At 39.9% G+C, this 250330-nt stretch overlaps 4 protein-coding genes across 4 annotated transcripts; 2 read left to right on the forward strand and 2 right to left on the reverse strand.

Annotated features, from left to right (window-relative positions):
* The first annotated feature begins 5025 nt into the window (after positions 1-5025).
* Positions 5026-121616, forward strand: PHF20 (PHD finger protein 20). The gene is made up of 18 exons (XM_036748888.1): positions 5026-5195; positions 20834-20948; positions 30644-30815; positions 32354-32438; positions 45275-45354; positions 48503-48887; positions 51268-51375; positions 52067-52246; positions 52850-53029; positions 71457-71732; positions 92415-92513; positions 93232-93396; positions 95527-95705; positions 102760-102859; positions 112249-112444; positions 113457-113853; positions 115386-115569; positions 118980-121616. Exons 2-18 carry the CDS (start codon positions 20866-20868, stop codon positions 119120-119122), a joined length of 3012 nt encoding a protein of 1003 aa, XP_036604783.1. The 5' UTR covers positions 5026-5195; positions 20834-20865; the 3' UTR covers positions 119123-121616.
* On the reverse strand, positions 85661-86865 carry LOC118841465 (fructose-bisphosphate aldolase A-like). Its single transcript, XM_036748889.1, has one exon. The coding sequence runs from the start codon at positions 86796-86798 to the stop codon at positions 85704-85706; it is 1095 nt and encodes a 364-aa protein (XP_036604784.1). The 5' UTR covers positions 86799-86865; the 3' UTR covers positions 85661-85703.
* Positions 121617-121859: 243 nt separating the features above from the next.
* On the reverse strand, positions 121860-124045 carry SCAND1 (SCAN domain containing 1). Its single transcript, XM_036748080.1, has 2 exons — positions 123911-124045; positions 121860-123756 (listed from the first exon to the last, which is right to left on the reverse strand). Exon 2 carries the CDS (start codon positions 123673-123675, stop codon positions 123184-123186), a length of 492 nt encoding a protein of 163 aa, XP_036603975.1. The 5' UTR covers positions 123676-123756; positions 123911-124045; the 3' UTR covers positions 121860-123183.
* A 9900-nt stretch (positions 124046-133945) lies between these two features.
* On the forward strand, positions 133946-212249 carry CNBD2 (cyclic nucleotide binding domain containing 2). Its single transcript, XM_036752939.1, has 12 exons — positions 133946-134184; positions 143134-143274; positions 165036-165089; positions 166402-166565; positions 169425-169581; positions 171274-171425; positions 172488-172626; positions 188622-188742; positions 191803-191977; positions 197871-198003; positions 203579-203742; positions 211755-212249. The coding sequence occupies exons 1-12, from the start codon at positions 134077-134079 to the stop codon at positions 212092-212094; spliced, it is 1848 nt and encodes a 615-aa protein (XP_036608834.1). The 5' UTR covers positions 133946-134076; the 3' UTR covers positions 212095-212249.
* Positions 212250-250330: the final 38081 nt, after the last annotated feature.

A 250330-nucleotide genomic window follows, 5' to 3' on the forward strand; every position in this document is an offset into this window, starting at 1 on the left:
TTTACTTCCTATAGGAAACACGGCCACCACCTCAGTTTAGGCTCTCATCCGTCACCTCGGTTTGATTATTGCAATGGCCTGTTACTAAAGAGTGCCTCAAGTCTCTCAACTCAATCCACACAGCTTGCCATAATGGTTTTCCTTGAGCACTGTGTGTCACTTGACCATGTCACTGACCTACTCAAACTTCTGTGGTTCTTTTTTACCTCTATGATTATTATAAACTCTGGCTTTTACATACTGCCTATCTATGAAAAAGCCAAATTGTTCTCCCTGTCTCTTACACTTCTGGCACTCCTCCTTCATGGCAGTGGCTGCCTCACGTCTGTAATGAAATCCCTTTTCACCTTCATAGACTCCCACCCTTCCTTGTAGAATCATTTCAAGTTCTATAGTCTTTTCAATCAGCAAACATAAAGTGCTAAGTATGGGCTAGGTATAGCGATGCTAAGTAAGGCAAAAACAGTCCCAGGCCTTGAGTTTACACAAATTGGTGAGACAACATGTAAATAGGTTATACTCATGGTACATTCTTCATAGAGGATAAGAGGCTGAAATTGGGCGGGGGGGAGGGGATGAGGGTTACATATCAAGGCCTCCAGCAGAAGGTGATGTTTGACTTGAATTTTGAAAGAAGCTAGCTAGTCAAGAGGCAGAGGTGAGGAAGGAGACCATTCCAGGAATGGACAGTCAGTCAGTTCCAAAGCAAGAGATGAAATATTTGAAGAACAGCAAGTTGCTCCCATTCTCCCATCTACTAGTGCCAGGGTCCTCCCTTCCAAACAACCGTACTCTGTATTTATTTTGCACTTATTCTGTATATATTTTACATCTGTTTTATATGTATATATACATACATAAATACATATATATGTATATATATATATATATATATATGTACACATACAAATCTTTTCTCCCCTGACAGTTTCATGAGAGTTGGAATTGTTTCTTTGTAGTTCACACTGCCTATCACAGTTTCTGCCACATAACAGATATTTAATAAGTACTATTTGATTGCCAACTTTCTCTTTTCCCCCTCAAAATAGATGCATATAAATACAATCTAAGCAAGGGCATCTGTGCATCCCATTTATTTAAGTAGGGCATCTTAACTATTTATCTTCCATATAACGAAGGGTAAAGTTCCTTGGCCATGGTCACACAATTAGTAGTTAAGTAGTAGAACTTAGTTTTAAACCGATTTTCTCTGACACCAAATCCTGTACTCTTAATTATAGAACCTTTTCTGGAATTGTTAAGAACCAAGGTGGCTCAGAATTGAGCCATATGGTGTTGGGTTAATGTCATCTAGAGGAGGAAACAAGTTTTCTGATTATAGCCAGCCTTGGTTTATAGCACCCGTAAATCACTAATTTGGAAAAATATTAAATTGATTAATGTGCCCTAAACAAAGACAAAAAAAAGCCCCAAATCTAAGATGATTCTTGCTTAGTCCTTTGATTCTAAGTTTCAAAGGAAATAATACAAATCTAAACTTTCACTTTGTAAATCATTACTCTTCAGATCACCTGGTATCTACATCTCCAGTCTGTGCTTTGTTAGAGAGGTTTTTAATCATGTAGCTGGGAGGCTTCTGGGGTAATAGGAAGAATGTGAAGGCATTATGCTTTCTGGCCAATACTTTAGGCTCCTTAAGGTACAAGCAAGGGAACACATTACATTTTTTAGAAACCTAGACACGAGAGGTTTTACTGAGTAAACTGGGTGAGGCACACAGAGTCAAATGTGACCTTTAGGGGGAAGATGTTAAGACTGGACTTGTTGCATTTCATCCCAAAGCTTGTAGGGCCTTTGGCCACTGGTTGCATTAATTAGAATAGGATCTTTCCTGTTTCCTCAGCATGGAGGTGGCATAACCCAGTTGAATATCTCCCATCACCCTGTTTCACTTTCTCCAGCAGTGTCCTTGGAATAACAGGAGCTAATACAGGAGAAAGTGGCAGAAAAAAAGGAAGTTTTTATCCTGATTTTATGATGACAAAATAGCTCGTATTACATGCGAATCATAATAATGAAGAAACCCAATAACTGGTGTAGGAATTATTGCTATCACACAACATATGCTCAAAAAATTGTTTTTAATTAATCTTAATAAAATTCTACTGATAATGAATCTTAAGATGATACTGTTTCTATAATATTTGTAAACATCTCATGAGAGATGTTTTTGAAAGAAAAGTATTATCATTTCTATTTTGCACATGAGGAAACTGAGGCCTAGGCTTGTTAAGGGATTATTCATTGTGAATGTGGCTAGTGTCTTAGGGCAGAATTGGAATTCAGGTTTTCCTTACTTTAGGGCCTTTATCTACTATACCACCAAGCTGCCTAATTACTAAGTGTAGAAAGTGGGATTTGGATCCAAGGCTTTCCCAACTCTTAAGTCCAGCACTTTTTCCACAACACCATATCTGAAACACTATAAAGCATTTCAAAGAAGAGTCCCCTCAGGGATTCTGAACATAAGTATGAAATTCTCTGATTGTGCTTAATCAAATGCTTATAAAATGATGGTCCTTTAACACAGCTCCATTAAGTGGGAGGTACACAAGATCAGTGTCATTGGGAGATTTAAACACTTAACAATATCAACTGTAAGCTAGTAATGGAAAAAATATCCTTAGGATGTTGCTCACACTGGAGCCCTTTGAGGCAAAATTTGATAACTTGGAAGAAGCAAAAGCAAACTACAAAGTAACTTGATATACCTTCTCACCTCTCAAGGCAGCAATTCCATTTTTAGATGGTTCTCTGATGGTCGGGAAAATTTTTTTCTTGTATCAAGCACATTCAGAGGAAAATTTAGGTCTGATGTAGGAAAAAAATCCTAATAATTAACTAGAACTATCAAAGAATGGGTTGCTGGGAGGAGTAATAGATTCATTCAAGTTCTTTAAGCAAAGACTTGCATGACCATTTGTTGGGTATGACATGGAGGAGATAACTGTTCAGTCTGAGTCAGAAGATACCTATCTCTAAAAAAACGAATCTCACTGATGCAGAGTGAAGAAAGCAGAATTAGGAAAACAATATCCACAATGACTACAACAACGTAGACAGGAAGAACAAAAGTAAATACAAAAGTGAACGCTAATTATGATGACCAAGCTTGTCACTAAAGAGGAAATGAGAAAAATGTACTTCCTTTCCTTCTTTGCAGAGGTGGAGAACTATGGGTGTGGATCATTGTATATACTGTCAGACTTGGTTAACAAATTGGTTTTTGCTGAAATGCTCCCTGTCCTCCTTTCTTTTCTAATTTTTGTTTCAAGAGATAGCTGTCTGGGTAGTCATTATGGCAGGAACATATTAAAAATGAAGGTGATGTAAAAACAAGAGATATCATTTTTTTAAAGATGGATTTTATAGAATCAATAACATTTAGGGACTTGAAGGAACTTTAGAGAACATGTATTTCAATTCTCTTATTTTATTAGGAATCTAAAGCTCAAAGAGTCAAATGACTTGTCCAAGGGCTTTTAAAGTTATCAGGTTCTAGTTAAGTATCTGAATAAAATATCAAACTTCAAATATAACTTTTTACTGTCCAGTAATTATAAGAACATTGTAAAATTAGGTTCACTTTCCTCTGAAATTTGTATATATTTCATATTTAATTTTCTATATTCCTATCACTGTCCCCCAATATTCTGTAAGCTCCTTTAGGAAAAAGACCATTTTGTCTTTGTATCCCTAGCCTTTGGTATACAGTTCCTGAAATATAGTAATGCTAGTAAATGTTTGTTGAACTGAATTGGAAACAAAAAATAAAAAATTAGTCTCTGTTCAAAAAACAGATCTGGATTTTAGTTCCAGTTTTATCATTTAATAGCTGGGTGGACATGCATATATCAAATAATTTCTCTGAGTCTCAATTTTCCCATCTATAGAGTGGGGATGAGAATGCTCAAAACTGTTACTTCACAGGAAAGTTTGGCTTTGTAAAATGTAAAGAACTATGGAGTTTTTAGTTATCTTTTTGTGCACTATTGGTTCTGTCTCCTAAACCACATCTCTGGGCTGTGAGAACCTTCAGGAAGACTAATTGACACATCCTAGCCTCTTTGTTGCCTTTGGGTGACATCTCAATCGTTGACTCAGTGACACATTCAAGCCAGAGCAAACTGAGAAGTTGGCGCTATCTCAACACTCTACCCCCAATTACCTTCAGTTACACTTTCAGATACAAATTGGATCTTGCACATACGGATGGTCCTAGATCCTCATTTTACACCAGGAAGCAGCCATTTGGAGTAGAAAATGTGCTGGACTTGAAGTCAGGAAGTAAATACTTAAAGTCTCAGGCTTACTAGCTGGTCATCATAAGCAATCACACAGTTAACCCTTTCTGAATTTTCTCATTTGTGAAATAGAGATAGTAAAGCTAGGAGCACCTTCTTAACAAGGTTGTGTATGTATGTAAATAGCATTTTGTGAAGCTTAAGAGCATATAAATTGTAGTTCCAATTACCTCGCCGATTTGTTATGGGGGTGGAACGAGATATTGGTGCTCCCCCATTTTAGAGCTGGAAGAACTGAGGCTTAGTTGACCAAAACGGGGATAATAATTTCATTCATCCACGATAGCGTTTGGACGAAAGTACACTTTATAAAGCATTATTGCTTAAATGTGGATTTTAGGGTCATTGGACTTCAGTGTCTTATCTTCCCGGTTCCAGTCGTCCGAATTGTGTGGTCTCTGATTCATGGATGCTTTTGCCAAACTTCAGTGCGCTGTATGAGTGCCAATTATTGGCTGTTGTTTCAGAGCTTGACTTTTTTTTAGGACATCCACTTTGCAAATTCTGTGGCGTCGAGCGGGATTCTGAACTGAGATCAAATGAGGGTCTGGAGACCGTGCCGTCTCCATGGTAACTCCGGGAGTCGCCGATGCAGGTTTGGGGAAGGTGAGCGACCCAACCGAGGAAAGTGAAGTAGGGGGAAGAGGGGGCGAGGGGGCGGGGCTGCTCCAGGGGATCAGGCGCGTGAGCCGAAGGAGCTGCGTCACACGGTGGTGGCCGTGCTCGGGGTTGGGGGGAGGGAAGGGAGGAGCGCAGAAAACGGGGGGGGGGTAATGCTGGGCGCGCCCCTAGCAGATCACGTGGTGCAGAGCACGCAGTCGCCTTCTGTCCGTTGGTCCTGGAGCGGCGCAGCCGGAGCGCGGCCGTGAGGTGAGCTCGCGGCGAGGTTGGGAGGCCCCGGCCGCCAGCAGGGTGGGGGCGGGGGTGGGGGATGAGCTCTGGAACTCTGGTGCTGAGGCTACTCTGGCTTACCTCTCCGCCCGATCCCGCTGCCCACCCGCACCCCGGAGGCCGGGGGACTTCTGTCGAGAGCGTGGCGGGCGTGAGAGCGGCGCCCAATCTCCGGGGCGCCGGGGGGGACTGACGGCGGGCTCGGCCAATCGGCGACGCCCCGATGGGGGCTGGTACACCGCGCCTCGGGGAGCGGAGCGCGGAGCTGGCCTGGCAGGGAGGGGGACGACGGGCTGAGCGGGGCGGCTTCACTCCCGCATCTGTTGTCTGCAGCTTTGGCTCGGGAGGATTTTCCCCCTTGGCGGGCAGTGCACCCCTCTTTGCCCCGTGAGGGAATGCACCCCCCCCCCCAATCTTCTTCCTCGTGGGGGAATGCACTGCCTTTACTTGTCTCGTGGGAGGAGTGTGCCCCCCTTTGCTCCGTCCTTTTCCCGGCGGAGAACTGCTTCTCCCCACCACCCTTTGCTCGCCCCTTTTCTCTGTTGGAGGAGTGCGTGGCCCCCGCCCCCTCCCGCCCGCTCACCTCTTTCTATAGAGGAAGTGCTTCCCCCTCTTTTCTAAGCTCTTTTTCCGCACGTCGAAGTGCGCCCCCCCTTTTCCTCAGAGAAATGCCCCCTCTTTGCTTAGTTCTTGCCCCGCCGGGGGGGAATGCACCTCCCTCTATTTCTCAGCTCCTCCCCACGAGGGGAAAGTGTGCCTTTTTACCCTTCCCCCTTGGGAGTGTATTCACCCTCTGTGATGGACTCTTCTCATTGAGGGAGCGTACCCGCACTCCTTGGCCCAGGCTTCAAATGATTATGAGGAAATGCAGACAATCTCCCTCCCCCCATGATTTTCAAAGCTTCTTGTACGAAAGAAACAGGATTTTCAGGCACCCGAGGGCCTTTTCCCGGGTTCTACGCCCTTGTGCTCGGCTTCGCCCAGGCAGTCCAGCTTGGCCTCGGCTCCGCTGAGCACTGTGTTGCCCCCCCCACCGCTGCAGCTCCAGACCAGGGCCACCCACAGGATTTAGGTAACTGCCACTGCTGCCTGAGGCGATCTGGAGTCAAGGACAAGCTGTTCTCCCAGGCTCACATTCATTCAGAATCGAAGCGCTTGGAGTTGGAGGTTCTTTCTCTCTTCTCCCTACCCACTTATGGTAGGAAATCATCCGTGCTTCCTTCAAGGGAAATCTTTTTTGACCTGGGAATTCTTTTTGAACCTCTGGTATTAAGAAATCTCGGATTCTCTAGCCCAGTTTCTTGCATACTGGGCTCTTCTCCACGTGTCCTCTGCCCCTTCTCACCAGGAAGAAATCCCAGAAGTGCCATTTGGCGGCTGTTTTTCCAGTTTCACTCCTGGACAACTTCGGGATGACATGTTATACATTAGAGGAATGAGAAGTATTGGTTATAAGGAGATTCCTTTGCATTTTGCTGGCCACTTTACCTGCATCTCCATTTGCCCATTAAGATATGGCCCCTCCAGAGATGGTCAAAACTTCCCGTATTTCCTATATTCCTCAAACTTTATTAGTTTCTTCCTCTCTTTCCCTGCTTTCTCCCCCATCCCCTAATTACTGGAGTTACAAGTGCTTATGGATAGAGTGACATTCTAGGGTATAGAAAATAGCTTCTGGTCTCACTCCCTGTTGGGAGGCATTTGTGTGTACAGAAAGAAAGGGAGTTGTTGCCTTACTGTTGGGTGAAACCAGGCAGGATAGCTTTTTCATTCCGAGGAGAAATCATGATGAAGTTCCACCTCCCCCCAGCTTATAAGAAACTTAGTATAAAAAATTTTAAATGACCAGTATTTTCAGAATTAATATTCTGAAATGGCATATTGATAAAATATGGGTTATATATATGCATGTTTGACCATATAACGACAAATTGTAATAAATTGAAATTTTAAATCAGATCATTTACATCATTAGAAAAGAGTGGTGTTATATTTTAGTTATTTCTGAGCCGTGACTGATGAGGTGTTCTGTGTGAAAAATGCCTCTGGATTCTGTCTCTAACTGACTTAAATCTATAGGTTGAGCCATTCTGTATTTCCTCTCTATTATGGGATGCTCTGCCCTTAAGGTACTTTACAGACAAAGGCCAACTTTTTTTTGCTAGATAGTAGATGGTAGAAGTAAAGTATGATGGGAGTTAGCCATTGTCTTCTTTCCTTTTCTGACTTACCCACTTTTACTTAGTTTTCAAAAAATCAGTGAAAAGTTCTCTAATAGTTTATCATGAGTGTCAAAATTTTAAAACATCTAAATATTTCCTTTTGTGTAATGAAGACAATTCCAACACAAATTATAATACAGTGACAACTGCATGTCTTAACACATTTTATTATGTTAATTCAATGTTAATAAAATTGTTCTTTGTCATAAGTTACAAAAATTTGTGTATTTTTATTTCTGTAATAGTAGATTTTGTGGAGGTTAACATCTTGAACTATATGGGACTGTTTATATGAACTATGAACTACAAAGGACTGTTTTTAATTTCTCAACATTCTTCTGTGGCTCATAGGACCATCATCCTTCCATGTTTGACAGATACACAGGGAGCATTTCCCGGGAGGGTCTTCTGAATTTGTGAAAATTTGGCACAGAAATGAGGCCAATTGAAAAGAAAAGAAACTAGAAAGGTCTTTGAAGGGCATTTGATAATTTAGCTTTCTAATGCTTGTAGGAAAGTGAAATTTCTTGGGGCACAATGGCACCTTCCCCCATTCAGGAGAACATAGAGTTAAGAATGAGAAAGAAAGAACAGGGTCAGAGCCCAAAAGGCACCTTAGAGATTGTCTAGTCTAACCCCTCAATTTTACTGGTGAGGAAACTGACCAAGAGAAGGAAAAGGACAATGTGGGAAGTTGTAAGTCTGTTTTTTCCATTGGAGAAATCTCTTAGCTCTTCATTTTCCTACTTTGTACTACTTCCCACTATTGTGATCCTTTGTGGAAGACAATCTTACTCGATGGTCTAATCTCTATAAAACTGCAGGCCTGGAGCAGCCTCTCTTTGGACCATCAGTCTCACATGAGGCTGAGGTTAAAACTATAAGAATTAAGGGAATTATCTTCCTTGAGGATATGATCTCATCTTTCTCCAACTAGTTAATGTGACATTAGGTTTTTTACCCACTTATTCAGTAGTCTTACCATTCTTAGTGACTTCCATGTCTTTTCTGGTCAATATTTTCTTGATCAGTCCATATCCAGCATATTTTTTCCTTTCTCCGTCTTCACAGTCTGTTGTCTGTGCCAGAGCCTTGTAGTGCCCTGCCCCCTCTATCAATTCATGTACTCTGTTAATTCAAAATTAATTAAAATTTTACAAGAAAACTTTTTTCAGACACTTTGCCCAGTACTTGTATTCACTTCACTTTGCTTTAACAGTCACATATGGTATACATGCTGTCCCAAACATCTTAGTGGAGTTTTAAGCTACTAATGCAGTTAAAGCTTAAAACTGCACCAAGATTTTTGGGACCCTCCCCCCGTATAACAGCATTACCTACCCTCCTCATTTGGACATGGAACACATAAGTACATTGATGAAATTTGAACTGTATTGCTGGAAAACATAAAAGTTGATCTGAGGGCCCTGGCCAACTGGAATACTGAGGTAAAAGGAGGGTGGTGAAATTTTACAACAAAATAAAGACTATTAAGCTTATTTTAATGCCCGAAATGTTTGCAGAAATAAAAATTTTGGTTCTCTGAACAATTTAATATTTTAGAAGATGGAAAAATCCTGTCAGTATTGACATTTTCTCTTGGAGCATCAGGGTTTTCCACATAATTTTGGGCACTCTGATATGTTATATTTTCATACCTCTGAATATTTTAAAAAATATTTTCTCCAAATCATCCTCCTCCTCTTCCACTTAAGTTTTCTGCTTATATTGGAGACACTTCCCTCAGGAAAATGTGTTTTGTCCTTGCTAAGGCAGATAGCTTAAAAGTTGTATCTATAGAGTTGCTTTTCTTTGGCTGTGAGGGAAGAGAGAGGGTGTGCAGATTGCTACAATGCCCTTCCAAACCTGTGTGGGAAGTTGGAGTATAGAACAAGTTGATTGGTTTTTCTTTCCTTGGAATCAAATGGACTTTAAATTAAAAAGAAAATCCTAAGTGAACACCACTTTTAGAAAAAACAATTAAATTGCATTGTAAACAACTTTCCTGTCTTTTTGGCTAGAATGATCTATCCAGCCACAGAGCCTACAAAAATCCTGGCAAAAGGAGGAACTTCAGGGAACAGGATGTGCTGGGCACACTGGGGGTGGATCCTTGAGAGGTTTTTGACTGCCTGGCTACTAACTCATAGAAATTTAGACTTGTCAATTTCAATTCTTGTTGGTCCAAATAACTGCATCTTGGGCAGGTTTAATTATGCCCTTTTTTTCATGAATTATGGAAGTAATGAGCTTGTGAAACTTCATAAAATCTTAGGAGCCAGCTATGACTCATACTGAGTATAAACAGGGTGCTTGTGTGAAAGTAGGTGGAGACTGGAGGCCTGGAAGTGCTGAAAGATGCAGTTTTGCACGATGAATAAAATGTCCTATTTGGAATCAGGAATATCTGGGTTAGAATCCTGATCCTGACATCTGTTATCTTTTTATCTACAGGCAGGTCTTTAATTTTCCTGATCCTCAGTTTCTTCATCTGTAAATGGGATTAATAATGTTTGCATTACCTATCTCACAGAGTTGTGAGGATCATATGAGATAATGTATGTTAAGTATTTGGGAAACCTTAGGTTCCTATATGCATATTAGCTTTATTATTAATAAAGAAGAAGAGCAGACCCAAGAGAGAGAAGGATGGCTATACTTTTAAGCTGAGCTTATATTATCAGAAACTCAATCCTGGATCCTGAAAACTCACTTTCCAATAATAAAGGTGAATGTGTTCCCCCACCCTCACTGTCCCCCTCCTTGGCCCTACTTGCAGAATGCAGAGAGTAACCCTCTTTCCTCTCCCTAACAGTTGATGTTTGGTCTGGTTGTGGTTAATGAATGAATATTTTCCACAGATTGTGGAATAGCTCACTTTGCTTCAGAAGGATAAGTAAGTGGCTTCAGGGACACAGAAATGAGTCACTGACATAGAGTAGGCCTGGTTTTGCACCACTTGTCCCCTAGTTTTTTCCCTGCATCTATGTACTTCTCTTTAGTGTTAGAAAAGGAAGAAATTTCCCAATATGCTTTACCAAGGAACTATTCTTATTTGGGTAGAATGGAGTAACTAGGTATATTTCTCTAGGTGCTGCTGGTGCCTGAGCACCCAGATTTCTACATTCCTCTTGTAGGGGTGCTAGTACATTTTTTTTTGCAGGATATTTTTTTTAATCACTTTTTGTCAAGCCATAATGATTCTTATTTGTACTTTGGTGCATTGTAATTGTAAATTATACTTTTTTCTATTTCTAAAATATTTTCTTGTGGACAACTTTTAATGCTGCTATCAATTTTATTATCTGCATAAGAATCATACAGAACCCAGGAAAGATTAAGCCCTGCTTTTCAGGATTGCATAGGTAGAAGGATAGATGACTACCAATTAGTGAAATGTCTTGTTTTTAAAGGGCATTTGTAAGAGTTCAAGAATAAATTTAATAGGAAAAATGGACCACCTGTTTATTAAATGTAGTTTTTGTATGTCATTAAAATTAGCTGAATTTCTCTTTGGGGAGGCATTATAATTCAGTTAAAAATACTGGTGTCCATAAGCATAATGGAGAGTACAGAAGTAGAAGTAAAGAGACCAGGCCTCTAGTCCCATTTCTCACACTAACTTTGTGACCTTAGATAAATTACTTTTCCTTTCTGGGCCTCTGTTTCCTCATCTTTAAAATGCTGAGGCAGGCTTAGATGATTCAGTTCAATTCAGCATGTATTTATTGAATACTTATTATGATGTAGCTGTGGGAAACACAAACAAAAAACAACGCTGTCCTTACCCTCATAGAGCTTGAATTCTGTTGGGGCGGGGGGAGGAAGACAGAATACAACATATACTTAGATACGTAATATCTCATATATGAAATACAGTACAAAGTAGTTTTGGAGTAGAGAGTAAGCATTAAATCACAGAGTATAGAAAAGATCTGAGCTATGGGAGTTAGCACTGGAACCGTGCTCTGTAGGAACCTAGGGATTCTGGGAGATAAAGGTGAGAAGTGAAGGTCTTCCAGACGAGTGGGACAGATAATGCAGGAAGTACAGGTATAGGAGAGGGGAGCTATGTCTGAGGAACATCAAGAATGCCAGTTTGGCTGGGAAGTAGAATGTATGAGAGTGAGTAAATAGGAGATTATAGTCTTTAAAGACAGACTGAAGGACTTTAAATGCCGAGCAAAGCACCCTTGAAGCAGTGGGGTGCCAATGAAACTTCTTGAGCCAGGGAGTTATGTAGTTAGATGTGTGAATTATGACTATCAACTTGGAGAGGCCAATTAGGAGGTTACTCTTTACTGTTCACCATCTGGCATATGTGGGGGGAGGGGAACACTAGCCCAGGAGAATTTCACCCTAGAAGATTTAACGGTTTCCATGAAAATCCTATCCTGGGGCCCCTTTTATCCTGATTGGTGCTTGCCTCAGTCTCCCACTTCATTTAGGTCTGGCTCCAGCCCAGCTTCACTTCACTGCCTCCCATCCCCTCTGAGCCATTTCCGTACTATGGTGAACTCAAGCTCCTTACCAAGCCTTTTCCCCTTTGGGTTGTGGAACCATAATCTAATCAACCCTGTCATTGCTTCTGAAAGGATGTGTTAGGTTGGTCCCCTAAGGCTCCACTCAGCGTCACTGTAGCTTTCTGAACTACAATGCGTCTCCCAGACACCTTTTCCTTATATATTATGTGACATCTCCTTCGTTAGAATGTAAGCTCCTTAAGGACAGAGACTTACCTGTGCTTTTGTATTTGTATCTCTGGTGCTTGGCATATAGTTACTGTTTAATAAATCTTTATTCAATCTTTGTTCTGCTAGATAGTCCAGGTAAGGTGAAGGACCTCAACAAGGGTGGTAGTTGTCATGGAGAGAAGTTAGGTAGGAGGGGTGTTTGGGAGGTAGAATTGTTGGGACTTTGCAAATGATTCGGGATGATAATGATGATGATAGCAATAACTAACCTTTACATAGAGATTACTATGAGCCAGGCACTGTGATAACTTCTTTACAGTTATATCTCATTTGATCTTCACAACAACTCTGGAAGGTAGGTGCTGTTATCCCCATTTTTACAGATGAAGAAACTGAGGCAGTAGCACAACTTGAAAGTGTTTGAGGCTTGATATGAACTCAGGTCTTCCTGCCTCTAGGCCCGAAGCTCTATCCATTGGGCCAACTAAATGATTCTCTGGAATGATAGTGCCGCCCTCCAAAGAAATAGGATATCAGAACGGGGGGTGGGTTTTAGGGAGAAGGCTAGATAATAGGGAGAACTAGTTTTTGGTTAAGGCAAGTTTGAGATTCATCAATGTAACATCCAGGTAGAGGGGTCTCATAGACCAAGGGTGATGTGGGATTGCTGCTTAGATGGCTGGGGACTTATTTGGGAGACTTTGGTATAGGGACAGTAATTGAATTCATAGGAGCTAGAAAAGTGAGCTTAGGATAGTGCCCTGGGGCCCACCCCTGTTGAGGGGATGGGACAAAGATGATATGGCAGAGGAAGCTGAAAAGTCACAATTAGGCAATAACAGCTAGCATTGATACAGCACTTTAAGTTTTATAAATATTACCCATTTGATCCTTACAACAACTCTGGGACATAGGTACTATTATCCACATTTTATAGATGAGAAAACTGAGGCACACAGAGAGGTTAAATGTCTTACCCAGGGGTCACATAGCTAGTAAATATCTGAGGCAGAATTTGAACTTAGGTCTTCCTGACTCCAGGCCCAGCTTTCTGTCCACTGTGCCACCAGCTGCCTAGGTAGAAAAATGGAGATGATATCTCAGTTCTCTTCCAGCTCTAACTGCATTTGACCCCAGACTTTTATGATATCTCCAAATTGTTTACCTCGTCTTTTCGAAGTATGAGTTAGTTCTATTAAGTAATCTACCAAGGAAAACAAAACAACTCTAAATTAAGTGAGCTGTAAACTGTAAATATTGCAGGCCCTGGTAACAGATGGAAATAACTTGAGGACACAGCGTCTTTTTGCTCCCTCCCAGCTCCTATCTGTAAGATCAGCAAGGAAGGGAAATTAGCCAGGTTCTGTGTAGTATTACCAGGTCTGCCTCTCCTTGTCCTTCCTTCCTTTCTACCTATCCCTACCCTCTCGAGTACCTTTTCCTTTTTGAAACTTGAAAAGGTCCTAAAGTCAGGTATTTTTTTTTATTAATTTCACTTTAGTGTAAATGAATTTCAGTTACTCTTAACCCTGCCAGCGTTTGTGGGTTTTTTCTTTTTTTTTAAAGAAATCAGTTTTTTTAAAAAAAGTTATTTTTAGTTTTCACCATTCACTTCCATAAGATTTTGAGTTCCAGATTTTCTCCGCATCCCTCCCCTCCCCTCACCCCAAGCCATGTGGCTCTACATATATATTCATATTAAACATATTTTCACATTAGTCATGTTGTAGAATTAGAACCCATGGGAGAAACCATGAGAAAGAAAAAACAAGAAAGAGCAAATAGTCTGCTTCAATCTGCATTTAGACTCCATGGTTCTTTTTTTTGGGTGTGAATAGCATTTTCCATCACAGCATTTGTGTTTTAAACCTCTGATTGTAAAAGGACAAGTTTTAACACTCTTACCTTTCTCCACTCTGATAAACTGAAAGGTTGTTAGGTGGAAAAAGAGACTCTAAAACTGCACTAGACAAAAGTCAGTGGGCCTCTTAGAGTGAATTGGCATTGGGTGATAGGATAGTAATAATAATATTAGCTAACATTGTGGTATATGAATGCAATGGAATAGTATTGTGCTATAAGAAATGATGAGCAGGAGGGTCTCAGAAAAACCTGCAAAGACGCAAACTGATCCTGAGTGAAGTGAGCAGAACCAGGAGAACGTTGTACACAGTGAGAGCAACATTGTTTGATGGCCAACTTTGATAGCCTTAGCCCTTCTCAGCAATACAGTGATCTAAGACAATTCCAAAAGACTATGATGGAAAATTCCATCCACATCCAGAGAAAGAACTGTGGAGTCTGAATCTAGGTCGAAGCATGCTATTTTTTCTTTTTTTTTTCCTTTCTTGTGATTTTTCCCTTTTGTTCTGATTTTTCTTTCACAACATGACTAAAGTAGAAATATGTTTAATATGATCTATAGTCTATATCAGATTGCACGCCATCTTGGGGAGGGGGAAAGAGAGGTTGGGAAAAAATTTGGAACTCAAAATCTTGTAAAAGTGAATGTTGGAAAACTGTGAATAAATAAAAAATAATAGCTAATATTTATCTAGCACTTACTATGTCCAGGCACTGCACAAAGTTCTTTACAACTATTACCCCATTTGATCCTCACAAGAACCCTGGGAGGTAGGTGCTATTAGTATGATCTCTCCATTTTACAGATGATAAAACTTAAGCAAAACTTACCTGGCTTGCGCAGAGTTCCACCACTGGTAAGTGTTGTAGGCTGGTGGCTCTGGAGGAGAAAGTGAGGCTGGTGACCTTGCACAGCCCTCCCTCACTCAAATCAAAGTCGGCTGCAAGTCATGTCATCATTTCCCTCATGCTGTGGTCCTCTTTGGAAATGAAGGACAAACACAACCTGCGAGTAGACTGAGCTGTCTGAATGGAACCCAGCTAGTTGGGTAACTCAGCTCGTCCCCTCCCTGTCCCCTCCCTCTCCCCTCCTCCTTTCTCCTTCCCTTCCACCTCCCCTTCTTCAAAGGAGGTGTCCTAGGCTAGAGTCTTCTTGACTGCAGGCCCAGTACTCTAGCTGTTGTGCCCCCTAGTGGTTTCCAACACAGTCTACTATTGTCTGGAAGGAGAGGGCTGATGGGGAAGGGTGGTGGGAAACTACACCAAGTACAGATTTTGGGAACCTGTAAGTGGGAGATGACAAACAGATAAAGGAACCCACATTTGACATCAGCTTCCTGTGCCCTAGCGTGGGTCTGCTGGACAAGACCTCAACCCTTAAGAGATTTCCTGCTCACCCCAGTTTCTTCTGCCTGACCTCCCCTAACCTTAGCCTAATCCTTTCCAAGACTGTCAGATGTGTATGTTTGTTGGAGAAATAAATGATATAGCCACAGAAAGAGAGCTTGTCAGGAAAGAAGGTAGTGTTTGAATCCCTCTTTCAAATATTCGTTGTGTGACAGTGGACAAAAGAGTAGGAAAATTGTTGGGGGTAACTATAGCTATTAAACATCCGAGCTTGCCCCTCCGTTATAGGTGGATGCTAGTTTCAGACAACAGACTAAGGTAGTATTAATATTTCCCTTTATTAGCCATAGACACTTAATGTAAAAATGTTATTGAAATCTTGTTTTTATATCACTACATTTCCCATTCTACTCCTTCATCTTCTCCTAGAACTAATATTAATCCCCTCCCTTATAGTAAATAACCAATATATTGAGACTAAAATACCGACAAAATTTGATATCATATGAAATGTTCCACACCCATGTTCCCTTACCTCTGCAAAGACGGGTAGAGGGTGTCTTCCCATTTTGTTTTCTCTGAGGTCCAGTGTGGTCATTGTAATTTTACAGCATTTGATTTTGATTGTGGTGGTGTTATTGTTCCTTCCATTTACATTGTTATAGTCATTTAAATTGTTTTCCTGGTTTTGCTTTACTGTATCAATTCATATTGGGCAATATTTACCTTGCATTTTTGTTCTTTGAGACAAAGCACAATGGGACCTGGTTTGTGGTTAGTTACACCAGCCTTGGAGCCATTAACCCTCTCTTCGTACCTCCACCTTTCCACCCCCTTTGCTCTAGCATCTAGGGATGAAATGGAGTGATTAGAACTGGGTAGATTTAATCCGTATTCAAGGAGTACTCTTTAATAAGAGTCTACTATGTGCAGAATGCTACCAAAGTAGCCTTTATCTTGCTGCCAAAATAATTTTTCCTTTGCATAGGTTTGGTCCTTCCTCTGCCCCCAAATCTTAAATGCTAATTGCTTGCCAAACAAATTTCAGACTCCTCTGCTGGCATCCAAGGTCCTGGTGCTCACTTTCTTTCCAGCCTGTTTTCACATTAACCTCCTCTGTGTATTCTCATACAAACAAACAACTTCTCTCCTAGTCTCCCTCTAAAAACAAAGCAACCCCAAACTCCTTAAACCTACACACTTGTTCTCTACGCCTCCTAATCAATGCTTGGGCTACTTCTATTTCCTCCTCTTCATCTATTGAGCTCTTATCGTTTATTTTATTTTGTATTTATTTTAAACAACTGTCAACAAAGACAAAGAGTTAAGTAAACCTATAAAATACAGAATAATATCTTTTATAAAAACCTTCCACTCAGATGGATCTGTGCTCTCATAGATTCAGGAAATTCCCCCTACCAAAGTAGATTATAACCTATGTGTATTTACCCTTTCTGTGCTACTTCTACTCATGTTCTTCCCAAAGTCCAACACAAGGATCCACCCAGCCTTCTTGAAGCCTTCCTTCTTACTCCTGATATGGAGAGGGTGCCAGTGGAGTAGGCTGTCATTCCTCATTCTTACCACACAATCAGCCCATTTTCTTTTCTTATCGTACAGTTCCTCGATAATGTCTTTTATTCCTTTTCTTCAGCATCCCTTAATAGTTTTATGTTTCAGACTGCATAAACCCACCATTTGCCTTTTTCTTGCCCTCTGTGTGATACTTTTAATTCTGTAGAAACTGTTCTATTTCATGTCTTGCTGCCACGTAGCTTGATCCAGCCTTTGCTTTTATGAAGTTTGGGGATTAGTAAATAGATTGTAGTATCTTAAAGGCAATCAAACCTTTTCTCTTCTTTTTTCATTCTGAGCTTATCTTGTCCATCTGATGAAGGAATTCTTAACTGTTTTTGGGTCATGGACCTTCCCCCCCCCCCCCCCCCGCCCTTGGCTGTCTAGCGAAGACTATGGATGCCTCAGGATAACATTTTTTTTTAAAATAACATTTTTAAATGCATAAAATACATAGGATTGTAAAGGGAACCAGTTATGTTGAAATACAATTATAAAAATATAAAAAAGTTTATGGACCCTAGGTTAAGAATTCCTGATGTATACTATCTGTAATACATATACACACTGTAGGAAAAGTTCTATAGTACTTCTGTATTATGTCTCTGTTATACTTTGTTTATATGTATGTACACACACACACACACACACACACACACACACACACACACACACCCGTACCTCAGTACAGATGATTGTCCATCTGGATGCATGTGGAAGTCTAGGCAGTAGATGTTCTTCATCCACTTGATCTTTGCTCTGTGGATGGACAGGCCAAACACCTTTGGTTATAGTTTATTTCTAGGAAGCTTTGCAGTATTCTGGAGCTTAATGAATTCAGCCCAATGTCATCTGCAAACAGCATTTGGAAGACTTCACTGTTGACCAAGAATCCATTTTTGACCAGAAATTTGTACTGGGTCTTCTATATTGCACTGGCAAATACATTTGGAGAGCATATGTCTTCCTGTTTTATACCCCACCTGATGTTTACTATCAGAGCGTCATTGGTGAGGGTTATTTCTGTTATATCTTTCAAGGAATCTTAAGTGAATGATTTTGATGTATGGATAGTAGACACCTTATTTTAAAAACCTATATGGCAGCTTAAAAAAAATCAAGTACTTTTTCATAAACAACTTAGTGACTTATAAAGCTTTTGTATAGATGGGCAAGTAGGTATATAGTTCTTTTGGTTGCTTTAAGAAATTTTTTTTACTGCTATCTTTTGTTTTTATATTATGTATTTCCCACTCTCTTTTCTTGCTCAGAAACACCCCTCCCAGAGATTCATTCCTTATAATAAAGAATAAAAAGGAGGAAAGAAAAAGTTCAGCAAATCTAGCTCACATATTGAAAAAGTCTGACATTATATTCAGTGTCCAACAGCTATAATCCTCTACCAGTGAAGAAGCTAGGTGATGTACCCTCCTTTATCTCCACTTTGGGCCCAACCTTGGTCATTGTAATTTAGTAGCATCTAATTTTAATTTTTTTGGTGTTATTCTTTCCATTTACATTGTTATGGCTACTGTGTATATGGTTTTCCACCTTAACTCACTTTTCTACCGTGGGAGTTCCTGCCCTCATTACTAGTTCCCCGGATTATTGCCATGGCCTTCTAATCTAACTTCCACACACACCTCTAGAAATCCATCTCTCACAAAGTTGGGTGAATGTTTTTTCTTTTGCATAAATCTGGTCATATCGCTGCTCAGAATTCTTCAGTAAATGTCAAAGAAATTTGAAATTGTCTGACATGAAAGGCGACCCACAACTTAGCAACACCTTACCTTCCCAACTTCAACTCCTATTTCTTCCTTCCATCCCCCACCCCACCCCCCAAAAAACCACAAAGCAAATGGAAAGCAACCAACTCACTTCTTTCTCCTGTCTCTCATCCTTTGTTAAGCCTACTCTTTCCGATACATTCAATGGCTAAACAAAGACTGGAAAGCCCTCTTTCCTTTTCTTATATTGTTGAGGGTTTACTTTTCCTTTATTTTATAAAAATTTTTAATCGTAGGCTTAATAACCACTCAAGACAAATGATCAAATATATACAGTGAATAACATCTTTTAATTCTTAATTGTATTAAGATCTTTTGTTTCCAAATTACCTTTATATTCTAATATAGTCCTCCCTTTTTTCCTACCCATTGATTGATTCCTTGTAATATTGATTTTTTTAGAGGGGAAAAAAGAGGTTCAGCCAAACTAATCCATGTTAATCATATTTTACAGGAAAGCAATATTTAAGTGATAACTTTTTGTGGGATAGATTTAAGGCATGCATTCTTAAGATTTAACAAAATAAAACAATAATATAATAATAATAAATAAAACAGATGACAAAGAAGAAATATATTTCTTTGTGACCCTTTCCAAGTCTTTCTGAAGTTATTCTGTTTTGTGTTCTCTCATATATGTATGAGAACAACATACAGATTCAAATGTATGTTCGCTCTTTTCTTCAGTCATGTCCGACTCTTTGTGACTCCATTTGGGGTTTTCTTTGCAAAGATACTGGAGTGGTTTCCTTCTGCAGCTCATTTTATAGATGAGAAAACTGAGGCAAACAAGGTTAAGTGACTTGCCCAGGGTCAGACAGCTACTAAGTATCTGAGGTCACATTTGAACTCAGGAAGATGAGTCTTCCTGACTCCAGGCCCAGGGCCACCTAGCTGCCCCATGTAGCTAGATATATATCTATATTTAGACTCCCTCTCTCTCTCCCTCTCCCTCTCTCTCCCCCTCTCCCTCTCTCTCTCCCTCTCCCTCTCTCTCCCCCTCTCCCTCTCTCTCTCTCTCTCCCTCTCCCTCTCTCCTTTCCTCCTTCCCCCCCCTTCTCTGTCCCCCTCTCCCCTTTTCTTCTTCCTTCCCTCCTTCCCCCTCCCACCTCTTCCCCTCTCCCCTACCTTTCCTTTGAAGTCCAACTTTAATACTACCTCCTCTAGGAAGTCTCCCTCCTCCCACAGGTTGGTAATGAATGACCTCCCCTTTGAGTCCTTGTATAACACTTTGATTTGTAATTCCTGACAATGAGAAACCTAGCTGATTCTTATGTCCTACATTAGTCCAGGAGTTTCTGGGTTAAGAAGGAGGAGAACAGAAGAGATTGGTATGTGATCTGGAGATGGTCATTAGGGTGGATAGTAGAGTGCTGAAAGCTGATTTGGGAGTGATAAAGAAAGAAAGAAGTTGTAAGGGAGGAGAGGCAGCTGATAAACATTGCAAATGGGAGGCTAGGGGAACCAGTTATTAGAGGTTTGACAAGAGTATCTAGGGTTAGAGAGAGCTGAGCATTCAAAAATTCTATTGCTTATCTTTTGTTTTCTCTGTTACTTTCATTTCTGAATGTTTCTTCCTCCTCCCAACTAGTGAGCTATCCCTTGTAACAAAGAACAAAAAAGACGGAGGAAAGGAGTTTGAGGAAAACTAACACATGAAGGGAACGTGACAATCTGGCAGAAGTGTCAGGATAGTGGAAAGAGTGCTGTATTTAGAATCAGAGGATCTGGATTTGAATGCTGACTTTGCCGCTTAACACTTCTCTGACTTTGAACAAGTCACTTTATTTTTCTGGGCCTCAGTTTACTCAACTGTAAAATGAGGGGGTTGGACTAGATGATCTGTTCCTAAGGTCCCTTCCCACTCTAAACCTAGGAGCTTATGAATTCTTCCACATCCATTCCTGTAGAGAAAAGAGGGAAGTGCATTTTGAGCTGAGCATATTTAAAGGTAGAAGGGAAGAAAGTGATAGAAAAAGGAATAGGTAACAAATGAAATTCCATATACTTTCTATATTTCTTGTTTTCCTGAAGCCTGTATTTTGAATGTTGCCAGTTTGTGTTACTATTGATATACTTTGAGTAGATTGTGAGATGTTTTCATAAATATTTAATTGGCTTTTCAGGAGAAGAAAAGCAACCTTGTTGATGACCCAAAATGACAAAGCATCCACCAAACAGAAGAGGGATCAGCTTTGAGGTGGGAGCCCAGTTGGAGGCCCGTGACAGATTAAAAAACTGGTATTTTATCCTTTCCTTTTATTTTTTTTTCTCAAAAAGGGGATTTGTATGCCTAGATTTTTCCAAATCTGTAGCCTGATCTCTTCCTTGAGTTGTGCTACTGAGTAATGCATAGAAAGACAAAAACAATTTTGTTTCAAGAGTCTTTGGTCCCTAGAGCTTTTGGTTCACAGACCACTTCAGTAGGGAAAGGAAGGACCTACTGAATCATTTCTATCATACCCAGCCCACTCCTGTGTGTCAGGGCCCAGACTATCAACTTGTTGGTTTCATTTGAATGTTCTGTTCTTGCCTTTACCTCATCCATCTTAAACGGAGCTCGCTATCTTCTTCTCCCACACTCTTCCATTCTGGTGTTCTCCATTTTTCTTGTTCTCTCAATGGGCAGAGGACTGAAGTTGGGTACATCATATATTTTTCAAAGTATCTTAGTAGAGTAGAGTCCTGTGGTAGGTGTTTGTCAGAAGGGAGGAGGCAGAGATGAGTAATAATGATGATGATGGTAGTAATGTTAATAATAACAGACTCACATTTATATGCTGCTTTAAGGTTCGTAAAATGCTTGGCTCATAAAACAAACCTTATGAGGTAGAACAAGCATCATTCCTATGGTACAATTAGAAAAACTGAGGCTCTGGTAGAATTAGTATCTGACCCCAGAGAGCTTGATGTCACATCTAGCCTTCTGTCTGGTGCAAAGTCAGAGTTTCATAATTGTTGGTTGTTTGACTGATTATCCACTGCCCCACAGCCCCTGCCCTTGTGGAGTTTACATACTAATCAGGGAATACAACACATATATAACACACACAAATAACTATAATACAGAATGGAACAATATGTGTGTAAGAGGGAGTACAAACAAAATACTCAACAGTAGCATAACAGATGCCCGAGGGAGTTACAACAAAGGGCCGTTCTAGGACCTCAGAAGCACCACAACCTCCTGTCTCCTTTGCTAGTCTGTCAGATTTCCCTGAGATTGTTTTTTCAGGCTTTAGCCATCAACACTTCTGTACTGTTGTTCCTATTATTCCTTGTCTTCCTTCATTTTTATTCCAGGATCCAGACCTAGCTCAGGACAGCTTTTAGAAAGTCTTCCTTGTTTTAACTTTAACCTTCCTTAATGATATGTTTTCCTTTGCTTTTCCTTGCCTGTAGATACCTGTTCCTATAGGAAACCTTGATTAACTACCACCTCGAATTCTAGCATAGTAAGATATTCATAGGATAATGCAGATAAGTGGAAAGATTTGGAATCAGAGGACCTAGGTTCGATTCCAACTTTGCCATTAACTACTTATGTAACACTGAACATTTGCTTTCCCTCTCTGGGACTCAGTTCCTTCCATTGTAAAATCAGGGATAGCCCCTGCTGTGCTTCAGTCCACAGCTCTATGATCCCAGTAAGTAAATTAGATGGGTCCATCAATGATGTCACCTTGGTGTTTTGGTCATCAGTGGTAATAATTTGGGGTCCACAAGATGGCAGTGTTTCCATTAGAAAATTAGAAATCAGATTAAGCTAATGATCTGGAAAAGAAGGTTGAGTTGGAACTAGGAATTTGAAATGACTATGAATACCAAAATAAGAGCATATTTTGAGTCTTGATGAAAGTCAAAGAACACCGATTATTTTGCTGTTTAAAAAAAACTCGTAAGACTGATTCAGCCTCTTAGTAACGGATTTTGCAATAAGGTAGCTTTGTTATACTGCGTATTCTATTGCTGAAAAAGGTGGAAGTAACTGGAAATCAAGTTAACACCAAGAATATATTCAGCTGAGCAGATTCTAGGATAAGTGCTATATATATAAAGCTATATTTTTCAGTGAAGAGAACAGAATTTCAGTTCTAAAGAAAAACAGGCAAGCAGGACATCCTTGAAAGGATCATGTTGAATTTTTATATAAATACACTATAGATTCAATCCATTGTTATAAGGACACAATTCAAAATAAGGGGGGAAAAAACTTAGGAGCAGATAGAAATGTCCAAATATAGAATAGACTGCTTTCATAGGGTAGTTTCCTTATAGTAGAGGTCTTCCCAGAGGTTTGATGTGATCACTACTCTTGTTGTGATGGTTAGAAGTTGTGGCTTGGGTAGGGGTTAGAATGGTGACTCCCTTCTCATTCTGAGACTATGATACTGCTAACTACATAGTATAATAATTGGTCGTAATGATGATGCTGAATCATCAAAAGGTTAAGTAATCATCAGTGTGATCTTTCCTATGTCAGGGAAGTGACTAATATATTTTACTTTATTTTTAAAAGTTTTATTGATGCCTTGTTTTTTACACCATTTCTTAACAATATACCTTCTGTAGAGGGGGCAGGAAGTAAACATTTATATAGCACCTACGGTGTGCCAGACACTGTGCTAAGTACTTTTATAAATGTTATCTCATTTAAACCTTGTAACTCTGGGAGGTAGGTGCTATTATTATTCCTATTCTGCACTTGAGGAAACTGAGGCAAACAAATTAAATGACTTCCCCCTGGTCATATAGCTAGTAGAGATCAGAAGCTGGATTTGAACTCTAGTCTTCTTGACTCTAGAATCAGCTTTCTATCCACTGTGCCACTAGCTGCCTCAAGGACTCTTATAACTAAGAAAAATTTAGACAAAATCACTTGTCTCAGCAGCTACATTTGACATTATAAGCAACATTTTACATTTGTAGTTCACCAGCTCTACTAAGAGGAAGTATGTTTCATCAGTGGTGGAAGGGATGGTTTTAGAGAAACTTGGAAAGATTTACATGACCCAATTCAACGTGAATTGAGAACCAGAACAGTTTATACACTAACAACAATATTGTAAAGACAAACAACTTTGAAAGACTTCAGAAATCTGATTGATGCAATGACTAGTCACCATTCCTGAGTCATGATGATAAAGCATGCTGCCTGTCTCCTGACACAGAGTGGTTAGACTGCACATTGAGACACAAAATTTTTTGGATGTGGTCAGTGCTGGGATTTCTTTTGCTTTACTCTGTCTGTCTGTCTGTCTGTCTATCTATCTAGCTATCTGTCTGTCTGTATGTATATATTGATAGATATATTTGTACAAGGGTTTTTTTCCCTCTCTTTTCCATTGGGCAGGAGAGAAAGTAGATATGCATATTCAAAAAAGATTAAATTAAATTTAAAAAATATATTTCATAATTGGTTCTCTGGAACCAAGATTAGTCATTCATTTTAATTTGAATTCTAATATATTTCAATATTCGTTTATATTACTGTGGTCATTGTACATTTTGTTTTCTTGGTACCTCTTTTTTTTCCAGTGCGATCCTTGTAATTTTTTTATGGTGTAATATTCCATTGTATTCATGTTCCATAGTGTGTATAGCCATTCTTTAATCAGTGGGCATCCATTCTGCTTCTCTCCACCTTTTTCTTTCTTTGTTTCTTTTTTTTTTTTTTGAGAAAAATCACTTTACGCACAAACAGTTGCTAAACTCTTCACACACTGTCCGGGTGATCTCATTGCTATACATATATTCCCAGGAGCTCAGTTAAATAAAGATCCCCTTTCTTTTAATATCAAATATACATAGCAGTACTTTTTGTAGTAGCATCTAATAGAATAAATATTTTTTGATTCTGAATTTAACAAGCACCAAAAAAAGAACATTTCCATATACAAAGGACAATAGAAAAAGGATTACATGTAAAAAATTCCAATCTCTATCATGTATAGCTTGCTTTAATAAAAAATCATGACTAATTCAACATGTTACTTTCAAAGCTGTCCTGCTTGCCCATTTTTCCTTTTGAACTGAAATTCTATTCTCTTTATTTAAAAAAAATGCTCTAGTGACTGTCTTTCCAAAATCTTTTTTGGTGTCAACTCCATCACTAGCCCCCAAATCTTTCCCGCCTCAAAAACAGAGAAAAACATAATCCTTGTAGTAAGCATAGTCAAATAAAATAAATCTGTGTTTGTCATATCTAAAATTAGGTCTAATTCTCCACCTTAACTTGATCACTCATCTGTCAGGAGGTAGATGGGTAGCCTACTCATTTATCCTTTGGAATAGTGGTTAGTCATTGTACTGATCAAAGTTATAAAATCTTTCAAAGTTGTTTTTCTTTGCAACGTTATCGTTACTTTATAACATTTTCTGGTTCTCACTTCATTCTGAATCATTTCATACAAGTCTTCACAGGTTTTTCTGAAACTATCATTTCTTATAGTGCAATAATATTCTGTTACATTCACATAGAGTGATTGCTTTCCTGAAGCCTCTTCAGCAATAATCATTTTCCTTTTTTTGTCACCTCTGTGATAGAGAGCATCAGTTTTGATTTGGAGCATTTTAAAAAATGGCTGTTGATAATTTGAATTTCTCCCTTTGAGAACTGCCTGTTCATGTTCTTTGATTAATTTACCTACTGGAAAATGATGGTCATTTTTTACATAATCAAATCAGATCCTTTATTAGAACTTAATCAGAGAAATTTGTTTCACAAGTTTTTTTTCTCCAGTTAATTGCTTTTCTTCTAATTTTAACTATATCAATTTTGTTTTTGTACACCATTTCAGCTTTATCAAAATTGTCCATTTTCTCTTCTGTGATTCCCTCTGTTCCTTGTATTTTCTGCCTTGCTCTCCTAATTTGTTTATAATACAACCTTTTATATTTAGGTCACGTATCTATTTGAAGCTCAACATGTTTCCAGTTTATTTTAGAAAAAGGTTTGAAACTGGTTTGTTTCTTTAAAGCTGTGACTTTGTTATTCAGAAAATTAAGTAAGGCAGGGGTTTGGGCCATGTCAGGTTTGTGAGGTTTGTCATTCAGGACACTGAAGTGGCACATGGGGTTAGGTGAACACAGGCAGCCAGTTACAGGTAGGGATGCGTTAGGGTTCCACTGAGTTCCAGTTACTACTGCATTCTCTTTAACTTAAGCAAATCTGTCATTTTATTATATGTAGGTATTTTCTCCATAGTTAGAGTGTAAAATTCACTGCCTTGTGTTAATAAATATTTGTCAGATGAAGGAACTCTGTTTTTTAAATGCTGTTTTCCACCCCTCCAGCTCCTAGTCTCATATTGAGGGTTTTTTTGTTTTTTTTTTTTTTACCAAATTTGTGAGGCAACAGAATACTACAGGAAGAGCCGACTTGGGGAAGACCTGGGTTTGACTTTCTGCTTTGATACAAGCTATGTGACTTTGGGTAGTTCCTTTCCTTTTTTAAGCTTCACTTCATCTGTAAGATAAATTACTTTCACTACTGACTTCACAGAGTTGTTATCAAAGATCAAATGAGACACTTTGTAACCTAAAATTGGGGTGTGTGTTTGTGTGTTTGTGTCTGTGTCTGTACAATTGATTATTAGGCTTAGGAGCAACACACACCCCTCTAAATGTAATTTAATTTTTACATAAATTTTATTTTTACCTCCACTGATTTGTTCTATACATGAACAAGAAAATAAGAGAATCAGTCTTGAAAGCAAAAACCAACCAACCAAAAAACAATAAGAGAAAGGAAATGATCGAGCATTTCTGTAACTTTTCATTTACAAATTAAGACTAATACAAAAAAAGTACATATTGACTTTAATGTATTTACACAACATTGTCTGTGTTTTCCTGAACTGTATGTGTCTGTGTGTATACGTGTATGTACATGTACATGTACAATACATGTATATACACTTTGACTGTTAGTGTGAAGACAGTAGGATATATGTGTATATTCACATATTGCTGTTGTTGTCTTCATAGTTACAGTCAATGTGTATATTCTTTTTCATCTACCGTCTTTGCTCAGTATCACTTTGTGTTTGTATTTCTTTATTTTTTAAAATTGTTCATGCTCCTCGTGAAGCAATAATTCTATTGCATCAGAGGTTCTCAACCTTTTTTTGTGTCACCGACCACTGTGGCAATATGGTGAAACCTATGGAGCCCTTCTCAGAAGGTTTTTAAAGGAATGAAGTAAAATATACTTAGGATTATAAAGGAAACCAATTATATTGAAATGTAGTTATCAAAATATTTTTAAAAACATTCATGGACCCTAAGTCCATGCATGAATTCATTCATATGTCATTTGTTCAAACATTCCCCGAATGATAGGACCCTAGTTAATTTCCAGAATTTTTGAATAAAATCTTTTCTTCCCCCCTGTCAGTAATCTCCTTGGTGTATAGTCCTAATAGTTGGGCCATTGGGTCAAATGGTATCTGTGCTGTTGTGATATTTTGTATAATGCCATATTGCTTTCCCAAAAGCCTAGACCAATTACCAGTTCACTAGTAGTCTAACAGCGTTCCTGCTTTACTAAAGTTACATTGAATTTTGTTACCTTTTGATTACTCTTTGCCAGTTTGAATGGTAGTTAAGTGGAATCTCACTTTTTAAAACATACGCATTTCTCTGTTAAATATTTAAATATATTTTCTTGTGATTGTTTATAATTTATATTTCTTTCAAGCATTGTATTTATGTTCCTTGACCACTTATCAGTTGCAAAATGGCTGTTACTAGCATATATTTGTGTATTCAGCAAAATTTATTGGGAAAATTGAATTGACTGACAAAAATTATGGAAATATTGAAATTTTTTAACATGTATCAAATTCCAAATGGATCAGTGGTCAAAACCTTTAAAAATAGAGGATAAGAAATTGTTTTATATCTTTAACAGATATAGAGATGAGATAAATTCTTAAGCTTTGACTTATAGGAAATTATAAGAGAGAAAATATATTTGATTATATATGAAAATATAAAAGTTGTGAAAAAATTTTGAAACAAATTTCTCTGATAAAGGCCTCATTTCCCAAACATAGAGAGAACTGAGTCAAATTTACAAAGGAGCCATTCCCCATTTGATAAATGATCAAAGGGTATGAACAGCTTTCAGATGAAGTAACCAAAGTGATTTATAGCCATATGAAAAAATGCTCTAACTCACTATTGATTGGAGAAATGCAAATTACAACAATTTTGAAGTACTGCCTTGTACCTATTAGATTGGTTAATAGGATAGAAAAGGAAAATGACAAATCATGGAAGGGATGTGGGAAAAATCAGACACTAATGCACTGTTGGTGGGGTTGTGAACTGATTTAACCATACTGTAGAGCAATTTGGAACTATGCCCAAAGGGCTATAAAACTCTTTGATCTAGCAAAACCACTACTAGGTCTGTATCCCCAGAGATAAAAATTCAAAAAAAAGGACCTGTATGTACAAAAATATTTTTAGCAGCTCTTTTTTCATGGCAAAGAAAAGGAAATTGAGTGGATGCCCATCAATTGGGGAATGGCTGAACAAGTTGTGGTATATGATTGTGATGGAATACTATTGTGCTATGGGAAACGATGAGCAGGATGCTCTGGGAAAAGCCTGGAGAGACTTGTACGAGCCAATGTAAAGTGAAATGTACTGTGTACAAAGTATCAGTAATATTGTGCCATGATCAGCTGTGGATGACTTAGCTATTCTCAGCAATACAGTGATCCAGAACAACTCTGAAGGACTTAGGATGAAAAATCCTATCCATTCCCACAGAAAGAACTGATGGTGTCTGAATACAGATTGAAGCATACTTTTTTAAACTTTATTTTTCTTGAGATTTTTTTTGTCTATGTTTTCTTTCACAGCATAACTATTATGGGAACTGTTTTGCATGATTACACATGTATAACCTGTATTGAATTGCTTGCCTTCTCAATGAGGGGGAGTGGTGAGAGAGGAAGGGAGAGAATTTGGAACTCAAAGTTTTAAAAATGAATGTTAAAAATTGTTTTTACATGTAACTGGGGAAAAACAAAATACTAAGTAAAAATGTTTAAAAAGCTAAGAAAATGTGAAAGTTTTTGTACAACTGAAAGTAGTATTAAGTAGATAAAGGGGGAAAGAAGTTAACTGGGAAAAATTTGCATTAAGCACTTGAAATGAAAATATGACATTTAAGTTTATAAGGAACTGACAAATCTTATTTAAGTGAATTTTTGACCTTTATGGAGAAAGCTTTATTTTGTTTATAAATGTACATACATATATACATATAAATACACACATATATTTTTACATTTTTTTTTCTCAATTACTTGTAAATAGAAATTTTTAACATTTGTTTTTTTAAATTTTGAGTTCCAAATTCTTTTCTTTCCCTCCTTGAGAAGGTGAGCAATTTGATGTAGATCATACAGTTCAGCCATTAAAAACATTTCCATATTAGCCATGTTGCAGAAGAAAACAGAGACCCAAAAATCCCCCAAATAATAAAGAAAGTAAAAGTATGCTTCAGTCTGTATTCAGACTCCATCAGTTCTTTCTCTGGAGATGGATAGCATTTCTCATCATAAGTCCTTTGGAATTGTCTTAGATCATTTTATTGCTGAGAATAGCTAAGTCATTTACAGTTGATCAACTCTGATAGAGGATTAATTGGACCCCTATTTTATTCAAGTCAATATGAATCAGTTTGATATGATTCCATAGGGATAGTGATTATAAGTTCTGATACTAGGCCTCAGAACTGTAAACTGCGTATTGTAAGTTTACCTGCTTAATCATATAGGGAGCTAACTAGAGGACCTCTCCCCTTGTTGTTCCTTGTTATGGTGACCAAGCCCAGTGTGACAGAGGTGACTCAATTACATGGAAAGTCCCCCAGCTATTTTTGTTGCCCCTCCGTCCCTTGTAATCTCTCTATTGCCCAATATGAGGAGATGACCATGAACATGTAGCCAATGAGTGACTCTGGTTGCTGGCCTGTGTCCTGCCTTTCTACCAGCCCATTGGTCCATGGAGATGTTTTGACATCTGCTCATCAGCCCAGCTCTATGATCCTGCTCATTGACTTTGATAGGACCTCCTGGAAGGTCAAGGTAGGTCTGTTAAAGTCTGCTCACTAGGCCGTTTGTCAACCAATGGGATTCTTTATTTTGTGTAGACCCTCTTGGAGAGTCATGGTCAAGGTCTATCCACCAATCAGAATCTGTGTTTTTGGCCTGCTCTACCCGTGTTGTCCAGGTATCAAGCAATATAAAACTAAGGCCCTAGAGGAAGGGGGCATTTCAGATCATGAAGAAGATCTGAGTTCTACTTAATTAGAGGGAGCCATGGACCCCTTATAAAGTGTCATTGGCTCAGAGCTCTGCCTCATTGGTTTTTCTTGCAGCTTGGACAATTTTGAAAATCCCCACACATCATACAGTATTGCTATTACTGTATACAGTGGTTTTTCTGGTTCTGCTCATTTCACTTTGCATCAGTTCATGTAAGTCTTCCCAGTTTTCTCTGAAAGCATCTTGCCTGTCATTTCCTTCTTCCTTTTTTTATTTTTTCCCCCATCATTTCTTATAGCACATCATTATTCTATCACAGTCCTCTACTGCAACTTGTTAAGTTTCCCAGTTGGTGGGTATCCCCTCAATTTCCAATTCTTTGCCACTACAAAAAGACCTGCTATAAATATTTTTGTACATATAGGTCCTTTTCCTTTTTCTTTGAATTCTTTGGTTGTATAGACCTAGAAGTGGTATTACTAGGTCAGAGGATATGTACAATTTTATAGCCCTTTGGCCATAGTTCCAAATTGCTCTCCAGAATGGCTGGAGCAATTCAATAATATATATATTTTGAATATTCTAACGTTTAAATAATATCTTGTAATTTTAATTTTTAAAACTGAAGTTTTTTCCCTTTTGACTCAGGTATCCAGCTCATATACAGGAAATTGACTATGAAGAAGGGAAAGTACTCATCCATTTCAAACGTTGGAACCATCGTTATGATGAATGGTTCTGCTGGGACAGTCCTTATTTACGTCCATTAGAGAAAATACAGTTAAGAAAAGAAGGGTTACATGAGGAAGAAGGATCTTCTGTGAGTAGAAAATTATGCATTTTGTGAGCTTTCATTCCTGGAACATGTTGATTGCTAGCAAGTTGGCAGTATGCGTTGACTCTTTGACTAGTTCAAATAACTTGCTAAAGACGCAATGTCTCCTATATTCCTCCTTTTGATCCTGAGACTGTTGGCCACATTTTCCCCAAATTCAATGTTGTGGTTGATAAAGTATATTAGATGGCCATTTGAGGTTCATGGTATGGAACGTAGCTTCTCAAAAAAGTTTTTAAACAAACTCTTGCTTGTATTAGTAGGGAGGCAGGCACACTTTAAGTATTTTACTTCTATAGACAGTTCTCAAAACCTATTTTAGCCAAAACCTTTAGTCAGCTTCCTAAACTCCTCTCACAAGTCCTAATTGGTATCATACATGATTGATTTTCACCTCTTTACTGTTTTATTTTTCAGTGAGAAGTGAAATGATCATAAGGTGAAAGGCACTTATTTTATCCCTAATACGTATTACTAAATCCCTAACATTTTTATAATGCTTTGAATTTTCAAAGGCCTTATTATTTCATCTGATTGAGATCACATTTCTGGGAAGCAGGTGTTATCTCTATATTATAGTTGAAGAAACTGAGGCACAGAATGGTTATAACTTGCCTAAGGATAACATAGTTCATACCAGAGTAAGGACAAGAGCCCAAGTTTTTAAGTTCTTGGCCCCATGTTCTTTAACTGAAGATCTATTTATGCAATCATTTATTCATTAATTAATTGTTTATTGAGTACCTATTATGTAAAAATTCCTTTTTCTACACTCTTATTTAGGAACATTATCAGACATTGAGTAGATTTACATTTATTATATTCATATTTCTAACTGCTAGCCCAGTACATGGAGCTGTACAGAAAAAAGTGAGAACAGTCTTTGGAACTATTATTGCAGTAATTAGTAATAGTATTGTAAAAGTCCTAGGAATTATTCCTGTCATTAGCAGTAATAATAATAGTGATGATAAACTTTGAAGCGGTAAATTGTCCATAGTAGTAGTGATTATTTTGGGGAGTCAGCTTTGGTTTCTGTTTCTAGCTCTGCTTCCTGACTATGGGCAAGGAATTCATACCCTTTTCTTCTGTATTGTCACTTAACAATGCAGTTGCAATTTCTGACCCTTATTTAACTTACAAGGAGGTTTTAAGAATTGATAAGAGCATACATAGTTTTCACATCGGAAGGAACTTAAGAGTTCTCATTTTACAGATGAGGATAGTGGGGACCATAGAGGTAGAGTCACACAACTGGGGTCAGTGTCCCGAGCTGAAATCTGAACCCAGAAACTTTGATTGCAAAATGATTCCTTTGGAGAAAAAGTATTTTATACGTGGGAATTCTTTTGTTAATGCTATTTCTCTCTCGCTGAAATAGATTGGTTGTCCTGAAGCTTTTAGACATATTTTACAAAGTTAAAATTAGAAGTGTAAAGTGATTATTTAAAAGCACTTAAACAATATTGTTGATATGCTACACACTAATCAACTGTGTTGGTAACAATTTCTTATTTTTGTAGGAATTTCATATAAATGAGCAGGTACTTGCTTGCTGGTCTGATTGTCGCTTTTACCCAGCCAAAGTCACTGCTGTTAACAAGGATGGTAAGGCATTGTTATTTGTTTTGCTGGTATGCTTGACTTTAAATTTCAATTTTTGTTTGTGTATAAGGGAGTTAGAAAGAAAAGAAATGGATTGTGGATTCTCAGCAAACATTTACCTCCAAGTTATCTCTTTTCTCTTTTCCCATTTCCAAAATACAGGTGGGTAAAAGAGTAAAGTGTGAGGAATGTAAAAACCCATTATCCCAGGTTAAACTTAAGCATGAGAAGCGGATGAGATAGTTGGAATATTGCTGTTTAAATGGGAAATTCATACATCTCCCTACGTAGCCTAAATAATTGTAGAGCACTGAAATCAGTTTGGATCTAGGAGTCAGGAAACCTGGATTCTAGACCTTGATGTCCCATCAACTCACTTGTGCTCTTGGGCAAATGATTTTTTTTTAAGTTTTCCCTGTTTTGCTTTCCTCTTGCAAAATGAGAGGGTTGAACTGGATAATCTCCACTATCCCTGAACTCAGTCAACAGATGTTTATTAAGCAAATACTATGTATTAGGCCCGAAATGGAAAGTTCCCTGGCTCTTAAGGATCTTACGTTGTTGGGACTGATAATATGTTCATAAATAATATTTTGGGAGGGAAGACCTGAGGATCTGGGGCGAATCAGGGGAGTCTTCATGAAAAACATGGTCCCTGACAGCTTGAATAATGTGTTCTCTGATATGCTGCATGGGCCAGGTCCTCCTTCCTCAGGGGAATGGGACTGCTCCAAAGAGCTCTTCTTAGTGGCTATTGAATTGCATGACTCTACCTTTGGGGGGTTTATGAAGCATGTAAACCAAGGAGAGCAGCCACTATTACCCTTGTTTGAAGTAGACCCTAGGATCATAGATTCAGAGCTGCAAGGGACCTTCCAGGGCATTCCGTATAATTCCCTCATTTTACAGGTGAGGAGAGTGAGGCACGTAGTGGTAAAAGGACTTCACTAGGGTCACAGCTAATCATATCTTCCTGATTCCAAGCCCAGTACCCCATATACTATGGCATATTACTTCTTCAGATTTTGATGGGCAAATGCTTTGAAGCAGCCCTTGCCTTCTAATTTTACCTAAAAATCAATCCAAACTTGTTTTATAACTTTCTGTATGGATCACATTAATCTAAATCCTGCCTTCGTTACACTTTTAAAAAGACATGGTTACCTAAGTTAGATATACTATCTTTAGTCTCTATTATTAAATATCTTTTCCCTTTTCTTTTAATTCTGTGTCCCTGAAAAGTTTCCCACTTAACAGAATGATGTTTTTACAGATGAAATTTAGATTCTGGTTTGCTGTTATATTAACTGATTGACTTTGGAGCAAGTCACTCTGAACCTGAGTTCCCCCCTACAAAGGGGGAAAATTTTACAAAAAATCAGGAGTTCCCATTAGATGACTTCTGAGGTCAACTCTAGCCTTAATGTAGTGCTTCTCCAAGTGCAGTCTGGGGACCTCTAGGGGGTAGCTGAGGTCAAAACTGTTTATATAATACTGCTAACATGTTTTAACTTCTAATATGGTAAATGTTGATAGGTATAACCCACATAAACAAAAGCTCTTTGGCAGGTCCTCAGTAATTATTAAGCATATAAAGGAATCCTGAGACCAAAAATGTTGAGGAACTGCTGCCCTAACTGCATAGAGGGAGGGCTTAGAAAACATTTTGTGATGGTGATAATTCTCATGGTTAATATCGATTCATTTGAACCCCTAACAATATATGATACTATAAAATGGGTCATTTTGCTTTGTTTTCTAAGCTCTGATTTCTGCCGTATAGGTTACCTTTAGATAACTATAAGACCTAACACAAGTAAAGGAGACATTTGCCTTAGATTAGGCATTTATGAAGTGCTGTTGACTGGAATCCTGTAAATTTGTTAGTATCCTCTAATGGATGAGAGTGGGGAGGTCTCAGTAGTAATGTTAGGGATAACTAGAAGGTGAATAGCCTTTTCATTGAGAGCCTTTACAGGGAAGAGAAGACAGTATCTGGGAAAACAATATCTGGGGGGCATTTAGGTGGCTCACTGGATAGAGCACTGGTCCTGGAGTCTGAAGAATCCGAGTTCAAATTACTTACTAACTAACTGTGTGACTCTGGGCAAGTCACTTAACCCCAATTGCCTCAAAACAGAACAGTAGCTGGGAAATAAGAAGTAGAAATTTAATTTGAGGGAACACATCTGGAGATGTTATTGATGGTTTTTTGGTTTTGACTTAGATAAGGACTATTTAGGCATCCTATTGAAAATAATTCTGTCAGTTTGGGGAAGTTGCAATTTAACAGCTGTGGTTCAGTTAGTACATATTAAACTTTGAAGTAGGTCAGCAACTATCTGGGGGTTGTATTTCTCTCTAGTACTGATTTAGGCATTGTGGCACTGTGACTTAGTTTCGTTTGTCACATGGACACTACTTGACACTAACCATGAAAGTGGGAGAAAAAAATGGTCTTTAAGAGAAAATCACTATTTAAATAATCATCAGAAGTGGTGAGTTCTGACAGTAGTGTCTGGATAAGGTACGATGCAGAGAATCTCAGCATCACTCAGATTTGTCCTTAGAATGAATTACTTCCTGAGTTTGTGTAGGAAATTTAGTACAGTATTTGAGGAAATTGGTACTTCCTGGGTTGTACATCTCACCAGTTGGCAGGATGAGGCTGGGGAGCCTGCTTGGCTGAGTGGAGGGCCATCGGAAAGCTAGACTTTGACAGGGTCATCTATTGAAAAGAACAGTCACACTTGGAAAATCTAAGCCTTCTCCAGCTACCTTATCTTGAAAAATGCACAAAAACTTTATAGGCTTGACTAATTTTATTGATATAGGGAAATAAATTTGTCTGTTTTACTGTGTAACTATGTAATTGAGTTTAAATCCCTTTCTTCCTGAGCAGTAGCAGGTTAATTTCATAGAGAGGAAGGAATATCACTGGGCCAGGGATGAAGACAGGTGTTTCATTTCTGATTCTGTAGCGATTAGTCATAAGGCTGTGGCATGAAGTTATATCTCCTTTCTCTGGATCTCTTTTTCCCCATATGTAAAATAGGGATAAGAACATTGGACTTTAAAATAGAGGCAGTCTGGGTTTGAGTGATAGATCCAGTGCTTCAGTTTTCTCACCTCTAAAATTGGATAATAACACTCATACAACTCCTTATAGGGTTGTTTTGAGAAAACCATTATATAAATGTGAACTGCTGTTATTGTCTCCCTCACACATAGGATGTTGTAGAAATGTGACCTGTGATTATTTTTAAAAATCCCCAGTAGCCTTGTTAACATAGATGGGTAGTGTGTTTTGGATAACTAGACAGGTGCTCTCTAGGGCCCTTCTATTGGGAAACCTTAGATGGTTGATCCCTGACCCCTTTGCTTCTACTGCCGGCCCCCTCTCCACAGGTGACAGGAAGGAAGTATGGTCGCCAGTTGTTGTGCCACCTGCGCAGTTCAGCACTCTCCCATTCCCAATTCAATAAATATTAATGCCTGTTGTGTGCAGCCCCAGTGCTGGGCACTGTGCCAGTCAGAAGACTCTGGGGAAATTTTAAATAGCTGCTTATCTGCTGCTACAGATCATCATCTGTAGCAGTAGAAACAAACTGGGGACTCTTGTAGTAGCCTGATAGGTCTGGTTTCTTACTAAGCAGTTTTTCTACTTTGTAATTATTTCGATTGATTATACATTTGGAAATGGAGTAGTTGGAACTATTAATGCAGCCTTGCCAGTGGACAAACATCCAGTATTAAGGTGGGGCTCTTCCTTTTTAAATGGGTGAATAATTGTGGCGCTAGAGCTAGCTCCTCTTCATATCTGGTAGCAAGGGGCAATACAGGGACGGGGATAACTCACTTAAGAGGAAAAGTGAAGGCATCCTGTTTGAAAGGTAGGATAAAGTGTGCATTTGGAATACATGTAGTTACTTGGGCTCCAGTGAATAGGAGACTTTATGATTATAGGATTTAATTTTCTAGTTGAAACACGGACTCTTCCTTTGCTATTGAACTAAGTGACTGTGACTCTGGGCCTGGTTCCTCTGGTTTCTAGTTGCCCTAATTTCTTCCTCTGTAAAATGAAGGATTGGACTTAATCAGAGGTTCTTAACCTGGAATCCATGTACCTCCAAGGGGTCCTTGGATAGATTTCAGGGGGTCTGAACTTGGAGGGGGGGGAATTAATTCCTTATTTCAATATAATTTGTTTCCTTGGTAATCCTTTGTATTTTATTTAAGACATTGTTCTGAAAAGAGTTCCATATACTTTACAAGACTGCCAAGGGGGTCCGTAACACAAAAATTGTAAGACTAGATGATTTCCAAGGTCCCTTTCAATTTTGTCATTCTGTGATGGATAGGCAGCCTGCTCTAGTGGAGGGAGTGCTGGCATGCAGAGTCAGGAAGGCTTGATGTAGAATCGTCTTCTCAGATATTTATTACCTGTGTAGTTACTTAGTCTCTCAGAGCCTCAGTTTCTTTATCAGTAAAATGGAGATAAAAGTAACACCTATCTCATAGGATTGTTGTGAGGATTGCGTGTTTATAAAGTACTTTGCAAAATTTAAAATGTTACATAAATGTGAGGTATTGTTATAGTTCCATGAGTATTGATGGAAATTGCTGCTCTAGCCAGTCTAATGACAGTATATTTGCTTCCATGTTATTTACTGGTCCATAGATTAGTTTGTAATTGTCTCTTCTGCCTATCCACCTTCTCGAATTCCTGGGTGCATTATAATTGGGTTCATCCATTGGCATCTTGGGAATTGATCGCTGGGAGTGTTTCAAACCTGGGCTCTGTATGTATGCAAAAAAGACTTGAATTGACAAAGAATTCTGAGAACTTCAACCTTATGGAATGCCAGGAGTATTTTTTATGTGTTGGTGGTAATCTGCTTTTAAATTTTGTCCTTATCCTAAGATGTATTACTCTTATTCCATGTACCCAAGGAAGGTGTGGAGGGATAATGAAGGATAAATTAGTTTTTTATCAGTGTTTGAAATTTTAGTCCTCCTTGTTTCTTAATTCTTAAAAATTAGAGGGGGTAAAGTATTCATGCATTACTACTACATAGATGTTGCTATTCAGTCATTTCAGTTGTGTCAGATTTTTTGTGACCCCATTTGGGATTTTCTTGGGAAAGATACTGGAGTAGTTTACTGTGTCCTTCAGCTCATTTTATAGACGAGGGAACCTTGAGGCCAACAGGGTTAAGTGACTTGCTCATGGTCACACAGCTAGTAGTGTCTGAGGCCAGATTTGAACTCAGAAAGATGAGTCTTCCTGACTCCAGGCCTGGCACTTTATCCACTGGGACACCTGGTTGCCTACTGCATAGATAGTGAGGAGAATTTTCCTTACTTTCCGTTCAGACCCAGACACTGCCATCTCCTTGAAAAACAAACCCAAACAAATCCGAACTGCAAAACAGATTTCTGCAGAGCCACGAGGCTTTAGCCATGATAAAATTTTTAATGGCTAAGTGATGGTGCTTGGGATTTAGTAGGTTGCCCCCCAGTGGGGGAATAAAGTAACTTATTAAATTCAGTATACTTAAGTAGAAGCTGCATTATTCAAGTATAAATTTACTCTGTGATCTTGGGCAATTAATTTTTCTGCTGGGTTCCTGTTGCATTCTTTGTAATAAGAGGATTGATCTTCTATGAATGAGTTAAGTAATGTGTGACTTAATTACCTTTTGTAGGGGCATTAAAAGTAAAAGACAGTTTTTATTATTTAGAGAGTTTATAGTCTTTTTGATTAAGAGGCAGCTAGGTGGTGTAGTGATGGAGTGCTTGACCTGGAATCAGGAACACCTGAGTTCACATTTGGCCTCAGACACATTACAAGCTTTGTGACCTTGAGTAAGCCGCTTAACCTCTGTCTGCCTCAGTTTTACTCGTCTTTCAAATGGTAATAGCGCCTACCCCCCAGAGTTGTTGCAAGGATAAAATGAGATAATATTTGTAAAGTACTTTGCAAACCTTATAAATCTGTATAAATGTTATTATTATGAGAAGGATTTAAAAAACTCTTCTATGAAAATTGAAGGGAAATGAATATTAGCAGTATTAAGCTATAAAGTTTTCATGTGTGTTTACATTAGGTCTGATTTCTCTGTGTGTCTTTTTATCCCCCCTCCCTCCCACCTCCCTTTGTTCCTTTTCTCCCTTTGACCCTTTGTGGTACTCTTGCATGGGCTTAGTTCTGAGATATCTGGAGCTGGAGTTTAACATGGAAGAGATGATAGAAATATATAAATAATGTAAAGCATCTGTCAGTGGGTGATTTTCCTAACGAAGAGTGGGCGGGATTGTGGTCAGGTTCTAACATTAGAAACCTCAAGAATTATAAAAATTTAGCTACATATGTATTATTTATCAACAGAAACATGTTCAGATAAATTCCTCTTTACCTTAGACCACTTCAAACAAGTGGCATTTTAATTTTGAAAGCTTCCTTCAAATTCCCTTAGATGGGGAGTTGTTCATTAAAGCAGATAAGGGAATTGAAATCAATAGAGACTTAATTCAACTATTTTTTCTCTGTTAATTTTTACCCTCTACGTGAAACTCTCATTTTTGAGTGCTGTGAGTGCTCTGTGTTGTGTAGTGGTTGGGGATAGGGGGCTATATGTTAAATGTAGGTTCAAGGTAGATGATGCCCTTTAGTTCTGTGGAGCCCTCTCCATGAAGAGAGTGGCAGGGAAAGGAATGGGTGTCTGGGATCATGTAGTTTTTAAGCCCATTGACAAAATTTAATTTAACTATTGGTACTCTCAGTGTGTGATCCTTGTTCACTGATATTCTATTAAATATTGAAAGAACCAGAGGGAAGTCTTCATTATGTTGGGTGGATCTTCAGATTTCCTTACAGACATGGAAAAGAATTCTTCAGGATGAGAAGGCATAGTTTGCACCTGTAGAGAGAATACACACATAGATGAAAATCATGGAACTTTTGAAGAAATATTTGCTAATCATAAGAGGTTTATTTTTTTGATGGTTGTTGGTTGGTAGGCATTTATTAATTGCCTACTCTATGCCAGGCAGTGTGCTAAGCTCTGGGGATAAAAAAAATGGCAAAAGATAGTCCTTGATCTCAAGGAGCTCACAGTCCATGAGGGAGACAACATAAAAACAACTATGTTCAAGCAAGCTCAGGTCATGAAATGAAATGGTCTAGAGGAAGAAGAAAAGAGAGTCCTGCACACAGCCTTGTGGTTATATCAGGGTTAACAGGCATGACCTACACAAAGATCCAGCAAAGGAGACTGAGAAAGAGCAGTCAGATTAGTAGGAGAAGAATCATCACAGTGTCATAGAAAACTTAAGAGACAAGGGATTATCAAGGAGAAGAAGGTTATTAATAGCGCCAAAAGCTGTAGAGAGGCAAGAAGGGTGAGGATTGAGAGAAGATCACTGAAAGATCACTAGGAACTTTGGAAAGAGCAGTTTGGGTTGAATGATGATATCAGACACCAGACTAGTGGAAGAAAAGACTGAGAGGAAAGAAAGTGGACATTATGGACTATAAACAGCCTTTTCAAGAAGTTTGACCATAAAAGGGAAGAGAGATGGAATGGTAGCAGGAGTGGATTTATCAAGTGAGAGTTTTCTGAGGGAGGGGGAGACATGGGCATGTTTGTAGGCAGTAGGGAAGCAGCCAGCAGACAGGGAGAGATTGAAGATAAGTGAGAGTGGGGCTGATAGAGAGGGCAGTCTGCTGAAGGAAACGAGATGGAATGGGATTACTTGGGCCTGTAGAAGAGTTAGCCCTGGCAAGGAAAAGGGCCTCCTTTTCATGTGATACCAGAGTGAAGGAGGACTAGTTGCAGAAGCCATGAGGATGAAGAGGGCCAGTGAATGGCCTCATTTTTTTCGGTGAAATACGAAGCAAGAGAGCAGGGGAGCCATGGGAGGTTTGAGGAGAAATGCCAGTGTGGTGAGTGGGATAGTAAGTTAATTAGGGAGGTATAAAAAGATTTCCATGCTGTAGTGAGGGCCCAGTTGAGATTATGTAACATGAGTTTGTAGTAGATTTAGTCAGCATGGTTTTGTGATTTTCTTCAGTTTCTTTCAGTAGCACATGAGTAGGAGTGAAGACAGCAAAGCTGAGGCTTGTCAGGGCAAGATCAGCAGTGGCATAAGGAGTCAAGAGGTTTGAGAAAAGAGGACAGCTGATCTCATTTATCAAGGGTTCAAGATGGGGAGTATAGACAGTGCAGGGGTGATGGTCTGGGGAAAAATGGAGGGTTTGAGGACTTGGAGGGAAGAACAGGGTTTGAGGTTGCAAGGCAGAGGGAGAGGTGGAATGACAACAAATTGTGATTAGCTAAGGGAATCTCAGAATTTATAAACATGGAAATAGCACCTTTGCGGGTGATGGCGAGATTAAGGGTATGACCATGTTTTATGTTGCAAAGGAATGGAGCAGTAGGTCATGTGAAGTGAGTAAGCTGATGAACCATAAAGTTAGGGTGTTTGGATGTGTCAGTATGCATGTTGAAGTCCCCTATTATGAAAGTGGAGGCAACTAAGTGGCTCAGGGGATAGAGCTCTGGGCTTGGAGTCAGGAAGACCTGAGTTCAAATTTGGCCTCAGAATACTTTCTAGCTGTGTGACCCTGGGCATGTCACTTAACTCTAATTGCCTGGGGTGGGGGGTGGAGGGGCCAAGGCTATGTGACTTACTCGGGGCACAAACTAAAAGTCAGAGCCTAGGTTCAGTTCCCCATGCTGTCTCACACTGTCCTGCCCGCCCCCCTCCCCAGACTTCTATGCTGGCACACTTGGCTCCTGAGATAGGAGCTCATGGGCATACAGTGACATAGGGAAGCATGGGAATTGCCCAGGCTAGTAAGTGTCAAGTGTCTGAGGACGGATTTGAACTCAGGACCTCATGACTCCAGGGCCGGTGCTCTAGCCACTGTGCCACCTAGCTGCCCCTGTCATATAGCTTTTCTAAGCCTCACTTTCTTTATGTGTAAAATGGGGATAACCCACCTCATGAAATGCTTCTAAGAATCATAACTGACATTTATATAGTGTATAAAAGCTCCCATAGTGCTTTACATTTATAGATTATATTATTTGATTCTTATAATGACCATCTGAGGTTAAGTTATCCTTATTTTTATTAATGAGAGAACCGGCATTAGAATCAGAGGATAGGGATTGAAATTCTACCTGTGTGGTCTTGGACAAGTCACTCCCCTATTTGGGCTTTGGCTCTATCACTTGTAAAATGATGGAGCTCGAACAGATGCCTCTTATGTCCCTCCCAGCTTTCAGTCCATGTTCTTTGGCTAGATTTGTGAATGTCTGTTAGACTCTCACTGGCTTCCTTCCTGCTAGTTCATGACGAAAGGACAGCTGGAGCTAAGCTGTTGTGGGAGGAGCGCTTCCTTTCTCAGGTGGCTCAGGTGAATAGAGCCTGTTTTTCTGAGGTTCTGGGCCCTTACCATTAGAATGCAATGACATTTAGGTTAAATTGTTTTACAGTTAAGCGATTTCTTCAGTTATAGTATTGATTTATTCTGGTTTTTGTATTAGTGCAACTGGAACATCTTCAGACTAAGGGCCCTTGAAATTTTCCATAGGAAAAATTACTATTTTTAGGGCCAGGGACCCAGCCTCTGTTAGGAGAGCCAAGTGTACGAGGGTAAAATAAGAAAATATTCCTGTACCTTCCTTCCTCTCTTATTTGTCTGTAAGCATCTGGTGCTATCTCTAGTCATCCTGATCCATATCTGGCTACTGGACCCAGATGGCTCTGGAGGGGAGAGTGAGGCTTATGACTTTGCATAGCCCTGCCTCACTTAAATCCAATTCGATTGCAAGCTGTGGCATCACTTTCCTGACCTCATGGTCCTCTTTGAGAATGAAAGACAAAAAACAACAACAGCTTGTCATTAGTGTAGATTTCTCTTCTTCCTAAAGGTCATTTGCCATTTGTGTATAAGGTCTTTTACAACTCTATTTTCTAGGTAACTGCCTTGGCCTGGTCTTTATCTGGGCAGCTGCCAAGCTCTGTGAACTTATATTGAAAAATGGATGTGAATTGATGAAGACACAGAAGCATTAAGTGTATCCTACTTAAGATGAGAGAAGGTTCATTTTTAAAAAGAAAATTTTAATTTGATTTATTTTAAAAAATATTGCCTACATTTCCCACCATATGCCTTCCCCTTCTAGTAGCTGTTCCTTATGATAAAGAACAGAAAAGAGGGAGGGGAAAATTCAGCAAACCTAGTTAATGTATCAAGAAAGTCTTATTATGTTGGATATAGGTGTTCCACACTCCATGCCCTGCATTTCTTCAAAGAATAGGAGATGACTTCTCATATCTCTTTGGAGAATGTTCCTTTAAAAGTGTTTCTAAAATTAATTTTGGCAAAGGGAACTAAATGTTATTGTTGGCAGGCATTATAATTTTAGAGATATATTCCCAGGGGTTACATTTTTACAGCTTGTCAGATATCTATATGTAAAATATAGGACTGGGGCTGCCATCTTCATTCCCAGGTGTCATCCTAGTCAGGTGCTAACATGATGCCATTTTTTTTTTCTTTATGGCAGGGCAGTTAGGGTTAAGTGACTCGCCCAAGGTCACACAGCTAGTACATGTGTCAAATGTCTGAGGTCAAATTCGAACTCAGGTCCTTCTGACTCCAGGGCCAGTGCTCTACTCACTGCGCCACCTGGCTGCCCCGATGTCATTTTTTCATACAGTCTCACATTCTATTTTGCTCTACATGTTGCTAGGGAAACATTTTTTCAGGTAAAAATTACCTAATCCTAAACCTCTCTTAGTGTCAGGAATTTTCTAATTGGAAAACTTAACCAAGGGTAAGTAAGAATCAGTGTGTTCTATCTGATTGGTAAATCTGTGTCCGCATAGAGTAGGTTGTTCTTCACTTGCAGGTCGTATGGTTGGACAAAGCACCTGTGTGACCTTGAATGAGTCATTTAATAGTTTTCCTTTTGGTAAAGAGGGAATTCAACTGTATGCCATAGGTTCCTTTTAACTCTGACATTCTGTGATTCTAATGCAGAGGTAACAATGCACAAGACCTATTTCAGAGGCTAGAATCAAATGTTTTTGTGTGCAATAGAGGGGGATAATGGAGATTCTTGAGTACTAGCTTGAGGCAGTTGGAGGCACTAAATATATGAAAAGCATTTATAAAGCACTCACTATGAGCTCAGCACTGTGCTTGTTGCTGGAGGTACAAATACAGAAATAAAGTAAATGATCCCTGCTCTAAAGAAGCTCATATTCTAATGGGGGAGCCCACACATGTAGGACAGTGAAAGCCAGGGAAGGAGATTTTAGTCTGGAAAGTCACAAACATCATGAGCAAAGCCATAATAGAGGAGTTCTCTAATGTACCCTTCACAAAGCAATGGCAATACTGATTTGTTACCCAGAGCAAGAGGTGGAGGGGAGTTGGGTGGCATGGCTGATCTGGGGCTAGTTTGAAGTAGAGGAGGGCCATTGGAGTTAACACTCATTTACTCACCAATCAGGACTACTCAGCTCTCAGGGTAGGAGTCAGAAAAGCTGAAGGGTATTGAATGGGCCTGTGAAGATTGAAGTAGCTCCTGTATTCAAGGTGGATTGAAAGGGAGGGGAAGGGGGAGCAAGTGGGAAAACATGAAGGGCAGTTATGAAACTTCATAGTGGAAGGGCAAATATGTAGTTCTCTTAAATATTTGCTTCATTGCTTAAAGAGGCTCCCAGGGCTCAACGTGCAGTAGGGCCAAACTGTGAAGCTAACTGTGGGCATTTATTTTTATGTGGAGGCAGGATATAGGGCATGCTGTGGGTTATAGGATGGAAAATGTAGAAAATCATTGAGCTCATGCAGTAAACTTTGTTGAATTTGGCAATATTGTAATGAAATAATTTATAATTTTGCTTTTAGGTGAGTATATACTCTCCACCTGAATCTGAAATATACTAGTACTTTTTCTAATGGACTAGAGCTATGGATGTGAGTGAAGAGCAGCTGACTAGGAGTTTTGACTCTTTAGTTATAAGTATTATTGTATCATGGAACATAATTCGTATATTCATCTAGTAACGCAGCTGTATTATTATGAACAAGACCTTCTTTTTTGTGGATATCTGGGTGAATAGATGATGTTCCTTCATGATTTTTAAGAATTATGATTACTCAGGGCTACCCGTAGATCTTTCAAAAGGGTCTGTCTCCAATTGTATATGTTCACAGTTCATTGTAGAATAAAGAAGTGGATAGTTGCCACTTTTTCTTCTTTAAAATAAATTTTTAGGGCTCTTTTTCTATTTTTATATTACCTACACTGTCCATTGTTTCCTACTTCCCAGAGAACTAACCCTTATGATAATAAAAAGAAAAAAAGTTCAGCAAAACTACCTAATATATAAAAAAATCTGACATTGTATACAGTATTCTAAACCCATGATCCCCTTACATCAGCAAAGAAGCACCACTCCCTTACTCTTTAAGTGTTTTACAGTAAAAAGCTCAGGTGATTTTTTTTGATTTTACTAAATTACATGAGAAACAAATATGTACATGATACATGGATACCCTTTTGTAAGATCTTTTTTTTTGTTTTAACATTCAGTTAGTACTTAGAATACTTGTCCTGATGGACAAATGAATGCAAGTGCATGGTTCTTTTGAACACAAATAAAGGTTAAGTATATTTTCTAAGAAATTTTTAATTTCTATAAATGGTGTATGATGGTAGTAGTTCTGTGTTTTTGAACATTGAAAAATTGTTTCTGAAAAAAAGTTGTAATTGAAATTCAAGTGTTAAAACTTACGTATTTTTGAATTTTAGGTACTTATACTGTGAAATTTTATGATGGAGTAATTCAGACTGTCAAACATATTCATGTCAAAGCTTTTTCCAAAGATCAGGTGAGAAACACAGTTTTGTGCTTTGCATGTAGTTTGAATAATTCTAATGTTTTAGTTGCTTAAAAAAGTAAAGACATTGCCTTTGTTATGATGGTGGCAAAAATGTTTTTCCTCTCACTCTGACAGAGATTTCACAGTAAGGAAAGAAAGCATTTTTGTGTAAAATACTTGGTAATAGGGTTGATTTATAACTTTCTTTAACTCAGATTCTTTAGGACAAACACAAACTTAGCTGTCAACTTCTGCATTTCTTTGATCCTTTCCTTCTTTCCTTTTTTTTGTGTAGAGCCATATTCACTAATGTTGTGCCAGTGGCCTGAGGAGACCTGAAGAGCATTCCTTTTTAAATTGCTTTAGTGCCCTGGGATGATAGCTGTTATTTTCTTTTTTGTCTCATTCTTAAGCCTAACAGGATTAATTCCTTCTCAAAATTATGGTTTGCTGTGGCCCATTGGGATATTTTTCCCTTTAAGTGAATTTTGCATCCTTTAACTAATGAAGCTTTTGGGGAGAAAAGAGAGGATTTAAAATATAGGTATTGACTTTTGTTTGTTTCTAAAATTATAATTTTTATTGTTAATATTAATTGTTGAAATATTTAGAGACAGCCCAGGTTTTTAATGAACTTTATTAGTAAATGTGTTTGTTAATCATTCAGTGAAGCTACTCACTTCTTCAGTGTGAGTCAGTGAAATAGTTCTCATTAGTGAGTGATTCACCTTGTGTAGTCTTGCAGTTTGACAATTAAATGCTTATATTTTCCTTATAAGTTTAGTAAATGCTTCTCTAAGTATGTTACATTATAAAAGGAAATAGCCAATCTACTGAAAAGCAGACAATTAAAAAATTCTGGTGTTTCAACGAATTGTCTGTTCCTTTCTGTTTAATGATTTAATCCAAAGGCACTGAAAGGGACTCTAAGTTACAATTAAGCCTCATTAATTTAGGTTCTCCTAATTTGGGGTTTATAAAGCAAATAATTTTGATGTGAGGCTTAAAATATACTCCTTCTAAGTAGAAAGTGGTTTGCTAAATTAATAACGAATCCCTTCATGTGGTGAATGTAATGAATATTACTCTAAGGTAAGCCCTGAACATACTCTGGAAGGTTTTTCTTTACTCCCTGATAGGTTCACACTCTACGTCTGTTTGAATATTGCCTTTTTTTTTTTTTTTTTTTTGCTGCCCGTCCTCTAGGGTACCTGAATTCCTCTAGCTCTCCTGGCTTGAATTAAAAAGCAAAACAAACAGAAAGCCTCTTTTAGTACCTTAATCAACTAAGACACAGCTTTACTAGTTAATCTGACCGGCTTAGGTAATTAAGGGAAACAAAACAAAATTAATTTTAAAAGTTTGATTAAAATGGTCACATAGTTGAAGAAATAATATTTTTTTGGAGCCTGTTTAAGGAATGCTCACCCAAAATCTCATACAGTGTTTTGGTGTTGCTTCTCTTATTTACCTTAGTCTTTGGGTAGATGTGCGTCTGTCCCTGATTCATTTGAATATTGGGCTAAATTCCATTGAAGTGCTCATGAGCAGTCTGAAATTTGAAAGTTAATTTCAAAGCTTTGGGTTCCTTAACTGCAGCTTGTCTTGTAGGAGCCGCTTTGCATTTGAAGATGATAAAGGCTCACAAGCATCCCTTGAAGAGTAGGATTCCCATTCACTTCTGCTCTGGATCTAGGGCCAGCCACCTGGGTTGGAAATAGATGAATAAAAAGAAAGATACATAGCCAAAAAGACACAAAGAAAGAAAGAAAATTTATTATGCACTGACTGTGTTCTTTTCAGATCACTTTATGTAGATGTTTGCCTGTTTTGTCTATGCACAATTTTGGTTCATTATAGCTATTTAAGTGATATTTATCTCATATTGTTATCTTGAACTTTTCATCTGGTACATTAATTGGTCCAAAAGGGTATATTTTGTTCTCTGTTTTCATTGTTCTTAACATCTTTATGTTGGTTATAAAGGTTTCAAAAAGAATTAGTAATAGTAAATAGTAAATATGTACTTTTAGCAATAGAATAGTGGAATAGAATAGTAAAATGAGTAATAGATTAGGAAAATGTTTTTTATTACCTCTGAAAGACTTTATTTACTGTAATGTCATTGTTTTACCCGTACCTTTATTGTAGGAAATAGCCTCTTTTTCCACCTCCCATGCCATGTATGGTAGAATATTTTGGTCCTTCCTTGCCAAGGGCTAACTGCACTGTAGCCTTTTTGGCTAAGAGGACAGTAGCATCTGCCTTGTCAGAGTCTTTTGAGTTCTGTGATTCAGGTTCTCTGATGCTCGAGGATTTGTAGACTGATGGTCTTATATTGTTTAAAATTTGTAACCTGGATCTTCTGAATGAATTTTGTCTCCAGATTAGTTATTTGGAATGAGGACTGACAGATGCTTCCTTTCCCTTTGTTTTCTCTATGCTTTTCTTGCTAAGGTAGGGGCATTCAGAGAAAGTATCTTGTTACCTGAAGTTTCAGAGACTGTGTGTTCAGGAGGTTTTATTGTTGTTTTTGTTGTTAGATAGATACTCTTGAGAGATAAGAGTCTGCTACTTAGAGGCATCGATGAAAATTATCTAGGACACATAGCACAGGTCCTTGGTCCCAGCATGACCTTCACCATGCTCATCGGCTCAGTAAAGGACTTGGCCTGGAGAATAGTGATGGCCGGTTAAATCACTCATCTTTCGCTTGGTAAGGATCACTTTCAGGTGACTCATATATGACACCTGACAAAGGGACCAAGAAAGAGTTTGGGCACCGAGTGCACATTTTAAAAAATCCTCTCAGGTGATACTTCTGAAAACATAGACTGAGGATAGATTTGCATATTATTTATAGTACTTAGCAATTTCTGCATACGGTAGTAAATCCTTTATAGAATTGGAGAACTGGATTTCAAACTAGTTACTTATCAGAAATATAGGAGTATGGCAAATCTTTTTTTTTTTAAAGTCTTGAAGGTGTTTTTAAAAACGGTTTTTGAATGGTTCTTTTGAATAGTGCAGTGTTAGATGGGAGTTAAAACAAATGTCATCTCATATTTATTTGTCTGTAAATCTTTGTAGAAGCCTTCCAGTTTCAAACTGTAAGTAATCACAAAAATATTTCTCACTGCTATTTTGTCTGTTTTAGAATATCGTGGGCAATGCCAGGCCTAAAGAAAAAGATAACGAAAGCCTTTCATCTCCTGATAACCGAGAGAAGTTTAAAGAACAGAGAAAAGCACCTGGTCATGCTAAGAAAGACAAAGATGACAAGACTTTAAAGGCTGAAAAGAGACCCAGGCAGCCTGACAGAGAAGGAAAGTTAGTCAGTCCTGAAAAAGGGAAGGGGTCTGAAAAAGGTCTACCGAAGAATGAGAAAGAAGACAAGGAGAACATTTCAGAAAATGATAGGGAATATGCTGGGGATACCCAGGCAGACAAGAAGCCTGAGCATGACATTGTGAAGAACACACAGGAAAATCTAAGGGAGCCCAAAAGAAAGCGAGGTCGGCCCCCTTCCATACCTCAGTCTGGTGAGTTCTGAAGAGCATGTGTGTGGTTGCAGAAACTTCAGTGTCACTTTTTCTGTAGGAAATGGTCTGTTTGTTGTAGGTGAAGTGCAGTTGTAGTGACAATGACACAATTATCACTGGCTTGGAAAAGTTGTTCTGTAATGTCTCTGTGGTCATAAATGTGCAAATAGAGTTGAATTGTGCTGTTGTCCTTAAGCAGTGACATCAGCAAGTCAACAAATTTTTTATTTTTTTACAATTTACATGCACAGTTGCATCTGGAACTGCAGTGATAGTTATGCAGAAGAAACTTTCATGCAGACATAAACTGTTTCAGCAAACCCAGATGTTTTTGCTTGTGCATATTTGAGTAATTTCATTTATGTTACCTTATTAGCAACTCCTGAAAGGAAACTCATACTAAGTCAATTATTTATCAAGTAGAAGAGTTTCACAATTAATTCAAAACAATGTAAATACAATAGGAAAAGTTACCCATATGGGTCAGGATACATTGAACAACGGGTGTTTAAAGATGTACTAGAGCTAGGAAGGAGGAGTGGCATGAGCTTAGTATTCCAGGAGCAGTTTTCAAAAGATAGTTTGGAAGACTATAGAAAGAGTATTTAATCAATCCTTAAGTTGTGTCTCTTTGTTCCTAGACAGAGGGTAATGTGCTATAGCAGAAAAGGACATTAAAACAGAAGTCAGGAAAACTGGGTTTGAGTTATAGCCCAAAACTTGCTGTGTGTGAACTTCCTGGACCTCAGTTTTCCCCCTCTGTAATATGATAGGGTGAATTAGATGATCTCTAAGGTCCCATCCAGCTTTATAATAGTCTGTTCTGTGTGACAGTATTCTCTGATCCAGTATACAAATTATATTAAGTAAAATTTTGTTACAACAAGAGATTATTCAGATTGTTTTGTTGCCTTGGAATTTGTTGTAGTAAAAATTGCTTAAATGAGTTCTGTTCAGTGGGGTTTGGGAAATCCTTGGGTTAAATATATTTTTGGTTGTAATGGATGTAATCTGTGTTTGACTTTGGAATGTATTTTTGTATACCATTTTAAATAATGGTATGTTGTGTAGACCTATATATGCTCAAGATATTCACAAATCTAAAAAAAAAATTCACACTATGAAATGCTGAAGAACCAGGAATTATCTAGTTCTTCCATTCTGTTTCCTTGTATCCTACTTTATATGAGAGAAAGGGTGGGGAGGGGGAAAGGGGAAGAGAAGGAGGCTGAGAGGGACAAGGTACAGGCTTTGATGGGTGAAAATCAGCTTTAGATGCAATTCCACCCCCTCCCCCCCCCAAAGCTAGATGTCTTCTTGCCTCTTAGCTTTCTTGAGTAGGTGGAAATAGTTAAGTATTTTTGCTTAGAAACAAACAGTAGTATCAATAACAGGTTGCTAAATTATGCCAGTAAGAATTAAGAATAAAGAGAGCAAGGAATAATGAAAAATTCTTTGTCAAGAATAATGAAAGTATAGAGTATGTTATAGAAAGTAGAGATTATACTATGACAGCAAATTCATTTGAGCTTTGTGGAATTGTTTGTGGGATCCCATATGAAAATATACTTATATTTCTTATTTTTATACCAGGTAACTTTAAGTTATCTGATTTTCCAGGTAGAGTTTGAAGGCCATAATCATGTAAAAGAGTTTAGGAATTAGACTTTATGGTGGTGTCTGTACAACATTCTTATTGTCTACTTATCAGTCAGTCATTTCACTAAGAGTTCCTAGAACCTAGAAGACCTTGGGAAGTACCCTGGTAAAGTGGAAAGAGCCTTGACTTTGGGGTCAGCGGTTCAAATCACAACTCTAATACATTCTACCTGTGTTACCATGGGCAAGTCATTCCTGGGTTTTTCTCATCCCTAAAATGAAGAGTTAGGATTAGATAGCTTCTGAGCGAAGGCTGTTCCAGCTCTAGATCTGTGATACTGAAGGATAGGAGAAATGGCTTTTTAAAAATAACTACATTAAGTCAGATATTAATTTAGTTGGTTATGATAACACTTTGACACTTTTTAAAGGAAGTTTATTGTTTTGACATGTTTGAACTCCAAGGTTTAGAGGAATATGAGTGTGAGTTGAGGTAATGAAGGTTGAGTTAAAAGGTTTGTAATAGGGGTAAAATATAAAAGAGAAGTGAAAAATATATGCTGCTTTATATTGGTTGTTTGCAATGTGTCAGCAGCTCTTTTAAGGATAATAACATGATGAATATCTCCTGCTTTCATAAGAGGCAATGGTGAAGAAACAAGAAAAATTGGACTTTCTTTACTTAGATAAGGCAAACAAATTAGCTGGTTATGAGATAATTTTCATCAAGAGATGTATGTCCTTGAATGTGCATTTTTAAAAATTTGCATTGATTTTGTAGAACCAAATTCCCAAACTTTGCAACCAATAACATTGGAATTAAGACGCCGGAAAATATCAAAAGGACCTGAAATCCCATTGAAGCGCCCCAGGCTTGAAAAAAATTCATGTGAGTATTTTGTGTGTGCACGAGAGAGAATCTTTAGTTTGGTTGATTAGAGCAAGGTTTTGCTGAAGCTTAACTGACAACTTTTATCTTGCATTACTTAGTTGTCTTGCACATTTGAAGCTATTTCACAGTAGGACATAGGGCTAGGCTAATGCAAACCCTTAACTGATATTAGAAAAACAAACATTTAACTATATGCTATTTTGAGGGTGGGTTTAATAGCATTGTATTTGTATACAAAGGATAGTACATTTGATTTTGAATGTACCATGATATAAGTTTAATGACTTGTCAATTATTTTAGTCTCTCATTCTGAGCAAAATGCTGTATAAACCACATTATTGACTTTGGAAATTGTAACATAGAATTTGAGACTCTTGGGGAGTCTCCAAATAGACCTTAAGAGCTAGGATTTGTGAATGACCCCCCCCCCGCATTACATGTATTTTCAGCTCATAGAATCTTATATAAGTAAAATTTTCCTTTGGCAACAAGACTACATCCTTTTAAAAAGTATAATAAATAAATAAAAGGAAAATGTTTCCTTTTGTGTACTGGAGTAAGATTCCATAAGCCTTTCTATGAGATACTGAATAAGCAGTTAATCCAGCCCAGAAAGTCAGTCTTAGCTTTGGTATTTCTATGTTAAAATTAATCACAACTGACTACAACTCTATTAATGGATTTTAGCTCAGGAAAAGCCAAAAACCTACCCAGAAAATAATGACAAAGACTTGACCAGAAGACGATCGTCAAGGCTTTCTAATAGTGGAAGCCATGAGATCCTAGGTGCAGACTTGGTCATATCAAATGTGGTTGATAGTGCTCCTTCAGAAGATAGTCTGCTTCTTGCCAAGGAATCAGAGGAAGGTGAGTACCTGTCTTTCTGTCCTGTACCAGTTTGCTGCTCTTCTGGTGGCTAATATGTATAAATTAGGGAAATGGACTTTATTATTTATTAAGGTATGTATATGCTTTAAACAAATAAGAAATCCTCTTGAAATCAAATTATTCAGTGTGTTGCGGTGATTTCCTGACACGTTATTCTTTACTAAATCGGTTGATGGATTTTCCAAATGTTATAGTCAGGTTTTGTTATCCTTATGGTAAGAGTTTCAGAAAGTTGGTTTAGATATACATTATTGATGTGATTCTGCCAGTCTGTAAAACAAACTAAGATTGCATTTCCTATTCTTTATTCTTCTACATTTTCACCCTCAGTGACTCCATTTCTTGCTTTAGTTAGCTCTTCCTTTGGTTCCATTTAGGAATGATGTCAATCCTAAATGTGTATTTACTTAATTTCAGCTTTGGTGTTTAGCAACTTAATGCACATTGTGAAAGTTAATCTTTGTTAGAAAGTATCTGGCTGTCCTGATCATGTGTTGTTGTACAGCTGTCTATTTCATGATTTTTGTGTAGTTTTTTGACTAGCAAATGTATGGTTGCCAAGCTTCCATTTTTTTCTTTTAGGTCAGTTAGAATCTCCTGTCCAGTCTGATAAAAGCTCATCTGAACTAACAAACCAGTCCTTTGTGGATGGATTGGAGACTGCAGCATTTGATTTGAATTGCAATTCAATGGAAGACAAAGCTGTAGACGCTGAACTATCCTCTCCACTTGATGAACTGAAAGAGATTTCTGCTGTAACAGGTTCAGATTTAGCCCTAACAAATATAAGACTATTATTTGTGATGAGTTACTGATAAGAGCTTTCTCATGATTATTTTCTAATAGTACATATTTCTTTGCTTTTGCTTTGATTGTTTAATTAAACAGATTTTGTTTAACTTCTAATAATGAATTTTCTCTTTTTGCATAATATATTTAAAAGTTGCAAACAGTTTGCATGTGATGGGTTTTGCTTTCAATAGTGATTGCAATTCAACAGCTTAATGAACATACAAATTTTTGTTTGGGTATGAAACCAAAATATTTCTTTCCCTCTACACCCTTCCTTCTCCCAAATGTTGAAATATATTGGACAAAGCTTTTTGAATTATGTCTTTGTGTGTTGTGTGAAGGTTAAACCGTTGAAACAGAAAGAAAAATGTTAGTGTAAATTTGAGCGTATCTTGAACATATTACCCCAGATCCTACTGGGCAACCCACTTTTTCAGCAGAACCCAACCTGGATTGTAGTAGAGTTAATACTACTCAAATGGAAAAATTCAAGGGAAAATATGTGGTAGTGGGTCCATCCCTACCTCAGTTTATTCCATCTAGAACCTAACTATGAACTGAGTTCCTGAGATGCTTTTGACTGTACCTATTGAGCCAATGAAAAGGATCTTGTGAGAAATATTTTTGCCCTCTGGACTTTTTCAACACAGTTTGAGCTCTTCTGACTCCAGGGCATTGAATGTGTGTGCTCTCTCTCTCTGTCTCTGTCTGTCTGTTTCTCTCTCTCACATATGTACACACACCCCCACACCCCCACACCCCCTTTCTTTTTTCCTCTCCTTCTTGCTCCACTTCTCCCTCTCCCTTTTCCTCTCTCTCCCTCTCCCTTTTCTACTCCATCCTTCCCTTTCTCCCTCTCTACCCCCTGCTTTCCCTGACCTCCTTCAGGTCCCAGCTAAAATCCCACCTTCTGTAGGAAGCCTCACCTGATTTCCTCTTAATTTTAGTGCCTTCCCACTGTTGATTATTTCCAATTTATCCAGTGTATAGTTTGTTTTTATATAGTTGTTTGCATGTTATATTCACCATTAGAGTGCAAGCTCCTCAAGGGCAGGGGCTATCTTTTAACTCTCTTTGCTTTTTTTTTGGAGGGGGGAGAAGGCAGGGCAATTGCAATTAAGTGACTTGCCCAAGCACATAGCTAGTAAGTGTGTCAAGTGTCTGACGCTAGATTTGAACTCAAGTCCTCCTGAGTCCAGGGCCAGTGCTCTACTCACTGCGCCGCCTCGCTGCTCCTTTTAACTTTGTTTGTATCCTCAATACTTGGCACAGTGCCTGGCACGTTTTTGTTATTGTTCAGTCATGTCCGACTTGTGTTTTGTTAACAAAGATACTAGAGTGGTTTCCTTCTCCAGCTTATTTTACAGATGAGGAACTGAGGCAAACTGTTAAGTGACTTGCCCAGAGTCACACAACTAGTAAGTGTCTGAGGCTGGATTTGAGCTCAGATCTTCCTGACTCCAGGTCCAGTGCTCTATCCACTGTGCCAAAACAACAAATTTTGAGAGATATTTTGGTGTAACAAGTTTTGAGGGCCTTATACTTCTTGTACTTAATACAAGACCTTTATAGCTGCTTAATCAATTTTTATTGACAGATTGACTGTAGCAGAGAATTTCACAAATGGACCTGGGTGCATAGTTTAAAAATAAATCTGATAGAGTCTTTGGTAGATTGTCTAGTTTGCTGGTAGAGGAAGTACTCAAGTGACCTTTTTGAGGTGGACACTAGAAAACAAAGGAAGGCTGGGTGCGGCTATGATCCCACAACTGGGGAGTAATAAGTTTAAAAAAAAGTGAGTAGATATTGAGAGGTTCTCATAACAACATAGCTGTCTGTGCATTTATAATACTGTTAGACCCTGGATTATGAAATTAGGTTATTTAACGTAACTTTAATATGCTTGTCTTTCAAACACAAGATAGTGTTTTGTACGAAATGTAATTTTCATTTCAAAATGCATTTTCATAATGTTGAATAAGTATATGTGGGCCAGTTCTGTTTTTTTTCCCCCAAAAAGTTTAATTTCAAATATTAAGAAAAATGTAACTCTTCAGTGGAATTTTATTTTATATAGACAGTGAAGTGAAATCTAGTTTTTAAAAAAAATACAAATTTTGAAAGTTGTTTTGGTGTAACAAGTTTTAAGGGCCTTAGACTTCTTATACTTAGTACATTTTTCAGGCCTTCATAGCTACTGTATAACTTGTATAAATGTGATTTCATAGTAACTGCTTGAAAAGATTGACTTATCCCCATTGTTTACTATGTTGAGTCAATGTGGTGCAGTAGGTTTGGAATCAGAGGAGGGGTTTGAAACTTGCTTCTGCTGCTTACTCCCATTGTAACATTGGGCATGGTTTTTTTTTTTAAACTTTTAGAACTCAGTTCCCTCAGCTATAAATTGGAGGGGGCTGAATTAGATGTTAAATTTATCAGTAATCATTTAATAAGTAGTTACTATATTCCAGGTACTGAACGAGACTGGGAATACAAATACAAAGGTGAGAAGTCCCTGGTCTTATGAGGCTTATCTTCTACTGGGGGATACAACATGTCCACAGAATATAAATATAGGATATATGCAAAATAAATAAAAGTGATAGGTGAGGTTAATCAATGTGTCTCACAACTGGGGTAGACAAAAAAGGACTCTTTTAAGAGGTAGCAATTGAGCTAAACCTTGAAGGGAGCTTCTCAGAAGCAGAGTGTAGGAGGTAGAACATACCAGAATTGGGGTGCAGGCCGTGCAAGGCATGGAGGCTGGATAGAGACTATTTGGTGTGGGGGACAATAACTAGACCAGTTTCGCTGGAGCACAGAGTATGTAAGGGAGAGTAATGTGTAGTTAGCCTGGAATGATAGGCCGGAGCCAGATTGTGAAGGGCTTTGAATGCCCAACAGAGGAGCTTCCTTTTCATCCTAGAGCCTTTGGGGAACCACTGAAGCTTTTCAAGCAGAGGGGTGATGTGGTTTGACCTCTGCTTTAGCAGTGTCAATTTGACAGGTACGTGGAGGATGGAGTAGAAAGCAAAGAAATTGGATACAAGGAGGCCAAAGTAGTAGTAGACTATTGCAGCAGTCTGGGTGAGGAAAGCTTGAACTAGGTTCATTGAACTAGAATTGGAGAGGAGGTGGATTTGAGAGATGTTGTGTTGATAGAATTCCATAAAACTTGGCAACTGATTGGATATAGGTGGTAAGAGGAAAAAGTTGAGAATGACTCCCTTAGGTTGGGCACCCATAACGGTGGGGCATAAGAAGGACATGGTGCATTTTAGCTGCCTTTGGGATATCCAGGTTGAAATGTCCAGTAGATGATTGGAGATGAGGGACTAGACTTCAGAAGAGAGAAAAGAGCTAGTTCTTTATCTCCTAGTTTCCTTTTGGCTTTGAATCTTTCAAAGCTGTCTTGGGCAGAGATAGATCTTACTGTGAGGGATAGGTCTCTTATTTACTCTTGGATTTTATTCTACTCAGCTGGAGGGATAGTCCGAGGTTTTCTGTTTGCATCAGAGCTTTCTGCTTATCATGTCCAAATAATTGAGTTAACTACTTATTGACATTTTTGGGGGGGAGGCATTAAGAGCAGGTGGGCCACTTAATTAATTTCCGTTTTGAACAAACCTGGACATGTTTCCCTATTTAGCTCACATTGCTTGTACTTCTATATTTGTTGTGCTTTGTTAAGCGTTTTATAAAATGTAGTTGGAAAAATGGTCCCCATTTGTAAATAACTTAAAGTCTGGTTATGGACAATGTAATTTGTGATAGATTTTAAAAAATGAAAAGACATGGATAGAGCAGACTTATTTTAAATAAGTATTGCCTTTATACTTTAGGGTCTACCCTGTCACCATTCCTTTAGTTATTTCAATATTACTTGGGTTTATGAAGATGACCAAAGATAGCTTGGGTTAGAGGAAATTAAGATAATAACATCTTATTTACCACTAATATTTTGATGTTTTCTATTGCTCAGAGCCTTAGGTTTTGGACTCCTTTGCTTTAGTAATAGTAATTTATTTACACTTGTGTTTACTGGAGTATGCAGAGTCCTGGCCATTTATACATAGATATAGATAACACACTAGAGGCACTGTAGTTATTAGACTCCAGCCTCTAACAGGTTCACTCTTGATCTGGTCAGACAGGCAGACATCTGTTCTAGACAGCTTTGTTACGGTCTAGTCTTCTCAGAAAGGGTTGCTGATAATGGGAGCATAACTCCTACAGCATTCCCTAACAACCCTTCTCACAGGTGTTGGCAAGAAGGAGGGGGCAACTACTCCTCTGTCTTGATGGGGTTGCTCTAGATAAGCACAGCTTGTGCACTCCCCTAAATCCCCTCCAGCCTTGATGGGGGCCAGTCAAGGCACACACAGATTCCCCATGCTTTCCCCATCTATTCCCCACTCACTGTCTAGTGCCCACTTGCTTTATAGGGCAACAGATAAAGAAGGCATCTTGCCAACATTAAGCTCACAGGTTAACTTTAGCAGTATCGTCATTCTGTGCAAGCGTAGTAAATATCAAATTATGTCACCCCATGTCTCACGGAGCAGCCTCAGTAGGACTGCCTATCACCATGATTCTAGGAATTACTATCTAGGATCCTTGGGGCTATTCTGGGAGTTATTATCTAACACTTGGAAACTAGACATTGCCATGGCCGTGGATCCTGAGAAACTGAATTGTAAGAAGGATAACAAAATCCTCCTTAGATACAGTAGGCTAGATGGTCTGGGTGCAAGTTTTAGAAAATCACTTAAACCACTCAAAATCAACTGATATAATTTGAGCTAATTTGAAAGAGGACTTAGATAATAGAACTGTCAGGTTACTTGTGGCTTGACTTAAGAGGAATAAACAAAATAGTTAATACATTAGAATTTTCTAGTAAGCCAGTCTGGTTTTTAGAGCTACTGAAAGTTGTGTTCCATTTTGGGCAAGAGTTTGTGTTGTTTTGCTTAATTCATGTTGGAGTTAGTATCCTAAGTAGTCATTCATCCATTCTTCTCATAGATGGTTAGCTAAAATTGGGGAAGATACAGTTGGTTCATAAAATTGGGGGAGATCCAGATGGTTCATCACAAGATAGGTATCCTATCTACACTTGAACAAGATTCCATACACTTGATCTAATGGATGTAGGTTAGATCAGCAAAGGAGGTTGGTGGACACCTTGTGGAAAGATAAATTACAAAGGGCGGCTTGATTGCTTCCACTGTTCTTTTTAGAATGTTAAATGAAAGGCCTTTGGTAAATTGGGTAGATTTTATTTGGAAGATTTATGGGAAAACTTGGGCAAGCATTCTGTAGCATAAGAAATGTGTGGATCTTTTGCAATTCATACCATTCAAGTAAGTACCCAAATAGATGAGATTACAGATCCATTGAAATATTGATAATAAGTCTTGAGAAATATGTTTAGGTTAAGTAAGAAGAAAAACTGATAGACATTGAAAAATCGTTAGTTTCCATTATTAAGAAGGAAGTCATACAGAAATGTAGAAGGACAGAACTGAAGAGAAGCAGAACTGAAGGGAAACAGAGTTGAAAAGCAGACATTAAGAAGACATTGAGGCAGCAGACATCAAGAGGGCATTGAAGAGCAGACAGTGAGAGAGCCAGCATCAACAGAGCTGCAGAAGAGAGTGCTGAGTGGAGAGTTTTCACATCATTAAAAGAACTGGTTGGGGAAGAGACTTTGAGACATGCTCCAACTTTAAATCATTGGAATCTATAAGGCCCATAGGTTTATTTCCAAAGAGGAGATGTCCCTACATTCGTGGTTTCCTAAAGCAGGAAGATAGACAAAGGTCTTCATTCTTAATCTCATGCAAACTCTGTTCCTGACACAGACATGCCACAATCATGTAATTACAATATTTATTAATGAGAATAGCCTTTTGCAAATGCACTATTACAAATATTAATGCCTTACTACAAATACATTTTGACATTTCTGTTAACCTTTTTTCTAATTACTGAATTGCTCTAGCATTTGGTGAACATACATATAATTTTGTCTCCTAGATTTAAACATAAAAAGAACCATAGAGGTCATCCAGTGTAGTTCCCTCATTTTTACAGACAAGTAAAATGAAACCCAGAAAGTACAAGTGACTTGTCCGATATCACATGGAACTGGAATTCAAGCCAAGATATGTGTAATCTAAATTCAACATTATTTCCACCAGAGTACCTTAGAGAACAATGCCTTTTTCCTTCATGTAATTCTTGATGCGTTGTGCTCTAATTAACATCATGGTTGTAACTCTTGATTTTGATTATACTGAAGCACAATAACTTTTCTTCCAGCTACTAACTTTGGGTCTATAACTCAGAGTTAGAGATTTTTAGAGTTGGAAGGGACCATAGCTTCCAGCTAGGTCAGGGATTATGTCATAAACTTTTGTGTCATAAGCCCCTTTGAAGTCCCTTCACCCTTCTGGTGAAGCCTAAACTCATCTCAGAATTATGTATTTACAAGGTAGCCTAGCCATACCAGATCTAAAATTATGTTATAAAGCAGCAATCATCAAAACTACTTGGTACTGGGGGGGGGGGGGGGGGGCGGGTGGAGCCAAGATGGCAGCTGAAAAGTGGGGACTAGCATGAGCTCCCCGCCGAGTCCCTCCAAAAAACCTATAAAAATTGGCTCTCAACCAATTCTAGAACTGCAGAACCCACAAAAGAGCAGAAGGAAGCAGGGATCCAGCCCAGGACAGCCTGGATGGTCTCTGGGTGGGGTCTATCCCGCACAGAATTGGGAGCTGGGAGCGGAGCGGAGCAGAGCCCAACGTGGGCGGTGCGGACCAACCAGACCAGAAGCCAGGCGGAGCGGGCCCTATCGCCCTGAATCAGTGAGCTGCAGCAGTTACCAGACTTCTCAACCCACAAACACCAAAGACAACAGAGAAGGTTAGTGGGAAAAGCTGCGGGAGTGGAAGGAGGTCTTGGTTCGGCTACCGCCCCGGGGGCGGCGGAGGTGGGGCAGCTACAGAAGTACAGCTGCAGTTGCTTCTGCCCCAGGCCCACCTGGTGGGAGGAATTAAGTGGCGGATCAGAGCAGGAGTGCAGAGGCTGCTGAAGATCTAAGTCCAGTCCGGGTTGGGGGTTCTTGGGGAAGGAGGAGTGCTGATGTGGCAGAGATGGTGCATCCCCCCCCAAGCTTGGAACATAGTTCTCTTACCTCCACAAGCAGTCATACCCTGCTGAAAAACTCAAGGGTCAAGTTAGTTGGTTGGGAATATGGCCAGGTAGCGAAAATGCACCCAGATTCAGTCTCAGACTTTGGAATCTTACTTTGGTGACAAAGAAGACCAAAACATACAGCCAGAAGAAGTCAACAAAGTCAAAGAGCCTACAACAAAAGCCTCCAAGAAAAACATGAACTGGTCTCAGGCCATGGAAGAGCTCAAAAAGGATTTGGAAAAGCAAGTTAGAGAAGTAGAGGAAAAATTAGGAAGAGAAATGAGAAGGATGCGAGAAAACCATGAAAAACAAGTCAATGACTTGCTAAAGGAGACCCAAAAAAATACTGAAGAAAACGACACCTTAAAAAATAGACTAACTCAAATGGCAAAAGAGCTCCAAAAAGCCAATGAGGAGAAGAAAGCCTTGAAAGGCAGAATTAGCCAAATGGAAGAAAATACTACCTTAAAAATTAGATTGGAGCAAGTGGAAGCTAGTGACTTTATGAGAAATCAGGATATTATAAAACAGAACCAAAGAAATGAAAAAATGGAAGACAATGTAAAATATCTCATTGGAAAAACCACTGACCTGGAAAGTAGATCCAGGAGAGATAATTTAAAAATTATTGGACTACCTGAAAGCCATGATCAAAAAAAGAGCCTAGATATCATCTTTCAAAAAATCATCAAGAACTGCCCTGATATTCTAGAGCCACAGGGCAAAATAGAAATGGAAAGAATCCACAGATCGCCTCCTCAAATAGATCCCAAAAAGAAATCTCCTAGGAATATTGTCGCCAAATTCCAGAGCTCCCAGGTCAAGGAGAAAATACTGCAAGCAGCCAGAAAGAAACAATTTGAGTATTGTGGAAACATAATCAGAATAATCCAAGATTAGCAGCTTCTATATTAAGAGATCAAAGGGCTTGGAATATGATATTCCGGAGGTCAGTAGAGCTAGGATTACAACCAACCCAGCAAAACTGAGTATCATGCTCCAAGGCAAAATATGGATTTTCAATAAAATAGAGGACTTTGAAGCTTTCTCAGTGAAAAGAACAGAGCTGAATAGAAAATTTGACTTTCAAACACAAGAATCAAGAGAAGCATGAAAAGGTAATCAAGAAAAAGAAATTGCAAGGGACTTACTAAAGTTGAGCTGTTTTGTTTACATTCCTACATGGAAAGATGATGTGTATGATTCATGAGACCTCAGTATTAGGGTAGCTGAAGGGAATATTCATATATATATATGTGTGTGTGTGTGTGTGTGTGTGTGTGTTTATGTATATATGTATATGTGAGTGTGTATGTATGTGTATATGTATGTCTATCTATCTATCTATATATATATATATATATATATATATATATATATATAGAGCGAGAGAGAGAGAGAGAGGGAGGGCACTGGGTGAGTTGAAGATGAAGGGAAGATATCTAAAAGAAATAAAATCAAATTAAGGGATGAGAGAGGAATATATTGAGAGAGGGAGATAGGGAGAGATAGAATGGGGTAAATTATCTCGCATAAAAGTGGCAAGAAAAAGCAGTTCTGTAGGAAGGGAAGAGAAGTCAGGTGAGGGGGAATGAGTGAATCTTGCTCTCATCAGATTTGACCTGGGGAGGGAGTACCATACATACTCAATTGGGTAACTTACCCCACAGGATAAAAGGAGGAAGAAGAAGATAAAAAAAGGGGGGATGATAGAAGGGAGGGCAGATGGGGGTGGAGGTAATCAAAAACAAACACTTTCGAACAGGGACAGGGTCAAGGGAGAAAATTCAGTAAAGGGGGATAGGTTAGGAAGGAGCAAAATATAGTGAGTCTTTCACAACATGAGTATTGTGGAAGGGTTATACATAATGATATGCATGTGGCCTATGTTGAATTGCTTGCCTTCTTAGGGAGGGTGGGTGGGAAGGGAAGAGGGGAGAGAATTTGGAACTCAAAGTTTTAAAAACAGATGTTCAAAAACCAAAAAAAAAAAGTTTTTGCATGCAACTAGAAAATAAGATACACAGGCAATGGGGCATAGAAATTTATCTTGCCCTACAAGAAAGAGAGGGAAAAGGGGATGGGAGGGGAGTGGGGTGACAGAAGGGAGGGCTGACTGGGGAACAGGGCAACCAGAATATACACCATCTTGGACTGGGGGGGGGAGGGTAGAAATGGGGAGAAAATTTGTAATTCAAATTCTTGTGAAAATCAATGCTGAAAACTAAATATATTAAATTTAAAAAATAAAATAAAAAAAAAAGAAGGAAGTCATAGGGCTATTTTTTTCCTATTATATAGTGGTCAGCAGTAGTCTCAAGGAAGTTTTCTTGTCCCTGTCACTTTTGAGATATGGTTAAGGATTCATACGTTGGCCAGAATTTGTTAGCCAGTGAATGAACTGGTGTAACTCACATTGCAGATGTTAATCATATATATGTTTTAATATGTTTAATCGTATGTATATAAACCATATCTGCCATAAACTTAGTATTTTTCTTTATAAAGTAAAAATTTTATTGATACCTTCTATTTTTGTATCTTGTCATATTTTTTCAGAGCAAAAAGTTAAACCTTGTTTCTTAGGGCCTGGTTTGAGCTCAATTTTCTGGATGCTTATTACATTCTGGGTATTTCACAGGATATAAGCATTGATGAGCACCTAGGTTTCCTTTTTAAAAAAAAATTAGTATTTTTTTCCCCAATTACATATAAAAACAGTTTTTAACCTTCGCTTTTTGCAGTTTTGAGTTCCAAATTCTCTCTCACCCTCCCTTCCCCTTCCCCCCATCAAGAAGGCATTCAGATTGATAAAAGTTATACATGTGCAATCATGCAAAACATATTTCCACATTAATCATGTTGTGAAAGGGAAACGCAGACCAAAAAAACCCCAACAAGAAGAAAAATAAAAAAAGTTAAAAAAAAAACCAACCAAAACCCAGTATGCTTCAATCTTTGTTCAGATTCTATCGGTTCTCTCTCTGGAGGGGTGGATGTCATTTTTCATCATAGGTCCTTCAGAATTATCTTAGCTCTTTGTATTGCTGAGGATAGGTAAGTCATTCGCAGTTGTTTGTTGTACAATATTGCTGTTACTGCGTACAATGTTCTCCTGCTTCTGCTCGCTTCACTTTGCTTCAGTTCGTGTAAGTCTTTACAGGGTTTTCTAAAGGCATTCTGCTCATCATTTTTTATAGCATAATAGTATTTCATCACAATCATATACCACAGCTTGTTCAGCCATTCCCTAATTGATGGACATCCTCTCAATTTCCAGTTCTTTGCCACCAGAGAAAAGAGCTGCTATAAATATTTTCGTATAAATAGATTCTTTTCTTTAATCTCTCTGGGATACAGACCTAGTAGTGGTATTGCTTGATCAAAAGATATTCACAGATTCATAGCCCTTTTGGCATAGTTCCAAATTGCTTTCCAGAATGGTTGGATCAGTTTACAATGCCATGAACTGGAGCACCTGGGTTTTCTTATTAGGGAATTAGTCTTGTTAGGGAATATAAATTTTCCAGACCAAAAAAAAACTAATACAGGGTGGAATGTGGCCCATGTCAGAGAAGAGGTGCATTCTTTCACTTGGTCCTCGGTGATCCTGGTGGGATGGTATAAATAATACCTCATTTGACAGGTGAGGGAAATGGAGGCCAGTGAGGTGAAATGATGTGCTTGGAGTTACAAAGTTGGGAAGTGGCAGAGTTTGGATGAGAATATAGGTCTCCTGAATCTCGGTGCATGCCTGAAACAAAACAAAGCTTCCTTCCCTTTTAACTTCTTGGACCGTGTTCTGTCCTTGAGCAACTGCAGAATTTTCTGGTAACTTTCTTATTGCTTTCCTAGGTAGGCAGCTAGTTCCAAATGGCTTTGTGTAGCTTTATTAACAGTTCAGTAAGTTTGAGGAGCATCATGACATCCTGAAGAATGAGAGGGGGTATTTGGAACCTTGTCCTCATTGATGTGACAAAGCAAGCTACCTCTCTGTTTTTGCAATAGTAGCTCTGTCATTGAATTTCCTTTATACAGGGTGTTCCAAAAGTCATAGTGTATTTTTAAATTTTAACAGCCCTGTATTTTCACATATATGCAGCTAATAGTTTTCAGTTTTTTCATTTGCAGTGATTGATTGGATTTTTTTCCTGTATGAATTTATCTTTAAGGAAGACAAAAACTTGTCTGCTTCAATCTAAAATGCTGTGTCCTTAGATAGCTTTATTGTAGCACTGATGGAAATGTTTTTTTTTTTACCTCTGATGGGTGTAACCAGCATTGCATTAGGCTACTCAGTCTCATTCAACACTTGGTCTTAGCAGGCCTTCTTCATTTCCTGTACTCCCAGGAATGCTATATATATAGTAAGTAGTTATTTCTCTGTGTATAGTACTTTCTTATAACACTAGCCTCAAGGCTGAATTGACTTTTTTTTAAAAAAAAGTAAATTATTTATTTTTGGTTTTCAGCATTTTTAAGATTTTGAGTCCTAAATTTTTCCCCCTTCCTTCCCCTCCTCAAGACAGCATTCAATCTGATATAGGCTATGCATGTACAATCATATTAAACATATTTGCGTATTGCATGTTGTAAAAAAAAAGTCAGAACAAAAGAGAAAAACGACAAGGAAGAAAAAACAAAAACAAAAAAGAGAGGCAGTAGTATGCTTTGATCTGCATTCGGACTCCATAGTTCTTTCTCAGGATGTAGATGGCCCATTTTCCATCATGAGTCTTTTGGAGTTGTCTTAGTCATTGCATTGGGGAGAAGAGCTAAGTCTATCAAAATTATTCATCACGCAACGTTGCTATTACTGTGTACAATGTTCTCCTGGATCTACTTATTTCACTAAGCATCAGTTCAGTAAGTCTTTATAGGTTTTTCTGAAGACATCCTGCTCATCATTTCTTATGGAATAGTATTCCATTGCATTCATGTACCACAACTTGTTCAAAGACTGAATTGTCTTGTCTTTGCTGTGTTAAGTTTGAGTTGAAGATACTCAATTCAACAAACATAAGTGATTAATATGTCCAGAACACTGTGGCATATGGCAAAGATAAGTAAGACATTCTCTTTGATTCACTGAGCTTTTGATGGGAGGGAAGATACATCTTCAAGAAATACAAAGCATATTGTTATATATCCATAAGAAGTACAAAATTTTATGAGAATTTAGGGAATGGATTTTTTTTCTTGGACTGATAGAGGAGACAGCTTTTGAAAGCTGAATATATGAAGGAAATACTGCGGATTATGCCTTATTTTTCCAGTTGTAACTTATTTTGGACAATTTGACATCCCAAACTAATGAACAATGATAAGTACAAAACAGTTGCTTAATAAAAAGACTTAATAGTCTTATTATATATTTTAACATAATATTATTTCAGTGACATCTACAATGTGTCTTTGTGAACCCAGCCATTCTGTATTTGGTAAAATCTCTTTTTGCAGCTTGGTGGCCATTGAATTTTCTCCACTTTTATGAAGAAACCAGACTGGAGAGGCAGTAAAGTATTTTAGAATAGAGCATTGAACTGGTAGTCGAGTGATGTGAGGTTCAGTTTTTGACTGTACCTCTAACTGTCTGTGACATCTCAGTCTCCTGTGTTACAAACATGGAATATAGTCTCCAATTCTTAAACACCATGTGGTTTCTATAGTCAGCACTTCAGTTAAATTACAAAGTAGATGATCTCTAAAGTCTTTTTTAGCTTTCAGATGTTATGATTTCTATTGATTATTATTGTCATTCTCCACTCTAGCTCTATCCAGGCCAGTCCTATATTATTCCTTTACCTAGCCCTAGTTTTGGCCTTAGTCTTCCTTACTTTATCTCATCTCTGATTTCTGAAGAGCACCACTTAGTTTTTGTTCCTTCTTTGTTCTTGCACCAAGCATTCCATAATACTGTTTTTTAAAAAATTATTTTTTCAAATGAAGATCTTCTCTCTCCCACCTCCTCCATACCCCCAATATGGAAAACAATAAAAGCAAAACTCACCATTACAAATATGTATAGTAAAGCAAAACAAATTCCTGTGTTGGCTATGTTGTGTGTGTGTGTGTGTGTGTGTGTGTGTGTGTGTGTCTGTCTGTCTGTCTCAGTATACACTTCGTCTATCACCTCTCTATCAGGAGGAGGGTAGCCTATTTCATCTGGCATTTAGGAAAAAATACTTAAAAATTATAACTGAGGCCATTAATTCACGGCTTAGTATTACATAGTCCAAACAATGTTGATTTCTGCTATTATAATTCTCTTTTTCTTGTATGTTTTTTTTTTTAACTTATTCCCTCTTGGTTCTTCCTCCCATTTGACAACACCTTTTTAGTTTTTACTGGCTTATCATACATACAACATTCCCCTAAATGTTGTTTCCTAGTTTTTGTCCTCCTCCCTTATATCACTAGATTATTCTTTCTCATAAGTTTATGGTCAGTAAAGTATGTTTTCAATTATTGTGCATAGTTTTAAAGTTTTTTTATGCACTACTACTATACTATACTACTACTACTATAAAAACTATCAGTTTTTATAAAGGTGCTATGCACAGCTGAGAAGTGTTTCTTTCCATTCTCATTCAGTAATTAGAGATCTGCGATAACTAACTTTCCTAAAATTCTATTCATGTCCTTAACTTCTTTCTTGTTCACCTTTTTCTTAGATTTGTGTAGGTCTGAAAAGGGTACATTGATGTACTCCTCTATTACAGTTTTACTGGCTATTTTTCTCTATAATTAGATTAACTTTTTCTATAAATATTTAGATACCATTCCTATTTATTTATATTAAATGTTGATATCAATTATTTATGATACCTTTAAGTGTAATTTATTTTCCCTCTTTTTATTTTTTAATGGCTATTTTTATTATTGCATTGTCTAAGATCATGATTTCTCCTCTTCTTTTTTTGAGTTTGCATGAAGCATAAAATGCTTTTTTTTACAAATCTCTTATTTTGAAGAAAGCACTTTGTAACCTTTTTCAGTGTATTTTTATAGGTAACTATTTTTCCAATTAACCTTGTTTAATTATTAATCTACCTCTCCCAGTACTTGTGACCTTCACAACCCCAGCTGAACAAATCAAGAAACAAAAAAACTAAGTCCCTCAAAGCTGTATATTTTGGCAAAATAAATTCTACAGTAGCTACGTCTGAAAAGTATGCCTCCCTTTGCATTTTATCTTTGTCAGCTGTCTTGTTAGGACACGATTGGCATGGTTCCTCTTCATTCTCTTGAGCTTAGTTTATCATTTCATTGATCAGAGTTCTGAAGTTTTCAAAGTTGTTTTTCTCAACAGTGTTATCATTATATAGAGATTGTTCTCCTAATTCTGTTTACTTCACTCTGCATCAGTTATTGAAGTCTTTCCAGTTTCTTCTGAAGCTATATGTTTCATCATTTTTTAATGGCACAATAATATTCCATTATGTTCATGTGTCCCAATTTGTTCAGCCATTCACCAGTGGGAAGACACCCCTTTAGTTTCCAGTTTTTGACTACCGCAAAAATTACTGCTATAAATATTTTTGGATATCAAGGTCCTTTTCCTTATTCTTTTATTTTGAGGAGAAGAAGCCAATAGTGGTATAGCTGGGACAAAGAGTATAGATGATTTGTTAACACATCGATTTTTGGCTGTCTCTCCAACTGATGAATATCTATTTTGTTTTTAGTTCTTTGTTGCTATAAAAGTGTTGCTGTGTATGTTTTGGTGTGTGTGAGATGGTTTTGTCTCTCTTTATCCTTCTTGGGACATATGCCCAACAGTGAGATCTCAGGATTGAAGGGTTAGTACATTTTGGTCTTTGAAGTGGTACTATCTTAAAAATCGTTCTCGTAGGTGGGAGATGGCTACTTTAGGAGAGCCCAAGGAAGCATTTCCTCGGATCCTTAGGTCAGTCAGTGCTTTCTCCATGGGCAGTGCCTTTTTGTTTTGTCAATTTAAGATAATATAAAGTGTTAACTGTCATGGCTGCTTATTTTCAGAGGCTGAGCCGTACTCAGTTTGTAGTTAGTTTAGAAAAGCCAGTTTTGCTTTTTTTTTAATCCACAAGTTTTTGCTTTTTGTGGGAAGTATTGAATCATTCAACAACATTTATTAAGTGCATGCTGTGTGCCCAACACTACTCTTAGGAAGTGATATGGACACATAATAGCTATCCTGCCATGAAAAAAGCTACTCTGCCGTGTGGAAACGTGTATGTTCAGTTGAATACAAAGGAAATGTACATGTAACATGTTTGTGGAGGGTACTAACAACTGAAATCATCAGGAAATGCCTCCTGAAGGAGAATGTTTTTTTAAGGAGTCCAGGAGTTTCAAGAATCAGATGTGAGGAGGGGTACAACCAAAGGCCTGGAGGCAGGAGATGGAATGTAGTGAAGGGAGAATAGTACGTAGGCCCATGTGGCTGCAGAGAGGAGTGTGTTGAGGCGACTCATGAGGATTCAGCCTGGCAAGATAGCCCATTCTTCAAATATCAGACAGCCACGTGACACTTAACTGTGTATGTTCATGGAGCTGGAAACTAGAGTATACTACTATTTATTTAATAATTCAGTCAAGTAGCACTGTAACTTCAATTTAAGCATTCCTGTGACTTGAGTAATTAGTCATAACACAGTGTCCCCTGTCTCTATAATATTCCATCTTTACATAGTATTAGGATACTGTTTCCAGAACCAAAAAGAGAGAAAGTCTTGTGTTCTTCTTCCCATGTAACACTCTCTTAAGGCATGCTGGGGGGATGGTTTTATTATAATGTTTATTTAGATTTTTTTTCCCCCAAGGCAATGTTGTATTTAAATACTTCAGTTTTTACTGGAAGGCAGTAATGTAAAAGATGAATTTTCCTAATGATTCTACTTTTCCTTGTGATCTTAAGACTTGTTTTTTCAGGGAGCCTTAATCCTAAATTTTCTTTGTTTTTGTTACTGTTATTTGCTTAGACCAGACCATAAAGGAATAGCTCATCCCCAGAGCTTATGTATTTTAGCAGTCAGTTACTGCTGGCAAGATATAGTGTTAATAAAAGGTTTGTTATGTCTTAAGCAAAATGAAATTATTCTTTTATTCCCTTTCTTTCTTCTTGTATTCCTTCTTTATACTAATTTGTATGTTCTTTTAGCATTTTATGGATTGGTCTGGCTCTTGTTCTGTGCCTAACATTGAACATGTTTGGAGCCTCCTGTTCTTGGTGAAGGTGAACTAAAACAGTTTGAACATTACAACAGTATTCTCTGCCTTTTAATGTATTTATTGTTGTGGTGTGTATTGGGACTGCTTTGTAAATGATAATGAGTTTCTCTGATTTTGGGTGTCATTACCAATTTGAACATTACAAGATTGTTCTCTGCCTTTTAGTGTATTTATTGTTATGGCATGTGTTGGGACTGCTTAATAAGTGGTATTGACAGCAGTTTCTCTGTGACCTTGGGTGTCATTCCTGTACTGTTCAGGTCAATAACAAATAGTACTGAATTTCGGCTGTGTGTAGCTTTGCTCTTATCCCTACACTAATCAATTTGCTAACTGAATATTCCAAGCTGAGTTTTTTCTTTGGAAAAGCACTTATTTGTTCCTTTTTTTCCCAATCATCTCAGTATTTAATTTGGAGTGAATTGCTCTTTAGTTGCTAATTTTGTCCTGGGGAGAAAGATGGAAAACAATTTTTAGGTATTCTTTTCTTAGATTTTGTCTTTTAAACAAACCTCTACCGGGCTGTGATAACTATTTAAAGAAAAGCTTTCGTCTTTTAAATTATAATTATACTGTTCACATATGATCTAGTATTAGCTTTGAACCACTTAGAAGTAAAAAATATTCAAAAGAAAGATTTAGATGGAGAACTTTTAATTTTAGTGAATTTGTGTTTAGAAAAGGAAGTACTAGAATTGCCAGAAACTTAATTGAACTCACTGTTAAAAAAAGAAGGAAATCTTTTCATTTAGGGGAGAGAGTGTGTGAGTGAGTAAGAGGGGTGTGTGTGTGTGTGTGTGTGTGTGTGTGTGTGTGTGTGTGTGTAGAGAGAGAAGAGGGTCAGCTCAGTGGCACAGTGGATAGAGCACTGGGCCTAGAGTCAGGAAGACCTGATTTCAAATTCAGCCTCAGATGCTTAGTAGCTGTGTGACCCTGGGCAAGTCATCTACTCTGTTTGTCTCAGTTTCCTCAGTTGTAAAATGGGAATAATGAAGCTCAAATGAGATAGTATTTGTAAAAAGTTCCTAGTATAGTGCTTTGTACATAGTAGGTGCTATATAAATACTTATCCCTGCCCTCCTCTCAGATTGTTAGTAAAAAGACAGTTTTGTATATTCTTTGCCAAGATAATCTGTCTAGTATATTTAACATGTATAAGATGCTTCCTCTTCTTGAAAAGGTTATGTATTAAATAAAGTTCTAAACATTTTATGAATTATGAATTATTCCTAGTATTTTGTATTTATTATCATAAATTCATAGTCTTACATTTACATTTTTTGAAATTTAAATCATTTTACTCATATGTATTTGGTGAAACATTTTTTGCTATTTCTTAATGTTAGTTTAGTAATGCCAGATCATTTCACTTTAGTTTTATTTTAATACAGAAATAGTAGCTCCCAATCATTTGTGAAACATTCTACTGTTTCCTAATTCAGATGAATCAGATTGTTTATTTTTTCTATTTCACATATAGTTCCACAGTCTTAGAAACTCAGTACCAAAACTTAAGCTTTATTTAACTTTCCTTTAGTAGAGAACTTTTTGAAATTTCTTAGTTCGCAAACATTGTCTTTTAATTAGTCTACCAAAGGGCTGCTGAGTCCATCCATCTCACCCCAGAGTCAGAGTGATGGTAACTCCTGGCCTGGATCATCATTAAGAAATAGATTAGGTTCAGCTTCTCTTTAATTCTTCCATTCTTGTAGTCCCTTTCCTCCTTCACTCTGGCCTCTAGTCCTTCAATGCCCGGCTGACACCCACCCTCCATCCTCCACCCTCCCCCCCCTTTCCTCCATGGTTACATCTGGCTGAAGGGCTCCTTCAAAAGTGCAGGCTGATCTGTTGTTTCACAGTTACGCATGCCTAGTGTTGCACATCAAATGATGTTTTTTTGCATGCATGTTTTGTGTTTTGTCTGTCAGATGCTAACTAATGAATATAGGATAAGCAACAGGGATCTTTGTTTTTATTCTTACAGTAACAAATACTTTTAAGAGAGATGAATTTGTTACTTCAAAAGCTCCTACTGTCGACCTAGACCACAAGTTTAGATGTACATTCATGGACTGTTTAAAATTCTTCCGCAAAGCTAAACTCCTGCACTATCACATGAAATATTTCCATGGAGTGGAGAAGACGCCAGAACCTGAGGAGAATTCAGTAAAGAGGCACGTCCAAACAAGAGGTTCTTTAGCTTCTGAAAAGTCCAGTCAAGATGGGCTAACCAGAAAGCGGATCACCTCTAGTTCCTTGCGTAAGTATCGTGGTACCATATTGGTTATCGGAGGGTTCCTGTTACCCATGCCTGTTTCTCTTATTGATTACCAGGGCAATGACCGCTGTGGCCTGTTGAAAGCATTGCCTTTGGAAGCAAGAGGCCAAAGTTCTCTTCTGTTCTCTGCTTCCTGTTTGGGCTTCTCTCAGTTAAGACATCTGTGAAATGGACAGCCTATCTGACCTACTTGAATGAGACTGAAATCCTGGATAATCTCCAGTTCTGGGATCTATGATTTAGATAATTTGGTTAACTAAATTATTTAAATAATTTTAAAAGCCCTGGAGCTTTCTGTAACCTGTGCTTTGCTCCTTCCACAAATATATTAAATTTTTCATTGAGAAATCCCCTGTCAACCTTATATTAAACCTTTCTGCAGCCTGGGTAAGTGCTTTGCAAGCTAGCACAGTGCCTAACAATACATGTGCTTAGTCAATTAGGTGCATTTTTATTTTTTGAAAATCCCTCATGAAGCACTACCTACATGACTCTATGTAATCTTTGCTGAAAAGAGTGTCTTCTCTGCCTCCATCATCTTTTCAGATGCTACAAGGATTCTTAGGATGAGGAATGATATAGCAGTGATCTCAGTCCTGCTCAGATTTCATATACTGTTTTACTAAGGTATCCTATTGGGACTTTATTTCACTGGAATTGCTATAGACAAAATTCTCTGACAATATTGTTTTATTTGAAGTGAGTTACCAACTCTTCTGAGAGTTCTCTAGTCAATATTTCTATTTATATTTTAGCATAGAGGACTCAATTATGGTTCCCTGCCAGCCTGTGCAAGTTAACAGAACCTTCTGGAATAGCCCAGGTAGTACCTGCTGCGGGGAGGGTCTTGTGAGCCTCTTGGGGCGGCCCTTCCTCAGCTGCTTTTCTTTGGCCTTACCCTCTTCCTTTTCCCACAACTTTTCTCTTGTTTACTTCGCCTCCTCTAATCTCCATCCTTTGAGTTAGGTCAAATCAACCTCTGTAACTGTTGCTGGGGTCTTGTGGTCCTAACAGAATTTCTAAACACCTTATCTTGGACATGTAAGCACTTAGGATAGTGTTCAGTTTGGTAGCATTTTCTGACTTTTTGCTTTAAAGTTATTTAAATTTGATTAAAGATGGCCTTAGATTTATTTCTGTCTTTTATCATTATTGTAAGCTGATAAATTCACTCAGAAATAAGTACATATTGCTTAGTTAAAAAAAAAAGATCATTTGCTGAGCGATGTTGCTTGCTCTTTTGAAGGGAAGAATAGCAATTCATTTCCATTTTATTAGTTGTGCCGTCAAATTTTATACTGTATTCAGCACAGGTATAGTTGCATAGTGAATAGAGGGCTGACTTTGCAATCAGGAAAAATTAGGTTCAGCTTCTGCTTCTGACACATAAGATTATGTACAAGTCATTTAAACTCTCCCTCCCCTAGGTAATTCTCTTAAGACTATAAGTGACTAAAGATATGCTGATGTTCACTGGTGGACTGGGAGGGAGTTTTCTTCACTGATGAAATTGCAGATGTGGAGGTTTCTCCCCCAGCTTTTCAAAACAGACATATACTCTGTAGAAATACATATTAAATGACAAAACTGTAAAACCCTTCCCACGCCTTCCTTCCCCCCAGTCTCCTTTCCTCCCTGGACTTTATTTCCTCTTGTGTAAAATGAAGTATGCTCTTTATTTTTAAAGTTCTTTTTAGCTCAATTCTCTTCCAGCTTCAGCCTATGCGTGATCTAAATGTAGATTATCAATGAATGCATTTCTCGTTGATGAAAGACAGTGTGGGCTTGTATGGGAGAAGATATCTTAGGTGCTTGCGGAAAAACTCCTTGGCCTGCTGGCTTTTCCTAGGGACTTTCCCACCTTAGACATTGAAGTGAGGTGAATCTGGCAGCTTAGCGAAAGAAAGAGTTTAAAGGGGGTAGGAGGCAGCATGGTTTAAGTAAAAGAAGGAGGGTGTGAAAAGCATCTGGTCTCATGAATAGGTCATTTTTGGAAAAACATTTTACTTTTATCAGAAAAAATCAGAAATGAGTAACAAAAGCAGTTTTTTTCCCCTTTTTGTGTGAGATAACTCAAGTAATATTCAGAGACTTCTCATAGAAGCAAAAAGGAGAAAAAGGAGTCTTTATTTATGATCTGGTGAGATCTAGTGAGAAAGGGCTGTCTATAGACAATTGGGTAGGGAGAGGCAGCACCCAGAGGGCAGAATCCAGCTATATACCTAAAGCAAACAACCCCCACCCGCCACTGACCTTTTTACTCTCATTGGTGGAGTTCAGGCTCATACTCTTAAGCATGGAAATCTATCTACCCTAGATACAAGGAACAAGGAAACGCTAATTTAGCCAATGCCAACTCTTAGAAACACTTTTATCCTTATTTGGCGAGGCTGGTGCTGAGGGGGCATCAGGCTGCTCTAAGTTTCGGATTCCTATGGGTCAGGTGATCCAAAGGGCAATGGAAACACATATAGTGGTTCTGAGTAGGCAGCAGTATGCATTTGTCTAGGAGTGTGTCTCATTCAATAAACATTTATTATATGCCAGCTACTTGTGCTAAGCAACAGGGATACAAAGAGGCAAAAGACAGGCCCTACCCTCAAGGTTTTTCCTTATCTGCGAATTCCCTGTATCAAAGAAATCAGATATCCAATCCGTATGCCTCTATGACTTAGACTAGCACTAGCTTCTCCAGTGGTCCTGATCTATATCTCACTACTGGACCCAGATGGCTCCAGAGGAGAAAGTGAAGCTGGTGACTTTGCAAAGCCCCTTCTCACTTGAATGTAATTTATGTGTAAGTCGTGATGACACTTTCCTGAGATCATGGTCCTCTTCGAGAAATGAAGGACAAACAATAACAACTAGGCGGCCACTGAGGTCTCCTCCAACCCCATGACCTTAGAGAGATCATCTAAGAGTGTAGTATAATAAACAATGATGGTTTTACAGTTAGGTGGGACCTGGGTTTAAATCCCACCTCCAACACACTTGTTAGTTGTGTAAACACCCCTCCCCTCCCTTAAACTTTTGAGTGTCAATTTTTTTGCCTGTTAAATGAGGATGACTGAAGATAAAGGTCACAAAGATAGTAAAGGTAAGGCTCCAAACCAAATTTTATTTCTTTTGTTTTTTGGAGGGGGGGAATGCCTGCTGGGCAATTGGGATTAAGTGACTTGCCCTAGGTCACACAGCTAGTAAATGTGTCAGGTGTCTGAGGCTGGATTCGAACTTAGGTCCTCCTGACTCTAGGACTGGTGCTCTACTCACTGCACCACCTAGCTGCCCCTAACTCCCTCCTTTTAAAGATGAGGAAACTAAGGTCCAAAGAGATTGGCATTTGCCCAAGGTCACAAAGGTCATTAATGACAGAGATGGAAAGCAAACGAAAGTCCTCTGATGCCAAAGCCAGTGCTTTCTCTACTGTTGATAGATACTTTAGGGGGAACAGTATATTAGGGATGATTGAATTTTGTTTCCACAGAAATTATATGAAACATGATTTGAAGCCACACTGGTGGCCAACATAAAAGATAAAACTGCTTGTAGCCGGAGTTGGGGATGTTGGCCACCAGATAATCAGCATATCTAAAAAAGCAGGCTCCTTTTCTTTGTTCTGAGAAGGCCTTTTTCCTGTATATCAAAAGAACTGCCAGGCCAGGAGTCACTCAAGGAGGACATGGTCCATTAACCCAGTCCCTACCTTAGATAATGGGACTTTTTATCATGGATATTCTGGGAGTTTTGTCTATTGTCTTAACATTTGAGAAAATTCCTTTCTCATGCTGTCTGATGCAGACAAACAGGGAGGAGGCTAAAAGTATTTTTTTTTTGGCATGGCATTTCCTTTTATAAAGAGTAAAGTGTATGAAGATGAAAAATGGGGGGGAATTGAAATGTGGAAATGAGGGATATGATCAGGGGTGAGGTTTAGTGAACCCTGGAATGCTGGCCAGTGGGATTCAAGGTGAGAAATTCAAATCAGGATGATTATATAAGAGTTTTGTAATTGTCTTGAGGTGTGCTTGCACTATGAAATGACCTTTTTTCACAAGGGGTTAAAGGCCAATTCCCCCTTTAGAAATGATGTGAAATAAAGATCTTTTTTCCTAAATTCAGTCATGGCCAGGTAGAATTCTTGGTAACACGATTATTTCTCACAGAAGTGTGAAGCCCCACCCAAGAGGCAATAAGACAAAGCAGCAGCATGCTGAATAAGCTGTAAAGGGTGGTATTGCATCCCACCTTATTTGACATCCTCAGAGAGAAGCAGCAAGGACTGTCCTTTTGGGTAGGGTGGGATGTGGAGAGGGAGTAGTGTGGTACTGGGAATTTTCTAAACCTCTGAAATCACAGCCTGAGAGTAGGCTATCCTTTCTTTTCCCCGGATGAGAAAGCTTTGCCTTGGAAGAACGAGGTTGGAGAGACCCGGGCCTCCCAAAAGAGAGTTCGTGCTCAGGTTTCTCTGGGCCGTGCCTTTTAAGGAGTGATCGTCATGTTAGCCTTGCTGCTCAGGGGCCTATGAAGGACTGTCTCACTGTGTAGAGTAGGAGATCAAACAACAACAAAAAACCCTACGTCATTAGCCAACAAGCTGGGAACGCTTCAGTGAAATATTCTTTTCTTATGGATAGGAGAGGGTGAAATGTCTTCCTACTTTTGCATAGCCTGCTTCCTATGTATTCAAGAACAGTTTGTGAATTACAGACCTTCCCCTACCTCCGAAAAAGAGAAAACAAATTAGCTGCTTGTTAAATATTTGAGAGTAGTGATCTATATTCCTTGAATCCTCTTGAGAAGAGGGGTGGGGAGCGGGGCCTGGTAGGTGTCTTCATGTAGCTGAACAGCTGTCCTTGGGATGACTGAACAGATTTGTTTTTCGTAATCCTAGAGATTATAGGTGAGTAAAAGTTACAGGGAGGTAGAATTTAGCTCAATATGAGGCAGCCTTTCCAACCCTGGAGAGGGTACAGTATTTCTTCTGTCACTTGAGGTAGCCAGCCCTCTGATGGCAGAGGCAGGGCTGTCATTGTAGGTTCTTCTTAAATGTTTATTAAATTGAATTGGTGTTGTGAAAGGAATTCATTCATTCATTGGTCAACTTTCAGATTCTATGATTCTCCAACAGTAAAAGTACATGTTCATTAACTCTGATCTTACACATTGGTCTCATAATCTAAATTGCAGTGATTGTAGAAAAACAGGTCCTTTTATCCACTGTGATTGTAGAGCATTCTAGTCATAAGAGAAAATAGCATTTACCACTCTAGACTTCAGGATGGGCTGTACTTTTTTCCTTAATCCAATGTGAAAAATCCAGAGTGTGGCCTATAACCTCTGTTATTTTTTAGTGCATACATACATAAACATATTTCTTTTCCTTTTCAAAGAGATTTCATTTTAGAGGTGTGGACTGTATTCAGACCAGTGAGGTGTATGTATATTTATTAAATGATTTCCCAGTTTGCTTTGTATGAATCTGAATAGCTGACAGCTATCCCTGGAGTTAGTTAAGCCTTGCCTTTACTGGGTTTTTCCGTACTATCTTGTGTTATTTTGTTTAAACAAAGGAGAATTATAATTTGAAACCATTAAAACATTGCATACAGTTCACATCCCATCCTAAGGAAATCTAAAGATCATATAGTTTCTTTTATTATGAAGGAATATAAAATATTAAATAGGACCTGAAATAAGTGGGCCAGGAGCTGGGGCTTGGATGCCTTTGTTTTACATGGAGAATTTTGTTGTGGTGATCTCTTTTCTGATGGAACACAGAATGTGTCCTCTGTTTACCACATTGAGCTGTACTATATTACCAAACACTTCCAGGAAAAAAAGTTTTAAAACCAAGATGCACTTTATTTTGTTTCCTTGGATAAGGGGGTCAGTTCTGGGGCAACATGCCAAATGGGGCACACTAGGCCTCTGGACTTCCCCTGGTTGGGGTACAGCCTGATCTCTCCCATTCCCACTCAGGTGGAGAACAGAGATCTTTGCAGCCTGGAAGGAAAGGAGAGATCAGCAGCCAAGTGGAAGCAACATCTCCATTCATGTAAGTTCACACCTCATTGGTAGGATAATTACAAATTGAAAGAATCATAGAATCTCAGAGTTGGAGGGGGAGGGAAGGGACCTCAGAAATCATATAGTCTGGCATCCTTATTTTGAAGATGAGGTCCAGCAAGGGGAAATCACTTGCCCAGTGAAGGTCACATGGGAAGCTAGTGTCAGAGATAAGACTAGAACCCAGGTTTCCTGGCTCCTGGCTTGGCATTCTTTTTGCTGCAACATAGTGTCATTTCCAAGTTCATAATTTTTTTTTTCCCTACTGAAGTTCCAGGGCTTCCTGACATATGATAGGCCTATAGGAATTAAAGTTTCAGTTTGATCAACCAGGCAGATGGCTTGACCCTGGGGAAAAAAACCTGGGTGTTCTGCACATTTAAATGACACACTTTTACCTCCTTTTCCTGTCGCCCCTTCACTCTGCCTTTCCCCTCAATCTTCCTTCCTGCCAAGAATCTTAGGTATCACATGCCCTCGTGCTGCCAATTAATGCCTTAGATTAGATTATTCCTCTTCCTAATTCAAAATTTGTCTTCCCCTTCCTCAGGGGAATGACTAATCTGTTAAATCAAATAGACTCTAAGGTATGAATGACCCAAAATTGCTTAAAGTGTATTTTGTTTTGGCTACTCCAAGAAATGCATTTCTAACGGTAGAATTTTAGCTATTCGGGTAGGGACTCTAAGTTGGTTTCTTTTCCCTCCCTCTTTTTTTTGGTAGCATCTATGTAAATATTCATTAAACCTTACAAATAAGATCAGCCCTAAGCTGTTCTAACCATAGTAGGCCTTTTTATCACAGGTCTTGGTTCATGGAAAGTTGGTTTCTTATTTGCAGGCTGGAAAATTGGATTCATGGTAAAATGACTTTTTCTCTGTAGAGCAATAGGTATGACAAATAGGGAATGCGGCTCTGGACGAGATCTTGCGGTCCAGCATAGATGAGCCAAATAAGAGTTGGATTACTTAGAGTATGGATCTAATTGTTTTCTGATTTTCATGCCTAGGTGATGGCATAGTAGAAGCACCTTTAATGGGGACTCAGTGCCCTTGGTTCTAGGGCACCACTAACAAGTTCTATGACTTTAGGCATGTATAAAGTGACAGGTTTGAATTAGGTAAATTTTAAGATTTCTCTACTGGCTTTGACACTATACAGGGTGTTCCTAAAGTCTGGACACATAGGCAGAAATGCATATTTTCAAGAAATGAAATGATTGAAATTTTCAGCAACATTTTATTTAATTGGAATATTAACAAATACCATCTTCAATATGATTTCCATCATTTGTGATGCAAAGGTTGATGCGCTTTGCAAGATTGACGTGAACTTGATACAATAACTCAATAACTCCACATTGCCGTCAGTTTTAGCACATTCCTGGAATATGAATATGAAATCATATGATGTTATTTGAAGTTGAAGATGTTATTTGTTAATATGCCAATTAAATAAAATGTTGAGAATTTCAGTCATTTCATTTCTTGAAAATATGCATTTTTGCCTGTGTCCAGACTTTAGGAACATCCTGTATTCTATGGTCCCTTCCATTGCTAGTATTGTGTAATCCTGTTACACGAGGGTAATACCCATTTGGTTAGTCTTTGTCCTCCCTCCCCACCTCTCATAGTCATTCATTTACTCATTCATTTAAAAAAATTTTTTAATTTCAAATTCTCTCCTTTCCTCCAGCCCCTCCCCAATTCATTGAGAAGGTAATATGTTACCTATTATACATGTGAAGTCATGTAAAACATATTTCCGTATTAGCCATGTTAAAAAAAAAACCAAGAAAAATAAAATAGAAAAAAAGATGCTTCAATTTGCACTCAGTTTATCAGTTTTCTCTCTGGAGGTAGATACCATTTTTCATTACAAGTCCTTTAGAATTGTACAGGTTTTGTTTTTTCTTTAGTATTGTTTTTGGTTACATAAGTTAACTTATGCTAATTTTTATAAGAGCTTTTAAGGTTCAGTTCAGCAATTTACCATACATTTATTGATTGACTACCATGTTCTAGGCCTGATATTCAGTCCCGGTAGACATACAAAGATAAATATGAAATATTTCCTGCCCTTAAGAGGCTTATAATCTACTAGGCTTATATAACACATAATTGTTGTGCAAAATAGAGTTAGTGTAGAAGTATAAACCACATACTGTTTGCATGATGTGAGTAAAGGTCATTTACAAATGGACCAAGGTCAGAGAAGGCTTCATGGAGAAGGTACCATTTGAGCTTGGCCATGAAGGTTGGGTAGGAGTTCATTTTCTTCCAGTGGTAGGAATCAGATTTAAGCATTTGTGACTTCACAGATGATTCCACTGTTCCCAAGAGTTAGGTAGAAGAGCCAAAGCGACACATTTTAATTACGGTTTCTCCATTTTAAAATAAATATTAATAATTCATCTGTCTGCTGTAAAGTACTTTATGTGAACTCTTATAATTGAGGAGTTGGTTCTTCTGGCGGGTGGATGTCCTTCTATTACCAAGAATAGGCTCCAGCTTTAAGCCCCTTTAGAAGGTAGGTTTTCTCTTTCAAGCCATAAAAGTGCTAGTGTTATAACACTGTATCTTTTCAGCTGAGCTCACCAAGCCTGTTTCTATATGGGAATCCTGTCATTTGATTTCCCCAGGGACTTTATAATGTGAAAGAACATATTGTTTGACACTTGGTAAGTTCATAGAGTTAGTGCCCTGGTCCCTTAGCTCATCATTTGTGGCTATTCAGTTTGGCTTCTAAAATTTTGTTTAGACATACTAGAACCTTCTAGCTCTTCTTAACTTGAATCAACAGGTTATAATGGGGAAATAGATCAACTTTTAAAAATAATTTTTTGAGTGAAAACAACATATAGGTTGGGCTCCCTGTTTGATGCCTTATTTTTTCTTCCTGTTTGAGGCTTTGGATATTCATCATGGTCCTAGCATGTGAATGACGTAGGTTGTATATCTTCTGGTTTTAAGCAGGGTAGACTTGAAACACAGAGCTGATATTTTTTCCAGCTTGCTAAGTGAACTCTGTTGCCCACACTTGGAGCTGCTGGTTCATTTTAACTAACTTAATTAAGAACCATTGTGATTCTCAACTTTCTGAGCATAGGCCTTTTCCCACAAGGACAGATTCTGAAATACTATCTTTATGTGATAGCCTTGGTCACCATTTGGTAAAGATCGCAGATCTTTGCAAGTGGTGTTTAGATTTACAAAGATTGTAGACAATCATGGGAAGACTGTGTTTGGAGTAATAGCAGTTCTCCCCAGGCCAGTATTTGTTTTTCTGGCTTCTCTCTTCAAGCTCCATTTTAACTTTTGAGGTTTTGCTTCATGCTGTTGTAGTCCTTCTGATCTCTCCTGTATTTTCCTGGTGTAGAACAAGAAAAAATTTGTAGATTGTAAAGTAGGAAACTGAAATAACTTCTTCTTCTTTTTTTTTTGGTGATATGTAATGAAACAGGACCACAGTCTTTTCTGAACATGGAAGCTTTCATCAGGGGAAGGGTACTTGCCAATGAAATTATCTGTGACTCACACCTTCCAGCCTCTGTAGCTGGAGGTAGAGAGGTCTTTGTAGAAATTTGTTTTTTGATAAATCCACTTTTACATTGTGGAACAAATTTGCAGATTACTAAATAGAAAAAGTTTTCCGTGTTTGATGATTACAAGTGAGCACTAGTTACCATACAGCAGTGAATGACCATTGAAAGCAGGGCGCTCAGGATGGTCTAGTGGAAAGATCTCTGGAGTCAGGAGCACACGTTTGAACCTCAGGTTCTCCTACTTAGTACCCATGGGATTTTGAGTATATAACTAACTTTTCTGGGTCTCAGTTCCTTATCTATAAAATGACCCTCTAGGTTTCCTGGCAGCTCAAAATCCTATGATTCTTTTTTTTTTAAATGTTCAGATATTTGATTTGTAAGCTAAAAGCCAACCCATTACAGATACATATAGTGGATCAAAACAAATTTCCACATTGACCATTTCCAAAAATATTTGTCTCATTCTGTATCCTGAGACCTTCATCTCTCTTTCAGGAGGTAGACGGAATGTTTCATCATTAGTTTTCTGGAATCCTGGTTGGTCATTATGCTGATAAAGTCAGCACATTATTATTCCATCATGTTTGTATACCATAACTTCTTTATCCATTCCCTAATTTATGGGGAACCCTCATTCTCATTTTTTGCCACCTCAGAAAGAGCTATAAATATTTTTGTATATCCTTAGAGTTTGTATTGCTTAGAACTGATCCCTCCCCTAATCTGTCCTTCCACAAATTCACTCTTTTCCCTTTACCACTTTCTCTCCTATTTCCCTGTTCAGTGAGATGTATATTCTTTCCTCTTTTGACCAGTTCAGATGAGGATAATGTTCAAGTATCAGCCATTCCTTTCCCCTCCTCCTCCTTATTTGTATAGATGTCTGCTCCTGCATCCTGATTATTTGAGATAATTTCCCTTAACCTTCGCTTCCCTTTCTCCATTCCCTCCACCCCAAATATTCCTCTTTCTCTCCCTTTCCATTCTCCTCTTAAGATCATCAAGACTTAACAGACCCACTCCCAGACCTTCTATCCAATTAGACTTTTTCTATGACCCCTGATGATTATAGAGTTCTTAGGGAGCACATACATCATTTCCCCATATTAGAATGTAAGCAGTTTATCTTTGTTTAGTCTTTTATCCTTGTTCATTCATGTTTATCTTTTTATATTCTTTTTAACTGCTGTGTTTGAACATTAAAGCTTCTACAGAGCTCTGATCTTTTCATCAGGAATGCTTGAAAGTACTTTTATTTCATTTAGGGTTGATTTTCTTTTCTCTGTAACATCATACTCAGTTTTTCTGGGAAAGTTATCCTTGGCTGTAAATCCATATTCTTTGCCTTCTGGAATATTGTATTTCATGTTTTCTGCTCCTTTATAGCGGTGGATGCCAAATCATGTGTGATCCTGACAGTGGCTCCTTGGTACTTGAATTCGTTCTTTTTGGCTGATTGCAGTATTTTTTTTTGTCCTGGAAGCTTTGGCTGTGATGTTCCAGGGAGTTTTAATTAAGGTTGTTTTTTTTTCAGGAGGTGACCAGTAGATTATTTCAGTTTTGCCCTTTGGTTCTAAGAGATCTGGGCAGTTTTCTTTTAAGATTTCTTGAAATATGCTGTTTAGGTTCTTTTTTTGGTCATGATAATTGATTTTTTTAAGAGCTTTAATAAAGAAATATTTACTTCAATGGAACTAAAACAGACATACAAATGTCTTACCTCAGTTCTTTACTGTCCTACTTCCAAGTTAAAAATCCTATTTGGGCTTCAGTCACAGTTATCCTGACTTATCAGAGCTTTCCTGTCAGGCTACAACATCACACCTAGAATCCTGGCTTCAAGAGTCACCATTGTTCCAACTTTAATCATCTGTCTGGTAAGGAGACGTAGTTAGGGATTCAGGGAATCAGGGGGTCTCTATGTTAGGCCATTTTAGCATGCTTGAAGAGTGTCATTACACATTTAACCTTGTTTCAAAGTTGATGTCCTCAGAAAATATGAATGAGTGCATTTTGATTAACATACATCCTCATTCCAAATTCAGAATGGTTCTCTAGTGGTCTCTGGGGGAGGGAGAAGCAGTTTCCATTGATTTGCTTCTCTGGTATCATACACTCAAGTCTCAAAGCAGCCAATGTTATATGATTGTATATACAATCCTACATGTACAAACAAAAATTTTATTTATACCTAAATAACAAGTTTTACAGATTCACAAAAGCAATATTTCACAGAATTTACCCAAATATTTCTGCCTGCTTAGCCTTTGCCTTGCAGGGCCTTTCTTTACTCAAAAGTGAAAAAACAGAAAAAGAAAACTATCTTCCCATTTCACAGGAAAACCTGGTCTACAACTTAGGTGGAGCTCTCCCCACAGAGATTTGGGAGTTATAGTTGACTAGAAGCTTACTTCTTTTTCGGATGAGAAAATTTTCCTGGGTAGGAACTCTTCCATGATTCCATCAGGGCATAGGGCAATCCAACAGAGGTCTGGACAGTATGTGTCCCTTTCTACATAGGACACACAAGAATTTTCTGTGGGTCCCTCTGCCACAGATGATTCCTCCATAAAGGTCTGTAACAGCAAAGCAAAATACACACAACATTGACAGTAATTGTGAATATGCCTATGTAGTTCTGTATTGCAATGTATGAAATATTCTCCATATAGAGGGTAGAAGAAGAAAAACATTTATTCAGACACCAGATATCCAGATCCCATAACCAAGCCACCAACTCCCACAACCAGTGAGCCCACTTTATCAAAACAGCAAGGAACTTAAAACACAATATCACAGCATGGAGCCTTACCCTCCCAAAACCTCTCCGCCCCCTGCTGATGCCTTCCCAAAAACTCACAGTACAGCTATCACAGGTCTGCTCTCTTTACCTCAGTTCTAACTGTCATAGCAGCCATAATGGCTCTCTCAGCATTTCCTGTGACACAACTTCCTTTTCCTCTCAGCAAGCTCCTCCCACCACATGTGACTTAGGTTTTCTGTGACGTAAGCAGGTCATATGGCCTATTAATAGGTGGGAAAGTTCTTCAAATCAAAATTGCTATTACAAGGTTGGGGCAATTTTCTCTGGATCCTTATTCCAAAGGACCAGAAATTCCCCAATTCTGCCAGAGTGAACCAAATGGAATTTCACACTCTTCTGGACAAAAAAGACAAGTAGGAGCAGTTGGAGAAGTAGCAAAGAAAAGCACATCCAAGGGATTTTAGGCACATCCGAAGATGTTACACATTTTGCTTTCACAAAAGGCAAGTAGTCTAGGTTGGTTAAATGCTTAGGAACAATATAAACATTCCTACAAGATGGTAGCAATCTTGTGATAGTAGATTTCTCTTGTGCAGTCATTTCAGTTGTGTCCAACTCTTTATGACCCCATTTGGGGTTTTCTTGGCAAAGATACTGGAGAGATTTGCCATTTCCTTCTCCAAAATCATTTTACAGATGAGGAAACTGAGGCAAACAGGGTTAAGTGACTTGCCCAGGGTCACACAGCTAGTAAGTGTCTGAGGCCAGATTTGAACTCAGGAAGATGACCCCAGGACCAGTACTCTATCTACTTCACCTAGTTGCCCTTTCCAGATTTCTCACATTAAGCTTAACATACAGGACTCAGTAATGTAAACTGTATAACTATATCAATACTTATATACAGAAGTGCCAGTCTTTAAATAGTCAAGCACTTGAAAAAAGAAAAGTTTGCAAAGTTATGCCAATGCAGCTAACTTGTAGTGTTTCCTCAAGTATGTGCTACGTGGGCTACTTCCCTGTACCCTAGTTCCATTTAACCACTGATAATCACTTCAGCCTTGACAAAGAAATATTTATTTTCAAGATATAAAACAAATATACAAACATCTTACCTCAGTTTCTATAAACCTCAGTCCCAAGTCCAGTATCCCTCTTGGGCTTGTTTGAGTCTCTGATCACCCTGGCTTCTTGGGACTTCCCTTCTGGGCTGACTGCAACATCCTACCTAGAATCCTGGCTCCAAGATTGTCATGGCTGCAACCCTTGGTCTAGTGGGGATCACCATTGGCAGCTAAAACTGAGAGTTTTATCACTCTCTCTTATCACTGTAATAAACAAGTGTCTTACCAAGGACTCCATGTGCCAGATAGTGAAATCAGGAAGGACTTTTTTTTTTTCCTTGTTAAATAGTTGTTTATTGGAAAAAGTGGGCTGAGGAGGGGTCACTAGATTCACCAGAGAGCAACAATACCACACAAGTTAGGAGTGATGGGAGAGGTCAGCACAAAGCTCTGGGATCTCAGCCTCTTCCTGGACTGTTAGGGCATACCCCGGTGGAAGGCCTTGACTTAAGTTAGTAGGCATGGTTAGAGACAAAGAGAGACTCGCTGGCTGCAGCTCCTGACTTTCCACTTGGAGTATACTTGCCTTGAGCAGCTTGGCTGTTAGCCGTGGCCCGCTTAATATATTCCTCTTGGGCAGCCTTGACATTTTCTTTCTTTCCACCCCAGGTCTTAAGGGCAGATGCCTGCAGGGCTCGACCATAAGAAAAGGTCAGGGCCCATGGCTTATGCAAGGGGCAGGTATTGATGGCATTCAGACTGATGGAGGCATCTTCTTCACTCTGACCCCCAGAAAGAAAGGTGATACCGGTGACTGCAGGAGGCACAGTCCAGTGAAGGGCAGTTACAGTTGCCATTGCGATCTCCTCATGTGAATACTTCTGAGTACAGGCATGGCCAGGGGTGACCATGTTAGGCTTCAGCAAGGTCCCTTCCAGATAGATATGGTGGTCACTCAGAGCTTTGTAGACAGCAGCCAGGACCTTCTCAGTGACATACTGACAACGCTTCAGATCATGTTCTCCATCAGGGAGAATTTCTGGCTCCACGATGGGGACGATGCCATTCTGCTGGCAAATGCTGGCATATCGGGCCAGCACATTGGCATTCTCCATGATGGCAAGTGGAGAAGGCGTATTATCCCCAATCTTCAGTACACAACGCCACTTGGCAAAGTCAGCTCCATCCTTCTTATACTGGGCACAGCGCTCACTCAGCCCATCCAGACCTTGGGTGGTAGTCTCGCCATTGGTCCCTGCCAGGGGCACTACACCTTTGTCCACCTTGATGCCCACAATGCCACCCTTTGCCTTTATGACTTTGGGGAAAGGACGGCCATCATCGGCTTTCTGGTAGAGTGTCTCATGGAAAAGGATAACACCTCCAATACAGTTGTTCACTCGATCGTCTGCTGTCAGAAGCAACTGCCTATAGAGGCGTCGATTTTCCTCTGTGTTCTCAGTTCCAATGGACTGCAGCCGCTTTGCAATGCTACCGGTAGACTCATCTGCTGCCAAGATTCCCTTGCCCGGAGCAACAATTCGGTGAGCTATATCAGACAGTTCTTTCTTTTGCTCCGGTGTCAACGCTGGGTGTTGGTAAGGCATGTTTTCCTTGGCTGTGCTGGTAGTTTCCGGCAGAAAGCAGACCGCTTACGGTCAAGAACCGAACTTCTGCCCAGGAAGGACTTTTATTTAACGTTCTTGCAAGAGCAGGTAACCCACAAGAAGGCATACCCATTTGAGACAAACACATAGCTTTTTATCAATATCCCCAATTCACAGTTCCCTCCCCTGCTTCCCCATTGATTGGGTACTGCAGGATTTATAGCCTATCTGGAATACCTAAACCACCCGTGTGAGTCTCTGCCCCTGCTTACATCTTCCATTCCCCACTTTTTGGCACCTCCGTCCCCTTATTTTCTTTATACCTTATTTGGTAAAAGAATGACAAGTCTTAAATAGTTTTTAGAACAATCCCAACTCATGATGTCACTCAGATTTATGCTCTCCATGTCTTTAACCATAGCAGGAGAAAGGAATTTTCTTAATTGAATAGGTTGTTTCCTTCACCATTAATATAACCTAACATAGATAAGAAAAGTCTCAAGATTATTATTATTCAAGATAGTATCTTAGGTTAAGGTGCTTTATTCTTAATGGAACTTCATCTGGCCTTTTCCCCAACTACGTTCTCTGCACTCACTATCATTGTAAACTGCACAACCCCTCCCCCCCTCCCCTTCCCTTCTATTTTCCTGTAGGGCAAGATAGATTTCTATACCCCATTTCCTGTATATCTTATTTCCCAGTTGCATGTAAAAGCAATTTTTAGTATTCATTTTTAAAACTCTGAGTTCCACATTCTCTGCCTTCCTCCTCACCCACCCTCATTGAGAAGGCAAGCGATTTGATATAGGTTATACATGTGTAGTCATGCAAAACACTTTCATAACAGTCATGTTGTGAAAGACTAACTATATTTCTCTCCATTCTATCCTGCCTCCCATTTATTCTGTTCTCTCCTTTGACTCTGTCCCGCCTCAAAGGTATTTTCTTCTGATTACCCACTCCTTTTAGCTCTCCCTTCTATCACCTCCCCCTCCCTTATCCCCTTCCCCCCTGCTTTCTTGTAGGGTAAGATAGATTTTCATGCCCTTCTTAAGCCAAATCTGATGAGAGTAAGGTTCATTCATTCCTTCTCACCTTTGCCCTCTTTCCCTCCATTGTAAAAGCTTTTTCTTGCCTCTTTTATGTGAGATGATTTACCCCATTCTACCTCTCCTTTTCTTATACTCCCAGTACATTCCTCTCTCCTTAATTTTATTTTTTAGATATAATCCCTTTATATTCAACTCACCCTGTGCCCTCTATATGTGTGTGTATATGTACATATATATATATACACACACATACAATATATATACATACATACATACATACATACATACATATATATGTACATATGTGTGTGTGTTTGTTTTCCCTCCAACTCTCTTAATACTGAGAAAGGGAATTACAAAAGTCATCTTTCCATTTAGGAATGTAAACGATTCAACTTTAATAAGTCCTTTATGATTTCCCTTTCCTATTTACCTTTTCATGCTTTTCTTGATTCTTGTATTTGAAAGTCAGATTTTCTATTCAGCTCTGGTCTTTCCACCAAGAATGCTTAGAAGTCCTCTATTTCATTGAAATTCCATTACCCCCCCTGAAGTATTATACTCAGTTTTTCTGAGTAGATAGTTCTTGGCTTTAATCCTAGCTCCTTTGACCTCTAGAATATCATATTCCAAGCCCTTCGATCCCTTAATGTAGAAGCTACTAAATCTTGTGTTATCCTGATTGTGTTTCCACATACTTGAATTGTTTCTTTCTGGCTGCTTGAAATATTTTCTCCTTGACCTGGGAACTCTGGAATTTGGCTGTAATATTCTGGGAGCTTTCTTTTGGGATCTCTTTCAGGAGGTTATAGGTGGATCCTTTCAATATCTATTTTCCCCTCTGGTTCTAGAATATCATGGCAGTTTTCCTTGATAATTTCTTGAAAGATGACATCTGGGCTCAGGTAGACCAATAATTTTAAAATTATGTCTCCTGGATCTATTTTCCAGGTCAGTTGTTTTTCCAATGAGATATTTCACATCGTCTTCCATTTTTTCATTCTTTTGGTTTTCTTTTATGATTTCTTGATTTCTTATAAAGTCATTAGCTTCCATTTGCTTTATTCTAATTTTTAAGGAATTATTTTCTTCAGTGAGCTTTTGGACCTCCTTTTCTATTTGGCCAATTCTGCTTTTTAAGGCATTTTTCTCCTCATTGGCTTTCTGGAGCTTTTTTGCCATTTGTGTTAGTCTATTTTTTAAGATGTTATTTTCTCCAGCATTTTTTTGGGTCTCCTTTAGCAAGCTGTTGACTTGTTTTCATGATTTTCTTGTATCACTCTCATTTCTCTTCCCAATTTTTCCTCTACTTCTCTTACTTGATTTTCTAAATCCTTTCTCTTCTATGGCCTGTGACCAATTCATATATTTCTTGGAGGTTTTGGATGTAGGAACTTTGACTTTGTTGTCTTTTTCTGGTTGTATGTTTTGATCTTCCTTGTTATCAAACTAAGATTCTATAGTCTGATTTTTTTTCTGCTGTTTGCTCATTTTCCTATCCATTTACTTGATTTTTTAGCTGTTTGTTAAGTAAGTCTCTGCTTCCATTGTGGAGGTTGTACTGTCCCAAGCCTCAGGGGTTTTATGCAGCTGTTTTCAGAGATTTTTCAGTTCTTACAAGGTTGTATGATCAAAGAAGAGGTGTTTACTCCTCTCCTGGTCTGTGCTCTGGTCTGTGAGTGACCACGAGCATTTTTTTTCTGCCATGGAACTGTGAAGAGGATTCCCTCTCCACTGCTGCCACAAGCTCAGCTATGCCACTGCCCCTCCTTGCCCCAGGACTGCCACCCAGGTTTGTGACCCAGATCAAAGCACAGGCAAAGCAAGAGACTCCTGCCTCAGCACCAGCAAAGAGATCCCTACAGTCTTCCTCTGGTCAGCTGCTCGAGTTCCCTATCATCTGTGGGATGGCCGAGAGCTCCAGAAGCAGCCACTGCTGCTGCCACCACCACCACCACCCCGGGGCTGGGGCCCGACCTTGCTCCTCTCACCTGGGTCCAACAGACCTTTCCTACTGACCTTATAAGTTGTCTTTGGTGTTTGTGGGTTGAGAAGTCTGGAAACCACCACAGCTGCCAGTGATTCAGTATTCTGATGCCTGCTCTGGCCCCATCTGTGCTGATGCGGCCCACACTGGACTGCGCTTTTCTCTCAGACTGGTGCAGCAGACCTTTCCTGTATACTTTTCAGGTTGTTTTGGGCTGGAAATTTGTTTCACTCTGTCATTTTGCAGGTTCTGCTGCTCTAGAATTTGTTTAGAGTCATTTTTATAGGTATTGGGAAGGTTTTGGGGGAAAGCTCAAGCAAGTCCCTGCTTTTACTCTGCCATCTTGACTCCAACCTCCCAGCTAAGTTGTTTTTTTAAAAAAATACCAGATTACCGAAATTAAAATGAATAAGGTGTAGTTATATCTGAAAGGAAATAGAATTATCAGAAATTATGATGCAAAATTCTGTGAAGAGAAACCTGAGTTATTCAAAGGAATTAGATAGGCATACTCAAATTAAGAAATAAAGAAAAAAGAGAACATTCTTTAAAAAGAAACTTTAAAAAGAAACTCAGCAAGCCATTAGTAATAAACACTGTAAACTTGAAAGTGATAAAGAAATATGAGTTTATTATTAAGTAGGAGTCATTGTAACACTTTGAAACGCATAGAAGTCATGTATTGTTTTGGTTGGAAGGTATGTTTTACTCCATCTGATCCAGGGGATCACAACTCATTTACACACACACACATACACACACACACACACACACACACGTATATATGTGGATACTACACTTTATCTACCCATTGCTGTCATCTTATCCTTTCTTCTTAATTTTTTTTAACTCTTCCAACTAGGACTGTGGCATATCATCTGGAATACTTGTCTCCTCCCAAGACATTAAGAAAAAGAAGCAGCTCCTAAGAAGAATTGGGGTGCCTCCCTCATTTTATAGAGGAAGAAATCTAGGCTCAGAGGAGAAAGGAGACTTAGTCAAGGTTACATAGTCAGTTAGTGGAAGAGCTAGCACTAGAAGGTAGGACTGCTAATTAGAAGTTGTAAGGTTAATGGGGAATAAGATTTTCCCTGCCCATCAATAGGCCTTATGTGGAGCCCATTATGGGAAGTTTGCTTGCTTGCAGGAAGGCTTACACACCTTTTGTTCATTTCTAATTATGCACTGAGTCAGGAGGGTTCCGGCTCTGAGCCTATTAGCTGAAAGAGTATATATTCTGAGAGGTGAGCTTTTGCTTTTGAGGGCTCACTTACAAGAAGGATCTTGTGATTCCCTGGTCAAGACTCTGAGTAGACGTATGTTCAGAGATCCCCGACTACTCAGAGGTAAAGGTGCTCTTGATCCAGTGGTCAATGTAAAGTATATATAGCAGTATTGTTTTGATTCAGGCAGTAGAGCCCTGTCTGTTGGTCTTTATTTCTCTTCTCTGTATTTTTCTGTTTAATTAAAGAAGATTGTTGACCCCTGAAACAGCTGTCTTTCCTAGTAAAGCAGATAAAGGAGCCTGCACTAGCCGCCATCCTGGATATGCCAGTATGGTTGCCGTTACAGAAATCCAGGGCTTTTATCCGTACATCCCATTGTCCTCTCAGGAAAACCTGATTTTCATTGCTGCTATTTGGGTTTGTACATTAGTTAACAATATAACATTTTATTAGACAAAATAACATTTATTAAATGCTTACTCTGTGCCAGATAGTGTGCTAAGCACTAGGTAAAAATGGTTCCTGTCCTCAGGGAGCTTGAATTCCATCAAAGATTCAAGATTTACATAAATCCGTATGTACAGAGTAGATGGAAGTATATAGCCTTACAGGGGAAGGCACTGTCAGGTGGGAGTGGGGCAGATATGAGAAAGGCCTCCTGTAAGAGATGGTACTAGAGCTGAGTCTTAAAGGAAGCCTCTGATTCTGAGAGGCAGAAGTGAAGAGGAAGAGCTTTTTAGACATGGGGGCGGCTGGTGCAGAGACATGGAGATGAGAGAAGAGCTGCAAGTGTGAGAAAAGGGCAGGTCGGCCAGTTTGGTTGGACTCAAGAGTGTGTATAGGAGAATAATATGTAAGAAGCCTAGAAAGATAGGAAGAGGCCAAGTTGTGAAGAACTGCTGAAGAGTTTATATTTAGTTTTTGAGGTAATAGGGAGCCACTGAAATTCAGTGAGTAGGAGGTGACATTATTTAGACCTGTGTGTTAGGAAAATCACCTTGGCAGCTGTGGGTGGATGACAGAGGCAAGATAGTTGAGGCAGGGAGGCCAGTTTGAAGGCTATTTCATTGCTCTGTTTGAGAGGTGATGAGGGCCTGAACTTACTTGTGTGAGTGTAGAAAAGGAGAAAGTGATGTTGCGGAGGAAGAAATTGCAAGACTCGGTAATGATACGTGGGGTGAATGAGGAATTGAGAGTGACACTAAGGCTGCAAATTCAGGTGATCAGAAAGGATAGTGATACCTTTAATAGTAGTAGGAAAAAGAGATAAGAATCAGAAATTGGAGAAGAAAAAAGCTGAAAGATTTGTCAGATAGAAAATAATGCTTAAAATTCTTTTCTCTCCTAGCTGTAAAAGACAAGGAAAAGAACAAAGAAAAGAAGTTCAGAGAATTTGTAAGATTAAAGTCGAAGAAAAAAAAGAAAAAGAAAAAGAAATCTAAGCCTGGTAATATTTTACCTTTGTGGAAAAGTTGTTTGTAATTGAATATGGGGGTAGAATATGGGAATGGAATTTTCCTTAGTCCTCCTAAGTTTGGGCAATGTATTCAGAGTCGCAGCCTAATCTCTGGAGGTGAGGAGGCACTCTGTCTTTGCCCCAATTTTTGGATGCTGGTAATCTGATACAATGAGTTTAGGAGTAGAGAATCTCACTCCTTTCCCAAACCCTGTCCAAACACATTGCTGAATGTTGAGATGGTCCTCGATTCTGGTTTTGGAATGCAGAGTAGATGAGATTTGCCTCCATTAGTTTTGAGACGTGGTTGGTATTTATAAGTTTATTCCTGATGAAGTTCACATGAATAACTCTAGATTTAATATTGACATAAAAATAATGTTAACCAAAATTTCTACATATTGCGCTGTTTGCTAACTAGGTTTGTGTATAAAGAACAGGGATTCTTACATTCTCTTCTTACATTCTCAAAGTTATGGGGAGTCATTCTCAGGCAGGTTCAGCCACTCTTAAAGAGGATTGATCCTTTATGATGTGGAAAAAGGCTAATAGAAATATTTTGGATGAAAATCTTTTTGTGTGACTGAGGTTTGTACCACAAAATTCTGTAGTTCACAAATTGTACTGTGTACATGCTGCTTATTTAAATTCAGTACAGCTTTGTATGTCCATGTAGAATCATTCACTACTGATCTTGTTTTACTTACAGAATACTCTTGCAGTGAAGATGCTAGTGATGTTTCCCAAGAGTGTTCACCTCCCAAGCCGTTTGCTGTTACCAGGTGTAGCTCCTCAAATAAATCTGGTACTCCCCTGGGTACCTCAGTCCATAGCTCTGATAATGGAAATCACCGAGAAAGAGGAAAAATACCTGGTAAGAATGAGCATATATGTCCCATTCATTTGGCTTAGAAATATGAATAAAAGGGGGGGGTACCCTTATCCCAGTAGAGAGCCCAGACCCTCTTAGACATCCAAGCTTTACAGCAACATGGAGGATACTTTAAGGCTGCTCAGAATCCTAGCTTAAAGAGGGTTTATTTCTTTAGAAGTAAGGACCTTTATCACAGGTTGCTTGAACCCGCTGTTGACAGACTACAGTTCCCTGTAGTAGGGAATTCTTCCAGAAAATGTTTCATGCATTTTCTAGCAAGGTGAGTCCTGTTAATTCTGAGATTGTATGATTCTATAATGCCCACCACATTAAAATAGGTGACTGTGTGCTAAATTTATCTTGTTTCATTGTTTATACTACCCCAACAACAAATGAATGTCATGGCTTGATTTTAGGAAATGGAAGAAAACTTTTGGCAATCCATGAAACCATTTTCCTTCCTTTTCCACTCTTTGCTGCTGCTAATTGTCCTACTCCTGGTTAATTGAATTTCTTCTTACTTCCTTCACATTGAAACTTTTCTCCAAAGGTGATAGGAGCCATATTATATTGTTACTTTGCATAATAAATTTGGACAATAGAACAGCAAATGGCTAAATTTTTCTCTTTTGTCGGAGCACTTTATATAGGATGATATCCAGGAGATAACAAGACCCCCTGAGAAGCCACAGCTTGAGGCTGATAAATTCATCTAGGTTCTGAACAAAGGATATCAGTTCTTTATGATTATATTGACTTCTTCTAAATCATTTACCAGCTGAAAATATAGCAGTGTTGAGGATTATTCATACTAGTCCTCTCAGAGATAACAGAAAGAAAATGAAAACCTCTTAGGAGTGAAAATAAGGGAGACTGCCCTACCCCTTCTGGCTGTCTTTTCCTTATGCATATGAATAAATATTACTTAAGCTTCTCCTGCCTTCCAGGAAGTCCATAACTGAATTAGGGGCTACCTTTTAAAAAGAAGTGTTAAGGGAAAGGTCCCTTGGCTGAAGATATGGGGAACTGTGGCTATTGAACATTGCATACCTTTTTACACTGGGCCAGAAGTGGCAGAAACGTGGTTTTGCTTACTATAGGTTTAAGATTTTTTTCTTTGTTACACAGGAAGACTGGGGATTTGGAGGAAATGGTATATTTTAGAAATGACTTTGATATAAAAACAAAAGACATCACTAAAACTTTTTTTAAAAGAAAGGAAGGAAAGATCTCTGTACTGTGAAAGTGGGAAATCTGTGATATTTAGGTAAATTTACCTGCAAAGTTGTAAGTGTAAAAATATCAACATGCAATAAAAACCAATTAAAGATAAAAAAAATTACAGTCACCCTTTGATTGTCCATGCTACTTGGCAGGAAGTATGGTTAATAAAAATCAGTAGGGATTTCTGTATTTGTAGCTCTTTTCTAGTGTTATGTAATGGCTATTACATCTTACACCTATGTTAAAAAACCACAATTTTATAATTTTTTGATAAATCATATTGTCCAAGCCTTACTGTGAACAGAACCCAAGTAGATTGAAAGTAAGTGAGGTGGGGGGAGAGATTTGGAATCACAAGAAAGAGAAAATCTTTTATGGTACTGTGAACATGGGTACTTGGCAGTTAAGAGACCTGGCTTGTTTCGTCCTTGTTCTCCCAACTCACCAGCTAAGTGATCATAAACATTTTGTTTCATCTTTCTGAGTCTTCATTTTCTTCATCTGTTAGATGAGAGTATATCTCAATTGTAGATAGTTTTATAGTCAGCTAGTTGATGCAGTAGAATGCAGTACCTGGGGTTAGGAAGACCTAAGTTCACATCTGACCTCAGACACTTATCTCTGCCTCATTTTCTTTAACTGTAAAATGAGGATCATAATAGCACCTACCTCATAAAGTTGTTCTGAGGATCAGAGGAAGTACTTAGAAAATCCTTTGCACACAATAGATGCTTTTATTGAACTGGTTTGTGGAAAATATGCAAGAATGTATATAAAGTGCTTTCTTAACTGCAAAGGGATATAAAATTGTAAAATTGTATTAATAGAATTGTAGTATAGTAAGTATTCATTCCTTTATCCAAAGAATATTTACTCAGCAGTTGCCATTTTATACACATGCCATAGAAGAAGATAATGTGAGTGACTCGTCTTCAGAGAGTTTTCTCTGGAGTGATGAAGACTGTAGCCACGATATTGATGTGACCACTAATCCAGATGATGATCCTGATGGAGAAGACAACTTTGACTTTGAAGTTGTTCGGTGTATTTGTGAGGTCCAGGAAGAAAATGACTTTATGATTCAGGTATGTGGATCCGAATTTTTCTTAAAATAAGGTTTTACTGATAGCTTCTGTTTCTTATATCATTGTAGTTATCCCACAGATCCTTTCCCCTCCCAGAGAGTCATTCATATAATAAATAGTATTTTAGAGAGGGGAAAAAATATCACCACCACTGATCCATACATTGAAAAGGTCTGAAAACATATGCCATGTGTAACAGTTGTGGACTTTCCACCACCATGGAGGATGGAGTGAGGATGTCTTCTCATATCTCCTCATTCAAGTCCTGTAGTAATCAAACATAGTCATGAAGCTGACTCTACCCTAGAGGAACATATATTTCAGTGTAAATTGAGAGTGACTGGCATAAATGGCTTTCTTATGCTGGGTGTGGTGGCTGTGGCTGGTAGATCTCTTGAGATCAAGAGTTCTTAGTTGCAGTGGGCCAAAGCCAGTCAGGGTTCTGGACTAAGCTCAGCATTAACATGGTGAGCCCCAGGAGCAGGGAACAAGGAGAGGTTTTACTTTGTGAGTATTCCTTCCTTGTTATCATACTCCTCCTACATTCCCTATCCCTAGTCTATGTTGAATTTGAGGCATTTCTGTTGAAATCTGTGTGTGTGTATTCATTCTGTATATTCATTCTTGTTTGTGTAGTCATTCAGCCTGACTGTTCAGTTCAGGTGAGAATGAGGTTCATCTGATACCCATTCTCCTCATCCAATTCTTTGTTTAGATATTCTCTTACCCCATTTATGAGAAATAGTACATTTCACCCCCTTCCTTTCCCTTTTACCCTCCTTTTTCCCTTCTTCAAACCCTCAGAACAGTACCCTTTGAAGATTTTAAGGTTGTGGAAGGTTTATTTCTTCTCCTGTTATTAGAATGTTAGCCCTTCGTTATCTTATAACCCCTTCCAATTGTTGGAATAAATTTAACTTTCTGGGTTTCTTTGTACTCTTGTATTTGCATTTCAAAGTTTATACTCAGCTCTGATCTTTTCATCAGCAATGCTCAACAGTTTTATATTCCTTTAGAAGTTCATCTTTCACACTGTAGGATTACATTTAGCTTTGCAGGATGAGTTATACTTGATTGCAAGCTCATACCTTTTGGCTTTGGAATATTCTAAGATTTTCTGTTATGCAGAGTAGAAACTGCCAGATCTTGTGGGATCCTGACTGTGGTTCCAAGGTACTTGAGCTCTTTCTTTCTGTCACGTCATAGTATTTGTTCCTTTGATGTGGAAGTTCTGGATTTTTCAGTGACTTTTCTGAGACTTCTCCTTTTGGTTTTTCTCTCAGAATCTGTGAATTCTTTCTATTTTCACTTTGTATTCTGATTCTAATAGACATGGGGAGTTTTCATATATGATTTCTTGAAGATAAGAATCAGAACTTTTTTTTTAAATCATGGTTTTCAAGGAGTCCAATGTTTCTGAAGTTATCTATTCTTGACTTGTTTTCCTGGTTTTGATAGCGTATACTCTGTACTTTTTCTGTGTTCTTTCATTCTTTTGATTTTTGTTCTAATGTTTTCTGCTGTCTCATAGTCATTGATTTGTTTGGTCTATTTTAATTTTTAGGGAGTCTGTTACTTGGGTATAGTTTACTACCATTTATTCTTAGTTATTCATTCTTCTTCCATTTCTTTATGCCATAGTTTTTTTAAAAAAATCTTTTTATTTCTTCTAGTTTTCATCTTGTTCTTTTTAAAAATTCAATTTTATTTTTAGTTCTGAATTTCCTTCCTCTCACTTCTCTCTTCTCACTCATAGAAGACAAAAAAAAATTGTTACAAATATGTTTTGTCAAGGAAATACATTCTCTCATTCATCATGTCTCCTAACTCCCTAACCAACCTCCCACGCTTACCCCTACCTCACACACACCAAAGAAAGAAAAGAAAGGGAGAAAATATGCCTTGATTTGCACTCTCAATCAACTATCTTTCTATTTGGAGGTGGAGAGCATGTTTTGTTGTAAGTCCTTAGGAGTTGTGGTTGGTCATTTTGTCTAAAGTTGTTTATTTTAACAATATTGTTGTTATCGTATAAATTGTTTTTCTGGTTCTGTTCATTTCACTCTGCAACAATTCATACGAGTTTTCAAAGATTTTTCTGAAGTCATCCCCTTTATCATTTCTTGTTGCACAATAGTATTCTATCACATTCATATTATCATAACTTATTCTTCCATTACCCAGTTAATGGGCAACCCCTTAATTGCTAATTCTTTGCTACCATGAAAAGGCTGGTATAAATATTTTTGTCCATATGGGTCTTTTTCCTCTTTCTTTGGTCTTTTTATTGTATTGATCTGATAGTGGTATCACTGAATCAAAAGATATACACAATTTAATAACTTTGGGGACATAGTTATTCTCTAGTTATGAATGATTTAGAGCATTTTTTCATGTGGCTATTAATAACTGGTATCTCTTTCTTTGAAAATAGTCTATTCACTTATCTTTTGATAAGAAATGATTCTTATTCTTATAAATTTGATTCAATTCCCTATATAGCATAGAAATGTGTCCTTTATCACAGAAACTTGCTACAAAGATTTTTTCCCCATTTCCGATTTCTTATCTAACTTAACTGCATTGTTTCTACAAAACCTTTTTAGTTTTATGTGATCCTCTCTGTCTTACTTGATTATGAACTCTTTACTTATCCATAGATCTAATAGGTAATTTCTTCCATGCTCCTTTAATTTGTTAATGATGTCATCTATATATCTAAATTATATGTTCATCTTGAGCTAATTTTTATATATAGTTTCTGCCAGACTACTTTTTCAGTTTTCTCAACAGTTTTTGTTGGATGAGTTCTTACCTCAATAGCTGGGATTTTGGGGTTTATCAAACACTAGGTTACTATGCTTGTTTGCTTCTGTATATTGTATATCTAATCTCTGTTCCACTGATTGACTTCTGTATATTTTACCCAGTACAAAATTATTTTGAGGATTATAACTTTGTAATAAAATCTGGTGTTGCTAGGACTCCTTCTTTCCCACTTTTTTTTTCATTAGTTCCCTTGATATTCTTGACTTTTTGTTACTCTAGATGAATTTTATTATTTTTTTCTATCTACAAAGTAAGCCTTTGGGTGGATTGGTATGGCAGTGAATAAATAAATTAATTTAGGTGGTATTGACATTTTTATTATACTGGCTTATCCTACTCCAGTATATTTCTCGAGTTATATTTTTTCATGTATGTTTTTCATATATGTCCTATGTGTGTCTTAGCATGAAGAGTTTCAAGTACTTTATACTGTCTGTAGTTATTTTAAATGGAATTTCTCCTTTTCTCTTTATTTGTTGAATTTTATTGATAATATGTAGAAATGTGTGTGAGTTTATTTTGTATCCTGAAATTTTGCTTAAGTTGTTAAATGTTTCAATTAATTTTTTAGTTGACTTTCTAGGCTTCTCTAAGTAAACCATCATATATCATCTGCAAAAAAATGATAGTTTTGGTTTTTTCTTTGTCTTTGCTTATAGTTTCATTTTCTTTTTCTTTTCTTATCATGTTATTGTTAGCATTTCTAGTCCAATATTGAATAATAAATAAAGGTGATAATGGATGCCCTTGCTTTATCCCTGATCTTATTGGAAAGGCTTTTTAGCTTATGCCCATTATAGAAAATGCTAGCTTTTGGTTTTAGAGAGATACTACTTATCATTTAAAGGAAATCACCTCTATTCCTGTTTGTGTTTAAACAGGAATGGGTATTGTATTTTGTCAAAAGCTTTTTCTGTGGCTATGGAAATAATTATGTGATTTTTGTTGTTTTTATTATAAATGTGGTCTGTTATGCCTAGAGTTTTCTGTGTTGAACTAGCCTAGCATTCTTGATATAAATCCAACCTGATCATAGTATATAGTCTTTGCAATACATTGCTATAGTCTCCTTACTAATATCTTGACATTTTTACATCAATATTCATTAAGGTCTATGGTTTTCTTTCTCTGTTTTGACTCTCCTTGGGTTAGTTTTTTTTATTTTCTGCTTTTCTGCAAGAAGAAATTTTATTGGGCCCCCTTTTTTACCTATATTAAAAAATAGTTTATGTAGTGTTGATATCAATTCTATAAATGTTTGGTAGAATTTGCTTGTATATGTCCTGGGACTTTTTTCTTTAGGAAATAAAGTTTATAGCTTGTTGAATTTGTTTTTCTAAAATAGGGTTAAGTTCTTTATTTACTATTCTGTTAATCTGGGCAGCTTTTATTTTTGTAATATTCATTTCATTTAGATCATCAGTTTTATTGGCATATAGTTGGATGAAACAGATCTTATAATTGATTTTATTTCTTACTTGGTTGTGAGTTCACTTCTTAAAGTTTTGATAATGATAATTTGGTTTTCTTTCATTTTTAATAGTGGCGTGTATTGTTTTGTTTATTTTCCATAAACCACCTCCTAGTTTTATTTATTCTTTTTTTTTGGCTTTCAATTTTTCTTAATCTCTCCTTTGATTTTCAGAATTTCTATTTTGGTGTTTAATTTTTCTATTAAAAATCTGTAATTAAAATAAATTGGAATAGTGGTTTTCCCTAAATTGATGGTTTTCTGGGTTTTTTGTTTGTTTGTTTCATACCCAGTATGTTGATCTGCTTTTTTTCTCTTTTATTAATTAATATGTTTAGAGATATAAGAGTTTCCTTACATACCACTTTGGCTGCATCTCACAAATTGTAGTATATTATCTTATTGTTGTCATTATCTTTAATGAAATAATTGATTCTGTTTTTTTGTTCTTAAACATGCCCATTCTTTAGGATTAAGTTATTTAGTTTCCAATTAATTTTTAATCTTTGATTCAAAAATCTTTATTGAATGTAATTTTTTTTAGTGCATTATTATTGTTGTTCTCTTGTTTCAGTCGTGTCTCACTCTTTTTGACCCCATTTGGGTTTTTTTTTTTTAACAAAGATACAGGAATGGTTTCCCGTTTTCTTCTCCAGTTCATTTTTTATAGATGAGGAACTACGGCAAATGTACGTTAAATGAGTTGCCCAGAGTTGCGTACCTAGTAAGTGTCAGTGGCCACTTTGAACTCAGGCTCAGCACTCTATCCATTGTACCACCTAGCTACCCTATTACATTATGATCAGTAAAAGACACACTCAGTATTTCTGCTTTTCTGCATTTATTTGAGTTTTTATGCCCTAAAATATGTTAATTTTTTGTGAAGGATCATGCCCAGGTAGAAATGATGCATTCTTTCATTCCCATTAAATATTCTTCAGAAGTCTATCATATCTAACTTCTAAAATTCCATTCAGATGTTTAATTTATTTATTTTTTATATTTTTGTTAAATTTATCTAGGTCTGAAAGGGGTAAATGGCAGTCTCCCACAATGTTTCTCTGCTTCACCTATCTGCCCCACTCCAGTTCAACCTCCACACAGTTCCAAAGTGATTTTCTTAAGTCAGGTCTTACCATATCATTTTTCTAGTTAGTCGGCTTCTCTTTCCTTTAGGATCAATGTTAAACTTCACTCTTTGGAACTCAGAGCTCTTCATGACTTCATACCAATTGATTTTTCCAGTTTTATTACACATTACTCCCCTTCTGACACTCTATGATCCAGCCATACTGACTTTATTACTGTTTCTTATACATCTCCTATTTCCTCTATCTCCTGTCTCCAGGATTTTGTACTGACTGCTCCATACTTGGAATGCACTCCCTCCTCCTTTTTGCCTTTTAGTAAAGCTGTTTTCCGTCAAAACTCAGCTCAAATGCAACCTTGTACATGAGGCCTTTTCTGATCCCCTTAGCTGCTATTCCATTCCCCCTTAAAAATTGCTTTGTATATTTTTTGTATATACTGGAATGTGTAAATTTTGTCTTTTCTCATAGAATGTAAGCATCTTTATTTCCTCCATTGGTGCCTGGCACATTGTAACACCTTAGATGTTTGTTGATTGATTATACCTTTAGAAAGTACTATTTGTTTTTACCTACTTTTATTTAAAAGCTTTCATTTTTAATCATCTATTTAGTAATTCAGGTGCATTACTTAGATGCATTTGTATGCTTAAATACCTTCAACACATCCCCTGATATATCTTTTCCAGGATTTCAGAATTGGAAGAAAACTTAGAGACCAACTAGTTGCCTTCCAATATAGTGCATGAACCACTTCTGTGGCACATCTGCTAGATCGTTATTTAACTTCTTGAACACCCCTACTGAGAGGAAACCCCTTACTTCATAAGGCAATCCATTACAGTTTCTAAGAGCTTTATTTGCTAGAAAATTTTCCTTTCATCGAATTGAAATTACCCCCTTCTGACTTTTCATTCACTAGTGCTGCCTCTCTTCTATTTAAGTACAGATGTTTTGAATGATTTACTTACAGCTATAATGGAGGGATGAGAGCTAGAGACTGATGAAATAAGCAGCCCTTTGGCAGCGCACAACTGACCTTGGTACATTGCATCTTGACAATATTAGAAGGAAACCAAGATGCATTGCCCCGTGTGTCCCATATATGAAACTTTTTTGAAAGTCCGCTTGAATTTGTGATTTCAAGTATGTGTGTTTAACATCGTATCAAATAATATTGCCATGAAACCTTTACCTCTCCATTTACCTCGTTCTTTGAGACACACCAAAAGTCTCATCTCTTCCATAAAGTGTGTCTCTACTCCAACTTACTTTTATGACTCTCATTTCTGGACTCCTTTGACACTGAGTTGGGCTTTACTTTTGTTTCATGTATGTTTTTCTCTCTCTTTAATGAGGTTATGAGTTCCCTAAGGGAGGCACTACTTTGTGTGTACTTTGATATCCATAATTAATGTTGAGCACATTGAAATCCTTTTATCGATATCTCTTCCCCTTTCCCTCCCCCACCTTGGTTGACTGATAATTTGCCCTTAAAACATGAACAGAAATGAGAAGAACCTGTGTGAATGCTGTCAGATTAGCAGTGAAAGTCTTGTTAGTAAATAAGCCTATAGATGGTGTGAGGGGAAGGCTTCCCAGGTTGGTTGCCATTAGAATATATTTGACATCTCTGCAATCTGACTTTGTTGCTTAATTTCTGCAGTGTGAAGAATGTCAATGCTGGCAGCATGGAGTGTGCATGGGTTTGCTAGAAGACAACGTGCCTGAGAAATACACCTGCTATATTTGCCAACATCCTCCAGGTATAGATTCCTAGGGTTACATATTCAGGATGATTTTCTCAATACTTGTCTGTACACTCAGTCTCAGTTTTTGAGGAAGGAATTTCTCTGAGTGCTTGAAGTGATCTAAACTTTATTGGCGTGAACCCTACTAATTAGTAATTTGTGATAAGTTGGAATTTATATTACCTCAGACCACCTTCACAGAGTGAAAATTGTTAGAAAGTGACACGTTTTGTTAGTTATTTAAGGTGGGCATTGTGAATCATTATATTCACTTAGGCAAATCACTCTTGGATCTTTGACTCTGAATTTCCTTTTACAAAAAGAGGGAGTTGGAGGGGCAGTATGATCTGTTAGCACATAGTAAGCACCTATTTAATGCTTTTTTGAATTGAGGCCCTCCAAGGCTCTTATAGGCAATATTGTTGAATTTCATCTTATTTTTGAAAGTAATAAAGAGTATTTCTTTGAAAATGTCTTGTGTTTTCAGTAATCCAGTTCCCTCTACTTAGCCTAGATTAGTGAGCCTTTAAAGCCAAAAGCTTCTTTACTTATACAGTAAATAAATATAATTATTTACTGATAATTCATAATTTTACTTTACATTCTTGCCTTTTAAAAAATTATTTAGCACTTCTTGGTGCAAATTCCTGTCTCCTCATATTCTTAGACTCTTCTGTCATGTTTCTTGAACCCCTGAATCTGTTTTCTTAACAAAATAGGATATGAACTAAACATTTCTTCCACATATTGTCTTGCAGTAGCATAAATCAATAATTATAGATACAAACACATCAAACTAAGAGAAAGTGTTTTTAAAAATCAATAAATATAATTCCTCAGGAGCTAAATGTATCAGGGTAAATCTGAACCTATTTTAGTTGAGTAGAATTGAGTAGAACTTCTTTAAAAGTGTTTTTCAATCAGTAAAAAATCCATATTCTCTTACCTTTCCAACACAACTACCCTCCCCCCCCCCACCTTATTAAGAACTAAAACAAAACAAAAAACTCAATAAAAACATGTATATCTTACATTGGCCATTTCCAAAAAATATGTATTTATTTCAATTCTGTACTTGCATCTTTCACTTCAGTATCAGGTGGTGGATAACACAGTTCATCATTAGACCTCTGGAATCGTGGTTGGCCTTATGCTCTTAAGAGTACCTAGTTCTTTCAAAGTTGTTGCGTTTACCATTGTATAAACTGTTCTCTTGGTTCTGTTCACTTCACTCTGCATCAGTTTACAAGTTACTTCAGGTTTCTCTGAAACCAATCTCATCATTTCTCACAGCACAAAAGTGTTACACCATATTTATATATGATAACCTTTTCACCCATTTATCAATTTATCGGCTTACTCTCAGATTCCCATTCTTTGCCACCTCAAAAGAGCTACAGATATTTTTATTCATTCTTAGAGTTTGTTTTGCTTTAGACTAATCCTTTCCATAACCAGCCTTCCTTCTAATTCTCCCTTTCCCCTTGTCTACTTTCCCTCTTATCTCTCTATTGAGTGAAATGTAGTTTTGTACCCAACAGTCTGTGTTTGTGTGTGTGTGTGTATGTGTGTGTGTGTGTGTTTATTCCTTCCTTTGACTAGTTCTGATAAGAATGAGGTTGAAGTACCAGCTGTTTCCCCTGCCCCTCCCTCTGTATAGATGTCTACTTGTGTGCCCACATTATGTAAAATAATATTGCCTTACCTTCCTTTCCATCCACCCCCTCCCCCAAGGGTTTTCTTTTTCCCTTCTCTTTCCATTCTTCTTCAGAGATTAACAAGACATAATGGAACCACTCCCAGAATTTCTGTTCCTACACATACCACCCTCCCCTTCCACTGGGTCCTCTGGAATGCCTGTTCTGTAGGCAACAACTTCCCTTCATCCTAATTCTTTTCTTCTTCCTCTCTTTCCATCTTCTAGTTCTTACTGAAACCTGGCTCCCCTCCAATTCTCCTTTGCAGCCTTTGACACTGGCGATTACCTTCCCCTGTATCTTTTCCTCTCTTTTTAGGACACTGCTCTATCATGGTTTTCTTCCTATCTCTCTGACTGCTCCTTCATTGGCTCCTTTGCAGGATCCTTATCCAGATCACACCCAGTCCCTCAGGGTATTGTCTTGAGCTCTGTTCTTTTCTAGCCCAATGCTTCACTTGGTTACCTCATCAGCTTCATTGGATCTAATTACCATCTTTATGCTGATGATTCTCAAATCTGCCTATCCTGTCCTGACCTCCAGCTGCCTTTCAGACGTTTCAAACTGGATGTCCAGTAGACATCTTCAACTCAACATGTCCAAAAGTGAACTCATTTTCCTTCCTAAACCCTCACTACCTCCTACCTTCTCTGTTCCTATAGAAGGCAATACCATCCTCCCAGCCCCTCCTTCTCACAATCTAGATATCATACTCAACTCCTCACTGCCTCTCACACCTCCACTCCTGTATCCAATCTGTTGCTAAGGTCTGTCAGTTTCACCATTGCAACAACTTTCTCCTCTGACATGATCACTATGCTGGTGCAGGTCCTCATCTCTTCGTGCCTGCTATTGCAGAGACTGCTGGGTCTGCCTGTCATAAGTCTCTCCCCACTCCAATCCATCCTGCATTCGGCCACCAAAGTGATTTTCCTGAAGTATAGGTCTGACTATTTGTATTAACAAGGCAGTAAACACAGCATAGATGATACTTGTGAAAATGCTTATGTGGTTCTGTATAGCAAAATATACAAGACTCTCCACATAGAAGGTAGAAGTAGTAAACCATTTATTCAGACACCAGAGGACCAGATCCCATGAGCCATCTGCCCAATCCATCACAGCAGCAAAGAATTCTATACACAGTATCACAGCATGGAGCCCTGTCATCCCCAAAACATCTACCCCCTGCTGGGGCCTTGCCAAGTAACAAGCAAACTTACAGCATAGCTATCACAGGTCGGTTCTCTTTCCCTCAGCTGTAACTGTAATAACTGCTCTGTCAGCATTTCCTGTGCCACAACTTCATTTTCCTTTCAGCAAGCTCCTCCTACCACATGTGACTTAGGCTTCCTGTGACATAGGCAGGTCACATGGCCTACTAATGGGTGGGAAAAATCTTCAAATCTAAATTGCTTTTACACCATTTCATTCCACTACTCAACAAATACAAAATCCCGTTTGGCATGTAAAGACCTTCACAACTTATCCTTCTCCTATGCTTTCTAGTCTTCTTACAGCTTACTCAGATCTTACTCTCCACGCTTTGATCCATTGATGCTGGTCTCCTTGCTGTTTACTAACAAGACACTTCATTACTTGACTCAGCATATTCTCTAGCTGTCTCAAATGCCTGGCATGCTCTCCTTCCTCATCCCCATCTGCTCCCTTCCCTAGCTTCTTTTAAATCCCACCATCTACAGGAAGCCTTTCCCCAAACCTCTCAATTCTAGTGCCTTCTCTCTGTTGACTATTTCCTAGTCATCTTCTATGTAGCTTGTATGTACATATATGTTTGCTTGTTGTCTCTCCTTAGATTGAGTGAACTCCTTGAGGGTAGGGACTATCTTTAGCCTCTTTTTGTAACCCCAGAGCTTAGCATAATGCCTGGCATATACCAGTAGGTGCTTAATAAATTATTTTTGATTGTCTAATTAGACCCACTCTATGACTCCTGATAATGATAGGATCCCTAGGGGCCATGTATCATCTCCCCATATTTGAATGTAAGCAGTGTATCCTTTTAACTTCTATGGTAGAATGTGACAGTTTCTACACAGCTCTGGCCTTTTCATCAGGAATGCCTGGAAGTCCTTTATTTAATGAAAGGCCTGTTTTTTCCCTCCAACATTATACCCAGTTTTACTGAGTAAATTATTCTTGGCTGTAAGCCCATATCTTTTGCCTTTTGGAATATCGTATTCCAAATTCTCTACTTCTTTGTAATGGTGACTGTTAAATCAAAAGTGATCCTGATTGTGACTCTTTAATACTTGAATTCTTTCTGGCTGTTTGCAGCATTTTTTCTTTTACCTGGAAGCTTTGTATTTTGATTATCATGTTCTTGGGACCTTTCATTTTGGTATTTCTTTCAGGAGATGACCAGTTGACTGTTTCTATTTCTACTTTGACCTTTGATTCTAAGGGATCTGGGCAGTTTTCTAGATTTTGGGGGGGTGGCGAGACACGCATCATGGGATTTACGGAGTCCAATGATTCTTAAACTTTTTTCTCTTTGATCTGATTTTCTAGGTCAGTTATTTTTCTTTTGAGAAACTTTCCATTTTCCCCCCTATATTTTCAGTCTTTTGACTGGTTTTATCTTTTTTGTTGTCTCATGGAATCATTGGCTTTTATTTGGTCCATTTTAATTTTCAGGGAGTCTGTTACCTGGTCATTTTTATTGTGTACTTCTTTGGCCAAGCTGTTAATTCCCTTTCCAATTCTTTTCTTCTTTCTTTTCCACTTTTTTCTTCAGGTACCCTCATTTCATTGACAAAAACATTTTGACTTTTTTTTTAAACTCTTGCTTCATTTCTTCCAGAAATTCTCTTTGAATTTGTACCTAAGCTATATTTTCCTTTGAGCCTTTGCTTATAGATGTTTTGCAGTTATTCCCTTCTTTCTGTTTTATGTGTTAGAGCTTCCCTGTTAGTGGTATTTTTTTTTGTTTGTTCATTCTTCTAACCTACTTCTTGATTTCAGAATTGTTGTTAGGGCCAGGTTCTGTGTACTTTTGGAGGGAAGTTCTGGGCTGGTTCTGGGTACTGAGTGTTGTGTTATATTCTAAGATCTCAGGGACAGCTCAGTCTGGGGCCCTACAAGCTTTCGGTGCTCCCCAGTGGTCTGATCCTGGGTAGAATCTGATTGTTGTCTCTGGTCTCAGCTCTGCCATTTTCTCAATTGAGTTTTGGTCTGAACTATTGTAGACTGCTACTGGACTTGGCTCCTATCAACCATCAGGAAAACTGTATGTTCAGTCAGAATTGTAGACGCCCTGTAGTGTGGAATTCTTGCCATGGCTATTCCTTTGTAGCTGGCTCAGATTCAGGGTACTGAGACCCATATCTACTCCTGAAGGGTGAACCACACCCTGCTGTGGTTTCTGACCTTCCTTTTTCTCAGAATATTGTCCAGGAACTCTACACCTTGGAAAACCACCCTGATTGTGGAGTTTCTTCCATTCTACCATAGATCTGAGACCCTGAACTGAATAATAGGCAACAAAGCTGTCACTTCTTAACTGTCCTCGTCATAGTATCCTGGTATGGGTCTGGGACTGCCTTGGTATGGATCTAAGACTTCCTCTTGCCTTGGTGCAGAACTGTTTCCTGGGGCAATAGAGTGCTTTTTAAGGCATGCTCCTGACCAGCCTCTGCCCAGTGTCTCTGTACCTCTCAGATTATGTCCATGTGTTGAGCAGGGCTGGACAGCTGACTCACTCTGATTTTTTTCTAGATTTCCTCATCAGGATTCACTCTGGTGTATTTCCTAGGTCTGTTTTGTAGTTTGGTGGAGGGGAGCATTGCTTCCTGTTACTCTACCATCTTGGCTTCACCCAAGCACCAAAATTCTGCACCATCCATTCTGAATAAATTTTTCAGATCCACTTTAACAGATATCCTATAAATTTAAAAGCTAAATCAATGCCATTCCAAACATTTCTCCTCCTTTCTGCAAGAAAAATGAAGGTGCTCCTGGCAGTTAATTCAAAATAATATTGCTTTTTCTGGTCTTGATCTCTGCCAAACATAGAGTTGTTTTAATTTGCATTTCTCTAGTCAATAGTGATTTAGAGCTATCTATAGTAATACAAAAAGTGTTCTAAAATCACTTTAGAATTAGATGGAGTATGGGGCAGCTAGGTGTGCAGTAAGTAAAGCTCCGGCCCTGGAGTCAGGAGGACCTGAGTTCAAATCCAGCTTCAGACACTTGACACACTTACTAGCTGCATGACCACGGACAAGTCACTTAACCCCAATTGCCCTGCCTTCCCCCTTCGAAAAAAAAAAAAGAATTAGATGGAGTATCTTAACTAAGGAGCAGCCAGGAGGTTTGCTGTTACCGCATTGTACAATGCATAGAGGTGAGCAAAGTGGAAAGACTGGAAAGGTAGGAAGGGGCCAGATTGTGAAGGGCTTTGAATACCAAAAATTTTTTATTTGATGCTGGAGGTGTTAAGGAGCTACTGGAGATAATAGGGAGCCACTACAGTTTATTGAAGAGGAAGAGTGATATGGTTAAATTTAGAAGGATCACTTTGAGTGGAGGATCATCTGGAATGAATGGGAAGAGACTTGAAGCAGGAGATCAACCAGCATACTGTTGCAGTAGTCAAGGTGTAAAGTGATGTTGGCCTTTTATATAGTGGTAGCAGTGATGGAAGAAATAGGGAAGTATATGGGAAAGATGTTAGACACCTAATTTGTATACTAAGATGAAATAGGCAACTCTGTGACACAATGGGTAGAGTGCTGAACTGGAGCTAGGAAGAATAAAATTTCAAATCTGACCCAGGGACTTACTAGCTGTATGACCCTGGACAAGTCACTTAACCTCTGTCTGCCTCAGTTTCCTCAACTGTAAAATGGAGATAATAATAGCACCTCCCCGATCGGGTGGATGTGAGAAATAAATGAGATAGTCGTAAAGCACTTTGCACAATGTCTGGAAAAAAATAGGTGTTTAATAAATGATTATTCCCTTCCTCCTCATTAAAAAAAAAAGTAATTAAGAAGTTTGATTATGACTTCCAAAGTCCTTTTCATCTCTGAATCTGGATTTTATGATTCTTTGCGTATTTGCATAAAGATTTTATAGAGTTGGGAATAAAGACAAAATGGATTTGGTTGTTATTGTTTATTTTGGTTGCCTTTTAAACTTCGAATAAAGGCTATGATCTTTCCTCTGAGCATTTACAATATTGTTCCCTCATCTGATAGCTTGAGAATCGTTCCTCTAATTTTCCCTGAAATTTGTCAATTCCAACAAGGATATGCTCTGTAGATACTTAGTGTATATATAGAGTCTAGCTTCTCTTTCTGCTTTGCGTATGTCAGTGCCTTTTCTATTTTCTTATGTAGCACATTAGTTCAAATAGTTCAGTAGCTTCACTGTCATTGATGTATAAAAACGTATACATCATTGATACAATAATTTTTTAAAAAAAGGAAAGAAATCATTACATTTTCAGTTTTTGACTGGTTTTACCTCAAGTTTTGACTTAAAAATGCCCTCAGGATGATTTGACTTATTTGGGACTTTTCTCAAGTTTTCATTAAATTTGTTCATCTCTCTATGCCCCCCACCTCCACACCCCTCCCTCCTGCTCCTTTATAAGGCAGAACTGCTGATAAGCTTCTACCATCCTTCTCTGGAAGGTTTTATAAAGAAGTTTATTTCCTAAATTGTTATTGCCCTTGGCTACCATGAGATGAGATTTTTAAGTTCTTTTGGTCTCCTTTATTTTGTGGATGAATTTTACCCCTGGATAAACTTAGGAAAAGTGTTCGTTTGTATTGGTTTCTAATTCTTTTTTATCTATTTCCTATTTTAATCACTTATCTAACAAGATCAGGATAAATTTGCCTCCGTTGCATGCTGTATCTTGTTTTTATTTTTCAGTTTTTTATTTTTATTTCTAATAAATTTTTAGCCTGATTGATATATCATTGATTTGGAAATGATTCCCATATTGGTAATTAGTCATATTCTTTCTTTAATAATACTTAGTTTGAAGTTTGTAACAACAATGCTGTTTGCAGACCAGCAATAAGAGCTGGCAGCACAGCTTCTTTGATCTGCTTTTCTAAGGAAAGCAACTTTAAGGGATTAACAATCTCAGTTTAATCAAACATACATATGCTTATATCACTAATTTAGTTCAGGGGGAAAAGCTATCACCCTGAGCTTCAGAGCAAATACAAATAGAAATTACAAACAGAAAATATCAAAAGATCAGATAACACAATACAACAGACAGGCTTTATCTGATCAAGACATCACATACATAGTGATCAAAAAGAGAAGCACCTACGTCTGGGTTTTCTTTGTGGGGGGTTGGGGTGGTAGTGGGGTGGGGAGCTCCAGTGGCTACCCAGAGTCTCCACACCACCACTCTTCCAGTGAGTGAGCTCCCCAAACAAAATGCTAACCTCTGAGTTTATATTCCCTTCTTAGGTCCCCAAGGCTTCAAACCTAAACAGCAAAAGGGTGTGGGCATGGGGCTTTGCACCTAGTAAGACTTAATCAAAGGTACTTGATTACTTTAGCATTCTAAAAGAGCAAACAGTAAAAGAAAAAAAAGTCCCATCTTAATTAATATTACAAAATTTTTTCATGTTCCCCATGTTTAGCACCACCAGCCTGATTAAATAAAATATTTATAATATGTAGGTTTATGGGGTTTTGTAGTCTAGAGTGTCATCCCTTTCATTTCTTATTTTTACCATGTTTTCCAACATTTTTCACCTTCTTCTCTGTACAATGAAATTACTAAGTATCCACATATGTTTTGATTAAATTTGGAGAATCTTATTAAATTCTTCCTAGAATTCCTTTACCTTCTCATCCTCCATGATTTTTTCTTGGTCTAACTCCCACCCAAATCTTTCTGATAGCACATCATCCCCATTCTCCCAGATGGGGTTAACACCATCGTCCATAGCTGACCCTCTGATGATCTGATGATATATTGACATATAAACTACAATTATTTTCATGGCAATTGCATGCAAATTGTGGTCTGTGCTGAATACAACAGTGAGATGATCAGGTATCCTATGAGATAATGTTTCTTTTTGCTTTTCTAAACAAAATCTGTGGTCCTTCTTTCCATTTAGCCTCAGCTTCTTATTGTCATTTCTTTTATAGCAAGAATATAAAGATTAATGTGTGTCATTTAAAAAGTTTTCATATTTAGGATGCCAATAACTAAATTAATTTACGTATGTAAAAATTATGTGATTCTTAGCATATTCTGCTCCCTTTTGTGACCCCATTGCCTCTATTATTTATTTTTAGTGGAATGGGCTTCTTCACCAAGAGCCTCTGTGGTTGGAAAGAAGAAACATATATGTTTATAAGAGGTGGGGGTCCAGTCCCATGGTGACAGCAAGGGATGACCTGCAAATTCCATAGATGTCTCAACTGAATAAGGGAATCCTATTAAGGAATTTTGATTTTATGACTTCTTTTTGGGCAAAGCTCTTGACCAGTGTCACTTGATCTGCTCTGCTCAGCTTCCTTAGCTTTTCTTACCATCTTAGCCCCAGAGGTACTGGGAGATATTTCTTCCCAAAGCCAGTGTTAGAAAGTTTGTTTGTGAATTATGCATAAACAGTGTTGTCCCCATCCCAATCTGTGTCTCTGTACATACCTCCATTGTTGGGAGTGTTGCATTTTAATCTCTCTTCATTCTTTCTTCAGGTCAGAGACCTGGTGTAAAGTACTGGTATGAGAAGGAATGGTTAAGTCATGGCCACATGCATGGTTTGGCATTTTTAGAAGATAATTATTCCCATCAGAACGCCAAGAAAATAGTTGCCACTCACCAGCTTCTAGGTGATGTGCAGAAGGTGATAGAAGTTCTACATGGACTGCAGCTAAAGATGAGAATTTTACAGTAAGTGTAAAGTGGCTTTTTGAAAACATTTGAGCTGGCATGTGCTAGAAGTGAAAAATATTACAAAACTCTTAGAAAAAGAAGAAATGTCTGTAAGAAGAAGAACATTTTCCTCCTAAACTCTAATTATAGAAATGAAATGGTCAGAGAGAGGTAAATTGTGATGCTTGGCTATGTTTGGGTTGCTCTAGTAATAAATGGGATGGGTATATTGTGTTTGCTATGACCATGGTCCCTTCTGGGTGGGAAGGTTTCATATTTGGTGAAATGACTCCCCCCTCCCAATTTGTAATATAAAACCTGATTCTAAGTAATAGTTTTTTAAATGAGGTGTCCTTAATGTAGTATTAGACTCTAGAAGCTAGCATTCTTTTTTTCCAACCATTTGGGAAGGTAGACTTGAGCTCAAATCTGGCTCAGAAACTTATTAGCTCTGTGATCTAGGGAAAGTCACTTGTCCTCAGTCTGCCTCAGTTTCCTCCTTTGTAAAATGGGGATAACAATAGCAACCACCTCCTAGGTCGTTGAGAGGCTAAAATGAGATAATATCTTGTAATGTGCTTTGCAGACCTTAGAGTGCTATATAAATGCTATTATTAAATGTTGGCTTTTCTCTGAAATGTCAGAAGACTTTTAATTTGAATATTTGTGTGTTGATGATGAGTTTAAAAGCATACTAATGTTTCTGTTTTGTCATAAGTCTTCTCTTTGGAGCCCTCTATGTGAGGAAGTATAGGATAAGTGAGACATGTAACCACTGGTATTTTTGCATATCGTTGATAACTTGTCTTTCCTTAGACAGCTCATAAGTATCACAGACTCTATGTAATTAAGTAACAGAAAACTTTGTTAGGTTTGGAAGGTTTCTCTTTTTGTACTAATGATTCCCTCTGTACTTTACTGATCAGGTCACATGTAGGCTTTTCTTCCAAGCTTGTATGTGTGTAGTCTTTGTGACTTGGGATCCCCTGGAGTTACTCTAGAGAACTTTTCCTGATTATTCTCCCCTCAGGAGCAAAGAGCACCCTGATTTACAGCTGTGGTGTCAGCCCTGGAAGCAGCACTCCGGGGAAGAGAAGTCTCACCCCAAACACGTCCTTCACGTTGAAGATAAGAGGAAGGAGGATGTGCCGAGCTATAGAACTTTCAGTGGGACAGTAGAAAAAACACTGCCCTTTCCTTCCGTGGAAGAGTCTTATATCACAAGTGAACACTGTTATCAGAAACCCCGAGCCTATTACCCTGCTGTAGAACAGAAGCTAGTGGTAGAGACCAGAGGGTCAGCTATGGACGATGGTGTTAACCCCATCCGGGAGAATGGGGATGATGTGCTATCAGAAAGATTTGGGTGGGAGTTAGACCAAGAAAAAATCAAGATGCAGAATGAATTGAGACATACTTACTCAAAGGTATGTTTGTATCTCTTGAGTTTCCTCAGTATCTATAATGTTTGTGTTATATGTAGTAACCTACCTTGTTCTCATGGGTAAAGTTTCCTCAGATCTAAATAGATTGTTAAATTTGTTTGGTTTTGTTTTTGCTGGTGTTTAAATTGAGTGTGGGGCTAGTGCATTTGAGTGACATAGAGTCACGTAGAACATGAGAGCTGGAAGAGACTTCTGAGGCTGCCTAGTTCAGCTCCCCGCATTGTACACATGGACATCCTGAGTCCTAGGGATGGGAAGGGACTTGTCTAAGGCCAAACAACTAGTTTGTGACAGAACAGAGACTAGACTCTACTTCTCCTAAACTTGAGGCCAGAATTTATTCTCCTGTAGCACACTGCCCTATTTCTTTCTTCATTATGGAAGCCGTACACAGCCATGACCGAGTGAGGAGCACAGGAGATTAGTGGTGCTGGTGATTCTACCTTGGGATAAATTTGGAGTGTTGCATTGAGTTCATACCATTGTGGCAACATCCCATCCACCCATACCCAGTCATTTCTCAGGATAGATGATTATTTGGAATAGAAAAGCAGCAGCACCCCACTCAGTCCTTCACCCCATTTAACTATGGGCACTTAATACTGACCACACTTTTTCTTTTGAATTTCAACTTTTAGAGTGTGAAAATGTTCACAACTTGACACTTCTGTATACCCAAAGAGCTAGTTCCTACTAAAGAACCAAGGATTTCATATTAGCATTATTAGTTAAATCTTTTATTAAATATATATATTATATATGCATATAATATATATTAAATATACATCTATGTGCTTTATAGAACTCTTATGTTGTAAACTCTCTGATGGTAGAGACCATGTTTTTTAATCTTTCTTACCCCTTAACACCAAGCATAGTCAGTAAATATTGGTTAAATAAAAATGTTATTATTTATTCAACCAAACAAGGGCTATGGTGGGTTTAAGGTTATATTCATTATGTAGGGTGCAGACTTTGCAAAGATTTCCTCAAGTAATTATCTATCCAAGGTTCATTAAGAATCCTGTTAAAGGAGAGTTCATGCTTTGTGTGGGCGTTGGACTAGACAAACCCTGAAGGCCCTTCCAGCTCTAGAAGTCTGGATTGTAAAAAGATCTTTTGCTGACTTTTAGCAACAAAAAGGCAAATTCTCCTTGTTCTTTTCAAAAAGTTCCAAAGGTTGCAGAGGGAGTAAGAGGCATCTTTCTAGGGCTCAGGGTCAGGACAGGTCATTTTTGTAAGCTGTCTCCACCTTCCTGGCCTTTGGTTAAAGTAGCAGTGGCCAGAGTTCATTCTTGCCCTTTGTGGTGACCTGAAGTGTCACAAGGGAACCAGGTTCTTTCTGCCTTAGGAAGGGGAACTCTTACAAGAGAATCAAAAACTGTACCAGTATTTATTCAGAGAATTCAAACCATGAATCCTTTTTCCAGCTTTTGGAACAAGTATTTGGGGAGGGAGGGATCAGGGCTTATGAAAGAGCCAAGCAGTAGTAACACAGTGTTGTCGATCTTTAGGTGAGGGAGTGTGCTTCTATAAAGGCCCCTTCAGAGGAAACCCCCACACTGAAGCTGTTGGAAAAAGACAGGGAGGGAGTGGTGAACACTCAACTCCAGTGGCAGTTTAATCTGCTCACGCACGTGGAATCTCTGCAGGATGAAGTCACACACAGGATGGATTCCATCGAGAAGGAGCTGGATGGTAAATCTCTCTTCCTTTCAGAGATCCCTGGAACATAGGCAGGGCTTTGATCTTGTTTTCAGACCCCTGTACCTGCTCCTTCCCCTAAACAAACACAAGTAAGTTCCACAGGTTTTCCTCTGTTCCTTTCACCTTGGGGAATTCTAGTACTATTTCTAGTTCCTAGTGCCTCTTCCCCATCTAAACAGCTTACCCAGCATGATGTATTAAGTGCTTAATATATGCCCACACCCACACAAAAGAAACAGCAATATTTGAAGTACTAAATGAATTTAAAGATTTCCTGAGGAATAAGGCATGGTTCCTCTGAGCCTGAGTTCCTATAGAAGGAACAAATAAGAGCCCGTGGATCCTACGTGTGTATGTTTGTTGAAGGGAAAGAACAGGAACATAGTAGGCACTTAAAACATCGTGTTGAGTTGGGAACATGGAATCTTTAGGTCAGGAATATAAATGACTGAAGTTCTGAGTTATGTTTTTAGCAAATCAGTGCTGTAAATGATGAGGCAGTGCCAGCATTCATGGAACTATTGAGTAAGTGCATGGTGATGTAGGATGGTTCTGTGTAAGTATTAAGGGGTTAACCAATTTGAGATTACTAAGGAAAGTCTTCTTGGAGATTATTCTTAAGCTGGGTTTTGAATGAATTGGTGGCTTTCAGTTAATGGAGATGGGCCAGGAATGAGCTTGACAAAGAAATTCACCCAAATTGAATGGGGAGAGAGAAATAAATGGAGGGTCATTGAGAAAGGTGGGCATGACCACTCCCCAAGCAACATTGTGGTGTATAGGAATTGGTCAAAGGAGGGTGTAGAATGAGATTATGACTATCATGCAGTATTTTGTTTGGAAACCCAGAAATTTATTTCATGAAAGCTTAGCTCAAGAGATGGTGGACGTTTTATGAAGTACCTTGAATGCTGTTTACCCTCTTGACTGGATGTTTACTGAGGTGTTTGGGTTTTATTGTACCAGCTATCAAAAGCCACTGTAGGATTTTAAGCAGGGCAATAACATAATGAGAGTGGTAGTTAGGAAGACCAATGTGAACCCTTTTAGTTCAGATTGAAATAGGAGGTAGCATGACCAGATAGACATCTCTTTCTGTGATTTAAGAGTTAAGGAGTTAAGGTAATGAGGGTCAGGACTGGGGTTGTGAATTAGAAATGGAAAGTGATGAATGAGTTGGATTTACATTTGAGAGCATGTTAAAGAACATGCTTGTAAAGGCATCTCATCTTGTTCTTTAAGGTACAGGATTCTTTGGTATTTGAAGCTCCTTGACAATGCATATTTTTAAAAAGAATGTGACATTGATGTGTCTTTCTTTGTATGGCTGTAGTCCTGGGATGTAATCTGAATTTCCCAAGTTAGCACTGTTATTTGGCACTCCAGGTCAAAAGAATAAATAGAGGCCAATTCCATCCTCTCTGAAGATCACTTTTATTGGTCAGCTTGGTGCACTTGAGTTACTCATAGAAAAAAAAAAAGAAGACTCCAGAATGCAGTAAGGAAATGGGAAAGAGATAGATGGAAAAATTAGCACATTATGAAGCATAAACCTAGAATCCACAGATGACATTGGTATTCCCATTTCCCTGAATAAGGTACAAAAGGCAAAACATGAAACCCTGTGTAGGATTCAGCCCCCAAAATAGAAGAAAATCTTTTGCTGGTTTCCTGGATCCTTTAGATCAAACTGATTTGTTCTGCGCTGAGGACATTTTGTATTGACTCCACCAAAATAAATTTTCTTTTGAGCCACCTGGGAGGAGGTAGATCATATAAGTGACTTTCCTCCTTAGGTCTCATGTTGCACTTTTATTTTGCACCTCTGTATACTATTTTGTATTATTCTTGTTTGTGTTTTTAGTTTATAGCTTTTGTTTGTATCAGTGTTTGTGTCTTATTCCCCTACTAGACTAAGAGCCCCACAAGGGCAAGGACCGCTGACTCAATTTTTTTCTCTTTGAGCTTCTAGAATGCTTTTGTGTGTCCAATAATACATATTTGATTGAATGTGATGCTCTTCATTGCCTCTTTTGCCTTCCTGCTTGATTTACCTTCTAAGTGCAGCTACATCTGGGGAGCAGCAGGAGAGGTATAACAGATAAATCTCCCTCCCCTGGCCTATAGGACATAAGGCAGCCTTGTTCATTATAAAGTATAATGAGGCTTATTCATCAGTTATTCTGCAGCTGCACTTGAGTCAGCTCTCTGGAGCATCTGGGGAAAATTACAAATGTGATTCCCTACTCTCAAGAAGCTTTATAGTCTAGTATATCCACGTGAAAAGTAACAGAAGGCCCCATAAGTGAGAGGGTACAGATGACAGTAGTGTAGGAATGACACTGGAGAGGTACTAGATTTAAAGGCAGAACTGCAGTTCACATACTGCTTGTTGTACTGCTTGCAATGCCTTCTATCACTGTGAACTTGTTAAAATTGAGAAATAGCATCATGTGGAGAATTTGACATTAAAGGTCCTAGGTCTGGATCTTCTCCTTGCTTAGGTGAGCAAGTTACCTAACCTCTTGAGCCTGTTTCCTGTGCTTTAAAATGAGGAGTCTACTATAGTCAGTCAGGGGTTCTTAACCTTTTTTTGTGTTATGGACCACTGTGGGGGTTTCTCACTGTATGTGTATATAAATTGTTCAACTACCTCATTTGAGAAGGGGGTCCATAGGTCCATTGACTTATAGACCCCTTCTCAAAATAATGTTTTAAGATGCATCTAATAAAATACATAGGATTACAAAAGAAAACTTTGGGATCTGATGGTGATAATGGACCTCAGGTTAAAAAACCCTCTTGACTGGATGTTCTATAAGGCCCTTTGTATTTTAGGATCTTTGTGAGTTAAGAGTCAGTGTTCTAGGAAATCACTGGGTTGATTGCTGTTAGATCAGCTGGAGAAGTCTTCATTGAAATAGTGGAACTTGAGCAGGATGAGTAGAAATTGAATAGATGGAAAGGCAGAAGGAATTCTAAACAAGAAGGTCAAGAACCGAGGCAGAGGTGGGAATGAGCAGTTAAATGAAAGGTTAAGTGTCTTCTTTGTACAATGCATATACTATGGGAGGAGAAGGAGACAGCTGAGAATGCATATTAATGGAGCATAAAACCAAACGTCATAAGTAGCACTGCTTATGGGCCAATGAGGTTCAAATTGGGATTCTTGTTTGGATACTCTGAAAGGACCTTGAAAGTCAGATTAAGGAGTTTGGTGACCCCATACTTAGCACCCTGCCAGGTGCTTAATAAATGCTTGTAGATCTGAGTAATTTCTCTCCTTGATCCTGACAGAAAATGTTCTTGAACCAAGTGTAGAAAGTTCCAAGAAACATTTTAATATTCTTGAAGAAATGCTGAAGGCTAACCAGGTATATCTCTTTGTCTTTTGGGCCCAGTTCTGGAGAGTTGGTTGGATTACACAGGAGAACTGGAGCCACCAGAGCCATTAGCCAGACTCCCTCAGCTCAAGCATTGCATAAAGCAACTCCTGACGGACTTGGGAAAGGTGCAACAGATTGCACTTTGTTGTTCCACGTGAGACTGACCTGAGCACTGCCCATTCACCATCACCAGGATGTTTTTAGGAGGTTCTTTGTATATTTAAACAAAACTTGCATACTGAATGCATGGAACATGGATTGACTTCAGGGATCCAGACAGTGTGGTGGACACAGGGCAGGCACCTTACATCAAGGCTGCTGAGAGCAGGGTGTTCCAGTCTACACAGGCTTCAAGAGCAGGAAGGCAAAGAAGAAATGTTAGGATTTCCTTCTTACACATAAATTGTTGAATGAAAAGAATATTTTTTTTGCACAAACTTCACTTTAAATTGTGCCACTGATAAAGGAGTAAGAGCCAAAAATGTTTATTTGAAAATGGTTGTAATTCCCATTCTGCAGTTTATTTGACTTGTGTTTCAGATTGGATCACAATAGACCTTCCTGGTTTCTCTCACATGGTATTCAATCAGTGGGAGTTGTAATTTTGAGCTTTGTGAGAATGTCCTTTTCATGACTTAACTGTTAATATGGAGGTTAAATAGTACAGGCCCAAAGCCTGCACCAAGTACTCTAGATTGCTACAATAAATGAACATTTGGGCTGTATTCACCCCCTAGTAAATGATTGTTTTAGTTCATCATGTCTCTAGCATGAATGACTTACTATATGGTACTCGGGAAAATCAACTTAGTCTGAGCTTGTTCTGTTCCCAATCCCAGGATGTACCTGGGTTTTTGCTTGCATTAGGGCTAACAGGCTCCTCTTGGGGAGCTGCGGTCTCACTGCATGTGACCTATGTTAGGTATTTCAAACTGTAGCGAGGTCTGTAACCCAGGGCAGTGTTTTCTACCCACCTTGTTAATATTTGATAGCTCCTGTTCAATTTTGAAAAGTAGATTTTTTTCAAAGTTATAAAATTACTGTAAAGATTCGTTACAAAAACAGAATGTCCTTTGGGGAGTCAGCTTATTTTATATATTGTAAGGACTTGGACCCTATGTACCACTGTAAGCCTCCCCAGAGATTCACCTTTAATGGTGTTTCCAAATACCCAACAACCCTTCCTTTTTTTTAAAAAGAAATACACAACAACATTTTAATTATTTTGTGAGAGCAGGGTGATCACGCTGCCTAAATTTCATTTAGTCACTTAGTACCTTTGAGAATGATGTATTTGTTCTTTTGCAGCCATCAATAACAGTCCCTATATCTTATTGTGTTCCCTATGGTGCAGTGCAGGGGAATCTTCCTTGTGCTTTTAGATCTTCTTTTCCACTGTTAGTTTTGCTCATGATTATACCACTTAAACATCAAAGCACACTTGTCCATTAGCATTTGAGAATTAATGGTTTATGAATCTATAATATTATATGCTGCAAATATTTACTATGTAAACTTGAAATAGTCATCATCTTAATAGGAATGGTAAGATCTGCAATGAACCTTTGGATTTAAGTCTTTGGGAAAGATCCAGTTTGTTTATCATTGGAAATGAGGGCCTTGGGGAGAAGGATATTTCCTAATTCACAGTAAAATATTGTATGGTAGCTGTACAGCAGAGAATTCCAGTGGCTAACTTGGAATAAAGTTCATATGACTCTGCTTTAAAAAAAAAAATAAAAATCTTTCCCATCACTAATGCTGCTGGTATGAAGAAATGTTTAGTACATTAATATTTAAATTAGAAGTAATTACCTGGACAGCTGTTTGAACCAAGACAATTGAAAGGAAACAATGAACAGCTGTTTTAAGAAATTCCTTTTGCAAAGTTCCACCTGAATAACAAATGTGGGTAATCTAGAGGCCTCATTAGTAAGTTAACATTGAAGGTAGTTAATTGGGTTGAAACGGGTTACATTTTTTACAGAGCTGGGAACAGAAATGAAAAATTTCTGTTGAATTCTGCCAAGTGGCCATTTTTGTTTCATTCTGCTGGGTAATTTTGAAAGGAAATAAAATTCCATTTCATTTAATTCGATTTGTCAAGTAAGATTTGTCTTCCTTAGAAGCGGCAATTTAAAAAGTGAGGTCTTCTGAGAGGGATTTACTCAGCGGAAGGCTTACAGTATGCCCCTTTTCAAGTTTCCTTTGGAAGAAGTTCTGTTCTATTATATGATACAGAGCGTGGTACAGGGTTATCCCTCCATCTCTGAATGCTGGACCAAGCTTAGTTAATCTAAAGTTGGAGCACTGGAAACAATTACTGCTGTTACCCTTGAGAAATGTTTAGTTATTGTACATTACCTAAATTTGAATTGTCTATTTGGATGAAAGCTATCCTACTAAAATTGTCTTGGCAGAAGCAGTTCTGGTTTGACTAAATTTTGTTTCTTTAAATCAGTGATGGGTGAATGCAAGGTAGAACCTTGATAAGATGAGCCAACATTGCACTGTGGAGATGTAACTGTTTGTTTACGCACTATTAGAATGGAGGGCACTGTATATAGAAGTTTTGCTTTGAAGCAATATTTACAAAACATGCAAACCTCTTTATCTGTGTTTGGAAAAAATAAATAGGTTTTTGTCGTTTTATGTATTAGTGCTTATTTGTTTACTACCCCCACTACATAAATCCCTCAATAAAACACTTATCTACTGACATTTTCCGTAAAACAAGATTTTGCATATAGCATCCTAATGATCACATAAAACCATACCAATGAAATCATGGATCCTCCAAAGTGTGCCATGCCCAAGTAGGAGATGGGTTGCTGTGAAGACAAAGTTACCTTAAGAATGCAGGAAATCAGCTTGAATCACAAAGGAAGACAAGAATCCTTTTCTGATTAATAATTTAATGCTTTTTAAGAGGGTAAAAATGCCAGGAACACCTGATGCTTGCCAGTGAAGTGAGGAAATACAATGTCTGCAGAAGCACCAAACTGGCTATGGTTACATTCTCCAGCTCCAGATACTTTCAGCTGTGACATATGCCAAATGTTTTAGCATGTTTCCCAACACTAAAACAAAAAAAAAAAAGTAGCTATTAGCTAGTCACGTGTGAACGTTTCAGACACACTCCAGAATAACTAGAAAAAAAGGCACCAGCTAGGCACAAGTCCCACGAGGGCCCACTGCTGATTCCAGTCACTGAAAACCAATGTCACAAACAGTTCACTAATGCTGCCAGTCCTTGGGGGTCCACCAGCACTGAGGAATTCCACTCCAGGCAATACTGGCCAAGGGCAAGAAGCAGATGCCCGTTTTTCTCCCTAATGTTGATGGCAGAGTGAAGGACTAAACTAAAAACAAGTGGTTTGATACTTGTTAATATGGAGTTGTAATAAAGAGGAAATCCATTACATTTGGCTCAGTGGGTAGTTACCAACCCAGGCAGCTATTATAGGTCAACCTCATTTCTGCAATAATCTCTTGCTAAACACGCTTAATGAATCTGGAAATTACCATACAGTCAATACAAAGGCATTCTCAAACAGTGCACAAAAAGCCCCGATTCTAATATCAATTGTGTACCCTAGGCCGTCTCTTGATCTCCCTGAGCCTGGTCACTTAAAAAGATATAATGCATGTAAAAGGCACTACCGAAAATAACACGAAAGGGACCGAGAATGATCTTTTCATAAATCTGCAACAATCTGCTACAACAAAAAGCCTTTACTATTTAAGTCAGGTCTGCTGCAGGTCCTCTGACCTTTCACGAAAAAGTAACACTAACAGACACAGGACATCGATCAGGTCTCTGTACATGAGGTGCTCCAGCAGAAAGAACAGACACTGGGACTGAGCAGTTAGCTAAAATGACCCACTGAGGAATGGAGCCCTCCCCCCCTCCCCAGTTAGCCACACGGAAAAGGGGATGGAGGCTGCCAGGGAGTAGAAAACCAAGAGGCGAAGGAAAGAGTCAGAACAGGCCACGACTGCCAAAAATCAGCTTTCATTAATGCGGTGGCGGGTGCGGACAGACAACACAACGGGAGCTCGCCGGCCCCCTCGGTGAGGGAAAAAGCTTCAAGCTCGCTACAGTGAGGCCCAACGCGGCTCCAGGGTCCCCACTGCCACCGCCGGCTCCTCCTCTGCGCGGCCGGCGCCCGGAGGCCGCTCCTCGCTCGCCAGCCGGCGGGGCCTCGGGTCCCCTAGGTCAGCCCGTGATGCGCACATCTCCACGGCGGCCTCGCCGGCGGGCCCGGATCTCCTCGGGCAGGATGGCCATGAGCTGCTCCTGCACCAGCATCTCCACGATCTGCTCCTTGGTTCGGACCTCGGGCCGCAGCCACTGGCGGGAGAGTTCTCGGAGCTGGCGGAACGCCTCGCGCGGCCCCGCTGCCTCGTGGTAGCGGAACTGCCGGAAGCGCTGGCGGAACGTCTCCGGGCCGGGCCGGGACCCCGGGGGGCCGGGGGCCGGAGGCGAGGCCTCGAGGGCGGCGGGGAGCTGGCCCGGGGAAGGGGGTGAGGCGGTGGGGGCTGCAGGACCAGGGCGAGAGGCCTCGGGGGCCGTAGGCCCAGGGAGCGAGGCCGCGGCCTCAGGGGACTCCAGGCTAGCGCCAGGCTCCTCCAGTTTCGCCGATGAAGCTGCTTCTATCTCCGGGGGCGCTGGGCTCGCCCGGCCCGCACTCCCCAGCTCCGCCGCCATCTCGACGGCTCCCGGTGTCACCCTTTGTCTCGCGACTTGGGGCCTCTCTGCGCCTGCGCTGAAGCCTGGCACCCACCCAACCTAGAAAAGAGAGGAACTGCTTTGCGCCTGCGTCCGGGTCAGGGTTAGGCGATGGTGTAGAAAAGGGGCCTCGGCCGTTCTGTGACGAGCAAGGCTCTAGTCTCCAGAACGAGGCCGAGATGACGGTTGGGAAGGAGTCCCAAGGGCGCTTTACCTCCTCACGTCGCGATGCAGCAGCCACAGAGACAGGCTATTTAAACACAGGGTCTGCGAAGCGTTAAACGGAAACGTGAAGGAAGCGGAAAACTTCGGCAGCGGAAGCAGCTTCTCTATGGTCGATTGCTCAATCGAACCCCCAGTTTGCACATCGCCCCCTGGTGGAGGAGGAACGCTCTAGGCGCGGAGCCGGGTGTGGGAAATTCAATTCTGCAAACCGCACACTTCTGGCAATAGTCAATGTTGGAGTGGTTGGCGGTAGATAGACACGTGCGTGCACTGGTTGGTGCTGAGAATCGGTACAAACATTTAGGAAAGCAGTTTGTAATTATAAAGATAAACTATAATGTTTGACCCTGAGATTCCATTGCTTGACATATATACTTTTGAGAAGATTGTTTTATAAGAAGAAAGGCCCCGAATACTAAGATATTAATAACAGCACTTTCTGTGATAGCAGGGAATTGGAAACAAAATAGATGCTTATTGATTGAGGAATGGCTAAATAAATTGAGCTACATGAATGTAATGGAATATTATTACTCTCTAAGAAATTATGAATATGAGGAATACAGAGAAACAGGGAGAGATATGCACAAAACTATGCAAAGTGAAGTTAAGCAGAGCTAAGGAAACAGAATTACAAATCCCCTCCTACACACACACACAATCATAAATAAATATGACAGAATTAGCAAAACCAGCACAATTCCAAAGAAGAGCTATAAGAAGATAACCTTTTATAGAGGTGGGAGGGCCGCCTGTACAAAGTACATTTAACATTTTCAGTGTTTTGGTCAGTTATTTTTATATATATATAAATATATATATTGTATATATATATATACTGTATATATATAATATATATTGTATATATATATATACTGTATATATATATACTGATTTTTTTTCTTTACAAATATTTGTAATTTGGGATTGCTCTCTGGGGAAGGAAGGGGAAATTATGGTGATTAAAAATTAGCACAAAAGGTTTTTTTAAGAGCCTACTGTGTATATCCATGTTAAAATGAGAAGTTTTGATGATTTGAATGAAGAAAATATTTAGAATTCTATAGGATCTAGAGCTGAGAAGGACCAGCAACTTCATTTTATAGATAAAATACACATAAAGAGGGAAATGACTTGCCCAAGACCAAAAAGTAACACAGAGCCAAAACAGGTCTCAGTCTCTAAATAGGGAGATCTTCCCATTTTTTTCACTTTGATCCAGACCCTATGGTCTTGCTATTAAGCCTTTACATCTCCCAATTTCCCATTTTCAGTCTTTCCCTATTGGCTGCTTTGCAAATATCTGCAACTCCTGCCTCTCCTTAAAAAAATTTCCTTGGCAAAAATATCCTCTTCATCCTATAACAATCAACAAGCATTTATTTGTTTTTCATGACAGGCACCTAGGCACCGAGAATACAAATCTGAAAGTAAGACAGTCCCCACCCTCAAGGGGCTACAATAAAATATTAGGGAATTGTAATCTGGGAAGAAAGTTTTGGAGCAGGCAACTGGTGACAGGAATTAATTGCAAACATAGGGCAGTAGATTGTCACTGTTCTTTCCAGTAGAAAAGGTAGTACTGGGCGAATTATTGTTCCATAGATAAGAGGTGAAAAGTGTGTGGGGATAGGGAAGGCATGATAGGGTTATATGGAAGAACAGATCATCCTTCTGGGTGAGCCCTAGTGAATAGCAATCTAGGAGCTTGGTACTGGCTAGAAAATGCTAAGATAAAAACAGATTCATGCAACCACCAATTTGGGCAGCTCTCATTGCCCTGAGCAGTCTGAATATTGAGTGAATTAACTGAGCTGGGAGGTTAAACTCTGGGAAATTTAGCAATTATTTTTTAGCAAGTCATCACTACTTACTCACTTTTCAGCCGCTTGCATTCTAGTTTCTTATCACTCTATGGAAGCTGTTTTTTCAAAGGTCACTAATGGCTTCTTAGTTGCTAAATTGATGTTCACAAAGAGCAAATTTCTTCAAACCAGTCTTCAGACTTCTTGACTTTGCTTTTTGCAGTTTTTGACATTTGTCTACTCGTATATTCCGTCCTTCTTTGGCTTCTCATTGCTCTCTCCTGCTTCTCTTTGTACCTGTCCAACTGTTCCTTTTTAGTCTCTGCTTCTTCTCGCTGGGATCTTCTAGTTCCTCCTACTCCCTAAATCCTTGTCCAATCTTCATCTCTTACCTAATTATCCCTCAGATGATCTCATCTGCATCTGTTCCCATAGTTTCAGTAATCACCTCTATGCAGGTGACTCCCAAATCTCCCCAAATAACTTGCAGTCCAGAACCAAAGTTCTAGATTTCCACAGCCTGGTTTTAATTGCTGGGGCTCATGTTCCACCCATGGTTTCTCCAGGTATTATCAGTATATATAGCGCATGTCTTGGTCTCTACCAAAATAGAAAAAAGCGAAAAGATCTTCCACTCCTAAGCAAATGTTCAGGCTAATTATACGTACAAAAAACGGGGGTTATTCCGGTCAATAAACCTTTATTAAGCATCTATAGACACTATGCTAAAAACTGGAAATACAAAGAAAGGTGAAAGACATTCCTTGCCCAGAAAGAGCTCACAATCTAATGGGGGAAGACTTATAAAAAGTAGCTGAAAAGACCTGGGGGCTGAGGGGAAGGGAAAGGAAGGGCTCTGGTGGCATGTCGAAGTCAGTATGATGAAGTCCTGCATAGGAAATGATGAAATGGCTACCCAGAGTGCCCACCTTAAATGGAGGATCTGGGAGGAGCTCTGAGATGTCTACCTTCTACCCTTTCCAATCAGAGGGAGAGTAGGGCCCTAAGGGCTGGGGGTACTGAGCAGGTGTGAGTTTCAGAGTTGCTGCAATCTTGCATAGAGATCATGATGAAGTCTTTGGAAGCAGCTGGGGCGGAAATGATAAAGTGACTGCCCTGGGCCACCTCCTCAAATGGAGGATCAAGGGGGAGCCCTCTGATGTCCATGGTCTACCCTCTCCAATCAGTCTGGTGAACCCTATGGACCTCTTCTTAGAAAAGTGTATTAAATAAACCACCTAGGATATAAAGAAAATCAATTATACTGAAATACAATAATAAAAATAAAAATAAATTAGTTCACAGACCCCAGATGAAGAAATAGATAATAAGTTTCTTTTCACTTGGCAGAAAATGCAAAACATGACTCTCTAGCCCATAAACTGTTAACCCTTCTTTCTCTTCTGGTGAGCCCTAACTGCCCTAGGGGAGATTCTTACTAGTACTACCCTGTGGTTCGCTACTTCCTCAACTACTCTCTTCCCACTCCTACCTCTTTTTTTTCCACCAAAAGGGAAAAGTACTTGCAGATTATATCTATATATCTATAAACATATATACATATATAATTTATGAATATATATCTCCTTGCAATGTCAAGGGTATGTGAGGAAGACCTTTAGCATATTGGGTGCTTACTGGAGGATATGGACACAAGTCATAAACTTGGATGGTTACAATCCCATTGTTGAAGGCTATATTCACAATGCTGATATAAGAGATCTGTTGGCATATTGGACTTTCTGTCTACCTCAGAGTCAGAAAGCCCTCAGTTCGAGGCCCACCTTGGACACATACTGGCAGGGGTATGCTGTAGCCAGCTTGAACTCAGCTTATGCTACAAATTAAGGCTTGATTTATTGTTTTGTTGATTATCTAGACTTATGGAAGTGATGGAGAAAATGTTAATAATGCAGATTAAAATCAAAAGTGTGTCATGAATTTTCAGAAACACTTACCAGCACCGCCTTGCACTGTCATTAAATAGTTATTTACATGTCACTTAACTTCAGTGCCCAAGATAATTCTCTAAGACTAAGTTACAGAAGAATTCCCAATCTGTAATGGTGGAGGAAGAGAGGGAGGTCACTGTGCCAATGAAAAATCACTGGTATGCGCTAAAAATTATAGATATTGTGTATTTTGTTCTCTTGGCTACTTTATTCTGTATCAGTTCACCCAAGTATTCCTATGTTTGACTCTAATCTGGCTTTTTCAGGCTTATTAAGCAAATTGGCCTTCTGGCTGTTTCCCATACTCGACATCCCATCTCTATCTCTGGGCCTTTGCACAGGCTGTTGGTCCCCCCTGCACTCCCTCTTCACTTTTACCTCTTAGGATCCCTGGTTTCCTTCAAAGCTCAGCTCAAACACCACATCCTACAACGAAGCCTTTTCCCTAACCTGCCCTCCTGGCCCCCCAGCCACTCGTACCTCCTGAAATTACCTTGTATTTATTCCCATGTACTTATATTGTGTACATGTTGTCTCCGTTAGTAGAACGTAAGTCTCTTTGGGGACTGCTTTCATTTTTGCATTTTTATGTCAGCTAGTACAATGCCTGTCACATGGTAGGCACTTAATAAATGCTTATTGATTAAGGGCAAACAACAATATTTATCTTGTATCTTCGATATGTTGTTCTTCCTCAATAACCCCAGTAGAACAGAAATTTCTTGAGGGCAGGGACAGTTTTATTTTTTGTCTTTGTATCTCCATTGTCTAGCACAGAATAGGTGCTTAATTTTTTGAAACTGAGACTCCAAAGGTTGACTTAAACAAGCTCCTTTTGCATAGTCATTCCATTCTTTGTGTCTCAGTTTCCTCGCATGTAAACTGGGGATAATAGTATCTGAAGCACCTTCCTTCTCTTCTAAAGTCTGGTGCAGGTGAGCTTGTGTCCTTGAAGGCTACGTGGTAATCGGGTCATGTAAACTGGCAAGTTTTAAGCTGGAAAGGCTTTGAGTCTGGGCCCAGTGATTGACTACACTCTTGGACTTCTTGTCTCAGCTAAGTAAGACTCTTTTGCTAAGTTGGCCCAGAGAGGGGAGAATTTTTTTTTGTCCACTTGAAACTCTTCAAGAGTTGATATCTGTGTTGTTGGGTGGGGCATCCATATGAGCATTACACTAATTACACCAGATTACACTCTCAGAAGGATCCTTGCAAGGAATGCTCACCTCACAGACCTGTGAGGATGATCTATCATATGAATTGTGGATATGCAGAATGCTCTGGAAAACTTAAGGGATGATAGAAAAATGTCATTATTAAAATGGGGAATTTAATACCAGAATTTCTATTCTGCTTGAAGATTTGAAAAGTCCTTTCCTCAAAACAGATCCATCAGGTAGGAAGTAGATATTTTTCCCTTTCTTTTTTAAAAAAAGTTTTATTGTTGTGATGTGTTTCTACCTAACAAATATATAGTTTGCCATTTTGAGAGAGATCTCTTGCTTATCTGTAGCACCCTACCACCATCACTGAATGAAATAATACATGAAATCTATTTTCTCTCCCTCCCACTCCTCCATTAAAAAAATGTAACAAATATGCCCATTTAAGCAAAACAAATTGCCCTGGTGGTTGTATACAAAAATATAAATGTCTTAAGCTGTACCCTAAATCTCTCCAGTGTCTTGTCATGATGAGCATGTTTCATCATCGGTCCTCTGGAATCATGAACAGTCGTCGTATAACGATCACAGTTCTTAGATCTTTCCTCTCCCCTCCTCCCCTTTTGCAGACGAGGACACTGAGACTGACCACAAAGGCTAAGAAGCATCTGAGGCAGGATATGAAACCCAAATGTTCCCTCTCCCAAGTGCGACGGGCTCTACCCCTACACCACACCGCGTCTTCAACGTTTGCACTGCTTACTCCACGAACAGAGTGTAAGCAATATTGAATGTAAGTAACTAAGTCCATCTTGGCTTTATGGAGAAGGAGGCGAGCCTGCGCATGCTCAGATCACCCAACGGAGAGCGCCTCAATTACGTGCATCTGCTCCAGAAAGAGGAGAGCTTCTCAGGCCAATTTTAAAGGCTTAGGTGTTAACAGCCAATCAGAGGGAGGCTATCCCCACCCACGTGGTAGGGACAAAAAGCAGCCCGCGGTGCCTTCAAGTTAGGCGATCTGGGCATGCATGCTCAGACGAGTCCCTTGACCCGGGCAACCTTTGGAAAGTTACTTGTTCACTGCGGGGAAAAATTAACCAACCTTAACTGTGGGAAAAACTCCCTATGCTCTGTATACTGTTTGAATAGATATTAAATCTAAGCTGCATTGTATCTTTTATATTCTGTTTTAATTGTCTATGTCGTGTCACCTGTATCTTGCTACACAGGTGTATGGGATGTTCAGGAAACACTAGCGCTTCTGGTGTGAGGGCTTGCCAAGCCCTTTTCAGGGCCGCTCATCCACCAGCCACCCAACTCTCACGTGTGGCTCCAGGAAGCTGTTGCACTTGCAGCAGCCACACCCTGGTAAACCTCAGCAGAGGGGCTAAACCAGGTCTGTCCCAAGCATGTGAAGAAGACTTCCTCTGGTGGAGTGGGTGGATGAGAACAATTTGTTCCAGCAGCCATGAAGGTGGCTGAAGGAGGTCCTGTGAAGTGCTTTGAGCTAGATCAGACATTGAAGATCGCCAAGGTCATTCACTGCATGGGGCCATCGGAAGGTTATCTTGACCTTTGACTTGCCACTGGACTTCAGCAATTCTGAAAAAGAGAGCAAGGCTAATGACTTTGCAACTCTGCCTCCCTTAAGTCCAATTCATAAGCAAGATACAACAAACAATCTTGTTAGAGCAGATGTTTTCTTCATTGTATTACTTATATCTTATTAGCGTAGGCTTTCCACGATCTTGTTGCTTTCTATATAAGACATGTCTCACTACAAACTCTAATTTGAGTTTTTCCTCAGGGCTGGGTCGGTGTGCATTTCTGTTGTGTTGCATTGAAAGCAAAAAAATCTTACGACTGTCCTCTTAAAGAGTTTTTCTTTCAGGTATCACAATACCTCACAGGGTTGGTGTAAGAAAAGTGCTATGTGTAGATGGCGGCTGGAAAGCACAGACTTGCGTGAGCTCCCTACCACGTCCCTCCAAAAACCTATAAAAATGGCTCTGAACAAATTCTAGAGCTGCAGAACCCACAAAATAGCAGGGGGAAGCAGGGATCCAGCCCAGGACAGCCTGGATGGTTGCTGGATGAGGTCTATCGCACATGGAGTGGAGGGGAAGCGGAGCTCAGCGTGGGAGGCAGCACGACCAACCAGACCAGGAGCCGGGCAGGACAGGCCCTAGCACCCTGAATCAGTGAGCTGTGGCAGTTACCAGACTTCTAAACCCACAAACACCAAAGACAACAGAGCAGGTTAGTGGGAAAAGCTGCAGGGGACAGAGTTCAAGGTTTGGCCACCACCCCAGGGGCATCGGGGGAGGTGCAGCTACAGAACTACAGCTGCAGTTACTTTCAGCCCCAGGCCCACGTGGTGGGAGGAATTAAGTGGCAGATCAGAGCAGGAGTGCAGAGCCTGCTGAAGATTTGCGTCAGGTCTGGGTTGGTGGTTCTTGAGGAAGGAGGAGTGCTGGTGTGGCAGAGCTGGCTGTATAGAAATAGCTCTGAAATCAATGGCGCATCCCCTCAAGCTTGGAACAAAGTACTGTTTTTGCTCTACAAGCAGTCATACCCCCACGAAAAACTCAAGGGTCAAGTAAGTTGACTGGGAACATGGCCAGGCAGCGAAAACACACCCAGATTCAGTCCCAGACTTTGGAATCTTTCTTTGGTGACAAAGAAGACCAAAACATATGGCCTGAAGAAGTCAACAAAGTCTAAGAGCCTACGCCAAAAGTCTCCAAGAAGAACATGAACTGGTCTCAGGCCATGGAAGAGCTCAAAAAGGAGTTGGAAAAGCAAGTTAGAGAAGTAGAGGAAAAATTGGGATGAGAAATGAGAATGATGCAAGAAAACCATGAAAAACAAGTCAGTGACTTGCTAAAGGAGACCCCAAAAAATACTGAAAAAAATATTGAAGAAAACAACACTTTAAAAAATAGACTAACTCAAATGTCAAAAAAGTTCCAAAAAGCCAATGAGGAGAAGAATGCCTTGAAAGGCAGAATTAGCCAAATGGAAAAGGAGGTCCAAAAAACCACTGAAGAAAATACTACCTTAACAATTAGATTGGAGCAAGTGGAAGCTAGTGACTTGATGAGAAATCAAGACATTATAAAACAGAACCAAAGGAATGAAAAAATGGAAGACAATGTCAAATATCTCATTGGAAAAACCACTGACCTAGAAAATAGATCCAGGAGAGATAATTTAAAAATTATTGGACTACCTGAAAGCCATGATGAAAAAAAGAGCCTAGATATCATCTTTCAAGAAATTATCAAGGAGAATTGCCCTGATATTCTAGAGCCAGAGGGTAAAATAGAAATTGAAAGAATCCACAGATTGCCTCCTCAAATAGATTCCAAAAAGAAAACTCCTAGGAACATTGTCGCCAAATTGCAGAGCTCCCAGGTCAAGGAGAAAATACTGCAAGCAGCCAGAAAGAAACAATTTGAATATTGTGGAAAAACGATCAGGATAACACAGGATCTGGCAGCTTCCACATTAAGGGACCGAAGGGCTTGGAATACAATATTCCGGAGGTCAATGGAGCTAGGATTAAAACCAAGAATCACCTACCCAGCAAAACTGAGTATCATGCTCCAAGGCAAAATATAGATTTTCAATAAAATAGAGGACTTTCAAGCTTTCTCAGTGAAAAGACCAGAGCTGAATAGAAAATCTGACTTTCAACACAAGAATCAAGAGAAGCATGAAAAGGTAAACAAGAAAGAGAAATCATAAGGGACTTGCTAAAGTTGAACTGTTTTGTTTACATTCCTACATAGAAAGATGATGTGTATAATTCATGAGACCTCAATATCATAGTAGCTGAAAGAAATATGCATATTTATATATGTGTATACATATATACATATGTGTGTCTATGTATGTATATATGTAGGTATATATATGTATGTGTATATATATATATATATATACACACACACACAAAGGGCACAGGGTGAGTTGAATATGAAGGGATGATATCTAAAAAAATAAAATCAATTTAAGAGATAAGAGAGGAATATATTGAGAGAGGGAGAAAGGAGAGATAGAATGGGATAAATTATCTCACATAAAAGTGGCAAGAAAAAAGTGGTTCTGTAGGAAGAGAAGAGGGGGCAGGTGAGGGGGAATGAGTAAATCTTGCTCTCATCGGATTTGACCTGAGGAGGGAATACCATACACACTCAAGTGGGTATCTTACCTCACAGGAAAGAAGGAGGAAGAAGATAAAAAAGGGGGGATGATAGAAGGGAGGGCAGATGGGGGAGGAGGTAATCAAAAACAAACACTTTCGAAAAGGGACAGGGTCAAGGGAGAAAATTCAGTAAAGGGGGATAGGTTAGGAAGGAGCAAAACATAGTTAATCTTTCACAACATGAGTATTGTGGAAGGGTTTTACATAATGATACCCATGTGGCCTATGTTGAATTGCTTGCCTTCTTAGGAAGGGTGGGTGGGGAGGGAAGAGGGGAGAGAATTTGGAACTCAAAGTTTTAAAAACAGACGTTCAAAAACAACAACAACCAAAAAAAGTTTTTTCAAGCAACTAGGAAATAAGATACACAGGCAATGGGGCATAGAAATTTATCTTGCCCTACAAGAGAAGAAGGGAAAGGGGGATGGGAGGGGAGTGGGGTGACAGATGGGAGGACTGACTGGGGAATGGGGCAACCAGAATATACGCCATCTTGGAGTGGGGGGAGGGTAGAAAAGGGGAAAAAATTTGTAATTCAAACTTTTGTGAAAATCAATGCTGAAAACTAAATATATTAAATAAATTTTAAAAAAAATAAAGTAAAAAAAAAAGAAAGAAAAGTGCTATGTGGAGAACTATGAATTTCTGGTCTGGAGAGTGGGGAAACTCGGGTTGTGATCTCAACTATACCCTAACTTAATGAGTAAAAGCTAGGCAAATCTCTTCTCTCCGCTTTGGCACCAGGTTCTACATCTGCAAGATGAACAAGTCAATTGATGTCTAAGGATGAACCAAACTAAGACACTCACCATTAGGTTGGCTCTAAGCTCTCCAGCTGTGATGATCTGTCCCTAAACAACTGCCTTTGTGACCTCATCAGGCTGCTTCCCTGGTGACTCTTTTGAAGGATTGACAGGAAGTATGGAGCCAGGGATAAAAGCTCTGTCCCCAAGCTTTTTGGGGACTTTTTTTTGCAGCTTTAATAGGAATGGGGAAGCAAAGGTTGGACTCCAACTCTTGTGACAATGAATTTTTCCAGTTTTTGTGTTGGAGCCCAGAAGAAGACAGTGAGGAAACACCCAAGGTGTATGTCTTCAAGGACTTGGAAAGAGGGAAGTGGTAACACATTAAAGGTACTAGGAAGGCAAAGAAAAAGAGGTTCTAGATGGGCTGTGAATTTTTAAAAAATGTATACTGTTATCTATTGCTTTTATATTACCCTAATTTCCCAATCAGTGATGTGTCGACAGGATTTCCTTGGTATACCCAAACACTTCCTAATGTCTCCAAAAAAAATGGCTTTGCATTTTAATTTAATTGTATGATAAGCTCTTTTAGTTTTAAAGCACAGATTGTTGTATTATGCACAAGTATGAAGACTAAGTTTAATTAAAATTTCATTTCTTTAGTTTGAATAATAAAAATAATATCCCTTACAGTTGAGTAATCAATAGTTTACCTTTAAAAATAAATAAAACTGCCTGGGTGCACAGTAATGGAATGTGCTGCCCTCAACCTATGTTCCCAATATATCCCTCCCCCTCCCAGAGAGTCATCCTTTCTAACAATGGCCTTTTGCCACTGACCTCCTCCCCACTGGGGTCTGAGACCTAGAACTTTCTAACACAAGGTTTCCAGAATCTAGGCCTGTAGTCTTTTAGGAAGTTGATCCACTCATCTTTGAAGCTCCCACCAGTGGGGCCCAAAGAAGTTGAGAGATGACTAAGTATGTGCAAACTAACTAGCCTACTCAACCCACTATCTACTGGCTAGTCTGGGTAACCATGCTCAGCTTTGCATCCCATCTAGCCAGCTATCCAAGTAATTTTTCCCTTCCACTGTTAGGATTTTTAAAAATTATATATATATATATATTTTTTTTTTTCAATCAAAAACAATTTACTTTTTCTCCTTTCCCAACCCTGAACCCTTAATTGAGAACAAAAGAAAAACAAAATTTCTGTTACAAACATGTAAGTTCAAGCAAAACAAATTTCTGCATTGGCCACATCCAAAAATAAATATATGTCTCATTCTGCATTCTGAGTCCTCTACTTCTCTATCAGGAGGTGGGTAGCATGTTTCATCATTAGGTCTTTGGAATTGTGATTGGTCCTTATTCTGATCAGAGTTTCTAATTCTTTCAAAGTTGTTTGTCTTTATCATTTTATTGTCTTTGTATTAATTGTTCTCCTGTTTCTGTTTACTTCAATCTACTTAAATTCACACAGGTTTTCCCAGAGTTCTCTGAAACCATCCTCTTCATAATTTCTTACAGCATAATAGTATTCCTCCACATTTATATAACATTTATTTATAAGTCATTCCCCAATTGATGGGTACCCCTTCAAATTCCTATTCTTTGCCACTTCAAATGTTATTATTTTTGTACATCCTTACTTAGAATTTCTTTTACTTAGGGCTAAATCCTCCCCTTACACTACCTTCTTTTTAATTCCCCTCCCCCCCTTTTCTCCTTCTCTTCTATTTCCCTGTTGAATGAAATATATTTCTATACCTGACTGTATGTGTCTATTCTTCCCTCCTTTGACCAGTTCAGATGGGAGTGAGGTTCAAGCGTCAGCTGCTTCCTCCCATCCCTTCCTCCTTTTTTGTATAGATGTCTACTTAAGCACTCTGGTATTTGAGTGCTAAACTTCCCCTAAACTTCCATTTCTTCCTCCCTCAAGTGTGTCCCTCTTCTCCTCTCTTTATGTTCTTAAGGTCATCTAGACAAGTCTATTTTTTTATCTGCCTATGACCCCTTCTTCTACCTCTTTAGAACAAAGTAATCCTGCCAGGTCACTACCACCTTATTTGAATTGTTTTACCCTACCAAAATTAAGTTCCTTGAAAGCAGCGACTGTCTTTTTTAAAAAAAAATTGTTACCCTCAGAATTTAGCACAGTTCCTGGTACATAATAAACTCTTAACAAATACTTTTTTTTTTCCACAAAAAAGGGGAAAAAGTTCAACACAAGTAACCAACACATCGGTATGTGCATATGTATATGCAATGTTCCATACTTGTAATCCCTTAACTTCACAGAGAAAGGTGGAAGATGAAGTTTCCTATCTCTTCTTCGGGGCGATGTTGAGGGAGAAAAGAACCCCAAGGATGTAGGAATCCCAAACCAAAGTTCCCAGGTCACGGACCCAAGCATTCTTTAAGTCAAGAAGGCAAAGATTTATTATGTTTTTCACTCAGCAAGAGTTCTTAGGGAACCTGCAACCATACAGGGCTACAGGGAAAGTTTAAGTACAAGATTTAGGGGTGAAATCTGTCAATTAGGTGATTTGGGGTGGGATTAGGGAGTGGTTAAGGCGTGGTTAAGGAGTGATTAGTTCTTAAAGGAACATGCACTTTTTGTGTCTACTGCGCAGGTAACTTACTCAGAGTTCACTGGGAAATAGCCGAAGTGGGGGATGGGAAGGGGTGTGGTTTTGACTGTGAAATGTCACTAAGTCATCAAAATTTCAAGGCTGACTGGGAAGGTCCAGGTGGATTCCATCACGTGTCTTGTTAGACAAGATTAATGCAAGGGAGTATACATTTGACTATGTCTAGGATGTGTGTTAGACTCAGTGTATCATCCGGAATCAATCCATAATTGGGCACAGCTGCTTACTGAGGAAGAAGCAGAGATAAAATTGGGGCATGCTGCCCCTTAGCTAGAGAGAGACTGCTTGGGAAAGAATATGTTTCGAGAACTAGTTGTTTTGGTAAGGCATGCTGCCCTTGAACTGGAGAGAGGCTGCCTGGGCCAGTGCTTTGAAGCTAGGAAGAGATGTGATTTTAGAACTGGAGTTCAGGCACAGGTACCCAAGCGGAAGCTAAAGGGAAAGGTGATGTTAGAATTAGGGTCCAAGCACAAGCACCCCATCGGCAATAGTTTAGATTTTACAGAATTCAGTTTTGTTCTGTTGTTCGATTTATATTATAATCATTGTATTATATTATTTTCCTGGTTCTACTTCCCTTTGCATCAGTTCATATGTCTTCTTATGCTTTTATGTATTCTTTGCATTGTTTCTTCCTGTACAATAATATTACATTGCATTAATGCCCTGAAATTTATTTAATTATTCTCTAGTCAAAGGACATCTACTTTGTTTCCATTTCTTTGCCATGACAAAAAGTTCTGAATTTTCATATATTTGAGACCTTTCTTTTTTATTGTTGATCTGCTTAGGATATATGCCTAAACAGTAGGATTTCTGAGTCAAAAGGTATGGACATTCTGGCCACTTCCTTAACATAATTTACAATTGTTTCCCAGAACAGTTGAACCAATATACAGCTCCCCCGATGGTTGTATATTAGTGTGTTAGTCTTTCTACAACCCCTCTAATTATTCCCTAGCTGGATACTTTTTTAAAAATTAAAGCTTTATTATTCCTCTTCATTTTTACACCACAGTTATTTTTCCTTAAATCTTCCATCCGCCTATAATACAAAATAATTTGGTGTAAGTAAAACCAAATGACACAGTTAATTCATCAGACAACAAAGCACCACCTCTCACCTATACTATCGCAAAAGCCTTCTAATTGGTCTCCCTGCCTCAAGTCTCTCATCTTTCCAAATTGTCCTCTACATATTCAGCCAGCCACCAATGGGATTTTCCTAAAATGTAAGTCACTGTTGCTTCCTCCTCCATAAACTCCAAAGGGCTCCCTATTACTGCTAAGATCAAATTTAAATTTCTCTCTTTGGCACTGAGCCTCACAACTTCATCCCTTGATACATGGAATCCTCTCCATGCATTCTGGGTTCAGCCATACAGGCCTATTTGCTCTTCCTCACACACGAATTCCACCTCCATTTCCTTGTCTTTGTTTGTGCCCCATGCCAGTAATGCTCTCCCTCTTCACTTCCATCTCTTAGAATCCCTGGCTTACATCAAGAATGAGCTAAAGCACTTCCTTCTACATGAGGCCTTTCCCAGTCCTCCTAGCTGTTAGGACCTTCCCCTCTAAGGTCACCTTGTGTCTATTTTGTATGCATCTTACATATACTTATATATGTACATATTGTCTTTTCTCTTAGAACATAAGCTTCTTGAAGGCAGGGACTGTTTCATTTTTGCCTTTGTATTCTCAATGCTTAGTACAATGCCTACCGCCTATAAGTATTTAATAATAAATATTTGCTGATATCACTTTCTGTACCTGTAGTATCCTACATCTCTACTGAGAGGAGGGATGTGTCATTATCAACTGTGTGAGACCTAGATTGGTTAGCATCCAATGGACTTTTAGTGTTGTTTTCGTTTACTTTATTGTACCTATACAGGAGTCTTTTGGAAAAGAGAGCATGGAAGGATTAGGTTGTAGGAGTAGGTGATCCTGAATTTTCTGGAGAAATGTATATATATCCCAGTATTTGCATACAGGGGCAGAGTTGGCAAGTAATCATTCTCTCCACAAATGAGGAGAGTCTTATGCAAATGCCCAGGCTTGAACTCCAGGTTATGTCTGTAAGGGGGACTGTTGATCAAAGTGGATACCCACATCAATCCCATCCACAGACTTTGTAACTATATTTGGTGGGGGGCGAGGGGGGAGCAGTTCTAGACCTATGATTTTGTTACTCATGCTGTTGAAACTAACTCCAACTAATGCAGCTCTGTTCAAGTCTCCTGCAACTTACAGTCTTAGACAGTTGCTCGGGGGCATTGAGAGTCTAAAAGACTTACCTTGGTCACATAACTAGTATGGATGTAAGTGGTAAAACTGGAATCTAGGTCTTGCTGCTTCCAAATCAGTCCTTGTAATCACTGTGCCACTTTGCCTTTCCTGGAGAAAATATAGTAAAAAATTTAAAAGTGTAGCATAGGATTTTATTTTTGTTTTTTGAGACTAGATCTCCCTATTTCACCCAGACTGGAAGTGAAGTCGCCCCACTCATGGGCCTGATTACACTACTCATTGACTCAGAAGCTTTGACCAGTGTTCCATGTCTGACCCGGGCCAATTTGTACCTCCCTAGGCAGCCTGGTGGCTTGCCAACCCCATGGGCTCACCATTTGGTGCTGAACTTAGTATGATGTCCTAATGGGTTTTAGACTACTGCAGCAACTCAAAACTCTGGAGTTCAAGTGATCCACCAGCTTCAACCTCCCCCATAGCAGGGATTCCAGGAGTGGTCCACCAGGTCTGGCTGAGTTTTATATTTACAGAGCACTTTAACTTACAACATCTTGAATCTGATCTACGTAACAACATTGGGAAGTAGATTGTGTAGCTGGGGTATAGATGAGGAAACGGGCTCAAAGTGACTTGGAATTATAGAGTGAAGAATCTTGGGAGGAGCCTTAGAGATCCCACCCTCTTGTTTTACAGTTGAGGAAACTGAGGCTCAGAGGGCAAAAAAGACTTGATCATGGTCATACATTGAGTTGGTGCCAGTCAAAATTTGAACTCAGGTGTCCTTCCTCCCACTTTAGGACTCCTTCCACTTCACCAGACAGCCTGTGAAGTTGGTCAGTGTCTGGTGAGTGTCTGCTACAAGGGCTCCTTGCTAGGTGTGGTATATATATGTATATGTGTGTATATATATATATATATATATATATATATATATATATATATATGGTATGTATATATACACACATATATACATATATATATGTGCGTGTGGGTGTGTGGGTGTACTTTAGGGAGTGAGGGAGATGTACTATATATGCATCTGGGTCCTATGGGAAAAAATACAGATGGCACCTATCCTGAAGATGCTTAAAGTCTAGTAGAGGGTATGACCCAGTGGAAACAGAGAGCACTGGGCCTAACTGAAGTCAGAGGACCTTGTTTCAAATACCAACTCTTTTGTGACCCTGAGCAGATCACTTCTCTGGGCCTCAGTTACCTCATCTGTGAAATCAGGGAGTTGAACTAGATAACCTGGATGGGCCTTTTCAGTTCTCAACACCATATAAGAGGGCACCCAGATGCCTGAAATGAAATCAGGTTTCCAGACTCAGACAAATGACTATGTCAAGGATCTGAAAGAACCCTGATGTGATCATGGATCCCATCATTGTTCCTTTTTGCAAAACCAGAGGGATGTGATTGCTGCTTAAATAGTTATCTGTCTGTCTGTCTATCTATCTATCTATCTAATGGACTATCATGTGGATTCAGAAATAGACTTGTTTTCTATGGTTCCAGAGGATAAAACTAGGACCCATTTGGGTAGAAGTTATTCAATAGATAGATTCAATTTCTTTTTTTTTTATTTTTTCATTTTTCATTTTTTTATTTTTCATATTTCATTATTTAAAATTTTAGTTTTCAACATTGATTTCCACAAGATTTTGAGTTACAAATTTTCTCCCCATTTCTACCCTCCCTCCCACTCCAAGATGGCATATATTCTGATTGCCCCATTCCCCAGTCAGCCCTCCCCTCTTTCACCCCATTCCCCCCATCCCCCTTTCCCCTTACTTTCTTGTAGGGCAGGATATATTTCTATGCCCCATTGCCTGTATATCTTATTTCCCAGTTGCATGCAAAAACAACTTTTTTTTTGAGCATCTGCTTTTAAAACTTTGAGTTCCAAATTCTCTCCCTTCTTCCCTTCCCACCCACCCTCCCTAAGAAGGCAAGCAATTCAACATAGGCCACACATGTATTATTATGCAAAACATTTCCACAATAATCATGTTGTGAAAGACTAACTATATCTCCTTCCATCCTATCCTGTCCCCCTTTATTCAGTTTTTTCCCTTGACTCTGTCCCTTTTCAAAAGTGTTTGCTTTTGATTACCTCCTCCCCCTATCTGCCCTCCATTCTATCATACCCCCTTTTTATCCCCTTCCCCCTTCTTTCCTGTGGGGTTAGATATCTGATTGAGTGTGTATGTTATTCCCTCCTCAAGTCAAATCCAATGAGAGAAAGATTCACTCATTCCCCTTACCCTGCCCCTTCTTCCCTTCCAACAGAACTGAGTTTTCTTGCCACTTTTATGTGAGATAATTTACCCCATTCTATCTCTCCCTTTCTCTCTCTCTCTCAATATATTCCTCTCTCACCCCTTAATTTAATTTAATTTTTTAGATATCATCCCTTCATAATCAACTCACCCTGTGCCCTCATCACTCTCATTTCTCTTCCCAATTCTTCCTCTACTTCTCTTACTTGCTTTTCCAAATCCTTTTTGAGCTCTTCCATGGCCTGAAACCAATTCATATTTTTCTTGGAGGCTTTTGATGTAGGCTCTTTGACTTTGTTGACTTCTTCTGGCTGTATGTTTTGATCTTCTTTGTCACCAAAAAAAGATTCTAAAGATTGAGTCTGAGTCTGAGTCCTTTTCTGCCGCCTGGTCATGTTCCCAGCCAACTACTTGACCTTTGAGCTTTTCATCAGGATATGACTGCTTGTAGAGAGTACTTTGTCCTAAGCTTTAGGGTCCAAGCACTGCTGTTTTCAGAGCTACTTCTACTCCACCATCACTGCAAGCTCTGTCACAGCAGGGTTCCTCCTCCCCCAAGAACTGCCAACCAGGACCGCAATGCAGATCCAAGCAGAGCAAAGCTGCCTCTGCACCAGCAAAGAGCTCCTTGAACTCCTGCTCTTATCTGCCCCTTGATTCCTCCCACCGTGTGAGCCAGGGACTTGGGAAGCAGCTGATGCTGGAGCTCTGGAAGAAGCCGCAGGAGCTTCCTGCTGCTGCTACTGCCATGGCCCCACCACCTCCGCCACCCCCAGGGCTGGGGCCGCACTGCTCTCACCCCGATCCAGCTGTTCTCCCACTAACCTGCTCTGTGGTCTTTGGCGTTTGTGGGTTGAGAAGTCTGGTAATTGCCACAGCTCAATGATTCAGGGCCCTCAGGCCTGCTCTGCCATATTCCTAGTCTGGTTGGTCCTGGCATGGCCCACGCTGGGCTGCACTCCTCTCCCAGCACTGTGCAATACACCCTTCTCAGCAAGCATCTAGGCTGTTCTGGGCTGGAGACCTGCTCCCTTCAGCTATTTCATGGGTTCCGCAGCTCTAGAATTTGTTCAGAGCCATTTTTACAGGTGTTTGGAGGGATTTGAGGGAGAGCTTAAACAAGTCCCTGCTTTCCAGCTGCCATTTTGGCTCTGCCCCCTGATAGATTCAATTTCTAATAGTCCCATCCATGGGATGGACTATCTTGAGAAGAAGTGAGATCCCTATTACTTGGGGTATCCTAGCAAAGTCCTCCAGGTATGCTGTAGAGGGGATTTGTGCATTGAGTTTGAATACAGACTAGATGATCTCTGAAGTAATTTAGAGTTTAAGTGCCTGTTCTGTGCAGAGTCCTGTGCTGGGTGCTGTAGAAAATAGAAAGTTTAAATAAGACTTGGTTCTTACCCTAAGGTTCCCTGTTCTTACAGAAAGGTGGCCATATAATAAAAAATATGTGATCACTTTTTTAGAGAGGTTCAAATAAAATGCTTTGTGAGACTCAGTCTCTTTATCAAAGGGGATGCGTGGCTAAAGTTTCATGGAGAAGATGGGATTTGAGTTCATGTGAAAAGTATGAGTGGGAAGAAGGAGGGAAGAGGGGGGCCTTTCAGGCATAGGAAAGAAATAGTGTGAACAGAGACGTGGTGGTGAGAGTCCTCTTTCGGCTCTGGGATTCTATGACTTTTTCTGTTAGTGAAAAGAGTAATTTGATAGACTCATTCCTATTACGGTATTACTGACTTAACGTGAGCTCTGACAAAGGGCATTTGCATTTTGAAAGATCTTGCAAAGAGAGGGCCAAGTTTAATTCAAAAGATTGGAATTTACTCCAAATGGATTGCTGGCACTGTAACAGAGGGTAAGTTCCATTTGGTACCCAGAAGGCAGAGAACCACATCTTCATCATGCCTAGTATAGCATCTCAGAGAGATTTGGTAGCCATGACAATAGATTTGTTCATCATCTTCATATCCCTGGTGCCTAACACTTAATAAAGGTGTTTTTCACAATCATTTCATGAAAGAGCTTAATAGACACTTAATAAAAGAGCTTAATAAAAATAAAATGTGCTTAATAAAAGCCTATTGACTTGAAATGAATTGAATGCTGACATGACTGTTTTCCTCTTTTTCCTGTGGGTCCTCACAGAAACAGTTTCATCGCTTCATTAAGGAGATCATCACCATGCTTCGAGTGTGCAAGATATTTCGTCAAGGCCTTCATGGATTCCGGGAGTGTGAGATCATGCAGGCTACAGATGAAGGGAAGCCTGCCTTTTCTGCATGGGATGTAAGAGAAGGGCCCCTAGGATTTGTACAGGTCTTTTAGCTCCCCTCCAATGTCACCTTCTCAAATAGGGGATAACCCCTGAGCCTCAGTAGAGACTGCCTCCCAGAGGTCCTACTAAGTATGAATTCCTTTCCCAAAGACATCTTACCTTTAACTAGCATGGTGCAGTGGGAGGAGCATTAAATTTGGAATCAGAGGACATTGTTTCAAATCCTAGCCCTGCCATTTGTTGTTACCTATGTGACTGCGGGCAAATGACTTAACTTACCTGGAAACTTCTCAGTTTCCTCATTTATAAAATGAGGGTGTTGGATGGCATCTAATGTCCCTTCCAGCTATTAAATCTTTGGTCTTACGATAATCCTGGAAATAACAATGGCCCAGGAGGTTTATAAATAGTTGATCCATTCCTGAGCGATTCTGATCCATCCTGTCTCTAAAATCTACCTTCCAAAAAAGCATATCTTTTGGGAAGAATACGTGGAAGTTACACAGAGGCATATTTTCAGCTTGATGTAAAAAAAACAAAACTCATAATTAGAGCTATTCCAGCAAATATGTTATGCCTGTGGGAAGAAGGTCTACAAAACTAATAAAAACAAGAATGCTGTGGTATGATCAAGCTAAAGTCCGTGTCTTTTGGGATGGAGTTAATGGTTGGTAAATAGAGGAAGCTTATAGACACATGTAAGTTTATTTATATTCTGTTGGGTTGGGTTAAATCTTGTATGTTCATTTTAAGAATTTTCTTGAATGCCTGTACCTGTGAATGGAAGTGAAAATAAAATTTGTATTTAAAAAAGCAATTACAGCGGTTGAAAAGTTAAATAGATTACCCTAGATAATGAGCTCTCAGTCACTGGAAGTTTCAGGGGAAGGCTTGTATGACAATTTTCTGGGGACATTGGAGGAGTTCTTGTTGAGATCTGAGCTCAACTTGATCATTTCTGAGGTTCCTTCCAGCCCTAGGGTTCCACAATTCTGCAAATGGAGCATAGGAGAGAGTGATAGACAAGGAGAAGCAATCAGAGTCTAACCTTATTTCACAGATGAAGAAATTTACTACCCAGAGAAGTGCCTCACCCTATCTAGTTCACATATGTAGTTAGTAGCAGAGCCTAGATTTGAACTGAAGTTATCTGACTCTCAATTCAATTCTCTGTTATACCAGTCTACAGTCACATGTTCCTTGCTTCACCCTGATTTGGTCATAACTGAAATAGGATTGGTTGAAATTACAACCTGAGACATTAAAGTTACATATCAGGTTAGCCAATATTTCAGTTGTGTACACCCCCCCCCCACAATAATGGATCCAGGTAGGTTTTTAGAGTATTGGGTGCAATTTTAGATATATTTTGTCTCTCATAAATGTCTTATGCCCCCACATAGGGAAACTCTGGGAATGTCAGCATCTGGCTCTTTTTGTTCTACCCCAAAGGGCCTTTAGCTCCCTTGTAAGCACTCAGGCTAACAAGACATCAAATATAGGAATGAAGGACATGTTTTTTTTTAATAGACAAAAAACCCAGAGTTGTGCATGGAAACCATCAGGTCAAATCTCCTCCCATTTCTGGAAGGCATAAAAGAACCTTTACTTCAAAGTAGGGATCTACTTTCCTTTGGGACCTATACAATATTCATGACTCAGAGTACTAGAAAAAGGATAATATACAGGTTGTTCCTCAGCACAAGCCTGCTGTGCTAATATTTCTGGTACCAACAAGGACAAAGTCTGAAGGTTTGTTTCTCCCTTTTGTTGGCTCTGTGCCTTATCCTCCTTGGTGCATATGGTTTCCTTCTGTCTTCTCCTTCTAATATCTTAGCAAGGGCAAAGTCTGTGGGTTTGTCCTTCCCTTTCAGGGCCCATAGTTGGCATGGCATGATGTGAAAAGAGTTCAAAAGAATTTTCTCACTGTAGGCCAGAGTAGACTAAAATCAAGAAGTGAGAATCTGAAGCAGAAATGAGCAGTTCAAAAGAAAGACTTAGTGCCTCAGGACTTTTCTGATTGGCTGGCTGACTGACCAGTTAGACTGTGGGTCAAAATCTCAAAAGAATTAAGAGAGCACCTGGGAGGAGACCCCTCTTCGAAGGAGGGGCCACAAAGAGCTGCAGATGGCAGCACATGGAGACCTGGTATGGAGCAATTTGTTTAGAAAGGTGATAGTGCTGCCGAGAGAATATGTTTAGCAGAATATCCTAACAGTTTGTAGGAGTGGAGTTCCAACCTCACGTGTCCAGACTGGCAGAGACATCGGCACCTCCAAGTGGGAAGCAACAGCATCAGAAACAACAGGGTATTACAGAAGAGATGTTGGCTTAGTAGCAGGAGTTGCCCTGGCTATGCATGCTCACTGACCATGTGTGTTTCTTATGTGTGCTCTCTCATGCACAAGTGTGATACAGGGGGTGGGAAAGGGAATGTTCATTGCTGTTGCTGTTATTATTTTGGTATTTTGCTATGCTAATAAATGTTTCTTTGACTTAGTATGTTCTGGTTGGTCTGGTAAAGGAAACATATGTGGGGGCCTGTGAACTATGGTTAAATAGTGGGTGTTGACTCAAAGTTTGACTGGAAACTACAAGTAGTTTTCAGGGTCCCATGACTGAGGGTAGCTTGGTTGAGTTGGTGGTTCATTTGGTTTTCCTTTTTTAGGGGTACTCTGTCTAGTGTTGTAAAGATATTTTTTTCCTTTTTTTAACATTCCTTTCTAAAAATCTTGGGTTCTGATTTCTCTCCTTCCCTCCTGCCCCTCCCCCACCCTTTGAGAAGACAAACTATATAACAATTACACATGTTAAGTCATACAAAACTTATTTCCATATTAGCCATGTTGGGGGGGAAAGCAAAAAAAAAAGCAAGAAAAATAAAGTGAAAAAAGTATTCTTCAGTCTGAATTCAGAGTTCATCAGTTCTTTCTCTGGAGGTAAATAACATTTTCATTATTATCTTAATCAGAATAGTCAAGCCTTTCGCAGTTGATTGTCCTTACATTATTGCTGTTACTGTGTACAATGTTCTCCTGGTTCTGCTCACTTCATTTTGCATCAGTTCATATGTCTTCTCAGGTTTTTCTGAAACCATACTGTTTGTCATTTCTTATAGTACAATAGTATTCCATCACAATCATAGACCACAACTTGTTCAGCCATTTCCCGATTGAGAGGCATCCCTTAAATTTCCAATTATTTGCCATCACAAAAAGAGCTGCTATAAATATTTTTGTATATATATGTCCTCCCCCCCTTTTTTATCTCTTTGGGATACAGACCTAGTAGTGGTATTGCTGGGTCAAAGGATACACACAGTTTTATCACCCTTTGGGCATAGCTCCAAATTGTTCTCCAGAATAATTAGACATAAGCAGGTCACATGGCTTATTCATGGGTGGGAAAGATCTTCAAGTCTAAATTGCCATTGCAACAGTTCACAATTCCATCACAGTGTATCTTGTCCCCATTTTTCCACATCTTCTCCATCGTATATGATTTTCCTCTAAGGATATTTTTGAGATTTTCCTCCATCCCCTTTTTTTGGGCTGTTAATTGGACAGCCTGGTTTTTCAATGTGACTTTTATAAAATCAGACCAATTGTTTCGGTCTAATTGTTAATCATTGTGTGCAAAGCACATTAAAGTAGTTTTTAAAAAAATACACATTTTTAGACTATTGCTGCACACTGTGATTGGTGCCCTTTCATAGGACTTAACCAGCATCGAGGGCTATTTGGTAGGAGTACCACCTTTACATATTGCTCGCTTTAAAAAAACAAAACTAACTTGTTTATCAGTACCCCCTTCTAAACTTCCTTCTGTTCTCTTCTGTTTTAAAAAATTTCAATAGTCCTCTTCTTTTTAGCATCCCTATTGATAACCTCCTCTTCCCTCAATTAGAAACTGGGAGGAATTTAAAAAAAATACTGGTAATGAACAAGCGAATGGAAAGAAAAATAAATCCACTCAGTGGCCATCCAAAAGTGTATACTGTTTTCTGCACTGTGTCCCTCACCTACCAAGCAGTGAAGAAACCTGGTCCTCTGGAAACATGGTTGCCTTGATTAGAGCTCTTAGGTCTTTCAAAAGTTTTCTTCATACTATTGCTGTTCCTTGTATAAATTGTTTCTGAAATAATATATTTTGTTATGTCTTATGGTCCGGTAATATTCCATTACATTCATAAACCCCGATTTGGTCAACTATTTCCCTATTATATAAAAAGGCAACTTAAAGCACCCCCTTAGATTTTAGCTCTTTTTTCTTTTTTAATTCCTCCTTCAGGAATAGGAAGTTATGCTTATGACCATTCCTTCTCTGGTATTATCCTCCCTCTTAACATTGCTCCCTCCACATCCCTGCTTATTTTGCCATTATGTGACTAAACCAAACTTTTTGTGTGTGATCAACCCTCCTTTGTTTCAGATATGCATGGAGTTCATCTGGTGTCCAGTCACCTCACCCTTTCTTTGATATTTGTATACTTTTCTGTACCCCAATTATGAGAAAGAACAAGTTCTACCTTCTTCCTTTCTACATTACTGTATTCTTTTTACCTTTCCTTCTTGTTTCCATTTTCAAACCCTTAGAAAGAGAATCAATCTACCCCAGGACCTCTATTTTGCTAATTTGAACTCCCTCTATACCCTCTGGACACATTAAGTTTCTGAAGGAGCATTTGTTTCTTCAGCTAGCACCATATCGTCATATAGCCTCTTCTAATTGTTCCAATAAATTTACCTTTCTAGGTTTCTCTGATCTGAATTCTTCTGTTTGAATTTCAAAATTCTTACTCAGCTCTGACCTTTTTGATAAAAAATACTTGAACGACCTCTGTTGCATTAAAGGATAATCCACAATTCCCCCCTTAACTCCTTCAGGATTATATTCAAGTTTGGCAACCTAAGTTATTCATGGTTGTAAGCCTTTTTCTTTTGCCCTTTGGAATATTGTATTCTAAGATCTTCTCTCATTTATAGTAAAAGCTGCCAGGTCTTACGCATTTGGCACTATGATTCCTTGATACTTGAACTGATTCTTTCTGGATACTCACAGTATTTTCTTTTATGTGAGAACTCTGGGTTTCAGCTATAGTATTCCTGTGACTTTTCCTATTGAGGTTTTATTCAGAAGGTGATCGGTAGATTCTATCTTCACTTTGTCCTCTGGTTCACTAAAAATCTGGTCAGTTTTCATTTGTGATTTCTTGAAATGTAGGTCTTAGGGCTTTTAAAAATTATGATTTTCAGGGAGTCCAGGAATTCTTAAATTATCTTTCCTTGGTCGTGTTTTTCTGATCAGTAGTTTTTTATATCAGATATCTCACATTTTCCTCAATTTTTCATTATTTTGATTCTGTTCTAATATTTTTTGACTCATAGAGTCATTGATGTCTGTTTTAGTTTTCAAGGAGTCTGTTACTTAGATAAGATTTACCACTTTCTCTTTTAAGTTATTTATTTTCCTTCCAATTCTTTCCTCAACAGCTTTTTTTTAAAACTCTTTCCTTCTCTATGCTACATATTTTAGGTAGTCCTTGTGGAAAGTCCATTTTTCTGTGTGTGTGTCTCTCTGCTTGTAATTGTACAGTATATTCTCACCTTCTTTTGGGCAATTTCTAGATTTGCAATTATTTTTTGTTTTCTTTAGTTTACTCATTTCTTCAGCCTTACTTCTTTAATTTGTGCTTTATGGCGTAGCCAAACTCTACTCACAGCTGTGCTTTTGGGAGAGTGATCAGTCCTCTTTGGTTTTATTCTAGGATACTTGGGGACCTGCATTGACCTCAGCCTTCTGGAGTTAAGTTTACCCTGCCCCCTGCCCCCCAATCTTTGAAGTTGAGGGCGTTGGATCTTCAGGACCCTTTATGGAGTTTCAGTACTGAGTGTTAGGAAATCTCATAGTCCATGGGTCTGGGGTGGGGGTATCTTGGTCTGAGCATCGATTCACTGTGCTAGTCACTCCCCAATACTGTTCCCCTCATGTATATGCCACTGAGACCAGAAGAGAGTCAAGTTTATTTCAATCAGACTATACTGAAGAGCCTAAAGGAGAGAAAAAGGAAGCATGTACAGAACCTCTCATCACAGAGAGTCTAAAGCATTTGGACAAATGGTAAAGGGCAGACTGCTTCTGCATTCATGAGAAAGGACCAAGCTCTGCTACAGACGTAGATTGAATAGTCACATTTTTGTTAGGCATGCTGAAAAGGAAAATCTAATGCTGATCTAATGGTTTCCTCATTTATAAAATTAAAGGGATGGATACAATGGTTTCTAAGATCACTTTCAGCTCTACATATATGATCTTATGAATTCTACTAGTCCAGCATCAGAAGATGGAGATGGATATTGAGGGACAGGGATGCTCCAGGCCCTTGGTGCCCTAATGTCTGTCTGAACTAATTCCTGGGCTTTTTCCACCTAAAGTTATAGTATCCTGTATAGAAAGGACATCAGGTATAGAAGATGCAAAGTATTCTGTTGTGTTGGACCATGGGTCCAAGTGAAAATGCTATTCTATTTTCTGAAGATAATTCCATATGTACATTTACAGGGTTATTCAGAGACTAAAGCTTCTGTGAATGGAGATAGACTACCACCCGTATCTAGGTTATACGAGTGTAAGCTTGAAGTTCATTAGGGCATACATAATGTCAGCAACAGGCAGAAGCTATGGCTCTGCGATGTCTAGACCCACCAAAGACTTTTGAGATGTCATTATGATTGAAGCCAACTCTAGCCTGTTCAAAATACTGTTAGATATTTTAGGCAACAGGGTAGGACTCAACACCTGAATACCTTGATAAACCATGCCTCTTATGCTGAAGCTTATAGGAGAGGCCATGGGTGGCAGCAAGTATCAGAAAAATGCCAAGGCCTAACTCAAGGTTGGGTCCAGGGAAGTTTGCCTTCAGCCTAAGACACTCCAGCATCCAAGGAAAGGAAGGATCATTGGGGGTAGGAACTTAGTACCAGGACTATTGTGTTCTTTTCTGAACGAGTTGGATATGGGTTAGTTCCGGATGGCCACACAGAAATTCTGCCACAACAATCCCTGACCTTTTTGAAAGAAGTCACAGGAAAAATACTCCTACCCTCTCTGAGATGGAAGGTCCAAGGAACCATCGCCAAAAGATCTGTTGATTACTAGTATTATCATAGAGTCTTTTGGTCTGTCTGCCTTACTGATGGTGGTTTGAGAGAAGATTGGAGAGATCCAGATGGGCATGGGTTATTTGGCTTTGAACAAGAGTGTTATGGTCCATCAGTACACCATACTACAAGTTCAGGATGACTTCTAAGTAGCCAGTGGTTTTCAGTGCTAGACTTGTGTAGTAGGAATTGTCACATCTCCATGCCAGGGAAAGATAAGGAAATGACAGTTGAATTTGACCACTTTGGACTATGCGCTCCAAAAGATTTCTAGAGTTCCTGATACTTTCCAACGGTTTATGGGTAAGGGGTTGATTGGATAGATTTCTTAATCCATTTAATGACCTATATGGTGGCGAGCCTGGAAATTTTGAAAGTACCCCTGCCTACGGGGTATAGACATGCTTACTAACATCTTAAGATGACAAAAAACTGAATAAATCTCTATGCCTAGGGCTTCCACAAGATGGTTTAGGTCTGCCCTGTCTTTCTCCTACTTTCTAGGAGGTGAGTTGTAATCTTGAGATCATTTGGCTTGGTTTGTATTCTTGAGAGGATGGACTTTTTGACAGGAGCTATCCTTTTGGACTGTTACTTGGCTATAAAAGTGAACGGGCAACTCTGCTTAGCCCTTTTTAGCTAGTCTCACTTTTCTTCTGGAGAAATCTTGAGAGATCTCTGAGATCCTGAGAGACTTATATCTGGGGTTGGGGATTGGGGAAAACTGTGTAGGGGCAGAAATGCTTGTGAACTGCATATATGTTCACCCACAGCTTTGTTAGCATAGAGGACGGCATAGAGGTCATGGAGATCTGAGAGTGCCAGCTTCCCTGCCTGAGATGGTTGCAGCTAAGACAGTGGTAGGCTATCCTGGAGAAGCATTTGGCAGCTACATATACTCGTCCATTTGAATGAAGGGACACTATAGACAATGTTCCTGAACCCCAAATTCCTGTGTACAAGAAAAGAATGGTGATTATCTAGGCAGAGCACAATCCTAGAATCTAGATTCCTAACTAGAAAAAGGAGATTTCTTGAGCAGTACCAACCTTCCCGATTGCAAGAGAGTTTAGAGATCTGACATTCCGGAGAGAGAAGGGGAGTTTGTGAGCAGTGTGCCTCCTTCTTAGAGAAAGATGAAGACTTCCCACATTATTTCTTGCAAGTAGGAGATTAGTGCATGACCTTGAGGAACTTTTATTCCTGCTATTACCTTGAGTTATTCAGACTGAGTAGGTCCAGGGAAAGGGTTTACCTGTCTAGCTACTCCAAAATGTGTTTATCTTCTGGGAGGAGTCCAAAACACATGATGGTACTTTAAAAAGTCTGTGGGAGAGATGGATTCCCAGGAATGTCAAGCATTGCCCACCTGGCAATCCCATGTTCAGTTCCCTTCTGAGGGGAGGGCAGACCACAAGGTGGCATTGAGTTGAAAGTAGTCTAGACCTTGTGGAAAATGGGAACACATCATAGAGGAAAAAGTGCATAAGATAGAAATTGAGAGAATTGACAAACTGAGCATAAAATTAAAGAAATAGAAAATCATTAAATTATAAAACTATGTAAGCATAAAAGATGAAATCATGAAAATTGGAGAAATAAAGTTGAAATGATAATGTGGAAATAACAAAACTAACAGCTATTTTAAAAAGCCTAACAAAACCAACAAAACTTTAGCTAGCCTGATTTTTTAAAAAGAGAGGAAAATCATATTACCAACAACAAAACTCAGCAAGACAAATTCACAGTGAAAAAAGGAAATAAAAAACATCAGAGACTACTATACCCAATTATCTGCTAGCAAACATGAAGTTAAAGGAAATGGATTACTTACAAAAATATACATAAATTAACAAAACAAAATCTTAGGTAATTCAATATCAGGAAGTGAAACTGAACAAGATATAAAGGAATTACCAAAGGAAAAAAAGTCCTGATCCAAATGGATTTATGGATGAATAGTATCAACTTTTTAAAGAGCAATTTATTATCTGTGCTACAAAAATGATTTTATGATCTTTTAAAAGAAATTTTACTTTCAATTTCAATTTGCGGCACATAGTAGGCATATAAGTTTTTTGGTTGATTGATTAGTTGAGCATACCCATCTTCTTGTTTTCTGCCTTGATTGATATGAATGTAATTCCTATGGGGAAAAAAAGCTGCTCTTCTGTTTTGCAATGTTTTCTTTGCATCTTAGGCACCAAAGAGAGACAAAAGTACTGAATTGTAATGACTTCAGGGGCTCTACAATAAAGGGCAGAGGCCAGAGGAGGTCACACATAATTGTGAGCAAGTGGAATTTTAAAGCCAGAAAAAAAATGTTTTGTTCTCTCTGGCTGACAATATGGATCTGCTTCTTCTGTTCAGAAAGAGACAAAAAAGAATAGGGGTATTGCTGGTTTGGGGTGCCTGGACTTTCCTAGGTTTAGCCCACTGAAATATCTTGACATTAGATTTGCCTATTGGACAACTAGGAGTAGTCCTAACTCAGTGGTTCTTAACTTTTTATTTCATGGACCCCTTTGGCTGCCCGGTGAAACCTATTTTCCTCTTCTCAGAATACAGTTTTAAATGCATAAGATAAAATAAATACATAGGATTACAAAGGAAACCAATTATGTTGAAATAAAGATGTCATTTCTTCCCATTCATATTCATGGACCCCTGGAAATCTATCTACCGAGGTCTGTGGACCTCATGTTAAGAACCCCTGTGTCTACAGGAATAAAGAGATGAAATGAAGCAAGTGTGCTGCTCCAAGTTCTCTAATCTACTTGACTTTGAGACTGAAAATTCTTGGTAGCCTTTTACCAAATAACTTTTGGGTGTGTCTGTCCTAGTGGTTGGCATAAGATCAAAGAAGCAGCATTTAAAAGAACTGGCTGAGGGACTTGGAAATTCAGACTCTTTCAGAAGGGGTGACCGTGGCTTCTTCAATTTGGTTTGGATGTTAACACAATTATTTTTTACTTTTGATTTTGCTTTGGTAACTGTGTGTAGCCCATAGGTTGAATGAATGAATTCTTTAGGGTTATACTGAGAAGAGAACCAAAATTGGAATCTCAAGTGGATGGGCTGAGCCAATATGATAAATAGTAATTTAAGCAACCAATCAACATATATTAAACGCTGACTACGTGTCAGGTACTGTGCTAAGTGATTTACTATGCACAGAATGACTCTGTAACCTTTAAGTGATGCACAGAACCCTGTGAATAAGGGAGAGACTGGAGGGGGGGAGTGGGTATCTACACATTCTCAGTTTGGAGAAAGCTGGGGTGACTGAACTTTTGAGGGCAGTCTCCTTGTGGCTCATCTCCAAATATAGTACCCTGCAGGAGCTACTCCAGGCACTGCACACACCCATTGGCCTATGTGACACAAGTGTTTCCTAGGACTATAGATTTAGAGCAGGAAGGGACCACAAATAGAAAGTAGTACGCAAGCATCCTTGAAAGCTGTAACAACAAAGATGACCTTGTTTGATTACTCTCTGATTATCCATATCAGAAGAATCCAATGTCAGAAGAATAAATCAGACTGAACACCAAAGAGCTGTGATGGAACCCTAATAAAGCTGCCCCCAGCTCCAATATTCTATCTTCCTTATGAGCCCCACTGAACAGCAGGTATGTTCTGATTTAACCACACGATCTGACTTGAACCACACCACAGGCCTTTGGACTCAATTTAGCCACTGTCCTTAGCTAGCCACTGCCTCCAGATCCAAGTCACATATTTGAACAGGTGTGTTTCTTGTACTCAGCCACAATCCATTTAGCCCAAGACAGGACCACAATACCTAACTATCCATCTTGACCAGACAGAACCACAATAGCTAGCCAATTGGAGGGCAGCATGACCAGGATGTCTGACCACTGAACCATAGAAGAGACTCCTCCCATATTACCTAATCCCTTAACAAACCCCTCCTGCCTTTTTTTTTATTCATAATTTTGGTTGTGTAATCAGCATCATTACACTATAAAATTGCCTGTCTTGTCTTACTAAGTTGCTGGTTCCTCTTGGAAACTGAGGGGCATCAATCCTCAATAAATGCCTGTACTTGGATTAGAGGTGGTCTGACTCTGAATTCTTTGAGACAGTGCCACCGCAACACAACATGTGACTGCAATAGCTGCTCAGCAAATTGACACTGGATTCACCAGATTCAACTGAATTCACAAGCGAATTCTGCCTTTTAAAAATAAGTAACTCATTATGTAGACTATCTGAAAAGATATGAAGATTTCATAATATAGAAGCAAAAAGATCTTTCCACGATATGATTGAAAAGTCTATGTTTAAAACCATGAATTAACTTTATCAACTTTAAATCCATTATGATATAATGCAGAAACATCGGAATCATTCCCATTAAAGACAAGCATTGAACAGGGAGGGCAACTGTTACTGCTCCTATTTAACATTGGTTTAGAAATCTTAGCAATAGCAATAAGGAACGAAAAAGAAAGTAAAGGAATAAACATCGGTAATGAAAGAGATAAAATACACTGTTTTGTAGTCATGATAATTTACTTACATAGAAAGCTCAGGTTGTTGTTATTTAGTTGTTTCAGTTGCGTCTGACTCTTCCTGACCCCATTTGGGATTTTCTTGGCAAAGATATCGGAGTGGTTTGCCATTTCCTTCTCCAGCTCATTTTACAGGTGAGGAAACAGAGGCCAACAGGGTTAAGTGACTTGCCCGGGGTCACACTGCTAATAAGTGTCTCAGGCCAGATTTGAACTCAGAGAAATGAATCTTCCTGACTCTAGGCCTAGCACTCTATTCACTTCATCACCTAGCTGCCCTTGAAAACTCAAGAGAGGCAACAACAGCAAAAACATGGAAACAGTAAATGAGTTTAGCAGAGTGCTGCAATACAAGATAAACCTTCAGAATACGTCTGCATACATATCACTATTAGGTCTATATCCTAAAGAAATTAAAAAAGAAAAGGGAAAAGACCTATTTGTACAAAAATATTTATAGCAACTCTTTTTGTGATGGCAAAAAATTGGAAATTGAGGGGATGCTTATCAATTGGGGAATGGATGAGCAGGAGGATTTCAGAAAAACTTGGAAAGACTTACATGAACTGATGCTAAGTGAAGTGAGCAGAACCGGGAGAACACTATATAGTGTAACAGCAACATTGCATGATGATCAGCTTAGCTACACTCAACAATACAGTGATCCAAGATAATTCCAAAGGATTCATGATAAAAAATGCTATCCATATCTAGAGAAAGAACTGATGGAGTCTGAATGCAGATTGAAGCATACTTTTTCACTTCATTTTTTTCATGGCTTTTTTTTTCTTTTGGTCTGTTTCTTCTTTCACCATATGACTACTATGGAAATATGTTTTACATGATTGCACATATATAATCTATATCAAATTGCTTGAGGTATAGAAAGGAGGGAGAAAATTTGAAACTCAAAATTAAAAAAAATGAATGTTGAAAGTTATCTTTACATGTAATCAGAAAAAAATACTATTAAAAAAAGAAATCATCTGGGTGTCTGTATACCACCACCAAAAATCAAGAAGAACTGATATAGAGAGAAATATACTTTACAGTAACAGCAAAATATATTAAATATATGGACATTAACTTATCAAAATATACAAGATATCTATACAGTACAACTTCAAAATCATTTAGACAGAAATCCAAGAACTGAATAAATGAAGACATAGTCTTTTACTCATAATTTGGTTCAGTATATACAGTAGATAACATAAATTTAATGCAATATCAATAGCTTATTTTTATAGAATTAGATAAAATCATAATAATTTTTTGAAAACTATATGGACATCTGATACCATGTACCATAATAAGCTCCATAGATGTCTGATTTACATATAAAAATAATATTAAAAAAATTAAAAGAATTGAAGGATATGCCAAACAACCTTTCACAGCAAACCAGGGGAAAATTCTTAACTAAACAAGGAATAAAGATTATCAGAGAAAATAAAATAGGTGATTTAATTGCATAAAACTTAAAAGGTTTTGCACAAATAAAACAATGTATCTAGAATTAGAAGAAAAGCAGTTAATGGGAAAAAATAAACTTTGCCACAAATATCTTTGATAAACTTTGGATAGCGAGGGTACATGGGGCATCAGTATAAAAACCAGAGAACAAGAATCATTGTTAGATGGCTAGATAAGTGGCCAAAGCAAATGAACAATTTTCCTTTTTTTTTTAACAGTGGGAAAAAAATGATTTATTTTGTGAACTTTATTATATGAATGTTAAATAATACAAATTTATTTATTTTCAGTTTTCAACATTTGCTTCTACAAGATTCTGAATTTCAAATTTTCTCCCCATCTCTCCCCTCCCCCCACCCTAGGACAGCATGAATTTTGATTACCCCTTCCTCCAATCTTCCCTCCCTTCTATTACCTCTTTTATTTATTTATTTATTATATACCTCTATTATCCCCTTCTGTTCTATTTTCCCGTAGGGCACAATAGATTTCTATACCCCATTGCCTGTATATCTTATTTCCCTGTTGCATGTAAAAACAATTTTCAACATTCATTTCTAAAGCCTTGAGTTCCATATTCTCTCCTTTCCTCCCTCTCCACCCACTCTCATTGAGAAAGCAAGCAATTCAATATAGGTTATATTTGCGTAGTCATGCAAAACACCTCCATAACAGTCATGTTGTGAAAGACTAACTATATTACCCTCTATTCTGTCCTGCCCTACATTTATTCTATTCTTTCCTTTGACCTGTCCCTCCACAAAAGTGTTTGCTTCTGCTGGCCCCTTCCCTCAATCTGTCTCTTCTATTATCTCCCCTGTCTTGTCCCCTCCGCCCCCCACCTTTTCCTGTAGGGTAAAATAGATTTCCATACCCAATTGAATTCATATGTTATTGCCTCCTTAAGCCAAATCCGATGAGAGTAAGACTCGCTTATTCCCTCTCACCTCCCTCCTCTTCCCCCCATTATAAAAGCTCTTTCTTGCCTCTTTTATGTGAGATGATTTACTGTATTCTACCTCTCCCTTTCTCTTTCTCCCAGTACATTACTCTCGACACTTAATTTTATTTTTTAGGTATCATCCCTTCATATTCAGCTCACCCTGTGCCCTCTGTCTACATATATGCACATATATACATACATACGCATACACACCCATACACACATATATGTACATATTCCTTCTAATTAGTATTGAGAAAGGTGTCTTGAGTTACAAATATCATCTTTCCATTTAGGAATGTAAACAGTTCAACTTTAATAAGTTCTTTATGATTTCTCTTTCCTGTTTACCTTTTCATGCTTCTCTTGATTCTTGTATTTGAAAGTCAAATTTTCTATTCAGCTTTAGTCTTTCCAACAAGAAGCTTGGAAGTCCTCTATTTCATTGAAATTCCATTTCTCCCCTTGAAACATTATACTCAGTTTTGTTGGGTAGGTGATTCTTGGTTTTAATCCTATCTCCTTTGACTTCTGGAATATCATATTCCAAGCCCTTTGATCCCTTAATGTAGAAGCTGCTAAATCTTATGTTATTTTGATTGTGTTTCCGCATTACTTGAATTGTTTCTTTCTGGCCATTTGTAATATTTTCTCCTTGACCTGAGAATTCTGGAATTTGGCTACAATATTCCTAGGAGTCTTCTTTTAGGATATCTTTCAGGAGGTGATTGGTGGATTCTTTCCATTTCTATTTTACCCTCTGGTTTTAGAATATCAGGGCAGTTTTCCTTGACAAATTTCTTGAAAGATGACATCTAGGCTCATTTTTGATCATAGTTTTCAGGTAGTCCAATAATTTTTAAATTATCTCTCCAGGATCTATTTTCCAGATCATTTGTTCTTCCAATGAGATATTTTACATCATCTTCTATTTTTTATTCTTTTGGTTTTGTTTTATAATTTCTTGATTTCTCATAAAGTCATTAGCTTCCATTTGCTCCATTCTAATTTTTAAGGTATTATTTTCATCAGTGAGCTTTTGGACCTCCTTTTCCATTTGGCCGATTCTGCTTTTCAAGGCATTTTCCTCATGGACTTTTTGGAACTTGTTCGCCATTTGGGTTAGTTTATTTTTTAAGGTGTTAATTTCTTCATTATTTTTTGAGTCTCCTTTAGCAAGCTGTTGACTCATTTTTCATGATTTTCTTGCATCACTCTCATTTTTCTTCCCAATTTTTCTTCTATTTCTCTTACTTGATTTTCCAAATCCTTTTTGAGCTCTTCCATGGCCTAAGACCATTTCACATTTTTCTTGGAAGCTTTGGATATAGGAGCCTTGACCTTGTCGTCTTCCTCTGGCTGCATGTCTTGATCTTCCTCATCAGTGTGTAAGAAAACATCTTTTCACCAAGAAAGTTACCTTCTATAGTCTTATTCTTTTTCCCATTTACTCATTTCTCCAGGCAATTATTTGACTTTTGAGCTCTTTGTTAAGTGGAGGGTATACTGCCCCAGTTTTTAGGGGTTTTGTGCAGTTATTTTCAGAGATATCTCTAGGGACCTGTAAATTCTCAGTTCCTCCAAAGTGGTATGATCAAAAGAGAGGTGTTTACTCCTCTCCTGGCCTGCGCTCTGGTCTGTGAGCAACTACAGGTACTCTTTTCTGCCCCAGAACTGCAAAGAGGGTTCCCTCTCCACAGCCACCACCAGCTCCTACACGCCAGCGCGCCTCCTCACCCCATGACTGCCACCCAGGACTACCACCCAGATCAGCTGCTTGGTTCTCCCAGCCTCTGTAGGCTGAAAGCTCCAAAAGCAGCCACCGCTGCTGCAGCGGCTGCTGCCACCCTAGGGCTGGGGCTGTGGCTGTGGCTGGGCCGTGCTCCCCTCTCACCCAGGTAAGCGAGCTTTCCCACTGACCTTTGAAGCTGCCTGTGATGTTTGTGGGTTGAGAAGTCTGGAAACCACTGCAGCTGCCAGTGATTCGGTGCCCTGAGGCCTGCTCCGATTCCATCTATGCTGGTGTGCTCTGTTCTGAGCATGGTTCGGTAGACCCTTCCTGTTGGCCTTCTAGATTGTCTTGGGTTGGAAATTTGCTTCACTCTGTCACTTTGTGGTTTCTGCTGCTCTAGAATTTGTTTAGAGTCGTTTTTACAGGTATTTTGAGGGGTTTGGGGGGAGAGCTCAAGCAAGTCCCTGCTTCTACTCTGACGTCTTGGCTCTGCCCAAATGAACAGTTTTCAGAAAAGAAAATGCAAGTTAGCAACAAACACATGAAAGAATGCTTCAAATTACTAATAAGGACAAAGCAAATTAAAACAAATTTGATATTTCACTTCATACCCATAATATTGACAAATGAAAGAAAAAAGAAAAACAGAAATTCTGAAGGGGACAGATATGAAGCATTATATAAATGTTATTATTACCATACATTGGTATTTGGGAATATTAGAACCTGTCCCACATTAGATCTAGCATTTTATTTTCCCTGGTGTCTCAAATCATTGTGGATGACTTTCATAGATAAGGATCAGTAGCTTTGGACATTGATAATTGCCTTCTCATGCCTCTTGTAGTATGATGGAATTATACATTTAGAGTTGGAAGGCACAAAGAAGCAGTGGTGTGCAAGTAAATTTTAACAACCAACTTTAGGGAGTGTCTTTAAGTTTAATCTACATTATTGACATTTTCCACATCTCTTTCTTTTTTTGGGGGGGGGCAGGACAGATGGGGTTAAGTGACTTGCCCAAGGTCACACAGCTAGTGCATGTGTCAAGTGTCTGAGCCGGGATTTGAACTCAGGTCCTCCTACTCCAGGGCTGGTGTTCTACTCACTGTGCCTCCTAGTTGCCCCACCACATCTCTTTCTTGGGTCTAGGCAATCAACAAAACAATAAATCAATCCCCAATTTGTAGCATTTGCAAATTTCCAAAGTGTTAATACAAATGGTTCTCAAGCTGGTTCCAGCACACTTCTGGAAGGGACGTTGAGTCCAACCCCCTCATTTTATAGATTAAGAAACTGAGGCACAAAGGGGTTAAATGATTTGCCCAGAGTCACACAGCTAACACAGGTCTGAAGTGGAGCTTGAATTTAAGTTTTCTTGATTCAAATAGGTCCAGAGCTCTATCCACTACTTTATGCTGCCTTCTTGGATAAGCTCCGATATGATACTCCATGTCAGAGTTCCAATGTCTTCCATCCCTAAAATAGGAACATATCTTTAATCAAATAAAGTCTGCATCCCCTTTATAAATACACACATATACACACAGGTGTATACACGTCTGTGTATCCTTTAATGATGCTTTTTAAAAAACCTCACAGCTACTTCCCAGCAAACTTCCTTACATACTCGTACACACACACACACACACATACACACACACACACACAGACCTTGAACTTAATCTTGTCACAAAGTACAACTATATAAAACAAATCAGCCTATTGGCCATGCTGGACAATATATGCTTCGTTCTGCCCCTATATTCCCCCACCTCTCTGATGAGAGGCATGCTTCATTGTTATTTGTCTGATGTCATGGCTGTCTTTCAATGTTCTTTTTCTTCATATTATTATAGGTTGTTGTATGCTGTACAGTATAGTAGAGTTGCATATATTGTCCTAGTTTTGCCTACTTTGCATCAACTCACACAAGTCTTCCTACTTTCTCTGAGTTCCTCATATTAACCACTTCTTAAAGCACAATAGTATTTGATTACATTCATACACCATAATTCAGTCAACTATTCCCCAACTGACAAGCAACCTCGCATTCCAGTTCTTTGCTACTAAAAAAGTACTTACATCTATATGTCTATATTTACATCTACATCTATTTTTATCATCTATCTAGGAAAGCTTTCAGTCTTGCTGTCTTTGATCTTTTAGAATTATTGGTTTCCTTCAAGACTCAGTTTAAGCATCACTTCCACATGAAGCCTTTCCCAATTTCCCAAGGGACAAATGGCAGCTATGTGGCACAAGGGATAGAACACCGGGCTCCAAGTTAGGAATACATGATCCAACCATTCTGGAGAGCAATTTGGAACTCTGCCCAAATGCTGATCCAGCAATACTACTGCTAGGTCTGTATTCCAAAGATATCATCAAAAAGGGAAAAGAACCTCCATGTGCAAAAATATTTATAGTAGCCCTATTCATGGTGGCAAAATATTGGAAAATGAGGGGATGCCCATCCATTGGGGAATGGCTATACAAAGCTGTGATATATAAATGTAACGGAATACTATTGAGCAATAAGACATGATGAACAGGTAGATTTCAGAAAAATCTGAAAAGACCTGCATAAACTGATGCAAAGTGAAATAAGCAAAACCAGAAAAACATTGTACACAGTATCAGCAATGTTGTGGGACGATCAACTATGAATGACTCAGCTCTTCTCAGCAACACAATGATCCCAGACAAGTACAAAGGACTCATGAAGGAAAATGCTATTCACATCCAGATAAAGAACTGATGGACACTGAATGCAGACTGAAAGCACACTTTTTCCACTTACTTTATTCTTTCTTGTGGAATCTGTTAAGAACTTTGGACCTGATTGTATGACATGGGAGACACTGGCACAGTACCGCTCAGCATGGCACGCCCACTTCAGATAAGGTGCTGTGCTCTAGGAGCAAAGCAGAAGTGAAGTAGCTCAAAAGAAATGCAAGATGCTTAAATTTAGAGAATTCATCCCAAATGTTCACATGGACTATTTGTGCCCAACCTACGGTAGAGCGTTCTGAGCTCGTATTGGTTTGATCAGCCACAACTGGAAACACTGCAACCTGACTCTAGCATAGTGATGTCATTTTGGTCCTCTACGAGAATGAAGGACAACAACCAACCAACCAATCTCTATACAAAACTATATATCATAGCAGGGTGGCCACTTCAGCACCTCTGGTGCACAAACTCATTAAAACAATGTGTCCAGGGGCAGCTAGGTGGCACAGTGAGTAGAGTACCGGTCCTGGAGTCAGGAGGACCTGTGTTCAAACCCGGCCTCACACATTTGACACATGTACTAGCTGTGGACCTTGGGCAAGTCACTTAACCCCAATTGCCCTGCCAAAAACAACACCAACAACAACAACAAAAACAATGTGTCCTAAATACTTTACTCCTTGCCTCTTAAAGTTCACAAACTTAAAATTTCACTCTTCTCAGTGCTCTTCTCACAACCGTGGGGTTCCTGGTTGCTGTACCTAGAGGCACCATAGGATCATCATAGATCTAGAGCTAGAAAGAACCCAAGAGTCCATCCAATCCAACCCCTTCATTTTACAGATGGGGAAACTGAGGCCCAGGGAAGTAAAGTGACTTTTCCAACATAGTGACATAGAAGAAAGCATCAGAGATGGAATTGACTCTAGAGCCAGTGCTTTGTCCACTCTACTACAAACTATCTATACAGAGTGGAGAAGTTCCATAGTAGGGAATTAATATATTTTATTTGTTGGGGAAAACCTAACCTTTGTGAGAGATTGCCTCTGATGGTAGCTGACATGCTCTGGTGTGGGCTTGAATTACTGAAGGTCTTCCCCTTCCTTCCTAGTTTCATTATGCACATATTTGAGACTCAGGTCTCTTTCGTCTGAAGCAGGAGAGCATCTTTCTTTTCCACTGGTGATGCTAAGTGCAAACCGAAGGAAGTCACCAGCTCAGCTGTGGAGTGGGAGGAGAGAGAGAGACACAGAGAGACAGAGAGTGAGAGACAGAAACAGGGGAGGGGAGGAAGGGGGGAAGGGAGAGAGAGAGAGAGAGGAGAGAGAGAGAGAGAGAGAGAGAGAGAGAGAGAGAGAGAGAGAGAGAGAGAGAGAATCTTGAAGAATTCACAAAAGGTAGGTCTGTTCTATCTCTCCTGTAATTTATCATCCCAACCTCACCAGGAATTACTCTTTTTTCTCCTCTCCCTTATTTTCCTCTCCTCTCCCCTTTTTTCTTTCATTTCTCATCTGTAAGATTCTAGACTCTAAATCTCTTAAGATGCCACCAGATTTTGACAGATACCCTCTCCTTTTCTCCTCTCTCTCCTCTCATCCCCCCACTCTCCGTTCTCTATTCTGTTCTTTCCATGTGATCTGTTTCCTAACTGCGTATTAGACATCTTGAGCTGGATGCCCTGTAGACATCTTAAACTCGACATGTCCAAAATTAAACTCATTATCTTTCCCCTAAACCTTCCCCCCATCCAAAATTCCCTATTGTTGTTGAGGGCAATACCATCTTCCAAGTCTTTCAGGCTCACCACCTAGGTGTCTTTCTTGACCCCTCATTATCTCTCACCCGTTATATCTAGTCTGTTACTAAGGCCTGTCGATTTTGCCTTTGAAACATCTCACCAATACCTTCTTTTCTTTGACACTGCCACCACGCTGGAGCAGGTTCCCATCTGCTCATGTCCGGCCTATCCCTGCTAGTGGGTCTGCCTGCCTCGTGTCTCCCCACTCCAGTCCATCCTCCAGTCAGCCACCAAAGTGCAGGTCTGACCGTGTCATCCCCATCCAGTGATTCCCTATCACCTCCAGGATTAAATACAAAATCCTTTGTTTGGTAGTCAAAGCCCTTCATAATTTAGCCCCACTCCTACCTTTTTAGTCATTTTACACATTATATTCCCCCCAACACCCCATGCACGTGCTCATCATTCCACTGATGCCAGCTTTGTTGCTGTTCTTCCAACGCTATGCTCCAGCTCAGCTCTGGGCATTTTGTCTGCCTGGAATGCTCTTCCTCCTTATCTCTGCCTCCTGCTTTTCCTGGCTTACTCGAAGTCCCAGCTAAAATCCTACCATCTACAGGAAGTCTTTCTCAATCCCTCTTAATTTTAGTGCTTTCGCTCTGTTGGTGATTTCCTATTCATCATATCTATGTATATACATATACACACATACGGACACACATATATATATGTATACATACATACCTGTGTATGTATATGTGTGTATATCTATATCTATATCTATCTTGTGTTTGTACAGATTTGTTTGCTTGCTGTCTGCCTCTCATACTGTGAGCTCCCTGAGGGCAGGGACTATCTTTTGCCTCTTTATGTATCCCCAGACTTTAGCACAGTGCCTGACACTTAGTGTGGAATAAATACTTAATGAATGTTTATTGACTGTTTTCCTCCACTTCTTCCTCTCTTCTTTTTCTCTCTTATCCTCATTTTCTCCTCTCTGTTCTTTCATCTCTCTCCTCTATAGTTTTCTTCTCCCTGTTGTGTGCTCTTGTCTCTGCTCTTTCCACTGCTTTCTGTTCCTCTCTCCTCCTGTTTATCCTTATTTTCCCCCTCCCCTCTCTATTCTCTGATTTCTCCTTTCTGTTCTATTTCTTCCCTCCTCTCTTGTTTCCTTCACTTTCTTCTTTCTTCTCTGTTCTGTTTTTTGCTCTTCCTCTCTTTTCTTTGTTTTTTCCTTTTTTCTCCTTATTTTTTCTTCCTCTGTTACAGAGGCAGCACCTCACCAATGTCTGTGCCAATGAATGATGGTAAGCTGTAGAGGTTAGGCCACAGTGGGTTGGGCCTAATGAAGAACCCTGAACTCTTCTGCTAACCAACAGTGATCCAGGGACTGGAACCTGTGCCAAGAACAGGAACTTATCTCCCCTCCCCTCCCCTCCTCTTTTCCAGAAAGGGAAACAGTCCAAACTGACCTTCAACTACAAAGACTTCTTCTTTGAGCAGGTATGGATATATGACACTGGCTCTGACAGCCAGAAACCGATTTCTAATCCTTGTGTTGGGTGACTGGGTAGAGTCCTGAAATGTAAAGTAGAAACTCTCTGGGTTCCAATCTTAGCTATGCCACCAACTTGCTGTGAAGGCCCTTCCTCACCCTGGGCCTTAATTTCCTCATCTGTATGATGGGCCCTTTCACCTCTGATGTTCTGTAATTCTAGGTTTTACCTTCTTTTCATGGTCCAGCTTCTACTGTCACTTAATTGAGGTTGGGGAAGGAGAAAGGAGCTCTTTCATTTGGCTACTTCAGTTCTCTTTACAACTTTTCTCTTTATCTTCCCAAAACATCAAGTCTTGAGCTGCTCTCTGAGGAAAAGAAGAGAAGAGGAAAATTACTTCTGTACTTTCTCCCCACGCCCTACTACAAGTCCTGACAGTTGTTGATTGTTAATTTTGTGCTGGGTGGGGAGATACATGATAAGCTGTGGATGATGACAGTGAAGTCTCTCCCCCATCAAGAGCTCCTATACCAGGGATGGGGAGCCTGTGGCCCTCTGGGTCCTCAAGTGTGGCCCTTTGACTGAATCCAAACTTCACAGAACAAATCCTTTTATTAAGGTGTAGCACCCTGAGCTTGAAGTCTAGTAGGGAACTAAGATTCACACACACTGTGAGACAGTGAATGAGTGTCCATACAGTATATATACCATAGGAAGAACCCAAAGGAGAGAGCTCAGAGTGAACTGGACTACGCAGGATAGACCTAGAATATAAGCTGTCAGAACTGGGAAGCACCCTAGAACAGAGAACATAGACTACTGCACAGAAGTGGACTCTAGAACTCAGAACACATAGTGTAAGAACCAGATAGAACTTTAGAGTCAATAGGGTTCATTGAATTAAGGAGGTAACTAAGATCCCATGAGGGGGAGGGATCTTCAAGTCATGAAATATTAGAGTTTATCTATAAAGATGGGGACACAGTCTCAGATAGGAGAAGAGACTTGGTCAAGTTCACAAAGCAAGTTAGTGGCAGATGATATGAATGATATGGGCATTGGGATGGATAGAATTTAGTTAGGGGCAGAGAGGAGGGTGTTATAGGCATTAAGGGAGAGTCGTGTGAGCAAAAGTATAGTTTTAGGAATATGTATGGGGGGATGGTGGGGAGATACCCCATCTCTACCTGCTGGAAGAGGCCAGGATACAGAAAACAGGCAATACTAACTGATGGGAAGAGAAATCAGGTCAGGGAAGGCAAGGCGCTTTCTCAGGCCTGGCTTTGAGTCATGCCACCTCTTGGGTCTTTTCTTTCCAGGGACATTTCCCTCAAACAGCTATTCAAATTACTCAGAAGAAGCCAGAGTGGAGGGACGAACACGAGGTCCAAAGCCTCTGCAGTTTTCTGCAGGTGTTGGAAAGCTTCTGGAATTACAGCCAGCAGCTCCAACTGCTGTTGGCCAAAGTCATTCGTTATGAACGGTCAGTGCCAGCTCCAAGTCCAGCCATCTTCTGCTTCTAGGGAGGGACAGGCCTCCCCAAAAAGGGACGCAGAGCTATTATTAAGAATATTTCCACTTGGGGCAAAACCAGTTGGGAGCAGGGAGAATAGCAGGCAATGGCATTCAGAGGACAGTTCAGCCACAGGGAAAATGGTTGAACAACATCCCTTCATCTCTCAAAGGAGTTGGGGGGATGGCATGTACTCTAATGGTGGGACCCCATGTGTGTGGTCCAGGGGCAGTTATGATGTTTATGACAGTCTGGGTCAGTAGAGAACTGAAAGGCATGGTGATTCAGGCTCTGGGAAGGATGTGTGCCCTTCTTTTCCCTATGTCAGTGCCCTGGGACAAAGCCCCATTTGCCTAGGTTTGTCATGGCTCTGAAAGGAAAAGCTTCCTTAAAGTCAGAGCAGCAGACGCAAAGGACTGCTTCAGAAAGGGCAATATTCACAAGAAAGGACTTAACCTCATTGTTACATAGATCTAGGAGAAACTGAAGTTATCTATGAATTCCATTTCACAGATGAGAAAACTGAGATCCAATGAGATGAAGTGACTTGCTCAAGGTTATACAGGTAGAAAAGGTCAGAGGTTGAATTTGAACCCAGGTTCTACACTGCCAAAATCAGGTTTATTTCCCCTGTTTCTCAGCATAGTAGAACATTGGTGTCAAACTCAAATAGAAATGGATCCCACTGGGACACATATTGACTTAGAAAACCACAAAGGAACATTATGTTGTACTGTATATTTGTTTTGTTAAATATTTCCCATTAACATTTTGATCTGGTTCAAGTTGCCCTTGAGAGTTTCATAGCAGCTGTAGGGGGAATTCATCAGTGGGGATTTGGACTAGGGGACGCAGAGAATGGTTTTACTCAGAGGTCCCTGGGACCATTTATTTCATGAGATTAAGAGAATGGGACACCAGACTTCACTGGTCATTTGTTCTAGGTCTCACAGACTGGAACTTTTTAGCCAGATGACCTCACCTCCCTAAGTCTCAATTTCTTCACCTATAAATGGGTGTAATATTTGTACTGGCCATTTCTAAGGATTGTTCTGTAGAAAATGCTTTTCAAACTTTAATGTATTATTGTTGTTCAGTCACTTTACTCGTGTCCCACTCTTTGTGACCCCATTTGGGGTTTTCTTGGCAAAGATACTGGAGTGGTTTGCCATTTCCTTCTTCAGCTCATTTTATAGACGAGGAAACTGAGGCAAACAGGGTTAAGTGACTTGCTCAGGGTTACATAGCTGCTGAGTGTCTCAGGCTGGATTTGAACTTGAGTATTCCTGACTCCAAACTTGGTATCCTACCTACTGTGTAGCGTAGCTGCCCTAAAGTGTTATGAAAATGTGTTATTGTTAATATTATTATTATTAATAGTAATAGATTTAACCTTAATCTCTTAATTCATCCAACAAACATTTTATTCCATGTCTACCATATGCAAGGCCATAAACAGAACACTTTTAGGGAGGCAGAAATGGATAGAGAGAGTCAGAGGACCCAGTTTCTGATTCTGGCTCTGCCTGTGTGACCTCAGTTCCTCCTCTGGGTCTCTCTTCCCTCATCTGTAAAACAAGGGGATTTCAACTTGATGGCCTCTGACATGCTTTCCAGCTATAATGCTATGACTCTATGTTCATAAGGCATTTTTTTAACCTTCAAGAATTCACAGTCAAGCAGGGAGAATGAGACATCTAATCACTACATTACCAAGTTGACTGTGAACAAGCTTGTTGAGTGGTACAGGCAGTGAGTGCTTGAGTAATGCAGAATAAAGAAGGCTCATTTCCAGCCTAGGGTGCTCAGAGAAGATGACAGGGAGGAGATAACATTTGAATTAGGCCTCTGAGTCATGGAAAATTTCACTCGATTCATTTAAAAAAAACATTAAATGCCAACCATGTTAGGCAGATCTCTGAGAGGAATGGTGGCCAAGCAGCTAGAGAGCTAGTGTCAGAGCAAAAGCGTTCTGGATTTAAGTCCTGTCTCTGACACATCCTGGCTGTGCGACCTTGGGCAAAGTCACTTGACCTCTCAGTGCTCTAGAGATGTCAAACATCTGGTCAGAAGCTACATACCCCAGTGTAGCCCAAACCAGATTGAAACATAATTGGGAAACATTTAACAAAATACAATAGGACATAGATAATGTCAATATCTGGTTTTCTAAGTCAAAATATGCTTAGCAAGGAGGTATAGTGGCCCCATTTCTATTTGAGTTTAACACCACTAATCTAGACAACTCTCTAAGTTTGTAAACTGCAGAGAAGGTGCTGATCTGCATCGAGAGAGGTATTTTCCTCTGCTGGGAGTTCTCTATGCCAATAAAATCACATGTCCTGTTTCTATTTCTATGTTAAGGACATGGATTTAGAATTGGAAGAAACCTTAGAGGCCATTTAGTCCAACTGCCTTGTTTTGCAGGTGAGGAAACTGAGGCCCAGTTAATTGACTTGTTCAAGGTCACACACATTAGCGTCAGAGGCAAGGCTTTAGTTTCCAAATCCAGAGCCCCTTTTAATGCTCAAGGTGTTGTACTGAGACGCAAACACCTTGCACCAAGCCTCATGAGCCAATTTAGAAGTGGCAACTTTAGACTTAGCCTAAAAATCCACTGAACAGCAGGCTCCAGAGCCCTCCAGACCAAGCAGAAGTAGCACCAGGAGCTGTCCAGGGCTGGAGCGTCCCCTCTTCAGAACAGGAGTAGGACAGTGCCAGAGAGGGAAGAAGAGTGTGAATATTGTAGTCGACTCTTTCCAAGAGAAGACCTCCTGAGTCGGGTTCTCACCATGCTCTGCAAATGATACTCCGTACACTTCTTCTTAGGTTTGGCCGAAGGCGCGTGATCTTTAAAAAGGGACACAGGGGCAACAGTTTCTACTTCATCTACTTGGGGACAGTTGCTGTGACTGCAGATGAAGATGGGAGCAGCGCCTTCCTAGACTCACACCCAGACTTGCTGTACAAGGGCTCATCTTTTGGAGTGAGTCGGTACCCTTCAGTCTCTCCCCTTAAGCCCAGCTATTTGGTAGGGTTTGTGAGAATGGCATTCCCATTTCCCTGAAAGGGTGATATTCTCAGGGAATAGGCCCGGCTGGAGGGAAGTAAAGCAGGGCTGTGAAAGGAAAAGTCCTAGGGCAGGATTCTTGGGCCAGGACATAAGGGTTGTGGTCCAGATTTGGCTGCTGGTTGTCTACAGGAATCCGAGCATTTGGAATCTGTTTCTCTTTACAGTGGAGGCTGGATTAGAGCTATACAGTTGTGTGATTCTAATCACTAAAATCCCTAGAAGGGAATTTGGACATTATCCATTCCAACCAATCCATCCTGTCATTATTCATCTGTTTTATGTATAGGAGCATGAGTGCTGTGGTAGAAAATGGATCTAGACCCAAATGACCTGAATTCAAATCCTGCCATTTACTTGTTCTGTGACCCCAGATAAGCCACTTTATTTCTCTGAGCAATAGTTTTTACATCTGTAGGAAGATCTTAGTTGTCACACTTCCTTCCCTATAGCATAGGAAGGGACTCCATTCCACTTAAGACCCTAGAGAAATGTGAACCATCATGGACCTAGCTATGTCACTTCCCTGCTCAAAAATGTTCTTTTACTCACAGTGTAAATATTCAAGGAGCTCTGTAGTCTGGTACCACCCTGATTTTCCAGTCTCATATTACTACCTACTCTTCCAGGAGTTTGCTCAACCACCCAAACCCTGTGTCTCTCTTTGTCTCTCTCTCTCCTCTCTTTTCAGTCTGTCTCTTTCAATCTCTCTCTCATTCTCTCCCCTCCCCCATCTCATTTCCAAATCTTGTCATTTTTTTTCTCTGCAACATCTCTTGAAAACATTGGACTCTCTACTCACAACACAGCTAGTCCAGACCCTCATCATTTCTTGCCGTGTTCCATTACAACAGCCTCTTAACCGTCCTCCTGACCTCAAGACATCCTCCATCCAGCTACTAAAGTGACTTTCCTAAAGAGTAAGGAACCACCATCACTCTCTTGCTCTGGAAATTTCAACGGGCTTTATCTCCAGGGTCAAATGTAAATTCCTTTTTAAAAAAAAATTATAGCATTTCACAACCTGTTCTTTTCCTCCCCTCCCAGACTTTTTACAATTTCATTGCCATCTGCAACACTATGAGCCTCCTTGCTCTTCCTCTTGTATGACATGACATTTCCTGTCTCCATGTCTCCACACTGGCTATGTTCCATGCTCTCCTTCCTGACCTTTGACTTTGAGAACCCCTGGTTTCCTTAAACTCAGTTCAAGCACCCCATCGTCCAGGATATCTTTGGTGGTTCCTCCCTCCACCCCCATCAGCGCTAGTGCCATAGCGTCTGAGGTTATCTTCCATCTGCTCTGTATTTATCTTATTTATTTATTAATTCATCTTATTTATATATGCTCTATATTCATCTGATTTAGCTAGGCCATCTCACCCATTAGAACGTCAGCTCCTTGAGGGAGCTTGGATAGTTTTGTTTTTGTTTTTGCTTTTGCTTTGCTTTGTATCCCCAGTGCTTGGCACAGTGCCTGGCACATAAAATGTGCTAAATAAATACCTCTTGATTGGCTGATTAACTTGGCAATAGCGTAAAGAATGAATTAGAGTTCGGAGAGGTGGGAGGCAGGAAGAGAGATCTTCTTTTATCCCTCACCTACAGGAGATGGCTTTGTTGACGGGAGCTGAGAGGATCTCCACTGTGGTCTGTATGGAGGACACCGAGTTACTGGTTGTGGACAAGGAGGATTTTTTCGGTAATAAGATGGATGAGGAGGTGAAGAAAGAATTTCAAGCTCGGTTTCATTTCTTCAGGTAAATCAAACATTGGCTCATTGAGTAGTTATGGAATACTGGCTTTGTGGAAGCCCATGGCTAGACTCCCGGAGGAAGAAAGGGGAGCAGGGAGGGAACTCTGTGTGACCTTGGGTAGTCACCTTCAGTTTCCTCATCTGATGGGAGAAGGGCAGGGCTGAGTTTGCAAGTGGGAGGGGGAACTTAGCTAGGGGGCTGGAGGAAGCACATCTTGGGATGCCAGAAAGCAATTACATTTCAGTATAGCTACTAAAAGGTTTTTAAAAAACACAAATTCGTGGATCCTAGAGTATGAACTCATAAGTTCTCAAGAAATCCTTTCTAACTCTAAATCTCTGATGCTATTACAACATGGATCCTGCCCTTGAGGGAGGGTTGATAAGGTCTCTAGTAGAAGAGGCAAGACTGTCAAATATCACCAGGTAGCACAGGTTCAAGTCCGACTGCATGTTGCACACAAATACTGTAGGATATAGGGAGCTGAAGAGGCCAAGGAAGCCTCTATGGAAGAAAGGGATCATCTGGGTAAAAAAAATGGAAGTGCGATCATGCTGGGTATGTTTTGGTTGGAGGACAGTAAGGAAGTTATTCTGGTTGGAGCAATGGGTTTCAAGGAAGGGGGTGAAATGACTTACTAACGTTACAGAGGATGATTAAATACTAGATCAGGTCAGGAGACAGAGCTATGACTAGGATTTTTTTTTTCACTTGGGGCAAATGAGGGTGGAGTACAAGTGGGTTTGGAATATGGGGTGGGGAAGTTAGCTAGGGTGCAGGAGGAAGCACTTTTGAGATGTCAGAAAGTTTCTGTGCTGATGAATGACCAGCTAAAGTGGTTGAGGATTGTGGGGTGGGGTGGGATGGGATGGTGGTATATGGTTGGGAGCAAGGCCATGGGAAGGACAATATTGCTTTTTAGACATGAATACTCTGGGAAAAACCCTTATTGCTCTGCCTCAGTTGTGTCTCTGGCAAGGAAGGCAGTGGGGGTGGGAGAGACAGGATGTCTCCTAAATCCTTGGTACAGAAAAGGAAATGGCTTTTAATATTCTTCCTCCTCAGGGAGCATGGTCTCTTTAAGACATGGTCTGATCAGGCCCTCTTGAGAGTGGCGAGTCATTGCAAAGTGGAGAAGTTTGCATTTGGGCAGCTGATAACTCGGAATGTGACGGATTCTGGCTTTATCACATTTGTCAAAGAGGTGAGAGTTGGATACAGAAAGGTCGAGGGGTTGGAGGAGAAAGAGCGTGGAGAGTGGGGCCACTTTGAAAGAAGGTGTATGCTTTAGCACAAAAGGAGTCTATACACATATATATGTACACACATATATATGTATGTGTATATATACATATATGTATAGTCTGCAAGCTATGTACTAAGGATGTAAAGAAAACTGAGAAACACAGTTCTTGCCTTTATCAATTCTCTAATCCACTCACCACAATACTTTTTCTAAATCTCCTCATCTCTCCCCAAGCCCACTCATGCTACCTCTACTCTCCATACTCTCTGCTGGAGACCTTAACTCATGCTTTTTAACCACCTCTCCAAAATGAGGCCATTAGATGAGAACTCTGTTTTCTTCCCTTTTCCTAATGTAGCATCTCTCTGAGCCACCCTCTCCATCTTCTCCACTGCAGCCTCTCACGAAGAAATGGCCCTTTTCCTCGTCAAGGTCCACACCTCTACATGCATGCCCTTGATCCCATCCCCTATGTCTTCTCCAGTAGTTTATCCTACTATCATTCCTTGTATACATCTTTCCCTATATACTGTCTCCTTTCCTGCTGCCTACAGATATCCCTATATCTCCTTCACCTTTAAAAAACTCTCACTTGATCCAACCATCTCTGCTAGGTATCTTTCTATATTTCTTTTCCCAGATAAACTCCCCCAAAAATCTGTACTCAGTGCCTCTACTTCTACTCCTCTTACTCTCTCCTCAACCTTTTGTAGTCTGATTTTCAACCTCATCGTCCAGCTGAAACTATTCTCTCTACAATTAACAATTGCCTTTCTAATGACCTTATTTTAGTTTTCATCCTCCTTGACCTTTCTGTAGCATTGGAGACTTCATCACTTTCTCCTACCAGACACTCTATTCTCTGGTTTTCTCTTCTACTTGTATGACCACTCCTTACCAGTCTCCTTTGCTAGTCCTTTATTCTTTGATATATTCAGTGCCATTCTTTTAGTTGCTTACCTCGGTGTCATCCTTAACTCTTCACTCTCACTAACCCTATGTATCCAGTCAGTGGCCACATTTCAATCACTCATTTCTCCACAACATGTCTTCCATCTATTCACATAGCTGCCACCCTAGTTCAGGCTCTCATCACCTCTTTCCTGGTCTATTGCAAAGGCTTCCTAATTGGCCTCTTGATGGTCGTAGTTAAAATGATAGGATTCCAACATGGAGTCTCTTAGGCAAGTCATCCTAACGCCCACAAAGTATATAGGCAAAGACAGACAAGGTTGTACTTTCCCTCAATTCTGACCCATGTTAGCCAGGGGTCAAGCAGTTAATGCTCACAGCTTCTGATCAGATGGAGTATTGGCCCTGGAGTTAGGAGGGACCTGAGTTCAAATGCAGCCCCAGATACTTACTAGCTATGTGACCCTGGGCAAGTCACTTAACCCTGATTGCTTCCACAAAAATAAAAAGAAAATCTTAAAGCATTATGCAAGCATCAGTTATTACGCCTTCACATTTCCCATGGTTAAGGATTGCACATAGCAAGAGTTTAATGAATGCCTTATGAAGGAATAAATGAATGTTGAACAGAAAAAAACTGAAGCTGTGGCTTATTGTTGTAACACTGAATATTCAATGCTTATGGGGGTTATTTGTCTTTATATTCACAACTTAATATTCATAAATCATTCCTTTCCTAAGACTTCAAGTCTTATGATACGAGTCATGTAATTTCCCTATTTGCCACTAGATGGTGGTCTTGTTCACATTGGTCAGCACCTAGATACACCTGAGGACTTCTCAAAAATCACCCTTTTGACCCACTCCAAATTTACCCCGGAGGGCATCTGAATTTGACTTGTGGCTGGTCCTTACAACCAAAGGAAAAAATGCTGTGCTCCTATGCAAGCCCTTAGTCTAAGGAGACAAAGGATATAGGATAGGCTCTATTTCACTTGAGAGAAAATACAAAAAGCCAAGAAGTACTCCAATTGGTAAATAGGCAAGGAAACTCTTTCTCTTTTTCCAGTGAGACCTTCCTCACTAGGGATCTAGGCAGCCTATTCTAGACTTGGGCCAACATTGGACAGCTCTTGGCATGACCAGTAGTTGGAAATACTAAGACTTGTTAGAGAATCGAGCGACTCTTTTATCCCATGATTCCCACCTTCTCAGCTCTCTAGCTTTATAGTAACCTCCCTGGTTGGGCCCTTCCTTTAATGGAAGAAAACACCTTTCCCAAGGCATGCAGATTCTACATAATTCATGTAATGCTAAGGGAGATGTGGGAGCGTTCCCTCCACACCATTGCTCTGTTCCTTAATAATAATAATAATAACCAAAATTTACATAGTCTTCACTATGTTCCAGGCACAATAATTTACAATTATTATTTCATTCAATCCTCACAAAGATTCTGCCAGATAGGTGCTATTATTCCCCATTTTATAGATGTGGAAACTGAGGCAAGCAGAAGCGAAGTGATTTGGCCAGGGTCACACAGCAAGTAAGTGTCTGCAGCTTGATTAGAACACAGGTCTTTCTGACTCCAGGACCAGAGTTCTGTCCGCTGCGGCCACCTACCTGTCTGTTTCTTGGCTCCTGCTTTCACTTAATCTTGGAAGCTGGGGTGGTCTAGGAACTCTATGTGGCACAGACACCCTTCTCTGCTGCCAGAGGGCTGAGAGGTTCCCTGAAGGTGCTGCGTCCCTATTCTCTCTTATGCTTTTTTCTCCAGCAGCTCTCTCTTCTCTGGGTCTTCCAGTCCTACTTGTAAGGGTGTCTTTTAGATTTTAATTTCATCAGCAATGGGAGGTAAAGGGGAGTTTCGGTTTGGAGATAGTAGCAAGGTGAGCTTAATTTGGAAATATTCAGGATAAAATTCATTCACAAAAAATTGTCGAGAGAATTTCACACGTTTTTCAAGACAGCTTCAATTTCAGAAGAGGTTCCCATTAATTGGCAAAGGGACTGTGTTGCAGTTAGGTTTCAAAGTAGATAAGAGTGTCAGGCCTGAAGTCAGGGAAACCTGAGTTCAAATCCAACCTCAGACACTTACTAGCTGTGTGAACCTGGGTAGGTCACTTAATCTGTCTGCCTCATTTTTCTTATCTGTAAAATGGGGATAATAATAGCACCTACCTGGTAGGGTTGCTGTGAGGATCAAATGAGATAATTATGAAGTATTTAGTACAGTGCTACATAAATATAAGCTATTATTATTATTATACATAATATTTCAGCCTTTGCGCCCAGGATAGTTAATTCCTGGGTACATCCAGTAAAATTTATATCAACCAATCAACCAAAATATATTTATTTAATCTAAATAAATACTGATTTAATCAACAACCAATTTATTAATCACTTGCCATATTGCAAGGTTGGGCCTTGAGGCTACAAATGCAATAGATAAAACAATCCGAACTCCAAGAAGCTTACATCCTGAGACAAACAAAACACATATAAATATATACTAAGGAATAAATATAAAGAGAATAAATACAAATAAATGTAAAGTAACTAAATACAGGGTAACTTGAGAGAGGAGGGAGGGCAGCAGTATTTGAGGGGCTCAGAAAAGACTTCATATAGAGGTTAAGGCTTCAACTGCATCTTGAAGAAAGAGAGGCTCTATGAGGTGGAGGTGAGGAGGGTGTGTATTCCAGGCATGAGGAACAGAGAGTGCAAAGGTGTGGAGATGGGAGATGAACTAGATTGAAGAGTAGGGGAGGAGAAATAAAGTCCAAAGAGGCTGGAAAGATAGGTTGGGCAACGTTGTGAAAGGCTTTACAAACTCTTTTATTGTCTGTCCTATATCTGTTTTCCAGATCAGTTGCTTTTCTGAAGAGTTGTTTCAGATTCTCTTCTATTTTTTCTAGTTTTATTATTTCTTGGTGTCTTATAATGTTAATCGATTCCTCTTGCCCAATTCTAGTTTTTAAGGAGTTATTTTCTTCCTTAAGATTTTGTATCTCTTTTTTCAATGGTTAACTTTCTTTTCATAATTTTCTTGGATTGCTTTTTTCCCCCTGATTTTTCCGCGATTTCCCTTATTTGATTTTTGAATTCCTTTTTAAGCTCTTTTGGACTTGTGACCATTTGACATTATTCTTTGGAGTAGGAGTGACTTTTTTAACCTCACTATCTTCCTCTGAATATGAACTCAGATCTTCATAGCTATCTATGTCGGTTCTTTTACCTTTGCTTACTTGTTTTTATTTTTAATTTGTTTTATTTTATTTTTATCAGCTTATTATTATTTTCGAGTTTTAATCTTAAATTGTGGGTAACGTTGCCATAGGCCTCAGGTCCTCCTTTCTGTTGTTTTCTGAATTCTGTCTGAATTCTCAACCTCAGGGACTCCAATCCTCTCCTTAAGTCACAGTTAGGTCCCCCAGCTTCACTGTCCTGAAAATGTTCTTGTTCCCTGTGGTACCACACTCATCGGGTGTGTGCTTGCTCCTCCTCACCCACAGCCACAGCCAGAGATCACATCTTGTCAGTACCACTAGGCCTGGCCTCCAAAACAGTGGGGATGTGCATGGGGATGTGTCTTTCCCTGTTCCTTAGATGAAAATTTGTGAGGTGAAAGTTCCTTAGGTGAAATTTCTTGTGAGTGAGGTAAAAGTTGAAGCAAAGCTTCCTCAAGGCTAGTCTGATTCCTGCCAGAGCTGTTCCAGGGCTTGCTGCTTGCTGACCCAGCTGAGTTGGCCTGGAGCTGTCTGCATTTCACTCATCCCAAACCTCAGCCCCTGGAGGGGGGAAGTCCTCTCTTTCCCGAAATCCTCTCAAGTTATCCTAGGAGGACAACTGTTTTACCCCTTTATTTTTGCTGCTCAACATTCATTTCATGGTGATTTTCTGTGTGTTTGTAGAGGAAATCTGGAAAGCCTGGAAACTGCTGAACTACTCTGCCATCTTCCCATCTTAAATTGTAGAAGCAATGGAGAAGTCACTGAAGTCACTGGAACTTCCTGAATAGGGAAATGACATGGTCAGATGTGAGATGATGAAAAATAACTTTGGCAGGATGGATTAAAATGGGGAGAGACTTGAGGCAGGCATAAATCAGGCAAGAGGAAGTGACAAGGACCTGAACTAAGGTTGGTGGTTGTGTCAGTAGAGAGAGGAGGGCAAGCGTGCAGGAGATGTGGAGATGGAAATGCCCGAATATCTGGAGTGAGGGAGATTGATGAGGGAATGGAATAAACATTTATTAAGTACCTACTGTGTGCCAGGCCCTCTAGTGCTTTACAAACATTATCTCATTTGATTATGATCTCATCTGAGAATGAGTAGTCAAGGTAAAAGCTAAGGGAACAAACCTGGGGAGACCAAGAGCAAAGATGGGGGGACCTCAGCAGAAAGAGGGAAGTTTAGAAGAGAGGAGGATTTGGGGGAAAATATAATGAGATCTGTTTTGGATGTGTTGACTTGGAAATCTCTCTGGGACATCCAGTTTGAAATGTCCATTAGGGAGCTGGTGATGCTAGACTGAAACTCAGGGGAGAGATTGTGGTTGGAGATAGTAGATCTGGGAGGTATTTTCATAGAGATGACAGTTAAGTCCATGGGAGCTAATGAAGTCATCAAGAGAGAGCAGAGAGAGAGAAAGAAAAGAAGCCTCGGACAGAACCTTGGGGGGACATCGTGGTTAGGAGGCATGATCTGCATGATGAACCAGCAAAGAAGTTGGGGAAGGTGTCACCAGACAGGTAGTAGGAGAACCAGGAGAGAGCAATATCATGAAAACTCAGAGGAGAGAGTACCTGGGAGGAAAAGGGTAGTCGAGAATGTCAAATGCAGCAGAGAGGTCAAGAAGGATGAGGACTTTGGGCACACTGGTCTGCACCCTAGTTCTGCCCATTCCTGGGGAAGGTTCCACAGTTCTAGAGAGCTCACAGAGGTCAACAGTGCTATTGTCCTTTTTCTTGAATACTTTCCTTACTAACTTAAACCTCTTCAAATATTTTCCAGAAGGGACATCTTTTCAATGGTGTGCTAATGGTCCGTACACTACCCCCCAAATCAATGATCCTTTGTGAAGATCCAGTCAGGCCTCCAATAACTGGGCAACCTTTGTGCCTTAGACTCATGCCTAAAATATAATTGCCCAATGTTCACCTAGGCTCCTATTTGCCTTAGTACTTATGAGAACATTGTCTGTGCTCAGTCATTGCTAATGCTAAGACACTAAGCAACAACAATACAAAACACACTATAATAACATACAGAACAACAAAAAATAACTAATGAAATAAAGCAAAAGATAAAATCATAGCAATGACAAAACTAAAAAAAAGGTTAAAAAATTCTCCGCTATTAAAAATTGCTTGGAGATGCTAGAGAGCATAGAGGCTTCTTCATTTGGAACTGTAATTATGCTGTTCCCAGCATCCTTAGGGAAGCCCGAAGTAGTGACCTGTGACCCAGAGCTGGAGTTCTAGGTTCGGAAGAATTGGGTTTAATTCAGATCCTTCTTACAAATCACTTTCTTTGTTCTTCAATGGCTCCGAGTGCCTCTAGGTTAAGGATCTTAACTTAACCTGGGACCAATGAACTTGGTTTTTTAAAAAATATTTTGATAACTGTATTTCAGTATAATTGGTTTTCTTTGCAATCCTAAAATACTAAATATTAAGACACTTAATACTATAATGCAATAAATTTTATTTTATGCAACTAAAAACATTAGAAACATAGGCTTCACCAGACTGCCAGAGGGGTCCAGGATGCACAAAAAGTTAAGAACCCTTGCTTAATGCTAAAATGTTAAAATAAAATACTTTATTTTATATATTTAAAAACATCCTGAGAAGGTGTCCATAGACTTCACCAGACTGCCAAAGGGGTCTGGGACAGAGAAAACGTTAAGATCCCCTTCTCTAAGATAAAATACAAATTCCTCAGGATGGAATTTAAAGCCATTTGCAGTCTAGTCTGGCTCCTATTTCCCTCTTTAGACTAATTCCATTATACTCCCCTTCTGTCTGTCTCCATTTTAGTCAAACTGTCCTATTAACTTAGTGGCTCCCTGTGCATGGCATCCCTTTTGCACAGGAAATTCTGAGAGACGCTCCCTCCTGACCTCTCTGTCTCTCAGGTTCCCTCAAAGCACAGTTCATGGCTCTCCTGCTTCTGGTTGAATGGCAAGGCTCAAAGAGTAGTCCATGTTAGCTTGGCAGGAGGTCTCTGTTGGAGAGCCGAAGGGATCTGCTTGGCCCTGTTGGCACTTGGAGATGTTTTAACATTTTTATTGACTTGCATAAAGAAGGCATAAGTGGCATGCTCATTAAATCCTGAGATGCCATAAAGCTGGGGAGGATAGCTGGCCCAGCAGTTGGCTTTGTCAGAATCCAAAAGGGTCTTGACAGGCTAGAACTTTGGGCTTGAGTCTAATAAGATGTAATTTAATAAGGACAGATGTAAAGTTTTCCACTTGAGGGTCAGGTTGACAGATCTTAATGTTGACATGTAACACCTCTGTGCCCTCCTCGCCACTCACACAGCAGTCAGCCCAGTTTTGTCTGTATGATTGCAGTAACCTCTTATTTTGGTCTCCTGTCTCAACCGTCTTCCCCTATTCTCCAAGCCATCCTCTGCAGAGCTGACAAAACGATCTTGCTAAAGTGCACATCTGATCTTGTCAACTCCCCACTCAGTAAAATTTATCTACTTGTTCCCTCCAGGAGCAAATATAAACAACGTTAGCATTTAAATCTCTTCACCACCTGGGCCCTTCCTACCCTTTTCAGCGTTCTTATAATTGCTCCCTCCATGTACTCGGGGATATAGTTTTAATGGCCTGTTTGCTGTTCCTCAAGAACATCACCCATCTCCATGTTTTTCCACTGGCTGTGCCTCATGCCAGCAATGCACTCCCTCCTCCCCGTTGTCTCTCAGAATTGATGATTTCCTTCAAAACTCAGCTCAAGTGCAGCCTTCTACATGAAGGAAGCCTTTCCCGATCCATCCAGCTGCTAGTGTCCTTCCTCTCTCCAACTTCCTTGTCTTTATGTATCTAGAAATAAATGCATGGAGTCTCCCTCTCCCCACCCTCTCAACCCCCCCCTAGAAAGTAGGCTCTGGAGGGCAGGGACTGTTTTATCTCCTTTTCTTTGCCTGGCACATAGTAGGCACTTAAATACTTGTTAATTGGTTGGCTATCGTTTTAGTCATATTACATGGCTTTGCACATAGTAGGGGCTTATTAAATATTTGTTGAATCACCAAACTTTTGCTCTCGTTCTTGGAATACCAGAATTTGGCTTGTGTCTAGTCTTCCTTTAAAAGAAAGAGAGTCCCCAACTCCCATAAAGCATACACACACACACACATAGTCCTAAAATGTAGAATAGACTTTTATTTAGTCTGATAGAAAATGCATAACACAAAGGACTTGTATCAGAACCCATTAGACAAGTAAAGTGAGTTTTCCATGCCAGTGCAGGGAATAATAATACATAATAATAATAATAGCTGGCATTTATATAGCACATTAAGGCTTACAAAGCAATTTACAAGTATTATCTCATTTTCTCCTCACCAAAACCCTGGGAGGTAGATGCCGTTATTATCCCCATTTTACAGATGAAAACTCAGAACTGGTTTATAAATCAACCTGGATGAATGACATCCCGAGAAGAAACATATCAATGACTCCTACACTCTGTAAGTACAGGCAGGGCCTGCTTTATAAACCTTAAAGCATTTGAGTGACTCCTGACACTTTTGTATCTTCCCCAGCTCAGAGCACAGTGAATTACAATCAGGAAGTTTTAAAAGTTTTTTTTGGAAAAGTTTTTTTTATGCCTTCTGTTTTTACACCAATCATTTCGTTAAACCACTGAACCGTTCCATACACAAAGAAAAACATTTAAATAAAACCAACAGCTATCCACCTCCAGATAGAAAATTGATAGTCTCTGAGTGCATAATGAAGCATATTTTCTGCCTTTATTTATTTTTCTTGCCTTCTCCCCCGCCCCTGAACATGGCCAATTCCAAAATATGTTTTGCATGACTGTATATGTATAATGGGTAACATATTTCTTGCCTTCTGAAATGGATGGGGGAAGGTTGGAGGGAGGAAGAACATTTGGAACTGAAAATAAAAATTAAATTAAAAAAGCCCCAACAGATAGAGTAATCATATCTGACAGAATTTACCACACTGGGCAACCCCCTATCTCTATACTGAGAACAGCAGGGAGATTAGTCATTACAATTAATCAGTGTTTTAGTGTTGCTTCTATTTATCATATTGCAGCCATTGTGTATATAACATTCCTGATTCTGCTTTCTTCACTTTCTGTCAGTTCATACAAGTCTCCCTATGATTCTCTGAATTCTTTACATTTGATGTTTTTTAAAATGATATAACATTGAATTATATTCATAGACCACAGTTTGTTCAATCATTTCCCAAAGGACAAGCAAGTATTTTGATTCCCGCTTTTTCATTACCACAAAAGTGCTGCTATGGAGATTTTGGTACACCTGGGGCCTTCCTTTCAGCCTCGTCAGTCATTTATTAAGTACCTGTTATGTCCTAGTCACTGTGTCTAAGCATTGGGGATACAGAGAAAGACAAAATATAGTCCCATTTCTCAAGGAGATCACAGCTTAATGGGGAAGAAAACATGCGAACAATTATGTATAAACAAGCTATATATAAGACAAATAACCGACAGAGGGAAGGCATAGAATTAAGGGGGATTAGGAAAATTTTCCTACAGAAGGTGGGATTTTAGTTGGACTTAAAGGAAGCCAGGGAAGGCAGGAGATGGAGATGGGGGTGGGGAGGGAGAGCATTCCAGGCATGGGGGACAACCTGGGAAAATGTCGGAAGTGGAGAGAGTATTTTTTTTTTGAGGAATAGCTGGGAGGCCAGTGTCAATGGATCCCAGAATATCTAGGGGGAGGGGAGGAGGTTAGGTGTAACAAGATTAGAGAAATAGGTGAGAGCCAGGTTATGAAGGGCTTTGAAGGCCAAACAGAGCATCCTGGAGGGAGGCGGGGAGTGACATGGTCAGACTTGAACTATAGGAAGGTTTATTTGCTAGCAGAGCAGAAGATAGACTGGAGTGGGAAGAGATCGGAGGCAGGCTGACCCACCACAGGCTATTATTTCAATAGTCCAGGTATGAGGTGATGAGAGCCTGCACCAGAGTGGTGAGAGTATGAAAGGGAGGGCATACTTGAGAGGTGTTATGAAGGTGAAATCGATAGGCATTGGTGACATATGGAGGGGTGGCAGTGAGAAGTGGAGGATGACATCTAATATGTGACCCTGGGGGACTGGAAGATAGTAGTACCCACAACAGTAATAGGAAAGTTAGGAGGACAGGAGTGTTTGGGTGGGAGAGGATGATAATGAGTTCAGTTTTGGATATGTTGAGTTTAAGCTGTCTCTGGGACATCTAGTTTGAGATGTCCAGTATGTAGTTGAATACTGGAGGTCAGCACAAAGATTAAGGTTGGATAAGTAGATCTGTGAATCATTAGCAAACAGATGATAATTTCATCCATGGGAACTGATGAGATCACTAAGTGAAATAGTATAGAGGAAGGAGAGACGAGAGCCCAGGACGGAGCCCTTTGGGACATGCTCAATTAGGGGGCATTACTTGGATGGAGATCCAGCAAAAGAGACTGAGAAGGAGCAGTCAGATAGGTAGGAGGAGAGCCAGGAGAAGACTGATGTCCTGAAAACATAGAAGAAAGCACTAAGGAAAAGAGCAACTGGCAGTGTCAAAGGCTGCAGAGAGGCCAAGAAGGACGAGGACTGAGAAAAAGCCATTAGAGATCATTGGCGATGAAGACATCAGTGGCACCTTTGAGAGAGAACAGTTTTAGTGGAAAGGCAAGGTCCAAAGTCAGATTGCAGATACCTAAGAAAAAAAGGAGAGGAAAAGAAGTAGAGACACCTAAGTCAAGACAATATGGGACAATAGTTAGCAGAGATGGATGCATCTATCCACTTAAGAGTTTTTGAGGGTGAGGGAGGTGAGGCAGGAGGAAAGCAGACAGTAGACAAGGAGAGATTGAAGATAGGTAAAAAGTGAGGGTGATAGGACAATCTGCTGGAGAAGAGGGGGTGGAATGGGTTTACCTGTGCACGCACAGAAATTGGCCTTGGCAAGGAGAAGGAGCCACTTCAAGATGTGAGATGGGAGAGAAGGAGATTGTAGCAGAAGGCAGCATCTGAGTGATGTGGGATGAGGAAGAAAGAAGAGGGAGCTCTAGGAGAACTTATTTTTGCCTCATTTTTTTTTCAGTGAAATACAAGGTAAGGTTCTCAGCTGAGAAGGTGGGGTAAGGAGGAGCCATGAAAGGTTTGAGGAGAGATGGAAAAATTTGGAAGAAGAGCCGCTACGGTGAATGGGGCAGTGAATTACTTAGGCATGTATAAAAGGGTGGCTTTTGTCGAGTGACCGAACTTTTGCCCTCATTCTTGGAACATCAGAATCTGGCTTGTGTCTAGCCTCCTTCTAAAAGGAAGATGGTCCCCGATACCCATACAAACACACGCACAGAGTCCTAAAATGTAGAGAAGACTATTTAATCTGATGGAAAATGCAAAGCACAAAGGACTTGCGTCAGTTGAAGTTATGTAACACAATTTTGTAATGGATCCAGTCATTATGGTTTCATGATTTTCTCCAGCTTCATTCATCAGCACATGTGTAGGAACAAAGGCATCAGATAGTGGAATTCATCCCAGGCTGAGGCTTGGCAGGGCATGATCACTGATAGGATAAGGGGTTAAGGAACTTGAGAGACAAAATAGTGTAGAATCGAATGTTTACTAAGGGGTCAAGATGGGGAAGAGAGGAGACTGTGACTAGTGCGGGTGATGGCCTGGAAAAGAAATGAGGAGTTGAAAGATTGGAGGCCATAATGTGGATGGAAAACAGGGTTTGGGGTTACAAGGCAGAAGTAGAATGAACACAGATTTTAAGCAGATAAGAGAATTTCAGAATTCATGAACATGGAAGGTGGGACATTTGTGGGTGATGGCAAGATCATGTGTCTGACCATCTTTGGGTGTGACCGAGGTAGGGTGGGGGGAACAGATCATGGGAAATGAGTAAGTAAGGGTGTTTAATAGAATATCAGTATGTATGTTGAAGTCACCTAGTATGAGGGCAGGAGTTGAGGAGGCGAGAGAGATGGAGTTTATTGGAGAAAGAAAAGGAGTATTGTGGAAGGTGGTAGACAATAGCTCCTAGAATTTTTATTGGGGGTAGATATTGATTGAGCGAACCTCAAGGAGGAGAGATCAAATGAAGGTTGAAATGGGAGAACCTGAAAGTGGCAATGGGGAGCAAAGAGTATTCTAACCACCCCCACATCCACCAGGGAGTAGGGTGTCAAAAATGAGTGAAAGTTCTGCCAGTGCTAGAAAGGGAAGCCACCTTTTGGGAGTTTATACCCAGTAGTGGTATTAACAAGTCAAAAGTTTATGAACAATTTAGTGGGGTTTTTTGGTATAATTCTGAATTATTTTTCAGAATGATTGGACCACATTATAGCTCCATCAGCTGTGTATCAGTGTGCCTGAATTCCTATAGTTCCTCCAACATTTCAATCTTTTATAATCTTTACAATTTTGACAAATGTGAGGTAAAACCTCAGAGTTTTTAAGTGTATATTTTTATATTATTTGTGATTTGGAGCAATATTTTATATGGTGGTTGTTAGTTTGCAATTCTTCTTTGAAAATTTAGACCATTTATCTCTTACGGTAGGGCTCTTGGTCATGTGTGTGTGCGTGAAAAAGAGGGAGAGAGAGAGAGAGAGAGAGAGAGAGAGAGAGAGAGAGAGAGAGTGAGAGAGAGAATTCTTTATTTAGACCTTCATCTCTCAAATGATCTATTACAATTAACCTTCCTATAGTTCCTCCTATCTCCAGTTCATCCTCCATATAATTCCCAAATTAACATTCCTAAAGCACGTCTGATCATGTCACTCCCTGTTCATGAAGCTCTTAGTTGCCACAGGGACAAAATACACACTCCTCTGTCTGGCATTTAAAGCCCTTTATAATCTTGCTGCAGCTATCTTCCTAGACTAATTTCCCGTTACTTCCTCTTAAGCATTGCATATACCAGTCTGGTCTCTTTGCTGTTCTCTATACATGCCATTTTATCTCCCACCTCCAGGGCTTTACACAGGCTGTGCCTCCTCCCTGGAATGCTCTCCCTCCTCACCTGTTCCTCCCAAGCTCCTTTCAGGTATCTAAGGGTCATAGTCTACACAAGGCCTTGTTAATTTTCTCCCCCACCTTTGGATTATTTTGTCTTTACTTTTATAAAGTATTTTGTATTTACTTAATTTGTATACATACTATTTCCCCACTAGTAGAATACAAGCTCCTTGAGGGCAGATATTGTCTTGTTTTTGTCTTTGTATCTGCAGCACCCAGCTTAGTGTCTGGCATATCATTAGTCAATAGTTATTTAATTAAATTTAAGTTACCTGTTCATATTCACAGCTTCATATTGATAACAACTACTTGTTCATCCAAGAAAAACATAAACTCCTTGAGGATAGGTATCCTCAGTGTACCGAGCACAGTACCTCTCTCATAACAAGCATTTAACAAATGCTCCACGAATTGAGTTGAGTCCTCCAAACCAGTGGTCTCCAAATATTTTTCAGTCACTCACCTTGACGAGTGAAAAGATGTTAAGTTTGTACTCCCAATATACGTTTATTCACTTATTTATAAATTATATGGATGTACCACTATACTAACAATGATATGTATTATTAAATGCACAAAAGCAGAAATTGAAAAAGAATAAAATAGGGAATAATATTTGACTCTAGAATCAATAGGGAGCCACTGAAGTTTATTGAGAAGGGCAGTGATATGATCGGATCTAGGCTTTAGGAAAATTACTTTGTTAGCTGTAGGTGGAAGATGGATTAGAGTGAAGAGATAATTGAAGCAGGGAGGCCGCTTAGAAAGCTATTGCAAAAGGCCAGGCAGGGGATGATGACGTCCAACAGAGTGGTTATGCGGGGATAGAAGCAATACGATTTGGCAGCTAATTGGCTATAAGAGTTGTGGAAGAATGACTGACTCATCAGGAATATCGCCAGGTTATGAACGTGGGTGACCGGAAGGATGGTGGTGTTGGACAACAACAGGGATTGTCTGCTGAGGGGTAGTTTTGAGGGTAATGATAGTATTAGGAGATCCTTAATGGATTATGGCTCATTCATGCCAATGCCTCTCACTCTGTCCCATCTAAAACAAAAAGGGGGAAGAGATAGGGCTCTTATTCATAGATCATGACCCTGGAAGGGGGTGGGGAGGGAGCAAGAACTAGAGCGAGGAATTTTCCCCATGGCACCAGTTGCAATAAGTAGGTGTCAAGATAATGTTCACATTACAATTGCCTATGGAGGGGATTCAGAAGGGAAGAGGTCGGGAGCTTGGGGTGGGGAAGGCGGGGAGGAGTGATCTGGTGTTGGTGTCACAGTTGTTTGGTGGACAAATTCCAGGATTGGTTATTGCGGGTTCCGCTCTCGGGTGACTGTCGCCCTGGAGACCCCAGACCCCATTTTGGAGACTCTGTCATAAACCTTCAAGAGTCTTTGCCACTAGATGGCGCTCTCCTGGTTCTGAGCCTTGTAGATTTCACTGGGAGGGCACGTGATGATTCCCATAAAGAAATAACAAAACAAAGCACTTGCTATAGGACAACTGTGTGAGGGAGACAACCGTTATCATCTCCATTTTACAAAATGGCTCAGAGAAACGAAGTGATGTCCTTGTGGATACACAGTTGTTTGTCCTTCATTCTTAGTAAGGACTGGAACTCAAGTCCTCTGGCTTTAAGCGCAGTCCCATTTCCCCCATGTTGTGCTGCATCTCCAGTGATATGAAAATGTTTCCTATTTTGAAACTTTTAAAAAAATAATATTTTATGACAATTATTTTCAGTAATACAACAATCCATGACAATTCTGAAGAATTTAGAATGAAAAATGCTATTCATCCCCAGAGAAAGAACTGATGGTGTCTGAATACAGATTGGAGCATACTTTTTTCCCCCTCACTTTATTTTTCTTGAGTTTTTTCGTCTATGTTTTCTTTTACGTCATGACTACTATGGATATGTTTTTTAAAAATGACACAACACCAGTGGTTTTGAATCTGGTATTGGCTCCGGAATACATGTGTTCCCTCCAGGTTAAAGGTGGAAGTTGTCTGAGAGCAGGAATGACTGGGTTTTTGTCTTTCTTTGTATCCGTAATGCTTAGCACAGTGTGTGGAGCATAGGAGGTATTTAATAAATACTTGTTCAGTGACAAAAAATATGCTTTTATTTTCTCCCCAATTACATGTAAGGACAAATTTAACCTTCATTTTTTAAGAAAAATTGAGTTCCAAATTCTATCCCTCCTTCCCTCTCCTCTCCCTTCCTTGAGACAGTAAGCAATCTGATATAAGTTATGTTATATGGGTTACACATGCAATCATGTAAAACATATTTCCATATGAGTCATTTTGTGGGAAAAAAACCAGAACAAAAAAATAAAAGAAGGAAAGTGAAAAATAGTACGCTGTGATACAGATTCAGATGCCATCAGTTCTTTCTCTGGAGGTGGATGATATTTTTCATCATGAGTCCTTTGGGATTGTCTTGGATTATTGTATTGCTAAGAATAGCTAAGTCATTCACAGTTGTTCATTGTACAAAATTGCTATCACTCTGTACAATGTTCTCCTGGTTCTGCTCACTTCACTCTGCATCAATTCATGTAAGTCTTTCCGGGTTTTTCTGAGATCATCCTGCTTGTCATTTCTTACAGCAATTTCTTAAAATATTCCATTATATACCTCCTATTTTGAATCTTGAAATTTGCCCTTTGCAAGCTCAGTTCCTGGGTTCCTTCTAAAGTAGTCTAAGCTCATTCCCAGAACTAGGTTGGCCCAGATCTCTGGAACTCACCACACCATTTTTCCTTGACACATCTAGGGCCTATGCGATGTCATCCGGCTGTTGGATCTTTCGACTTGTTTCTCGTACTACAAGTGGATATGGCAGCTACTGACACCATTGGATTGCAGCCTTCTGGACACCCACATGCGGAGCCTGGGTAGAGTTGTAGGGTTGCTAGCTGTGGTTAGGGTGCCCCTGGGCCTCCAAAATCTGACAACGAAATGAAATAAACTCCAGCCTCCTGCCTCAGGCGTTGTAGAGCCAGAGAATATTAACAACGAAAGGGCCCTTAGAGACCGCCACAACCAAACCCCTCACAGAACCAGAGCTGTCAGGGACTTCAGATAACGTCTAATCCAATCTGTCCTTGACCAAGAAGTCAACTTTACAACCTTCCCAGCCCAGTGATCATTCAGCCTTTCCTTGAGGCTTTCAGGGACAGGGGAGCCCAGTGCCTCCTGAATCATCCCTTTTCACTTTATGGAATTCTCTCTTTTACAGATGGAGAAACTGAGGCCCAGAGATAGGTTGAGACTTCTCCCAAGGTCACACACTGAATTAAGGCAAAACCAGAATTAGAACCCAAGTCACTCAACTCCCATTTAACAATTTCTTTCCAGCTGTTGTTCTTTTGAGGGGGGTGCACAGCAGGTATGATCAGTTATATCCATGTTCTTCATTTAAAGCCCTTTACAATTCTCTTTCTTGCCTTACACTTCTAGGCTTCTTTCACATTACTCTCATATACTTGCCATTCCAGCCGAACTGACCACTTCACTGTTCCTTGGACTTTGCATGGCATCCAGTGGCACCTCCATGCATTTGAACAAACTGACCCTAATGCCTGGAATGTACTCCCTCCTCCGTTCTGTTTCTTAAAGGCTTCTTCAAGCCAAGTGGCATCCCCCACAGGAAGCTTTTTCTGATCTCCCCAAGTTGTTAGTGCCCTTCTCCCCAAATTATTTTGTATATATTTTGCACTTATTTGTATACATGTAATTTCCCCCCAGTAGAATATAAGCTTCTCCTTGTTGTCTCCAAACTCGCACACAGTTCCTGACCCATACTAAATTCTCCCTCAATTGAGTTTCATTCACTATGTCTGGTTCTCATTCTCTGATTGATTTTTCTGATCCTTTCATTACCTCTTGGTTCCCTCTCTGGTGACTGAGAGGTAGGATCATATAGTGGCAAGAACATCCGTGCTTCTTGCTTCCCTACTTGCAAAATGAGAGGATTGTGCTACCTACACTCTCTGATCCCTCTTGGCTTGACCCAGCTATGCCCCTGAGCCTGTATCCTATTGATGAAGGCACTGCATCTTAACGGTTCACTCTCCCTTTTATAGATAGGACCTCAGAGCCATATTCTCAGAAGGGCTCTCTCCAGATTAGTCTGGGGCCAGTATTCACTGGCAGCTTCTTGTCCTAGAAATCTGACCAACTTAGACTATCTTCTGTCCCTTGTAGCTTCCTCCTTGACACATAGACACTCACAGACAGAGCTTCTAGCTGGAAATGCAAGGAGTGGGAACCCTCGGACTGGTGCCTGGGGCCTTGACCCAAGGGGAGACACACACACTCACACATAAGAGCAGGGCAGAGAGAGAGAGAGTTCTTTAGGACACCAGGTCTTGCACAATCCCCCTTGCCATATGTACAGAGAATCAGTAATCAATAATAACTCCACAGTAGGGCTGTGGAGGGGCCCATTAGGAAATCTCTGGGGCTGATTTATATCAGCCTCATTGCTTCCGGGTAGGGGCAAGGAATGATCTGCCATCTCTCTCCTGCTGCATGCACAGGCAACTGTTTATAGCTTGTCACATCCGTGACTGAACCGCCCCTCCCCCCCCCCCCCGCCAAGGTTTCTATGCTGAACTATTCTTGTCTTCAGCTTTAAAGGCCCCCTAGCCTATGGGTAAATGGGGCTGAATCCCCGAATCCCTGATGGCCCTCGATATGGAGGAATTGCTACATCTTCCTCCTAAGGTCTTTCTTTGAGTGAAAAAGGCCAAGCTTTGGGGGAGGGAGATGGGAGGAAATCATTAAGTACTTCTCATGATTTCAGCACTCAGGGACTCTTTTTTCTTTATCTTTTCCTTAAAATGATATTTCCAAATTATAAACTAAATGTCAACAGAAACCAAATAACCAAAACCCCTACTCTAACCCTGTAGCCGTATTTATAACAAAAGATTAATTAATAACACTAACAGGGTCATCAGAGAGATGTATGACTAGAAAGTGTTATTGAAGCATTTTTTTTTAAAAAGCATAGAAAAGAACAGAAGGAAAATCAAAGGAGACATAGATAAGCGGGCCAGCTTCGAAATTAACTTCATCATCGTAGCTAATATTTGCAGAGCGCTTACTATGTGCCAGGCACTGTGCTAAGTGTTTTTACGATTTTTATCCCATTTGATCCTCACAACAACTTTGGGAGGTGAGCGCTATTATTGTCATAACCATTTTACAGATGATGAAACCGAGGCAAACAAAGGGTAAATGACTTGCCCAGGGGTCACACAGCCAATAGATGTTTCAGGCCAGATTTCTTGAACTCAGGTGTTCTTTACTCTAGACCCAGCGTGCTATCCACCGTGCCACCTAGCTGCATTTCCCCCTGCCAATCACATGTTAAATTTACTATATGCTAAAAGGAAAAGCAAGCTATACATAATAGAGATTCAGGGTTTCATGCATAATCTTCTTTTTCTGCCTTAGTTTGCATAAGAAATTTTGGTTCTATTTGATGTTAAAGTCAGAATAAAAAAATTTGAAAGAACAAAAATAAAAAGAGAGAAGGTCAAGGAATAATGAAAAGATGGACTCTACTGCTGCCTCCCAGTGTGTGTGTGTGTGTGCGTGCGTGCGTGCATGCGTGTGTGTGTGTGTGTGTGTGTGTGTGTGTGTGTGTGTGTGTGTGAGAGAGAGAGAGAGAGAGAGAGAGAGAGAGAGAGAGAGAGAATAGGATTAGAAGGAAGGATGGGTTCCAATCAGCACCAGGGGAGGGAATACGTCTTTTGATGAAAATGCCAATCTGCCAAAGCATCAAAGTATTTATAATAGCTTATTTTCTTCATATCTCCTTCCCATTTCTGCACTTGTCTTCTTACATAGAAAGCTTTTTTTAAACACTTAAAAATTTTAAACTTAACTATCTTAATGGAAACCCACTCATGCTTTACTTAGAGAATTCTGATTTTCTATAACAGAAAACTCTGCCCGGAAAAGGTTTAAAGATTTTCAGCTCAAATCCTATCCAGTACTGGACTTCAGCAATCTGAAAATGGCACATATGGAGAAGATTAGGCAGAAAGAAAAATTTGACCATTCCAAAGACTGTCAAGACAATCCAACTGGCTTCAAATCCTTGAATTCACAGAACAAGTGAGTAGAGTTTGAGTAACAATGAAGCCCCAGGCTCAGAGTGAGGGAGGACATGAGATTGCTGGGTCTTTTGGCGGGAGACAGTTATCAGTTAGGAAAAGGTGGGAAGCTCTACCTCATCAAAATGGCATCCAGTCCTACAGTCTCCGAGTCAGGAGGGACCTACCTGAGATCCCAAATGCCCACCTGCCCACTGGTCCCTTCATTACAACAGTTTCTCTGCCTTTGGATTTACCATGTACTGTTTAAGTATGGTCTTTGGAACACCATCGTGAGATAATGAGCTGGGTGCTGGGGACATAGGGACTTGCTAAGTCAATTAAACAAACATTTATTAAATAGCTTTTACATGCAAAGCACTATGTTAGGTGCTAGGGTTACAAAACCAAAATGAAAAATAGTCCAGTTCTCAAGGTGGACCCATTCTATTGGCAGGTATATTGTACTGAGTTGGGGCAGGGGTTACAACATTTACACAGATAAGTAAATACAATACAGTCTAAGGAGGGAGAGAGAATTGACATTTAGGGTTGTCAGGAAAGGCTTTTCTTGGGACATGATACCTCACCTGAGTCTTGTAGGAGATCAAGAATTAAAAAGGGTAGAGGTGTAGAGCAGGTGCATTCCAAGTACAGGGACAGCTCTTAAAAAGCTGTGGAAGTGTGGAACACCAAGTTCAGGGTCAGATGACCATTTCGACTGGAACACAGAGTATGTGAAGGAAAATGATTCCCTCCCCCATTTAACTGACTTTTCTTGTCATTCTAGCTATATTGATTTTGTTTATGTAAAAATCTTTACGTTTTATGTATCAGAATTGTCTCCTTTATCTTTTATGATCACCTCTATCCTTTTGTTTGTCTGAGAATTCTCTCCATAGACATAGTTGTGCAAGTTACATCCTTCCGTTCTCCCTGCATTTTTAAAATGATGTAACCTTTTATATTTAGACCAGAAATCCATTTAGAGCTTATTATGGTGTATGATATAAGATGCTGATATAAATTTAATTTCTCTCAAACTGCTTTCCAGTTTTCCAAGCAATTTTCATCAATTTAGGAGTCTTTCCCCTACTAGTTTGTGTTCTTGGTTTTATCGAATACTAGGTGTCTATGTTAAATTGCTTCTGGGCCGTGCTTACCTAGTCTGTTCCACTGATCAACTCTACTATTTTTTGAAACAGCACCAAATACTTTTGGTGATTACTTTTTTATAAGTATAGCTTGACATCTGGTCATACCAGGCTGTTTCTACTTTTTTTCTCCCCTCGAGACACATAACCTTTCTTCCTTCTGATGAATTTTTGTCGTTATTTGATCTAGTTCTAAAAAGTAAACCTTTGCTAGTTTAATTAGTTTGGCACTAAATCTGTAAATCATTTTAGCTAGCACCATCATTTTTCTTATATAGGTACAGCTAAACCATGAAATAGAAGAATCTTTCCAATTATTTGCCTTCATTTATTTTGATAATGAAAGAGTATTTTCTAATAGTAGTCACAGAAGTCCCAAGTATGTCTTGGTAAGTTAACTTTCAGATATCTATTAGCCATTTTTATTCTGGCATTTCCAGTTTAAAGATGATTTTCTTAGGCAAAGAAAATAAACAAAAAAACAAAAAAGATGGAGTAGTCCAGTCTTCTCTCTATCATCTGTTGTCAGCGCCTCAGGCAGCAGGGACCTATCTTTTCTTTGATCCTCCTCTTTCCCTTAGGATAGCTTAAAAACTGTCCTTGCATGGAGAATAGTGATTGCTTATACTGCCAAATATGGTTGATGTGTTGGCTAGTTTTGTTGAACTGCATTATTTGTCTTTCTTTTTGATCTTTGTTCCAAGGGACAGCCTGCTGCATATGAGAGTAGGGAGAGATTATATTTGAAAATTATTGTGATTATTTGAAAATTAATGTGATATGAAAACCAATGACATCAACAAAAAAGGAGATGAGAAGTTTTTTGCCCTTATCATTTTTCATCAACCTTAGCTCATTCTTGATGTCATTAGGATTTCTGACATCCTTATAGGACTCACCTGGCTTTTGTATTCATCCTCTATTACCTGCCCTTGCTTCTATCTTTAAAACTTTTAATTGATATCTTTTTTTTTCTGAGGGGGGGGGAAGGCAGGGCAATTGGGGTTAAGTGACTCACCCAAGGTCACACAGCTAGTAAGTGTATCAAGTATCTGAGGCCACATTTGAACTCAGGTCCTCCTGACTCCAGGGCCGGTGCTCTACTCACTGCGCCACCTAGCTGCCCCTTCTGTGGAATTTTAAGACGTGATATCTGACCTATCACTTCTCTGAATCCTTCAATATCTGATCTCCAAAAATCTAGAGTACATTTTAGACTACATCTAGTTTTCCTGGTTTCTATCGCAGATTCCAGAATGGATTGGGTCGCTTTTCCTCAAGGTTCCTATCATTTCTACTTTAGTTGCCAGTTATTTGTCAGAATTAGATTCAGAGTAATGGCTCCTCTGGTTACTTTCTCTACCTGTTTAAAGATGAAATTATCATCAAGCAAGCTAAGAAATTATTATCTGCTCTCCTTTAGGCAGAGAGAGAGAGAGAGAGAGAGGGAGAGAGATTCAACAGATAACTAGATAATTAGAGTCTCCCCATCACTTCTATGTCATACCTTTATGATAAGCTTGTGACCTGTTTCCTAAACTCACGTCTTCACTCTTCTGTCAGGATTTGCTGACTATACTCCCATGACAAGATCACTGATCAGCAGCAATGGCTCCCTCCTTCCACTGATCTGAAATTCTGATAAACAGTAAGCTGCTTGAGGGCAAGCCTGTTTCATTTTTGTTCTCTCAGAAAGATCCCCAAGCAGCTAGAGCATTGGTCCTGGAGTCAGGATGATCTGAGCTCAAATCTGGCCTCAGACACTTGTTAGCTATGTTATCCTGGGCAAGTCCCTTAACCCTTGTTTGCCTCTGTTTCCACATCTGTAAAACAGGGAAAAGAATAGCATTTATCTTTCAGGGCTGTTGTAAGGATCAAATGAAATTACACCTGTAAAGTGTTTACTTAGCACAGTGCATGGCACATAGTACTTACTCAATAAATGCTTCTTTCCATCCTTTGCTTGTCTCTTGTGCATAGCACTTGGCACATAGCTGCCTAATAAACACTTTTTTATTGCTATACCTAATGTTCTCCATTATCCTTTCTTCTACTGGTCCCTGGATTCCCTACATGAGTACATTTTCTTAATATAAAATACTATTCCATTCTCTTCTTTTCTCAATTCTGTTCATTTTGAATAAGGAAGAGCCCACTGGGGACCCTTCCTAGAGGCATATTCCAGTTATGGTTCCCATTCTACCAGATATCAGGGATACCCACGAGGTCAAATTTGCCTCCTTATGTCGTGATTTCTGCTTCGCTTTTGTCACCTGTACTTTGTGCATTTGTGAACAGACATTTGAAGTCATAGGCTTCATTCCTGTCTCCTCTCTTGAATTTTGTCTCCTGGGAATTTCTGGGCATCTCTACTATTACTCTTCCAACTTTGTAGTTATATTAAATTGTATTTAGCTTACTAGACATATGTAGGCATTTTTCTTCCTCCTTTCCTTTTATGTTTAAAGCTCTTTTAATTCAATTTGCAAAACTCCAGGCAACACACACACACACACACACACACATGCATGCACACGCACACACCCCTCATGAGGTATATTCCATTTCTGGATAACATCCCATTCTTCCTACATATTAAACTCTTATCCAGAAGTCCATTCTTTTTAAGAAGATGGTGTCTGAGAACAGGTATTGGATTTCTGGAACCAGCATCAGTAATTCCCTTCCCAAATCTTATATATCTTGTCTTAAGCCCTTGTCTTCATTTAGCAGCAGGGTTAAAAACACCCCCTTGGGCCTATAAGGTCTTCATTTTCTTGCTCAGAGTTGTCCATTCGTTAACTATTCTTCCTGCTTTGCTTCATGTGAATCTCCAGAAGCTGGTAGTAATCTTTGTGTTTGATAAGCCTTGGGAGATTTTCCTTTCTGTTCTGATCCAATTGTACAGGAAAAAAAATTTTTCCTATCATATCATGGCTGCCTTTTCTTTATCTGAGGAAATTAAAGGAGAACAATTTTCTAGCACATGTTTACAAGTATTGTTCTCCTCATCTACAGACTAGAAAAATGAAACACACAAAGGAGAAGTGGCCCCATGACTCTCAGATCTCTTATCATTGAGGAACAAACCGGTTAAGTCAAAGGCAGTGAGCTAGAAAGGGGGAAAAAGTGGGGAGACTTGGAGTCAGCAGAGCCTTCGGTTTGAATCCTGGCTCCGATACTTACTAGTTGCATGAACTTGGGCAAATCACTTCATCTTTTGCAGTCTTGGTTTCCTATTCTACGAAATGGGAATAAAAAACACTTATAACGGTCACCCCATAGGATGGTTGTGAAGAGAGCACTTTGGAAACCGTAAGGCAATTGATCAGTCAATCAACACGCTTTTATGACACGCCAGGCACGGTGCTAGGAGTTAAGAAATGACAATTATGATGATTATAACAATGACTTCACTCTAGTCTTCTCCGGATGACTCATCATTGCGTACACGTGACCCTAGGTTCTTGAAAGCTGTAATAGCTGGCTAGCATTTATGTAGAGCCTTAAGATTTGCAAAGTGCCGTACATATGTCATCTCATTTGATTCCAACAACACCATAAGGCAGGTCTTATTATTTTCTCCATTTTAAAGATGAGGAAATGGAGCCTGAGTGAGATTAGGTGACTTGTCTGGAATCATTCATCTAGTAAATGTCTGAGGCGAGATTTGAAATCAGCTCTTCCTAACTCCAGAGCAGCTAGGTGGCACAGCGGATAGAGCACTGGGCTTGGAATCAGCCTCAGACACTAGCTGTATGAGCCTGGAAAAGTAAATTAAGCCTGTTTGCCTCAGTTTCCTCAACTGTAAAATCAGCCGGAGAAGGAAATGGCAAACCACTCCAGCATCTCTGCCAAGAAAACCTCAAATGGGGTCATGAAGAGTGGGATATGACTGAAATGACTGAAGAAGAACGACTTCCTGACGCCAGGTTCAGTGTGCCACCCAGCTATGCCAGTGGAGCGTTGTATTGAACATAAGCCATATGAACTCGTTTTTGTTCTCCTCTGTTGACGGAATGGGCTGGCAGAGTCTATGTCACTTTGGTCTTTGTGACCCTAGCTACTGAATAAATGAACATCGATCTTTTGATGACTAATTTGTTGTTGTTGTTGGTCAGTCCTTTCAGTTGTGTCTGACTCCTCATAACCCCATTTGGGGTTTTCTTGGCAGAGATACTGGAGTGGTTTGACATTTCCTTCTTCAGCTGATTTTACAGATGAGGAAATTGAGGCAACCAGGGCTAAGTGACTTGCCCAGGGTCACATGGCTAGTAAACGTCCAAGGCCGGATTTGAAGGTGTGAGTCTTCCTGATTCCAGCATTCTCTCCATTTGCCACCTAGCTGCCCCGATGATTAATAATAATTAATTATTACTCCTCTGGTTAAATTTTTTAAAATTGCCTTCAAGGGAATTACATTCTGCAATAGAATACAAAATTTGCATAGTGAAATACAAGGTAATTTGAGTAAACACTTCTAACTCTAAATACTATGAAGTAAGAAACTCAGCTCTGTTTCCTTGGGCTATGCATGGAAATGGATTCTTTATGGTGGTCTCAGCCTGCTAACTCTGGGTAAGTGAGAATTCTCCTGGAGGGGTGGGGTGGAGGGTGAGTGATCAATGAAGGCTGCTTAATAAATACGTGTTATTGAGTCACTTAATGTTTTCAGCTCCTCCTCGGCCATCACAGGTGGACATTCAGGTTTCAGTGATGCTGATCTCTCATGAGACATTCACTGAATCCTTCTATTTTTAGAAACTTCAGGATTGGCAACAGCTCCTGCCCCATTTCCTGCCCCATGGTGATGACGCAGTTTGGACCACTCCCAAAGGATGCCGTGGTGGGCGTCTATGTGAAGGTTCACAACCTGGAGCCAGGCGGCATTCTGGTAAAGTATTTACCAAAGTCCCTGGGGCCAGCTACTAGTAACATTGCACTGTTTCTAATTGTAAATGGTGGGACCCAACAGATAGCAGAGCCCCATGATGTGGAAAGAGCACTGGATTTAGTTGCTGGGCTGTTTCAAGATCCAACTTGCTAACTAGGTGTGTGACCTCAGAAATCACTTTCTCTTTCTGAGTATGAGTTTTTTTCATCTGTAAAACATTAATGATGATGGTGCTGATGATGACCTTCACATTGCCAAATTTCACGAGGTTTTTATGAGAAAGGACACTTTGCAAACTTTATGAAATGCTCTATAAATACAAGTTATTATTATTCCATATCTGAGTGAACTATGTCCCCTTCAAAGGTCATCCCTCTGCCCTCTAGAAAGCAATGCCCTATCTAATCATATATTGCTCTCTTTCAGGGACTTTTGGATTCAAATGAGGAGAAATTCTGTTTTACATCTTTAGCGTTAAACGTCATTTGGGACTTCAAAGTGGGATTTCCCTTCCCTCCATCTCCCATGATTTAGACTACCCTCCTTAGTTAAAAGTGGCTACTCTAAATGACTTTGGGTTAGACCCATTCTCAAAAAAGAAAGATTTGCCTCCATTGAAGAGATAATAACAAATACTCCTCCTCTTGCTACTGCTGTTCCTGCTGCTACTACTACCACTGTTACCACTACTACTGATGGCTATCATTACACAGTGCTTTCAGGTTTTAGATTTACTTGATCCCTTCACAACAACCTTGAGGAGTAAGTGTTACAGGTATTATCCCATTTTACAAATGAGGAAACTGAGACAGACAGAGGTTAAGTGACTTGCCTCAGGGTAAATGTCCCATGTAGAATTAGAAGGCAAATCTTCCTTAGTCCCAGTCCAATACTCTATTGACTGTACCATCTAGCTGTCCCATCCATCTCCAAAATGGTAGGCCTTCCTAAACTTGGGGTGTAGTCTTCCCAGGGGCTGGTTCTGAAGGGGACCTGCTCCCAGGCATATGGAAGCTCAGCTGTGTGAGTTACACCGTTAGCTAAGAGTACTCAAGGCTCATTGCCCAGTCAGTTGGTATGGTGGCCCGTCTGGCCCTAGCCACCAGACCCTGCATTGGGGAGTCTGTCCAGGCTTGGAGGCTGCAGAAGAGACTCTTGAGGTGAACCGAGGTAGAAGGAAGTAGCAGAAATAGCTTGGACCCCATTTCAGTTTGAGCTGGGGCCCCACTGAGACATGCTGGAAGGGACCTCACTGGCCATTCAGTCCAAACCTCTGGTTTTAAAGATGAGGGCACTGAGGCTCAGTGAGGTTTAGTGATTTGCCTAAGGTCACACAAGCAGTAAGTTTCAGAGGTGGGACTTGAACCCTGGTCTTCCTGACCCCAAGGCCAGCTATTGCCTACCGTACACAGCGCCTTGTTGTTGTTGTTCAGTCATTTCAGTTGTGCCCACCTCTTTGTTGACCCTATTTGAGGTTTTCTTGGCAGAGATATTGGAGTCATTTGCCATTTCCTTCTCCAGCTCATTTTACAGATGAGAAACTGAGGCAAAGAGGGCTTAGTGATTTGCCCAAGGTCACACGGCTAGTAAATTTTCGAGGCCAGATTTGAACTCAGGTCTTCTTGACTTCAGGCCCAGTGCACTATCTGCTATGTTACCCTGTGAGCAGTATCATGGAGAGACCAGAAGAAACGGGTGAACAACAACCTCAAAAGCTATAAGGATGTCAAGTAGCATAAAGATTAAGAGCAAGCCACCAGATTTAGCAATTATAAAATCATTCATAATGGGGAAAGCCATTTCAGTTGAGTAGTGGGATCTTGGAAGCAGGTCACTGGGCTGGTCCCAGAGAGTAGGAGGTAAGAAAATGCAGGCAAGGGGTGGAGAGAAATCTTTCTAGATTTCCTTTTCTAGGAAATGGAGAAAAGTTATAAGACAATCTCTTGAGAAGATGGCAGGTTCAATTGACTATTTTTTAAAGATGGAGGAAACTTAGCATATTTCTAGGCAATTGGTGAGGCTCCAATTGATAAGGAGAAATTAAAGACAAAGAGAGAAAGGAATGGTCAAAGGAACAGGTTCCCAGGGAGGCTGAGAAGGGATAGGATCAAGGGCACAGCTTTAGTAGGAAGGGTCACTTCTTCAGAGACATGGAAGGAAGAGACAGAAATAGGAGATGATGTAGAGTAGGGGTGTCAAACACATGGCCTACAACACTCCCAAGTGCAGTCAGAATCAGACTAAAATGTAATCAGATATTTAACAAAATAAATAAGAAGACAAGAAAACATAGATAATACTAATATGTGGTTTTCTAAGTCAATATGTGGCCTGCAGGGATCCTTATGTATGGTTTAGTGGCCCCGTTTCTTTTTGAATTTGACATCACTGGTTTAAATGTAGGTTAGATGAGGGAGGAGTGGGTGGAGGAAGTTCATGGTAACTGAACTTAATTTTCTTAGTAAAGTAGAGAACAATGTCCTCTCCTGAAAAGGAGGGAAGAGTGGGGCCTGAGGAGGAAAAAAAGTTTGGAAGAGCTTCAACAGAAAGTGTGACAGTCAACCAAGGGAGAATATAAAGATTACTGTGCCCTGTTGAGGGTCCGCATAAGTATTGACAACATAGGATATGTAATGGTAAGCAAAGATGGACTTTTGGAGTGCTTCTAAGCACTAAGGCAACCAAGCTCCTTTGAATGAGCCTTGCCTTTGATTGAATCAACAATCTTTGATGATGTGCTTAAGTCACAAGAAAGCCTAAATGATGTGAGTTTGAGTCACATGGTTGTGATGCCCTCTGACCCTGAAAAAGTGTATATATACTCAGGTTAGCATTTTGCTTTGGAGTCTCACTAATTGGAAGCATTTTTGTGTGATTTGGGAAGATGAGATTCTGGGTAGCCGTTAAGGAGTCCTCTTCTTCCCCCAGCTTTGAAAACCCAGATTTGGTGCTTCTCTCTCTGGTAACTATGTATGTATTGCTATGGTCAGACAGAAGCTCTGTCTGCTGATTTGTGTTATTTGCTCTATCTATATAATTTCTGCTTGTAATTTCTGTTTGTGTTTTCTGTGAAGTTCAGGGTGCTGACTTTTCCCCCTGAACTAAGTGAATGATATATGTGTATGTATGTGTGTGTGTATACATATATACATAAACATATATATTTAATTAAAGTGAGATTTTAAACCCCTGTGCTAGCAGCCCTCCTGTGTGCTGGTGTTATTAGCCTTACAGCTCCACAGAAGCTGCAAGCAACATTGTTGTTACAGGATAGGAGTGGAAAAGTCAGAGGGTGGGGATAACTAAGGTGAGGCTTGGCAAGGGCTGTATGGCAAATGAATAAGAAGAAAGGCATTCAAGGATAAAGGACCACACTAACTGAAATGGCCAACTATAGTGTTAAGGGTGTGAAGAGAAAAATGAGGCCAGAGCAGAGCAGAGGTGATGATAGAACAGAGAAGAGTAGTAGGTTTTAGAGGTTATAGTTAAAAAAAAGAGGAGATTGACAAAGATTAAGAATGAGATCAAAGTGTACAAGAGGTTATTATCAAATAGGGAATTTCAAAATATAGAATCATGGAGTAATGCAGTGATGGTGAAATCGAAGGTAGGACCATACCTGTGAGTAGTTAAGCTGGAGCTAAGATATAGATCATAGGAGTTGATGAGGTTGCTGAGCTGGGACCACCAGGGCAATTAAGGACAAATAAACATATGTAATGAAGTCCCCAAGTATGAAGGCAAGTCTTGGAATGGAAAGGAAGACTGTGAGCCAGGTACTGAACTTCTAGAGAAAGGAAGTAAAATATAGATATCTTGATGCATTGTTGGTGCAATTGTGAATTGGTACTGCTGTTCTGTAAAGTAATTTGGAACTGTACCTCCAAAATTACTTAACTTTGCCTTCCTTTGACCCATCAGCCATTCTACTAGGTCTATACCCCAAAGATATCAAAGAAAGAAGAAAAGGTTTTATATGCAAATATATACATATTTGTAAATATATTTATAGCAGGTCTTTTTCTAGTCACAAAGAATTAAAAACCAAGGAGATGCCCATCAGTTAAGGAATGGCTTAACAAATTATGGTACGTGGAAGTAATAGAATGTTATTGTGATATAAGAAGTAACGAAATACCATTTTATGCCCATCAGATTGGCTAAAATGACAACCAAGGAAAATTACAAATGTTGGAGGGGTGTGAGAAAATAGGTTTGTTTGCTCTAGTGCACTGTTGGTGGAGCTGTGAACTGATCCAACCATTCTAGGGAACAATTTGGAACTAAGCCCAAAAAAACTATTAACTATATTCACCCTTTGTCCCAACTATACTGCTAAAAGGTTGATTCCTCAAAGAGATCAAAGAAAGAGGAAAAGGACCCCTATGTACAAAAATATTTATAGCAGCTCTTTTTACGGTGGCAAAGAATTGGAAACTGAAGGGATGCTCATCAAGTAGAAAATGGCTAAACAAGTTATTGTATATAATGTGGTGGAATACTATTGTACGATACAAATGATGAAGGGGAATGGTTTCAGAAAAATGTTAGAAGACATGTATGAACTGATGCAAAGTGAAGTGAGCAGAACCAGGAGGACAATTTATGTAATGATAACAATATAGTAAAAAACTCTGAAAAACTTAGTAACTGATCAACACAGTGACCCATAACAAAAGACTCATGATGAAATATGCTATCCATCTCCAGAAAGAGAACCGATGGACCCAGAGTGCAGATCGAAGCACATTTTCTTCTCTTTCGTTTTCTTTCTTTTTTTATTCTTGGAACATAGTTAATGTGGAATGCATGACTATACATATTTGTAATGATTTTATTTTTCTTGGTTTCTCAATAGATCAAGGAAAGGGGAGTGAATTTTGGAACTGAAAATAAAATAAAATTGGATTAAATCTTAAATAAATAAATAAGAGGTTTCAGAGAAACCTGGGAAGAGTTATATGAACTGGTATAGAGTGAATTGAGAAGAGCCAGGAGAAAAATCATTGTAACAGCCAGCAATTTTGAAAGATTTAAAAATTCCAATCAATACAAAGATTATTACAGAAGACCAATAATTCAGAATATTACCTACCTCCTGACAGAGAGGTGATGGGCTAAATAAGGAGAATGAGATACACATTTTTGGACATAGCCCAAATGGGGCTTTGTTTTGATTGACTATCCATATTTGTTTTAAGGGTTTTGTTTCTCTTTTTCAGTGGGAAAAAGAAATGGGAGACAGAAAAAAAAATGCTTAATAACTTAAAAATTGATTTTTTTTGTAAAAAGAAAAGCACTAGAATTATTATTGGGAAGGATTTCAGATAGCTAGGGTTATACATAGATGAGCAGTTGACTGAAGGTAATTCTGTACTTTTGGGGTCTCACTGCATAGTTTTAATTACCTAGTTACCATTTTGTAAATGCCTATTTTGTACCCAACACAGTGCTAGGCTCTGGGACGGGGCCTAATGTCCAGAGAGAAGGGAAGGATAAGGTGACCTCAGGAGGACTCCTGCAGCCAGAGGATTCTGTTTTTTGTGATTTGGGGTGACAGTCTTTCTTTCTCTAGGGCCTGCACCAACACCTCATGCCTGACAATTTACAGGATAAGCGAAGCTTGATCTTGGTGAGCCAAGGAGCCACAGTTATTCACATGAAAAAGGACATGTTTGATGAATTCATGGATGCTGAGACCAGAGCAAAAGTGAAAAAGCTGCAGATTGCCTACCCCAGGTCAGTGTTGGGAATGGGCTGTGACGATCCATGAAGTCATCCTGGGGGCCAGCAAGATATGTTGCTGTTGTTCGGTCATTTTCAGTTGTGTCCGACTCTTTGTGTCATCTTTTTGGAGTCTCCTTGGCAAAGATACTAGAGTGGCTTTGCCATTTCCTTCTCCAGCTCATTTAACAGATGAGGAAACTGAGGCAAACAGGGATAAGTGATTTGCTAGTATGTGTCTGAGGTTGGATTTGAACTTAGGTCTTCCTGGCTCTAGGCCTATTGCTCTATCCAGTGCATCACCTAGCTGTCCCAGCAAGATACGAAGAGGTTTTATAAAAATGAAAAACAATCCTCCTTCTTTATTAGAGGGGTGGGAGGAACATCTGGCTAGTAACTCAGTCACCAACCATCCCAATTTAACCTTTAACCTTTCATCTACAGCAGTGTGCGCGCGCGCGTGCATTTAAGGTTACTGGGCTTAGAGTAAAGAAACTCAGGTTTCATGCCTTGATTCCCGGCTCTGTTCCTTACTAACTGTGTGACTTTGACCATTTTGTTTCACCTCTCCAACCTTTCATCTGTTTCTTGTCTGGGGGGTGGGTGGGTCATAATACTTGTATTTGGATCCTGATGAATTTTCTAGCTACAGAAGCTTTTAAAGACTCTTTACTAAGTCATTAAAGGTTGTTATCTGTGTGGGTAGAGCATAACCACACTGAAAAAAATCACATTTTTTTGAGATTTTAAAGAGGTGCTTTCACTACCTACCTCACAGGCTTGTTCTGAGCTCTTTGTAAACTGTAAAGTGCTAGTCATTTTGCAGCCCGTCTGGCCCTTTTTCTTGGCAGAGATATTGGAGTGGTTTGCTATTTCCTTCTCCAGGTCATTTTATATGTAGGAAACTGAGGCAAACAGGGTTAAGTGACTTGCCCAGGGTCACACAGCTAGTAAGTATCTGTGGTCACATTTGAATTCAGGTCTTCCTGACTCCAGCCCCAGTGTTCTATCTGCTGCACCACCTAGCTGCCCCACAAAGTGCTATAGATAATTATGTGAGTTATTAACTTTCTGAAAAAGTTGTGACTCAGAACGGGTACAGTATTTTAACAGAGGTGTAACTATTAGACCATGGGAATTATTTGCTTGCTCTCTCTCCCAGCCTGTTTCTTCATCTCTAAAATAGGGAGTTTGAATTATTAATTAAGTTATTAAATTAATCAATTAATTTAATTAATAATGAATCAATAATTAATTAAATTAATCAATTGCTTAATTGGTCAAGTACTTATTAAGGGCCCCGAGTTGTGCTTAGGCACTGGAGATACAAAGAAAAAAATGAACTAGTTCCTCCTCTTGAGGAATTTGTAGTCTATTGAGGGAAATATATATTTATTTATATAAGTATTTGTAAAATACATCTGAAATATAAATATAAGGTAATTTAGTGGAGGAAGAAAACAAGCATTTATTAATTGCCTATTACTATATGCCAGGCACTGTGCCTTACAAATGTTATTTTATTTGGTCTTCACAACAACCCTGGGAGGTAGGTGCTGTTATCACCCCCATTTTACTGTTGCAAAAACTAAGGCAGATAGAAATTAAGTAACTTGTCCAGGGTCACATAGTCATTAAGTGTCTAAGGCTAGATTTGAACTCAGATTTTCTTGACTCTAAGGGGCAGCAAGGTAACGAAGTGGATAGACTGTTAGGCCTGGAGTCAAAAAGACTCAATTTCGTGAGTTCAAGTCTGGCCTCAGACAGTGACCCTGGGCAAGTCACTTCGCCCCATTGGCTTCTGTTTCCTCATCTGTAAATTGAGCTGGAGAAATGGCAAACCACTCCAGTATCTTTGCCAAGAAAACCACAAATCAGGTCACAAAGAGTCAGACACGACTTAACACACACACACACACACACACACACACACACACACACACACACACACATTTCTTGACTCTAGGCCTCATGGCCTATACTGCAATACTTAGCTGCATCAAGCATAGCTTGGGGCAGGGGGAAGGGTTGGAAATCAGGAAAGGCCTCATGTAGGAGACAGTGTTTGAATTGAGCTTTGAAGGAAATTGAATTTGAAGGAATTTGAAGAGGCAGAAATCAAGAGGGAATACATTCCAGCCACAAGGGACTGCCAATACAAGAGCACAAAATTGAGAGAGGGAGTGTTATGTATGAGAACTAGCAAAAAGAGCAGTTTGGTTGGAATTTAGAATGTCTTAAAGGGAATAATTTATAAGAAAGCTAGAAAGGTCAGTTGGAATCAGGTTGTAAATAACTTTGAAAAGAGAACAGTTTGTATTTCATCCTAGAGGTAATAGGGAGCCACTGGAGTTTATTGAGTAGAGGAGTGACCTGGTCATACCTCTGCTTTAAAAAAAAATCACTTGAGTAGTTGTGTGGAGGATGGATCAAGGAAAGGAGAGACCTGAAGCAGTTTGGCAACTATTACTATCACCCAGGTGAGGGTGATGTGATGAATCAGGGTAATGACTGTAAGTAGAGAGGAAACAAATACAGGAAATGTTAAGGGTATAGAATCAACAAGGCTTGGCTACTGATTTGATAGATGAGTTAAGGGAGAGTGAGGAATCAGGGATCAGTTGTGAACCTGGGTGACTGGAAAGATGTTGGTACTCTAGACAGAAACAGCAAAATTTGGAAGAAGGTGAGATTTTGAGGGGAGAAATGATGAGTTCTGTTTTGGACTCAGTGGAATTTGAGATATCTATGGGACATCTAGTTCTAAATGTCCAACAGATAGCTGGTCATGCAGGACTGGAGCTCAGGAGAAAGGTTAGACTGGATATATATTTGGGAATCATCTACAAAGAGATGAAAATTAAATCCATAGGAGCTGATGAGGTGAGGGAGAGAGGGGGTGGGGAACAGAGAGAGAAAAGGAGGGGGTGGGGGAGAGAGAGAGAGAAAGAGAGAGGAGGAGGGAGGAGAGAGAGAGAGAGAGAGTGAGAGAGAGAGAGAAAGGGAAAGGGGGGGGGGAGAGAGAGAGAGAGAGAGAGAGAGAGAGAAAGGGAGAGAGAAAGGAGAAAGTAGGGAGTGAAAAGAGAAGCCAACAGAGAGTAGAGCCTTGGGATCCAGTCCCATTTAGGGAGTGTGATACAAGTGATCCAGCTAGAGGCTGAGGAGAGATCTGTCTAGTAGGAGAAGAACCAAGAGGGAGTATTGTAAAACAAAAACAAAAACCCAAAGAGGAGAGTATCCAGGAGGAGAGGGTGGTCACCAGTGTTGAATGCGGCATTCTGGAGGACGAGGATGAACAAAACATCATTAGGTTTGTTAATGAAGAGACCACTGGTAATTTTGGAAAGAGTGTTTTCAATTGAGTGATGAGTTTGGAAGCCAGATTGCAAGAGATAGGGAATTGAGTGAGTGGGTGGAGAGGGAATGGAGGCACTGAGGATGGAGGCAGCTTTTCCTAGTTTGGCTGTGAAAGGAATGAGAACACTGGATGAGCTCAAGGGAGAAGGGATGTTCAAGTGAGAAGCTGACCCTCCTAACTTTAAAATTCCATGATTTGGTGAGGAGAGGACCTAAATGCTCTAGAAATCCAGCCCTAGACCCCTCTCCTAAGCTCCAGGTCCAATCGATCAATCTATTTGTTAGGTGCTACTACGTGCCTAGCACTGTGTTTATTGCTGGGGTTAGAAGATAACCATTAAATGGTAAATCTGTCTTCAAGAAGCTTACATTCTAAAGTAGGAGCCCGGAGGTTTTTTTCACCTTACTTCCATACATGCAGTCTACATTTTGCTCATAATGTCCTACTTCAGCAATTCTCAAACTTTTTGGTCTGAAGACTTGTTGTTGGTCAGTTGTTTTTCAGTTGTGTCTGACTCTTCGTGATCTCATTTGGGGTTTTCTTGGCAAAGATATTGGGGCAGTATGCCATTTCCTTCTCCAGTTCATTTTTTTTTACAGATGAGGAAACTGAGGCAAACAAGGTTAAGTGAGTTGCCCAGAGTCATACAGCTAGCTAGTAAGTATCTGAGGCCAGATTTGAACTCCGGGAGTTGAGTATTCCTGATTTCAGGCCTGGCACTTCGACACCTAGCTGCCCCAAGACTCTTTTTTCTTCTTAAAAGATCCCAAAGAGCTTTTCTTTATGTGGGTTACATCTATTGATATTTACCCCATTAGAAGTTAAAACTGATAAAAATTTAAAATATTTATTAATTCATTAAAATTCATTAAAATATATTTTTAATAAAATGTTATTATTGTTAACATGTAATATTAACATTTTCTGAAAAATATATTTTCAAAAACAATAAAATTTAGTGAGAAGAATGGCATTGCACATATTTTTGCAACTCTCTTTAATGCCTGGCTTAATAGCAGACAGTTGGATTGTCCTATCTGCTTCTGGATTTAATCTGTTGCAATATGTTCTCTGGAAGTATATAAAGAAAACCTAACCTTACATAGATATGTAATGGAAAAGGGAGAAGTATTTTGATAGGAAAATAACATCTTAGTATTGCTAAGAAAATAGCTTTGACCTCACAGATCCATTGAAGGGTCTGAGAACCCCTAGGGATCCTGGGACCACACTGTGAGAATGCAACCTACCTGCTGTGTTTCCTGAAGTTGGAATTCACAGACTCACAAAACTTGGAAGTTGGAAGGGACCTCAGCAGCAACCTGGGCCAATCCATACCCCAACTATTGCATATCTGAAAATTGGTCATTTAGTCTCTGCTTGAAGACCTCCAACAAGGGGGAATCCACCATTTCTCAAGGCAGCCCAAAGTCTCTAATAACTGATAGTACAAATTTATAAGATTATAGTATTCAGGTCAAAGAGCAACTATCCTTTTTGTGTTACAAAGGAATCAAACTACAGGCACCATTCCAAAATCTAAAGCACTTCTATATATCTATATATATATTTTCCCAAATTACCGCATAAAAAAACCCCTGGAAACTTGACATTAATAAAAAAATTTCATGGACTTAAAACATAAGCACAAAACAAAACCTATAACTAGTCCAATAACATCCACCCAATGGAATGCATTTCTAAATCATTTTACACAGAAAAACCATTCCAATAACCTAAGAATTTTGGGATTCCATGTTATTATTTCCAATTTATCCTGTATATAGCTTGTTTGAACATTGTTTTCCTTATTCGATTTTGAGCTCCTTGAGGGCAAGGACTGTCTTTTGCCTTTTTTTGCATCCCTCGTGCTTAATACAGTGCATGTCACATAGTAGGCACCTTTAATAAATGTTTAGTGAATTACTGACTGACTAGTTGCCTTCAGAATCTTGAGCAGTTATTGCCTCTGCTCTCCCAGCTGCAAAGAATGTGTGGCACCAGTAGTTACCCTTCAGAGCCCAAGTCGACTCTGCTGTGAATAATAATTGTCCCCAATTAATTTGTCAAACCCAATAAAATCCAAAGTTTAAATTGTTCCATTTTAAAAGTTGCTACGTGATTCTAGCTACTTTTCTACATCCACAAGAATACCAGAACTTGTGAAATTAAGCTTGGAAATCATTAGCAAAAACTAACTCCAAGTCCCCAAGGATGAAATATGCATTTCTTCAAGTGGAGTTCACAGTTTTGCAGGCATGGCAGTCTCACTATTCTCCTCTTATCTCAATGGGATCTTGAAACACTTCCAAAAACTTGCACTGCCAATTTCTGTAATCCTGAGCTTTTCTTTCTCCTCTGCTGTTTTCCTAACTTGGCCCTTGCTGGAGATTCTGATACTGGCAAAAATGAGGATTTTGTCATGGTTCCTGCTGAAGTGAAAACTCTCTAGTTCTATTTCCTACCTTTAGGGAATCAGAAATTGACTTAATTCATCTGACTTCCAGATGGATTAATACCACTCACTATATGCACTTGAAATGTCAGATTTTTTTTTTCTTTTCAGAGCACCTTTATATATACATTTCTTATTAATCAGGCCTTAAGCCAACACTGTGTCAGTATAACAACTACCTCTAATTTCTTTTTTATTTTAGTTACTGACCCTGATTAACCCAGACTGATCTTTGCAAATTTTAGAACTGCATTTAGAACTATATTGATTCAGTATTTCACTTTCTAATGCTGTTAATTTCTTAACTTCATACTTCTGTGCTTTCAAATAATTTTTCAAGTGGTCTTGAGATTAAGTTTCCTTTCTTGCCATTGAATCTTTTGCAAATTAGTGCAATTTTCTCATGGCTTTCAAATTCATGGTAAATTTATCTTTTGATCAGAGTTGAAACTTTCAGGTTTACAGATAATTTCTCATTTTGCCCAGTAAAACACTTCCAACTTAGTTTCTTATTTAAGAACTTGCAAATGTACAGTGCATCCTAATTAATTTTAGGTGATTTTGCTTCCTAATTTACTGAGGCAATTATATTCTGACAAATCATTGAGAAGCTTATAGTGGTCAGGCAAACTCCTCACCACCTCCAAAAATGAAATTTTGCTTTTTTTCCCGAATTATTTCACTCACCTTTTCTGAGGTAAATTTTCCCTTACTTAAGATGGTTTAAACAAAAGAAAATTTAGGAGAACAATTCCTACACCAAATAAGATTTAATTTCAAAATTGTTAGAAGGCTTTTTTCTTTCTTTGCTATTGGAGTCATGGGAAACAAAACTTTTAAACTGCTTTCAGCTTTGTTTATAGACCAAGCAGTTTTTTACTGAATGGATGTCAACATATGTACACAGAAAAAACAAACATTTCTATTCCTAGCAACGTTCATTCACACGACCAAAAATCCATTGACTCAATTTAGATTAAACAAGGATACTTTTAAAAAAAATTTTAGCCAGATAATTTTGATCAAGAATTTTCTTACTTTATTTTTCTAGTGGGTGAGATAAAAATATCAGCTTTTCTAGGGGTAGAAGTATTCTTATATTCTTTGCTTCATTATCTGAGTTTCTTCCAGCTTTTTCCAAGTTGAGAGTTGAGTCAAATCAAATCATCAACAAATAGTTACTATGTGCCAGGTACTATGCTAAATGCTAGGGATTTTAAAAAAAGGCAAAAGACAGTCTTTGCTCTCAAGGAGCTCATATACTAATGGGGAGACAAAATGCAAGAGAACTGTACAAACAAGATATATAGAGAATAAATTGGAGATAATGAAGAGATAGAAGGCATTAGCATGAGAGAGGATCAGGAAAGATTTCTTGTAGAAGGTATGGTTTTAGCCTAGGCTTGAAGGAAGCCAGAGAAGCCAGGAGGTAGCGATGATGAGTGAGACCATTTTAGGCATGAGGAGTAGTCAGAGAAAATGTCCATAGTGAGTAGAGCACCGGCCTTGGAATCAGGAGGACCTGAGTTCAAATCCAGCCTCAGACACTTGACACACTTACTAGCTGTGTGACCTTGGGCAAGTCACTTAACCCCAATTGCCCTGCCCTCTCCCTCCAAAAAAAAAAAAAACAAACCAAAAAACTCAACAGTAAAATGTCTGAGGCCCTGTTATCAAATGAGGTAATATTTGTAAAGCACTTAACGTAGTGTCTGGCATATAGTAGGCACTTCATAAATGCTTATTCTCTCCCTCCCTATTGCCATGTGCATCTGCTTGTGGTCTTCTATGACCTGCAGATCTCTGCTCTCTTTCCCAAGTTGGTCTCATACTTAAGCTTTTCCTATTCTCTCTTCTCTATTCTCTTCTTCTTGGGAAGGTGCTGGTGGGGGGAAGGGCTCCCTGGGTAAATCCTCATGCTTGTTTTCTGTTGCTTCCAAATGGCGCATCTTCCTTCTCCACTTTTTAGCTGCTAATCCAAATTTCTCTTCAGCTCTAGATGGGACTCTACTCCCTTGCCCACCCCTGAACCCTCTTAGCTTTTTGGCCAGACTTTTAACTTTCAGCATCCTCTTGCCCCATGAGGAAAAGGGGATGAATGAAGGTGGGTCCCTAGAGTTCTGAGTTGTGTCCTACCGAAGAGCTCCCCTGCCTGCTGTGCAACCCAGAGTGTCCGCCAACTATCCTCACAAAGGCTTTGTGTCTCCCTTCTAGTGATGACATTATGTGCCAGAAGATCTTGAGGGAGAATTCATGGAACATTTTCCGGAAGGACCTACTGAAACTCGTGACAAAATTTCCCCCCTATGAGACATTCACTGCGTTCCGGACCCGAAAAAAGTGCCTCTATTCACCTCTCTCTGGGGTTCTGGACCTGAAGAGTTTAGGGAAGAAGCCGCGGGGCTCATACCCCATCTTTAATGCAAAAGTAGATCCTGTTCCAAAAAAGATCCTCCCCCCACTGAGAGTGGTGGACCGCATCTCTCCTCCCAGGTACCCACTTAAGGAACTCATGCCTAGATATAGGAGTGCTGGTATTCTCCTCCAAAGCTAAGGAGAAGCATTCAAGATAGCAGCAGCATTGCTGAAGGTGGGTGCCATGGCCCCCTATGTGGGCTTCCACAAGCAGGACAGAGGTCCAGAAAAGCCATGGAGACTTGTGCCGTTGGACCAAATAAGTATTGGGTGTCGGCCAGCACAAGCATTCCTAACAGTTGTCATGCCTCTTTCTTTAATTTTGAGAGCCAGGGTTCACAGAAAGGGCCCTACCTCTAGCTTACTCTTAGCTGGAAATTCTCCTGTGCCTCCAATGCCTGGTTTGGTAGCAGATACAGATTGAGGACGGAAATGAAATGGCCTTGTCTTTGGAAGAGACCTTGGATGTTCAACGTGGAGAAGCAGAGCCAAGATTGGAAATCAGGTCTTCCGATTCCAAAATCAGTCTTCTTCCCACTATACCTGGCTGCTTCCCTGTGGGAGCTCCCCTCTTCACACACATGCACACACACACACACACACACACACACAGAGCAAGATAATAGAGGCAAAAGAGAGTGTTTTTAGGGAATGTTTCTTACCCCAAAGATGCTTGACTTTTTCTCTAAAATGGAGGATATGATTATGGTCATCACACTGTCTTCTGCTCTGGGCAGGCCCCACCTGGAGTATATTATATTCGGTTCTGGTACCATGTTGTAGGAAAAAGCACTGATACAAGAGAAGGAAAATATGATGAAACTATCCCCTGAGGATGGGTTGAAGGATCTGGGTTATAGATTATCATTATAGATGATTGATTTAGAACTTGAAGGAACCTTAGAAACCATTAAGTCCAAACCCCTCATTTTACAGTTGAGGAAACTGAGGCACAGTGAGGTTAACTGACTTTGCCCAGAGTGACACAACTAGTGAGTATTTGAGGCAAGTTTTGAACCCAGGTCTTCTAGCATGCTATCTACTTCGCCGCCTGTTGCCAATGGTTAGGAGGGGGATAGGGAAGGCTTAGGAGGAGAGGAAGATAAAATGGCTGTCTTTAAGTATGTGAAAGGGTTGTCCTATAATACCAGAGAACAGACTTAGGAACAGTAGGGGAAATTGTAGTGAGGTAGGTTCCTGTACAAGGTAAGGAAGAATATCCCCAGAACTGGAAGTCAACTCCCCATAGTTGGGAGTGTTCAGTCAGAGGTTGAATGACCCCTCCCAGAGTTTCCATAAAGGAGATTCCTGCTATTAATGGGAGGTTAGATTGTAGAAAAAGCACTAACTCGAGGATTCAGAGGACCTCTCAGCTCTGACACTTACTACCTGTGTGTCCTTGGACAAATCTCTTAACTTCCCTGTGCCTGAATTTCCTCATCTGTGAAATGAGGAGATTGGACCTGGCGACCTCTGAAGCCCCTTTCCAGTCTGGATCCATATCATTGTGATCATTCTAAGGTTCTTTGGAGTTGTAAGAGTCTGGGCCAAAGTTCGGTCCTATCCTCTCTCTTCTCATTCCCTCTGCTGGGAGCTCATTGGGAAAAAAATCTGAGGGAAAAAGTCCAGCAGTGAAGAAAGACAGAGCTATGTTTTAGACACGATCAAAGGTCTGGAAAACAACTCTGAGCTCAGGGTTGGGGGTGGGGGGTGCTTGCTTCCAAGCAGTAGCTGCGTTCTTCCCTGATGATGGCAATTCACACTGAGTTGAGAAGCATTGGAGCTTAGGAGAAGGACCCAGGATGGGGACCTTTGTGCAGCCTTTGGGATACAAATGAGGCGGTATTTCTCTTTCTGCTCACAAAACCACAAGATCTGGGAGCTGAGAGGGACCTCAGTGGCAGTCTAGGCGAAGCCATCCAGGAAAGGAATCCTGACTATAATGTCCCCAACAAGGGGTCACCCAGCCTCTGCCTGAAGACCTCCAAGGAGATGATGACCTTCCCCAGTATCTCCTTCCATTTTTGCATAGTTCTAACTATTAAGTATTTCCTCATAACCATCCCGAAATTGCCTCTTTATAGCTCCCCTCCATTGCTTCTGGTTGTCCTTTGGCACAGAGCAGAGCCTATTTAATCCTTCCTTCCCCCAGATGGCCCCTCCGGTGCTTGAAAACAGCTCCCATGTTCCCCTTGAGTCTTCTTATCCAAGCTTCAACATCCCCTATTCCTTCCACTTATTCTCCAGTAACATGGCTTCTTAGGGCAGAAAGGCAAATAGAAATAGGGGATGCGGGGAAGGGGATATGGAACAATTAAGTGCCTACTATGTGTGAAGCCCTGTGCTAAGAGCTTTACAAACATCTCATTTGATTGGGAGCTCATGATGTTAATGAAAAGTCTTGACCTGGGAGTCAGGAGATCTGGCCTAAAAGAATGGTAAGGAGCTTGTATTTTGGTAGTGCTCCATAGTTTCCAGGAGGGGCAAATGCCCATTACCTTCCCTGGTCCACATAGGAAGCCTGGAAGGTACACAAAGTCGTTCTGATGGTAATGAACACAGTTCTATGGCATGTGAAGTTTTACAAAATGTCTTTCTCTCGAGAAGTAGATAGAGTATTATCGTGCTCGTTTCACAAGCGAGATAACTGAGGTTCATCGAGATGAAGTCTCTTGCCCCAGGTCGTCTGCCTAGTAATTGTCTGGGGGACGGACTCAAATCTAGGCCTTTTAGTTCTTAAGACCAAGGCCAACTGCACCACACTGCCTCACATCCAGTTTGATCATTGCGATGTCTAACCTGACATTTGCCATCCCTCCAGTGAGTAGACACCACAGGTCTTTTTTCACACCAGCTGTTGCCTAGAAGGTCTTGTCCATCCTGCACCCGTATAATTGATTTTTTTTAACCCAGGGTTAAGTCTTGACAATTATCTCCACGAAATTTTTGTATTAGACTATTAAAGAAAACATCAAGACTAAATTCTTCATTTTAGGTACAAGCCTGCCAGAAACATTTTTATTTATCATTATTCTAATCCAAGCATTGTTTTTAGAGTACCACAGTTCCAAGATTCTGCTGCTGCTATAAGGCTGTGACTAAGTGTTACTGAGTATTAGGCATCATGGTACGGTGGACAGGGCCCTGGAATTGGAGGCAGGAAGACTTGGGTTCAAAACCCACCAAAGACACTGTGTGACCCTGGGTAGGTCACTTAGCCCCTCTAAATCTGACACTTAGCCCCTCTAAATCTGTTTCCTAATCGATAAAATGATGGTAATCATCGCTACTTCACAGGGCCATTGTGAAGCTCCAATGAGGTAATGTATGGTAAGCATATTTTACAAACTTTGACGAATTATATAAATGTCAAATGCTATTATTATTATTCAATTCATGCCAATTCAGTCCTCTTATTGAATGGTATGCCAAGAATAAATTCCTCATCTTGCATTGGTCTGTTTGGAGGACCGGTCAGAGTCCTCTTTTAGTCTTTCTATGGGTGGAAATCCTTCTTTAGTAGTCCCTCACAGGATCTTTGCCTCTTAGAGGAGGGCTCCCAGTCCTGCCTTCTCCTCTAAAACATCCTGGCAGATGGTCCTTCAGCCTCAGATCCAGCCTCTCTGTGATAAGGGCTTCGATGTCTCCTTAGGCAGTCCATTCCATCACTGGTCAGCTCTAGTTGTTAAGAAGTTTTCACCTGATCTTTAGCCTAAATCTGCTATCCTTGGTTGTCCATTCATTGATTTTAATTCCATCTTCTTGAGTATCCCACAGAACAAGCCTAATCTCTCTTCCATGCCATAATCCTTCAGGTAATTAATGACTGCAAACACAGCCTACTTGAGTCTTTTCTTCTTCAGACTAAATAGCTTTACTTCCTTTATCTAATCCTATGGCATGTGATTTCTAAACTAATCATGCTTGCTGCCCTCTGGATGCGCTCCAGCCTAGCTGATGTCTTTCCAAAAGCGGTCACAAAATTCAGGGGATTGGTTGACTGACATCCACTCCAGATGGGATCTGAACAGGTGATCAACCCTACATCACAGAACATAGGATTTGGAGTTGGAATCGAACTTAAGTATCACCTAGTCTAGCCCTCCCATTTTCCAGATGAGAACCTTGAGACTAAGAGAAGTCAGGTGCTCAAGATCACAGCATCAGTGTGTAGTAAAGGTGAGATAGTGGTCCTATTTACCTTGTTCTTAATACTGTGAATCTACTAATACATCCTAGAGTTGAATCGTCCTTTTTTTGTTCACCAAAACATTATGTTGTCCCATGGAGCATGTAGTCTTACAAATCCCCAGATCTTTTTTTACACCAACTGTTGCCTAACAAGTCTTGTCCATCCTATATAGGCACAGGCCTGCATAACTGATTTTTTTTAACCCAGGGCTAGGTCTTGCCAATTACCTCCATGAAATATTTGTATTAGATTACTAAGGGAAATATTAATACTAGGTTCTTCATTTTAGGTACAAGTTGTCCAGAGACATTTTTATTTACCATTATTCTAATCCAAGCATTGTTCTTAAAGGGAGAAATACCCAAACTGACAAGAGTTCCCTCGTGCCTTAGGACATGTCTCTTCAACACAAGACATTTGGAGGTGACACTTTCTAGGACTCTTGAACAAGGAAATTAAAAATATAATAAAACATAGCTATATAACTGAGGGTAAAGTAAAAGTTAACATTTTGCTCCGTCATTCCAGGACAGTAACTTTCATCTTTCAGAATCATTTTGCTAATGGGGTCATCCCCCATATGGACCCCCACAGACGGTAATCATTCCATGATCATTCCCCTCAAGGTCTCTCTCCTCCCTAGCTGATCACAGGTGACCTAAGTAATCAAAATGTCTTCTTCCTTCTCTTGGGTGCATCATCATAGTTATCTCTTCAGCGCACTAGGAAAGAGGCCATTACTCTTAGGTGGATCAATTAAAGGCCCCTTGCCTTTTTCTTTGTCTGGTCACTGTTCTAATTACTTGGATGGAGTCTTCCTTCCTGGGCTGACCAGAGAGAGCAGAGCAGGATACCCACTGTTTTCAAAATGATAGAGAAAGACCAATGATGGTTTCTCTTACAGATTAATACAAAGTCTCCAGATTAGGATACTTTAAAATGATTTCTTAATATTTCTGAAACAGAGACCGGGGCTAGAAAGCTTTGTCTCTTATCACACGATGCTAGCTATTGAGATTTTTAAAAAATCTATAGTCCAATATGCCAGCTCTTCCCTGGATTCTTACCCCTACTCAAAAGTTTTTCCTCATCTGTAAACTAGTTAAGCAAACCACCTATGTCTTTGTGTTTCAAGAGGGCTGGAGGACTGTTTATCTGGCAATTAACAGGGTGGTGGTAGTGGTTGTTATTCAGTCATGCCTAACTCTTTATGATTCCTACTTGGGGTTTTCTTGGAAAAGATACTGGAGTGGTTTGCCATTTCCTTCTCCAGCTTATTTTACAAATGAGGAAACTGAGGTAAGCAGGGTTAAGTGACTGATCTGAGGCCAGATTTGAACTCAGGAAATTGAGTCTTCCCAACTCCAGGCCCAGCATTCTATCTACTGTACCAACTAGTTGCCCATAAGGTTGCTGTGATTATGGGAGGTACCTTGTAGTCTGGGCAATGTATGTTCTCTTGCTGCAGTCTCTTGTTCATGGATGAGTAGATGTAGCATTTTCAAAAAAAACCAATCTCTAGGGGCTGGAGAGACCAAGCATTTAGTGGAGTTGCTATCTTGACAAAAAGTCCTTGTGAATGCAGAGAGCCCATGCTTGAAGTCAGTACGATAAAGGTCAGTTGTCTGTTGATTACATTTGCTGCAAGGAATGAGGTAATTTTTTTTTTAGGTGACCAGATAAATTTTCTCTTGGCTTCTATTGTCTGATGAATGTATGTATCCAAATCTTCAGTTGTAGTTTTATGCTTATCGTTGTATTTTGTTGTTGTTCAGTTGTTTCAGTCGTGTCTGACTCTTCGTGACCCCACTTGGGGTTTTCTTGGCAAAGATACTGGAGTGGTTTTCCATTTCTTTCTCCAACTTATTTTACAGATGAGGAAACTGAGGCAAACAGGGTTAAGTACCTGCCTAGGGTCACACAGCTAGTAAGTGGCTAAATTTGAACTTGGAAAGATGAGTCTTCCTGACTCCAGGCTAAGTACTCTATCCACTGTATCACCTAGCTGCCTATAAGGTTGTACTTACTGGACTATAAATTCTTTGAAGCTGTTGAATACTAGGAGCCAGCATGGGTTCACTGAGAGTAAATCAGATTGATTTCATTTCCTTTTTTGACAAGATGGCTTGCCTGCAAGATCAGGGGAATGCGATAAACACCATTCGTAGTCTCTGAATTTCTTCATTTATAAATTGGGAATAATAATCATTGTACTAATTACTCCTTTGTAGTGTTGTGACAAAACGCTTGTTTTTAAACAAAAATTTTTGAAGACGTTTTTAATATAGATATCACTTCCTAATGAGTACCCTTCTCCATAGAACCTACCCGTATAACAAAGAGTTGGTTAACCAAAAAGTAGGCAGTTAAGCAAAACAGACCAATGCATTGGTCATATCCAACAACACATGTCTTGTTCTGCACGACCTCTATGTTGAGAGGAGGGAGGTATGTTTCACCTTTAGTCTTCTGCTGTCCAGAGTGGTCATTTTTACTGATCAGAGTTCTGATTGTTTTGTTTTCTTTACATTATTGTGATCATTGTGTGACTTGTTCCCTTGGCTATGCCAATAGCTCAACATCAGTTTATACAGATCTTCCCGTGTTTCTCTGAATTTTTCATATTCGAATTTCTTATCATGCAAAATATTTATTAGATCCATATATCACAATTTGTTCATTCATTCCCTGATGAGTGCTCACTTTTCACAAAAAGTGTTGCTATAAATATTTTGGTATATATGGGACCTTTTCCTCTGTCTTTGACCTCCTTGGGTTATGCCTACTAATGACATAGCCGCTGCGTCAAAGGGATGTACACTCACTGTCTTTTCTTGTATGGTTCCACTTTGTTTTCTAGAGTAATTCATGATTACTTACAGTATTTCAGTGTGTTTGTCTTCTCATTGTTCCAGCAACATTGATAACTTTTACATTTTGTCATCTTTGCCAGTCCCCCTGGACTTAGGCCTCAGAGTTGTTTAGATTTTCGTATCACTTCTTAGTGGTTATTTGGTGTATTATTTTATATGAATGAATGAATGAATGAAAAAACACTTATTAAAGTATTATTATATGCCAAACACTACCCTAAGTTCTCTAAGCAATAATGATCAAAGTGAAAATGGTCCCAGCCCTTGAAGAGCTGACATTCTAACAGGAGAAGGAAGACAACACACAGGATAGATCGGTGACAAGGGTATTATGTTTTGGAAAGTTACAACGATGGTAAGTCAAGTCATAGAGGAATAAATTGACATGCCTTTCCCAGTAGCCCTATCAGTTTTGGTTTAAATATGGTTCTTATGCCCAAAGAAATATAAAACTGTGCATAGCCTTTGACCCAGCAATACCACTTCTAGGTCTATATCCCAAAGAGATCATAAAAAATGGAAAAGGACCCACATGACCAAAAATATTTACTGCAGCTCTTTTTGTGGTGGAAAAGAATTGGAAATTGAGGGGATGCCCATCAATTGGGGAATGGCTAAACAAGTTGTGGTATATGAATGTAATGGAATACTATTGTGCTATAAGAAATGAGGAGCAGGATGTCTTCAGAAAAACCTCTGTGAACTGATGCTGAGTGAAGTGAGCAGAACCAGGAGAACATTGTACACAGCAACACAACATCATGGGATGATCACCTTTGATAGACTTTGCTCTTCTCAGAAATACAATGCTAAGCCAATTCCAAAAGACTCACGATGAAAATGCTATCCACATCCAGAGAAAGAACTATGGAGTCTGAATGCAGATAGAAGCATACTATTTTTTTTCCTCTTTTCTGTTTCTTTTTTCTCATGGTTTTTCCCTTTTGTTCTGATTCTTCTTTCACATGTCTAATGTGGAAATAAGTTTAATATGATTGTACATGTACAGCCTATAGCATATTAAATGCTGTCTTGGGGAGCAGGGAGGGAAAAATTTTGGCACTCAAAATATTGAAAATAGTCTTTACATGTAATTGGAAAAAATAAAATACTAATGAATGGATTCAAATATGGTTCTAGAACTGGAAAAGGGGTGTTGGAGAAGGTTAAGAGTTATGGGTATGTGGGGCAGCTAGGTGGTGCAGTGAGTAGGCCCTGGAGTCAAGAGGACCTGAGTTCAAATCCGGCCTCAGACACTTGACACATGTACTAGCTGTGTGACCTTGGGCAAGTCACTTAACCCCAATTACCCTGCCTTCCTCCCTCCCAAAAAAAAGAGTTATGAGTATGTGCTTGGTAATAAGGCATCTCAAAAGAAGATGGCCAGGGAGTAGTATGAGGAATGGCTAGAGTCAGCCTGGCCCAAAATGGTGGGCCATGTGAGACGCTAGGTAGAAAGGTGGCTGGTGAAGAGATGGCCTAGGAATATAGTTTAAATTTGTTTTTTTTGAAAATTACCTATTCAGATCCTTTGACCACTTCATCAATTGGGGAATATGGGTATGTATGTGTGTATATGTACACACACACACAAACGTATATATACACACATATATTTTAGACATAAACACAGATAACATACATCTATATAGTATTATACGTATATGCATATACATATATATATAACATAGACACATTATACAATAGAATACATATCTATATAATACAGTGTATATAATACATGTATATATAACATACACATATATGACATGTATGTATAATATATTATGTATTACATAATCTATACATATATACTCATGTGAAATGTATATATAAATACAAGTATGTGTGTATGTGCTCATGTGTATGTCAATTGCCTCTATATTTTGAATATCAGACTTTTATCAGAGATATTTTAAGAGGCAGCTAGATGGAGCAGTGGATAGAATGTGGTCCCAGAATCAGGAAGACCTGAATTCAAATCTGACCTCAGACACTTAGGTCACTTAACCCTGTTTGCCTCAGTTGCCTCATCTGTAAAAATGAACTGGTGAAGGAAATGGCAAACCACTCCAAAATCATTTCCAAGAAAACCCCAAATGGAGTCACAAAGAGTTGGATATGACTGAACAACAGAACATTTTACGAGGCTCCCTCCCCCACCTACAACTTCTCTTTTTATTCTAGCTAAACTGATTTTGCGCAATATTTTTAAATTGAAGTGTCTTTTTTATGATAACATCTATTCCTTAAGAATTTTCCCCCTGGCCATAGTTGTAAAAGATATTTCTTACCATTCTCTCTCTCTTTTTTTCTTCATGATGTGACCTTTTACATCCTGTTTATTGTAGAATTATGTGAAATTTGTTGGTCTAAACCTAATTTGTGCAAAATCAATTTCCAGTTTTCCCAGAAGTTCTTATTAAATAGAGAAACTTTGTCCTAGTAGTTTATGATCTTAGATTTACTCAACACGAGGCTATTTTGTCCGATCACTTCTGCATCTTGCTTACCACTTCACTGTACATGTATAACCATATAATTTTGATGATTGCTGCTTTATAATATAGCTTTGAGATCTGGTAGTGTCAGGCCCCTTTTATTCCTTCTCTTTTTTCATTATTTTCTTTCAGATTTTGACTTTTTGTTTCTCCAGGTGAATTGGATTATTATTTTTTCTAGTTCTATGAATTAATCCCTTAGTAATTTGATTGGTATGGTGCTAAATCTGTAAATGAATTTAGATAGTATAATTATTTTTTTTACCATATTGGCATGGATTTACCACAGATGTTGAAATCTCTATAATTATTTGTTTTCCTTCATTTCTGAAAAAGTGACTTATAATTGTATTCATACAGGTTCTTAGCAGGTCTTGGTAGATTAACTTTCATTTATTTAGTGAATTTTGTAGTTATCCCTAATACAATTTTTCCTCTCTTCTCTTGTAGGGTTTTGTTAATATTATACAGAAAGGTTGATGATCTCTATGGGTTTGTTTTATGTCCTGCTCCTTTCTACAGGTTATTGCTTTGATTAATTTTTTCACTGACTCTCTGAGATTACCTAGATAAAACACCATACAATATGCAAATAGAGATAATTTTGCTTCCTGTCAGCCAATGCTATTCCTTTAATCTCCTTCTCTTATATTATTACTATAACTGTCATTTTTAGAACTCTAATAAAAAGTGGCAACAAGGAATACCCATGCTTTACCCTTGATCTTATTGGGAAGGCTTCTTCTCTGTTACAAAAATGCTAATTTTTTAATTTTAAATAGGTTCTATTTATTAAATAATGGAAAGGTCCATTTGTTTTTCCACTAGGAAAGCACTTTTTAAACTGTAAAATGTTATGGAATGTGAGCTTTAAAAAGATTATATGACAAAGGCAAGCAGAAAAGTTAATGTTATGTTAGATTGTATGGATAGAAGTCTAACATCCAGGGCCAGGGCAATGAGAGTCCTACTAGCCTCTGTCAAGGTCAGACCCCAGCTGGAATACTGGGTCTAGCTCTGGGTGCTGCATTTGGAAGGGACGTTGACTTACCAGGATATGTCCAGAGGAAAGCAACCAAGATAAGGAAGGAGGGTATGAAAAAATTGTATCCTGATTGAGTGAGAAAAATCTCAGGAGAGACAATACCATTATTTTCAGTAGCCTAAGGGTTATCATGGGACATTTGACTTGTTTTGGACCTAAAGGGGAAATTGTTGTTGGGTTGTTTTTTTGATCACGTCTGACTCTTTGTGACCCCATTTGGGGTTTTCTTGGCAATGACACTGGGGTGGTTTGCCATTTCCTTCTCCAGCTCATTTTATAGATAAGAAAACAGAGGCAAACAGGGTGAAGTGACTTGCCTGAGGTCAGTCAACTAGTAAGTATCTGAGGCCAGGTTTGAACTCGGGAATTTTGGATTTTTGGCTCAGCATAAGTAAGAATTTTCTAACAATCAGCACTGTTCAACAGTGGAATGAGTTGCCATGAGAAATAGCAAGTAGGGAATTTTCCTTTGCTGGAGATAATTTTTTAAAAATAAATTTATTTTTTATTTTTAGTTTACAACACTCAGTTCCACAAGTTTTAGGGTTCCAAATTTTCTCTCCCTCCCTCTCCTCCCCGTTCCCCCCAAGACAGCATGTAATCCATTGTAGGTTCTACATTTACCTTCACATTGAACTTATTTACATAATAGTCCAGTTGTAAAGAAGAATTATAACCAATGGAATGAATCATGAGAAAGAAGAAACGAAACCAAAAAAGAAAGAAAAAAAAGAGAGCAAATACTTTGCCTCAATCTGCATTCAGACTACATAATTCTTTCTCTGGATGTGCATAGCTTTTTGTATCATGAGTCTTTTGGAGCTGTCTTTGAACCTTGAATTGATGAGAAGAGCCGAGTCTATCGAAGTTAGTCCTTACAGATACCATGTGTCTATAATCATGTATAGTGATCTCCTGGTTCTGCTCCCCTCACTCAGCATCAGTTCATATAAATCTTTCCAGGTTTTTCTGAAGTCTGCCTGCTCCTCATTTCTTACAGCACAATAGTATTCCATTACATTCATTTATTTAGCCATTCCCCAATTGCTTGGCATCCCTTTGATTTCCAATTCTTTGCCACCACAAAAAGAGTTGCTATAAATATTTTTGTACATACTGGTCCATTTCCCACTTGTGTGATCTCTTTGGGATACAATCCTAGAAGTGGTATTGTTGGGTCAAAAGGCATACACATTTTTATAACCCTTTGGGCATGGTTCCAAATTGCTCTCCAGAATGGGTGGATCAGTTCACAACTCTACGAACAATGTAATAATGTTCCAATTTTCCCACATCCTTTCCGGCATTTATCATTTTCCTGTTTTGCCATGTTAGCCAATCTGACAGGAGAGATGTGGTACCTAAGAGTTGTTTTGATTTGCATTTCTCTAATCAATAGTGATTTAGAGCATTTTTTCATATCACTACAGATATCTTTAATTTCTTCCTCTGAAAACTACCTGTTCATATCTTTTGACCATTTCTCAATTGAGGAATGACTTGTATTCCTATAAATTTGCCTCTATTCCCTGTATATTTTAGATATGAGGCCTTTATCAGAGATTTTTTCTTAATTTTCTGCTTCCTTCCTAATTTTTGTTGCACTGGCTTTGTTCATACAAACACTTTTCAATTTAACATAATCAAAATTATCCATTCTGCATTTTGTAATGCTCTCTATCTCTTGTTGGATCATGAATTCTTCCCTTCTCCATAAATCTGACAGGTAAACTACTCCTTGCTCTCCCAAATTGCTTATAGTATCAGGCTTTATTTCCAAATCATGAACCCATTTTGACTTTATTTTGGTATATGGTGTAAGATATTGGTCTATACCCAGTTTCTGCCATACTGTTTTCCAATTTTCCCAGCAGTTTTGGTAAAATAGTGAATTCTTAACCCAGAAGCTGGATTCTTTGCGTTTATCAAAGAGTAGGTTGCTATAGTCATTGACTACTGCTTCTTGTGTACCTAACCTATTCCACTGATCCACCACACTGTTTCTTAACCAGTACCAAGTAGTTTTGGTGATTGCTGCTTTATAATACAATTTAATATCTGCTATGGCTTGGCCACCTTCCCTAGCATTTCTTTTCGTTAATTCCCCTGATATTCTGGACCTTTTGTTCTTCCTGATGAATTTTGTTATTATTTTATCCAGTGCTATAAAATAATTTTTGGTAGTTTGATTGATATGGCACTGAATAAGTAAATTAATTTAGGTAAAATTGTCATTTTTATTATATTAGCTAGACCTAACCATGAGATACCGATGTTTTTCCATTTATTTAGGTCTGACTTTATTGGTGTGAAAAGTGCTTTGTAATTGTGTTCATATAGGTCCTGGGTTTGTCTTGGCAGGTAGACTGCTGGAGATGATTGATCAGAGGCCAGAAGACCATTTATTGAGAAAGGCAGCATGATCAGATTTGGAATTGGAGGGCCTGTGTGTGAATCCTGACTCTAGTGCCTATTTAGAGGCAGCTAGGTGGCGTAGTGGGTAGGATGCTGGGCTTGTCATTAAATCTGACCTCAGACACTTACTAGGTGTGTGACCCTGGGCAAGTCACTTAATTTCTGTGTGCCTCAGTTTCCTCATCTCTAAAATGGACTACCTAGGGTTGCTGTAAGGACCAAATGAGTTAATAATTGTAAAACGTTAGCCAGTGTTTAGCACATGGTAAGTGATATGGAAATATTTATTATTATTATCCGTGTGTGGCCCTGGTCAGTCACTTTGTATTTCTGAGCTTTAATTTCCTCATTTATAAAACGTAGAGGTTAGATTAGATGATCTGTAAGGTTCCTTCTAGCCCTAGATCTAAGAGATCGTTGGGATGTTTTAGAAGATGACCTCTGAGGTCTAGAATTACAGCTCTGAAATCCTAGAAGTCTTCTTCCCATGTTGTTTCTGCTTTTGGAAAAGTCTGCTCCAATAGGTCACAGAGGATACCGAGCTACGATGCTGGAGACCTGGGGGGAAGGGATAACTCATCAATGCCAGGGACATAATGGAGTATTTTAGGGGAAGGTGTTAAAATGCATGGGAACCAATTCCATGTCATCTCTCCCCTCCCTGCTTCCCACCATGTTGGAAAACTCAAGTTTGTTGTCCAGGAGGATATTTAATGAAGCCTTCATCACCTCTGTGATCTCAACACAATACAGTTACTTTGCAGGGTCCAGGATGGAGGTTCCTAGTTGAATGAAAACAGTCTCCTTCACCGGGAATTACTAAGTATTTCCTATCCAGATAACTGATTTCCCCCCAACAAAATCTCCTGGAAAAAAAAAAAAAACAAAAAACCCAAACTGTGAAATGCGATTTTCTTCCCAGGATGAATCAGAGATCCTGGGCCTGACTATATATATGTAAATAAGAATCATCACACCCTGGGAAAAGCTGCTCACTCCCTGAAAGCCTCTCCCAGCCAGCCTTCAGGGCTGCAGCTTTGGGAAAATAAAAGTCACTTTGGAAAATAAACATGGCTAAGCTGTTGCCAGGATTGGCTATATAGAATGTCAGAGGGGGAAGGGCCCTGACGACTCAGACTGTCTCAGAGTCATAACTAGGAAAGGGTGTCCAGGCTTAGTCAAAAGGTGCCAACCTTGGGGGAATAGGGTCAAGTAGCTGCTGCTTTCCCTCCACATCCCCAGTGTTTCCTGACCTTTATTAGGCCCTATACCAGGAGGGACCAGGAGGCACAAGGAAGGTTAGGCCCCACTGCTGATCCCCACTTCCCTTCCTTTCTAGGAATTCTCTGCAGGACGGCAACCTAGGGAGACAGTCGGTGCTCTCCTCCCTCCCCTCCCCCTCCCCTTCCCACTTTGCCTTAGACCATAGAAGTCTTAGGATCAGCATCACTGACCTTAGAGGCCATTTAGTTCAACACCTTCACTTTACAAATGGAGAAACTGAGGCCTCAGAGAGTTTATGTAATTTGCCTAAGGTCATAGGATTATGAAATCATAGATTTAAAGCTGGAAGGAACTTCAGAGGTCATTTAGGATGCAATTGCATTTTAGAGATGAGAAATCTGAGGTCAGGGCAGCTAGGTGGCACAGTGGAGTCAGGAGGACCTGAGTTCAAATCTGGCCTCAGACACTTGACACACTTACTAGTTGTGTGACCCTGGGCAAGTCACTTAATCTCAATTGCCCTGCTCTTCCCCCTCCAAAAAAAAAAAAGGAGAGAGGGACAGAAATCTGAGGCCCAGAATGGTGAAATTGAATAGACAAAGGTCAGATACGTGGTAAGTGGCAGAGCCCGAGATTTGATTCCAGGCTCTGTGACTCCAAATCTAGTATGATTTCAACTGTGCCACATGGTTCAGGCCAGGACCATTCTCCCATTCTACAGATGAAAAAGCTGAGACCCTGACAGGAGAAATGACTTGGTCTAGATTCCTCAGTGAGGCAGAGGGCAGAACCAGGGCTCCATCCAGGTCTCCTGACATCTAAGCCAGGTCTCTCTTGCCCACACTATCCTCAACAATGAATGACATAGCAGGACATCCGAGGACACTTCCAAGAATTGCCTAAATAAGTGAACAGAAGGTGGATTCGACAACACTGATTTGTTGGAGAGCCTTGAGGATCCTGATTTCTTTCCCAGAGGCCACAAGTGGGGCAAGAGCAAGTTTGTTTTCCCAAGACTTGGTCGTGAGAGTTTTGGGTGGGTTTTGCATTCACGCTCTGGTGGCCTTACGGCACTCTTTTAGAATTAGTGACATGGAGAAACATATGGATGACTCCCCTCCTACCTCTGGGGAAACATCCTGGGATAACTTTTCTCACAGGTCTCGGAGCACCAGGCCAAGATGAGGGGAAGACAAGTCTGTGTGTGTTTCATTCTGTTTAAAAATCCCAGTTTGTTGTAATTGTTGGGAGTCTGAAACCAGTTCCACAGCCTAGCAATCCCAGAAGGTTGGATTTCTATTTCTAGGTCCCATCCACAGGGGACCAAAATGGGGAACCTTCAGAATTTGCCTCTGATTACTAGCACCCCTTCTCTGAGGGCTCTTTTTAGTGGTACACTCCCCTTTCAGATTCCCTCTGAATGGAGAGATTCACATTGTAGATTTTGGTGACACCCCATTGTTGTCACCAAATGCATGAAGGGTTGTTATGGGAAGGAGAGATTGGGCTTTTTTTTTTGCTTGTCCCCAGAGGGCAGAATTATTCGAAGAACAACAGGAAGAAGTTTGGGAGTCAAATTTCATTCTGATATAACAGTACTAATAACTCACATTTATAGAGCACTTTTATGATTACTTCATTATGGGTCCATGATCTCATTAATGTGAGCACTCCCTCCATTGGAACACACTGGAATCCAGCTAAGCTGCCTCATCCTCATTTCTGCCCGTGTTCTCCTACAAGTCCTCCATGGTGCTTTATATGCACACCTTCCTCTAATTTTTAAAAATGGTCCATTGGTAGTCCTCTAGCACAGGTACGACACCATATTGCTTCCCTGTTGTTTCTGGGAGAAAATACAGTCAGGCACATGCCTGGAATGCCCTTCCTCCTAACCTCTGCCCTTTAAGACTCAAGGGTTACTTCCTAGAAAAGGCCTTTCCTTTTCCCTAGTTGTTAGGCTCCTTCCCCTAATTCCCTTGTGTTTATTTCCTATATCACTTGTATTTAGAGAGGAGGTATGATATTCTTTAAGAAGCAGACAGTCTGAATTCAACTCAACTAGCATTTTAGTAAGCATCCACTGCATGACCGACGCTGTACTAAGCACTGGGACAATGTGGAATAGCGCATAGAGGTCTGGCTTCAGATTCAGGAAGATGAGTTCAAGTTCACCTCTCACACCTAATAGCCATGGGACCTTGGGCAAGTCACTTGATGTCTCAGTGTTCTAAGCAATTTTCTGAGACTCTAAATTTCAGAGAAGGTATTGGCCTCCACTGGTAGAGGGCGTTTTCTCATCTGAGAGCTCTCTGCACCTGTGAAATAAAAGAGTCCGTCGCTATCTCTATATTTTGTATTTACTTATCTATGTGCAAATTGTGTTCTCTTCCCGCCTCAGTAGAATGTAAACTCCTCGAGGGCAAGGACTCCATAATTTTTGCTATCCTATTCCCAGCACCGATGGGCCTGGCACGTAACAGCTGCTTAATAAATGCTTCTTAACATGAATTGAATTCACGGAGACTCTCAAAAAAAAAAATCAGGTCACACATGACCGTGATGCTGCTCTCTATACCATTTATAGGATTTAGAACTAGGAGGGACCTGAGAAATCATCTAGACCATCCTCCTAATTTTACAACTGAAGAAACTGAGGCACAGGTAGGTACAGTGACTTAGTACCTAACATCACACAGGCAACAAGTAATAGAGATGGAGTTTGAACTCAGGTCCTCTGCATTTTTATTTCTTCTTCATTTTTATATCTATCCTGATAGAAATTCAACCCAGTGATCTCAAGTTTCTCCTCCTGAGCTATCCAAAACAGATCTATTCTTTTCACGTGACAGCCTTTCTGATGACAGACATACTAATAATGATAGCTAACATTCAGATAGTATTTACTATGTTGCCAAGTGCTATGTAATTATAATTTTATTTGATCCTCACAACAATCCTGCGAGGTAGGTGTTATTGTCATCTCTATTTTACAGATGAGGAAACTGAGGCAAATAGGTTAAATGACTTGCCCAGGGTCACACAGCTGGCAAATGTCTGAGGCTGGATTTGAACTCAGGTCTTCCTGACTCCAGGCCCTCCACTCTATCTACTGTGCTACTAGCTGCCTATCATGTCCTTTCTACTCCAGGCTAAATACCTTCTATAAAGGAAGACATAGAAGGCCTAATTATTAAATTAATCGATGGCATAAACCTAGAAGTGATAACTAATGGGTTAGATGATAAAGTTAGGATGTACAAAGATTCTACCAGCTGGAATAATGGACTGAATCTAATAGGAATAAATCTGAAGCCCTGCATCGGGTTTCTAATAAATATACCCTGCTTCTACTGCATGGATGGAGGAGGCCTGACCAGACAGCGATTAATGTGGAAAAAAGAGTTCTCTTTTGGCCACAAGCACAATGTGGGGCAGCAGTGAGATTTTCATGTGGCATTCACAGAAATAGAGCATTCATTTTGCTTGACTATGAATATTTGTTAAATGGAAAAAGTTTTTAAAACAGGCAAAAATTGAAGAAAAAATAGAGAACCCAGGACGCTTTCCTCACTTTGGTAGACTGAGGAAAGACAATGCTTGTGGAATTCTGCATATTCTACTAGATTTGATTGGTGTGTGTTGGTTAGTTTTGGCTTCACTGCTTTTTTCTCCTTTTTTTGTTAAAAGGATTGGCTTAATGGGTAGGAGAAGGGAGAGAGATATATTGAGACATTAAGGTGATATAAAAACAAAAGGTATCGATAAATTTTGAAAAAAAAACCATGCAGCCTTATTTCCATTACTCCTTAAGCATAAATCACCTTTGGTGATACCCTTAGTACTGCTTACATTTATCATTTGTCTTTCCATTTTCCCATGGGTCATAAATGCTTATGATTATGAAGTGCTTGCTTTCATATCCGTATTTCATTCATTCCTCTTAGAAGTCCTATGCAGGCTGTCAGTCAGTGTTCATGGTCCTTATTTTACAAATGAGCAAGCTGAGGCCCATAGAGGGACCAGAGAGTGGACTGGTTACACAACCAGGTCACATACAATTAGAAAGGGATGGAATCCTGAACAGAACCTAGGCCTCTTGATTCCAGTTCAGGGTTCTATCCACCCCATGATCTTCCTGTTATCCATTGAGTTAGATGCCCTGGGCTCTTAGGGGAAAGGTTACTTTAGAAGTTCCCAAGAAGAAACCTGGGAAGAGCTCTTTGTTAGGCAGCCCAGAAGTTTGGCCCTGACTCCCAATTACAGCCACAGAGACCACATAATGAACGTAGAAACTACAACATGATCTACAAACTACAACATTATCTATATACTACAACATAGAAACCATCACCAAAACTTCAGCAAGTCAATCATCTATAAGTAGTATTCATATTAGCATTTCTTATATGCCAAGTGCCGGGAATACAAATACCAGTAGGAAAAAAGACAGTCCTTGCCCTCAAGAAGCATACACTCTAATGAAGAAAGCCAACACACAAGAGGAAGCTGAAAGGTGGGGTAGTCCCTGCAGGGGGGGGAGGGAACTGGGTAGAGGAAGTCAGAGCACAGCCTAGAGAGGAAGAAGATGTGACTGGCTGGCTTACCTTTCTTCAGTGTTTCACAGAGTGAATATTTCACACGGGGTCCCTACATGAGGAATCTCTAATCTGAGTCCTTCATGAATCATCTCTAAATTTAAATCAACCAATAAATTAACAAACATTTATTAAGCACAGACTATGTGAGAAGCAGTGGATAGAGAACCAGCTTGGATTCAAAGTTCTTAGTGCTCTGCCAGTGGTGTCAAACAGAAACAATATCCCTGGGGGCCACATGTTAACTTAGAAAAACACAAATTAACATTATCTATGCTGTATTATATTTTCATTTACTTTTAAGTATTTCCCAATCACATTTTAATCTGGTTTGGCCTCACTTGGGAGTCTGCAGGCAGCTTTTAGAGTCAGGGAGTTTGATACCTCTCTCTAGGTAACTCTAGAAGACTTTCTAAATTGCAGAGAAAGTGCTAATCTGCACTGGCAGAGGGAGTTTTCTCACCTGGGAATTTCCTGGACTAATGAAATCATAGGTCTAATCTTTATCCCTCCTCTATGCCAGACATAGTGCCAGGTTCTAGGTACTAGGGTTACAAAGACAAACACAAAATACTCCCTCCACTCAAGAAGCTTCAATATAGGACCAAACATGAGCCCTCCTTTTATGAGTTGTTTCCTCCAATTAAAGTATGAGTTCCTCAGAGCAGCGACTTAACTCAATTTTCTGTTTGCATCCCTAGTGCTTGGTACAGAGTGTTTAATAAATCAATAAATCAGTTGTTTTCTATTCCATTACAAGCCAAACTTATACAAAACTGAATCCTTCTTTCCTTCCTTTGTCCCTCTCTCCCTACCTCCCTTCCTTCATTCCTTCCTGCCTCCCTTCCTCCCTTCCTTCCTCCTTTCTTCTTTCCTTCTTTTTTTTAAAGATGCACAACCTCCTCTGCCCTTCCCATCTCTCTCTCTCCCCGCCTTTCCAGCCCCATCCTCTTTCCAGCTCTAAATCTATGATCCTATGTCTAGAAATAGATTTTGCCAGGAAGTTTTCTCAGGTCTAAACCAAACCATTCATGCCAGAGTTAAGACATTTCTTTTTTTTTTTTAAACTGCTTGAACATAGAGACTGGATAGTCACCAATCCTCCAATAATATTACCCCATTTTTTTTGGCCTAAAGGTTTCCCCAGATTGTCCCAAGCTGCCTGCCTATAATTCTGCCTTATCTTACCCTACAAATGAGGGCTGGTGAAGACCGGAGAGACAAAGGTGCTGCGCTGGATGAAGAATTAGGTCTTTTATCAGGAAGACCTGGGTTCATTTCCTACCTCTAAAACTTGCCAGCTAGCTATGTGAGGAACAAGCTGCTCTCCCCCATTTGCTCATCAAATACGGATAATAACACTTGTAGCACCTACTTCACAATCATTCAGTCAAAAAACATTTATTAAGTGCCTGTTATGTGCCAGGCACTGTGCTAAGTGCTAGGGACACAAAGAAAAGCAAAAAACAGTCTCTGCTCTCAAGGAACTTACAATATAAGAGGAGAGAAAACATGTAAACAACTACATACAAACAAGATTTATGAGGGATAAGTTGGAGGCAGTTTCAGAGGGAAAGCACTAAGATTAAAGAGAACTTGGAAAGGCTTCTTGCAGAAAGTAGAATTTTAGCTGAGACTTGAAGGAATCCGGGGAACATAGAAGATGAAGATAAGGTGAGAGAGAGAGAGAGAGACAGAGAGACAGAGAGACAGAGAGACAGAGAGACAGAGACAGACAGAGAGACAGAAACAGAAATAGAGAGAGACAAACAGAGACAGAGAGAAACACACACAGAGAGAAACAGAGAGACAGACACACAGACACACAGAGACAGACAGAGAGAGATAGAGACAGACAGAGAAAGAGGAAGAGAAGAGAGAGAGAAAGAGAGAGTTAGTTCTAGGCATGGGGGACAGCCAGTGACAATGGTTGGAATCAGGAGATGGAGTGTTGTGTGCTAGGAACAGCAAGGCCTCCAGTGTCACTGGATTGCAGGGTATGTGGAGTGTAATCTGTATGTAGGTGTAAAGAAAGTAGAAAGGGGCCTGTTTATTAAAAACTTTAAATGCCAAATAGAGAACTTTCTATCTGATCCTGGAGATGATAGGGAGTCACTGGAGGTTACTGAATAGCTGGGGCATAGGCAGGGTGATATGGTCGGATATATGCTTTAGGAAATCGATTTGACAGCTGAGTGGAGGACAGATTGGAATGGGAAGGGAGACCAACCAGCGGGCTATTGCAATAGTCCAGGTGTGAGGTGATAAAGGCCTGCAGCTGCATGGTGGCAATGTTAGAGGAGAGAAGGGATGTATACCAGAAATATTACAAAGGGAGAAACTACAGGACTTGGCAGTTGATGGATATGGGGGTGGGGTGAGAGAGAGAGGAGTTTAATATGGCCCCTAGGTTTTGAGCCTGGATGAGACTGGAAAGATTGTGGTATTCTGGACAGTAATGGGGGAGTTAGGAAGGGTAGAGGGTTTGGATGTGTTGGGTATAAAGTATCTACTGGATATCCAGTCAATATCCAATAGTTAGTTGGAGATGCAAGACTGGAGGTTGAGAGAGAGGTTAGGATTGGACAAGTAGATCTGTGAGTCCATAGCCTACAAACATGTCTCTCTCCCCCACCCTCAAAAACCTTTCACTTGATTGGTCCATTGCCCACTAACCATCCACCTATACCTCTCCTCCCATTTGTGGCCAAACTCCATAAGAAGGATGTCTGCAACAGGTACCTTCACTTCCTCAGCTTTCACCGTCTTCTTAACTCTTTGCAGTCACTAAAGATTTCTTAATTACCAACTCTAATGGCCTTTTCTCAGTCTTTATCCTTCTTGTTCCTTTTGTAGTCTTTGATACCGTCAATCCCTCTCTTCTCCCTGACGCTCTCCTCTCTTTAGGTTTTCGGGACACTGTTCTACTCTGGTTCTCTGCCCTGTCTTACTTTGCTAGATGTTCATCGGGGGCAAGCTGGAGAGCCATGGGCATTCCCCAAGGTTCTGCCCTGTGTCCCTTTCTTCATCTGTACTGTTTTACTGGGTGATCTGACCACCTTCCATGGGTTTAAATTATGATCTCGAGGCAGATGACTCTCAGACCTGCTCGTACAGGATTCACAGGATTCTTGTGAATATCAAATGAAATGCTGACTTTGGAATGCTATATAAATGTCTGTTATTACTATGATGATGGTTATTCCCCAGGCTCAGAAGAGGGGAAGATCTCCCCCTGGTTTCCGTCCATGCTCTATTCTCAGTCTGGGATCAGACCCAGAGAATTCCTAGGAGAAATGTTTGGCCCCCTGTTCCCTCCCATCTTCCCCTGCATCCTGTGTGGATCGTGGGATCAGAGAGATAGCAGGTCTCAGACAAGGCTAATCTGATTTTGAAATTTTCTCCTAGGCCTGCAAGGATCAAATGAGCAGCAGGCCCCATCTAAGCCTTTTTATGCTCCATGAAAAATTGATAGTCAGTCCTGAAAGGAATGGCCAGTCTGACAAGGCTGAAAAGCAGCCCGAAATGGGAAAAAAAACACTGGGAAGAGGAACCAGACCGAATAAGAAGCTAGGAACCAGGCTGTAAAGCCAGGTCAGCTAGGGAGTGTGATGGCCATAGCACTGGACCTGGAATCAGGAAGACCCAAGTTCAAATCTGGCTTCACCTTTCCTAGCTGTGTGATCCTGGGCAAGTCACTTAATCTCTGTGCCTCAATTTCCTCCACTGTAAAATGGGGATAATAAGAGCACCTACTTCTCAGAGCTGTTGGGAGGATCAAACGAGATAATATTTGTAAAGCTCTCAGCAGAGTGTCTGGAAAATAATAGATATAATAGATACTTAATAAATGCTTCTCCCTTTTTCTTCATGAGACAGGCATTAGGCTAGATAAGCTGGAACCAGGATTCTCTGGGATCTGTCTCCCCTAGGCAGTTCCCAGAGCTAAGAACACTGTCCTGGCAGAGGACCACTTGGACCACTGAGTTTTCTTTGAGGTTTCAGTCTGCCTCAGCATAAGAACCCAGTATGATTGAAGAAAAAGAAAACTAACAAGATGGTCTAGATTCTTAACCTTTTTTTTATGTCAGAGACCCTTTTGGCAGTATGGCAAACCTTCTGGACCTTTCTCAGGATAATATCTTTGCTGTTCTTTTTCACTTGTTTTAGCCATGTCTGACTCTTTGTGACCCCATTTAGGGATTTCTTGGCAAAGACACTGAAGCGGTTTGCCATTTCCTTCTCCAGGAAACTGAGGCAAACAGGGTGAAGTGACTTGCCCAGGGTGCCAGGGCTAGGTAGTGTCTGAAGTCACATTTGAACTCAGATCTTTCTGACTCCAGGCCGAGTGCTCTATCTACTGCACCAGCTAGCTGCCCAATAATGTCTTTATAAATGCATAAAATAAATATACAAAATTACAAAGAAAACCAATTATACTAAAATACAGTTATCAAAATATTTTTAAAAACCAAGTTCTTGGACCCCAAGTCAAGAACCTCTGGTTTGGACCCTTTCCTCTACACATATTATTTTTCTGTCTTGTTATGCCCCCCAAAAAGATGCTCATTAGGCTCATGGAAGTTACTTACCAGCTCATTAAACGTGCTGGGATGTGAAATACCCACATGACCAGTTTGGGAAGCCATTTGTGTGTAGTTCAACACTTCATCTACATCCCTGGCCTTTATTCTGTTTATTACCTTCATCATCCCCTGTATCACCTCCATCATCACAACCATCACCATCATCACAACCGTCAACACCATCACTGCCATCGAAATCATTGTCATCACCCCCATCACAGTCATAATCTCTATCATGACCCTCATCACAAGCATGACTGCCACAACCATCAATAACATGCAATAAAACGATGTATGTGTAAGATTTATACAAGGTGGATTCAAGTAATCTGAAAGAGGCAGGCACTGGTACCATGGGGGTCAGGGTGGGGGTAGAGACTGGGAAAGGCTTTTGCAGAAGGAAGCAGTTAACTTGAGTCTAGAAAGAAGCTAAGCAGCTGGTGGTGCAGTGGATAGTGCCTGGAGTCAAGAAGATCTGAATTCAAATGTGACCTCAGATACTTACTAGCTGTATGACTCTGGGAAAGTCACTGAACTTTGGTTTCCCCAATTTAAAATGGGCTTAATAATAGCGTCTCCATCCCAGGGTTGTTGTAAGAATCAAATGAGATCCTATTTGAAAAATGCTTAGCTTACTCCGGGGCAGCTAGGTGGTGCAGTGGATAGAATCCTGGGCCTGGAGTCAGGAAGACTCATCTTCGTGAATATGAGTTCAAATCTAACCTCTGACACTTACTAGCTGTGTAACCTTGAATAAGTCACTTCACCCTGTTTGCCTCAGTTTCCTCATCTGTAAAATGAGCTGGAGAAGGAAATGACAAATCACTCCAGTAGAGTCAGACATGACTGAAACACCTAAACAACAAGAAAAGAAGGAAGCCAGGGGAAAAAGAGAATGAGTTGAGGAGGTAGAGCATTCCAGATATCGTCATCATAGCTAATATTTACAAGGTTTTAAACTCTAAGGTTTGCAAAGCACTTTATAAATAGGATCTCATTTTATCCTCACCCTGGGAGGTAAGTGCTATCATCAGTCCCACTTTATACCTAAGAAAACTGATCCATAAAGATTAAGTAGTCACAGACTTAGGAATTATCTGAAGCTGGATTTGAGCTCAGGTCTTCCTAACTCTAGATCTAGCTTTCTGTCCCCTCTGCCACTTAGCTGCATGGAGATGGGAAAAGGCCAGAGTAGCTACATCACAGAGAATGTAGAAAGGAGTAAGGCAGGAGACAGGGAAGGCAGGAATGGGGCAGATTATGAAGAGCTTTAAACACAAAGAACTTTATAGATTATCCTGGAGGTTTTAGGGAGGCGCAGGTCCTTAAATTGAGGCTGGGGTATTATGTGATCAGACTATGCTTTAGAATAATTATCTTGGCAGCCAAGAGGAGGGTGTATTGGAATAGGAAGAGACTTGAGAAAAGGAGAACCTTTAGAAGGTTATTGCTACAGTTCAGCAAAAGGTAATAAGAATCTGAACTAGGGTTGTAGCTGTATGAATAGAGAGAAGGGGATAGACATGAGCAATGTTGTGCAGGTAGAAACTACAAAATTTGTCAGTGGATTGGATTGTGGGGTGAGAGAGAATGAGGAGACAAGAACGTCACTGAGGTTGTGGGCCTGGGTGTCTGGGAGGATAGTCATGCCCCAGACAGTCATAGGAAAGTTCTTAAGTGGGTAAGGTTTGGGACGAAAGATAATGAGTATTCATTTGGACACGTTGAGTTTGAGATGCTTATGAAATATTCAGTTCAAGATGTTTAAGAGGCAATTAGAGAGATGGGACTGTGATTCAGCAGAGAGCTGGATGTATAGATCCGAGAGTCATCTCAGATATCATTTTCATGAATAGAAATGATCATCAAACTCATGGGAGCAGATGTGATGACCAAATGAGATAGCATAGAGTGAAAAGAAAAGGGGGCCCAGGACACCCACAGTTAATGGGCATGATCTGGATGAAGAACCAGTCTGAAATGGAGTGTGGGACAGATAGGAGGAGGACCAGGGGAGAGCAGGGGCATGAAAGCCTAGAGAAGAGAGAATATCCAGGAGAAAAAGCTGATTGACAGTGTCAGTGGCTGCACAGAGGTCCAGGAGGATCAAGCTAGAGAAAAGGCCATTAGATTTTGCAATGAAGAGATAATTGATAAGTTTGGAGAGAGAGCAGTTTCACTTGAATAATGAGTTTGGGAAGCCAGATTGCAGAAGGTTTAGAAAAATAATTGTTGTTCAGTCCCGATTTTTAGTCATGTCTGACTTTTTGTGATCCCACGTGGGGCTTTCTTGGCAAAGATACTGGAGTAGGGGCAGCTAGGTGGCACAGTGAGTAGAGCACCTGCCCTGGAGTCAGACACTTAACATACTTACTAGCAAGTCATTTAACCCCAATTGCCCTGCCAGAAAAACAAACAAACAAAAAAAAAAACCCCAAAGATACTGGAGTGGTTTGCCATTTTCTTCTCCTACTCATTTTATAGATAAGGAAACTGAGGCAAACAGGGTTAAATGACTTGCCCAGGGTCACACAGCTAATAAGTGTTTGAGGCTAGATTTGAACTCGTGAAGAGTTTCTGATTCCAAGCCCAATGGAGGCATGACAATAGACAACTTGCTCTAGATGTCTAGCCATAGAAGGGAGGAAAAATATAGGCATAGTAGGATCTAGTGAGAATCTTTTTTTTTTCTAAGGATGGGGAGCCTTGGATGTGTTTGTAGGCAAAAGAGAAGCCAGTAAATAGAGAGTGAGGATTAGACAGAAAGAGGGAAGTGAGAGTTAGGGTAATTTAGGGGAGGCAAGAAGAAGTGTCATTTCTTCATTTGAGATATGGAGGGAGATAGTCCAATATTGTGAGATGAGGAAAGGAGAAAAGGGTGCTTTTGGTGAAAGGCCTTGATTTTTTTCAGTTAGCTATGTACAAGGAGAGGTCCTCAGCTGAACAGGTGAGGGGAGTTGTGGTGTTGTGGATGGCTTGAGGAGAGATGAGAATGTTTGAAACAGCTGCTGTGGAAGATGGGAGATAGAATCAATTAGGGAGGAATGGAATATTTACCTTGTGGCAGTGAGGGCCCAACTTAAAATAAGAAAACAAATATGTAGTGGGGCCAGTCAATATGGTATTGTAACATCCTCCAGCTCCATTCAGTGGCAGGTAAGTAGGAGCAAAGGAGGCAGGCAGTGGTAATAATCCAGATTTGGGCTTGACAAGACAGGCTCAGCAATCAGACCAGGGCAAGGGAATCAGGGATGGATGATAGGGTCGAGTTGAGTTGATTCACCAAGGGGTTGACATAGGGAGGAGAGTGTAGCACATGCAAGGGTGAAAAAAACTGGGAAAGAACTGAGGGGTGGATGGAACAGAGGTCACAATGAGGAAAAAGAATTGGGTTAGGAATCAAAAGGCATAGGAGAAAATGGAATGATAAAAAATTATAAGATAAATATTGGAGTTCATGAACATGGGTAGAGAACATTTGTGGGTGATGGCAAGGTCAAGGATGTGGGTCAAAGGTGTCATCTGTATATAGCTGAGGTAGAGTGGAGAAACACATCATGGGAACTGTGGAAATGGAAAGTGGGGGCATAGCACTATGTATGTAAAGTCCCCTAGTGCAAATGTTGGAGTTGGGGAGGAGAAAAAGACTGTGAGCTAGGCACTGAATTTACTGAGGGATGAAGGAAGGAAGGAGAAAGTCCTAGAGGGTGGGGGGAGGAGTCTATAGATAAATCCTGGGGATCTGGATGGTGTATATTTGCATATGGTGGACGACAGGTTGTTTAGCAAGGGTGGTTGAGAAAAAGTGCGGCCTTTGGAGCTCCATCAGCCTCCTCCATCCTTCATCAGATAGTGAACCCTGGGACCTGAGCTCCCATTTCTACAGGAGAGGGCTTACTCTGAGGCGTGCTGGGCCTATTTGTTAGGATGTTCCCTTACACTGGCTTCTACCCATAAGGCAACTGAAGGGAAGGCAGGGAAGAAGAAGAAGAAGAAGCCATAATCGGTATTGGATGCCAGAAAGAGCAAAGAGTCTGCCCCGGACACTGACATACACTCTCCCAATCCCCCACAACAATTCCAATCCTCCTCCTCTACCTGGCACAGAGGGCTAGATGAACCCCACCCTGGGTCAGTCCTGGCTCCCCTCCCCCTGCTACCTCCCCAATCCTCAGCCTGTCACTCCCACCAGCTTGCCTTCTTACTGCTGCCATGGAGACCACCCTGTGCTGTGACTGCTCTGAGATGAGGAGGGGGATGGGACTAGGGTGATAATCCTCTGACCAGGGACCTCTCAGCCTTGCCCTTCCTGATTTTAGCAACAGTCTGACACTGGGGGACAAACAGGGGACCTTTCCTTCCCTTGGATTGCTGATAGATGTATGAGTGAGCTTTGGCCTCAGTGGGATCCTGGGCTGCTCTCCCAGTTGCTAGAAACCCTGTGCCTGTCACATGCTCCAGATGCACAGTGCCCAGCCCAGTCTGTAGCTTAGCCAACCATTCTGCTGCTGCCCAACTGTGCTGATAGGCAGTCTATCAGAAGAGCTGGCTGACTGTCCAGTGGACAGGAATAGCCTTTCTGATTGATGATGGTATGGTTGATCATCTGACAGATTGTTGGTCTAACTCATGGTCTGACTGAGTGTTGAGCCATATGTCTGATCCATCTAACTAAGGGTCTGACTTCGCACTGTCCACCTATCCAACCACCTGAGACTAACTATCTATCCCTCTAACTGATGATCCAGCTGACTTGACTGTCTGTCTGACCTTCTGTTTAACTCTCTGTCTAAACATCTGTATGACAGAAGATTTGTTTGACCAACTGTCCAGGTATCTATCTGACTGTCAGATACTCTGTCTGACCACAAGCTGGATGCACCATCGAATAGCTAAGGATCCACTTAACCAGTGACCCATAGCTGAGATGCAAGGGATTCAAATAACCTCAGCAAAACACTTGGGTTTAAGGAGATTCTTGAGAACAGCTTTCCTTGTTTTAATCTGCCAGAGACTCTGGATGGAAGTTTGTGAGGTGGGCTCCTGGGATGGAGGTCCATGAGGCAGGAGGCTAAAAATGTTCTCAGGAACTGAGGCCTGAGACTGAGGTCAGGACCCAGAAATAGATAAGGTGAGGATGAAGTAGGTAGTAAATAGTCACAATCACATTCAGGAGTGTTTCCTTGGGGCCACAGAGACTGAGGGTGGGGAGCATAATGCATTCATATGTGTTTGTGGGTGGGTGGGTGGAATCCCTAAAGACCCTCCTGGCTCTAAAATCCAGACTCACAGAATGTCTCAGTTGGAAGAGACCTTAGAACACAAAAATGTAGCAGCTGGGACAGAATGTCAGAGCCAGAAGGGCCCTTCAATATAAGTCAACAAACATTAAGTGCCTACGAAGTATAAGGGACCCTGCTAGGCCACTGGGAATACAAAGACAAAAATAAAGCCACCAAGAAGCTCACATTCTACTGGGAGGATACAACATGTACACAAGCAAATACATACAGAACCTATTGAAAGCAATTTTAAGAGGGAGAGAGTACTAAGAACTTGTAAATCAGGAATGAGGAGATGTCACCTGAGCTGTGCTTTGAAGGAAGCCAGGGATTCTTTGAAGTAGACATGGGGGACCACTTGGGAGATGGAATGTTATTTATGGGTAACAGCTAGCTAGCCAGTGGGACTGGAATGGAGGCTGTGTGAGGGGAATAGCACCAAATAGAACTGAAAAGATAGATAATACACAACTAGATTGTGTATTAAATGTTAGGCAGAAGGGTGTGTGTGTGTGTGTGTGTGTGTGTTTGTGGGTGTGCATATGCATTTGTGTGTGTGTTTGTGTGTGTGTGTATTTTTTTCCTTAGAAGCAATAGGGAGCCATTGACAATTTTTGGAGTAGGGAGGTGACATGGTCAGTTCTGTGTTTTAGAAATGTCAATTTGGATTAGAGAAGAGAGAGACTAGAAGCAAGGAGACCAATTAGTAGGCTCTTGCAATAATCCTTATGAGGGGTGATGAGGGCCCAAGTTAGGGTAGAAGCTGTATAAGTGCAGAGAAGGAGAGAGATATGGAATGTTGTAGAGCTAGAATGAATAAGACTTGACAACGAATTGGCCATGGAGTTTGAGGGAAAGGAAAGGATTATGGGTAACTTGATGAATGTCAGAGCAGGAGAGACTCTAACAACATAATATGTCAGAACTGAAAGACCTTAGAGCCTATAAAGTCCACATATCTTGTTTAATAGATGGTTACAGAGGGGGTGAGGGACTTGCTGGATGTCACCAGGTTAATTAGTGACATCGAGGATTCCATAATTAAGGATTAGCTTGGGTGGGGAAGGGAACAAAGAGGTTTGGTATGATTGGGATGGATTGGAGAATGAGAGATGGGGTTGGGAGACCAGTTAGAGATGCTCAGGAAGTTGGGGGGAGGGGTGTAGTTTCACAGTGAATGACATCTTCTGAACAGATGAGTGGTAACTACTAACCTCTTTTGTTCTTCGCTGGTTGTGGCAAGTCTTCCTAAAATGCCTAATGCCATTCTCCTGCCAGTTCATGGGTCCACACAAGGTCATAGGATCTTCTGCTAAATGTGAATTCTCCCTATCCAGGCTGGGGATGGGGATGGTTCAGAGAACTAGGTGAAAGGTGAGTTGGAGTTAACAAAATCCTTGACCTCAGCCTGTTCTTCTCTCATCTGCCTCTTTCTCTTTAAACTGAAGACAAAGGAAGGATTCCAAATAATTAAGGACTTAGTGAGTTGGGTTCTGGGCAGCAGAAGCCTAGATGAGTGGAATTCTGGGTAATCAAAGAAGGAGAGGTCAAGGTGGATCACCACTGGACCCCAGGGGTCACACTCTGCTAAATCCTTACACATTCTTTCTTTATTTTATTTTCCTCCAGTTACATGTAAAAACAATTTTTAACATTTGTTTTTATAACTTTGAGTTCCAAATTCTCTCTCTTCCTCTCTCCCCGTCTCCCCTCATTGAGAAGGTAAGCAATTTGATATATGTTATACATGCCTATATATTCTTTAAAGCCCTACTCCAGTGGTATCCTGTCTAAGAAGCTTTCCCTGATCCTCTTGGTTATTAATGGTCTTCCCCTTTGGAGCCCTCATGGTACTTTTTTTGCACCTCTCTTAAAATATTATATATTATGATTATCTGTGTTTTCATCTAATGCCCTTCAATAGATCATAAAGCTTGACAAAGGCAGGGAATGTGTCTTTTCTAGACTGTGTTTTCCCCAGCGTCTAGCACAATGTTCTGTTCTTGATAAATGTTTGTCAAATGAATAAATAAGTAAATGGATGAATGAATAAATGTCTGAGTCAATAAATAGATTAATAAATAAACAAATGAAGAATGAATGGAAGAAAACTTGGAAGACATAAACTAGGAAAAGAAGTCAGTCCAACTCTGGCATGAGGACTTACTGAGCCCTTTTCAGGGCTGCTCATCTACCTGCTACCCAACTCTGACCTGTGGCTCCAAGAAGCTGTAGCATTAAACCAGGTTGAGGGTAACTGACACGCCTCAAACTTGTTAATAAGTTAGGGGGATGTCTCCCCCAAGCATGTGAAGACTTCCCCAGGCAGAATGGGTGGATGAGAACAATTTGTCCCAAAGGTCATGAAGGCAGCTGAAGCAGGTGCTGTGCAGTGCTTAAGAGTTTGGTCAGACATGGAAGATGCCAAGGTCGTCCACTGCATCCCGGGCCATTGTTAGTCGCCTTGACTTTTGTCTTGCCACTGCACTTTGAAGACTCTGGAAGAGACAGTGAGGCTGACAACTTTGTGTAACTCTTTCTCACTTAAACCTAATTCACATTCAAGCCAAGTCATCACCCTATGATATCATTGGTCCTCTTCAAAAACATAAGATGAACAACAGCCAAGGAGGGTTTGAAAGGAGGTGAGAGCACAAAACAATGTTTCTGAGTTTTCCTTTTCTTTGACTCTGCTTTCGATAGCCTGATAGATTAACCTAGGGAAACTCTACTGTCCACATTAATTGCTATCATCTCTTAGATATATGGGATATTTCACAAGTCTTAGTGTAGTTTTAAGCTGTTAAACTCATTAAAGTTTAAAATTCTCAAAGACTTTTAGAATACCTATATAGTCTAGAAACCCATCAAAGGACCACTCCACCCAAAATCAAGACACAATTTGGGTCAATATCTATTCAAAGCTACGGTTTACAAGCTGCCAATATTTTTGGTTTTGAGACCAAATTGGAGGATCTATTATTAATTCAAAATGAAAGACATTTAGTTCAACAGAATAGCAAGTTAATATGGAGTGAAATATCCCTTCCTGCCCTCCCCCTCTAACAGGGTTACTTTCTCACACATTCTGAAGCCACCAGTGGGAGAGAAAATACTCATAGGACACAAGTTTGGCCAGGGCAACTCATGTTTTTGGTGCAGGTGTGTTCTAGACCCAGCTTGCACCTGTTTAGAATTGAATTTTCAGTGTGAATGTTTACACTTTGGAAATTGGCAAATACTACAAATCAGGTCTTGACTTTTTTTTTTTAATTGTCTAGACAAGAAAGTGATGGAGAAAATGTTAATAAAATGTTGAACTTAAAAGTATGTCACAGTTAAACATTTACCAACGTACCTCTGTTCTTGGGGTTGCCTCCGAAGCTATCTCAGCTTCCCCATAGAGCTGCTGATGTCATCTGTTGGGCTGCTGTGAGCTGCTGGTTTCATTTGTTGAGCTGCTTTCTCTGTGGTGCTGCCATCTGCCGGTTCTCTAGTGAGCTGTTATCACCAGCTTTTGAGTCAGCTGAACTGCAATGGCTATGCGATATATTTTCCCCAAGAGAATGGCACAGTTTTAAAAATCCTAGCCCATAGGCTTAATTTCACTCTTTTGTGAGTCACACTCACACCCACATCCAGCCAACCAACAAAATACCTTTAAATCAAGTCTATCTTTTGAGCAGCTTTATATTTGCGTTGGGCAGCTACATGGTACTATGGATAGAAGGCTAGTCCTGGAATCAGGAAGACTCATCTCCTTAGTTCAAATCAGACCTCAAGCACTTATTAGCTGTGTGATCCTGGGCAAGTCACTTAACCCTCTTTGCCTCAGTTCCTCATCTATAAAATGAGCTGGACAAGGAAATGGCAAACCACTCCAGTGTCTTTGCCAAGAAAATTCCAAATGGGGTCACAAAGAGTCAAACACAACTGAACAACAACAAAAATGTCTCAGTGACCACTCCCCCAGGCCCATCTACTATTTAGATTGGAGTGAGAAAATTCTCCTGGCTACTCGCATAGGACCATTCAAGTTGCTGTTTAGTTTTACTTTTCAATACTGGAGGATTAGGGCAGAATTAGAATCCTTTGTCTTATGTTGCTATCAAAATTACAGTTTTCCCTAGAGAACTATGGTACCCCTATGATTGGGGGAATACTTAGAGGGTCGGGGCTAGGTGTTCTTAACTTTTTTTGCATCATAGATCCTTTTGGTAGTCCAGTCAAGTCTATGGGCTTCTTCTCAGAATAATGTTTTTAATGCATAAAATACAAAGAAGGACAAAAGAAACAAATTATTTTGAAGTAGTTATCAAATAGTTATTTAATAAGTTTGCAGATGCCAGGTTAAGAACTCCTCCCTAATCTAGGCCAACTCCTTCATTTTACATACAGGGAAACTGAGACCCAGCTTGGAGAAGTAACTTTCCCAAACTCACACAGTGAGAAACCCAGTCAGACCTGGTGTCTAACTATATTCTGGAGCTGAGTTTTTTCCTCTTCTCTCAATCCTCCTGGGGCTCACATAATGAAGTCGGTAATGCTGCTTAGTATTAGGTGAGACGGAGGAGAAACAAAGGTCCTGGGGGATTCCTAAATGCCACACTTTAGGGGGAGAATCTCTTGTCTCTCCTTTTAGAAGCAGATTTTAGAACATTTTCCCCTCTCTCCTTCTTTCTGCCTCCCTCAAGGAAGCCTTCTCTTAGCGAAGGTTTTAGGATTCTTCAATGCCACCTGAGTATGTGAGTCAGTTCCCCTCTTCCTCTCCCCAAGTTTAGTCACATCCCTTAGGGTCATAGGATTTAAAACTGGAAGGGGCCTTAGAGATCACTTCAGCTAAACCCTAGTCATACAAATGATGAAACTTAGGAACAGAGAGGGGAAGAATTCTCTAAAAATGAAATGGGCTGCCTCAGTTGGTAATGATTTCTCTGTCACCGGAGGTCTTCAAGCAGAGACTAGTGACCATTTATCAAATAAATAGGTTGTAGAGCAGATTCTTGTTTATGCCTGTGTGACCTTAAGCAACTGCCCTCCCCTCTCTAGGCCTCAGTTTCCCTACTTGAGAGCTAGACTTTATGATACTGCAACCTGCCTTATGTGATACAGCAGGTCAAAGACAAAGGCAGGACTAATGGATCATAGAATTTAGAGCCAGAAGGGTTCTTGGAGATCATTTAGGCAAACCTGCTTAATTTGACAAGTGAGAAAACTGAGGCCCAGAGAGGGGAGGTGAGTTGCTTAAGGTTACACAGGTGGCAAGTGGCAGAGCTGAGGTTCAAATCCAGTCTCCTGGCTCCCATTTTGGGACTTTTTCCACTATACAACCTATGAAGGCTGATGTAAAAAGATTGGGATGTCATCTGGGTGAGCCAAGGACCAAAACCATAGACTAGAACCAGAGAATATCAGAACTGGAAGGGACCTTAGAGATGAGGAAACCGAGGTCCAGAGAGAAAAAGGAACTTGTCAGTCATACAACTTGTAAATAGGAGGTCCAGCACACAAATCCGGGTTAGCCTGGGGCAGGGGGTGGGGTGGGGAAGAAAGGAGTAGTTCCAAGCTATCTTCTCTAACCACTGGGCCTCATTCCCAGTCTTGGACTGTGGCCCTAGGGGTGTGGTGAAACCGAGTCCTGTTGCTGTTCACCTTGGGAGGCCTCCTAGGAATGTCTGTCTGGGCTCCAGACAGTGGCCCTTTGTGGAGAGAGGGAGGAGCAGGTCTGGAAGGGGCTGCAGTGTGAGACACACCCCCTGCTCAGCACAGGTCACTCTCCATCGGAGATGGCTTGAATGTGAAGCGGGAGCCCTAGGCTGTCCAGAGGGAAGACATGGGAAGGCTTTTACTGTCCTATGGTCAAACCAAGGAGCAGGCAAGATGATGTATTTGGGAATAGCTCTCCCCCTCTCCTGAGGGCTCAAGGTACCCTGGAGATGTCACTTGAACATCTATATATCCCATAGCTCCCTTCCCGAGCCAGGCAGCAACAATACCAGGGCTGTTGTGGGTCTTTCCTGCCCTGTCCCACACCCAAAGGAGGCTGCTGCCCCCATTCCTGACCTGAGGGAACCTTTTATAGAAACCCTTGGCCTTGGAAGATCCAAGATATTAGCAGATACCAGGACCGGCCTTCCATCTCTGCAAGGATAGAGGTGGTGTGGTATTTTGGAAAGAGCTTTGGAGTTAAGGGCAACATAGTTCAGTTGACTTTTGATCCCTCCCCGTTCTACAGTCCTCTAACAGCCCTGGCATCGTTGCTATCTGGGTTGGGAAGGGAGCTGTGGAAAAGGGACGGTCTGTCCCAATATGCCTTCTGTGATGGGGGTTTGAATTGCAGCTATGTCACAGTGAGAGTCCTCAACTATTTCATACTGGTAATGAATATATGGCTGTTCACAGGAGCGGTTGAGCTCTCACCAAAGGCCTTTGACGACCAAACAGGTACTCTTCCTGGTTGGACAGGGAGGAGTGAACTGGGCCTATCTTTGCTGTGGGTCTGAGAAAAGCTGTCTAAGGAGTCGAATTAGCCCACACCAGCTACAGGAAGGACCTGGCTCCAGTCCTAAAACCATGACAATCTGAATTCTTTTCTGAAGTGTCTCCAGAGGAGACTCTGCAGCATCCTTTAAAAATGAAAGAAAGGTTTCTCCCTTCCCCCGAGAATCGTCTCTCAAAACAAAGAATTTTTTTTTTAAAGAGAAAGAAAGAAAAGCAATTCTAGAAAACTATGAACATTACCAACAGAGACAGCATACACAATGTTTTGTACCCATAGTTTCCCACCTTTGCAAAGAAGGGAGGGAGGTACACTTTCTTCTTTTGGCTTGCCAAGCTTGATTTGTATGGTTACATAGGATTCATTCAGTTTTGCTTTTTTTCCCCTTGTTCTTTTCATTTACACCGTTGAAATCATTGCTGTCCTGATATGCTTACTCACTTTGCACCCATTCATGTAAGTCTTCCAATACTTCTCTATACTCTTCATAATCATTGTTTCTCATAGTACAGTAATATTCCATTATGCTCATGTAACACAATTTCTTTAGCCAGTCTCCAACTGATGGACAAATACATGGTTTCCAGTTCTTTGCTGCTAGACAAAGTCTGCAGCCTTCTTTGGAAACAGATAAAGGTTCTCTTAGCTTAGACATTAAGGAGTCAGGAAATTCTCTTTGCTGTCTAACCTAAATCCCCCTCTCTGCTGCCTAATTCTCCCCCTTGGTGTAATGTCATCTGATACCTAGTGAGCACTGCTACTCACATAATCATTAAGTATTCCCACCCCAATTTCTCCCCTCCCCCTTCCCCTCCTTGTATTGCATCTGTAAAATACTTTTAAGGTCATTAAGCCCTTCCGTATATCCCATGCAGTCCTAATACTGAGTCTTATCAAACTCTTACCTACTAACCCTTCCAGATCTGACACTGACTTACTAGCTATATAACTTTGGGCATCCTCTCTGGGCCTCAGTTTCCCCATCTGACAGCCTTCATAGATTGTACAGTGAGAAAAATCCTGGACTGGGAGGCAGGAGAATAGGTTCAAACTTTGGCTCTGACACTTGCTATCTCTGTGACTTTAGACAACTCATTTCACCTCTCTGGGTCTCAGTTTCCCCATTATAAAATTGAGGGTATGTGTTTGTATTAATGGATCTTTAAAAACTTCTAGCTTTTAATTATATGTTAGTCCTCTTATTTTACAAATGGGCAAACCAAAGCCCAGAGAAGGAAAGTGACTTGTTTGGGCTCACAAAGTTCCACCCTAGACTTTGGATGTCTCTTCATGGAGAATGCTGGATTTGAAGTGACACAACTTGGGTTTGAACTTTTGACACTTTGAGAGAGGAAGGAAGCTCTGTGAGTCAATCGTTTTCTTCCCCCGACTCAGTTCTGGCTCTGAATCCATTTTTTCCCACTCCTCTGAGATGAGTTTAGTACCACCTGGGAGGTAACTAAGTATGTCACTAACCTAAGCTGGTTCTTTCTATTGTGCCTTCAGGCTCAGGACTAGGGCAGAGGGTAGAAACAAATACTGGGTGGCAGAGCTGGGGATTAATTTGGGTGAGGTCTCCTAGGAACCAGTTTCCCTTGCCCTATTCCTTGTTAAAGGACATTCAGTGCTATTTTTTTGGTCTACTGGACAGCTTTGGCCTACCCCAGTCTCCAAAGGGACACACTATTATTATGAGCAGGAGGAAGAGTGGGGAATCTGCCTCTTTCTCTTCCCCAGGGGTCACCTGAAGTAGCGATGATTTTTCAAAGCAAGAAGACACAGGTAGATAGGATGGTACTTCTTACCTCAAGCAGCTTTTAATCTAACCTAACAGGGGGAAAGATTATACCCAAATAACTGTTAGTTGGTCACAGGATCATAGCTCTAGAGTTGGAAAGGTCCTTTAAAAGTCCATCTAGCCCAACCCCCTTATTTTACAGATGAATAAACCAAGGGCAATGTAGGTTAAGTTAGGTGACTTGTCCAAGGTCATACAGGTAGTTTCAGAGGCAGGATTTGGACCCAGATCTTCCAGAATACTTTTGCTACTATAGGATGCTGCGGATAGGAGGGAGAGTGAGGTTAAGTGCAAAGGAGAGGTGTGGGAAATTTGAGCTGGGAGAGATGGCTTTTTACCTGGAGGTTCAAGGCAGGCTTCATGGAAAAGGTGGCACCTATGGATTCACTTGGCCTTGAAGTAAAGGAAGGATTTTAGTGACTGAAGATGAAGAGGGAAGGATGTTTCAACCTAATCCAACAAGCTTTTACTAAGCACCTACTATAAGAAAGGCATTGAACTAGGCATTAGGGACATAAGGACAAAACAGTTCCTGCCCTCAAGGAATTTACATTCTCCTGGTTCTAGGCATGGGAGACAGATGAAGAGGCATGGCAAAGTGGAATGAACCAGAATCACTAAGAATCTGAGAGTTGGAAGGGACCTCAGAGGTTAGTCCAATCTGTACTTGACTGAGAATCTATTACAACGTCCCAGTGAGTATCCATCATCCAGCCGGAAGGCTTCCTGTAGGAGGGAGCCCATTTTCTCCTAAGGCTAGTTTTTGTCACTTGGAAAATTTCCTTTAGATCAAGCTGAAATCTGCCTACCTGCCGCTTCTACTCATTCCTCCTATTTCTAACCTCCCCCCACCTCTCCTGCCCCCAACAAGCAGAACAAGTCCAATCCCTCTTTCACCCAAAGATCCATCAAACCATCGATGTCCCCACTTAAGTCTTGATAAACAGCTCCAGTTCCTTTGGCCAAACCTCGACAAGCAGGATCTGCAGACACACAGGGAGATTACACAGATAAGACGCAGGGGAAAGGGCCCTGGCCCACGAGTGGGGAGGCCTGCTTTCTGGTTCTGGCTCCAATAGCACCTTGCCGTCAGATCTTGCGCAAGCCCCATTCCTTTTCTGGACCTCAGTTTGCCCAACCGTGAAATGACAGGTTTGGATCCAGTGGTGTCTGGAATGCTACTGAAGGCACCTTTGGGGAATTCCCAGGCCTGTGACAGGCAAGAAGGGTGGGATAGGTGGGGAGGGGAGACGTTGTGGCGGGGACGGTGGTGGGGGGAATGTGGGGAGGAGCCCAGAGAAGAAAGACCTGGGAACTCACAGACAGGTCTACAGCCCGGAGCCAGGCCATTGCCAGTGAAGA

The sequence above is a fragment of the Trichosurus vulpecula genome, chromosome 3 (assembly GCF_011100635.1).
Source record: "Trichosurus vulpecula isolate mTriVul1 chromosome 3, mTriVul1.pri, whole genome shotgun sequence".
Classification (NCBI taxonomy): Eukaryota; Metazoa; Chordata; class Mammalia; order Diprotodontia; family Phalangeridae; genus Trichosurus; species Trichosurus vulpecula.

Coding starts and splice junctions, on each gene's coding strand:
- PHF20 (XM_036748888.1), top strand. CDS start 20,866: ATGACAAAGCATCCACCAAACAGAAGAGGGATCAGCTTTGAGGTGGGA. Junction 20,949..30,643: donor CGTGACAGATTAAAAAACTG/GTATTTTATCCT, acceptor CTTTTGACTCAG/GTATCCAGCTCATATACAGG. Junction 53,030..71,456: donor AGAGATTTCTGCTGTAACAG/GTTCAGATTTAG, acceptor TTATTCTTACAG/TAACAAATACTTTTAAGAGA.
- LOC118841465 (XM_036748889.1), bottom strand. CDS start 86,798: ATGCCTTACCAACACCCAGCGTTGACACCGGAGCAAAAGAAAGAACTG.
- SCAND1 (XM_036748080.1), bottom strand. CDS start 123,675: ATGGCGGCGGAGCTGGGGAGTGCGGGCCGGGCGAGCCCAGCGCCCCCG.
- CNBD2 (XM_036752939.1), top strand. CDS start 134,077: ATGAATTTTTCCAGTTTTTGTGTTGGAGCCCAGAAGAAGACAGTGAGG. Junction 165,090..166,401: donor AAGACTTCTTCTTTGAGCAG/GTATGGATATAT, acceptor TTTTCTTTCCAG/GGACATTTCCCTCAAACAGC. Junction 169,582..171,273: donor ACAAGGGCTCATCTTTTGGA/GTGAGTCGGTAC, acceptor CCTCACCTACAG/GAGATGGCTTTGTTGACGGG.